Source organism: Phasianus colchicus, chromosome Z (genome assembly GCF_987193195.1).
Source record: "Phasianus colchicus chromosome Z, bPhaCol1.hap1.1, whole genome shotgun sequence".
NCBI classification, from domain to species: domain Eukaryota; kingdom Metazoa; phylum Chordata; class Aves; order Galliformes; family Phasianidae; genus Phasianus; species Phasianus colchicus.
This window is the reverse complement of record NC_143476.1, coordinates 65456525-65744882: the sequence shown is the minus strand read 5'-3', so window position 1 is coordinate 65744882 and position 288358 is coordinate 65456525. Positions and strand designations below refer to the sequence as shown.

General features: G+C 39.4%; 1 protein-coding gene and 2 long non-coding RNA genes across 9 annotated transcripts; 2 read left to right on the top strand and 1 right to left on the bottom strand.

Moving 5' to 3' along the window:
* The first annotated feature begins 57651 nt into the window (after nt 1–57651).
* Nucleotides 57652–60998, top strand: LOC149913048 (uncharacterized). The gene is made up of 3 exons (XR_016462260.1): nt 57652–57738; nt 57831–57944; nt 60090–60998. It is a non-coding gene; the product is annotated as an uncharacterized LOC149913048 (long non-coding RNA).
* Nucleotides 60999–80137: 19139 nt separating this feature from the next.
* LOC116240140 (uncharacterized) lies at nt 80138–84077 on the bottom strand. 2 transcript variants are annotated; one of them, XR_016461546.1, is made up of 3 exons: nt 83262–84077; nt 81847–82400; nt 80138–81218 (listed from the first exon to the last, which is right to left on the bottom strand). It is a non-coding gene; the product is annotated as an uncharacterized LOC116240140 (long non-coding RNA). The 2 variants fall into 2 exon arrangements; XR_016461547.1 differs by having other exon boundaries at nt 83409–84077.
* Nucleotides 84078–139974: 55897 nt separating this feature from the next.
* Nucleotides 139975–246540, top strand: SMARCA2 (SWI/SNF related BAF chromatin remodeling complex subunit ATPase 2). 6 transcript variants are annotated; one of them, XM_090131667.1, is made up of 35 exons: nt 141511–141635; nt 141813–141906; nt 149966–150227; nt 156059–156182; nt 165454–165783; nt 166574–166675; nt 167601–167850; nt 172913–173039; nt 174215–174388; nt 174625–174798; nt 177745–177915; nt 182009–182062; nt 183902–184032; nt 184225–184285; nt 187015–187115; nt 187457–187604; nt 190230–190393; nt 192111–192177; nt 192747–192857; nt 194258–194500; nt 194760–194873; nt 198289–198396; nt 200436–200522; nt 201401–201447; nt 204637–204803; nt 207619–207782; nt 209430–209657; nt 212345–212422; nt 215777–215995; nt 227972–228189; nt 238195–238300; nt 239219–239320; nt 243231–243363; nt 244807–244949; nt 245557–246540. In XM_090131667.1, exons 3-35 carry the CDS (start codon nt 150003–150005, stop codon nt 245590–245592), a joined length of 4707 nt encoding a protein of 1568 aa, XP_089987793.1. In that variant the 5' UTR covers nt 141511–141635; nt 141813–141906; nt 149966–150002; the 3' UTR covers nt 245593–246540. The 6 variants fall into 6 exon arrangements, with proteins under 6 accessions (XP_031466315.2, XP_031466317.2, XP_031466316.2 ...); XM_031610455.2 differs by lacking the exons at nt 141511–141635; nt 141813–141906 and adding an exon at nt 139975–140133; XM_031610457.2 differs by lacking the exons at nt 141511–141635; nt 141813–141906 and adding an exon at nt 140204–140354.
* Nucleotides 246541–288358: the final 41818 nt, after the last annotated feature.

Sequence of the window (288358 nt, the reverse complement as noted above, 5' to 3'; positions counted from 1 at the left end):
CAATAGCTACTAAATGACATTAAACACCTAGCAGTACTTCTGAAAAATGTAGATTTTTTTTTTTTTTTTTTTTGAAAGCAGAAGATGGGAACAAAAATCTGAGTACTGGATAACTTATGATATTGCAGTAGCAATTCTCGTGAGTCTACTTATAAGCCATAAAAAAGCTGGAAGTTTTTAAGCAACTGTTTTTGAACCGGAGCAGCACTGCTAATGAGGACTGGCAGTAAATGTAATAATTGGATACAAAGGCTGCTTTCTCTACCACTAATTATTTATTAGTTTCATTAATGTTAGGTTCCTGGGGGAATTGAATAACTTGAGGTTTAGGTTTTTGTATTTTTATACCTACTTTATTCTTGTTCTGAATCAATTTCTAAGGAGAAATACGTAACAAACTCACTTTATTACCTATGTGGAAAAAGACTGCAAAGAACCCAATCCACAGGCATAGGGAGGTTTAATTTTCTCTCAGAGTAAGAGAATAAGTGTTTCAAATGTGTAGTTTCCAATATATGAATGGTATCAACAAAATGAAGCTTTTTAAAAATGAGAGTAATGCTTTTCTCTTTCTGCATCTTGTTTGTAACAGTGAAATTATAGGCTTGAGTCACTGCTGCTCTTTCCCAATAAATGACACTCCATGAAAACCAAATTCACGTTTTTTACTAAGTGTATACTGCAGATGAGTTCTACGTGTGATTGATACTTTAATCCATGGTTAATCTACTTTTCTAGATGCTTTAAGAGTCCAACAACTCAAAAGACAGTTTATAAGCATCTAAGACACATTAATCTCTGTAACATAGCTGTAACATCTGTTAATCATTTGTTACCCCTTTATACACCACTTATAAATGCAACCTTTACATAGAGTTTGACTGAAATATTTTGTGTTTGTACAACACGTTCCTTCCAAGGAATGCAAAGCACTTTGCAAGCATCACTTAGTGGAGTCTTATTACTCCCATATGTTATAGGTGAGTTGTACCCTCATTTTACCAACAGATAGGTTAAGAAATAGGGTTATATCCATACTGAAAGAAGAAAGTGGCACTTATGAGATTACATCAAATCAGCAGACTCCTGCATCCCACAAGCTTCCTGTATAAATTACTGCCTGTAACTAACACCACAGCACGTCTGTGTAGTGCTTCTTATGCCTCATGGCCAAGCATAAAACTTAGGCCCTTGCAATCCCATTCCTACACTAGATATGAATAGATGTGAGCCTTCCAAGAAAGGTTAATAGGCCTTCAGGAAGATCTGTTTGAAACTCAGGACTGTGTAAGTTAGGATCTCCATGTACTTTGTCCTCCCAAAAGTTGGAGGTGAACATGTCCTTTCCTGTGGTCATTCTTTAAACATGAGTGAGCTCAGAAGCTTGGGTTAGAGTCTTGCCTCAGGAGGAACTTGTACTTTCCATCATGGATGCTTACAGCTATGGTGTATGGTGTGTGTCCTTAGTCCTTACAGTGGGCTTGGAATTGCATTTATCATTCATTTCTGCAGTACCCCAAGACTCACTGATTTTCATGACACCAAAGAAGAAGGTGTGATAAAACCAACCACGAAGACTGGGCTTATTTGCTTGATCTTGACTACCAGACAGTTCTGTCTCCTTGAAGTGACATCATCTTGTACAAACAGGACTGTTCTATAAGCTCCTGCACTCGTGTAGAGGCAAAGCCATGTCTGGGCTACTTTCTAGGCTAAGGACCTCTGTCTGGCAAACCATCCATCGTTTCATCTTTTCTCCATCCAGGACATCTTACATTTCTGCACTTCTTATTGATCTGACAGTCTTTTTTAACCACAAAAAAAACCTGAAGATGTTTTCTGTTTGCTCCTGAAAAAGACTGGTCAGCAAGCTGCTGGTAGGAGATATGTTAAAGTTCAAAACAAGTGTACCAGAGCTAAGCTATGCAGAGGGAGAGAAATTCAAATATGGATGACTGTACCGACTGCCAGCCTCTACTCAGCTCATTTCCATTTCCTTGCACGTATTCACATATCTGCCTTCTCACTTGTGACAGGATATTTTACTGACTGTCTTACATATAAACTTTCTTTTCTTCAGAAACCAGGACTTTTTTTCATATCTTTTTCTGCCTAAAAAAATAATACTTGTTGCTTTTTTTGGATCTCCTTTTTGTATTTAGAATGAGTCGAAAGTCTATACCAGAATAAATTTAAAGAGAGTGAATTTGATAAATACACCTGGCCTGAAAGGGTTCCCCAGCCATGGAAACAGTTGCAGTAAAGTGAAGCCTGCTCCAAAGCATCTTGAGTGCCTTGCGGTGGTTACTTTATCTAGGTGACCCCTTATTGATTCAGGATTGGCAATTTGTGGAATTGGAAGGAGAAGCTGTTCAAGCGGGAGATGCAGGGAGCACACAGCCTCCCTCTGTGAGATCCCCAACCACAGCTTTAGAGGAAATAATAGCCCTGGAAGTACCTATTCACGCTCAGCCAACCCTGCAGCAGCTCAGAGTTCCTGTCCTTAAAGGCTCGGTTCCAGGAACAAAAGTAATACTGATCACAGCCCTGGACACTTATCCACAGCACCGTGTTGTTCCCTGACTTAAGTCCAGTAGGATTGTGTGAGGTAACACAAAGTTTGTTCACTAAAATTGACCCGTGATGAACACGCCCTGCAGACTGCTGCCTATTATAGGCAGCTCTGGGCTAGCTGGGTCCTGAAAAGTATGCAGCTATAACAGCAGAACTATAAGATACAGCAACACATGTAGCTTCTTTCACAACTATAAATCCTTTCCCTCCTTTTTTTTCTTATCTGTTGTGGCAGGCATTTGTAGATGGCTTTCCTTCATCTAACACACTGCAATTCCACCATAGAGGGCTACAGGGACAGTTTGGACTTGGAGCATCTCCCTTATAAGAAAAGGCTGAGAGACTTGGGACTGTTCAGCCTGGAGAAGGGAAAGCTGAGTGTGGATCTTTTTGACATTTGTAAAGATCTAAAGGGCAAGTGTCAAGTGGATAGGGCCATGTTCTTCTTGGTGGTGCCCAGTGACAGGACAAGGGGCAATGGGCATGAAGAGGAACACATGAAGTTCCATATGAACATGAGGAAACACTCCACTGGAACAGACTAGCCAGAGAGGTTGTAGTTTCCTTCTCTGGAGGTGCTCAAGACTAGATGATCCAAAGTAGGTGATTTCCAGCACTCCCTCCGACTCCTACGGTTCTGTGATTCCATGATTCTGTGACAGTCCTTCAGGTTGTGATGTACCTTACCTGCCACCACTCTCCCATGCATCTGACTTTGTGATACCAGCTTTTCACTTCAGTTCAGCAACATGTTCTCCTTCTGCAGAAAAGAGATTAAGGTCTTCACTTGAGCTTATTTACCATTTACTTATCAGATCAAAGAATGACTTCTGTGGACCTTCCATATCCATACAGACTACTCACTTTGTTATTTATTAGACTCTTTGGATACAGACAACTACCCAAAGGGAAATTTAAGGAAATACTGTTTCCGAAGTAATCGGTGGTGGAAAAAAAAAAAAAAAAAAGAAAAGAAAAATACTTGTCTCCCATCTCTCCCAGTATTTCTTCTTCAATGGGAATATTTGCTCATCTCATCTAATTATTTAATGCAAGTACCACAACTATGGTAGGACAATGCATATCTCTCCATTCTTTTTATTTCTCTGAAGAAAGCCAGAAATCTCCTCTGGCAGTATGGCAATATATGACAGCTGGGCCTCTTCTTCATAGTGCTGTGCCCCATTGAGATCAGTAATAACTCCTCCACTTTTAGGGCCCTCTTCTCCTCCACAGAAACACAATTGCAAATCTTGTAAATATAAACTCAGGTACTTCATTCCTGTAGTACAACAGATGTTACCACTTCTAATCTAACCCATTCAGACTCTCCTTGACTGAAGCCTCATTACTGTAGAGACTAAAATTTCCTGCCCACTCTATAATGCCTGTAATCTTATTTCAGAGTAAACATTAGTGTTCCTTGTGCAGATAGATAGACTGGCCTGGTTCATGGTTCATTTTATTCCAGGCTAACAGTCCATTCTTTCTCCTGTTTGCAATGTACCCTGTTTCTACAGTGAGGATTTCTCCTGACAGAATTACACAATCATAGAAGATGGGTTTACAGGGGATGAAAAGGACAACTGCTCTATTGTCCTGTCTCAGGAGGTGTGAACCGTGTTAATTCACAGCTGTGCTCTCTTTCTTGATCACACCCTCACTGCCAGTACATACCAACTGGCATTGGTAACCTCCTGCAGAGTTCTGTGATCCACTGAAGTTTGCACATCTTTCTCTTACCACTGGTTGTTAGCAGATTTTGTCAGTGTGCATGTAGCCCTCCAAATACTGCCCACCTTGATAAACTTGCACACCAGCCTGAGCACCTTTCCTCATACTTTTGCTTTGTTGGCAGACATTTCTCTGCTTTGCATTAGTTTCTAAACAACTATTGTACCTCAAACTTCTGTCACCCTCTGGTACTTTTTATCAGGATCTCCCAGCAATAAAAAGGTTGGCTTTTCAGTCTTACATTTAACATAAACATTTCATCTTTCCTCGATTTTCTGAACTATCAGCCTGAAAACAGATTATTTTTTAATTTTTCTGTAGAATGTAACTCTCCACAAATGTATATACTACCATATGTTTAGCATCTTTTGTCCGGGTTACCTGAAACCATTTACAACATGTAGTACTTTAAAATGGTTATTTTCAGAAAGAAAGCTTCCTCCAAGTGTCTTCTTTGTTTGTAGATGCATATGGAACAATCAGCTGCATAAAGCTTCTGTGTCTACACTCTATGTAGACACTCTGTATACTTCTGTCTACACTCAGGTGAATACATTTATTGATCCATGTGTCTGCAGTGGATGTTTTTTAGTACCTTCAACTCTTGGTACTGAGGACCCTGGCCAGACTTTCCTGCACTGCTAGAGGTCCCAAAGGTTGATACTGCACAACCCAAGTCCTTGTACAATGTGAGATGTTCCAAATGTTTCTCACAAGGCATGTTTAGAAGTTACAGTTCTCTAAGAGAACTTGTTCTTAAGAGAGATGAAAATATCCTGTCTTCCAACAGCTGGCTGAAAGTCACTTGAATCCCCATGCTTCATATTCATGTCCTTGCCTAAAATCTGAACATACTGCTGAGAATAACAATATAATAACAGGACAATTAATCTCTTCCTTGCTTCAACGTGCAAACTGTTGAAGACTGTGCTTTCAGCTTTGGATTGCAGCTGAAGACAGCAAGGAGGAGGGATGCTTGATGATGCACAGAATGATCTCTCACTGTCGTAAAAAAGCCAAGAAGTTACATGGAGACCATAGTTCCTTATCTGAAAGAAATACTAGGTCATTTCCTTGTAGTAATTTTGCAGATGCCTTTTAATTTGTCCTTTCTGGTGTGGCTTCCTTGCCTCATCCAGCCTGGCTGGCTTGGATATCTCCTTGTCCACCTGACTGGAAGGCCTCTTATCTCAGGAGCCCTGCTCTGCTTGGTAGGAAGTACTGCCCGCTCCTCACTCTACCCCTGGAAAGAAGGTAGCTCAGCAATTTTTTATATATATATATTTTTTTAGAGTGGATCTGTATAGCTTAAAGGGGGAAACTCACTGTCAGGATCATGATAGCAACTTGCTTGAAAATATTTTCATAATGAGGAGAAAAATACTGAACGGACACAGCATGCATTTGGCCTTCTTGCACTGACTATTATTGTCAATTACGGCTGAACAAAACCAGGAAAAGACTCTGGAGGGCAGCCATGCATTTTCAGCTTGTTCTTGAAGACCCTGCAGTATTTTTGCTCCTCTTTGATTTTATGGAGCCTGAGGATCTCATACTCAATCATTCTATAAATACTGGTTGATCTCACTGTGAACAAATGAAGACCCAGTTGAATGCATTTCCTTAACATCTCTTTAATTCTCTGCATACTACTCTGACAACTTCTTTCTCTTAGTTAAAGACACTTGGAACTTCATTTATTATGAACTACTAATAACATGAAACCAAATATTTTCTGAAGATACAATGTCCAGAGGATATACTTTCTGTTTGTCAAGCACACCATTTTACTACGATCAGCTTCACAACAGCATGGGCCAGTGATGATGGGGTCTTGATGAAAGACTGAAAGAACTGAAATCAGGGACAGTTCCATGCTCAGAGCCCATGATGTACAAATCTGGTAGGACTACTGTCTCAACAGCCAGGGAGTTCTTCCACTAGACAAAATTGTCTTCAGTGATAGGAGAAAGCACACAGAAATCTTAATCTCAGTGAAGATGCAATAAGTACGGTATTAAAATATTTGAGGAACATACAGGATAGCAAGAAGACTTCTAGTTTCTGTTCAAAGCAGTGTTCAGTATAAAGCAAAATAGGTAAGCCAGCAGGTTTTCAAACAGAAGAGACAGAGCTGAGGATCTGTCACAGTGAGGAATACACAATTAAAACTTGCTCTAATATGGCTAGCAGTCCAGTCACATCTTCATGCTCACCTCAATTCTGAGACCAAACTGCCTTTGTTATTCAGTCACTGAACACATGGCAGGCTGATACACAGCTCTGCACAAACAAGGCGTTGGTAGAAGGACATCAGGAAAAAAAAGTTTGAGAAATCAGAGACTAGTACAATTTAGAGAGATAACTTGTAAAAATGGAAAAGTAAGCTTAAGACTTTAATTTGAGTGTACTATTCTACATATAGTGTTTGTATATTTTGAGTGATAACAAGATCAGCAACAGCAACTGAAAATCAACTACAGAACTAAAATGTTTTATAAGATTTTTTTTCAAACTAAAAATGTCAGCAAATTTATTGTCTTTAATCATGATACTGCAAATGTCATGACAGTAACGCGACATGCATGATAAGTCCAGTTAAAACATACCAAAAGCTCCGTAGAAAGTCATTTATGACATGATTCTCACATCTTATACCTGCCAGATAATTGTATAGATCATGATCTGTTCATAAAATACACATTCTGGTATACACAATTAATGAAGTCACCTGACAGACAACTTTCTACGGTACTTTTTGGTATGAAACAAACATTGACTTAAGACATGATGAAGTTTCATGCCTGCAGTTTGCTTTCAAGCAGAGCACATTCAACCTTGAGTTAGTTTTCAACCATTTGCCATGAAAGAAAAATAAGCTGCTGCATTTGGATATGTAGTGTGAAATCACTCAGATGGGGGTAATGTGAGTACACATAATTGTACACCTGTTAGTTATTTCAGAGGAGCTAACCTGTTCATTCTACAATTAGGTACAGTGTAAATCACAGAGACAGAAAGCATGGTCAATCAGTTGGACATGGTGACAGGAAAAGAAATCAGATTTCATGGCTTCATAGAAAAATCACATTAAAATCTTAATGAGTTATTTCTATGACCCAAATAAATCACCATCTAGGCTTGTGTAGATAGTAGCAGAACAAATATTTTGGGGAGGCAGACATATGTACTCCTGTGGAAAGGAGGTGTAAATCACTTCCTTCAGGGATACAGGGGTTTAGTGAGGGTAAGTACTGAGTGTTGCTCTTAGATAGGGAAATGTACTTCCAGGATTGAGACCAATGAGAAATTTCCTTGGTGTGAATGTTACCAAATGTGGTGCATTTTCCAGATATAAATGTAAAAAAATGTCCATTTGCACTGTCAAAAAATGATTTATTGGCATCACATCAGCAGCTCTGTGACCTGAAAAGAAATGTAAGCCACAGCAGTGGCAACAGCCCTCAACACCATGTCAATAACACAAAAGAAGTTTGCACTACATTTTTTGGAGCAACAGAAAAATTATTGTGCTTTAAGCACTTCTGTGATGTTTAAAACATGACTGCTCATTATTGGCAACCACAAACAGCAGTGGACTGTTCTGCTCTGATGCTGGCTGCTTGACATGGCATCATTCCTCTTGGTGGCTGCTGCCTCACAAAATCCACTGATATGTCGTGATGTAAGAGATTGTTTCAAAGCAAGACACCTGCATGCTTTGGCTTCCAAAATGTACAGTATACCTGCAAGTAGGTGTCTCACTGGCTAACCACTTTTGTTCAAATGAGAATGTGTACAGTATAGCAAGCAATTGATTTTGCAGCTTTCTGCAGCCTCGGAAAAAGGCCATATTTTACCCTTATAATTTGAAATTTTAACAAAAGAAAATCTACTATCATGTCTCAAAGGTTTTGCATTAGAACAGTTTAACAGCTTTTGTACGTGAATGCTTAGCTGTTAAGTGAAATGCTCATTCCATGCGGCTGTATGTCCTTACGTAATGACTCGCATAAGTAACAGGCATTATATTACAAGTACCAACTAACATTTTTACATACAGCCTTTAGCTCAGCAAGTCCCATGCTTTATTCTGATTGCATAACACTTTTCTCAAAGCCCCCTAATAGAGCTCTGCAGTCTTTAGCTGGCTGCAGTAGAACTTAGACCAAGTACATAACTTGCGAAGTGCTGGGCGTGCTTCCAATCTCCCCTCTGTACTAGTTAATCAGGTGCAAGGCCAGAGAAGTCCACAGTAGCTCAGCTACACAAAATGAGTAAAAGATGAGCTCGGGAGCAAGGACATGCTCTGGTTCTTAGGAAATCATCAATCATTTAACTCATTCTAACATATTTAAATTTATTTTGATTTGGAACTTTTCTAAGCCAAAGAGCTATGGCACATAGCCAACAACTTAAATATGTCTTAAAGACATAGATATGATCATCTCTCTTTGCATGTATCCACGACAAGTGCCAATTCCACTTAGACATGCTTTCTGAGGAAGTAGATGGTCTCCTCTACTGTATCTTCAGACTCATGGCATTAGGATTCATAAGGAAATAGGTCTTCCTTTGTCAGCAATAGTTTATCCATCAGCAAGAGGCAGCCTCAGCACTTATAAATCTTCCAGAATCACTTTCTGGTCCAGGTACAGTGTGACATCTTTGTAATGGCAAAGTGAATAAACCAATGAACGCAAGAGATGCTTACAGCAAAACCGGCAACAGGGCAGATTTGGAGCTTATTATGTCATCCTTCCTCAGCAGTTCTAAATATCTAAGGTATGAAGTAAGTTAGATTGAATGATGTTTTATAAGAATATTAAAAGACTAATTAACATTTATTAATTTAATTTTAATGGGCTGTATATCAGATAGAGGATGACTAGAACTACTTCTATTACAGACAGGAATATAAGGTAAGAGTCCACTCAGACCATCTCTGGAGCAAACACTCATAGTTCTGCAATGAGAAGAGCTGCTTCTCTTTAGAAGGAAAGGAGTGGAATGGTGGATTAGCATGGATGAGCTGCAGTTTACAGACTTCATCAAGGATAAATGTTAATAGGCTCAGCAAATCTACTTGGAAAGAGAATGTGCAGGCCTCTTGTGCCCTGAGCTAGCTCTGTGATGCTAGTCTCTCTCTGCCTGCAGAACATGGCCCAGTGCTGGCCACCTTCTGACGTGGGGACAGCAGTTTGTTGGGCACCTCAGTGCAGCTGGGGCTGTGCCAGTTTCTGTGTCTCTGAAGGAACTGCAGTGCTCTGAGCAGTCTGCTACAATAATAAACACTGAGATGGATGGTGGAAGTGGTGAAAAAATCAGCTGCACTTTCAGCTAAGTCCATTTTGAGACTCACTGCAGGCTGCATATTTTTTATTTCATCTTAATGCTGAAACCACAGTTCCAGTGAATCCAATCTGGGAATCGTGAGCCTGATGAAATAAGTGTTAATTTGGTAAATTCTTGTACAAGATCCTCTTTCATGATTAGCAACTGAGGTGTGGACACTGGGCCTCCTTGAAGTGGAGTGTCTGTCACCATTAACAAGATTAGAGCAGAAGGCTTTGAACACAGAAGAAAACTGATCTCCCAGAGTAGCTTGATGCCTTCAACACAATTTCCAGGGAATCAGCACGCCTGTAACCAAAACAGAGCAAATACAGGGTAGCTGAAACAATTTGTGAAAAAGCAGGAGGGCAGATGAGATGCATAGCTTCTTTCCACCCAGCAGTGATGAGGCTGCAGGGCAGAGGGAAGGATGGACAGACATGGCTTTCCCGCAGAGAAAAAGGTCCTTATACTCTAGAGGAAGATGAACAGCCCAGAGCCATGGCAAAAAGAGAGGGACTGCATTATAATTTTTGCCTTCTGAAGCTGTAACTTCCATTGCACAAACTGTTAAACAAAATTTACACAGCTGAAATAACATTGCTCACACCTTCCCATTTGTTCCCAGAATAAAGATACAACAGAAGACTTCATGGTAGGAGAGAGAAAAAAGAAAAGTCTTATAAGGATGCAAACTAACATCAAACTCAATTTAATTAGTATTTATGAAAGAAAGAAAGAAAGAAAGAAAGGAAAAGGAAGAAAGAAAGAAAGAAAGAAAGAAAGAAAGAAAGAAAGAAAGAAAGAAAGAAAGAAAGAAAGAAAGAAAGAAAGAAAGAAAGAAAGAAAGAAAGAAAGAAAGAAAGAAAGAAAGAAAGAAAGAAAGAAAGAAAGAAAGAAAGAAAGAAAGATTCTTTCCCAGAAAATGTGCAGGAAGATGCATCTGTGTTTCTCCTTTCTGCAGGAATGACTGTGCTGCTTGGTAGACTCAAACATACTTAGGTGCAGGTCTAGCTGAAAAGGCAGCAGAAACATGAAGAAGATTTTTTGATACTGAGCATCGGCACAGACCCTTTTTGTTCCATGTAGTTTGGATCTGGGTAACAACTTCCATCTGAACTGAGAGTCTGCAAATTGTTTCTTCTCACTATGCCATTGCCTACAGTAAATACTGCAAAACCATAGAGGATGCAGATGGGAAATAGAAAATCTTTTAGAACTCCAACTTTCAATTATGTTTCAACTTGAGTGAAACAGTTCTTGGTGAAGGGATAAGAAAATGAATGCATGAGTGTAAAGAGTAGACATATATGAGATACTCTGAAATATTCAGTCCTGAGAGTGTGATTTATAATGTTTACTATTTCCTTTCCTTTCCTTTCCTTTCCTTTCCTTTCCTTTCCTTTCCTTTCCTTTCCTTTCCTTTCCTTTCCTTTCCTTTCCTTTCCTTTCCTTTCCTTTCCTTTCCTTTCCTTTCCTTTCCTTTCCTTTCCTTTCCTTTCCTTTCCTTTCCTTTCCTTTCCTTTCCTTTCCTTTCCTTTCCTTTCCTTTCCTTTCCTTTCCTTTCCTTTCCTTTCCTTTCCTTTCCTTTCCTTTCCTTTCTTCTTCTTTTCTTTTCTTTTCTTTTCTTTTCTTTTCTTTTCTTTTCTTTTCTTTTCTTTTCTTTTCTTTTCTTTTCTTTTCTTTTCTTTTCTTTTCTTTTCTTTTCTTTTCTTTTCTTTTCTTTTCTTTTCTTTTCTTTTCTTTTCTTTTCTTTTCTTTTCTTTTCTTTTCTTTTCTTTTTTCTTGTCTTTTCTTTTCTTTTCTTTTCTTTTTTCTTGTCTTTTCATACTTGTCTCTCTAAATCTCTTTATTATCCAAGTCCAGTGGGTTCTCAGTGTCAGACTGACATAATGATAGCTTCGCTTTGTCAAGAGAGAGAAAACAGTTTGCTACATGCTTGCTTGACACTCCTCATTATCATCTGTGCAAAACGAACACTGAAAGAGAAGAAGAAATAAGAAAAACTAACACCCTCTTCCTGGAGTCATTCATCAAGAGCTTTAGTAGCAAATGTTCCCAAACTTGCAACACAACCTCTTGAAACAAGAGCTGACTTCTTGCTAAATTCCAATATTAGTCACAGTTCTGTGGTCACAGCTCTTTGTTTTTAAATAGAAACCTTTCTCATGGCTGTGACAAGTTACTTTGTGGAGGTAAGAAAGGAAGGCATGGGAGCTTAGGCTGCTGTTTGCCATCCGCCGTCACAGGTGACCACAGAATGCAGCAGAGGGCAGGGACACGGGGGGAGAAACAAAACAATCGAGGGCTGAGAGACATAGGGTTTTCTGAAGGGTGAACAATGCAGGCAGTGTTACAAGCAAATGGGACCTTTCAACACCCTTGGAAAGGAGAAAATTTAAAAAATTAAACACTGCAGTGGGTTCCTAGTGACTTATACTCACCACCAGCTATAGTCAAACAAGCCTGCTTGTATAAGCTTGTTAATGGGGAGAAATACATCGGGTCAGTATGGCATTTGAAGATGATTAATGAGAGGGCTTCTAACAGGATAAACTTTCTTTGCTTTTATGTGTCCTTGGCTTTAAGCAGCACCTGCTCACTTGCAGCAACGCGCTATCAGGAGATCTGTCATTGGAGCTAGCTGCATGCGTCAGCATGGCTTAGAGGGCTCCCGCATCAGATGATAGAAAAAGGTGCATTAATGTCCAAAATGACTGGCAGAAAGAGTTGAGGCTGCCAAGTTTTGGGGGCAAGAGCCCAGCAGACATGCACTCTGGCTTGCTGTGGCTGTGTGGAATAGTGTTATAGAGGCTTGTGCAAAATGTGCTATCTCTGCCCTGAGCCCCTGGGCTGTTTTCACATCACCACTCTCACACATGACAACTGCAGCATTGCTTCTTTTGTCTCCTAGGAGCCGGAGATCAAACTGTTTTGGCAGCAGTACGGTGGAGCCCACTGGGGAGAGACCCTGTTCTACTGCTAGCACCCATCATCCCCATGTCAAGCAAATGCAAGTCCTCAACCTTTTTACTTTGTTCTGTATTGTGACACTGGTTCATCTGACTGGGTGAATTTCTTTCCCTTCTAGTGCAGAGGAGACAGGATTCAGTCACATACAGGAGTACCAGGCTGTGCAAGGGCTCTTCTGACAAGCCAGGGAAAGGTAAGGCCAGGAGAAGCACAGCCATACTACAGATTGTGGTATAAATCCAGATGTCAAGCAGGTGTTGATCAGAGCTCAGCAAGTTTGATAGCAATTATTGAAAGCTACACCCAGAGACATGCCAAAATGTCTGGCAGCTGTGCAACATAAACATCTTGTCTAAAAAAATGTGGCTGCCAATGCAGCCAGGAGAGTTGATGTCCTGAATTCACTGCTCTGATCCCTTCATCTGCCCATCAACAAGAGAAACCAAAGGTTTCACACTATCCCCACCTCTCTGCTGGAGGAAATGATGGCCTTGCAGACCTCAGCATCTCCTGGGAGCTCTGGCTGCTGATATAAGAGTGGCAGTGGCAACGATCTGCCGGCATGGCCTCTAGCACAAACAAACCAACAGCACAGACCACACCAGCACTGTCTTTTCAGAGCACTGACATAATGTAAAGCAAAACAAGACAAAGCAAGAGTAAAAACTGAATACCTCCAGGTGCAAACATGTTTTCACTCTGGTAGCTTGCCACAGGGTGCTTTAGAAGGTAATGCGGTCCTTGGCTTTATTGTCTTTTTTTATAATTATTTTATTTTATTTTATTTTATTTTATCTTATTTTATTTTATTTTATTTTATTTTTACCTTGCTCACACTCCTAGGAGAAATGTATATGAACAGAGCTACCAGTGTGTCCTAGTGCTGAGGCAAAAAAATTAACAGAATGTGAGGATCAAAGTCAGTGTTAAGCTGACTTTGTCTTTCCCCACACACCATTAAGGAATACTGGAAGAAATTTCAGCAGCAGAGCATGAATTAGCATCTATTAGCACCGATCCTTGCTCCTTATTGTTCTTGAAATGCTGGCAACATGGACACTATCAGTACAGGCATTAGTGATTTTAATCTATTGAAATTCACCACTCCATTGTAAAAAAACAAGTGGTTTATATTTCATTGTGCTATTCTAATTATCCCCCCAAAATTTGCATTTTAGCTTACACCTAATAAAAACTGAGCCAAACAGGCACAAGAGATGGTGGAATGATGAAAGGATTTGAAAGAACAGGACAGAAAATTTCATCAAAAAAAACAGAGAAGAAGAAAAAAAAAAGCAATAAACATACTTTATTCACAGGTGAATTGGTTTATCTATTCTGGAATAATTCTCACAGGCATACTTACAGGGTCTCAAGACCCTGAAATTAATTAATCAAATCTTGAAAATTGTGAAGGAAAAAATAAAAGTTATTTGTAACTCAAAAAAACTGAAAAAAAAAAGACACTGAAGGAAACAGTCAGATTGTGGCAAGATAATTTTCAAACATCCACTGCTGTCTGTGGAAAAAGGAAACTGACAGCCATACTTCACTGTAGAAGAACTGCACAGGAACAACAGTTTGAAGGCATCTCAACCTACAGCCACTGGCTCTAAATCTTTTGCCCTGAATACCACAATCACTGCTGTATTTGGAATTTGGTGTATAGTCTGTCAGCTCCTTCATGGTGAAGCAAATTCGAAAAAATTGAGAGAGAGAGATGTCTGCGTGCTCAAGATAACCTGTCGATGGCAGACATTCTATAGCTGAGAGTTTTGGTGGACTGGAAGAAAACCAGGGGTGGGGATGTGCATGTGAAGAGAAAATTGTCTGAAAGATTACTGCTTCAGGAGTATTCACAGAGCCTCTCCACAATAACTTTTAAACTTGAGGAGGATTGCCTTTGAAATTCTGCTAGCTGACAGCTCCCTTGACCCTGCCTGTTATATAGAGTTCATGATTCATAGTGTGTTTGCCTGATGCTGCTTGAGTAAGAGAAGCAGCAGCAACTCAATATGTTTTAAGTTTCAAGCTGTAGCATATTGAAGTTTCTGTGAGTATAATTTAGACTTCACTAAGATTTCATTTAAAATCTTGGCAAATTTATTCAGATGTTTCTTCAGCTTTGAAAGAACATTTGTGTTGTACATGTAACTATTCAGACAACAGTAGTGCAGCAAATAAATTTGCCGTGTTTACTAGATATGGCAAAAAATAAAAACATGTGTTTGGGAAAATTCATCTCTTAAATGTTGGCTGTACAGACTACTTTTTTTTTTAATTTTAGACAGAGATCTTCCACTCAACAGTAATGAAACTTATCTCTGTGTTTGTCTTTGGAGGGTGAATTTAGAACAGAAAAAAAACCATGTATTTTTCCATGAAAGAGTATAAGTTTAAGATGAGAAGCAGTGGGAAAGAACACCCAACAATGTGTGCATGCAGTGCCTATTTTCAGCATAAAGATGAAAGCTATCAATAGAACTCAAAGGGAAAAACTCTCTTTTTGGATGAGAGATGGCAACATGCATCAACTGGGAATAAGAGAAACTGTGAAAAAGGAAGACGTTCTGTATGTTACTTCAAGCAGGGCAGTTAGTCAAGAGAAGTCTGAAGCCTGACAGCGTACCAGTGAAATCCCTTCTGAAAGAAAGAAGCAGGTAGGTGACCTCTTGGAGGCAGAGGGACTTCTGAGCAAACTTTCTACGGTCTGCTGAAACAGTATGGCTCTCCCAAGCTCAGTGTCAGGATGCAAAAGTAACAGCAGAAATTCAGCCTTGAGAGGAAGTGCAGCCCATAAACTAGTGCTCAGCACTGTTATCAGAAGAGCAAAGAAGAATGAGTAGAGTGATATTCTGCCAGAATGCTCAAGAACAGCGTTATGTACATAAATACTCTTTACAGGGAAGGCAGGGAGAGCAAGCGATTAGATTTTCCTAGACCTGAACTTGATCTATGTATAGTTGGTCTGAGCTGTCGTATCATGTTACAGCAACTGTACCTTGAAAAGCCAGCTAAAGTTAGGAGGATGACTCAAAACTTAATATTGGTGTACAGTTCCCTCCTCTCCTCTCCTCTCCTCTCCTCTCCTCTCCTCTCCTCTCCTCTCCTCTCCTCTCCTCTCCTCTCCTCTCCTCTCCTCTCCTCTCCTCTCCTCTCCTCTCCTCTCCTCTCCTCTCCTCTCCTCTCCTCTCCTCTCCTCTCCTCTCCTCTCCTCTCCTCTCCTCTCCTCTCCTCTCCTCTCCTCTCCTCTCCTCTCCTCTCCTCTCCTCTCCTCCCCTCGGAGCTGAAACTATTGCGATTCATTAAAAAAAAAAAAAAAAAAGCCAGGAAGTCTCTGTATGCTATAAATTATCTTCTGTGTGTAGGCACATCCCACATTCACTTGTAGTTACTGGAATATCATAAAACAGTGCTCTGATCACTGAACTGAATCGGTGGTTTTTCCTTGTCCTAGAACAGTTCCAGCAATTGTAGGTGCAAAGGATTAGGTGTAATGAATCACGCATGACATGTAGCATTGCAACAGAGAAGTTCAAAGAATGAAATCTCTTAGCAGACAGTGGAAAATTAGATAGAAACCTTTCAGACTCAGTATTTCTACAATACTTCTCATTCTGCAGTTCAAACCCTGCAGATTTCTCATGGTTACATGAAAAGTTAATATAAAGACTCTAGAGGGAAGACAAAAATCTGGGTTCCTTGAGTAATTACTTATAAATTAAGGAAGTACATACCTTATCACAATCATTATTGAAACATATTGGTAACTATGAGATTGATAAGCATATGATCAAGCAAATAATGCCCTTATAAAGTAACAGTAAAGTTCTCTATGGTTCTCTTTCAGGATAATTTTTGCTTCATACTCAGTTAGCTTCCAGAAATAAGAATTCTGTAACTCTATCCTAGAGTTTCTCTTCCAGAAAGAGAGCTCTACAATGACTACTCTCATTCTCTTCACTTTGTAACTTACTGAGTTCTAGGATTTTCAAGTTTCCAAAGACAACTCCAAGTGAGCAGAAGCCAAGTAAATGGTAAATCTTCAATTTACTTGACCTGTTAAGTGGCGTGCACAAAATATTTATACAATGTTAAAAACAAAACCTGCAGCAAAGTGGAGAGGCCAAGACATTTAAGAAAAAGAGTCTATTAAAACTCTGTTGGAACCATTCTGGAGAAACATTAGAACCTTTAATCAGAGAGAAACTGAGAAAATCCTATGCACTTTCAAGCCTACTTAATAAAAAATTAATAAAAAATAAAAAAGCACAGTTTACATTGTGTAGACTGGTGCTGATTGCTGCGAATGAAGCAATCTCCCCGGCAGCACATGGGAGGATGCAGGGTGCTGACACTATTGCAGTTGTACAGGCTGCTTTACGCATGGCAGGGACTGCCTGGCTGGCTGTGGGTCTCTTGGGAAGTATGTTACAATCAGACCTATTGATGTAGGTGCATTTTTTAAAAAGCCTGTGCTAAAACTGCCCACAAGAGGCATTTCAGCACATAAAATGAACCTAAAAAGGGGAAATTATCAGAAACTGGAAAAAAAAACCAACACACTTTTTACCTTGGTCAACCTTTTGTTCATGCTTCCATCCTCTGCACCTGCGAGGTGATGCAGACACAATTTCTGTGTAGTCTCTTGATGTACTGATAAACATCGAAAAAGCCTGGGAGAATTAAAAGATCAGAACAGCATGTCAAAGGTGCATTGTCCAAGGCTGCAAAGACTTCTTTATTCTCAGATAACAGTAAACTTTTGTGCTTTTCTATATATTTGCTCAAAATGAACACATCAAGTGTACTTTAAGTGTGCATACAACAAAAGCAAAGCCACATTGTCAGTGAAGAGGATTATTATATTCTATTTCCAAAGAATAAAACCAAACATGCCTCTTGTCAAATTTGGCTAGAACTTTGCTGAAGTGTAATTCCACCGCAATGAAAAATAAGTTCTGCTCTGAAAGGTTGAGATTTGTGTCAGAAAGGACCCCGTCAGGCTAACAAAGAAAATGAAATGTAGGATCCGATTTCTATACCTAAGCCCTTTCTCCTGTAACTGGAGCTGTGACATTGCTGTGAGCTTCCTGCAAATGATTGAAAATGTGTGAAACGGAACCAGACCAGCCTACGTGCCAGGAGTGGTCAGAAATGTCCATCTGTGTCAGCTGCACATGGACACTGCATTGCAAATGAACTAGTGAACAGTGACTCTGTGGCGATAGCCTCATTTTCGTGAGGAAAGGTCTATTCATCCTCTGGATTATCATGAGAGATTTCAGTAGTCCCTTGTGTTTCTTTTGGGGAAAAAGCTTGAAATTTGGTGATTCATGACATCAGTTCAACAGGAGACATTTTACAAAGGACTCCAAATCCAAGAACCTGAAGTATATTTGATCCTCACCTTAGAAACAAATTGCATGCTTTCAAATTAGAGTAAAAGTTCCAGCTGTACGGCAGCAACAAATGGTGCCAACTTTCACTGATTCCCTTTGCGTGGACACTTAGCTGTCCTCACTCCTGCACAGGAAAAGCAATCTGGCCAAATCAAAATGTCCATCTATGTCAGTACCAGATAGATAGCAACCAAATGCAGTTTTCAGGGAAGGAATGAGTATCAAGAGCAAGACTACAGTGATATCTTCCCAAAATAATTATTCAGAGTCCAGTCACGAGATTGTTCAGGTGATTTCTGAGTCAGAAGTAGTACTACTGCATCTTATATTCCCTTATTGATTTCTCACCCATATGATTGTTGCTCTTTGCTGTTTTTTGAACTTCCTTAAATTTTAATCATCAGTATTGTCCTGCAGCAGCCATTTTCACAGATTATTCACAGATTGCACTGGAACCCACTTCTCTGCATTTTTCTTTGGAACCTGCCTTAATTCAGTCTCATGTGGCATTTACAGATTCTGTATACATAAAATATTATTTCATGCTTGTTAGAAACTTGTGGAAGAAAATTGCTGTACCTTCAATATCAAATACCTTTTGCTACTTGATGTTGACTTTAAAGATCATTTGACTTTCTTTCTAGAGCTCTTGATTTAATAGTTTTCTGTCCTGTTATCACTGAAGGCCAATTTGGATGAGACCTAGGCTGTCTGGGCTGGTGGGAAGCAGTGCTGGACATGGCAATGAGTTGAACTACAACTTTAAGGTTCCTTCCAACTTTAGCTATTCTAAGCTCTGAAATAGTTAAAAAAGCCAACAAAAGCTTGGACATTTGTCTGTTTTCAAGTTTTAAATGAAAGCTTCCATCAGATGAAGATGTTGCAAAATGCTATGCAAGTTCCTGCAAGCACAGCATAAAGGTGAAAAAGCCCTTCCACATCTGTGTTTATTGTGACAAATACCATTTAATCTCCCAGCTTGCACTGCAACAGCTAGTTATTTTTACAAATATGACAACAAAAGGGAAAATGGAAGGTGTGTCCCACCCCCCACCCCTATGCCATTATCCGAACAGCTACTTTGAGCAAATTACTGTTCTGGGTTATCTGTCAGCTTCCCACAGTCAACTGCAAACTAAAAGAAAGACAGGAGGCTAGCCCTGTGTTCTTTACATCTGAATAAGTAAATGCTTTCCCAGAAATGTCAGCATAGGGATGACAGAAGTCAACTGTTAATAGACAAACCCACTCCCAGAGTGAGAACTAAGTAAAAAGCAGGTTAACTTAAGCTTTCATTAAATAATTCTTCCTGCCAAACTTTCTCGCCTCAGAAATACAGAATGAGAGAGAAAACTCACGCAGGAAAGGGAACTCAAAAATTATCCACTTTTCCCTGAGTCCTCCTGCATCAGCTGTGAGTGCAACATATGGGCAGCAGCCAGGAAGAACATTGGGTGGCACTGACTGGCACCATATAAACTTTTGCATAATAAGAATGGCCACATACTGGAGCCACTAGTCGGAAATCTCGATAAGAAGTATTATTGTGTTATACAGTTATTATAGAGTTATTATAGATTTTAGCACATTGTGCTATATGGTTTCCAGAAACCAGAAGCTCTAATGGAGATCTTACCCCTTGATACTTCAGTGTTTATCCTTGTTAATCCTTGCAACAAATCACAGAGGGGAAAAAAAGAAACCCATGGAAATTTGTGATGCAGCTATCCCCTTTAATGTGCAACCAACTACTGCCCTTTCAGACTCCAAATTTTATATTTTGATTCAACTGCGAAATATCTCCCAGGAGTTTTAGCCCATGATAGTCTCACCAACAGAATACACAATTTAGGTGTCAAACTTGGAGGCATCTGCCCCATCCCTCCCAGCCACTGCTCTGCCACGCGCTGCTCATACCTGCTGGTGCGTCACAGCAGAAAGGGCAGGAATGCACTGCCTCCCACCCAGCAGTCTTCTCCCACCTTTCCACCAGCTGTTATAAACATCACAGGAAATTCTTAATGGAATGTGAACTGTAAAGAAAGCACAGTGAAGTGTTTTCTCATCATGCACATGAATTTCTTCTTACAAAGATGAACAATGCAATTTGACGTATTTGGCAGGGTTGGGATGCATACAGATAGCTCAAGAGAGACTAGATCTGAAGCAGCGACTCTGACGCAAAATGAAACTTTCTATCCCTCATGGAACCTTTGAGTTAGAAATAACCAAGTTATGTCATGCATCCTTTCAACAGGAGACTTGTCCTATTGCTTAGTTTAGCAAAAAACTCTTAAAATGTAAAAATAAGAGACCTTGCTTGGCTGAGATTTTTCTCTGTATATGTAATTGTTCTTTCATTACAGTCATTAGACAACCTGAATAATTGCTGTCCTCACTGCAGTTTGGAGAGTTATTTGTTTTTATTCATATTTTTAGCCATAAAGCAGTTTAGGGCCCTTGCTTTGTTTTAGAATCTGTGGAATGTCCTATCTTAATGGAAAAAAAAAAGAAATTATCATTCAAAATTCATAAATTACTTTATATTTTAAAGATTTTTGATGTTTTAGAGGAGCATTTTCAGGCGTTTTGAACAGGTTTGTGGAAGAGCACTGAACTGGAATTTAACCAAAATTGTTGTCCTGAGTATCTTTTACACACTAAGCCAGTAAGAACTGAAGCCTGTCACTAAGTGGTTCCCCTATTGTTAGGTGCACATGTAACTTCGTATTGTAAACTACCTAAATTAAATGATAGGAAAGACTGTGTTTCCCCTTTTCTACTCTTAAATTTAGATTAAAAGAACTGAATGTTTTTTCTATTTCTGTGAAATAATTTTTTCTTTATTTTCCCATCCTACAATTTGTTTCTATTTGCTGCATAAAAAAAAAAGCAAGGCTACTCTAAGATGACACTCAGGAGATTTTTCATCAAAGTGAAGAATAACACAGCCTCTTTAACCATGAAATAAGCTGGACTTCTAAATGGTCAAATTGATGCAGGTGTAGGGCAAAGCATCACCAACCAGCAGAGCAAAGCAGAGAAAGATCAGCTTCAGGGATAGAACAGCGATGGCAGAAGTAAAAGATGTTTTGAGCTCTTAGATGGAGCTGGACTTTCTTTTCTGTAATTGCTTCCTAAAAGCTTACTCTGAAAGTGCAGTATCTTTAAGCAGTATGGGTTCTTCTACTAACAACATTTAACTTCTACTATTTGACCCATAAGATGATTTATGTGGGCAAGATATCTGAGTCTGAGCATGCCTGTGTGGCTGTCTGAGCTGCCCAGTCACAAACCTGACTATGATAAAATTACTAGACAATTTCACATACTTCATCGAGGCTCACACCTTATTGACAGGTTTTTGGTTTGAAGCTATTTGCAAGATCAAAAGAGAGGCTAGGGTGGCTAACCTTAGGGAAATCCTGGTGAATACTTGATGCCTTTTATTTGTGTACTGGTCCTACTAACAAGAAAGACTCTATGAAAGTCTAAGGCATTTTTTTCTGGACTTTGTTATGTGTCTCTGGGTCAGAAAGTTCTATAAATACCAGTGCATACACATATTTAGAGACACGGTACTACAGGTGCGTATGAAGGAGGGACAGAAGACTGTGTTCTGTGTTGTCATGGTGAAAACATACTGGGACAACCCCCCTCCTGGTGGAGTTTCTGCTCAACATATTTTCTTACAAATAAAAGTAAACTACAGAAGAGGAGCTTTGCTGACTAACCAGTTCCACTGCTGTGTTTTCCTATTGGCCTATTATACTCATAAAACCAGAGTACAGGAGTTCCAGACTAGGTAGGCTGGTGGGACCCTCCCTAAATGCATTCAGATGTTCTTGAAAGTCTACTCAAATGAGAAATAAGGAACTTATAGGATAAGGGAAAATGTTTTAAAACTTAAAGATGGTAGATTTCGGTTGGATATAAGGAAGAAGTCTTTTACAGTGAGGGTGGTGAGGCAGTGGAACAGGTTGCCCAGAGAAGTGGTGGATGCCCCGTCCCTGGAGACACTCAAGGTCAGGCTGGATGGAGCTCTGAGCAAACTGATCTAGCTGTGGATATCTCCATTCATTGTAGAGGAGTTGGGCTAGACAACCTTTAAAGGGCCCTTTCAAATTTAAGGATTCTGTGATTCTATGATTCTAAATTTTGTCAGAGTTTTCATACAAAGAAAATGTTACAATTTTCAAAAAGAAGTATCAGTTTTTGATATAAAACTAATTGAAACTCCTGCTGTGACAATATTTTCTACTGCCATAGCTTAGTTCCAGCCTTCAAAAATGTAGAAGCTACTTGTATCACAATAATATTTCATTATAGAACTATTCCCATTTGGAGGAGTGTTTCACCTCTTCTCTGCCACTTCTCCCTGACTCTCTTCTGTAGTGCCACTAAGCCCTGCAGAACAAGACAATTATGGAGTTTATTGTAAACTATGTGGGCTCTGGGGGAGGATTGTGCATGCTGAGTGTTTTGCTAAGCCCCTGAGAGAAGAAAAATGAAACAGGGAACTTGTAAAGGATTTATGATGCTTGGGATTAAGGAAATGTGTGAATGCTCTTGCTCAACCAGTCTGAGGTAAAAGAAACATGTGGAAAGCTTCAGTGCAGCATTACTAACGTTTCAGTGCAGGTGCTGAATAAAACAAATACTTTTATCAAAGCTCTTGTTCCAGACGTCAAATAAACAAACAGTGTGAAAAATGTAGTTTAGAAGTGACTTAGAAAATGATTCCAGTGACTACAAACACAATGGCACTTCCTAGTCTGTTACACTGATATAAACTCCATTCCCATTCAAAGCGTGCTTGCCTTCACGTGCAGTCACAAGAATCCCAGCCCAGCAATCTATGGGCTGCAGTTTTGTCTAAGGCTGAATGACTTGGAGGTATCTACCACTGAGTACATAACCAAAAGATGGATCCTGCTGTTAATGTTAGCTCTGAACCTGCTATGTTTAAATTTCTGCTTCATATTGAACTTTCTGGAAGAAATTGCACAAGTAGTTTTTTTATGTTTGTGCCCTGAGTCATAAAGTTATCACAACAACACTCCATGGAGAGGTATATTTTTCACATAGAGAAGCACCTGACTAGATACCAGGAATGATGAATACCACAAAACTGTTCCGTTCCTTTTGCACCATCTTATCATTAAAGCAGTGTTTTTTGACTATACATAAAGTTGTCCTCTTAACTGCAGAGATCTGGAGATTCAACACTGTGACACAAAGGCATCCGTAGCACTTGCAAAACTGCTTGTTATATTAGAGACAAGAATAGCAGTTCTTTGCCAACCCTCAGTTCTACAGGTATCTAACAGAACTTAGAGGTTCCTTTTGTCAGATTCTTATCTTCAGTCATCTTCTGCAGGTGCTGCAAAATGGTAACAGCTTTGCTACAGCTTTATCAATTGGCCACTGATAATTACCAATAATTTCTTGTTTCTTTCTCATCTTGTTTGCTTCTCTTGCTGTTGAACCTGAAGGTGCACCTCTCTGAAGGTATGGCAGAGCTGCATCAGTCTTCAGTCAGATCACAGTTGTTGGACTCACGCTTATGAAAGTGATTAGGAGACATGTACTATATCTGTAACTGGAACTGACTGGTGCAAAACCTTGCTGACACAGATGAAAGCATTTTGACATCCCTATGTTAAGCAGTTTCCAGCACTCCTGCTTTTGTTCCTCACTAGCCTTCCTTCTCGCTCTAAATCTCCTCATACTCAGGTGCTCCTTTAGGTGATGGAGCCATGAACCCATAATGATGAAGGTAGATTCAAAATAAGAAACTCAGCTGGGCTAGTGAAGATCTTTTCTTCTGCAGAAATGTTGAGACTGCTCTGTAATAGAATTAGTGGTCATTTCAGAACTTACTGTTTCTAAATGACTGGAGAAAAAACATATGCTGAGTGTTACAGTATCCTGACCACTATGGACGCCTAACATGACGCACACAAAGGGCTGTCTTTTCAAAGTACATTAATTCACACGCAGTTAATTATGAAATTATCCTTTTGAGGAATGTTTTTTAAAAGTCCCTTTTGAAGGAGGGGATATATGGGATAATATAAGAGGTACCATCTGCTCAGGTTCTGTCCTGAAAAACAGATGCAACAGTCCTGGTCGAAACGCTACTCATAAACCTTCCACCATCTGGCTGTTGTAACTTTTGTTGAATGCAAGTGATCTACAGAGTCATGAACATCTTACTTGATAAAAGCAACAAGATGTCACAAAAGCAATAAAACCAACATTTCTGCAAACCCAGATGCACTAAGGTGGGGCACATGCTGGAGGAAGAAACAGCTAAAATTCCTTTGCATTCCTAGTCCTTGAAGTAGAAAGCATATTATTAACTTGTGACAGAAAGAAGTGTTATGCAGACTACACTTTTCAGTCCTCACAGTGGTTTTATGGGGTGGAGGGAAATAGATAGTATTTGATTTTTTTTCCTATATCGCGAGAGCCCATCTCTTTGAAAGCTAATCACATAGTTTTATTTAGTGAGTGTAGAATAATGGCTTTCTGGGCAAAACTGACAAGTTTTGTTTCTGGCTGTTCATTTGATACTCTTCTATTTTAAACTGAAAAGTGATATACGACTTGAACTTGCTAACAATGGCTCTTGCAGTAATGATATGATGTTACTGACACTGTGTCTGAAGCATAACATTTTGAGATTGGCTTTCTAAGGAACTATCCCAAAGAAAAAACGTCTTTGGATTTTTCCAAGCAATTTGTATTCAACAGATATTATTTTACTTGTCTTTCTCCACAGCTGTAAGGATTTACCATTTTCCTCTTCTGCATGATAGGTGCAATTATCAAAAAAGAAGCATGAAAAAAAAAATACATAAAGCCTGTTTCAAGCAATCTGTGAGAAAGTATTAAAGATAACTATTAAATACATTTTCAATTTGAGATGGATACACCAGGTTATGACTCAATCTGGGAGGCCTGGAAAAAAGATGATTTTCTGTGATGTGTTCAGAGCTGCTTCTCCCCAGGAATAAAATGCCTATCATTACAAATCCTCCTTAGCTATTGTTATAAGTAATTCCAGGCTGCACTACAGTACTGCAGAGAAATGCCAGACAAAGACCCGGGATCCGGACAGGCATTGTCTGATCTTTTCCCTGACTTGCACAGAGCATCATGTTCAGAAAGCCATTTGAACACCCTCCTGCTTTTATTTTTTTTAAACAGCAAATGTTTAAAACATCAGATTTCAGGTTTTGCTGGGTTTTTTTTTCCTTTTTTTTTTTTTTTTTTTCTTTTCTTTTTCTTTTTTTCCCCCCTGGGTTCCGAAGCTTCTGATGTAGTAGTTCCAAAGGGCTGGGAGAGGAGGAACAAATATTTCTGTTCCTCCTAAAACAGATCTGCTAATTAAGTGTGAAAGCTGCTTTCAACCTGGTCTCTCCCCTTTCTGGTCTCCTGTTTCCTCTCCCGTATGTCCCTGTCTTTTCTCCCTTGCATTGTTTTGAATGCCTGTTACCTTCACCTGTCCTTCCTGGGCAAGCAGCCCATTTCCTGAAGAACATCTCCAGCCCTGATGTGCCTCTGTTTTGTTCTTACTGCTGAGTAGAGGTTGCTTTTCTGAATATATTATAAGGACCTATACAACAGGTCCTTCATGCAAAGGTATCATCTTGTTGGAGGGCTAATTCTCAAGTGATGAGTATCAAAGAAGTGGGAAGAGAAGGTTAGACATCCTCGGTGTTTTATTTCTGCTCTTTTAACACTGAATTTTCGAACAGATACAGTCTTTAGTATATTCTGCTGTTCCCTTACCATCAGAAGAAATGCATCAAACTATTTTCAGTTACATAGTTCAAAGACAGAATCAGTAGATTTTGTCTCAGGCGGGTTATTGATGCCAATGAGTCTACTGGAACGAATGACTGCTGCTGTTCTGACAAAATGGTCTCTGAAAGATAATAAAGAAGAGAATGCTGTACAGAAATGAAGTGCAGAAGGGCATCCTAGAGTCTAGTCTGGAGAAATCCTCTGAATTGAAGACAAAGGTTATAGGGCTGGATTTATAAGAGGACATAATATGAGTCCCCCAAAATGATGATACAAGGTTTTTGCCATTCAGACACTTTCAACCAACATTTGCTCTTTGCCTAAACTCAAACATGCCAAGTTGCCTACATACCTAATATCCTGCTTCCAGCAATGACTAGCAGTGACAACCAGCTAAAAAGATAGTCCTAATCCTGTTCCATCCCTGTAATACAAACTGACACAAGGAGGTCATTGAAGTCAACTTTCTTGTAGGCAGAGGGACTGCACTAATTAATACATAAAAATGAGTACTGTCAAGTCCCCACAGTACCTCCAGAGCAAAATTGTGGCTCTGCCAATGTGAGCTAATATGTCCTTGGCTTAGGCCTCTGTATTTGCCATCTCAAGCTTCTGGAAGGTGAAATTTTATGTGGGCCTGATTAAAGTGAAAGGATTGGCACATTAGCAATAATGTCATGCAGAATTATTTCTCCAGCACTGAAATATTAAATTCTCTCCACAGATAAGGGGGCTTATTTAGTGAAAAGGTCAGCTCTGTCTAAAAAATAAACCAAACATTTTACTTCTCATGCTCATAGCATCTTTGGGAAACAAATTTTCCTTTTTTGACTTTATTAGACCACTTCCCTGACAAACAGTACTCTCATTGTACAATAACCCTCAAAATTAAGAGCTGAGTGAGCTAATGAAGCAACTGAACAAACTGTTTTTTGGGTTGCTAAACAATTGTCTTTTTTTTTTTTTTTTTTTTTTTTCAAGTAAAGCACACACAATTATTGTAGTAATAGTTTTTTTTTTTTTTTGTCTGAATTTTTTAATTCTTACACTTTCCATTGTATTTCCTGAAGAAGTATTTAAAACAAAAGAGGTTTGAATTATTTATCTCCCTATATACTTCAAAGCAAATTCTCTTCTTAGTTACTCTGCTTTAATGAAAGATAAACTGTAATCCCTATTAACTGTATGAATACAAGTGATGAAGAATGTTCTGCAGTATTTTGATGAACTGGAGTCAAATAAACAATATTTTGTGATAGGAATTTCTCCAGAAAGAATCATTCTATTCCCAGATAATTTCTGTTTATTTGTTTGAATTGGAACTTTTGGGGATAATCTGTTATCATGGTAATATAACAAACAACGGAAGTCATATCATCATATAGAATGTCTTATGCTGGGGGGGACTGTAAAGATCATCTAACTCGAAGCCCCTGCTGTGGGCAGGGCTATCGCCCACTAGATCAGGATGCCCAGGATTCCATCCAACCTGGCCTTGAATACCTCCAGGGACAGGGTGTCCACAACCTCCCTGAGCAACTTGTTCCAACTCTGCAACACCTTTCGAGTAAAATATTTCTTCCTAATATCTAACCTAAACCTTCCCTCTTTTAGTTTAAAGCCATTACCTCTTGGCCTATCACTACCAAACCATGTAAAAAGTTGTTCCCTTCCTGCTTGTATGCGCTCTGCAAATACTGGAAGGCCAGAATAATATCTCCCTGGAGCCTTTTCTTCTCCACGCTGAATAAGCCCAACTCCCTCAACATGTCTTAACAAAAGATGTTCTCCAGCCCTCTGATCATCTTCTTGATCCTCCTCTGGACCTGCTCCAACAGCTCCACATCTTTGTGTTGTCAGGGGTTCCAGGCCTGGACACAATATTCCAGATGAGGCCACATGAGTGCAGAGCAGAGGTGGGCAGTCACCTCCCTCTGTTGACAAAGCTCAGGAAACTGGCAGCCTTCTGGGCTGCAAGAGCACACTGTTGGTTCACATCCAGCTTTTTGTCCATCAGGACCCGCATGTCCTTCTTGGCAGGACTGCTCTCAATGAGTTCTTCTCCCAGTCTGTGCTCTTATCTGAGATTGTCTCAACCCAAGTGCAACACCTTGCACTTGGCCTTGTTAAACTCCATTAGGTGCACATGAGCACAGTTTTCAAGCCTGTCCAGGTCCCACTGTATGGCGTCCCTCTTTTCTACTGTGTCAGTTTCACCACTCAGTTTGTCATCAGCAAACTTATGGTGGGTGTGCTCAATCCCTTTGCCTATGTTGTCACTAAAGATGGTCCTGAGATGGACCCTTTGGGGCCATCCCCCTTGACTGACCTCCACCTGCACATAGAGCCATTAAGAAAATGGCTGTTTGTTCTTATTAGTGTAAATTTGAAAAATGGGTGGGGAAAAAAAAAAAAAAAAAAAACAACCCAGAAACAACCATAAATCATGACATTTAAGGGAGTTTAATACTTAGATTCCAATAATCACTTGAAGTAAGAGGAAAAACAAAAACTGTGCTAAGAGAAACCAACAAAAGCCTATTTTCACAAAACAAACTTCACTGATGTTTACAACTGTCATATATCACAGAATTAGAACAATATACTTGAGAACAATACTGTATCAGCCCACAGGACAGAGTAACCATGATCAGCTAATATTGTAATAATCTATGCTCAGCAGTGTTTCTGAAATCTATCTTGTGCATAATAGCACTAGATGTGGCTTTCATGAAATCATAGAGAAATCATTTTGCAGGGCTTCATCACAGTAATATTGTTCTAGCATGTATTCAGAAGGACTTTTTCTTATTTTTATGAACAATCTTCACTGTCTCTGAAAGGAACAATCAACTTCATACATAAACATTCCAGAAGAAAGTCTGAAAATATGCCTATATACTCAGGACTTTTAGGATAACTCTTTATAAATGTGCTCTTTATGTTTTATTGCCACGTAATTGGTGTGTTCCAACTTCAAGGACTGAGAGACGTTTGCAGTAAGTGCTGCCTACATTAAAGATCACAAATAACATTATTTATAAGCAGATTTCCTTTACAAATTGTCCAGCCAGTTTCAAAGCCAAATTTTTGTGCCAAAGCTGACATTAGTGACATAAGCAGCTCCTGAACTTCATTGCAAGGTTCAGAATATAGTTTTCCTTAACTTTAAAAGGGAAAAAGTGATTAATATGAATTTGAAGAGATGCCTCTTCTCTTCACTATCTGTGGTCAATGTGCTTGTTTTCCTCAAATGTAAGTCCAAGTATTTTTGTGGTAAAAAAACCCCGACTTTCTGTCCTATATATTTTTGTATGAAGTATTAAACAGTTGCCAAGGACAAAAATTATTCACTAGGGAAGTGCTATTCATTTTTGCTGTTTGTTAAAGGAAAATGCTCATCCTTTCCCTGTCATAGACAACCCTCAAGATATTAATTAATGACCTGAGCACTGCCAAACAATACAGGCAGTTTTTCCACCTATGGCCCAGCCAGAATTAATGTTAAATTTTCGGGACATTGGGTGTACTCTGAGTGTCTGCAGCTCAAGAAAGATTCCAAGTCCTTCTCTAAATACATTATAGGGTTCAGTCTTCCTTGAATGAGGTTTGGCATTTCTCTGATTTTGATCTTTATGGTCTATCTGCAGTCTTACGAATTCAATTCCTTTAGCAGGCAAAAGTATTTATGTTGTGAGATTTTCTCATGCATTAAGCACTTTTCTAAAACAGGTTTAGAAATAATTTTACCAGATCAAATACATTTGATAGGGGAACAATAATTCTGCGTGGGAACAGTGACTCTAGAGAGTCATTTATTAGCATAGCATGGCATAAAGCATTTTTCAGGATGAAACAATTACAGTCTCGTCAACATTTCTTATTTTTTCTCCTACGAAGAACATCATATTAATAGTTTCTATTCAATATACTTTCAAAATATGTTAAAACAGAGAAGATACAATTTTTAGTGCAGGCTGTACTGCCTTTAAACAATATTTATTTGGATTGTTTTTTAATTTCACTATTCATTTGGATTTATTAATTTTCACTACCAGAATGAAAAGGCATAAAGTAGAAGTAGCAAATATATTAAAATCTAGCAAAGCATATTTATGCTGGGTTATGAAGGGTGCAGAGGAATATCCTATATTATTAACTTTATGTATTGCAGTTACTACAAAGTGGAGAAAATTCAGGGTTCTCTCACCAGATGGGTGGCTCCCAAAAGTTATGTGAGCCATTGAATAAAATGGCAAGTCTCAGGAATGGCTCATATAACAGATGTTTGTATGTGCTGCTTCCTTTCATAACATCCTGTAAGAACAGCAATTGACCAAAAAAGCCACCCTAATCCTTTTCCTTCTGAAGCTACTTTGTAATTCAATTCATCACCTTATGATAAATTCAGACTGTGCCAATAATGTACTTCCTTAGCTACTGAGTTTTGAATCTATCTATATTGATGAGTCTGCAGTGATTTGTAGGACCTTTATTTGACTGCAAACTGACATATATATGCCGAAACAGCATATAAAAAATGAATGGATACTCATATGTGTTGGGATAATACCTCAAATGGAAAACCCCTTGAAAACAGAGAATGTAACGAGGCCAGTTGAACATCTGTGAAGACTATCAAGTTGTAAGTTACTCTTCAGTTTGCAGAGCTGAGGAAAATTTTTTTTTGTTGGTTTTTTTTTTTGGTCAGAAAAACTCCACAGGCAAAAGCATTTCTGGATAGTGTGCTTATCAGAAACCTCTGCTTATGCTTACAAACACCAGGTATATAGTTCTCCTAAATTCAGCTTGGACTGCTTAGGTTTGCAGAATTTCTGGGTATGCTTTTCCAGTGGCACAACTGCATCTGTAAAGACATCTGAATGCCTTTGTATCCTTAATGCTCCTGTCCTGAAATGTCCTGTTCTGCTCCTCCAGTGCCAATAAGGAGTATGACAAGCACAGCAAGAGTCTATCAAGGATGCTGGAACACTTGAACACTGTATCATTCTTGGGTCCCAGTCCAGAAAAAAAAAAAAGTATTCCTAACAAAACAAGCATTTATTTTCAACACTTTTTTTCACTGAACATTTAGTGTAGTAGACAATCTTCATCTTGTCTGGGGGGATATACATATCAATCAAATCACTGACCAAACACAAAAAAAACTCTCTATTTCAAGAGGCAGGAGGTCTATCTGTATGAATGGTACTTACCCATGCAGAACAGACCAGAAGAGAGGGCAATCTTCAGTAAGATTGCTGAGCCCTTGTGTCAGCATATCTGCATTCACAGCCCCAAGTGGGACAGCAAGGACCTGTTGGTGTACAGAGCTTCTATGATGCTCAGAATATCCCTGTGACTGCAGTTACAGCAATATCTGCATGGGACATAGCCATAAGCTACAGCTGCATCAAGAGATAAAAGTAGCTCTGTGTGCAAACAGGTGATAGTGTGTGCCTGTGCAGGTCAAGAAATTGAAATGAACTACCTTTCCTCCTTAAGTTGTTTTGCTTACTTTTTTATGGCATTAGGAAAAACAAAACAAAACAAAACAGAAAACAAACAAAAAAAAAACCAGAAGAATTGTTGGGCTTAAGATACAGGCTTTGGTTTGAGGCACTTTAAGTTTCAATCACATCATCTGTAAAAATAAATAAATAAATAAATAAAAGAAGCAGGAGTTTTCAATAACAGTGACAAAAATCATCCTGGCTCTGCCAGAGACATGGTCTGAAACTGTGCCAGAGATTTCAGGCTGGCAAATCAGCAAAGGAGCCAGATAAATCAGAATGAGTGTAACAGATCTCATTTATTTCAGCACAGCTTAGCCTCTTTACCATGTCATTGTCATCAATACCCAAAAATACTTAGTTGCAGGAATAAAAGTGTCTGGCTAATAAAGCAGAACCATTAAGGGGGGAAAAAGTACAGAAAAGGAAAGTGAGAAGTGTGACCATAGCAGTGTAATAATCTAGTTGGACTATTTTGAGAGAAAGAAAAATGTTTTGTATAAAAAGAACAGAAAAAGGAGACTTATTCCTTTTGTATAATATAATTCAGTTTCCTGGTATTGATTTACATGTACTGGCAACAGCTGCTTACAGGTCAAAAACCAGCCCTAATGAAAGCAATCATGCAGCTAATATTGGTGTTAATTCTATTTCACGCTCTTGGTCTCTGTTGCATAGGGAATTGAAACGGAAATGCCTTGAAAACACACTTTGCAAATGCACAAATACCCACAATCCACCATCAAAGCAAAACTCTGAAGTATATTTCTTCTCACAAAAAATGTACAGTATGTACAGTACATAAACCTCCATCAAAGGCAGCCCTCGTCCTTACTGCTGCAGAGAGTCTGGGCACAACTGAGACATTATATCTCAGAATTGTGGGAAATGAGCCATACAGAGCACCCTTGTGCAGAATCTGCAAACATCTGCTGATTTCTCTGTGCAGGACAAGAGCTGGATGACTCAGGGGAAACAAACAATGCAGTCTGAGGCTATGGTCAAGAAGCCTCCATATCATATGGTCCACATGCTGTGTAGAGAAGCAACAGCTTTTTATTTCTCCTCTGGAATACAGTGGTCACCATATTACCGTGCATCTAGCCCAAATGCCTGCATGTGTCTCTTTGTTGATTTACCTGTGTATTCTTGAATATCAAAAAACATTTGAAACAAAACACCCTCTGGTGTTTTGTGTCAGATACATGAAAAGGAGCAAACCTGACTTCAGAAAGTTACTGAATGAATTAATGAGATAAAACAGCAAAGGAGGGCTGGAATAAAAAGACATGACATGGGGCCATGCTGGCTGAGGAGTTTAATGAGTAGAGACTGGAAGAACATAGTCATACAATTTTCTTGCCTTGTTCTTACACTGATCCTTGCACATCTGCTGTTGAGCACTATCAGAAATAGACCACAGAGTTGGATGGCTTTTGTTTGGTCCATGACAGCCAGATTATCCAATTTTATTCACTCTCTGTGTTTTAAAATGTGTAGAATCACCTTTTGCAGGACATGAATTTGAAGCAGCTTTCAGACAACATACCCAGTCTATTAACAAACCTCCATCATCACAGAGGAAGGTGTCTCTAGTCCATCCTACATAGCAATTTCTGTATATTTTAACCCAGTATCTACACTACAGGTTGCTGATGATGCCGTCAGCTGGCAGGACATTGGCAACAATTTCTGTCAGAGGAACAACAGCAACGTTCATTTTCTATATGAAGGCAGGCATGGGGGTCAGTGGGGAGGTAAGACTTCTTGAGAAGTTTGTAAGACTTGTTCTGGCTTGGATGTGAAAGGCTTTAGTCCCTTCTCAGCAGTCTTATTAGGAGTGGCATGACTCCTGCACTACGTGAGATTCCAGTGCCTGGCTGCTCTATCACAGCCAGCAAACAGGGCAGACAACAGCAGGAGACAAAAATGAACAATGAAAAGTCGTCATCAAGAAAATGAAACTCAGTTCAGTTAAGCAACCATATTCTTAACTCTTGTTCAAAGGATGAGCACAGCCATGTGAGCAAGCAAATGAGGGACATGAAATGAGATTAAGACATGGTCAGCACCATCAAAACCTGAAAACCCCACCAGTTAATGTGAATTCCTCTCAAGTAAGGATTGTTTTTCTATAGGTAAACACTGTCAATAAGTCACTGTTGCACTTTTGTTAACAGGATATGCTTCCCAAAACACTGACTGTTTTGACAGATGACTGTACCACTGGACAGTGTTTAGAAAATAAATATTATTTCCCTTGCTTTTATCTAAATTAGTAGTGGCCGCTTTTACACTGCAGGGTCTTTGCAGCCACAGCACAGCCAGCAAACATCAGTTAGCTTAAGCTGTGTTTACACAGATACTGTATACTTTAGCAGTAGCTTTCCAGTTGGTGCAGTTGTATCACCTCTCCAGACTGCGTGAGCTAAGCTAGCAGTGTCCCCTGCTCCGAGTAACTGGGTCTGCATAAGGGGATGTGTGGGTAGCATACAGACAGGCTAGACTGTGAATTTTCACATGTATCCGTTCTCTCTTACCTCCACAGAAATGAGAATGAACAATACATCTACAAGCTGAAACCAGATGACCTCCTAGAATGCTAGATGGAAGCTTTTGAGGCACTTGGAAAACACGATATCCAACAACCAAAGAAATGGAAGGCACTCTTAAAGTGTACGGCATTGCACTTTAAAGCATGGTGTCAGAACAAAGGATGCTGTGCAGGCTGGGCCCGGGATCTGGATGCACAGGAGAGCTTGGATAGGAAGGGCACAGCCATTACGACTGGGTGTTCCAGCCACTTCTCACAGTGGGGGACTGGGCCTTCATCGCTCTGTTAAAAAGTCTCAGAAGTTCTAAGAAATCTGCCCAATTTGAATTGAATTCTAATTTGCCTTGAAAATGATATTTTAGCAGGAAAATGCACAAATGGTATTGCACAAAGTAATGTTTTATTATTGATTTCTCACTAAAGATGGAAATCTTTATGGTGTGCAGTCAGAAATTGTAATGTGTAGCACTGTCTTTCAAAGACAGAATTGCACTATTGGGAGGACTGCTGGTCACCAGGAAGCTAAATATATTTGATAGGGCACTTAATGAAGAGTAAATCATTAGATACTTGTAGAAATCAATACAAATGTGTAATATTTGGTAACTTTTTTCCCCTTACACTGAGGTTAATTTCATTTACATTGACTTGAACTACATTCTTATGTATGGAAATGACCTCTGACACCCCATGTAACTCTGATGACAAGAAAACTGAAATACGTCACTGGAAAGTGTGGACTTTCAGGCACTGTTCTTTGTGTGATTGTGGTAGAAATTAACTAATGACTTTACATATCAGATAAGTCACTGCAATTCAAGCAGTTTTTTGTTATTCCAGTTTTGATACCCCATTGTTCCAAAGTGAGGCTGCTTCTGTTTTACCCGAGCCCTTCAAATGTCTTAACTGTCCTTTTGTGACAGTCTGGCAGGACAGACTATCTGGAGCTCAGTTTTGGGCTACCAGCGTGCTGTCATTAATATATCCACAGTGACACAGGCAGAATTAAGCTTTATGCCAACAGTGGCGGAGCTCTTCATTCTCCTTTGCTAAGGCAGAGGGGAGATGGCAGGGCAGTCCCGCAGCGCGCATTGCCATCTGCTGGCTCCGGCGGAGATCGAACCGCCCGGGCTCCGTCCCCGGCATAGCGCACGATGCTATGCTGCCTCCGACCGGTCTGAGCAACGCAGCGAGCGGCCCAGATGTGCTCCCCTCCCGGTGTCTGCATTGGGCATTTTCTGCCGTCTGTTAAGGTTTTCTTAGTTTGGTTGCTGGTATTTATTTTTATCTCCTCTTTCCCTGATGCAACATGGAACAGCTGCTAAAACGGCTAAAAGAAGTTTCTTCAATATTTTCACATGGTTGATATAAAACAGGCTAGACTGTCTTTTCAAAACTCACTGTTTGAGTGCTTATGCTCTGCTGCCCACAGCAGTTCCAAGCTTGTTAGTTTTGCCTGGCATGCTCTGTTTTTGTTGCTCAAGTAGGGCCTATCACCTGCAGGAACAGAACCTGGGACAAATCTTGCTTGGTAACTTTCAGCACAGACACTAACAGCTAAATATAGCAAGAAATCAATTTCTAGAAAATGCTGAAAGTCAGACATGATTTTATTTTATTTTCACTAAGGAGACTGGAAATAGCTTCTTCAATAACTGTGAGTTACTTGCCCAAGGACACAAAGAAGAGCCCTGTGATAGAACTTACATGTTAACCTTATTCTCCCGAGTTGAGTAACCAGATTGTGCTCATCAGAACAACCAGATAGAAAATGAAAAGTGAACTCTTAAGTTGCACATTTGAAGGGTGTACTTCAAAGTACTGGAGGGGATAGCAGGTTTCCTTACCCTGAAGTGTTTCTGAGGTCACCCTGACTTCTCTGTTTTCTGGGAACATAGAAGTACTGAAACATGTCTGAATAAAAGTAGAAAGTTAGTCCTTCACTACCAGTGGAGTGTTTGCCTTAGACTTGTTTTCTTTCTTCTTCTTCTCTCTCTCTTCTTTTTTTTTTAAGATCTATTCAGACTGCACTCAGCTTGTTTATCAGTCTAACAGCTTGTTACGTGTTTTTAAAAAAGCAGAATAGTCAGCTTTGCATCAGGGTTTCAAGCCAAGAACAGCTTACACAGTATCATTCCCAAGTACAACCCGCTTCTCTTGTTTCAATTATCTAGAAATCAGAGACATGCAATAAAGAACAGGAAAAAGAAACCTTTTATCTGTGAGAGAGGCACACATTACACATGACTCTGATTTAACAGAGAATGCAGATTTACTGACAATTTGCTAGAACCATGCAGAGAGCTTATTTGAAATGTATTTTTTTTTCTTTCTTTGCATTCAAAGTATCCTAGGTCATGTGCACAAACACTGTGCTTGGCCTCACAGCAATGGCTTCATTATTCTGTCTTAATTCTTTAAAAAGCTTAAAAATTGTAGTACCAAGTGAGGATTTTACTAGAACTGTGGGTAACTTCGCCCTCTTCTTTGTCAAAAAATGTTGATATTCACCATAAATGTGAACTGATAGTGATATTAACTTTCTTTTACTGTTTTTATCTGAAGAGAAGTTCAGTAAAATTTTCACAAGCTGTTAGGAAGCCATAAATTGCCTTATGAAGCCCAGACATTTCAAAACCAGTGGGAGACTGGTTTGAATCGTCCATGCCTCTGTATAATCTTGGGGCTTGGTGCTGTTTCTGTATTCAAGTAAGTGTTTTATTGGGAAGCGTGCGCTGTATGTTTGTGCTGTAATGCATAGGAATGTATAGGCTGTCACTGTGAAATTGCTCATATAGACTCAGTACTGGATAGGTGTAAGTGCTAAAATACAGCTGTGGATCTGAAGTTAACTCAAAAAAGCTGCAACCTTAGGGCTTAATAATGACTTAAAACCGTGGACCCAGTCAGGGAAGTGATGCAACAGCATCTCCAGCTTGTAAGGTTTGACACTGTGTTCTGTAATTTTCAGAGCATTTCTTTGTTTCATAAAAAAAGTTTAGAAGAATTAGTTGGAAATTCATCTGATATCATTTAGAATCCTAAGGTTTCAACCTGCAATCTCCCTATCTCAAATGCACTAGAGTTATAAAACCTTTTTTAAATAGTTTAAAAGGTATTTAAGATTGATTGATGTCAGAAATATTCCTAAGGAAGATATGCTTTCATATAATCACAATATGGTTCAGACATTAAAGTACAGAAAGAAAGAAACATTTTCCTACATGTTTGTAATAGCTTAACCATAACTGCTTATAGTATGACCAAGAAATAAAACATTGCCTATGGGATTGGTGGGTGGATTTACATTTACACATTACACATGGATTTACGATTTGTAACACAATTCTAATCAGAACACTTTGCTTCTCCTTTATTTCTGCAGTGTTTTATATCTATCTATTGTTACTGCCATATGCATATATGTTTTTTATATACATACTTAGAGCTAACCTAGACATCAATTCCAGAATAAAGAAATATTTTAAAATTGTGTATGCATATATGTCTGTGTGTATACATTACTTTCTTTCTTTTTTTTTTTTTAGATTTTAACTGTCTTTTAATCTGCTGAGATTGTATAACTTTCAGATAAATGCATCATTACCTATGTAATCATTGCTCTGAAGTCAAAACCTCAATAACAGTGCATATTGGATACTAACTTAACTTATCTTTTTCTGTACGGTAAATATATTTATGTATCTGAAAACAAGAATATTAGGAAAGCTAGCAAAGGGTAATTTCTTTCTAGAATGAATGAATGAATGAATGAATGAATAGATCAGATATCTAAATTCCAGCCTTTCCCTTCAGAAAAATGGAAACCATCATACAAAGAGAAAGATGAAAGACTCTCCGGACATTTACACCTGCTGCCACTCGCTGACCTTGTTAGGAAAGGCTCAGGAGCCTTTTATCTCCCCTAACACAAGGAATTCATTATTCAAAAGGCAGCTGGGTAGCCCAAGCTCAGTAAATTCCCAGATGTTCAGAAAAGGATTCATTTCTCTGTCAGTGTCAGGAACAAAATAAATACAAAATGTTAGATGCCTGGCATTTCCCAATCATATGTTGCTTGGGGTGGTAGGCTCTGTAGCTGTTTGGTCATCCTAACAAGTGAGATTATGTGCTAGGAATCATATGTGCAAATTCTTTCACGTACACCACATTTCCTTCTAGATCTGACACAACTTCCTCCTTTTCCAACCATCCTTGATCTCAATAGATATGCCCTTCATACCTGGTTTTACTTGCAAACACCTTACTCTCTCTTGGATATTCCCTTATGAGTTACAGATGGGATTCTTCCCATGATGCCCAGGGCATCTGAATTCAGTAACTGAGGAAGTGATTCTGGGAGCCTTTCCGTCTAAAATCTCCACTGACTGCTCATTTTGGATTGGCAAGTGATGAAGCTCTTCAAGCTCTCTTAGAGCCCTTATGTTTCCAGGACCTGCTAAGAGCAGTTGGCCTGCTGTGTGAAATGGACAGCTGTCTAAAAACCACAGTGCTACAAAGTGCTGCCTTCCAGCAGCCAGTGTGAAGACATTCTGAGCCATGCTGTAGGATCACATTATCTTAATATGCTGTGCAACTTCAGCCTTCTATCCAGAGCATAATCCTAGAAGGCAGAAGAGGAACCTGCTATCTTATCTACCTGGTTTTCCAGCCTGGTCAACATCTGCTTAGATAGGAAAACACAGCTGTGTTTTGAGGAAGTCTGTTTCTAGGGCAATCAATGTCTAGTTTGTGTTTCTTTATCACATTCATGCCTCTGGCAGCTTCTACTTTTCCCTTCTTGAAAATGATTGGCTTCAAGTTCCAAACTCTTTCCGTATGTTATTTCTTCAGCATAACATCCTATCAGAGGGAATCTGTCTCTGGTTCCCCACACAGGTTCCCCACATTCAGGTTCCCATTACATGTTCTCCATATAGCCTGTCTATAGTATAAACTCTAGCTAGTAGCCCATCAAAAAGGAAGGGTCATATTTGGAGTGAAGCTTGCCAGCCCAACTTTCAGATGCTGCAGCTCTATGAGGAGCTGGGATCTAACACTGCCTAAGCATATTCATGGCAAAATAACCCTGACAGAGCTAAACAAAGAAGGAGGTTGGTGGACAAATCATTAGTTTTGCTTCTGCTGTACAGCGAGAATTTTTTTTAAACTGATGGGAGCTGTATAAAAAATCAGTGAGCAATAAAGTTAAGGACCTGGTATCTGGGGAGATAAGAAGGTAATCACAGTGGTGAAGCTGTTTCCCTCTAATTTTGTAGTTGTCAGGTAGTTGCTTATTTACAATGCCCTGCAACCTTCTTCACAATGAGGTTTTTTTTCTGTGGGAGGTAGAAAGAGATGGCATATGGAAAGTATCCAGGAATGTCGTTTGGACCATGAGAAGTGTGTGTGTGCATGTGTGTGTGCATTGGGGGTAGTTAGCAGCTGAGACACAAATATTATCTGAAAGATGTTAGAGGAATACAGGTTACAATTCAGTTTGCTAAATTGCAGGGAATATCTGGCAAAGTCACCACTGTGTGTTTCTTGGGTGCACTTTGACTCTATGGAATCTGTGCAAGAGCTCTACAAATCTTGTGAGAACAAGATAACATGAGACTCATAATCTGTTACAGTCTGGAGAGGAAATGTTCTTGCAGGGCTTTGGCTTCATCCTTTGTGCTCAGATGAAAAATGGGAAAGTGTGAAAATGAAAAATATTAGAAAGGAGGTGAGGTAAACATTTTAATGAATGACAGTATTCTGTATCACAGAATACCTCTGGTGTCTAAAAATGAACCTTTGCTCAGGTTCAAATGAAGTAATGTGAAAAAGAAGCATCTGAATTGCTCCTGCATTTTTGGCTAGAGTTCATCTGCCCCTGCCAGCCTTGACCTGTGAGCAGAAATCTCTGACACCCCATTAAAAACTGAATCTTCTGATTATGGCAGGCAGGACAGTACGCTGCAAAACAAACAGCGGCCTGAAGACCCGCTCTTGCAGTCAGACTGCATTTTCAACTACCTTTCATTACAGATTCCTCATTGCAAATGTCATCAATTTAATCAAGAACCGGAAAAGCTTACTATTTAAGGCAGCATACTGTCCCTTTACTGCAAAGAAGGAATATGAGGTATATTGAGGCAATCAGATTTTTTTTCCCTCTTGATCCTCTATGCAAAAATTTCAAGCTTAAGGTAAGCTTCCCAGCATTAGTCACTGGGAGTTAATATGTCCTTCCCAGCTGTTGCTTCTAGATGCTTGGCCAGGCTGTAAAAACTAAATAGACTTCAGTGGAATGCCTAAAATTCATTTTCTCACTCAGATGCTTTCATCTCATTCGTTTCATTGTGTTTACAGGCTGGCAGGTTTCCTGAGGGCAGCCATGATTTAGATTTACAGTTCCCTGGTCATTCTGATTCTGAAGAAAAGTTATAGCACCTGTAATGTAATACTGTTTCCAAAAAGGGTGAAAAATGTCGTGGTCTGAAGAGGACGCCTCCGAACTCCAATGATCACAGTATATCACATATCTCTGCACTCTGTTGTGGCAGCTGAGGTTGCTATTACTTCAGAACAGTTTCAAATCCTTACCCCCCTGTCTCCACCCACTCATTTTAAACATGTCTAATCATGCTGGAGACTCGGCTTTGAAAATATCTCTGGGATTTCTCCGTTTTCATGCCTAGGGCAGGCTAGGAAACCTCTGGGAACAAAAGGAGGGAAGGGAAACAGCCATGCAATGGCACAGGGCTTCTTCCTGCCTACTTAAAATGGCTGGGCATCCTTGTTGGCTCCTGCCAAGCGCTGCCAGGTCATCACTCCTCAGAACTTATGTCAAAGTGTAGTGCAAACGTCACCAGGAAGGATGCAAAATTTAAACTGCAGGCTGCCAAGAGCAAGTGGTCAGAAATAACACCAAAGTCACTTCTACAGATAAGATCAAGGGGGCAGCAGAAGTGTCAAAGAAAGGAAGAGCAAATCAGAAAAGCACCAAAAGCCCTCGCTTTCCTCAGAACAGCTTGTTATTCATACTGTACATTTGGTTTCACCAACATAACTGGTAACCTTTCACTGAAATAATGACCATAGTTATCTTTCTCCCAAAGGCTTAATCTTCTCATGATTTGTTTGAATAAAATCTGTTCAAGGGTAAGTGCTTTTTCATTTACTGCTGCTTTATAGCTCCATCCTTTCCAGTTCCACATACCTTAGTAATTCTTGTTACTAGACCATTTCAAAGCAGGAAGTCCTCAGTACATTATGGATAAATGCTTTCATTGCAAGATTACATGTTGAAATATAAAGGCTCCATGTTGCATATTTCTCTTGGGTGAATAAGGGGTATAAATAAACATGTACTGGGAGAAAAGGAAATAGAAGCAGGCCCAAGAAGTCTGAACAACCACCTAGAATCTCAAGTACTGATATAACTTTGTATTTGGGGACATTCCACCTTCATCCATAACAAAACACTTTTGAATTCTCTCAGAAGGTATTCACTAACAATAATTTATCTCATTGAGCATTGAAATAAAAATGTCTGTATTGTGGAGTTGCTTAGAAACTAACTCAATGTACTATGTTAATCCAAATTTGGCCGTATTTTCACTGCTATTTGTACACCTACATCACAGTGAGGCTTCACAGTGTGAGGCTTCTTACAATATGCTGATTGATCTTCACTGGACAAAAATAATGCCTCCAAAAAGCAAGTCTGCAGATCACTTTGCTCCTCCACCAGTGCTGTTTTTCTAAGTAACACCAAAACTGGCTTCCCATACCAAGCTTTAAGTTCATTTAGGTAAGTTTCAGATCTGAAACCATGGGGAAGGAGCACAAAATGTATCATGACTTTTCAGACTAGGGAAAAAATAAGAAGGCAACCAGATCGCAAGTGATATAACTACTGCAGTGCATGGGTACCTTGAGCCAGATTAAGATATGACCTACTTCTTCACATCCAGTTCCTACAGATGGAGTTGAAGCCAAAGGAACATATGGGCAGCTCTCACCTGTAAGCTGTAGGTTTGGTCATCTCCATCTGCTTTCAGCATAGGGCTGGTAGTTTTAAACACTGTCTCCCTCCTCTGAGAAGCATACCATTAGAACACCAGCAGTGACTCGTATCCCGTGTGCTTTAAAGGAATGCAGTCCTGCTTTAAGCAGAAGATTGAACAAGATGATCTCACAAGATTCCCTTCACCCTGGACTACCCCATCATTCTAAGGCTGGTGTGATGCATTTTGTCACTCACAAAATCTGAATTTATCATTTAGTTCTCAGTCTGCGTGAATGCACATGTATGTAAGGCATGCGCATGTATGTAACATACTGGAGAAATCACATAGTTTGCCCTTTGTGTCTGCTATAAAATACCGGCCCCAAACTTTTAGAGATTGAAAGCTATAAGGTTCAAAATTCAGAAGTTTGCCGTGGCAGTGCAGAGTGCCTCCTCTGCCCTGTGACAGCCAAACATCTCTCCCTGTTTGAATCCTTTCAGTGACAGGATGAGCAGCTTGCGTAAAGACCAGGAGGCTCACGAATGATAGAATCACAGAATTACAGAATATCCTAAGTTGGAAGGGACCTGTGAAGATCACTGAATCCAACTCCTGCCTCTACACAGCACCACCTAAAATTCTTACTCGACGTCTAGAAGCATCGTCCAAACACTCTTTGAACTCTGTCAGCCAGTGCCTGTTCCACGCCCACCACCCTCTTGTGAAGAAGCCTTTCCTCTTGTGAAGAAGCCTTTCCTAACAGCCACCTGACCCTCCCAAAGTTGCACCCAGTGCAGGAGGTGAGGCCGCACAGCACAGAGCAGAATGGCAGAACTCCTCCCCTGCCTGCTGGCAGTGCTGGGCCTGGTGTGGCTGCACCCCAGGGTGTGGTTGGCCTTTGGGCTGCCTGGGCACACTGCTGCCTCATGTTCAATGTGCTGTCGACCAGGATCCTCAAATCTCTTTCAGTGAGGCTGCCCTCCAGCATCACATTCTCCAGTTTGCACGTATAGCCCGGGTTGCCCCACTTCAGCTGCAGGATTTGGGACTTAATCTTGTTGAACTTCAGGTAGTTGGTGATTGTTCAGCTTTCTAATTTGTTAAGCTCTCTCTGCCAGATGTAGATCTGCCAATATTCATACAAGAATCTAGGCACACACAGTTCTCAGCATGTTCTAGCCCTGTTACAGGAGAAGAAAGCTAAAAGAGATCAGAGACAGAGCAGAAGTGACAGTGTGAATGAATATAGCACCTACCTCACACACCACAACTTCAGAGGAAAGTACAGATATGCAAATTTTCTTTCCTTGTGTATTTGTGTGTTTAGGGTTGTGAGAAGCAACAGGATTGCACCCCAGTGCACAGAATTTCCTCTCTGAGATATCAGAGTGTTCTGGCTTTGGCTTACTTCTTTTAGAACATGCTTGCACATGCAGATCTTTTGGTCTCGATAATATTGTTCTCTTCCTCTGGCTTAGGAATCCATGAGACCTGAAATAACCTCTCCTGGGGTATAAAGGAGTGAGATGGATAACATACCACAGTCTTCAATGAAATATAATCCTTATTATTTCTACCATAAAGAGAATAAGTAAATCACTCAAATATAAATGGCTTAGAAGAGACCATGCTGACCTTTTATTTCAATGTGTTATTTTATTTTGTATATAAATGCAGGTGCAGTTTTCAAAAAGCTCATGCTATTGAAACGATTAACAAGCACTTGTGACTTAGTATTTTGTAAACATAATAAAATTTCGAGTAAGAGCAAGACCTTTTTACATCTGTGCCATTTATCAAATGTCTCTAAAAAGCCCATTGCAAACACACTTTTCACAACAGGACTGTTTGAGAGTGGGGGTGGCAGAGTCTGGGAGAGGCACTGAGATGTGGTTTCCTTCCTTGCATTAATCTGTGTTCAGGTGTCTTGTTCTTGCACAATGTTAAATGGAATTTCTAGCAAGTTCTCATTGGCAGTCACTCAACAATCTGTATGGAGTTTCTCCTGCAGACAAGAAACTTGTTAGAAGGGCTAAAGGAAGGAGGAGCTGCCTAACTACAGGAAAAGGCAGGGTGTGATTCAACTTGTTATGGTTATTTAATTTCCAATTAAGCCAAGGCCCAGAAAAATTTACCACATATTATTTCTCTTCCTAGGTCAGAGCTCCATCTGCCATCACCCTAAGGGCACTCGAGGTACAGTGTAGAGAATTATTGGTTATAAAAGCAGCCAGGACATTCAGCACTTGTTGCTGTTGAAGATCTCAGAGCCACCAAGTGGACGAGGTTGGCAGGAACCTCTGGAGAATGTCTAACCCAACCCCTGCTCAAGCATGTTGCCCAGGACCATGTCCCGGTGGCTGTAGAAGATCTCGCACGAGGAGCCTTCACAACATCTCTAGGCAGCCTGTCACTGTTCTGTCGCTTGTACAGTAAAGAGTTGCTTCCAGGGTGTTTCCTGATGTTCACACAGGATCTCTTGGATTTTCATTTGTGCAGATTGTCTCTTGTCCTGTCACTGGGCACCCATGAAAAGAGTCTGGCTCCTCCACCACTGAGTGGGCTTGGCTTGGAAGAGAGGAGTATAACCTCACTATCTGCCATCTGGCTTAGAGCTGTCCTTCAGGAAGTTAGCTTGCTTAGGCTTTATTATCAGAAAATAATAATTGAAGGATACATCTGTACTAGTTCATAGGATAGGCTGAAGAAAAGTTATCCATAGTTACCAACAGCACTATCCACATTTCCAATAGGATTAGCCTCAGGTATTATTATTCTTGTTCTCGTAAGGCTGTAGGAATAGAGCTTTGTGTGTCTTACACTTTCAGGATATGGGTACCTTGCCTAGAGGTGGGAGCACCATTTTGTATGGTGCTGAATATCTCTGTAGCCAATTCAAGTCAGCTGTCCCAGGTGGATAGGGTATGAAGCAGAAATCCTGCATGTTGTGCAAGCACTTTTCAGCAATAACTAAAACACTGATCTGTGAACAGGTAAAACATCTGTGTGATACCAACATTGTTTTGGCAACAAATACAAAATACAGCACCTTACCAGCTGTTATCTGGAAAACAAACTCCATCATACCGTGTTTCCTGCTGGAGGCTTTACTTTTCACAGTGCTGACAGACTAACAGAGCAGCCCTTATGTATGTTGGCATGAATTGCAGGCTTTTTTTTTTTTTTCCTTCCATAACCATGTATTAAATAGCCACATTAAAGACTATTTTGCACAAGCAGTTCCAACTTTAGAAGCAATCCAGATTGCATAAACAAATGAATGTACATAGTTGTGTGTATAAAAATTCTAACACATACATTATGAATATTAATTTCCTATTTATTTACATTTAAAATTATTTTATTTATATTTTACCAATATTTTTAAAATATAACTACGGTTAAAATACCTTCACAGTTATTTGCTTCCCTGTTAATGAGTGTCATCCACAGCTGCCATGAGCAACTGTGCTCCCAGATCTCTCCCAGAACTACAACCTGGTCATTTGTCAGTAGCAGCTCTACTTGGAAATAAGCACTGACTGGAAAAGCAGGGGTAACAAACTGAGAGCAAGATAGTTAAAAAGGCAGGAGGAGAAAGAATCTTGATTTTTAGTTAAAAAAAAAAAGAATGCTAGAATGCTAGTATACTGTAAGTCAAACATGCAGGCTTTGCTAATTTAAAGTTGAAAAGCTTGGCAGAAGTGACACCCTCTTGCATGTTGTTTCCTCCACTACTTGTGCAGGCTGTAGTTCTAAAAGGATGTAATTAAACATTTTAGAAATTCTTAATTCCCTACAGTCTGTTCAAAGCAGTGTGAAAGCCACATCTTAACATTGTGCTGCTCCACCTGACTTAGCCTGCTTGCTCACTTTTAAGCCTTCACTTCTGGTATTATCTTCATCTTCTAGCGATTACAGAAATTTGCTCTGACCTTCATATTCACTGCTCCGTGCTATCATTTGCCAGCTGGAATTGGAACTGGCATTGGCAATCCTGCAGTGATTTTGCCTGAACTAGCTCCATTAGTTCAGATCCACGCACCTCGATACATGGTCCAGCCACTAGAGGGGACAGAGACTTGCACTGGGGAAACAGAGCTTAAGATGAGATTTTGTGCAATGCATTACTGACATGGCTTTGTCTTTCAGAGGAAAACAGGTCAGACAGGAGACTGGAAAGCAAAACCTGAAGGAGACTTTCAGGCCGGCAGTACAACAGCTTGTCAGGAGAGGTAGGCCTATGTACCTGGGTATTACTCTCCTCTGCCCATAATACAGGTGAGCTCTCCTCCATGGAACTGTGCTAAGAACGCAAACAATTATACTCTCTCTGGTGAAATACTCTGAGATACTGGGAGATATTGGAGTCTCACCAGCAAATCTGATGCTAGAACCCAGCACCCCCATGTCCCTCCTGTCTTTTGAAGCATTGCAGTTGTTTGCCGTGCTGAAATTAAGGAGCCAATCCTTTTCCTAGTTCTTTAGACTGGTTTGGTTGGCTCTGTATCAAAGTCACAAGCGTGGTACACAACCAACATAATGTGTGCAAAAAATACTTACAAACCTAGGAGGACTTCCCATGGATGTAAAATATGAGGGCAACTCCAAAAGTAATGCCTTCTATTTTATTATGCTCTTTGTATCTATTGTAGCTTCCAGGGAAATTAATAGGAGGCATTACTTTCAGAGCAATAAATGTAATAAATGCCTCCTGCGCAGCATCATTTGCTGTGCTCACTCTCCTGTGCTCACTCTCCTGTGCTGCTTTACAATCTCCCCACCCTAATTTGACTGAAAGGAGACAAGTATGTTCTCTCATTTATGAACTGGCTGGAAGGCATCTGGGATTTCATAACAGAGTAAAATAAATCATAAGCTAGAAAAATTGAACAGTTTGTCTTGTTGTTTGAGGGCATTAAGTGGGAACTCCACAGGAAGCACCAGCTTCTAAAATATCTGTTGAAATACTATATTAAAAGAACATTTCCTATCAGGCAGACAGTAGCACTTTAGTTGGAAACAGTGAAAATTCACTGTTTCAAATGAAACAGTGTTAAAATGAATGAATATTAAGTGCTAGTGCTGTTGCCATGCTGCTGTGGATACCTGAGAGTATTGACGGTAAAGAAGTTTTTAATCAATCATGGTAATTTACTTTCCAATTTTGTCGTTCATTTAGATCAACAGATCGTGGTGAGACTTTCGATGATGCTTAGAGTGAAGTGATTTCCAGGATAGTAAAACATGATTGTTATTGACTTCTTGATTATATGATTAATGACTTCTTGAATATATGATCTGTAAAGCCATATCACTGTGTCTTAAAAAACTTAAATTGAAAATAGTGGTTATGTTTGAAGCTAACAATGCTCTAATTCAAGTATGTAATAGAAATATTAATTAAGAGGTCTTAATGGGAAGAGGAGAATGAAAGAGCCAAAATAATTTTTAACATGTAACACATCAACAGCTGGTTTTGGAGATGAGGGTCGGAAAAACCAGAAGACAAGATGGGAAAGAAGGACATATTTCTGCCTGTGGTGGGAAATGAAACCCACAGATTGCCAAAAGGAATTGTCAGAGGTGGCTCCTGTAGTCATCATTAGCAATAAAAGCAGAACACATACAGATCTAAAACTCTCCAGGTCACGTCAGCCTTAAAGGACGCTACAGGGACAGATTAGTCAGAAACGTAGACAACCAGCAGCACTGCAGTAGCCAAGGAAAATCTTCTTCATTAAATACAGTCTTAACAATGCATTGCTATTTGATCTTTTGGTAAGCTCCTTCCACCATTGTGAATATGTAGCTTTAAAGTGTTCTTTCATTGCAAAACTCAGATAGTGATAAGAATGACAGGATGATCTGACACAAGGCATACTGTTCCCAGGGGGATGGGTGTCTTTAAACCCTAGTTAGAAACTATTGTCATAGTTACTAGTACAAGCCAGCTATACCAAAAGATGCACCTGCATGAAGGTATTCACAGCTTCAGGGTTTTGCATACAGAGCAGTTTTTTTTTGCTGATTGCCAGAAGATGATGGGACTCAAAATTATGGATTAAATGCCAGTGCCTCAGGAACTAGCCTACAACAGGTGAAACACGAAAAGATGCATTAATGCACGCATATTTACCATGATTTTCTCACGTGAATAGTCACACAGAATTCAGTACTGCTTCTACCGATGGCACTGATATGCACTGATACATGTCCAATGCCCCAAGAAACAACTCCTCTTTTTTTTTTCTCTCTCCTTCCCTTGAGATGGCAGAGGATTATAGCCTGTATAGAAATATTTTCTTTTCAGTTGCTCAGTTGCCATACATTTTTATTAAATTTTCTGCTCGTTAACTTTCTCAGAATCCTAGACTTCAGCCAAGCTGCCCTGGGATCAGTTCAGTGCACATCCTAACATGAAGTCTTTGAGCATGGCTAATGTCTGGGGCTGAATATTTTCCAAAAAGATATAGAATAAGATTTTGAAGAATGGCAGTGCCACAAAGGGCACTGTGTTCCTCTCTGTGCTACCCCTTGCAGAAACCTTTTGCCCTCCAAGTCTCAGCTGTTCATGCTCTGGGGACTTGAAGCCCAACTCTGCTCCCAGTGGGTTCATAGCCTCAGCCCAGATTGCTAGCAAAGCTGCTAACATAAAACAGTGCAATTGTTGGTAGAAAGTAGTAAGAAATAAGAATAAGAATAAGAATAAGAAAGAAAATTATGGGAAGGAGTTCAAAGTTGGTAAGAATTTGTGAGGGAAGATACTGACATGAGGAGGAATATACTCCTAATGGAAAGATATGGGGAGGATGTCTCCTGGATTATTGGGTCTCCTTGGAGTTGGCGGAGCTGGTGGAAGATGTTGGATTTGTAATGTGCAGGATTTGCTACTGGGTTGTCTCCCCAGAGGTGTATCCTGCTGGATCAGCAGAGGTGGAAAACACAGCTCTGTCTCACAGCTCACAAAATCCAAGCTGCCTGTGTTAAAGGCAGTCAGCAAACACTTGCCATACACTTGTAAAGCTGTGTATACCCTGTTTTCAGAGCCTTTTTGCACCTACTGATACCTGAACAAACAGACCCAAAGGAAGGGTGGTAGCAGAACCTTCTCCACAAAATTTCACCTCTGAGCTATTTATGCACTGGCAAGCTGCAGGAGAAGCAACCAGCACATATGAACCTAGCACAGAAAATCTGGAGTCCCTACCTAAGGGAGCTATTAGATAAGAGCTCTAAATTTTACACCAGATATTCTGTGCCTTACTTGTTCTGATTTATTAACAATATATAAGATGATCCAATGTTTGGCCACTGCTTTTAAATCATAGGATTTTCCATCCTAAATGACAACCTTTGCATTTTATTAGTGTGACTGGGTCTTTGATAAGACCATACTATGTCCATATATCTTATCAGCACTCTAAGAGCAAGCTTCTGTACCTATTGTAAATAATCTTGGCAGTGGCATGACTGCATCTACTGGCATATCTGAGAATGTGATGCTGCTGTCGTGCGTCTCAGCAAGTACACACAGGGGAGGAAGCATTTCTGATGCAGTTGCACTACAAGGGGAAGGCATGCATTAGCAGGGCGAGTACTGTGCTGTAGTCTCCTGAATTCAATAGCCTTTATTAAGACTGAATTTCTGTAAGCCATGGGGAAGGCATTTAGCTCCTCTTTCATAATTTCTTCTTTCATTAGAAGGGATGTTTTAGTTTTTCCCTCCCCAGGGAAGCACAAGAATTGATTGATTAAGGTCTGTAAAACACCAAAGGTGGAAATACTGTGTAAATGCCAGGCTTGATTATTGCCACTCAGCCTTTCAAAGGAGCATCAGATTGGGTCTAGCCTTTGTGCTCAGCTGGATCTTCACGGGTGAAACAGAGAACTACACTTGAAAGCTCAGGAGCTGCCACTTGATGGTCTCCATTGGCACAGCAGGCGAGCATCTGCTGTGTTTCCTGAGCTGCTTTTGTTTTACTCCCTGTTAATTTCCTTTAGCTGCCTGTATTTTACTGCATGCAAGTCTTATCATCAAGGGCTTCAGTGGGTAGCCAGCATTGCTGATTTACTGCTAGTTTTGTTGACTCCACCTAACAGCCCCCTGAGTCCAAAAGGCACAGTCTCCCTGAAGCCATTCTCCAAAGTTCCTGCCAGAACAGTGGTAAAACACGACTGGCAGTTTGGTTTGTCCGAGCAAGGTCTCAGGAAGGAAATGTTGCTATCCAAGGAATGATTATGAAATCATCAATGTGTACTGACCAAACTCCAGAAGTGAGGCTGTGTCTTCCTCTGACAGTGAGATAAGAAGGCAGATATCTTCATTTCCAGAGGCATTTCCGGTAGCTATGTAGAGTATTATTTCTTCAGCCTGCACTGCACAACATTACATCATGAAGCAAATTTCTCATCTTCAGGGCTCAGTCACTGTGTCAGTGCCCCAGTGAACTGGGTAGGTCTGGATCTCCTCTGATCTGTGGATAATCTTACTTCAGACTTGCTCTGCTGGAGCTGTTGCAGCAAAAGCTGTGACAGCACAGAGACTGGCTACCTTGAAATAAAAATGGTATGACTTTTGTTCCTGACTAATTATTATTCTTTTTAAAGATTAAACGTGGATAGAATGTTACAAAAGGTGCATGAATTTCTCATTTCAGTAGGTGTGTGGCACCAGCGGGGTTCTCAGATCGTGAAAGATGTGACCCCAAGGTTCACAACTGTTGCTTTTGGAAGAACAAGATATTAGTTAACTGCTGTTGGTACCACTTTTACTAACAGGCTATAAAGTGGGGGGATGTACAAAGTGAATAGGGCTGCATGGTTTCAAGGTCACCTTATTTCATGCAGAATGATTCTAAGCAGCAGGAGGAGCAGGTAAATGCCATTAGGAACTTGCAGCCATCATGAAGCCTCCAGGAAAATCATGGGAGTGGCCACAGACAAAAGGGAAGGGTTGATGCCTCCTGCAATCCTGCAGCCTCCTCTCCTCCCCTGAGATTGTACTTCCAGAAGAGATGAGCTGTTCCTTCCTTGCCAGGAGCTCAACACGGTGTCTGGTCATGGGAGGAGTGTGTGTTTCACCGGAAACTGATGCAGCACAGTGCCGTTGAGATGCAGAGACTGCATCTGGATTTCAGTTTTTAGTCTTTTTCAGCATTACTCTGAATACTTTACTGTAAGACTTCACAAATCCACTTTGTGTTGCTACGAGTGTGACTGAGTAAAATGCACCATTCATGGTTCACCTTTAATGAGTGAACATTACACTGCTTTTTAATTTGGCTAACTTCCAAGTCTCATAAAAATGCTTAATACTGAGGTCTGCTCATTTTGCCCTGAGTTGACATCAAACTAGTGCTGCTTCCAAAAACTATGGTTTTTGGTATTGTGCTTTTTGTTTTTTAAACTTTAAACAATAATCTATTTTTTGTCTGCTTGGAAATTTACTGGGGCTCTCTTATTTTGACATTAATACATTATCTGACTCTGCATGACACCATCTGTATTCTAAGGCAAAAAAAAAAAAAAAAGAAAAAGAAAAAAGCCCTTGTTTACTTTCTAGAAGTGTTTCCCACTTCATGTATATTATCAGATGACCTCCCCGACCTTTTCTAGCACTCTTAGTGATTTTTCAGTTTAATGAAAGAATACGTTTCTCTACAATTTATTACTTGCTGCACTAGTTTAATTGATGAAGCAGAGAGGATCTCTTCATCGAAATAGAATTTTTGCAGCCTTTACTAATTTAAAACATAATGTAGATAATGTGGGACGGTGCCACATTTTCAGAGATTTGCCAGATGGCTACATGGACTGTGATATAATTTAGATGAGTCCTCTGCTGTTAGAATCCTCTCTATGTGTGTGTTTTATGAAAGATCTTTAGTACATTATCAGCAGTTAAAGCAATTAGGAAACTTTCTATCAGATCAATATTTAGAATTGTCGCAGACTGATCCTTTTTTTTCTTTTGCTCTACCAGTTAATGATTCTATAATCTTGTCCATTACATACCAAATCACTACTCAGTGACAAGCTAATTTGGCTTGCTTGTGGAAATATATTCAAATCTTCTTTGGTCTGGAAACAAGCTCTGAGATCTCACATGAGCAAGGCTTTGCTTTATTTCTCTAGGTATAATCCAGAAAGTGTACAGATATTTAAAGCTGGAAAAAGGGGCATCTGAAGAGCAATGCAATTTCCATTTTAGGGAGAAGATCAAGTTAGGGACTTTTTTACCTACAGAAAAGAGCAGCACTCTTGTCTTCACCTCCAGCTGAAAACAGAAGGTCAGGGTTTAGTTTGGGAGAAAAATCATTGTCCTTCTCTCCAGGTGAGTGTGCAGAGGGAAAAGAAAAACAGGTATGCATGAGCGATGTGAATGATGGCTTCTGAGTGACTGCACTGTGTGCCCTCTGTGTGGGTCACAGGATTTTGTTGCCATGGGGCATTTGCTCACTTTCTTCCTCTTGGAGCAGCCTAGCAGCCCCAGCTCAGCCAGTCTCAGCAGGCAGCACCTTCCCCCTGGAACCAATATGAAATTTTCCTCTGTGGTTCAGGGGTAATTTTGCACCTGTAAGGAATGCTGATGCTGACTGAATCCTGATACTGGTTTAAGATCTTGTTTACACAGGTTTTTGCCTCTATGTAGAATATTCTGCCTTCTTCTTGTACACAAAATTAGTCCATAGAGGATTTATTTTACCATAATCTTCTTTGGCTCTTAAAGGTTGTGCATGAATTGACCTGGAAAACAACAACAACAACAATTGTCATCTATGTTCAATGTCATTCAGTTACAGTGCAACCCTATTAAATGTTCAAGCCCTAGGAATTGAAATAGTATTAAAACATAAAGAAGAAACAAAAATTCGTGGTTTTCCAGGGTGAGACATGGTATGATTCAGGGAACTGGGAGAATTGCTTGTCTACTTAACTGTGCTTGTCTACTTAACTTGGGATATATGAAAGTGCTGCTTTGTGCCTCAAAAAAATTTTACCTTCTGCCCAACTGACAAGTTCCTTGAAGCAGAGGAAGTCTCTTACCATATTACTGAGTGCAGCCACAGACAACATAATACCTGTCTTACTCAAAAACTCCATGATAGTACCTCCAATGCCAATAATATCTCCCATTTTCTGACCATGGTAGCCACTCCTGCTACCATGTCTTGCTGAGCTGGTGAGCCTTAGTGAGCTGTTGTCATGCAGAAAACTGCCACTCACTGAAAGGCATGATTTCCTCTTTTTATTACCAAAAATTGCAAAAACATTTTCCATAAAGCTCTTCAGTTCTACCTATCAAAAACTTAGGCCTCCAGAAACAGAATCTCAGCACTGGTGGGGCAAACCTCATGATTTCAGTGAAGTTTCCCCAAGCCTGATTCTGCCTCTCTGGGACTGGATACTGGTGCTTCACCTCAAGCTTTGGCTGAATTATTTTAGAAGTGATGTTTTGGAGGCATAATTACATTTCTTCTTTGCTGAGGATGGAAATGAAAAACAGGAGTGGAAATGAAACCCCATGCGGCAAAAAAAGAAGTAAATATCAAAGATACAGGAATAATGAGCCAACAGTGTATCTGCTTTGGGTAGAGATTGCTGTTACCTCTTAGGAAGAATAAATAGCTATGGGAAATACAGGGCAGTGCTCTCGTAAGCATTCTTGGTAGTCCGAGCACAAACCTCATATTGAAAGAAAACCTTATTGATGCTGTCCTTGAATATAAGTTTGAACAGACTGATGGCAGACTAACTTCACAATCTTAGTTTCTAAGGTCCCCTCTCATATATCCTCAACATGTAGCTCATACAGCTGAAAATAGTTAGTCGTGCTCTTAAAAAGTATTCTCATTTTTTATACACATCATGTGAAGTATACGGTTCAACACAATAATGATGTGCATCCATGAACTCCATAGTTTGGGACTAACATTTGGTAAAACAGAGAAAATATTTTATCTTTCTGCAGAAGGATTGTAGCTTATCACCTCCCAGCTTTGTACCTACATCGCTTGCAGCATTCAGTGTGGCTCACAAGTATCAGTCCCTGTTTTGGGAAAAAGATTTCACTGGATTTATCTTTGCAGTGGCCAAATCAGCCTTGAAGAGTACTGGACAGCAGTTTAGGAGAAAAAGAGATTACTGTGTGAATGCATACAGTATATATTTTTTTCCCTTAAAGTAAATTCTGAAGGAAACTATTGGCTTTTCAAGGTCTTCTGGGATGATTAGAAAGATGTTAGTGTATTCCTGGAGACTCTAATGCATCAGAGAGCTTGGCCTTGTCTGAGGAGCTGCTCTATAGCCAGTGAATCTGGCTTCTATGGATGTATGTCAGTAATGCAAATGAGCAATGCAGATTATCATCCTTCAGTGATGAATTAAAACACAAAAGAACAGTACAGTACTCTGCAGCTTGCTGTACTGGACATCTAACCTTTAGGGCACAGCTAACACAAAAAGATCACACAGATAACCTCTGAAAGCAGCAGACCAGTTATATGCCTTTTTTCTTTTCTGTCCTTTTTTTGGCGGTATATGCTACACAGTTCTGACCTTCTGATAATGCTGTAATGAAAGGAAAGCTCACTGAAGAATGTGAGGATACTGAAAAACATTGCATAGCCACAGGACTAGCTTTGCATTAGATCATGCTGTCATAGTCGAAGTAAAGGTATATGTTCACAGATCTACCTACAGCACACCTGTATACCTCTTGTGTCTTGGATAACATACATATAAACACATGGTCACCAGCTGCCACAGTCTTACCTTCCTAATACATCTTCTGAATGCAGCTTCCTTGGAAAGTGCTACAATGCTTCTGGTAATGACACCATGGTGTCCGAAATTGCACTTTACCATAATGATCGAGGTAATGAAGGCTGAATTATAGCAAAAATCTTGGAGAAGTGCTTATGATATCCTCTACTTGTGGCAAATGTGTTCTTCCTGATTAATGCTCTTATAGTAAAACAGCATGATGATGAGGCCATTAATTTTAAAACTCCTAATGTAAAAACCTAGTTGATTGAGTGATGCTCTGTGACATCATTTGTTAATGTCTTTTCTTCAGAGGAAATAGTAGCAGATCTCTCAAACTAGAAAGGTACTATTTCATGAATAAAAGGGAACATAATAGTGTACATCAAACCCAGTATCACATCATTACTGAAAATACTTTTTGCTATAAAAAAGCAAGGCATTGAGTACAGTACTGGTAATTAACATTCTTAAACATCTCATCAAATAATTCGTATTAACTGCTGCCTGCTTTTTTTTTTTTTTTCTTTTTCTTTCTATTAAGAATATATTTACAAGGAACATAGGAAGGAAGAATGAATCTGAAAAACATGAGATTTTTATTAAAAAGTGTATGCATAAGCATTGTAAATGTTGTCTCAACTTTTTTCAGCTTGATTCCTTCCTGCTGTACTTATATAGAAGCAGAACAGTAAAGAAGCAGGCTAGAAGACCTGGCCACTTTTTGGACTTGCAGAAGAGAGCTATCTTTAAATACAGATACTTTGTTATTCTTACAAATTGCTTGTGGTTTTATTTTTCCTGTAACTTTGCAAACCTTCATTATGGGATGACATAATCAACTTGATCATCCCACTTGAGTTGCATAGAAAGACCAAGGATCTAGCAAAATCTTTAGAACATTTCTGAGATGTTTGAAGATCTGATAGAAAAATAGAAGTCAGTATGTTTTTTTTTTCTGCTGAATCATTTATATCCTCAAAGGGTGAAAGGATATAATTCACTTTCTTGTTCTGATCTCCTTCTGTAGATGCATCAACTGAATAAAGAAGCACGGGTGATAAGTATTGAAGTAAATTAGATTCATCCATCTAATATTCCATGCTAAGCACTGAGCAGTGCAAAAATTGTGTTATCCTAAATAAAAGAAAGCAAACACCTTTTGCCCAAATTTATCCTGAACTATGTTGCTTAGAGGAGATCTGTGGAAACTACACAGGAGAAACCGTTGTCTTCCACATCTTCATCAGCCAGGCAGGTTGATTTCAGTTACCTCTGATACCACTAGCAATCCCATATGTATCAGTGAAAGGAAAAGGAAGATTTCTCTGGTGGTCTGCATTTCAAAGATGAATGAAAGTTGCAGTTGCTCTGCTTTTTACTGTTTCACAAAAATCCTTAACAGGCATGCTATCAATCTGTTGGTGTTTGTTCGCAGATCACAGTAACCAGAAAATAAGTGGGTAGTGAGAGTGATCAAGCCTCATCTGGATATTAAGGCTTCCTTCCTCCTTCCGCTTTCCTCCCTCCCTTCTTCCTCCTTTCTTCCTCCTTTCTTCCTCCTTTCTTCCTCCCTTCCTCCCTTCCATCCACCCTCCCTCCTTCCCTCCCTCCCTTCTTCCTCCTTTCTTCCTCCTTTCTTCCTCCTTTCTTCCTCCTTTCTTCCTCCCTTCCTCCCTTCCTTCCTCCCTCCCTCCTTCCCTCCCTCCCTTCTTCCTCCTTTCTTCCTCCTTTTTTCCTCCCTTCCTCCCTTCCATCCTCCTTCCCTCCTTCCCTCCCTCCCTCCCTCCCTCTTCCTTCCTTCCTTCCTTCCTTCCTTCCTTCCTTCCTTCCTTCCTTCCTTCCTTCCTTCCTTCCTTCCTTCCTTCCTTCCTTCCTTCCTTCCTTCCTTCCTTCCTTCCTTCCTCTCTTCCTCCCTTCCTTCCTTCCTTCCTTCCTTCCTTCCTTCCTTCCTTCCTTCCTTCCTCTCTTCCTTCCTCTCTTCCTTCCTCTCTTCCTTCCTTCCTCCCTTCCTTCCTTTTTCTTTTTTTTTTTTTAATGTTCATTATAAACTACCTGACTGAAAAGGGAGGAACGTGTAGAGAAGGAAATGTAAAGAATTAACATGTAGGTAAAGAATGTTGTGAGGCAGTCCCTCGCACTAATCATGCTGCAGTTTGCTCAGCAAGGCTAGAGTGTGTGAAATAATCTGTTTTAGCATTGCTTTTTTTTTTTTTTTTTTTTTTTTTTTTTTTTTCTTTTCTTTTCTTTTTTCCTGTCGCACTGGATTAGAAGCTGTGGAAGTGATGACTTTGATAAAAGTATGAAAACGTGCTTGCTTTCATTGCACTGATGTCAGCTGTGTTGCAAATTCAGTTAATGGGCTCCTGTTGAGAAAGGCAAAGGAATATGTTTCTCCTTCTTTTCCATAATGAATATTGTGTGATCATTCTAGCTCCCGCTTAAATTGTTGGTGCATTTTGGAAGGGGAGGTAGTTTTTCCCTCTTTTTATTTTTTTCTGCTGTTACGTGTTAAGAGATCATGAAAAGGGGAAATGCAAGCAATAAAAGAAACAGAAACAGTACAAAGATTTAGATGGAACATTTTTCAGTTGTATTCATGAGAAAGCAATCTTTAGAAACATACAGGGGCAAGTCCAGATTTAGAAAAAAGAAAAAAGTGTTTCACTTTGGCTATTTGCAAAGCATACGTTTTGAGAACTAATTTCTCAAAGTTAACTGGACTTGAGAATGTAAGAATAAGAGGTATAGTTTCTGATCTCTTGTTTATTTGCTCTAGGTAAGGGAACTTGAATTTGAGACAAAGAATACGTTAACTAGTCTCCTGAGGACTCTCAGTCTGGTCCCATTTCCTCAATTAAGATATGGCTGGATTTCCATTCTCACTTGTTTTACACAAAGCTCCCTAAAAGCTGTGATTATCCTGACTATTCAAATTGTCTATCCTGATGATTCAAATTGTCGTTCCCAGGACCACAGCAATCAGTAGTCTGGAGAATTGTTTGGACCCTTTTAAAAGGACAGGAAACGGGCAGAAAAAAAACTGTCACCATCTCCTAATAGTGAAGGTGAGAAAATGAAGCCACATGGTACAGTGATGAAAACGTGAACTCTGACTTACCATTCTTCCCTGATACAAGTTACATGTCTCCTTCCACAGCCTACAGCAACCTTCTCATGTCTGCAGTTTTTCAACAGTTGACCTTGTCATCCACAAGCAGCCTTGTCTCCCTCACATCTGACTAGTTCCGCTTCACTTCAACACAGTCCCCAGGTAAGCCTGCCATTTCCAGGAGGAGGTATAATGCAGTGCATTTTTGCATTTATTTGCATGAGTATAGGAGAAATATGTAGTTAATAGACACTGTGTGAAGAAAAGAGCAATTGATTTGAACTGAAGTTGATCATAGGTAAGTTGATCAGCTTGCAGGGAGACTTGCAGTCAAAACTCTGTGGGGGTGCTAGAGAAAACATAATTTCACAAAAGGAAACTGGAATTTGACCTTTCAGTCATATTTTATTAGAGCACTTCGTGCAGGTAGAAGCATGTCAGAGCACTATCTACTCTAATGTCAGTCTGCTGGGTTGTTGCCTGTGTCCACATGGAGCTCTGTCACAGTCAGGGAAACTGACAATGGCCTCTGGGAATATTTGAAGAGCTAAGTTCAAGTGCATTTCTTCTAGAAAACTGAAGCATGCTGATAATAGCAACATGCTCAGTTGCTAGTTTAATTATTTCTTGCCCTGTTCATAAGAAATTTAAATGAAAAAACTGGCAAACAGAAAGCAACACTAAAAGTGGAAGGCATATTGAGCATGATTGTAACAATTTATTTGAAGAGAGATTATTAACATATTTGGAAGCATTCCTTCTTGGAAAATAGAAGACCAGGAAAATGTCCTGTTAGGTTAACAGAAACTGTGAAGTCTTTGGTATAGGCAGCCAAGCATGCAACTCACTCATTCCCAGCTTCAGCCTTTTAGATTGCCCCTACTCTCCCAGAGAAGTTAACAAGCTGGCTACTATAAGCAGATAGCTGATCGTCTATACTGTCACAATGTAGGATATCCTTTAGATATTTTAGTCACTAAAATACTACAAGGGATCAGAGCCGTGTCAGTGCAGTTTAGGACCAATAATAGCATACTTCAGTTAGCATAGTCTATGCTCTCTGGTGACAGTGACAGGGCCTGAGGGAACGGCGTAGAGCTGTCAGGGAAGGGGCAGCTGGCGATTAGGGAAAGGTTCTTTACAAGGGGAAAGTGGGCATGGAACAGGCTGCCCAGGGCAGAGAGCACAGTCTGCCAAGTGCTGGAATTCAAAGAGCGTTTGGACAATTAATATTGGGTGGTCTGGTGGAGCTAGCAATTGGTTCCTTGTAGGTTCCTTCCAACTCAGGATACTCTATGATAAAAAGCATTATTTAGGTCAATAAATAAACTGGTATATACTGGTTACTATGCAGAGGTAGTAAAAATATTGACTACTTTAACAGTGCTTAGAAAAGATCAGTAATCTTACTGAAATGTTTAGTTCAACAAAAAGCAGAACATGATTAGCTTAGCTTCTGCAGGAAAATGAGCATTCTTTCCAGTCACCTGCACTCTGAAATTTTACAAATGAATTCAAGAAACTTTGATTGGGATAGGTCTCTCAAAATATATATGAATGCACAGAAGTCCTGTGGGAAATTAAAAGTTGGCTGGCTGTCAGAGATGTTTTCAATGTGGTTTCTCCACTTATATGACATAAAAAATGAAATTCAGCTACTGCCCTTCTGGCTGTCCATCAGCTATCCCTCTGTAAGTAATCTGGAAGCATGCTGTCTTAGTTTGGTTAGTAGATAGTATGGCAAGTGGAGCTGTTCCAGGGATGCAAAGAGAATCTGAAGGCAATGCTGGGTAGAGGGAGAGAAAGAAAGCAAATTACTATGGAGACGTGAGTGCAGAGACATAGGACACAAATCTATACAAAACCAGGCTCATTTTCTTGTTTCATGGAACTTTCTTTAAAAGTAAAATAATATGTATAAGACACAAAACAACAGTTAATAAGATAGTGCTCCAGTTGCAAGGCTCTCTCTATACATAAATCTACATTTCTGTAGATTTTAGACTTTATTAGCATGAGTTTTTCTAACACTGTTTTAAAAGAGCATTAGTTATATTACTACTTGGTAGTGTTATTCAGCCAAATATTAACTTTTTTGAGACTAAAAACCACAGGTTTGGGAAAAGAAAAAAAAAAAATGCTACTGAAAGCTGGTCATCTTTAGTTATTAAAAAACAAACAAACAAACAAAAACAACAAAAAAACTCAGCACAGTTATATTTTACTTACCTGGGTGAAGGGTTAAGGTTATTACACATGGTCAAAGGTAAGATACCTCTTTTGATAACTGTGTTTTATTTACCTCAGAGAACCAGGAGCTGGAGATCCAGCCCCCCAGGCATGTGGAGGAAAGACCCAGCTGCAGAAAGACACTGCAGACAGCCCCTGCTCTCAGAGAAGGCAGGACACCCAAGCAGATTTTGAAACAGTGTGAGAAGCCTGTATCATGAATAACTGAGAAAGAAACCCTGGAGGCTCAAGCTTCCGTTTCTTTCAAAAGTGAATTTCACATGCTATGTTTTTGGTGGATTTTCATGTTATTTTTTTGTGAGGGCAGAGGAGGAGAGTGGAAGTGAATACAATATTGTTGCCAAGTGAGTTGCTATAGATTTGAAAACACTGGCACTCTTCTATGTTAATTTACAGAATTTTGAACTGTTGGTAGTAATATCTTGACCTCTTTAGGTCCAGTGAAACTTATCACAGCCGTGTGAATACATTTCCTCCAGAAAATCTCAGGATTAATACAGATGGTTTTCTTAGTTTTTAAGGAAGTGGCTTCTAGAATAGAAACAGTGATGAGAGTGCTTAGCTGAGATGTGAAGAAACTCAGGATTAAGTCTTGTTTTCACACCAAATTATTGAAAATGTTCTTAGCTGTAATCTGAAAGTGTATGTGTAGTGTATATTTATACAACACCAATGGATATTTAAGCCTTGATATTCACTATCACAGCATGATTCAGAAAACTTAGCTCTTGTTTTAAGTGTGTCTAGTGAGAAAAATGTGTCTAGTGAGAACAGTGAGTTTGTCTTACGCGTTACAGAAGATGCTATCTGGTCTGGATCTTCAGCCAGAATGTTTTTTGCACTAAAATTCACTTAATCTCCTCAATGTAAATCCCACCCACTCACTTATCTGCACTGCTCTGTGAATCTCAGGCATGTAAAACATTCACAAAATGAGATGTATGAAGTAGCCTTGCCTAACTTCAAGCTTTGATTCTAGGCAATCAACACCTGGGACTTCAAGCTACTGTGACAAAAATGTAAGAAATGTTCTTTCACAGAATGCGAACTTCTTTGGCTTTCTGATGGACATCAGAAAGCCCTTATGTCTCACATTTATACTTCCTAACCTTGCGTGTGCTTTTTATCCTTAAAAAATGCAGTATCTCATGATCCTTTAAATAACAAATGACCTTATTCCTTTTAATGTGGTCATTAAGAACTCTAACGTTCCAGGTATAAATTCCTGCTACTACTGTGCACCTTCATTTGTTATTCATATGTAAATCCCTTTGGGTTCCCAGTTACTATCTAGCAACAGCAATTGGCTCTTGAAATTTTTCCCACAGGACTGACTTTGTAAAGGACACTGCAGTTTACATCTTAGTTCCCTAATTACAGACACAACGCTCGATAAACCTTGAACAACTAGCAATTGGAAGCTAATGGTTACTTTCACTGAATCCCTGTTGACACAGATTTTGTGCCCGATAACTGACCACAACTGGGTCATGTGAGAAGGCAGGAGTGAAGAAAGAGTATTAAGGTCATACGCTACCAGTGGGAATTGACTGGAAAAGGTCCCTTATGAAGTGGGGTCTTAACATCCTTAGTTTGTTACAACTCAGTGCACAACATCTGAAACAACACACGTGCTACAACTACATCTCCCTGCTGGGGTAAGAAATAGCAGATGATATTTATGAGGGAAGGTGGGATGGGTTTCAAAGAGCTTTTTGCCCTGCTCTGACTGCTGGTTTCTTCTCTGCAAGTGCAACATAGCCATTAAAATACCTTGCATTAATTTAGTCAAAGTCTTGGTGCTAATGCTATCTCAAGAGCAAAAAGTTTTTGCTACTTTCCTTGCATACTCTCCTTCCACTCCCCACCTCAGAGTCAAGCCCTTTAGAACAACTAAAAGGATAACCAAGATAGTAATTTATTTGACCTTATCAATATTCCTTTTCATCAAGTGCAAAGCAAAATATTTTTATCACAATAAAGTTCATTCTAATGCTGTATTTATTACTGTTCCCTCATCCAAATATAAACGCAGACCTCTGAAAAAGAGCACATAATATCACACACATTCCAGCTGATTACATAAATACTGTAAGATTACTTAGTAAAAATGATTGCTTGTGAAAAACATTATCAAGAAAGGGCTTGAATTAGGGTCACCGTGCTTTAATGATACCTGCTTTTTTTAAGGCAAGTAAGAAGAAAGTTTGTGTGGAATTGTATCAGAACCGCTGTACGTTTATAACTTTTTTGAAACAGAACCTTTTATGAATGAACTCTAAAGCGAAATCAATAATCTTATAAAATAATCCATGATTTCAAAACTTCCTTTATTTTGCATCAGCCCTGTTACCTGTCCCATTAATACTGTCATCATAAAAGTATGACATATAAGAGCCAGTCTGACTGAAATGAAGGTTACATCAAGCTAAGCAGCCCATCTTCACCACTTGCCATTAACAGATGTCTGGGAAATCACAAGATCAACATAAGATCATGGAGCAGATCCCACTGGTTATCATGGTAAGGCACATACGAGATGAAGAGGTGATCTGAGACAGCCAGCATGGCTTCACCAAGGGCAGATCTTGCATGGCCAATCTGGTGGCCTTCTATGATAGAGTGATGGCATTGGTAGACGGGGGAAGGGTGATAGATTTCATCTACCTGGACTTCTGCAAAGCCATTGACATAGTCCCTCACCACATCCTTCTCTCTAAATTGGAGAGGTATGGATTTGAAATGGACTGTTTGATGGATTAAGAATTGGTTGGCTGGACGTAGTCAAAGAGTTGTGATCAACAGTTCTGTGTCTGGGTGGAGCCTGGTCACAAGTGGTATCCCCCAAGAGTTGGTACTGGGATCAGCGCTCTTCAACATCTTTACCAATGACATCGACGATGGCATCAAGTGCACCCTCAGCAAGTTTGCGGATGACACCAACCTGAGTGATGTGGCAGATACACTGGAGGGAAGGGAAACCATTCAGAGGGACCTGGACAGGCTGGAGAAGTGGGCCCATGAAAACCTAATGAGGTTCAACAAGGCCAAGTGCAGGGTGCTGTACTTGAGCTGGGACAATCCCAGGTATTTATACAGACTGGGGGAAGATCTCCTTGAGAGCAGCCCTGTAGAGAAGAACTTGGGGGTCCTGATGGACAAGAAGCTGGACATGAGCCAGCAGTGTGTGCTTCAGCCTGGAAGGCCAACTATATCTGGGCTGCATTAAAAAAGGGGTGGCCAGCAGGGGGAGGGAGGTGATTGTCCCTCTCTATTCAGCTCTTGTGAGGCCCCATCTGGAATACTGCATCCAGGCCTGGGGTCTCCAGCACAAGGAAGATACAGAGCTCTTGGAATGGGTCCAGAGGAGGGCCACTATGATGATCAGAGGGCTGGAGCACCTCTCCAATGAGGAAAGGTTGAGGGAACTGGGCTTGTTTAGCTTGGTGCAGAAAAGCTCTGGGGAGACCTCATTATGGCCTTCCAGTACATGAGGAGAGTGTATAAACAGGAAGGGGAATGACTGTTTACAAAAGTGGATAGTGATAGGATAAGGGAGAATGGTTATAAATTAAGATAGTGGAGATTTTGATTAGATATTAGGAGGAAGATTTTCATACAGAGGGTAGTGGCACACTGGAACAGGTTGCCCAAGGCAGTTGTGGATGCCCCATCCCTGCAAGGCCAGGCTGGATGTGGCTCTGGGCAGCCTGGTCTAGTGACCTGGTTGGTTGGCAACCCTGCCATGGCAAGGGGCTTGAAACTAGATGATCTTTGAGGTCCTTTTCAACCTAAGCCATTCTGTGATTCTATGATAAACATATTCCCCTGCCATGTCCCCGGAACTCTCTTATCTTCCAACCTACAGGGTCACCCTACAGGAAATCCTGACCCTGGTATAGTTTTTTGAGTAACCTGCTGCCTTCTGAATGTAAATCCCATCTCTTTATGGTAGGATACAAACATTTTTTTATCCTGTTTCCTCTGGGAAGGAATTTCACAGACCCGCTACCTGCTGAGTGAAAAAACACCTCCTTTTGTTTGTATTAGACTTAATTCCTTTGATAGTCTGTAGGTTCTGCACTGAAATAATGTTGTCCTTAGTTCCAAGGGAGTCTGGTGATTCATTTTCCAAGTCTCTGGCATGGCACATCCTGGCTGTTGTACAAGACTGTGTACCCATTTGAAGCAGACGTGCACACCAATATTGACTTTTTAGTTGGTTGCATGTTACATGTGTATGGCAACACTACACCCAGGACAAAAGCTTACAGCACAACAGAAGAAAATGAGGCATATTCAACATCCATGCCATGCATTGGCATTGTCCTCCAGTGATGCTGAAAGCAGTGCAGTCAAGAGTGTGCCCTTTGTTGAGTTCACTTGTTAAGTTCAGCCTCAAAGACTCGCAAGAGACATAAAAGAGGACTGTCTTTTCTCCATCTGTTTTCACAGTAAGTAAAAACACTGAAATGCTTTCTCTTTCATTCCTTAAACTCCATAGTGAGTCTCTTTAATGAGATTAAAAGATAAAATGACAAACAGAAGTGAAAATGTTACATCCCCAGATGGCAGTAAAGTTCATTCAATTTGATCACCTGAGGCAGAAAAAGCAAAAGGTAAAGATGAATATATCAAAATATCAGTGCAAGTCTCTTTGGCTTGCAGAGGCTCTTTGTGAGAGAGTGAAACAAAACTGCTCTAGTAGCAAAAACAGCAAAACAATTGCAAGCCAACTGAAGATCATACAGAGGAGAAGTATGGCAAAAGATCAGCTCTGCTTAGAAGAGAGGTCAACAGGATTAATGGAAAGAACTTTCACAGGAACACTGCACCAGATCTTTGGCTGTGGCAGATGATATGGGATGCTGATGTTGGTATGTCTGCTGCCTTTTTGTCCCGTACATTTTTCCCTACCTACCCTTGGTGTTATTTTATTATAAAGTAATTTTAATTTGTAGTGCAGGAGTGCAGAGCTTCCTGCACTGTGCCAGGCACTGTGCACACTGGCAGGCACGTGCAGCCCCATCTTCATAGAGCTTCTGATACAAACATAAGAGGCAGAAATAGCAAACTAAAACAGGATGGGTAGGCAACATGTGAAGCTTGTAAGGGCTGTTTCCCTGTGTCTCTCCCACAGTGACTTTACAGGAGCACCAAACATCATCAGATATTCACAAGAGCAGAAAGCCCCTGTGAGGTACTGGAGAAAGATGAGGAGAGGATCTTAATAGGTTGTAACAAACCTACAGTAGCTGCCGCCCAGGTGTGACGAGAGGGCTGGTTAGTTCTACCTTGCCTTCTGGAGAGCTGTCTGCCACCAGTGCCAGTTTTGGGCTCTTATGGGCTTTGCTGTGTCCTATTGCAATGGGTCCTCTGCCTGCTGGATCTAGCCCTAGCACCAATAAAACGATTCAGCAGGGGAAGAGAGGCCACTGCAGAAATGCAAGAGAACAGTCAGGGTGCTCTGCAGAAGGGCTCCTCTTCTGTTCCCAGACAGAAAGGGTTTCTACTTACTACACAGAGACACAGGCTTATCTTCATTGTAAAGGAAAAACACAAACACATGTTTTGGCTCCTAAGTACTAAAAAGGAGTCACTTTTCTGCTGGCCACCCCATGAAGCAAACAATGCCACATTTTCTCTTAAAGATAGGAAAAAAAAAAATAACCCTTTTTTGGGATGTCCTGATAAATGAGCACTTTGGATTTGAATGACTGGAATAAAGATGGCTGTGGACACTCCTTTGCTGAAGGTTTGTGCAGTCTAAATAGCCCACTGTGTTAGGCAGAGCCAAAGACATAACTGCACACAGTTTGACAACTAATCAACAGTTCATCACACCAATGCTGCTCCGCAGCAGCTGAATGCAGATCAGACAAGAGCTTGCAAACTGCCCACCAGCAATTGCTGAGTGATAACACATGCAGTTCCCCACATGTTTATGCAGATACTCAGATTTATCTGACAGTTTTATACCCAGAAGCATGATACTCAGTAATTAAAATTAAAAATGTTTTGACAGCCAAAACAAATGGCAATATAAATTAGAAAGCTGTAAAAAGCAGTGGTATCCAAAAATAAAAATCCATAGATAAATCAGAGTGCTGCAACAGAGAATGTTTTAACATAAGTGTGTTAATGTACAGCAGTTCTTAAATATAGGCTCAAGATTCTGACTGTAATTTTCCAGTAATAGCCAAGAGAAGCTGTGAGAGATTAAAAGGAAAAAAATCTTCTTTCTAAAGAAGGGGTAGAGGAGAAAGAAAGTACATATATTTCCATATGGCAGTTAAATCTTACAGGGAGGTGGTAGGTTGTGGAGATGTGCTGCTGTTCAGGGTTTTCTGCCTGCTGTCTCATAAGTAGGGTGGAGGTGAGCGTCACAGCATCAGGAGAGGGCTGGAGGGTGCCTTTGCTGTGTATCTTCTATAGATGGCAATAAGGACCAGTAAAGGCTCTTTGTCTCCTGCTATGCTTGTGGATTCACATACTGCTTATCTTGTGCCCACAAAAGGTATAAACTTTCCTGGCTCTGGTTCCCACTTGTACAGTTCTGCATCAGAGGGCAGGTGAGGGCAATCTCCATTGAAAAACAAAACAAAACAAAAAAACCCAACCCAAACAAACAAAACAAAACAAAACAGAAAACCAACCCCACAACCCCACAGTGATTAAGCTGCAAATGTTTTAGATAAATCCCTTCTCCTTCGGTTCTCTGAAGGGCCTGCAGCTACTTGCCTACCAAGAGAGCAGTGACCTAGCCCTGACCCTTTAAGTTGACCCCATGGCTCAGCAATACCTTTTAACAGGTCTTCTCTGCCACTGGTTTACAGCTGACATCAGTCACGCTGCCTGGGGTCCTCTGGGTGCAACTACCCTCTGGCCTTGGTCGACAGATTAGGAGCAGGGAAGAGGAGTCTGGGTTAAAAAAAATGTCTGCAAAGCTGAAAGTATTTTCTCCTTTCTGTTTCTGCCTCAACCATAGGACAGAAAGGGCTTGGGATGAAAGGTGGGTTCAGGAATGGGTGATAGGAGAAGACAGTGCAGCCCTCTTTTTCCAAGGGGCTTTTACAGTTTTCCTGGGGATCACCATACCCCTATCATCCTGCTGGAGTTATCTAGGATTTTTGAGCATACAGTTCTGTCCAATGACAATGGGAAGGAAAGTGAAGATACAATAACAAGCTTAGGTGTAGTCCGGTAGTTGGACAAGGAGGGTAGCAATAAAAACAATAAAAGCAAGACACTATCTCTGCACACAGCTCTTTGAAACCTACCACATCCCTTCTTCAGATTGGCTGAGTTCATTAGGATGAATGCAGTCTGTCTCTGATTTCACCTCATTGGCATAGCTCCAGGTGTTTTCAGTAGGATGCCTTGATTTACTCTATCCACCACTGAAAACAAAATTCATGTCAGGCTCCGGATATCAGAGATGTTTGTACTGAGCAGTAAGCTGAATGAATAAATGACAGAATACTAAATCTGATTTTCATGGCTTAGTCTATCTAACCAGGTGGTTCTTGAAAAGGTACAGCTACTGGGGAGAAAGGCAGAAGTTCTGTGTGGCCATTCCTGGAGAGATATGTTAATGCCATGATTGTGAGGATGATTGCTCATGGAATAACTTTACCAAGAGGAAGGATAGGGCATATTTTGCTCCTTCAGAAATAGAGAGTTCTGAATGCAGATCATACAAATGAGTCATGCTTTGAAGAAACATCATAAGCTGGGTGACACCAAATTCCCCCTCCACTGGGAATGGAGCTGCAAAATCTCTTGAAACTGTATGGATTAACTTGAATTTGTGAGTTGTTTTCTGTATATTTTTCCTGTTTGTTGACAATAGATAGGAACTGACTGACCACTGCGCTTACTCCATTGGCATTAAGCTGTAAATCCATAGCTCTAAATGGAGTTTTGTAGCTATAAATCTGCAGTAGTGCAATAAATACATGGTCCTTTGAGTCCTGATAACATTACTTCTTCTCCTAGTAGTAGTTATGGTTATTTCTCCTGTTGTATGCTCAAAAGCTGAGATTGCCAAACAAATCTGTATCATCTTCTTTGTATTTGAGAGGTGATGCGGCAGTAGTTGTATGTGTCTCCTTAATTGTGAGGTTATTCCATACTGAATCATGGAATCACTGAATCTCCAAGTTTGGAAAAGAGCTCTAAGATCATCCAGTACAACTGCCCACCCATCACTAGTATTTCTCTCTAACCCACGTTCCTCAGAAGAAAATCTAAATGCTTCTTGAACACCTCTAGAAACAGTGAATCCATCACCTCCCTGGACAGCCCATTTCAGTGACTGACCACTCTCTCAGAGTAGAAGTATTTCCTGACATCCAACCTGAATCTCTCCTACTTCAACTTAAGGCCATTGACTCTAGTTCTACCATTAGTTACATGGGAGAAGAGCCCAACCCCCACCTCATCATAATCTCCCTTCAGGCAGCTGTAAAGAGCATCTGCTCATTGCAGTGATGACCTCCAGGAACATCACTTGGTTGATTCTTCATTTGGACTGGTTGTGGTGATTGCCCTGGATTTGTTTTTCTGTCTTGCATATGAGGCTTTTAAACAACTCCAGTATTTTAGCTGTTCATGACAGGCACTTAAAAAAAGAGAAGAGAACTTTCTAAATGAAATGCATCAACAAAACAGGTGACAGTTTGCAGCTTAATTGTGCTATAGAGAATGTACTTACCATGACCCTTAGAAGATTCTTGTATGCAGCTGAAAGTCAAAAAGCCTTTTTAGTTCCTCCTATGAAGAGTCCTGAGGCCCATCTTTTCAAGGGAGTGAGTCCAGTGCTGACAAAGCAGGCAGTGAAACTGAAGCTTTTGGAATCCTCGGGTAACCACTTAGCACTAAACTGCTCATGACAGTCTGCTCTGCCCACTCCTTACCAAGAAGCACACGTGGGAGGCAAATGTAAGTCCAATAAAAAGCCAGGGCAGTAAAATGATATACTTGGCAGAGCACAGGCAGGAACATGACTTGGCACCTATCATAATCAGACGGCAGGGAAGAACAGAGAGAAACTTCTTGAATGCACTGATATTTTTTACATATTGCTTATATTCTTTTCTCCAAATGGCCCAAAGCTTAATGTATTCAGTCCTTTTTTCTCTCTGAGGACTGTTTAGTAAGGAGCCCAGATTCACAGGGCTGAAGGGAGGCTTAATTCAATTGTAGCCAACCTCCCAGGAGGATGTTCTGAGTTTTAGGACACTGATGAGAAAATGTCCAAAATGATTTCTAAAGAGAATGTGCCCTTCCAATCCTTCTCATTTCTTTGTGTGGTTCTTCTTTTAGATAGAGTCTATCCACACAACTGTTTTGGTGAAGCTTAGATAGAAACATGCTGGAGTAGAACCTATCTTTTTGATCTTTGACTTCAAGATGTGTTGCCTCAGCTGATCCTGTTGAACACATGCTATTGGTCTTTATAAGAACAGAGAGACCACACCTAGAGGCATCAGAGTGAAAAGGATGCCACTATTTGATTTTACCTTCCCTGAACCAAGACAAATAATTTCTGATAGTTTTTATGATTCCTAAGAGAGAGAATTGCATTGTGCTATCTGTTGTTTTCTTTGGTACTGCCTCTTGATGATGGAGAGGTGCTATTCAATGTTAATGACTATTGTGGAGTACTTTTTAATTAACAAGGGTGTTGGCAATGGCTATAGGCAGATCTCACAATTGTCCCTTGCATTATGAAACATGAAATCATTCTGTTTTTCATCCAGTAATGGATCTCTCTAAATGAAGATCTATAACTGGAACATCTGACAGTTTACCTGTGGTCAAACCTGCCAGTGATTTCATAAATTGAAATATTAGGAAATAGCTAAAATGAAAATTAATAAATTCTAGAGGATAAGGCAGGCAACCCCCTTAAGAACTAGCCCTTGGTTTTCACATGAAGAGTTGTGATCTGTTTGTGCAAACCTTTTATAACAGGCTCTTACGTGCCTGTTTGGACAGGGATGACACTCTTTGATCATCATTTCTAATTTCAGGGACTCATTACTTTGCCCCGTTTATAAAAAAGCCCTTGTCAAATATCTGCTTTCTTTAATTTCCAAGGAAAAGCATGTGAAGTGCATGTGGTCTTTACCAGCTAGGCTTCGATGCCATCAGATAGTTTCAGAGAATCGTTATTTAAACCACTATTAAAATTATTTCAAGATTAAATTCCAAATGGAGAGGCATTAAAATGCATGATCTCCATCTGCATAATGCTCTTCCAGAAATGATTGTCCTCATTTACAAAGTGCTTCTACTTAGCAAAAGTTAAAAAAAAAAAAAAAAAAAAAAAAAAAGCAGCTAGTTTTTAATTCACTAGACAGGAATTCAGGGATATTCAGGGATTACTGAGTATGCACACATCCCAGAATGTGAGAGACTGGCATTTTAGGCTTTATAAAATTAATAATGGGCTGCTGATTCACTTGGCATTAACAAATGTTTACTTATAAGTATCCTAAATTAGTGAAAATAAAAAAAAAGTGTTGAGTAGTAAATTATGTGAAATAGACATATTGATAAATGAAATGAAATTAAACTTGCTACAATTAAAAAAAAAAAAAAAATCAGGTCTTTCTGTTATTGAATGGGTGATTGCTTCTATGTTACCATGGAAGCTCTTCTTTAACTCTGCTAGAAAAAAGGAAAAGGAGTTCCATGAATCTGTGATCTGACTTTTTTACTCTTTTTTCCTTTAAGTGCAGTTCTAAAAAACATGTTCAATAACTTTAATAATTTAACTTTAAGCATGAAGAAATTTGCAGAAGAGATTCTGCAAAATACCACTGGAAGAAGTAACTATGTGTATGACAGTAGACAGCACAGAGGTTAAGCTAACAATAACCTTGAAGACAGACCTCTCAACAGTCTATTTGCCAAAGAATTCATCTGAAGGCATCTGTTACCATAGTTTTCTTAGTATGAGTAACACGATATTCAGAAGTCTGAAATATCCACAGATCTCATGAGAACTAATGACAAGAGGAGTTGGTCAGTATTTCTAAAAATTGGGTCATTTCTAGTTAACTGCAACACTGTGGAACCTCTGTCCTCATGTCCTACAGGAACCTGAAACTCTAATATCCTACAAACTGACCAGTATATTCATGGTATGTAAATTTTATTTCAGCTCTGTGAAAGCAGATGTACACCTTGTAACTTCAACAGATAGTTCAAAACCTCTTCCTTTAATCCAATGCAAACAGAATGTAGAACTCTTGGCTCACTAATAAAGATCTTATGCCATTTGTGCCTGTAATCTCATGCTATCCCAGATGCTGAAAGGCTCAGGTCTAGAGAAAAATATTAGACCCAAAACTTTCAATTGGAAAACAGATTTTATTATTATTTTTTTTTTTTTTGGCTACAAATGTTGTAATTTCTTTTGTGCTGCTGCTGTATTCTATTAGGTTGTGGGGTTTATTGACTGTTTTGTTCTATTTTGTTTTGTTTTGGAAAGGCAAACCACTACTGAGTCTGGTGTTAGGTTAGAGAGATGCCTTTCTCCGCTTGCTTCTCAACTGCAGAACAGGAACCTGGAAGAGGCTGCCTGGAGAGGTGGTGAATGTCCTTTCCCCAGAAACATTCAAGGTCAGGCTGGACGGGGCTCTGAGCAACCTGGTTGAGCTGTAGGTGTCCCTGCTCACTTCAGGAGAGTTGGACTACCTGACCTTTAAAGCACTTCCAACTCAAACAATTCTATGATTCTATGAATCTATGCAGCAGGGAAGAGCGACTGGCTTTCAGAGTGACTGGCTCCTTGGACTTAAAGGGGAAGGAAAGGTCTTGGAGATGGCTTAGGAAGAGAGGATGTTGAAGGGTCAAGAGAGGGCTCAACTACTCTATTGAAGAAGAAGGCCAATGCCATCCTGGCTTGCATCAGAAACAGTGTTGCCAGCAGGAGCAGAGAGGTGGTCATCCCCCTGTACTCAGCTCTTATGAGGCTGCACCTCGAGAATTGTGTCCAGTTTTGGGCCCCTCACTGCAAGAAAGACATTGAGGCCCTGGAACGTGTTCAGAGGAGGGCTACAAAGCTGGTGAGGGGTCTGGAACACAGGCATGTGAGGAAAGGCTGAAGGAGCTGGGAATGTTCAGCCTGGAGAAAAGGAGGCTCAGGGGAGACCTCACTGCTCTCTACAACTTCCTGAAGGGAGGTTGTAGTGAGCTGGGGGTCGGCCTCTTCTCTCGTGTCATCAGTGATAGGACCAGAGGGAATGGTTTCAAGCTATGGCAGGGGAGATTCAAGCTGGACATTAGGAAGTATTACTTTTCAGAAAGGGTGGTCAGGCACTGGAAGGGACTGCCCACGGAGGTGGTGGAGTCACCGACCCTGGGGGTGTTCAAGGAAAGACTGGATGTGGTGTTGAGGGACATGGTTTAGTGGGAGCTATTGGTAATAGGTGAACGGTTGGACTGGATGATCTTTTAGGTCTTTTCCAACCTTGGTGATTCTATGATTCTATGAACTTCTAGAAAGATTTATGCAAGTTCTTCTAGCTTTTCTCTGAAAACGCAGGGCAAAAAGGTGAACTATGTGTGCTGCTCTCTGCGCTGGAGAAGCCCCCCAAGTGATGTGAGACTTCTTGTGAGGCACCATGCAAATTTGGTTCAGGCAAGGTGCAGCAATGCAGTGTCACAGCAGCTCTCATCACATGGCCTTGGGATATTGCAAACTAGAACATGGAGGCTACTGTACCTTGCTCGTTAGAGCATGTATTCCCTTGCACCATAAAAAGAAAACATATAGAATTATTTCTCTCCTAGACTGTTTGTGGGTGAAGACAAAGAGCAGTTCCTCTGTTATTCTTCTGTCACCCAGTCTTCAAGATGAAACACTAAAGCATGGGTTAAGTTACCCCAGTCACTGTTACAAAAAAACAAACAAACAAACAAACAACCCTCAAGCAATTCTCTGCCCTGCTTCAAAGTTCAGCACTACTCAAAAAAAAAAAACCAAAACACCTTGGTCCTAGCATGGTCATCTGGGAAAAATGCAGAACTGAACTTGGTTGCAAACAATAGGAAGACATTCTACAGGTACATTGGCCAGAAGAGACAGGCCAAAGCAGGTGTATCTCCCTTGGTAAATGTAAAAGGAGAACTGGCTTCAACAGATGAGGAAAAGGCTGAGGTACTGAATGCGTTCTTTGACTTGGTCTCCACTGGCAGCCAGGATTCTAATATTTCTCACAACCCTGAGCCCTGCGTTCCTAAACATCTAGGTGGAGACTAGCAGAGTAACTTTCCCCCCACTGTAAGGACAGAGCAGGTCCGAGACCGCCTCATGAGATTGAATGTGTACAAGTCTATGGGGCTGAATGACGTGCATCCCAGGGTTCTGAAGGAGCTGGCTGAGGTGGTTGCTGAGTCACTCTCCATCATATTTGAAAAGCTGTGTCTGCCAGGTGAGGTCCCAGTTGACTGGAGGAAGAGTCACGTCCCTCCCATTTACAAGAAAGGGAAAAAAGAGGACCTGGGGAACTACAGGCCGGTGAGTCTCACCTCTGTGCCTGGGAATGACAGAATCACAGAATCACAGAATGGTCAGGGTTGGAAGGGAACTCCAGGATCATGAATATCCAACCCCCCTGCCACAGGCAGGGCCACCAACCTCACCATTTAAAACTAGACCAGGTTGCCCAGGACCCCATCCAACCTGGCCTTGAATACCTCTAGGGAAGGGGCATCCACAAACTCTCTGGGTAGCCTGTTCCAGCACTTTACCACTCTCAGAGTAAATAACTTAATCATGGAAGATCACGGAATAGACATGCTCCTGGATGACATGCTAGATCATATGAGGAATGACCGTGTGATCCAAGACAGCCAGCACAGCTTCACCAGGGGAAGGTTACGCCTAACCAACCTGGTGACCTTCTATGATGGGGTGACAGCATTGGTGGACAAAGGAAAGGCGACTGATATAATTTACCTGGACTTGTGCAAGCCTTTGACATGGTCCCCCACCACATCTTTAACTCCAAATTGGTGGGATTTGATGGGTGGAGCACTTGGTGAATAAAGAATTGGTTGAAAGGCTGTAGACTAAGGGTGGTGATTAATAGTCCTATGTCCAGGTGTAGGCTGGTAAATAGTGTTGTCCCCAAGGGGACTGTCTTGGGAATGGTGCTCTTTAACATATTTATCAATTATATCAATGATGGAATTGAGTGCACCAGCAAGTTCGCTGATGACACCAAGCTGAGTGGTGCGGTTGGCACAGTGGAAGGAAGGGATGCCATTCAGAGGGACCTCGAGATGCTAGAAAGGTGGGCCTGGGTGAACCTAATGAGGTTCAACATAACAAAGTGCAAGGTTTTGCACTTGGGCTGGAGGAATTCCAGGCATCCATACAGAGTGGAAGGAGTGGTCCTTGAGAGCAGCCCTGTGGAGAAGGACCTGGTGGGTGAAAAACTGAACATGAGCCAGCAGTGTGCTTCTACAGCTCAGAAAGCAAATGGTATCCTGGGATCCATCAGATGAGAAGGCTATGGGGTGACCTCAGTGCAGCCTTTCAGTACGTAAGGGGGGCCTATGAAAAGGAAGAGAGCCACCTCTTTGAAAGGGTAGATAATAGCAGGACAAGGGGAAATGGTTTTAAGTTGAGGGAGGGAAGATTTAGGTTGGATGTCAGGGGGAAGTTCTCTAACCAAGAGAGTGGTGAGGTGCTGGAACAGGCTGCCCAGAGAGTTTGTGGATGCCTCATCCCTGGAGATGTTCAAGGCCAGGTTGGATGGGACTCTGGGCAGCCCGGTCTAGTATTAAATGAGGAGTTTGGCAGCCTTGACTGTGACAGGGGGGTTGGAGCTTCATGATCCTTGAGGTCCCTTCCAACTTGAACCATTCTGTGATTCTGTGATTCTGTGTTTCAGCTTTCATGCTGTGTCTGCTTCAAGCAAATGTAAAGATTTCAGCCTTGCCTTTGCAAAAAACAGAAATCATTCACTTTTTCCCCTTCAACCTATGGAAAGGACAGTCACGGAACAAAGCATTGGGTGTAACTGCAGCTGCCACAAGCAGAACATTATGGTTTATTTAAGGGCAGGGCAGAAGCCAACAAAAAACTTGACTGCAGGAACTGAAGCTTCTGTGCACAGAGAGCTCTAAAGCACTTTGAAGGAAGGCAGTATGTAGTGCAAAGTTTCACCAAAGTTAATTTCAGTATCACACTGCCCAGTTTTACCTAAGGAGTTGGTCACCCTTGCCTACCACAAGCAGCAAGAATATGCTTTGGGTCCTAATGCCATATTCAGACCTAAGGATGAAAACACCTAGGGGGAAAGTTTTCAAAATGCACTCTCAATTGCCATATGGTATTCAAAAGATCTGAAATAGAGGTTGCATGAGGGGGGGGGAAGAAGTTAATTAAATTGTTAGTAAATAGCTACTAATATTTTCATTATAGGCATTTAAACTCAGTATGCTGTCTCTCTTTTGTATCTCCTGCATCTGTTCTGATTTTCTGTTTCATTGTAAATGTGTACAGCAATCTAAGAAAAGGCATCTTATTCATCTTTGACAGGGAGAAATTAAAAAGACAGTTGGCATTTTGGACTGTAATCTTGTTACTACTAGCATATAATAAAAGTTGGCTTGCTACACAGAGTTTTCAGTTCTTGCAGATGCTACCGTAAGTATTCTTCTACACATGGTTGTTGTACCTTTCCAACTACAGCCCATTTCAAAATTAATATCCAGGGACCATTTTTTTGTCAGATTTGAGGGAATAGAGGTGAGCTGTACTGTACCGGCACCTGAAAGTTAAACCTTGTAACAATGCTGTTTTGCCAGGTATTACTGAAAACAAGAAAGGACAATAAGACAGTCTCTTGCAGAGAACTTACAACATATCAGGCAAAGGAAAGTGGGAAGGCAGACAGACAAGAGCATGAGATGGGATATGACACAGCCTGAGGGAGTAGCGACAGGGGGCCTGCAAAAGCAATCCAGGCTTTTTAGTGCATTTTCTAGAACGCTATTCTTCTAGTTTTGTTTCCCTCCAAAATACTCCAAGACAAGGCAGCTTACTCAAAACTGTAAGTTAGCCAGAAGAAATCAGCTTTTGCCTTTTAATGAAGATTTAAAACAAAGCAGGGGTAAAGCAAGAACTGAGAAAGAGTAGAGTAAGGTATTAGCAAAAGGTTACCCTTCAAATCATGGAGCCCTTGAAATAGGACTGCCTTTGCTTTTCACTTTGGAAGTTCTCAGAGTTTTGCCAGAGATAACGTGCTACTGCAAACAAGGCTGATCTGAGAAAATGACTCATGGTACCTGACTCAAAGGTATAGAGAAGTAATATGGGAATGAGGCATTCACTTCCCTGTAGTGATAAATGGGGGAGAAGGGTTGTGATGGCTTGTGATGATACTGCTGTTGAGACCCAGCTCAAGATACTTCAGAATGATCTGAGTGCTCCTTGTCAGAAACCAGCCTCGAGGCCTGACATTTCAGACTGAGATAGCCAAATGCAGAACACTGCAGGATCACTGCAAAAATCCTGGGCGTGGACTTGAAAATGCTCACTGTTCACCATCATTTATCATTTTCCCTTTGTGATCAAATATCCTCAGGATTTTCACTTTCTAGTTAAAAGCAGTGTGTTACAGAGAGCTTCTTTGTGTGCAGAAGCCATGTGAGCTTTTACACCTGCATGCAAAACAAAATAAATGTGTTTTGTTACTACTTTGAACCATATAGCCACTTCTATTAAAAGCTGCATGCAAATAGCTATCTTTAGTGTGCCACAGATTAGTCATATTTGTTTTCCAAGGAAGATTATAAATAGTGTTTAGGGGGGAAACAGAATGTATTTTGCAAATGAGCCCAGATGGAAAACTAACAGATGGCCCAGTACTGGATTTTGTATGCTCAACCCTACATTTAAATTAAAAATTTTCATAATTAAGATGAAGATCCGTAACAACGCTAGCTACTTGTCCTGTGCAGCATTATATATCATGCATCACAGGTATGAAGTGCAGACTTTTCATAACATAGTTGTAGAACGTGTAAGCAAATTTTTCTACATAATTAGTGGGGGAGAAGAGGGGAAGAGCAAGAATAAGAAGCAATTCATGGAAATTAAAGAAAGGGGAAAATGAAAACATTGTGTACAAACACATGCCATACAGGAAAGATATCTAGCACCATCCGGCTTTTTCCCTTTGCGAACTGAATGACCTGCCTCCATTCTCAGAAAAGGAAGGGAAAGAAAGGTCACATTTTTTACAGCCTTTCAGCCTAGAACTGTTAGGCCAGTGGGATTTTCCCTTTTCATTGCCTGAATGAAATGGGGCTCTTTAATTTTAAGAACTGGAAGGTCAGATAAACTGTGATCATATGCACACACTATATTTTGCAAGCAGAAGCAAAGGCAGTGATTTGCATGTTAATATTTTCCTCCCATAAAGTGATGTCTGTATGCACATTTGGTGTAACAGCTACAGACCCAGTTCCTAAAGTTGGAACATTACTCCACATTATGATGATATGATATGGTGATATGGTCAGGGGATTCAGCAGAACTCACCTCTTTGACATGAGGTGGAACAGGGTGTCCCAACTTGGCATGAAACCCCATACTGTGCTCCCCGCTGCACAGAGCATTGCCCCAGCATGGGAAAGATGTGGCTCCTGCATTCACAACCTCTTGGGTGAGAGGGAGGAAGAAGTGGTACTGATAGGCTGTGTTGATTTTTTGAAATTGAGTGCTCTTGGACCACCCAAGATTCAGGAGGAGTAAGAATGGCTTCAGAGTATTTCTGCCTTCCCAGTGTGCTCCCTGAAGTGCTCTCCTTGGCTGTCCAAATTCATAAGCCAAGCTACCAGACATAGCCTTATGGTGAGAGGTACCACTTCTGTATAAAGGAACAAACATCACCCATGTACAACTGTGAGGGGTTCTGCAGGGGTTAATAAAAATGATACTAACAGGAGACACTCAACAGCAAGACAGGAACTCACTAGTTTTACAAATCAGTTCACTGCGGTAGAAAACACACTTTATTATCAGATAGTTGCTGTTTCTGCTGCTCTGACTGTCATAACATTAAGTGCCTTACCAGAGTGCATTAACTAGCATGACTCGTGACGATCATCTTGTTCATTTTCCTGCTCAGCTCATCCCCATGGAGGGAATTCTAGGTACAGCAGATGTCTTGTTTTGCTACAGTATATACTATTTTTGGACATGTTGTGGTGTCTATTTTAGTGAAGGAATGACTGAAGCTGCATGCCTTGCACTGGAACGCAGCAGGGGATGCTTATGACAGCTTTCCACTGTTGCAGAAGTCTATTCCACAGTCACAAGCCAGTTCCCAGGATGGCAAAGGCAAGCTTGCCTGCATGGAACATCTGTAAATGATAATGAAAAAAGCCTCAAAAATACGGGCAAAGATGACAAAGATAAAAAATTCCATTTCAGATTAACCCATCTGATAGTACTCTCAGGCATTTGTTGTCCAAATTGTAAATCCAAGTAAGGTGTTGTTTTCATCCTAGGGAGTGCTACCATTCTGCTGCCAATGTTCTTTCAGAATCTTCTATGTAGGCTTGACATTTCTGAAAGACTTCTCCAAGAGAAATACCCACTCATCAATTTCTCCCTCCCTGCTTTTCCTCCTGTGTGTACCACTGATCTGATGACTGCAGAGACATCTGCTGGTTGTTATATGCTTTGGGTATTAATTAATTGTAAGGAAGACAGAAAATTTCTCAAATCACATTTAGATTCTTTACTTTCTTTCTCAATTTCTGAAAGTTTGTTGAAATTAAGTTTGATTTATTGGTGCAATGGTGAAGTAAAGATTTGAACTGGTCTGTTTCTGTAATGGTATTTATCAAAGTTTTCGAGTTGCAGGAAATCTAGCTTGACTTGTAACTCTTATTTAGAGTCAGGTACATTTAGAAGTTTATGATGACTGCACATCCTCATGCAACTTCCCAGTATCTTTTGTACATTCTAATAGATTTTTGGATTTACTTCCACATTGCAAGTATGAATTCTTCAAAATAAAGAATATTCTTTATCTATCTGTGCAGTACCGTAAAAGCTAGACAGTCTACTTCCAGTAGTGCATATGGCTTGCTTTTCTGCATGTATGAGTATAGGAAACATGTCTTCAATTCTTGCCGTTTGCTGCAACTTATCCCATCCCACTCTAACCCTACTGTTAGTATATTCCACTTTAAGAAGATCTTTCCACATTATCAGCCTATTTGCACCTCTCTGATAACCTGGTAATCCACCAGCACTGAAACACCGGTTTAATAATCAACATGCAACCTAATCTGGGCTTTCCAGGCAGGTGAATTTGACTGTAAATCAGTTCTGTATACAGGTTTGTCTCTTCTGTTCTTAATTGCACCTGAGCAAATCTTAATTTGTATATGATTGCCTAATATATTGTTTCAGCTTTTTGCATTTCCAGAAGTCACATTTCCATACTGAACACTTTTTGGAGAAAGAAAATGACTCATTCATTAATTCAAATGTGACAAACAAAATAGTTAATACTTCTCTTAGCTAATGTTACTTGAATTTACAGCCCATGTTCTACAAAGACTTTGTGTCTATAGTAGCGGCAAAGCCAAAAACTCAAGCAGATAGGTACTAAGGATGAAGGAGAATGCTCTGTTATTTGTTCTGTTCTCATCAGGAAAGGGTGGGATGTTTCCTGGTGCATGCTTCCTCAGCTTGGAAAAGGACAGGCAACAAAGAGAAGCTTTACTATCTAGGTCACATTTTGTGGAAAGCCAGAGCTCAATGTTATGAATTCTCTGTGTGTGGAGTAGTTCCAGAATTAGTCCCAGGCCACCACCAGCAGCTGCTGCAGCACACTATGGCCGTGGGCACCACCATACAGGGCTGGAAAGACACAATCCTCCTCTTGCCTTTGAGATGCAGTGCAGTGATGCTATAGTTTCTCTTCCCCCAGACACAGCAGGCTGCAGTGAGAGTCCCAGCCAACATTTGGTCTTGGTGCTGAGATGGTACTTGTCAGAGGAATGATCTCTGGAACACAACCAAGAGATCAAATGCAAGGGCTGCTGATAGAGAGCAGAGAAAGGAGAAAGAAAGGCAATGTGAGCATTTCCTAGTATTAAGGCATATAAAGGAATTCATGATGGGATTTTCACTGAAGGAAATAATATAAGCACAAGTTCTCCTAACAGTGCTACACAGTCCCAAAATCAGACCCCTGCCCAGGCAACCTGTCTGGGAGCTGGCTATTTCTTTCGAGTAAACACAACATATTTCTTTTTCCATTTTCTTTTTTTCTTTTCTTTTTTTTTTTTTAAATGAGTATATCCTTTTCAGGAGTGCAGCTATCTGCCTTTGTGACTACAATGACTACACACTTACAATGGGACTCATCAAATCAAAGGGATCCTCACTGCTAAAAACTAATGCTAGGGGCTGTCAGCTCCCTTAGGTGTCCAGTGTGATTGGTGAAATGACAGACCAGGTGTCCCAGAGCAGGCTGTAGTAGAGGTTAATAGTCATGGGAACACCTGGGCTACACTGCAGACAAGAGAACAGGCTTCCATGGCGGATCTTTTTCTCAAGGTCTGCTCAGACCAGGAGTTTGATAAAGGTGCTTGTGACATTATAAACAAATTGATGCTTCGAGAAATACATGCTGGGGCACTGTATAGGAATCCTCATCAGTGCTTGATCACCAGTTAGTGTCTTTTCCCCAACCAGATTCAGAAATGCCTGCTTTAGGATAGGTGCAGAGACTGACACTCCCCAAAACACTTCCTCTGCCAATGGACCCATCAGGTGGAAAAATACTTGTGTGACAAACAAATATGTGAGACAAAGCTTGGGGACAGCTGCAGATTTTAGAGAAGTGACCCAGCACAACAGCACAGATGGAGGCAGTCACAGGGAGGAGTGGAGACTCGCTTTGGCTGGTTGTACCCATTCAATCACAGGAAAGACATTTGGCTTGGCAGCAGATGACATGACTTGGGAAGGACCATTTCTGTCACTGTGACCTTGGGACGTCCTTTCTCAAAGTATTCTCCAGCTGCTTCAGTTCCCAAGGAATGAAACAATCATTGCTCAGTATGAATCTTTTTTCTGGATTCTTCTCCACAGAAGAAAAATCTTAGTGACAAGTAAAGTTGGACTTCAATCTGGGAGAAAGAGGAAAAGGAGAATTAGAGGACTACATCGTTTTATGTCTTGAAGGAAACAGCAAAGCTTTGTAGCATCTGCCTCCTGACTTTACTCACATGTTCTAATCAAGTTGACAACTAAAAAAGGTAAATCTGTAATGATAATTGTTATGTTTTCTTGAGACAAGTATTCCTCTTAACTCACAAAGCCTGCAACTTTCTCTTCCCTGAAGAAATTTTTGTTTTGTCTTCAAACATTTGGGCCACCTTTATTCATCAAGTCTTGAATGTATAATTCAAGACCTAGAAGCACTTTCACTATTGACAGATGAGGAGTAAAATTTGTAAAAGGATTGTTTCATAATATGGGATAAAACACAAATGCTAGGGGAACTATGAGGCTACAGTTTTTAGTCTATCTAAGAGGTTTTATTTCCAACATCTGTTCTCTGCTTGCTGTGTTGTTAGCTGATGCAGAAGTTTCAGCTGCTTGCAGAAGAAATAGGATAATTTGTTTTTTAATTCCTTTAAAGTATATCTAATTCATTCTGTTCCAAGAACTAAAGTCAACAGTGGCAATTTATGCATGAACACATGACTATGAACACTTGTCAAGGTTAGCTGAGGTGAGGTGAAGGCTTCTGACCTGGTCTGAGGAGGGTGCTGTAATTCTGCAGTAGGCAGGACTGCCTACAATCCTTCTGCTGATCTAAAGCCCATCCAGGCAGAGCCCTGCAGCTCTGAACCTGCTGCAGCCAACTCTGCTCAGCATGGCAACTGAGCAAGTGTGCTGGTCAGTGTGGGGCAGGCTCTCCTGATGCCTAATTTTGGGAGCCTACAAATACCAGGTAAGGCCAAGGTACAGTGAAGGACATGCCTAGAAAAGGCAGGCTGTGTGACCGATGGCACTTGGGTGTTTGTTTGTTTGTGGTTGCAAAGCCCCAGAGAAGAGGTCTGAAGTATTTTTTCACAGGGCTTGTGATCAGTGCGGGGAATCAAGCAGAACTTGAAGCATAAGCCTGCTCCCTTCAGAAAGGTGGATGCAGCTCAGTGGCTGAGTTTACGCCTTATGCTGTCCTGCTGTGTTCTATCATAGGCACCATGGGTGTTGCTGGTGATCAAAGTTGCTTAAGCGAGCAAGTCTCTGAAACTGCCACAGCGGTGAGGATAAATGCTGACTAAAAGCAGGATTTCTAAATGCTGTAGAAAAAAATCATCATGTGAAATTAAGTGCAGGAAGATATACATGTCAAGCATTTCTCTCTGTTTAAGGCAAATGTGGGGAAAATCTACAACACAGCTGTTAGGATGAGGTGACCAGTTATCATACGAATATAGCAAGCTGCAGCAGAAGGACTGAGAACTGTGTCTTGAAGTTGAACAACCATCAGTGAGCAAGCAGCAGGCCTACAGTGCCCTGGAAATGGGGGCTGAAGAGGAAACTTATAGAATCATAGAATCATAGCATGGCTAATGCTGGAAGGGAACTTAAAGATCACCTAATTCCAGCTTTTTCTGTGGGCAGGGTTGCCATCCACCAGCTCAGGCTGTCCAGGGGTAAAGCAATCTGGTCTTGAATGCCTCCAGGGATGGGGCATTCACAGCTTCCCTGGGCAGCCTGTGCCAGTGTCACATCACCTTCTGAGTAAAAAATTTCTTCCTGACATCTAATCTAAACATCCCCTCTTTTCATTTAAAGCCATTCCCCCTTATCCTATCACTATCAGACCATCTAAAAAGTCAGTCTCCTTTCTGCCTGTAAGCTCCCTTCAAGTACTGGAAGGCCACAGTGACGCCTCCCCCCAGCCTTTTGTTCTCTGAGCCAAACAAGCTCAACTCCCTCAACCTTTCTTCACAGAAAGAAAGCTTCATAGGAGAAAAGCTCCAGCTCTTTGGTCATCTTTGCAATCTCTCTCTGGACCCTCTCCAGCAGCTCCACATCCCTCCTTGCAGGAGGCACCAGGCCTGGACACAGATGGGGCCTCATGGGAGTAGAGTAGAGGCGGCTGATCCCTTTCCTCTCCCTTCTGGCCACCTCTCTCCTAATGCAGCCCAGGATACCATTGGCCTTCCAGGCTGCAAAGAGCACACTGCTGGCTTGAGATTTTCATCCACTAGGATCTCCAAGTCCTTCTTGGCAGGGTTGTTCTCAGTGAGTTCTCCCAGTCCATAATCACATCAGCAACTGCCTTGATCCAAGTGCAGCACCTTGCACTTGCCCACGTTGATCCTCAACATGTTCTCATGTGCCCGCTTTTTAAGCATGTCCAGGTTCTTTGTGATGGTATTCCTCCCTTCTATTGTGTCAAGTGTACTGCTCAGCATGATGTCATCAGCAAATTTAGAGGATATGCTCAATCCCACTGTCTCTGTTAAGATGAAGAGCATAGGTTCCAAAGATGGACCTGGGGGCACCACTCCTTATTGGCCTCCATTTGGACACAGAGCCCTTGACAACAACCCTCTGGCTATGACAACCCAACCAATTCTTTATTCACCTAGTACTCCAGCCTACAAATCCCTATCTCTCTGATTTAGAGATAAGGATATGGTGTGGGACCATGTCAAAGTACTTTGAGTGTCAGGGAGATTACATCAATTGCCCTTCCTTTGTCCACCAATGTTGCCACTCACTCACAGAAGGCCATCAGATTTGTCAGGCATGATCTGCTCTTGGTAAAGATGTGCTGGCTGTCTCAGATTATCTCAGCATTTCACATGTGCCTTAACATCTCTTCCAGAAGCATCTGCTCCATGATCTTTCCAGGCACAGGGACTTGTTCTGTGGATGTGCTTTACAGAGCTTGGGTGCAGCTCTGGGCCAACCAGCATGGAGATCCTGGGCTGCTCCCTTCTCCAAGAGTACATCCATACTTGTCGTGCACTAGTCTACACAGACCTTCATATTTTGTGGTAACTTGCCTGCTTGGTAAGGGCAGAGGCAGTGTTTCTAGGAACTAACAATGCTCTCAAGTTACCTCTGTCTTCAACCCATGTTTTTAAAATTCTCTTTTAAGCAAACAGTTTCACTATATCTAAGGGAACCTCTGTTCTTGCATCTTGCATGTTCTTGCATATAGTGCAAGGCCAGGGAGACAGTCACATAGCATGCTGAATACAGCTCCTTACGGGTTACTGCAGACCCCAGTCTGCTGCAGTTTTCAAATTACAGAAACTTGTACAGCTCTGTTGTGATTCTGGCTCTGCTTCTGCAATAGACGTGTAACTGAACTGCATTCCTAGAGCACTGGAAGACTCCAGCTTTTTACCATGAAGATGCCTTAAGGATTTTTAAGTATCTGAAAAGGATGTCCCGGACAGTCATTCCGCAGATAGCTCTTGAATCAGGCCTGCAGAAATAGTTTGCTGAGTCCTACAGCATAGTACTGAGATTACAATAGGTGGAGATAAAAGAGATAGGAGCAAGCTGTTACCTTGTCTTTATTAGGGTATTTTCAAGTAGCCAGGATGCTGGCTTTTTAAAAGCTGACATTTCTACTTTTCTTAGAATTGACCTTTCTTGCAAGGAAAATGGAGAGGTCCTTGTTCTTGCCTCAGGCAGCACAGCCATCCTACTGGAGGCGATGCCCCAGAAGTTCCTGCACAGTGTTATGGAGGAGCCTGCAAAGTGCTATTATTGCAGTGCTGTGACTGACAAAGTACTCTCAGCTCAGCGAGCGGAATTGCCCCTGACTTCTCATTGTTCCTCAAGCCTTGTGCTTTGCTCAATGGATTATGTTGGGATTTTATACTGTTTCTTGACACCATGCGCTAAACACCTTAATTAGGAGCAGCCAGACCACCTGTTTTTGAAGGGCTTTTATTCCTACTGTTGCAGTGGCAGCAGAGTCATCAAAATGAAATTCTTGCTGTCATCTCTTTGACATGTAGCACTCTGCTGCATCATTATTATGTGGTATATATTTTATGGCAGGAGATACTGACAAAGCATGAGCTCCAGGGAAAAGCAGCGGAAGGACAATATCCTGCTAAAAATTAGATGTGTTTGTATAAGACAAGAAAAAAAGCCATTAAAAATATAAGCACAGCTGGTGCTTTATCACTCTTGGGGTGTGTCTGCCTTCCTTTTTTGCTCTTCTTAGAGACTCTAACCCTAACCTTGGCATCAAGTTTAAAAATATGCCTACTCAAGCAACTGCCTATTCTTTTTTCAACCACCTATGCAGGAAAATCTACCAGGCAAACAAACACGTACCAGTTGTTTTTTTCCTCCTCCAGTTTTCGCTGGGGCAAGTAAAAATCTCTGTATATAACTCTGTGCTGCAGTGGAATCTGGCTTGTTTTATGAAGGAGGAAAATGGATAGAAGCCTCTGCCACAGGCTGATCCCTGAGATACAGAAAAGAATCAGATTCTTAAGGACATAAACCTCTGATCTGATCTGATTGTAGCTTTTGAATTCTGGGCTATTTTTTTTTTTTAATTGCCTGCAAGTGTTTTATCTTTGTTCTTAAGTGGTAAGGAAATGTCAAAAATCTGTCTTTGTAGGGAAACAAAAATGCGGATAGGCCACATCTTCCTTAGCTCTACAGCAAAGCAGAAGTAGTGAAACAACCCTGTTTTTCCACTGCTTATAAAAAAAAAAAAAAAGAACAGAGTAAGATTACTGTTTCTGCAGGTAGAAAAACGCATTATGGGATTGCTTTCTTTTCTACTTTTTCATGTGCTTCAGAGCTGAACTAATTGTAATAAGAAAGTTATCCAATGAAAGCAGTCTTCTTTGCAGTGTGCAAATGTTATATGCACAGGCTTACATTCTTTCATACTGCTTTTCTTGTAAGAGTTTGTAAATACCCTTTGTGGACATTTATCTGTGGTTTACTTGCTTGCAAAGAGGTTACTTCATCTTCAGGCTGATCATCCCTTGCTAGTGGGTCAGCAGTAAAAGGTGCATTCAAACACTTGGGTTTCTTACTTAGAAATTAAGAAGGGAGACTAAACCATATAAATCACTGTTTAAATATCCAGGTACTCATGAATACAGCTATGAAGAAAGTCTGAAAGGCCACTTCCATAAAAATATAAGACACATATAAAGGAATACGTGGCAAAATTCCTGGGCCGAGATTTAAGAAAATGCTCATGAATAAATACGCCTTCTATTCTTTTTCATCTTACATTACTGCACATGACATTGTCTTTCCTCTGATCTGTTGCCCATCTCTGCTGGACCTCCCTGGATTATTATAAAGTATCCTCTGCAGGATGGTGCTCTTGGATGAACTACAGAAAAAGGCCTCTTTGCATAATAAAAACAATGTGAGGGAGTCATTCATTAGATTGGCATGTTGTTGTTTTTGCTGCTTGAATGGCAGATTTACTGGTCTTCTCTGTGTAGGTATTTATTGCTGAGATGGGGGAGGCAACTGAATCATAAACATCTCAGTGACTTTGAATAAAAACTAAAGAAGTGCTGAGGTCATTCTAGCAGCTTGTGTTTGTGCAGTGCAACAGCAGGTGTTCAACAGAAGATAAACACTTGCTTCAGCCAGCTACACTAAAAATAAGCTCAATCCACATATTAGTTATTAGTTGTTTCTACAAATGACAGAAAGGAAAGCCATGCTCTTCTCAGTAAGCTACTCTGTATGCATTTTGCTCTTCCCAGGAAGATCTCTCTGGTTCCAGTGTTGAAAGAAAATGTGGCAGTGGCCAAAGTGCAACTGAGACATCCCAACAGCCAACCCACTTGCCAGCCAAAAATAGTATTTTTACACTTATATATATTCTATATGTTTTTATAATTCTCAGTCTGAGAAGCATAGAAATCTCTATATGAAGTTGCTTATCTACCAGAAATAGTTGAGTAGGAGTTGAAATTAGGACAGGAATGAGAAGGAAACCCAACAAAGAAGCTGTTCTACAGGCTTGGGGATGCTTTCCCAAGGCACTCTTTTCATACAACATGAGATAGAATCATAGAATCATAGAATCACCAAGGTTGGAAAAGACCTAAAAGATCATCCAGTCCAACCGTTCACCTATTACCAATAGCTCCCACTAAACCATGTCCCTCAACACCACATCCAGTCTTTCCTTGAACACCCCCAGGGTCGGTGACTCCACCACCTCCGTGGGCAGTCCATTCCAGTGCCTGACCACCCTTTCTGAAAAGTAATACTTCCTAATGTCCAGCTTGAATCTCCCCTGCCATAGCTTGAAACCATTCCCTCTGGTCCTATCACTGATGACACGAGAGAAGAGGCCGACCCCCAGCTCACTACAACCTCCCTTCAGGAAGTTGTAGAGAGCAGTGAGGTCTCCCCTGAGCCTCCTTTTCTCCAGGCTGAACATTCCCAGCTCCTTCAGCCTTTCCTCACATGCCTGTGTTCCAGACCCCTCACCAGCTTTGTAGCCCTCCTCTGAACACGTTCCAGGGCCTCAATGTCTTTCTTGCAGTGAGGGGCCCAAAACTGGACACAATTCTCAAGGTGCGGCCTCACCAGTGCTCAGTACAGGGGAACAATCACCTCTCTGCTCCTGCTGGCAACACTGTTTCTGATGCAAGCCAGGCTGCCATTGGTCTTCTTGGCCACCTGGGCACACTGTCAGGTCATGTTCAGCCAAGCATCAATCAATACCCCCAGGTCCATTTCCTCTACGCAGTCTTCCAGCCACTCTGCCCCAAGCCTGCAGCATTGCCTGGGGTTGTTGTAGCCGAAGTGCAGGACTGGCATTTGGTTTTGTTGAACCTCATCCCATTGGCTTCAGCTCAGCTCTCCAGGCTGTCCAGATCCCTCTGTATGGCCTCGCTACCCTCAGGCAGATCCACACTTCCAGCCAATTTGGTGTCATTTGTAAATTTACTGAGGGTGCCCTCATCCAGGTCATCAATAAAGATATTGAAGAGGACAGGCCCCAGCACCGACCCCTGGGGAACACCACTCATGACCGGTCGCCAGCTGGATTTAACTCCATTCACCGCCACTCTCTGAGCCCAGCCCTCCAGCCAGTTCCTTACCCAGACAAGAGTGTACCCATCCAAGCCTCGGGCTGCCAGCTTCTGCAGGAGAATACTGTGGGAGACAGTGTCAAAGGCCTTGCTGAAGTCTAGGTAGACCACATCAACAGCCTTTCCCTCATCCACCAGATGGGTCACTAGATCATAGAAGGAGATCAGGTTGGTCAAACAGGACCTGCCCTTCATGAACCCATGTTGGCTAGGCCTGTTCCCCTGGTCATCCCGCACATGCCGCATGATCTCCCTCAAGACAGTCTGCTCCATAACCTTCCCTGGCACTGAGTCAGGCTAACAGGCCTGTAGTTCCCCGGATCCTCCTTACAACCCTTCTTGTAGATGGAAGTCACGTTGGCAAGCCTCCAGACTTCTGGGACCTCACCAGTCAACAAGGAGCGCTGATAGATGATGGAAAGCGGCTTGGCTATCACCTCTGCCAGTTCCCTCAGCACTCTCGGGTGAATCTCGTCTGGCCCCATAGACTTGTGGCAGCCCAGTTGGAGTAGTAGAGATACTCTTGACTGTGCAAAAAGTAAAGCATAGACCAGAATTTGATGTAGAAAGTCAATTTCTGTACAATCCACCGTTTTTGTTTGAAGGTTCTTCTGTATCTTAGCAGAAGTCAAGACTAATCTGCAATTGCACTACCCAAGGGTTGCAACATATTATTTCAATTCATCTTACAATCCAGCAGCTGTGAAATCTTGCCAACTAGTGAAGTAATGTGAAGTGATGATACCTGATCTGTGAGACTCACATCTTCTCTTGGTAGTTGAGACCTGTTGTATATATACTGCCACCTCAGCCAACAGTGATCTGTTTGCAACAGATGAGAGTTTGCAACAGCCTTGCTTGGAGCAGGAACTGGACCAGATGACTTCCAAAGGTCCTTTCCAGTGGGAATTGTGAAATATTCATCCAAATTTGGATAGTAACTTATAGGAAATAGCAAAGATCCTGAGATGTTCAAGATTACAATAGTCACACTACTGTTTCTCCACTATGTATCGCTGTATCAGTATCCTAAACAAATAAATTTACTCTGAAATCAGTAACATTAGGGAGTCTGTGTAACTCAGGTACCCTGTGTTCACTCCAGGAAAGAAATACTTTAATTCATCCCTCCTTCCAAGTAATGCCCTATGCTGTGGCAAATAAATAAAACTAAAAAGGCTCCCACCAACTCCCTTCTGCCCCTCCACCCAACCAAAAAAAAAAAAAAAAAGGAAAAAAAAAAGTCTTAATGATCTGCAATGTCTTTTCTGGTCTTTCTGAAACCAGCAATAATTGCTTGTTGTGTATGATGCGTAATCTGCATTTGCTGTAATGACTTTGAAGAAGCCTGCTTAGCAGCTGTTGTCTGACAGTCGGAAGAAAAGAAACAGAGACATTTTTCCTATTGCTCCCCTCTCTGCTTTCAGCCCACTCAAATCCCTAACTATTTTTAATAAAAAAGGGTCATCCTGACTTGTTTTGGGAGTCCTGGGGATCTTGAGTGTGCCTGCTGGAGAGAAAATTTGTTTTCCACACAGAATGTATCACAAACCCTTCTCAGTAGAAGTGGGCTTAATTTTTTTTTTAAGAGAATAACATACTAACTAGCCCAGTTTGTTGTTTGCCAAGCCTTAGTCTACGAATGTTGATAGGTAACTCAGTCTCTGTAAAAGATGATTTGTTACATGAAAATCTGGACATTGCACACTGAACAGCACATCAAGGTTCTCAGGGATTATCTACAGCTCTGTGACTGCACTCCCAAAGAGCATCTCTCATCCCTACTTCTAATTTGAGACTAACCCTGGTCCTGATTCTTGAGCTGTTGTGAAGACTTGAGCACATTTCTACAAACAGTGCCTGTCTTGACTTTAAAACTTGATGTGCTCAAACTGAGCACAACTCTCAAAAACTATGGTGGTGCAGAAACCACAGCTAGAAGCACAAACACACTGCTAACACTTCACATGCCCAGCAGGACTGCCCCCAAGAGTGGTGCTCACTCTACCAGGCATGCTGCATGTCCTGAGCTATGTCTGGCCCCACCAACGCACGCAACTGGATGATATCTGAAGGTTAGTCATTCCCCTTTCTGCTTTTGCACAGTGTGACCTGTTTTGTTCATATACCATATGGTGTCCATCTTTCCCATAAAAGGAGTTCTCACTTTTATGGAAAGAACTTGGTTTTCCAGCAGCAATCCCTTACGAGCCCCTTTAGAGGGACACTCTTGAGAATCTGTAATACTGCCAGGTCATTGGATTTGGAAATAACTGTGGTGATACTCAACCATTCTCAGATTCTATACAAGCCTGGCAACAGGCAATTATCAACCCAGGGTCTTATTCTAATATTTCTTGGCACTCAGCATGCCAAAGAGCATCCGTACCTGCTTTTCCTTTTCTCTAGCTACAGGCTGCACAAATCTGAAAAATCTTTAATGCAGTCCCACGAGGATTCATCTGTATGGAAACCCACTGTACAAGTGCATGTGAAAACATACTCCCATTTATCACTTTGTGATGTTGCTCTCTTTAACAATAAATGAATGAATGAATGAATAAATGAAAGTGGACCACCAGGGGAGCTGTTCAGACTTGACTGAAAGGATTCATATGGTTTGCGTCAGACATTCCCTTTGAATGGCAGATAATTACATGCTGGTGAAGTCCCTGCAAATATTCTGTATTTTGAAGGCTATGGCCTTCATCCAGATTACAGGAGACCACATTCAACTCTTCTGTTTGCTGGAACAGACTTAAAAGAAGTTGTGGTGAACACAGGTGTGTGGCCTAGCTAAACACTGCTCTTTGAGGATGGACTTCTCCACTAAGTAACAGTAGATGTGGGAAAGGTAAGAAATTAATGGAATTCTGCCTGAATATCAAGGAAAACTGAATGAGGAGGTTGCAGGTAGCTGATTACAAAAGAAGAGCAAAGCCACCTCTGATATTTATATCCATGCCTATTTAAAATGTGCAACCAAAACTGTTATTAAGTTGGTCTATTTGGCAGCACAGCTCTACCTCAGCTACTGCCTTTTTGCAGATCAAGTAGGGCATGGGCACAGCCCATACCTTGTCTGCTGCCGGCCACTGACCTGGAGCACCCAGGAGCAACAGAAGGCAGAATCTGGAGGTTCTGGGACAACACCACGTGCCATACACTACAGCTCGGCACAGCAGATCCTGCAGGCTGGATCTCCGAGGTGGTGCTTCAAATGCCCTCTAGCGGCGGTGGCTCAGCCTGAGAGCCACATCTCACTGCACAACCCGAGCAGGGGATGTACTTTGCACAGTCAAAGCGTCACCTCAGAGCTCATGCATCTGACGTGTGCTGAAAGCCCCCAGCTCCCCACTGCTGTCGGGGCCGTATGCAAGGCAGAATCTGCAGCAAGCTTTGTGATTCACTGAGCAGAAGAGGAAGGTTGGGAATTGAACTGGCATGCCCGTGGTGGCTGATGTTAGGTGGGCTCTCCTGGCAGTTGCTCAGGACACAGCATTTTTCGTAAAGAACAGTGCCTGGGGGCAAGGAGGGGGGGAGTTTTCTTTTCCAAACCTGTGATTAAATGGGGATTCAGCACTTCCCAAAACAGGAAAAGAGATGAGGATCCACGCCATCCACTGAGGCAATGTGGCTAGAGGCTGAAGAACAAAGGATCCTAACATAAACATCTGCAGGATTTGCCACTGGCTCATAAGGGTTTTTGGACAGACCACTTATTGCTGAAGGTCCTCAAGGGTCACTGGGTGTCCTGTCCAGCCCACTGAAGGATTGCAGGGAGCAGTGGGAGCTGTATGTTTACTAAAGATAGTGGGGAGGGAACAACAACTGACATTCCCACTTTCTGGTTATCATGAAGCATGCTGTTGGTTTCTAAGATCTCAGAAGTGGCTTTGCAGCCTTCACTTTCAGGCTGGATCGTACCTTGTGGCAACTGAAAGTTTGAAGGGAGCAGAGCATGTTGGTTTCACTTCTGCTGCTCAAGATGTTGAAAAGTCAAATTGCTGTGATGATGACAGTCAAAACATTTGAAAGGGACACTGACTCATATTTTTGCTTGACTTTTTTAGGACCCTTGTCCTCTGATTATTACAGAGCTACTATTTTTATCTCATGGACCAGCACTCTGTTCCTGCTACTTGGCTGACTCCTGCTTAGCCAGCACTCAGAAGCAGCGCTTCATTGTGTCTGTGGCTGCAGAGGGGTTTTGTGATACAGGGTTTGGTGTCATTAAGTTCTCACACCTGCTGCAGACTTCCATCTATAATTTTAGAAAAATCGTTTCAAACTGCACTGCCTGTGTGTGAAGTGGCAGAGCTAAAGGAATTCCATTTCCCACCTTGGTCTTTTTCAGCTGCAATGAGAGTTTGAGCTGAACAGGGGAGAGACCACCTCTTGGGACATTTGTACAGAACCTAGCACAATGAGGGCCAGGAGACCTAGTATTCCCCTGCCTCACCAAAGAGAGAAGAAGAAAACAAGGCACTGCATCCCCATGTAAAGGCTGCCCTGATCTGAGCTGTGTGTGGATGTGTAAATTACAACAGATGATGCACTTAGCAATTATGTTCTTTGCATACATAAGCAGGAACAACAGCTCCCAAACTGCCAATATCTCTCTTGATTCTCACAGAACGGCTGCATGTCACACGGTCACACAGCAAGGGGGCTGGAGGAAATGAGAGAAAGAAATGACAGAGGAGGAAGCTTCAGATGGGGAGAGACTTCCCTCTCCAACAGGGAAATGAACAACAGCCTCTTTTTTTAAAGAGGTTGAAATTCACCTGCATTTCTAAGCCTCTATTTTTTTTTTTTTTTTTCCAGGGGGTGTGATTTGAGAAAAAGACATTTTGAACTACCTCTGAAATCAGAAGCGCATCTGCAGCCAACAGAACATCAGTGTGCACAGCCCCAGGCTCCTTGTGCTGCAGGCAGCCTTGGTGATAAACTCTGCTTTCTGCCATTCTCTGTAAATCTTCTAGAATCTTCACATAAAAGAAAATAAAAATTAAAAAATAGGCAAACAATAAAAACAGGCCAAGAAAAAGAGAACTGCATTTTCTTTTCCTGTGGGGGACCACTCCTATCCCGAGAACTTCTGCTCTTCCCCCTTTTGTTGAATTGCACCGCTCTGCTGAATTGCACTGCTCTGCAATGACCATGCAAGACTGCATCTCTCCACACTGGCTGTGCATCGAGCTTGTCCTGCAACCATCTGGAAAGTTGGAGAGAGACTACGAGTACTGTGTATGGCTTAGGACTTGCAGGGTAGCTCCTCCTAGCAAGAAGTTGCTCCAGCCCTTGGAAGGTTCCACACTCACATGCAAAAGGAGGAAGACTGCAGCTTTTACAAACATGGTGGCACACAGACATACTTCTACATTACTTGACACACAGCCTTCCTTGAACTGGAGCATCCAATGTCTTTTCAGCTCCCCTGTGTGCTTCAGAAAAAATAAATTCTTGGCTTTGTCTGCATGTGAAAAAAGGTAGAGATTTCCAAAGTCAATCTTCCCAGACATTTGAAAGATGACATAATTTGACATGAGTCAGCATGATTGGCAGGTCAAAGCATACTGCTGGCTCTTACAGCTCATGAGAGCCTGGCAAATTGGCAGAGCTCTGACACTCATCTTGCCACAGCCTATGTGTTGCATCTCTTTATATTCTCTCTCTATCTACACTCAGAAAAATTATCTCATAGTTCACATTATCTGGGCCACATCAGGGCTCAGAAAGGGAGCAAGAAGATAGGAATGGGAGTGATACCAACCTCCTACAAGTAGTCACTGAAGTAATGACACCAGGTACAGAGACACTTAGGGCAAGCTTCTGAAATGGCACAGCCTGTTGGGTGGTGCTGAGCTCTATTTGAAAACTAGGCCAGAAGTATTGCAGTGGAAACAGCTGGTTACTGAGCGATTTTAAAAATCTGGCTCTTGTTTAGCTGCCTCCATGGGAACTGAGCTAAATTGAAAACCTGGCCCCAACCAGGCATGCTGAGCACTTCAAAATTAGTCCTTCTGCTCTTTGGAAATTTCAGCCGATGTTGCATTCTGCTAGTAGTTGAGATTTCCTTGTTTTCAATAGGAAACCTTCTGAAGTATTTCTCATTTTTGTTCTACACTTTTTGCTGCTGGTTTCTTTTTCAGCTAACACAAACACTGGTGTCTATCAATTTCAGAGTCTGTTCCGGGCTCTGTATGCCAGCATGGTTACTGCCTGCTAATTTCTTTGCTTACAAGCAAGGGTAGAAGTTACTATCTATCACCTTTGAGTTTGCCATTTGTTGCCTTTGAATCCTAGCCTGAATGAGTGTGGGCGTCTTTCAGCCTGGATACAGAACAAGGCTAAAATTCAAACCTTATATACATTAGGAACTCTCTCCACCAAAATTCTTAGCCAAGTCTGGGAACCTATTGTACTCGCTGTTGTGCAAATAAAGCCTGTCCCTTCTCTGCAGTGTAAACTGACAATATGGACACAGACTAGCAGAAGGAACAGGAAGCTTGAAGTGCTAAAGCAATTTAGCCAAGAGTGCACTAAGAGTGGATAGCTAGGATGAGAACAGTACCCAGATCAAACTGATCTCCATGTTCTATCATGACCACAGCTGGTGTGGTGAAGTGTGTTCTCTGCACACCCCTCGCTTTAAGTGGCCAGTGAAGAGCTATTAGAAAATTAGGATAAAAGCAAGAAGGAGTATTTCAAATACAGGCAGAAGAGCATATGATTTAAGAATTTTCTGAGACTGCACCCTGCTATGTAGCTTTGATGGCTGCCAGTTAACAAACTAGCTCTTTTAACAGCACACTGTGATGCTCTTGTGGGGATGGAAGTGGCATCAGGACAGGTTATTTCCGTGACCTGTGTCAGCTGCACACTGCTGGGAAATGGTAATCGTTGCTGTGTAGTGCATTAGAGCATTTGGATGCCCTTGCCTCCAGCACAGAGATGTGAAGGTACCAGCAGTGCTGAATAGCTGATGATGTGACTTTGGGCACAGTGTAAAACCGTGGGAACAAGCTGTTAAGTGCTTCCAGCAGCCTGAACCCAAAGATTCAAGTTAATTCAGTCTTTGCATAAACTAGTCTTTCTGTGGTTGAGGAGTATCCTACTGCTTCCATGCAGCTGAGGAGGAACGGTAAACGGAGACCCAGTCGCAGCTAGAAAGTATGCAGCTTCTTTTTCCATATAAAAAGTATCAGGCTGGTCTGAACGCCTTGATTGTGTAGAGGATAAAACTCCCCACTGCTAACTTCGTGTTGGCTTCCTGCATTTGAAAATGTCTCCTATTGGGCAGTAAAGTCAAAGCTAAAGTTCTGACAAAAGCAGAAGTGTTACCTCTCCTGGTAAGCTGGCAGAGCTGTGAAGCTCACTGTGCCGCAGTAGTGATACCACTCCTGCCCTCCCCGAGTCGGTGGACATCCTGCTGAATCTCCTGGGGCTGTTCTGAAAACAGCACGCAGTTTCTCTTCACCTCACATCTCAACAGACTTCATTCCTGTGGCAATGCTGTCTTCCTATTTGCATGCTAAGTATAGACTGCCTCACATGGAAAGCTATTTAAATTGACTATTATGTTATAGCCAATCTCGGCAGGGCAGGGGGTGGGAAATCCCATCTTCTTGTTTACCTTCAGCTCTGTGAATCCCAAATAGGTTTCTGAAAATAAAAATTCATGACAGAAAGAAGAGAGGGAGAATGAGCATTGCTTACTGCTACAGAAAGAAGCCTTTTGCTGGATAAAGTTCATTACGAGTCACACACTCCTCATTCCAGGTTAAAGACCACACTGCTTTGTGATCTTGTGCTTATGACCACAGACATGGTAGGAGAGGCTGTTTCTCTTTTGCCTCTCTTTTACCTCTTCTCCACAAGGGCCTGTTCTTTCTCCTCTCTCTGGGTGGTGGCAAGGTCAGGCTGCCCCCTCCATGCGGCAGATGATGTCAGCCTCCCTAATATTAATGTTTTGCTATCTGTCTTCTTTGAGTGAGCAAATCCTGATAAAAGCCTGGTGCAGATCAGAAGCTGGGCTCCAATACCAGGCTTTGCTAAACAGCCTCTTTCTGGTTAAAGTTTTGCTACGGGCGGCTTAGTTCCACTTTGAAGATTTTCCCTTCTGTTTCTCTGGTATCTGCAGGGCAGGGGGAGGAATGTGCTCTCCGACATGCATTCTGTGCCATCACTATTTCTAGCTGTGAATTGTCTGCTGCTTTGCAGCAACTGGGACAGTGTGCTTAGTTAATGAATAGTCTGTTATGGCAGACGAAGCAGATATCCCTCCACTGAGAGAACAATAATCTTGTGATCATTCAGTTTGTTTTTGCCTTGAGCAGTTAGAAGTTACTAGAGTTACATGTAGCTTAAGCAAACACAGATCCATAAAGTTCAAACCAGGCTTATGTTTTTGAGCAACTTTCTGTTTCACTGGTGAAGATGAAAATAGAGAGATTTGCTGCATATACTGTGGAGAAACACGGCAGTGTGACACAAAGCCCAGCATCCAAGCTACGGCAGTAAATATTCTTCCTTCAGGCACAAACATCAGCCACATGGTTTGTCTTTGTGCCTTCCTGTATTTTGGTGTTAGTAATTAGGTACTTACATATACAACGGAGAGAATGTGTTATCGATTTTATTAGCAGTGATGCTAGAATGAGCCTTGGAGGACTAAGAGGTAGCAGATTTCCCCCAGAAATGATAGGAAGCCATGAGACAAGGGATGGAAAGATTAAAACCTCCATCTTGACAAGATTTACCACTCCCATCCCTGTTGTGGCTGACAAGATTTTGTTTGTCCCTCATTGTGCTTTTCCACCTACAGTTTAAAGCTTTATGCATGTGAAAAAAAAAAAAAAAATTTGAAAACCCTCAGAGGCACAATTACTTCCACTGATCCACATCCAGCGCTGCCTCCACAGTATACATTCCCACCAGGGCACGGCATTCGGCCCCATCAGCTCTTCAAGGACCTCTCTTGGGTCAAAAACAGTGGCAAAGCCTGCGCTCTGATTCAGTATGTGCACGTTGTTGAACACAAGCAATAATCTGTGAGGTACAGAACCGTCCTGCAGAAGCCAAGAAGCTCCTCCCCAGCCCCTGCAGCACTACCATCATGCACAAACACAACACAAACTGCTGCTGCTTCATCCGAGGTAATCCCACAGCAGTGCCACAAAGCCAGGCTCACACCATACCCGCAGGACGGCTCATGGATGACGCAAGTTAAAAGCATCGTTCAAAAAATTGTTATCAAGAGAGTTCCTCATTAGCTGCAAAAGCATTCTCATGAGAACTGGGGCAATTAGGAATTAAACTTTCTTTGTAACGGGAAAATGTTTCCTACCAAAGCTTAAAAACCTGAATGCAAACGAGGCAGCAGGTGGAAAGATTTATTTTTATAACCTCTCTGCTTGTGTTTGCTCTTCTCAGGAAACACCAGCAAAGAAAATTGTGAATCCATGAATCATCTAAGTTACTACTACTACAGAAATTTAAATCCCCCTTCACAGTGGTTCAAACAAAGTAGGGAGAGAAGCACATAATTTAAGCTCTTCACCCCAATTGTACAAGGGCATTAGAAACAACACTGTCAAATCATTGGAATCTGGAGACACACAAAAGCAGTTGCCACAGTAGATCACACAAATTAATAATCTTTCTGTAACAAACAGAGATGCAGTACAACAGCAAGAACATAAGTTTTGTGATAAATAAGATGGTAACAAGTACGTCCTGGTGAAGAATCAACAGGTAAAATTAGGTTTGTGTATATGCAGTGAATGGGCATAGACTGCAAATTTATCTCTCTGCTCTCTGTTACTGACCAGAGAAATATTCTTATATTTAATCCAGTTTTAGTGCACGTGACCAGAATTCTGCAGCTGTTGAAAGTGATGTTATGTATAGCTAACTCCACACATCTATTGTAAAACTGTGCTCATAACTAGAAGCAAAACAGAGTACCTGAATCTTAAGTGAAGTATTAATAATGAAAATGGATTATGTGCATCCTGTTTGTTGAGCAATTATTTCAGGGCTGGGATTGATTTTGGCTTTTGCCTCACTGACTGAATTTCAGATCAGGAATTTGCATGCAGTGCATCTGACATAAAGAAACAGTCAGAAGCTTTGTAAGCTTTAAGGAAAAACACAAGTATCATCATTTGTTTTAGCTATGTAGAAGTTAAATGTTATCTATGTTAGTTTTTTAGAAAACAAAAAGAAGATCAGGAAATCTTAGACTAATATTTTTTACTTAAGTCTGCATGATCATAAAATAATTTACACTGGGATGTGATATATTTACAAGCCTGGAGTTCCATTGAGGCTGTTGGCAGGGCTGTTAATGACAACCTTTATTCTGTGTAATGACCACACATTTAGGTGATGCAGTAGTGTTTAATTTTACTCAGCTCCAAGAATCAACAGCACACTGCTTGAACCTCTTATACAGGCTTTTCGACCCCGCTTCGCTGTTTTATGTACAGAAATGTACAAAACACTCCTCACTTACCTGTGTCTGATTTTCCTCCCAGACATGGACATTATGGATTTCACAAACTCTGTGCACATCCCAGTGCAAGAAGCCTGATTTCTTCATCCCTTCCTTTGAGGAGCCATGTTCTCCAAGGAGAAGTATTTAGATTGGGCTTAACCAAGATAAACAAGGAGAACATCTTGACTAAGGAGGCTTTATAGCATTGAAGCCTGGAAAGTTATCCATTCCAATGATACCAGCCTGATTTATAGAGTAAGGCATAATGAATGACAAAAAAACTGTTATGAAAACAGTTGATTGCAAGGATCCACCGTTGCTTCACTAGAGACAAAATCTATCTAAATTTGTTGGTGGCATTTATTGGGTGGAAAGTGTTTTGGATTTTTTCTAATCTTAACACTAAATGTGGCATGGATCAGTCATTTCATCCTTGACACTAAGAGGAATGGTGTCACTGACGTAATGAAGGAATGCCATCCAGATGGATCTCAAGTCCTTGTGAGGTGGCTCCATGTGAACACCATGAAGTTCAACAAAGCCATGTACAAGGTCCTGCACATGAGTCAAGGCAAACCCAACCATGAATACAGGCCTGGCAATGAGTGGGTGAATAGAGAGGAGCCCTGTGGAAACGCACCTGAGAGTTCTGGTGAAAAAAAAAGGTGGACATAAGCCAGCATTATGCACTGGCAGCCCAGAAGGCCAGCAGTATCCTGGGCTACGTCAAAAGGGTGGTGGCCAGCCGGGAGAGGGAAATGATTATTCCTCTCTATTATGCCCTTTTGAGGCCTCATCTGAATGACTGCATTCAGGTCTTGGGCCCACAGCACAAGACAGATGTGGAGCTGCTGGAGCGGTTCCAGAGGAGGAAGGGCCACAGAGATGATCAGAGGGCCAGCCCACTTCTGCAAAGAAAACCTGAGGGAACTGGGCTTGGTTAGCCTGGAGAAGGCTCTGGGGACACCTTACAGTATCTTTCCATTTCCTAAAGGGGACCTACAGGAAAGGTGCAGAGAGATCATTGGGAGTGTGACAACAGGACAAGGGATAACAGCTTTAAATTAAAGGTAGATTTAGATTGGATATTCAGAGGAAGATTTTGAGGAATGCCTCTTAGAGGTACTGGAACAGGTTGCCCAGGGAAGCTGTGGATGCCCCATCTTTGGAGATATTCAAGCAAGACTGGATGGGGTACTCAGCAGCCTGATCTAGTGGGAAGTGTCCCTGTCTATAGCAGGAGAGTTAAAACTGAATGATCTTTAAGGTCCAAACCAAACCTTTTTATGATTCTATTATCCAGAATCAGGACTAGCGTGCAGGCTTTCCTTCTTTCACTTCCATGGTCCATAGACAGAATGAGAAAGTAGCGACATGCTCCTCAGAAAGGTCCATCTGCACAGGAAAGAGCGAAGATCCTAGAAGTAGAAGGAAGCAGAGCCCGTCCAGCGCTTGCTGCCAAGAACCTGCTGCCTTGAGGAGGATTCTGCTGTACCCATGGCTGGGGGGAGTTCAGCACTTAGCTTTCCAGCCCATAAAAGAAGGAAATTGTGTTATTTCACATGTGATATAATGGCTGTCTGGTCGGACACTTACCACTAATAAATAATAAGCCCTGGGTCAGGTGTTTCTTGGCAGCTAATGGCCACCTGGGCTAGCAGCTGTCAGCTCCTGTAGTAATTCATTAAGTGATGGGAAATGGCCTTTGTGTCAGTCATTATGGCGCCAGTAGAAAAGTTTTGTTTCAGATGTAGTAAGCTTTACTACACTAATGCCATTTTGAAGTGAAAATAAGAATAGCTTAGCATGTGGAGAAATACTGCAGACACACAGCAAAACTCACACTCTTGTGAGGAAAAAAAACAGTGCTTGTGCTGAAAGCATTAGTTTGAAAAGTAGTATTGTCTTTATGCTTATAACTTACATCCTTATAACTTACACTTCTTTCTGGGGAGTTAGGAGAGAAGGATAATACAGGACTGGACTTCAATGCTTAGCACACTGATTCCACTCTCATGACACTATAGGTAAACTGTATTTCCTGTCAGGGTACAAGAAGCTCTAAAAATACAGAAGGCCTTCTCCTCCTCAGCAAGAGCATAATGCTGACAGAAACACCTGCTCAAAATTTTAACAAAAATCACAAACATTATGCAAGTTTTCACATTTGCCTTCCATTCTTAGCAGTAACTTCCCCCAAAAGTCTGAAACTTAGCAAACATAAAACATATTTCCAAATTTTAGTTGGTGCCAAAGCTTTCTTTCAGCAAGCTATATGCAGCAATTGATTTGTATGCAAAGAATGATTTGTAATAAAGAAAGGCAGGAAGACAGATCATCCCCCGTCCTCTTTCTTTCCCAAAGCCCTCTCTTGTGCTTTGGTGACAAAAACACTTCTCTTAAATGGAGCTGTGGGCTAAATGCAGACACCACATGGTGCAGTGTGCCAGCTCAGGCTAGACAAGAAGCCAGGTGAGGATCACAACATTCTCTCCAGCAGTTGACTATTGATGTTAAAATCATAAGTTACCCATCCTTTAAAAATGATGCAACTCAGACTGTATACCAGAGAAGAATGCAATTCATACAACAACTTTGAGACGTTGGACACAGCCAACAGGAAAGTGAATTGGGAGCCTTCAGGTCTGGTGTGTCTGGCTGCGGACTGAGCTGAGTACTTGAGGAGTCTACCCTAATGAGTTTCCTGACTGCAACTTCCAGGGAGTCACAATCCATCAGACAAGGCCAGGCTCCCACATGGATAAGCAGCACAGCACACAACTGGGTAGATTTCCTGTGCAGATGAAATAAGAGATAATTTTTCTCATTTGTTCCTTTCTGCTCCCCTGCAACTAAAAAAAAACCCAGAACAATGAAACAACACAGAGAGTTTTTTTGCAAGTGGAAATAGCACTGCTTATTTATGTCACTGAGTAACAACAACTAAAGCACACAGAAAGTAATGGGACTTCTATCCTCAGTACCAGAAAGTCTAGAATGTATCTTCAGTACCAGAAAGTCTTGAATGCTACCAGTGCACCACATGCATAGTGTAAGTTTTAGCACTGACGTGCATACACAAGAAAGGAGGAGATCAAGCAAGTATAAGAGTCATGAAGGACAGAGGATGAACGTCGTATTTTCACTATTACTTGACTTCAGGCATCTTTTTTTCAGTTCCCTTACTTCTTTTTATCATTTGAATCAATGTAAAAGCTTTCACCTTCGTTGCCAAAGATGAAATTGCAGGCAAAATTCTCACTCCCTGAAAGTTTTGCAGCAGCAAAGGAAAGATTTTTGCTTTCACGTAGGAAAGGACAGGATGGAAAAAAAGAGGAATGGTCATGGGAGAAAGAAAAGAAGCAGAATAATGAGTTAACCAGGCTAGCAAATGAAAGCAAGCAGGTAGTTTCAAAAGAATTATATTACGCAGGGCAAATAAAAAGATTGAACTTGATAGAAGCCAGTAGAATGACAGCATAGAAAGAATTAGAGAAAAAAATACAGAGAGCTGGAAGGTGGTAAAATATGGCTTTCATCTCCTACTGCAAAACATGTATTAAGGTTTCAGTAAAATCACAGTGGGTGGAAGCATTGTGTCACACCATATCTTTAAATGAATTAGGGAGTTCTTGCAGCATAATATTTTATTTTTGTGAAACAAATATGCACAAACTCACCTTCATAGCAGAAATTCCTGTCAGATTTCCCCATTTCTGCAGAACTGGTTCAAAGTCTGCCTTGTCTTCGCTAACAATGATGTCTTGAGCTCCTGCTTCCTAAGACGAAAATGAAAAGGTGAACAGTAAGTGAATCATAATGTCTCCCAAAGTGTGCTGACAGTTTGAAAAAACATTGAAAAGGTGTAAACTTCCTGAATTCTGAAATCTTAAGTTAAAATTCTGCACCTTATTAAAATTATGGACAATAGAAAATTAAATATAATATTAAATTACTACTAAATATATTGAACATGGAATTACTGAGGCATTTCTATGCCTTCCACAGTATTTTGCAGACTCCAGAAGACCTTCTGTGAAGGCTGTAAGAAGAGCACACTGAGACTTGTCTGTTTTGCAGCCAGAGGTTGGTCATTTCTGTTGCTGTAGCACTTCTTCTGTGTATTTAGACTCGCTGAGAATTGTGTCCTTGAAGAACTGTGGTCAGATCTATCTGCACTCTCATGCTCCTTTAAGATGGTTCACCAGAGACTTCTGCAAGGTGCTCTTAAAATATAGAAAAAACCCTCTCAGACTTCACATTGTTTTTATTCTCTTCAAACAAAGGGAATTAAACACTCTGCCACAGTTCGTCGTTTTTAGTGGCAAGAACATCCTTCTCCTCTTGTATTACTGATAGCATCAATCTCACAAAGAAAAGTAACAGCAGTAATTTTGAACAGCAGGTAATGACAGTATTGGTCTTTATTCTCACTTGTGCCAAAGCCCCTCTACACCGACTTGGGAGGCTACTGGAATCCTAAAAGCAGCACTTTACCAGGTGTTGAGCAACCTTAATGAACATGAAAATCAAACACATTACATGAGAGAGAGAATGATAAAGTGCCTGGCTGCCAATAACCTACACACAGGTGCCTCGCTCACTGGGAGATACAGACGGTAACACATCAAAGTTCACAGGAAAGGAAATTATTCCATTAGCTGCAGGAGTCAGAGAAAAACAGTACCAAATACGGCAGCATTGTGTCCGAAGAGGGGGAGCCTCTCTCCCACACCGCAGCTGGTTTTGCTGACGGGTGGGGGTATGGGAGGGAGGAAAGAAGAAAATGTCTGCGGTATTTCTAATGCCTGAATGCTTGTTATCTGAGAGAATAACAGACTCCGCAACCCGGTGCACCTGGCAGACATGCAGCTAAACTTGGAGAGAAGGGAGAAGAAAAGAAAAAAGCAGAGAAAATTTTATACTCCAGGACAACTTAGAAGGAAAAAAAAAATAAATCAAATGTGAAATGGAGAAAGATTAAAAAATCCCAAAACCAACAAATCAAAAGCAAGCAAACAAACAAACCACAAAACAAATAACCCTCCAAATGCAGAACACGTGTTTCTAATAGGAGTCTGGGCAGCTAATATAAGGGTCTGAGCCTAAGAAAGAAACAGAAAACAAGACACATATGGATATTTTTTTCTTCCAATTTGTCCTCCTTTGTTGCATGTCCTGAGAAGGACATTTATTTCTAGAACTTTCTAACTGAGAGAAAGCCTCACCCTTCTGCTGTTAGCACTTCATTATCTTCTAATCCTATTATCAGAGGTTTGTCACTTTGACTACTGATATTCTGTCTATAAGCAGATTGCCTATAGCAGCTGCATCCAGAGTGCATTAACTAGGTAAAGAAGAATTGGGGTATGGAGCTGGGGAGAAAAGGGTGGAAACGTCACTCAAAACCCATCTTGGGGTCAGTGAGGAATTTCCCATGATACAGGTATGAGGCATCACGTATTCACAGGGAGATTAATTACCAAAGAACAAACGTATAAGAAGTGCTGTTCTGAAGTCTGTGCTGCTTGCATTGTGCAAGGGGAGGCTGGTCTTGCACAGGCCTCCAGGTTTGCTGATCCCAGGTACTGGATACTCTCCGAGTATGACCTTTGAAAATCTGTGTAGAGCTTTTCTCTTCAGTGCATTTCCTAACCATGGGAGGCCTGAGGCTGTGTTTTTTACAGTGTGAGTGATATTCCCCACGTTTGTAAAAGACAAGCCTTTAATGGACCATCTGTCTGCTGCCTTCTTATGGTCTACTTCGTTGCAAGCAAAACTGTGTCTCCCGTTATGTTTTTAGCTCCATTTCATCTGATTCATTAAAGCACTACATGTGTGATGTCAAATTCTTGATGCAATAGGATTGGATATAAATGGCTGCAAACTGTAGGGGAATGATACATGCTTCTGTAGCGGCAGGAGCCATTGTTTTGCATCACACCGACCCAACCCCAAATTGATGTGGCAGATGGAGGAAGAGAAAACAGGTTACATGCCTGCAGTGTGAGAGTACTGACAGGCTTTGCCCTGCCAACTAGCACAGAGACTTGCCATGCCTCTGATGGAGTGGTTTCTAACAGGACATGGAATTGCAGTTTAGACTGTAATTTTGGAGCGGTTTTCGTGTTAGATGAGTCTGTTGAAGCACAGTTTTAGTGACTGGTAGCCTCTGGATCAGAAAAGTTGTTGGGTTTTTTGTTTGTTCTTTTGTTTTTTTAAAGTATTTATTATTTGCATAAAGAGAACAAACAGTAAACCTCAATCTGAATCTCCCAATTAAGAACACCTTTGAAGAATCCTGTTACTTATTATCATGCTATTTACCACTCTGTGACTTTGAAACAAAGAAAACTCAAAGAAAAGTTATTTTTTTTCAGTCTCCAAATTAGTATTGCCTTTTTCTACTCCATGATTTCATGTGCTGTTCCAGTCTTTCATACCAGCACATGCAAAACTGTCTTAATTTCACTACCTTCATACTTGAAGTCAGATCTAAGAACTCAGGAAGCTGGGTTTTGAGTTCCTCTGAATGTACACCCGTTAAAAACTGTCCTGAGAGCATTAAATCATTTACTCTAAACAGTCAGCAGCAGATGCTGTTTTCTGACTTTAGTCTGTGGAAGAGGCGGCTGAGGGAAGACCTTATTACCCTCTTCCAGTACCTGAAAGGTGCTTACAAGTGAGAGTGGGGTAGGTCTCTTGTCACTGGTGACAGGTGACGAGTGGAAATGGCCTCAAGTTGCACCAGGGTAAGTTTAGGTTGGACATTAGGAAACACTTCTTTACAGAAAGGGTGGTTAAACATTGAAATAGGCTCCCCACGGAGATGGTTGAGTCACCATCCCTGGATGTGTTTAAGAGCCGTCTGGATGTGGTGCTCGGAGATATGATTTAGCGGAGGGCTGTTAGAGTTAGGGTACTATGGTTAGGCTGTGGATGGACTTGATGATCCTTGAGGTCCCTTCCAACCTGAGTAATTCTATGATTCTATGATTCTGACCTACTGTGAATATTGGGTTGGATTTGAAGAAATAGCATTTAAGTGAAGAGCTGCATATCTTACCACGAAGGCCATGTTGTTGTGCAATCTATGCATGGCATAGACCAACAGATCTGTACCTATGTTTCAGTGCAGACTGTGCATGAAAATACTTTCTTTGGTATTTTAATGAGAAATTATATTTCTTAAGCAGACTATTTTATTTCAAAAGTAGGTATGAGATTCAGTAAGTGATGGCTGCAGCTGTGTGAAGTTCATTCAGAGTTTACTTAATACTGGCCTAGTTTATGTTGATTTATACCTGTTGGAGTGTAGCTGACCATGTACAACCAAAGATTTTAGATATGAAGCTCTGACTAGCCAGAGCTGGCCAAGCTGTTTTAACATTATCTTGCTGAATGCATCTTCTAAATCAAAGTAGTAATAATAAAATCAAATCCTAGATAAGTCTGTCTTTGTCTAATATAGTCTGGAAAAAGTAAATGCTTCCCACCCTGCCCTTTACCTTGACTTTCTGCTTCCCAGTAATCAGTTTCTTTCCAGGTCTGTCCTCACAGAGGCTGCATTGATGCAGTGGATGCAGCTGCCAGACCTGGCAAAGATTCTGACTCCCTGGATGCCTGTCCTTTTGGTTTCCTGGAGAACATCATCCTTCAGCACTATCATTTCCAAAGAAAAGAAACAGAGAGGAGGGCCAAACGGGAAACAGTCTACCCACCTCTGCACAGTGAAGGATCAGGGCTTCAGAACTCTTTGACACATGTACCTACTATCTGCCATCCATTGTAGATGCACTCAAACAGACCAAATGTGTGCTGATGGCTAGATCCATCCCCTCTTATCACACCTGCCTGTTATGGCCCAGAATGAGACAAGAACTTGCAAGCTCTGTGATTAACATGATGAGGCTACTTGTCTGAGTTAGTAAGATTTTCCCTGCTTCTGGCAGCATAATACATAAAGAGGCTCTGTGCATGGCCCCAAGACATGCACATCAACGTGTTCACCCAGAAGCTATGGGATGAAGCTAGGACAAAAGCTCCATGTCCAGAGTCCTTCATGTCCTGTTGAGTTGCACTTGCTCTGGTGCCTTTTGGGTTTTGCATTTGGACCGGAGGAATCCCAGGCATCTATGCAGACTGGAAGGAGTGGTCCTTGAGAGCAGCCCTGCAGAGAAGGACCTGGGGTTCCTGGTGAATGAAAAGCTTAACATGAGTCAGTAGTGTGCTCTTGCAGCTTGGAAGGCAAATGGTATCCTGGGCTCCCTCAGATGAGGGGTGGTCAGCACAGAGAGGGATGTGATTATCTCCCTCTACTCTGCTCTTGTGAGGCCCCATCTGCAGTACTGTGTCCAGGTCTGGAGCCCCCAGTACAAAAAAAGACAGAGAGCTGTTGGAGACGGTCCAGAGGAGGGCCACAAAGATGATCAGAGGGCTGGAGCACCTCCCCTACGAAGACAGGCTGAGGGAGCTGGGCTTGTTCAGCCTAGAGAAAAGAAGGCTGCGGGGTGACCTAATTTCAGTACCTGAAGGGAGCCTACAAACAGGAGGGGAGTCAACTGTTTGAAAGGGTAGATAACAGCAGGACAAGCAGAAATGGTTTTGAGTTGAGGGAGGGAAAATTTAGGTTGGATGTCAGGGAGAAGTTCTCTTACCAAGAGAGCAGTAAGGTGCTGGAACAGGCTGCCCAGAGAGGTTGTGGATGCCCCGTCCCTGGAGGTGTTCAAGGCCAGGTTGGATGGGGCCCTGAGCAATCTGCTTTAGTATTAAATGGGGAGGTTGGTGGCTCTGCCTGTGACAAAAGGGTTGGAGATACATGATCCTTGAGGTCCCTTCCAACGAGGGCCATTCTGTGATTCTGTGGACGTTGCAGATCTGCTCATATCCCTTTGGTTTACACCTGAATCTACAGACCATTCAAATGTTATGGCCTTTCTGTGAGATGATTAAATTAGTATTATAAAGATGCCTGAGCTTGTCTGGGATTAAATCACTCCCTAATGCTGAAACAGGGTTTTGCCCATTTTTGCCCATTACCATTGCCTTCTTCACCACTCTATGTTCACAACAGCCTCCCCACAGAAGCATGATCCAAGAACTCAGTTCCTGATGATTGGTCCACAACTGCACTTTCCTTCTGCCCCAGCATTTCTAGGTCTCCATTGTTATTCCACACAGCTGGACAGCAAAGATGACAAACTGTCACCACAGGACCAGAGTTCAGTCTTTTCATCTGCAGTAGCATTTTTCTGTGACCTCTCAAAGACTCTTGTATTTCTTTCTCATTACTGCTGCCTTCCCCGGTCCTGTCCACGTCTGCCCTTTTATCAGTGTCACTGTCTTCCTTTAGTGACATGATACTAGTCACAGTCCCACCCAAACTGCACCAGCTAACCTTTCTGTTCCTGAGGTACTTTTTGCCCTTGTCAGGGATTTTAAACTCAAGTGTATCTTCATCAGTTTTCTCACATTTGAGGAAGTCTCGTGACACCAGCTGGGGGGATAGGTGGACACCTATGTGGCAGCAATTCATGCTAACTTTGATCCCTTGAAAATGCTGTTTCTCTTTGCACGTGTGCACTTCTGGCTCCTTTGTGTGTTTTGAAGGTCTTCCCCAAATTAAAAATATAAACCCTCTAGAATTAAGCCATTGTGCCTCTGTACCAGTACAAAAAATGAGGCTGCATTTCTTATTGCCACACACCCTCTCAGGAACAACAACAGAGCCAAATGAAGCTTTTCCACTCATCTGGTTTCTGTTGTGTAATATCTGCCAAGTTTTTGACCACAGCTCTTCAGTTTGTGTCTGCAGCATCCAGGATCCTGAGGTGGCTTGCATCCAGCTACTAGCTGAGCCTGCGGTAGTGTAGCTGCCATGGGCAGCACTCACACTATGCATTTGGTTCACTGCAGCCAAGGACACATTAACTTCAGGCTTGATCTCCAGCTCTGAAAAAGTCCTGGCGGAAAAGGGAATCCATTTTGGGATTAGCTAGTTTCTGTAGACTACATAACAGCTCTTTTTTTGTTTCTATTGCCTTTCCCATACAGTGCTGACTTCATGTAGGGTCATTTATGAAAATATTGGAATACTTCAAGATGCTTTTGGAAAATGGAAGACCCAGCACAGATGATTTAAAAGGCATGTCAGTGAATCAAATGTATTAAACTGTAAACAAGTAAAATTTTTTAAACTGATTTTTAATTGCTTCCAACTCAGTGAAGTATATTGCAAACAGAGAAATGTGAAAGAGCAAGAGAGGAACAACTGACTTTCTGTGTCGTGGCTGCACTGTCTTTAGGCTGCATCCACATCAGTCTTTTAGCTTGGTTCAAAAATGTGCATTTGCAACAAAGTCATCCTCACTTTGGTTTGCATCACAGAGTGGTCTCAGAGAGTATAAATCAGACTTATCTTTAATGAAACCAAATAATAGGAAGATGTATCTCAGGGCTGTACCTAGAGCACGGCTGTCCCAAATGGATATTCAGACTCAGAGATCAGACTGGAAGTAAAGGGAGTAAAATAAAAAGAAACCAAACAAACAGCAAACAAGTCAACATCTGAAATGTGCACTGTATGCATGTAAATCCTCGGCACCAGCTGTTGCATGTAGCATCTCTCTCAGCAGAGCGGTCTGCACTACTTGGTTATGCAAACATAGCTGATCACAACCTCTTATATTAAGCTGGAAAGTTAATGTAAACTGGGCAGTGCAAGAGATGTCTGTAGCATCTCCTATCAGTGTGGGAATATACAGCTAGGTCGCAACTGACATTCCAGGATTACTGCTACCATGTATTACAGTAGCACCTAAAGACTCTTGACAAGGGTCAGGTCACTATTATTGGCACTGCTGGGACTTAATAAAGAAATCCCTATCCCAAACAGTGTGAACAGGAAAAAAATATGCTGAGCTACAGTCTACTTGTGAAGGGACCAAGACAACAGAGAGGTGACTGCTGTGGTTATATACTTCCACAGGCTAGACGCAAATTGGTCCACAAGTGAAAAATTGCTTTAGTCTCATCCTTGCCCAGATACAAGCTCACTACTAAGCTACAAATAATCTGGCACAATTAGTCAGCTTGTCTCAGCTGAGGCCATCCCTGCGAATGCAGAAAGGTGGCAGGTCAGGAATGAGTTGGGACAGCCAAACTGGGCAGGGAGAGCTCCTGCAACCTCTCTCTGCCACATGCTGGTTCTGAAAGCCTCTGCTGAGAGATCTGTGCTTTTCTGAACGTTAAATCCACCCTTGACAACAACTGAAATTCTTTGATTTGTATGAATATATTTCAAAATGTCCTATGATTACAGCTTTGTAATATTTTGGAAGCAGATGGCAGGCACAGCTGACAGTGACAGTAGTTATAAGTGCAAATAGGAGGTGGCAGAGAGGAGGGGGAAGATACAGAATTGGCTTAGTAAAACAGTGTAAGAAGAGGAGCTCTTATTTTGAAGATGCAGCCAAATGATGAAAGCAGGTAGGGAAGGATTCAATTACCACTGGGAGAAAAACATCCAGCTCAGCTTCCTGAGCCTAGCAAGCATATGCTTTAGCATCTTACTAAATAGGCAGGAGAGAGACAGAGAGAGAAAAGAAAAAAAAAAAAGAGATTAAGACATTCAACTCCACTTGACCCTTAGGAGTGCCACTCTGCTCTCCTAGGAAATAAAGAGCCATAGGCATTTCAGAAATGAACACTCAGCCCCTGAATAAACACTTACAATAAATCCCAGCTCCCCAGGACACCTCTATATTTCTGGGTCAGGTGATAAAAAGTTTGCTAGTCAGAGATAAAACTCGTATTTTTCCAAACAGGAAACAAAGTAGCTGGCACTTAATGGCTGATCCTAGTAATGCTCTGGATGCCATTACATCTTTATTGAGATCCTTCAGGTAATGCTTACTTCATTAAGATGCAAGAGGGAATATGAAACCATTCAGTACTAAATAAAGTTCTTACAGCGTTCAGCATACTTCCATTCTCGCTCCAGGCAGCAAGGAAGATTATTTTCTTCCACCTATCAAATCCTGCTATCATCTAAAGAGTTAAGCAAAAGAGAGGATATCTCAAGGAATACACTCTTGTGCATCTTGCCCCCTCCCCCACATTTTTTTTTTTTTTAAACATAGCATACATCAAAGTAAAAACTGACATGCAGTGCCCTGAAGCTTCCTGCAGCATGCTTTTAGGTTTTGGGAATTTCATTTTCTACCTTATGATGATTACATGAGAGGGGATGAAATGCTTGCTTTGAGGTTCATTTTAGACAGACGTGTAATAAATGTCGTGGCTTCCCACTGCAATGCAACAAATACTTTTGCAGATAGATGGGGGGAGTATCTGGTTTAGTTTGTATTTGGGTGGAGATGCCATATGCACAATATTTGGAAGAGTGAAAGGGGAAGAAAAAGAAGAAAAAAGAGGGATTGGTAACTCAGCCAGTGAAGTATTTGTTTTTGCTCTAATTGCACTCCATCCTATGGTGGAAAATGAGTTTCTCAGTGTCAGTCCACATTGAACTTCAGCTGCGTGTGCGCACACACATACACATATACACTAAATCCCAACACTGCAGTAAATAATTAATCACAGTTTACAGCCTCTCCTCAGCTAAGTCCCAAGAGTGAGACAGCATGAAGTCTGAATTATGTCTGCCCTGTAACAGAAAGTTTTTTCTTTCAGGGCATAAGACAAGATTGAGATCATTTTAATCATGCCATACTGTCCAGTATTGCTTGTTGCTGAGGCTGATAAATTCACCTTCCTTCCAGCTACTAAGTAGGAAAAATATTTGTGTTGCTCTGATGTTTGTTTCATGATGTTTATATAACATTGCATTCATACCTAGAAAGGAGAGGGACATCTAGGCAAAATATCTGACTTGGGCATGTTTTCCAACCTGATCCCCAAGCAAAAGACTGCGCTCAGGTTTACCTATCAACATGGGAATTTCATGGTATTATCTAAGAAATTTTCGAGTGGCACTTGTTTTGTACAGGCTGTCTGGTCTGCAACCATAGTTGTTTCTCTCCAGCACGGAGTGAGAAAATGCAACATCCTTGTTGGAGGTTGGAAGCGTAATGAATCCATATGGTTGGAGAGAGCATGTATATGCCAGCACAAGAATATTTTCAGAACAGGTGTTGGGAGGATAGTGGATTGCTCTGTGCTCCACTAGGCTGATGCAACCCCATGATGTTTTTCTGAATCAAAACATACTTGAAAGCAGATATCTGGTTGCACAGCAGAATGTAGCCTAGAAGGCCATTTGATGTGTAAGCATGGGATTTCTGGGGCCTTCTTTTTTAAGCAATTCTGATGGAGGAGGGTGGAGAGGAAGCTGAATATTAGTCAACAATGTGTCTTGGCAGTCAAAATGGCCAGCTGTACCCTGGTCCTTTGTGGAGCCAAGAGCTGGAGCTGATGATCCTTGAGGGTCTCCCTTCCAACTCGGGACATTCTATGATTCTCTGATTCTAAATTTGACATAGTGTTAATAAATATGTTTACCCAGTTTACCTGTTTTTTTTTACCTTTAAAATCTTAAATGTTATAAAATTGGTAAATCTTCACTATTAAAATCCCACTGTATACCTCCAAGTTCAAAAGGTAAACTTTTAGGCTGATTAATATGAGGTTCACAAACGTATTACCTATACACTTTGACACCACGCTAGAACTCTAACTGGAATTCACAGAACAGCCAGTTTTTGCCAGAGCAGAATGGCAGTATCATTAGCTTTTCTTCATACTCTTTATTATATAAGGCAATGTTGGGATAACTAATAAATAATGCCTAATAATTTAACGTATCATTAGAAGAATTTGTCTTCAATGGCTTGCCAGGAAAATAAAGTGGAAACTTCAGTCTGATATTTTACCTCCATCAGGAATAAATGAATAAGCAAGACAACTTTTGAAAGCAGAAGATGGGCACCTTCAATACCAAAATAAATGCATGTTATTCACCATAAAAATATTTTACTGCTTTTCAAAAAGAATCCAGAGACTTTGTTTGATGTTATAGAGCATTAGGTCTTTAAGATATCAGCTGACATCTTGCCTTCTCATTTAGATGAATCCTCTGAAGTATCCTTCCTACCCCTCAGTCATTTTGAATGTTCCTATATGTGTGAGCTCTTGCACATGAGCACATACATGTGTGCTTTGGATACCCAATTTTGACAGAAGAGCCATCTAATATTTCATGTTTTGTCTTCATATGTTGGACAGCTTTTGTGACAGTACATGATGAGAGTTAATCCAAAAGTAGTTCTTATTCCTAATATAGTTCATGTGAGGTTTTTCTGGTATCCTTCCTGTGTGATAGACAAGAATCAAACAATCAGAATTTAATCATGAGGATTTCCATAAAGGTAGGAAAATTTAAAAGAGCTTTGCTTAGCTGGGTAGAATCCAACTTAGTCATTTTAGCTGATTCCTGTTATACATACCAGACCATAGACTTGAATTAAATTATCTCAATGGTATAAGCATAGTCTGAAAAAGAAATAGTCAGGAGTATATTAACATACTCTCCATGCTGATACACGATCTTTATATTCTGGGTTGTTTGTTTGTTTGTTTGTTTGTTTGTTTCTGGGCTTCACAAAGCCAAAATTACAGAAAAAATATACGGGGCTGAGATGATGAAAATACAAATCAGTGATAGTGATCTGGTATATTTACATAGAGAACCTAGCTTATTTTAAAATAGAGGGAGAATCCATTGTTTATGTTGTTTTGCAGCATCATTTCCTATTTTGTCACAAGCTCTTGCTGGTGCCATGGCTAGTAATGGTTTCTTACGACACACCATGGCTAAGAAGTCTTGAAGCATGGTCCTTTTAGGAACTCTCTGCATTGTGCAGCTGACCACAGTGAACAACACGAACCTTTGTGAAAAAAGGAGATGCTCTCAGCTTCCTTGTTTGAAAATAAGCTATATCTCTGGAGAACCAAAGGAGGAGCAGTTTGTTTTAGATGTCTGTCCATAAAGAACAATATAGTGTCAGGGCCTTGAAAACATTTGGCTGAGGCCATGAATAAATTGGTCCTGAAGGAAATGCAATAGCAATATCTAAAAAAAAAAACCAGGAATGTGATTTTTTCACACTTTCCTTTATAGAAACTTTCATATCTTTTTCTTTCAAAATTCAGAATGAAATACATCTTGGGCTGTAGGTTATTCCCTCTGCTACATTCCATCCTGTGTGGGCTCCCAGGGATATACCACTTTGCACAATTCCAAAACATTCTCATCTTTAACATTTAGGCAAAGTGGCCTGAGTGACTTCATCCATACACTCTTCCCATCAATCAGCTTTTGTTGCTGAAGTGTCCGTTATGAAATAAGTCCTTATCTTTTACCTTGAATATGCATGTTATTTCCAACAACAAAAGGAATACAAACTCTTACGCCAAACTTTTTTGCCATCTGACTCCCATTTAGCTCCAGTGTTTCTTATTCTTGACAGTTTGCACAGGTAGATGACACAGATAAGGGCACTCAGAATAATCACTGCTATACAAAGCATGTTGAGCAGCAATAGTCATCACCCGTTTGGTAGTATTCCTCCATTTTGTCTTTCCAGTTCACCTCTGCTGTTTCACAGAAGCTCTGATTCTCAACAATATTAATGGATATTCTCAGCTGTTTGAAGTTATTGTGTAGTTCTGATTAATACTTCTTCCTCTCTGACACAGCAGGAATTGCATTCTAATACTGTCTTTATTATTTTCCATCAGGTTCTTCTGCATGAAAAACATGTAAATCATATTGTAGCATTGGATGTCCATAGCATCTGGGATCATGTGTAGTAATCATTTCACATTTTATTTTCCTGTGTACTCTGAATATCCCAAATATCGTTAGTTTGTTTATGGACACACTGTTCACATGGAATACCTTGTCCTTAAAAAGTAGTCTGGCTCAGACCTCAAACTTCATTTTTATGGTTTAGGCTGTATTTCAATCAGTTATTTTAGTTTCCATCTTCAAAGATAAGCTTATATCCCTCTGTCCCTGTAGTAAGCTTTGCAATGAGCACTGCAATGAATATTGCTATTGTGTTGATTCCCACATCTAGTGAAATCATTATATTTGATTACACTCTTTTTATATATTTTTATTTTAAGGCTTCATAGAAGATCTTAGCAATGAAAATCACATTGCATAATTAATTTCAGCTGAACCATACATGAGTAATTCGTATGAGTCAGCTTGTCTTGTAAAAAAATGCAGTAGTTATCACCTGAGTGTTTATTTTCTTTTATAATGAAACTTGGTTCAGTTAATGGACAGAGATTCTTTGTCTCTCTTTAATGGGAAGTTACAGCCAGCTTCTAATTTGGCCTACTCCACTTGTACCACAGCATTCAATCAATACAATCAGAATTTAGGTTCAGCCTGCAAAAATAATTGCAATTATATCTATGCATTTCAGTAATGAAACAGTGTCACTTTTTCCCAGCTTTTAATTTCCAGCTGTGAGTTCTTTTTAGTCTGATGAAAATTAACCCAGGTTAATTTCAGTAGCTCTCAGAGCTTCCATGACTGCTTTCAGTACTTAGAGCTTCCAATACTGCTTTCAGTACTACATTAAGACAAAATGTACTTAAAATTAGTAACTCAGCTACCGTAAAAGGAGTTACTACATAGTTATTTTGATTTATCTGAGAAGGGGAAAGTGTTTCTTGCTTGTTTCCAGCACATGCAGACTTCCAAAGCAGCTGACAAGAAGTGTATGAGTGTGTTTGGCCAGAAGACCATTGGTTTGGTGTTCTGTCTATGGAAACTCTTCCCCAGGTCAGTCTTCCAGTACTGATTTAAACAAACAAACAAAAATTGTTTTCATAGTTCTGTAGCAGCTGCTGATGGAGGAGCGAATGATGGGAACAATTAGATCACACAGAAGATTGTTCTACCAGGTCGTGCTCCAAGAGGCGGACAGAGCCAATGACAAAGCATTCTGAGTGATTCTGCAGAGCCCATTTATTGTGATAGCCAAGATAGTTCCTTATGTAGGCTAGATCAAATCAGATCAGATCAATGAATGGACACAATAACACAGAAAAAAATGTGATATAATGATGCCAGGAATAATCCAGGTGGTAAAATGCTGGAACGGAAATTGAAGCTGGAATGGAAATAGAATAAAATGCATGAGGGAAAAAAATATTCATCCCAATGTTTATCATAAAAATTTCTGTTTAGTTAGTTCTTTATTGGTAATGGCAGTGGTCCTTAGGCTGTTATCTTCAGACAATTTGAACTTTAATTTGTTGTCTCTACTGTAGTCCTTATTTTGGGAATAACCAACCAAACAACAAACATTGCACTACGTGCTACTGTAACTATTGGTAATAATATTCAGCATGCATTCATGTTATCCTTCATCACTGTGGATATGATAAACTTACTTTCTGTATGAAATGCTGTAATACTCAAAGCAGCAGTACAAAACACTCTCAAACGCGTGCTCATAGAAAATCTAGCATTGCAGAATTCATATATCAGAATATGTCACCTTGTGGGTGATGAAAACACTGAAGTAATTGTGGCAAAGGCACTTGTCACACTGTCAGAGCCACATCTGATCATGCATACCACATTTTGAAATGCAGGAGGTAGAAAGTAATGGCAAGTCACCCTGTGTAATAACAGAAAGGAGATCATCAGAAAAGATGAATATTGTTACCAGGAAAAAAAAAAAAAAAAGTGGCTTGTTATTTGTGCCTCCACATTCTGTCTTGATATTTTACACTGCATGATGCTATGATGACTAAGGAGGAAGAAGCAGTGATTAAATTAAAAATCACAAGGCAACAGCCAGGTAACTTCCAGATCCAGGGCATGGGAGTACATTGTGCAGACAGAGACAGTGGGGGAGGGTATGCCCATGAGGCTGCCCCTATGCTCCACCCATCCTGAAAAAGGAAACACAAGACTGGACAGCAAATATGGGCAGGCTGGCTCCCAGCGTCTACTCTCTTTTCAGGTGCACTGCTGGTCACCAGCCTGGGAAAAACACAGACTCCAAAACAGTCCACACTGTTGCCTGAAAGATGAACGTTTTGTGCAGCCTTATGTGCACTGGTCTGCAGTATGAACATGTTCAGTCTTTCCAAGTCACGTAAAGGAAGCAGCTCACCCAGGCTTAAAGCATTGTGCAAGCTCACTCCTTTTTGTCAAGTACTGCAGAGATTAGTCTAAGTTATATCCTCAGCACTAACTTGTAAGTAAAACTCAATTATTGAACATGTCTGGGCAAAAAGTACAATGAAATTTATGATTAATTCATAGCATGGATGTATCTTAACTCAAAGCACATGAAGATGATACACCCTTTCCAGGGCCAGCTTCAGTGCCTCAAGCCATTTATTCTTCAGTTACACCTCAAGTAATGATGACAACAGGTGTATTTCATCTTGTTCTTCCAGTAATTCCAATCTCTCAAGGAGGAGGAAGCATCTTCTTCAAGTGGTGCAGTGTTCTCAAGTAGATAATATTGCTTGGAAGCCCTGAAGGAGTCTGACAGAAATCAGCTCCCCATCCTCATGACTCAAATTCCTCCAGTGAACTTCCTTACATCATCATCAGGCCAGTCAATAGGTTAACCCTGCCCTTTCGTATGGTGATTCTCCATAACTATTTCATGTCTAATGCTTAACAAAAATCAATGAATCAATCAGTCAGCCTCCTGAAAGACAAGTGCTCTTCTATCATGGCATCTGTAATCACAGCAAGAAGCAAGATGTTATTTTTAACTTGACATCCTTAAAGCTATAGCCTTCTCAATTTTGATTGCATTATCAGCTTTCTTCACAGTTGTTAGAGATAGCAACCTCAGATCAAATAAGCATGTTTTAATTTTCAGTACTGGGAGATTTAAGAACATGCTTACAGTTAAATGCATGCTTATGTCTTTTTAGGGTGCCAGATCCTTCACTTTTGTATGTATGTATGTCTTCTTCATTAGGGGAAAAAAAAAAAAAAAAAAAAAAAAAAATTTCTTTAAACAGAAGATTTGAAGCTGCTCTTCTGAGTTTTTATACCAGCACTGATTTCTAACTCAAGCTGTTTTATCAAGACTGACTAATAAAATATGTCGCATCTAAAGAGAATGGGAGGCAGAAAAAATGATCATTAAAATGTGCTTATAGACTTGCAGGCCTCTGAAACGGAGAAATCTATTCAAGAATGAGGTGGGGCAGTGATACAGGCTCCCCATGGCAGTGGTCATGGCACCAAGCTGATGGAGTTAAAGAGTCTGTACAGCACTCTTTGACATAGGGTTTGGATTTTTAGTGGTGCAGTGTGGAGCCAGAGGTTGGACTCAGTGATGCTTGTTAGTCCAGTCCAACTCAGGATATTCTGTGATTCTATGAGTCTATAAAATGAGACTAAAGTTTAAAATTCTGTTAGCATGTCCATTTTTTATGACCTAGAAAAGATAGAAAACAAGTTCCTCAGCAAACTCAATGGATGCAGGAAGGCACAGAAAGCAATGAATCTTTCAGGTAAGGAAGCATGGCTTCTTGTGCACCAACAAGTGAGGTACAGCTGGAATGAGAGAAAACCCCAACACTGTGTGCAACCACTGCTCAGCAGCAGCCTAGTGTGTTGTTTAAGTTACATATCCAAACAATAGCACCATCTGGAAGAAAACTCACTTCATCCCAGTCATACTCTGCACAGACTGCTGTCCTCAGTATCTGTGCTTCCATATTTAATCCTTAACAAGGATGAGGCTTTGCCTGGCAGTTAGATTGTGCAGAGTACAGCTTCACTGACTTTAGGGAAGGCATATCAGTGCAGCTTCTTAATGCAGGATTGGATCCTTGGGGTGTCAACCTCACATACATAACATTTCCTTAAATTTTTTTGTGAGCATAGCGCTTCCCTCCAAAAATGATTTTTCCCTAAATAAAGCCAACTATTTTGAGTATCTGATAATAGTAATGATGACTATTATAGTTATTAACTTTCTCTTAAAAAGAAAAGCATCACTTCCATGGGACTAAAATCACACTTGGGCAGTAATTATTTTTTTTTAAGGTGAGAAAGCATGTAGGGGATTTGAAATGAGCAAGCAAAGAGCTATGAGCAGTTTAAAGGCTGTCTTGTCAGTCCGCAACATCAACTACTGAATGAACAAGGATCAGAGAGGTTCAGTGGTGTTGCCTCCTTTCATAATGATCTCCAGATTGGGAGTAATCTCTATGCCTGTTCCACATCCCTTGCTTTATAGCACAAAAAGCATACAGAAAACATTTCAGTTCTATTATTTCATAGGTTTTAAATACACACCGTAAGTGCAGCCCTGATAATGTATACTTACATGAACTATGTTCATGTAATGCTGTAATGCTGTTTTGGGTTAACCCCTCTTGGCAACCAAGGAACACAGGACTCAAACTTCTGTCCAACCCCTAACAGGACAGGGAAGAAGAAAAGGAAGACCAGAAGTGCAAAATCTCATGAGTTGAGATGATATCTAATAAATGAAGAAGTAATAGGAAAAAGAAAGCAAAAGCAATCATGCAGAGGCAATTTCTTGTCACCTCCCATTGGTAGACCAATGTCCTACCAGTTCCCAAGGAAATGATGGGAACTTACCTAAGCTCTTTTCCCTCCATTTTATTGCTGATCATGATGCTGCATCATGTAGAATAGCTCTTTGGTTAGTCTGAGTCATCTTTCTTATTGTATCCCCTCTCTGGTTAAGTGCATCCACAATCTTGTGAGAGTGAGAAACAGACAGGGCTTTGATACTGTGTAAATACAAAGAAGGCTGTCATAAATAATAATAATAATAATAATAATAATAATAAAAAAAAAAAAAAAAAAAGCAAAGCTAAAACATTGGTCTGTTATCACCATTGTTTCGGTCACAAATTAAACCACAGCAGTACAACAGGTGGCATGAAGATTAACTCCATCCCAGCTAGAACCCCTACAAACACTACAAATCAGTAGCTGCCCACTAGCATATAGGTCTAACTCCGGTTTATCTGGCAAATGTACGAGTCCTTTAGATGTGGCCTTTGACATTCCCATGCTTTTTGCTATTACCATATGTTGCATTTTCAAAATAAAGATAAATGCCTCTTTTCTCTCTGCATATAGTGACAGTAAGACAAATTGCTTTTGCAGTAAACATATGTAAGTTGCTTGAAATTCATTTTTCTAATATGTCCTCATCGTATTTTCCTGAACATCTTAATAAAAAAAGTAAATTAGATAGATTTCCTTTAGTTCACTTATCATAGATTTGACAAACAGGTTTAACTTTTCCACTTAAGTTCTACCCACTAGCTTCTCTCTAAGCAATTTGTGCTCAATAAGAATTATTTCACTGACACTAAAATAAGTTCAGTGGGGGTGACAATGGGAAGAAACCTTTTGAAGTCACTGGGGTTGTGGTTGACCACACCAGGCTTAGTGTAACCCTTCATCTTTATTAGAACCCGCAAAGCATCAGTAACTCTGGGCAACTGGAGGGCTCAAGGGTTTGGGTAGTTCTCTGTCTGCTTATAAAGTGGCAGTTGCCAATGTATCTGAACACCACTGGAAAGGCAGCTTGTTGCTGCAGGCCTGCAAACAGCATCCAGCTTAGCTGAGCTATTAAAAGTACTACCATGCCAGGCCTGTTCTACAGCATGCATGCACTGGCCTGGAAATAAAACAAGTTAATTTGAAATTGTTTTTTCTGGAAGCTGTGATTTTGAACTTTCTGGAACTGCCAAAAAAATAAGCCCAGTTTCTTCTCTGCTGAGCAAGTGCTGTTGCAAATAGTGAAAAGAAAAACAAAAAAGATTGACCACCAGCCATACTTAAGAATGAAAATATTGACAGCCAGTCTCTTTCGGGATGATTCAGTAGCAGCACTATGCACTCAGAAGCATAAACGTAGCCACAGCATTATATCCATCCAGAGTTGTAGGCATAGCATCACTTATCAAAGAACCTATGAATGGGCTCAGGCACGACCAGAGGAACAGTGTGCTTGGACCTGCCAACAGCTGCAGCTGGGTATGAAAAGATATCAAGATACATGTCCTTGAGGCAAAGTAGGCCAACACAGGCAATGTCCTGGGTTGCAGGCACATTGGCAATGCATTAGGAAGAGTATTGCCAGTAGGCCAAGGAGCACAATGCCTCCTCTTTGCTTATCACTGGTGAGGCACGTCTGAATACTGAGTCTGGGTCTAAGCTGCCCAGAACACTGACAGTCTTAAACCAGCTGGGAAGCATCATAGTTATTTATATTGAAGGGCCATCTCCAAGTCACTGTGGGAAACAGCAGTAGCCTTATTTTATCAGAGACTTGGGTATCCGGGAGCAAGTTCAGCACAGGACACAAAGACAAGGAAGGTACTGGAGCATCTCACATAGAAGAAAAGCTGGCCTGTCTAGCATGGAGAAGAGATGGTCCAAGGTGATATTATAAAAGTGTATACATTACCTATGGGAGAGAATAAAGAAGATGGAGTCAGACTCTTAATAATATCCAGTGAAGGTGTAGAGGCAGTGGGCATATACTGAAACACAAGCCATTTAACTTAACCATGTGATTTTTTCTTTTTTTCTTTTCTATTCAGAGGCTGTTCAAACACTGGAACAGGTTGCCCAGAGGTGGTGTGTTGCCTCCATCCTTGGAAACATTCAAACTTAGTCAGACTCAGCCCTGAGCAACCTGATGTAGCTGACCCTGTTAGAAGAGCCCACCAATCTCTTCGCTCAGTTCTACAATTCTCATGGATTACATGGTTACATTTAGTTTATTAGTGCATAATTCTTCCATGCGAAGAGATGGCTATTCTGACCTTAGTGCAAAACAAGGGCAATATCAAGTTTTTTTTTAAAGAAATTGAAGGGAAAGGGGAAAAAAACTAGTTAACATCATATTTATCCGAATCTGAGCAAAACTTCACCACAGTACAAAATTATATTATGGCTGAACATTTGAAAAAGCGAACAATATATTTCTTTAGCGTACAGAAAAGGTATAGTATACAGAGTTAAAATTCAACAAAATCAGAGATGTTGTAAATTGGATGTACTTTTTAGCAGGAAAGTTCACAAAGTAAAAAGAATTGAGCAGTACATTAAGTAAACGTTCACTTTTCAACACTGCAAGAACAACAACATCTTGTGAATCTGAGGGCTTTGGAAAATTTGCCCCAGGAGTGATGAAAAGCTTCTAGACAGAAGAAATGTCTGAGTCTCAGCTAAATTTAACTAACATGATTTAATTAACCCAACCATAAGAGCATATTTTCCCTATTGAAATAGATGTTATCACATTTTCTTTAATTTTCAATGGGTACAGGCCAATCTTCAGAGAAAGTGTAACAAGTCCATCACCTGAATCACTTCTCTCAAAATCCTTACCCATTTTGTGTAACATCTCTGAGATAAGCATCTACAAGGATTGTTTTTCGCTGCTGAGGAGGCACTTCAGCATGACGCATGCTCAGTTTATGGCACTTGAAGACTTGCCAGTATTTTACCTACGGCCTGTTTATACCTGCATCTTCCTCCAAGCACCGCCCAGTCTGTCATAAACATTGGAAATAAGATGAAAGTCTGCTTGTTTTCATCTACGCAGTTTGCTACCTCAATTTAAATCACTCTGCAGGAGGAAAGCCTTAAACAATCACTGAAAATGGGAACATCTCAGTTTGGTCAGCTTGGAAGCTTCTCAAGAAATTGTGTTTCTAAGCCCTTGTATCTTTCAGGTGGCTGAAAAAGGTGAAATGAGTCATTTGAAAGATTTCTCTTTATCTATGAATGGATCACTTGTGAAAATATTTTAAATAATGTAAGGGGGGCTATAAAAACCCTGGTTAGCCAGGCAGCTAAAAGTAGCTTAACAATTATTACCACTGGAGTTATGGGAGTTATGGCAAAGTTATCCCATTTTTTAAAAAAGCGTTTGTCTCGTAATATTGCTTCTTTAAAAAGGAGAAAATTGTTTTAACTGTGTTATTTTGAATTGCTTAGGGAAGAATCCATCAACGATAAGGTGCCTTGCTTTGAACTTGGTCAAAAAACTCTTAACTCCAGCAGATGCTTCTCAGTTTTAGGAAATTGCTCTCCCCTTCTTCCACTCTTCTCTTTTTTGGAATTAGGGACCGGTATGACTGAAATCCAAGACCATCCACAACAGCTGTTAAAGCAAAATCCAGTGTTAGTCAGACAGTGGTGATACAATTTCTGTGCACAAAGACAGTATGAGAGAAGCTTGGTCTAAGTCCGTTTACTCTGATGAGCCCTTTTAATATAGCCAAGAAAACTTTGCTTTGGAGAAAGATTTTGAGATTAGACTCTGCATTTCCATGACTAATAGTATGCACTTTTAAAAGTGTTGACCTTGGATGTCAATGTTAAGAACCTGCCTTTCCTTACTTATCCAGGTTTTCTGTATTGTTGGACACATCGTCATTCTTTTAAATACTTTCTCACAAGAGAGAATGGACTCTACTAGATTCTCAGTACAGTTTTTACAGTTATTTCCTCTCTTTAAGTTACAGATGCTTTTAATGACTTGGCATACACAGTTCAGCCATACTGGGAATGTAATTTATAAACACCACTACATCTCAATGCTGTACTTACGCAACTGTTGACACTGCTGCACTCAGACACTTGCTATCAGCATCTTTGTGGTGTTGTGAACCTGAAATCTAAAACTAGATCTCTGTTCTATGATTTTTTTTTCTAATGAGAATGAAAAATGATGACAGAAAGACCTCTTTATTTCCTGTAGTACACAGCTTAGTAGATATTCTTAAAGCAATATGTAATGACCAAAGAAATATGGGTGTCAACATATATATGGAAAAAAAAATCATATCCATAAAGGATGCAGTGTCTGGATGTTTCAAGAAGAGCAAAATGAAAAACTGATTCCTGCTTCTGTATGTATCCTGCTGTTATTTAATTAAAAATAACGCTGGTCTGGGCTCAGTAGCACATCATTCACCAACTGTAGTATTTTGGATGCCAAAAGTGCTCATTTTCAAATATATCCTGTCAAAGGTAAGAACTGCTAGGTCTTTTGGATTCTCTTTCATACACATTTTCATATCTATGATTGCCAGCTATTTCTTGCTTGCCAAACTTGCAAGGCCATAAATCTGTCATAAAAGATGCTAACTCATAGAGGATTACTTTTGGTGTTAATGGGAGTAGTAGTCTCAGTAATATAAAATATCTTTGTTGTCTTCTTTGTTTCAAAGATTTCTGTTGAGCATTTGTACTTGGTGCTCAATGCCACTAATACAGGATGTTTCTTGCAAATAAGTGTCCTTTGATACAGTTATATCACATGATATTTCCAATCATACAGTTTAAAAAAAAAAAAAAAAAGTACAAAGCTATAAATACTTCCTCTACCTGTGCAATAGCAGGTATATCAGAAAGAGCTAAATGGCATAGTGGCACAAAAATTATTGTTTTAGGTACATTCAGTTCTTTCTTTCATTTACTGGTGGTTAGGAATATGTTCAGGGAGAAAAAAAGAATAGCCATGGTCAGGGAGAACCAGGATAGATACATATCAAATTCTATTACGTGTGTTGCATTTGGAGATGTATACATCAAAGTTGAAAAATCTTTTTTTCTTTCTGAACAGATCTTCAAGCTTCAAACATACAATAAAACATATATATATACATATATTTACAACTTTTGAAGAAAATGGAGTCATAGTTTCTGCACAAAATGTGAACCTCTTATGGTCAAACCACTTACACCAGCTGGGAAGCATTATATTCATTTAAATTAAAGAACTATTTGCAAGTCATTGTGACAGAACAACAATACCCTTATTTTATCGGTTTACTACTTGACACCACTTTAAGGACACACTGAGTATAATGGACAACCAAAACTCTAAAGCAGTCTGAAGGGATAACTTTTGCCTGTAATCCAACTCATAAGGTGAAGAACTCAGAAATATAAAATGTCTCATAGCTTAGCTATGAATATTTAATACATAAATCTAGTTGATTTAATAAATAAATCCTGGAGGGTTCAAAAAGTTATGTGAGCACTGCTATGTATCTGAAGCATTTTTTACTTTTTGTAGCCAGCTTGCATTTCAAGCATACCTACCCTGTTTTTTTGATTTCAAATCAAAGTGAAGATTAAAACAGACAGGATTCAGTATTTCCTTTAAACTCCAACTATTTCCACTACTTGCAGCATATTACCTGTGAATGTTTGAATTATGGGAAATTACAAGAATAGCTGAATATCTGGAATAAAGACGTCAGAAACAATTGATCAGATAATTTTATTATGGAACAAAGAACAAATTACTTATAGAACTGATTATTGTACAGTGTTTGTAAAGTGAAACATCAAGATTGGCATCAGCTCCAATGTCATGTTACATAAGTTCAGTTCCTAAAATCATGTAGCATCTGTGTACCTTACAAGAAGTTTGTGCTTAAGCTGAATACAGACTACATTTTACACCAACCTGGTTTATAAAAAAATGAGAAACAACAGGCTCTCCCATATTTCTGCCAGGAAATTGTGGGAATTTTCCCAAGAATTTTTCCATTCAGTGTCTGAACGTGTTTACTAAACTTGAACAAAGGTGTTACTTGGAGAGATTGTGTCTTTCCTGTCAAGATCTCTCATTATGTTATGAATTGTGGATAGACCAGAAGCGCATCTGTGAACTACAAAGATGAGTCTGAAGTGTCAATTTTATTTTTATTTTTTATTTTTTGTAGAGAAAACGTAAGATAATGTTATACAATTAGACGAATGAAAGGCAAATATTATACACATCCCTATTACTCTTTTGGAAGATAGAATAATTTGAACAACACTAATTACCATTCTTTCTAATAGGTCAAATAAAATTTTAGCCTCACAGGAAAATGTATATGGTGAATTTGTGTATATTCTTTAAATTCATTATGTGTCATTTCATTCTTTCAAAGGAATTAAAGCAAAAAGACCCACAGACCATACTGTAGATTCTAATGCAATGATCAGAAAAACAACACAGCACATCTTATTGCTCAAGGATCCACGTGGGAGGAGAAGGAGACAGTGCTGACTTTTCTTGATTTCAGTGGGACTTCTCAGACACAGCACTTCTGAAAACCAGATCTTTGCTCTCCGAAATGTGGACAAAGAATTCCAAAGCCTTCTTTTAGAATCTACTTTAGAGAACGGTGTCTTCACTAGGGACCACTGTTTTCCCTTCTGATGTGTATTTTTAATACTGAATATATCAGCATCCCTAGCCTCCCTGGGCAACCCGTTCCAATGTGTCACCACTCTCTGAGTGAAAAACTTTCTCCTAATATCTAACCTAAGCTTCCCCTGTTTTAGTTTAAAACCATTCCCCCCTTGTTCTGTCACTGTCCACCCTCATAAACAGTCATAATCTCTCCTGTTTATACGCTCCCTTCAAGTTCTGGAAGGCCACAATGAGGTCTCTCTGCAGCCTTCTCCAAGCTAAACAAACCTGGTTCCCTCAACCTTTCTTCGTAGGAGAGGTGCTCCAGCCCTCTGATCATCTTAGTGGCCCTCCTCGGGACCCGCTCCAAGAGTTCCACGTCCTTCCTGTATTGGGGGCCCCAGGCCTGGACGCAGTACTCCAGATGGGGAAAGAAGAAGCTGGTCATAAGCATATCACTGCAGGTCAGCCACAAAAAAATGTTGCTGTGGCAAATGTTTATGAAATGAAAGATTTTGAAAATGAGTAATTATAAGTGAACAATTCAGCAGAAATGATACTTATAGCTTGAAAAATATATTTGGAAGTTTCTTACTTAGTAGAGAAAAAGTTACTTTCAGGGAAATAACTAAGAAATTCTTGCACAAAACATAACATTTGCTTTCTTTTATTTTGATTTGCCAAAAGAATTCCAACACATAAGCTTTTTCAGAAGAGAATATGTTAGGAAGCCTACATTTTTGCCTTTTTGCCTTTTTGCCTTTTTCTGTTTTTTTTCTTTCTTTCTTATTCTTTTTTTTTTTTTTTCTGTAAGGGGAATACATTTTAAGACATTGCAATCGAACCTGTTAAAATACAAAAAAAAAAAAAAAAAGGTTGTTGGTATTGTTTTGGCTTCAGCATGCAAGCAAGTTAAACAACCTTGGAAATGCTTACTAAATGGCACAAGAAAGATAAGTCTTCAGTAGACGGCAGTCTGTTACTGGATGATTTCACCCTAAGCATGAAGATGTTTAAATATTTTTCTTCACATTACCTCTGCGCACATTGCTTTTCTGTTAAATCTGTGGTTGAGTCTGCCATCAGTAAAAATCACTGCTGGAGCTGCTAAGAGAGACGTGCCAGACTCTTTGGAAAATTTTATTTATTTTGTACTCTTGGCTTTGTAAGAGGCATTACAAGTATTAAAGCGGAGTAGTCATTAAGATTACAGTTGAGGCATGATTAATTATCTACCCTCTGCCACCTCTGCATATATTCCCTCTGACCCGTTTCTGCTCTTCTTTCCCTAGCGCTCTGTGGACCAGATTCTGATTGGTGACATCAGTGATGCTGAGATCAGAAATTGGCTCATCACTTCTATTTTTCCCTTGCCTTCCCTCTAATTTGCCTTTTTCCGTGCTTCTCTTCAAAGACTCTTCACTGCAGCTCCCAGCACTTTGCAGGTATCCTTGACTACAGCTCTTATTCCCCAATCTCTGGCCAGCTGGAGCAGCTCCCTGGAATGATATAATGTAGATCGAAGGCAGGTGGCCAATCAGCAAATGAGCAACTTGTTGGCACACAACGTAAGTGACTCAGCCACTATTTGGTCCCTTCTTACTGTCTTAAATTTGGCCAAAAAAATAGGTGTGGAGAGTGGACCTTGAAGAAGATGACTTGTGATGATAGTGAAATGTATGGATTGAAAATAAAACCTGGCTTTTAAGAAACAAAATAAAGTCATAGTTTTACCCAGTCAAAAACCCACCTGCAAGGCAAAACCAGCACAGATAGATGCTGTAGAGGATATATATTGTGTTTTTAAGGTGGGACAAAAAGAGGTTTGCATTACTATGTTGTCTGATTAAATGGATGGCAGAATTTTCATGGGAAAACATCTTAACAAATCTTTAAAGCTGTTCATTGTACAATACTGTAGATGTAACATGAGGTCTGTATATATATATCCAACCCTAAGTAGGATCTAGGCACAAACAAATCAATATGCATGTCATTTGAACACATTTACAAAGCCCTGCTTGTATTAGAAATCAAAGGACAATCTCCTGCAAACATTTCCACCTACATGAAGTTGCTAAACAAGTTGTTACAAGGATAAGTCACTACTTAATTATTTTCATTGCGTTTTCTGGGAAAGCTTGATTTCAGAAGAAATTTTTAGTAAATGGAGACTGAATTGAAAACCAAAAGTTTTTAAATATGCCTGTCATCATTCATGTTGAAAATGTTGTCATAGAAGGCCTTGAAAATACCACTTTTCTTCCATCAGTTAATTCATGCAGTTCAGGGAAAGGGAGATTTACCATGTCAACAGATTCAACACTTCCACTAGATAGACAACATAGGAGAAATACGCCACGAGCATATTTCATTAGGGTAATTGTAGGTCTTTGTGTTTTCAAAGTGAAGATCATCTGTCTTGCAAGAATTTGGGTGCTTGGCCAAATTACACTAGTAAAAAGAAGGTTCACTACTGTGGCATGCTGAGACAGAAGCTCTAACATCATTTGACAACATAGCTCTGCATACTTGAAAAGAAGGGCATCTTTAGGGGTCTCAGCAGAAGTGTCTGTACAGTTTACAAACCCAACTTAGCACCCAGAGCCAATCAGTGCTGTTTTCTTTAACACAATACACGAAAGAAATGAACAAGAAAAATGTGGTGGTTGTGTGCAATATAGTTCCAGTACGCTTTGGCAGGATTTCACTTGCTGTTATCTAAACTGGAAAGGAAAGGATTTCCTAAGACAGACCCAGATCAAATGTGTGTGCTTTCAGAAACAGACAAGGTTCCACCTGTGATGCCTCAACTCCCATTTGTACAATTATTTTTGTTTGCTTATTTTTTAAATCAGTGCTTTCTTTTTCCTAAGGGCCTCTGTCAAAGTCTGGTCATTAGACAGCATGACATAAAAACCAGTATGCTTGAACCTGAATGATCTGTGTGTTACTCTGGTTCCTTGGAAGGCCGATGATAAATATCACAGCCCTTTTCACAACAGATTTTCTACTCAGAAGTGCCTGTTAATAGTCAGAAAGGTTCTTGAGTAAAATGATCCCACAGTGTAAAAGAAACAATCCACCTACACGTTGAATAACACTGCCTGGAAAATGACACTTTCTTAATGACTGAAATTTGAGATCTCTTGGCTGACTTTCTTCAGTTCAGCTTTAACCTCTCCAGTATCACAGAACTGCTAAAGTACTTGTTTCTTAAATTAATTATCACTGCCTTGACTGTAATAGAAAATACTGTAGAAGTGTAAGTAAGCCAAGATAGTGTGTTAAGAGGGTGAGTTGTTTACAATCTCTTTGCAATTTCCTTTATCCCTGAGATCATCCTCTATCCAGCTATAGTCACAACTGCTTCTACATGAAGTTATTTATGCAGAATCTACCAAAAACACCTACCTGATAAAACAGTGCATAGAAATGAATTTTGAAGTACTACAGCAGCCATCAGCAAAAGCTGCAGTAGCCATGAGGAAGAAAAACAACTGATTCAGTCAACTGGACTTCCCACTAGCTGGCAGGAACCCCCCATGTTCACACTCCTTGCCCTGAATTTTCTCTCATGGATAAGTATTAGCTCTGGGTTTTTTGTTTCTTGTTTTTTCATTTCCAGCATGGGTCTCTCATTCTTACCTGCTCTTGTACTGTCTCTAATCTTCACTGTCTTTCCTTTGCTCTTCCCTCAAATACACAAATCTCCATTCTTTTCCCAGACAGACTTTGCTAACTAACTAGGAACAGAGAAGCCACTGTCAGATCTCAGGTTCATCTTTATATTTGAGAACAGTTACAAAACAAAAACAAAAACAAACAAAAAAGGAGAACAGAAATTATGTACAGAGCAGAAAATGGGTATTTAGAAGTAGCAACATTCTTTGCTGAGATCCTTAATTCTTCAGAAAAGCCAAATTTTTGCAGATTTGGTACGTAACAGGACAGGGAAGAGAGGATAGGATGAACACATTAACAATGCTGATAGTGAAGCCCCATCTCAGAGAAGCCCTGCCAGATTTCACAGAGTAAGGTAGTCCAGTGCACTGTGAATACTACTCTCTGTGGGTGCTGACTTCACAGCAGTGCAACCCACTTCTCCATTGTATTTTTCCTCAATAGTCCATGAGATTTTAACAACTTCGCCCATGAATTGAAACATGGCTGTGCTCCTATTGATGTTACTCATTCATATGGTCCAACCTCTTCCATCCAGAAATCTTTAACTGACTATATATACAGGTTTATGGGGCTTCTGTACGGGCCAAACTTGCCAGGCATCATGAACAGCTAGAAGTCTGTCCACCCAGGTGATTTGTTTTTAAGTGGGTAATTTATATTTTATGTTTTGGATGGTTTCAGAATCAAATACAACAACAGTACTTTTAGGTTTAATGGCTTGGATCTATCCTGCATAAGGATTTCTGCAACATCAATGTTCTCAGGAGTTATTTGTGAAAGTCTTCCCTGTAGTGGATTCAGAGGCAGCAATGGTTGTGCATTTTCTTTCTTTTAGAATTGCTCCGAATTTAATTCCTTCCATGTGTCAAAGACCCAGCTTTTTTGAAGTCTTGCAGGTGAAAAGGATGCGCTTTTGGCTCAGGAAAAGCAAGCAGCAGCTAGAAGAGCAGAATACCTGCTTTGTCTGTGCTGAGAAGACAGCAGTCAGCTACCTCAGTGTCCTCTGCAACCTGAACAGTCAGTCAGTTTTTACCTTCTACTTGCATAACTGTGGCAGCTGAGGAAAAAGTTGAGGGATGTAAGGTGGTGGCAGAAACAAGCATTAGCAACAAGGCACTGAGTCCATTTCTACTACTGGCTATCTCCCACAAAAACAGAAGAGGCAGCGAGTTCAGTCCTTTCTAAGCAGCATGCTTTGTATAGGAAAGTAGCTGGCAGCAGGAATGTAGCTGAATGCGGGAAGAAGATGGAGAGGATTGAGATACCTGTAATCACAGATTACATCCATTTTTTCCTGTTGCAGGAAGGTTTATCATTGCCAACCAAACAGGAGGAGGGAGTTATGATTACAAATCCTAATTTATTAATTAACAATAATGCACCACTTCTGTGATTTTTGTTTATTAATCTTTTTAAGAACAAGCAAAATGTTTACTATCATGAAGGATAATGATTGCTTTGCAAGAGATTTCTAGAAATTTCCAGTCTTTTATGTCTGTTTCAGGCTTTAACTACATCTCCAATTACACTGTCACTAGTCTTCTTTATTTTCTTGTTACTTCCCTTAGGAGTAGGCCTGTATTAGCATATTTTCTTGTAAATGGTGCTGCTTTAGTTTTCTTGTTCCTGGGGCTCTGTTAAACAACAGCCAATAGTAGTTTCCACTCGTCTTTTAAATGTGATCTTCTTTTGTTACAGAGGGGACAGTTGTTTGACCACTCTTGCTCAGACCACTTCTATCTACCCACTCATAGACTTGTCTTCTTCCTTGCTAATTATTCATAGTGGATCCAGTCTAAACAGAGTTTCAGAAACTCAGAGCAAAATGTGGTGTTTCTATGTTATTTAAAATCCTTCTTATTGAGTTAACCATGAAGCTTAGTACAGTTATGTACCTGTGCTGCTTGGCAGTCTACATACCACAGATTGTAGCAGGTAGCATTAAATACTGCTAGCATACATGAACTGAAACTTCAGCATACATACAGCATCCATACTTTTCATAAAATATGAGTTGCATCTGTGTGCAGGCTCCTTCTACTTGATAATTTGTTCACAGTGCCAAGCCCGATGGAAAAGCTGATGGCAATAGGGGCAAAAGGTGCACAGCCAAAAGGTGCACAACCACAGTCCTTAATGTTATCATGAGCGTTTATCAGAATAAATGGTGACAATACTGTGGGACGGGAACACATCCCTGGTATTTCCACAAAAATCCATTTATTTTGTTAAATAGGATGTAAAACAAAAGGTCAATAAGTAACACAGATAAGTATTTTATATTAACTGGAATTAGCAAGTTCCCTAGATTTCTTTCTCTGTTTGACAGACACTTCTCCAGTACAACTCCATTGTTCCTTGATGGTCCATTTTCATTGATACTTTCATGTTGTAGCTTGAACAGCCAAAACATGAGGTTTTATACTTAACTAATTTTTCCTAAGTATTAGCATGTCAAGATTGTGTGGCCTCTTTCTTTGTAATATCTTGCAGTAATAGTTTTCAAGTGTTTTCATGTCCTTTGAAAGTCTTTATGACATTGATAACTACCTCAGATAACAAACAATAACCAAATCTTTCCCTAATTTGGAGAATGGCTCCCATTTACATATCTGTGTCATTGCTCTTAGGAGATCATTCTGTGTATATTTTAGAGCAAAAAAAAGTCCTAAATAAAGCCATTTGGCAGAGAAGTTCTAGGTATTTTTAGGAAGTGGTTGAATTACCAGAAATTCAGAAGAGCAGAGTAACTGCAACAGTTTTATACAGACTATGGAAAGTGAAAGAAAGAAAATCCTTTCTGTTTCTTGATAGTTTTTAACAAAGTATTTGAAAACTATAGGTAACTAGCTTGTCACCAGAACGTAAATCCTGAGTATCTTTATCAGAAATGAGTTATTTTCAGGCTACTCAATATGAGTATCCAGTTCTGTTCCTTCATTCACACGTGAAAGAGCAAACACATATATAAATAAATAAATAGATTGATTTTTTTTTTCCCCATTAAAATATAGTTTGGATGACTCTCTGTCTTAGGAACAAAGCATGAGGCTTTGTTAGAAGTTTTCAGACTAGTAGAGGCTTTGAAGTCCTCTTACAAACGAAACAGGACAAGAAGTTCATGTTTTGAATGTGATAACGTTCTCCCACATTCTACTTGGGGTTAAAGAGTGCTTGGAAAGAGATGTAGGGTTCTGACTCATAGGCATTGCAGCACACTGCTGCAGCAGCTAAAGACATTACAAACACAGGCTGTTCGCCTTTTGCCAGCCACAACAATGGAGTGTCCCAGCCACCACGATGTACAGTCTCTTCATCAGATTTTTTTTCCAGTTCAACAAAAGAGCAGGGTGACTTTGTGAAATGGGCAGAGACAGTATCTTTTTTCCTTTTTCAGTTTCTCTTTTTCAGGCAACACTACTCTTTAGTGTTCTCTTAAAGCAATACTTTTTACTATTTACCATTGAAACACACATCTATTCACTTTTAAAACTTCAATATACACATTCAGTTCCATGCTATACCTCCTCAGCTGGGAACTTATTTAAACCCATCAGCAGGTGGCCAGATGCCTAACCAATCCTCAGAACAAGCTCGTCTTCCACACCGTTGCAAGAGCAATGCAAAATCCTGTTCCACATCCCTACAAATCCATGGAGCCCCATGGTAGAATTCATTTCACAGCTTTGACTCAAAAGCAGTGCCATGTCTGCACCTTAGCTATAATGGTAGCCACTAGAATAGTGGAGTCCAACCTCCACCAGTAGCTTATGAACACTTTAAGAATGAGGTAGACAAGCCTCAAGAACATGCTGTTTTCTCCTGACTCCACCACACCAAAGGTTGGTAATACGGTTGATGGGAATTGGAAAGAAAGATTGCCAACAAGTTAATGTAGTATCAAAACATTTTGTGTGAATCAAATACAATTTGGGTCTGAGCTGTGCTACACAACAGCTGTCATAAGAAGAATAGTATTTGTACAATCAGAAGATCTTAGTTTCTCATAGGAGGTATCTAGCAAAGCTGTAAAAACAGTCTGCAGTGCTGAGCCCCATCTATGGCCAGCCTTTTCAATATTCATATGTCATTTCAAGAATTAATAAATGCAGTGTTTTTTAAAGTATGAAGACAGTATGTAGGCTACAGCTGTTTTGAGAACAAACTGCATAGCTTAATGTCCTTAGCTATCTCAGTTGTATAACTTAATGTTTGTTGCACAAGACAAACTGGACAGTAAAAATACCTTACCTTAAAGCTTCGAAGCACATCATAATGACTTATGCAAGTAAGTGACTCAAGGAGATTAAAATGTCTTGCAATAAGATAGTGCTCCACAAGTTTGAGTCTAGCAAGCTTACAGGCTACTGAAGAGGATTGCTAAGGGGGAAGAGGCTCTAATTCAGGGGGAAAGCAAGAAAATGAAGCAATGAACACAAATCCCACAAAACATGATAAGTTAAGAAAATTTACCTGTGATAGATTAAGAACAAGTACAGAGTTGATCAACTCATTAAGGACTCTATAAACAGCACACAGATCTTTTTATCATACAGATATCTCTGATTTGTGTAAAATATATGGATTTAAAGGTTTAACTGATTTATATGTATATATAACCTATATGAATTATTATTGTGGATGGATGTCCTTTTCTATATTCAACTATTTTCATAAAATTGTATAATATTGTGAGCTAGAAGGGACTCACGAGGATCAACTACTATCTGCCTCCACTCAGGATCACCCAAAATTCAAACCATGTGTCTGATGGCATTGTCAAAACACTTCCTGAGCCCTGGCAATTTGGTCCATGATCACTGTTCTGGGAAGCCTGTGCCAATGCTTGACTGCCTTCTTAGTGAATAACATTTTTCTAATCACAAAATGATGTAAGGATTGGAAGGAATCTCTGGAAATCACCTAGACTAAATACTGATAAAGCAGATTTCCTAAGAAGGTTGCACAGGAAAGATCTTAAATTATTTCCAGTGAAGGAGATTCCACAACCTGACCCTCCCCTGATACAACTCCATGCCATTCCCTCAAGTCCTGTCACTGTCAACACACAGCTGGGTTTCCTGTGATCAGCTGCAGCTGCCATGAGGCCTCTCCTCAGCCCGCTCAGCTCAGGCTGAGAACACCCAGAGACCTCAGTTGCCCCTCATACATCTTGCCCACCAGATACTTCACAATGTTCATAGCTTTCCTTAGGACACTCTCTAATAGCTTTATGTCCGTATGTTTTCATTGAAGGATGCCCTGTGAAGTCCCATGGTGAATGGCTTATTTTGTCTTTAACATCAACTCAGTGAAGATAAACAGCCAACTATTCTTACAGCCTACCCAGAGTGTGAACACTAGGGATTAGGAAAGTCTGGACATTGGTGATGCTAGTATATTTTAGCTGAAATCAAGCCCTATATCTTAAATCACATACCCTCCTTACCGAGCAGCCATATTTCATTTCTATGCATCTGATATCATAGAATGGTTTGTTGGACCTTCAAGATGAACTAGTTTCAAAACCTGTGCTATGGGCAGGGACACTTCCCACTAGATCCAGGCTGTCCAGAGGCCCATTCAACCTGGGCCTGAGCACCTCCAAAAATGGGGCGTCCACAGCTTCTCTGGGCAATCTGATCCAGAACCTCACCACCCTCCTTGTGAAGAATTTCTTGCTGACATCAAATCTAAATCTACCCTAGTTTAGATCAAAGCTTTTATCTCTTGTCCTATGACTACATGCCCTTGTAAAGTCCCTCTCCATCTTTGTTTTGGGTGAACATTTGTTATTGGAAGATTGGTGCTCGCTGAGTGTTTCTAGAGATCAACAAGTGGATGTTAGCACAGTGAGGCAGTGGGTGGTGTGTTTCAGCAGCAGTGACAACAGTGACAGTGGTTTTCCTCTCCTGGTGCAGATTTTTGTAAGCACAGCATGCAGGCTCTTGATTATTGCTAGTGAAAAAAAAATAGCTAATGGTGGTGAACTATGTTGAAAAATAGTGTTTTGTAGCTGAGAATTTGCACTATCAAATGGTCTTGTTGTGCTCTTTGTATGTCTTAGTTTCTGTGGCAGTAAATAAGTGGTATTGCTTTCAGAGCAATCAATATATGTAACAGTAACTTATCCAGAATTTATGCGAAAGTCAGCCCTTCAAAAGGCTATTGCCTAAACTCATTTATTTCTTACCTATATTCATACTGTGAAGTAGAACAGAACCAGTAATAAATGAAAAGTGACATGGTCTTCTACAATTTCTTTTTACCTTAATTAAATTGAATCACCAAAATATTCATAATCACACAGTAAGTTTATTTTTTCCAGTCAATACATTCACAGCTTTTGCTGCTTACATGATAAATATTCCACCGTGTTAATTTTCCTTATGTGCTCCCCCACTGCATTGCGATTTGCACAATTCTACAAGTGGGAACACTAGAATGAGCAAATCAGCATAAATTTCACTACTTTATCTTGTATTCAGAGACAAGCACCAGCTTGTCAATTCAATAAGATGAAGTACAAAGTAAAACACTTGCAAAATCATGAATACAAAACTTGGACTACCTGGGTAGGAAGCAAAATATTAACCTCTAGAAGAAGCAAGGAAATGAGCAGGATCAACACCATTTGCCTCTGCTTTTCCGTAGAGTAAGAAAGAAAATGAAACAATGGAATTGGGTAGACCATAAAACAAACACAAATGTAGTACCACTCACACAGACAACAGAATGCACTCATAAACACTCCTTAGACAAAGGAAATAATTATTCCCCACGATTTATTCCCCACTGTTCAGCTTTGAGAAGATCTCAGCTCAATATTGTCTTTTGGACATCACATACACATAAACACACCTTGAGAGTTTAAAGCAAATGAAGATAATTTGAAAGACTCTCTTTTCTAAAATGAGGAAAGTTGAGGAAAATTTATATCTTCATGAGAAAAAAAAAAAAAAAAGACGAAGGGAAAAATGGTCGGACGTCCAAACACATTCATGGAAGTTAATTTAGAACTGAAGTTATAAATTAAATAACTATTACCTCTTCCACAGGAGCAAGAAAAATTCTAGCCATATCTAATTAATTGCTTCGTTGTCAATTATATCAGGCTAGGATGTGCCATTCTAATGGAATCTGTCACACTCACCCATATTACGAACCACAGATCAATACACAGGTAGGTAGAATATCCTTCCTGCTAAGATTCATGTGCTTCAGCAATAAAAACTACTGTCTTCAATACACAATGGACAGGGCATGAGAAGACTTCTGCAGAGAGTACAAGTAAAAAAAAGACACTTTCCAGGTTTCTTACATCAATGATTTACTTAATTATCACAGGGTTTGTGTTGACTCCTTAGCAGAAAGGAGAAAAAGGATGGGGAGGGAGTGGAAGGTGAAGGGAAAAAAGACGACTCCTGCTTCTCTTTGGGGTAAGCTAGACACATGAACTATCCTGATGTGTAACATCAGACATTCCCATCTTATTGCAGCAAACCCACAGAGACCAGTCTGAGGTCCCCGGATGATGGTGATCTAAATGACCTCACCATATGGCAAGAAATATTTCATCTTCATCCCATTTTCACCTTTCAAAACTTCCATTGAAGTTCAAGCATTTAAATAGGCCTTTTCTCTTTGCATTTTGAGGTGAATACTCTCTACCAAAACAGCAACCAACATTATCAGAAATTATCAGACATCTATTTCCTTAAAGCAAGTCTTCACTTTGCTCACTTAAGGGCTTCCCTGGATACATTTTAAAAAATAATAATCCATTGTTGTTGTTAATTGCACAGAAACCTGAGCATGAGCCACCTCCATGGAATGTCATAGCTTTAACTCATTTTCACAGTCCATCTAACCTTAGCAGCTGGACTTTGCTGAGGACTGAGGCACTAAAACAAACAAGCAAGCAAGCCAGCCCCTAATTTCTGTCATTTCTGCTGCAATGGCTGTAACTTCTGGCAGACACAACTGTTGCAGCAGGGCATTCTTTTGAGGTAGTGGTAGGTACAGCTGCAACTGTAACTGCAGCTCCCTGATGACTATGATTTGCCCTCACATTTTTAAATTTTGCTAAGCTAGACAGATTAATCAGTGGGAAACTAATTTATATTTTCATATTTGCTATTCATGAAGCTTCTCACACTCAAGTCTCATGTACAAAAAAACTGTTATTGATCCTATAAATTTCACTAAGTATTTTTAGATTATTGTTGTTGAATATCCTTTCTTTGATCCTGATATAAATAAATAAATAAATAAATAAATAAATAAATAAATAAATAAATCCAACCTCTCAGTCAGGTTACAATCAGATTAATTCATACTTGACCAAATGGAACAAGTCTGACATTAACAATATACCCACTCATCTGAAGTTTAGTTGTCCTAAACAGGGGTGAGAAAATTGGCTGCAGTGCCCTCCTAAAGTAAAGGTAACTGTTAATTAAACATAGGTACATTTATCTCAAAGCCTAATCTTGCATTTCTTCCTTATTCTCCGTATCCTTTCTCGTAAACAAACAGCAAAAAAAAACAAAAAACAAACAAACAAAAAACCCAACAACAACAAAAAACCCCACAACCAAACAATCAAAAAACTCCAAAAAACTGGTTTGAGCTGGTTTGTAATCGTTTGAATACTGCCAAGTCAAAGAGCTGGAGCATGTCCTGCACAGCACAGAAGCTTCCACTCCATTGCTTGGTGTTTGCTTTCCGTTTTGGACACATGGAAAAAGTGCAGGGCCTGCAGATTGACTCTGGGAATAGATAAAAACAAACATCCAGAGAATCTGCCCACCAAATACCTGTTTGTAGTTATGGTAAGATGAAAATGAAAGGAAAGAGGAAGAATCCTTTCACCTGTGATAGAATCAATTCCCAAGAACACCAGCTATGATTCCAAGACGCTGGGTTGCAACTTACAAAGTGAGTTTAAACAAACTTACAAAGTGAGTCTCACAGCGCTAGTGGATCACAGTTTTAAGTAGCGATTGTGGATACTTGTATACACAGATTTGAAAGCATTTCCATTTCTTTCATTTTGTCCCCACTTCGATGTCGCCCACAAAAACAGTGACGAACTGAGAACAGCACGTTCCCTAGCTGTTTTATTGGGCACTCGGCGTTACCACCGATTGTCTGACAGTTATCTATCGGCATTTCGACTTTGAGTAACAATCAAGATGAAACTAAGGATCGAGCGGTGACACCTCGGAAAACACGTAACAACAGCACTGCACCGCTAGGTTATAACCGGGTGGTTACCGCTCACATTCCACCAGCAGTAAGGGTCCAAAGCAGCCACAGAACAACCCCCGCCGGTGCTCCGGGTCCTTACACCCGGCCACTTACTCCAGCAGCGCAGCGTCACGTTAAACGCAGGCGAGTGAGAGGAGCGGCAGGCTTTCCTTCACCTTAACCTTGACCTCTTGCAAAGCGTGCAGCCCGCAGTGGGACAGGCACACCACCTGCAGAGCTCCGTCCTCGTGACGGGGTTAGGACCGCGCGTACCGCCGCGCTCTGCCTGCCGGCGCGCTTGTGTCTGAGCGGCCGGTGGCGGCCTGTTCCGAGCGCGGCCCCGCGGCGCCGTTACATAAACAGCGGTACCTTCCGCAAACAGCGCCGGCGACGCGCCGCCTCCCGCGGGTGCGCGGCCGGGCGCGGATAAAGCCGCTCCGGCCCGGGAGGCGGGCGGCGTGCCGAGCGCAGCGCGGCGGCGCCATTTACCCGCCCGCACCGCGCCGTCGCCGACCCGCCGCCGCTCCTCGCGGCCTGCCGGCGGCACGGGGCTCCGGCGGGGCGCGGCGCCGCGGCCGGACGGGGGGGCGGCCGCCCCGAACGTTGTCGGCCGCCCTCCTCCCCGCGCCGCGGCCCCGAAGTTTCGGTGACGGCTTTCCGCGAGTCTTTTTGTTTGCGCGTGCGTCCCTTTCCGCAGGCAGGTGTCCCGCGGCGCCGCGCCGCCAGGTGCGGGAGGCCCCGCCGCCCTCCGCCCGGCTCCTCCCCGCTCCGCCCCGCGGCGGCGGGCCGGCCCGGGCAGGCCGCGGGGCAGCGTCGCGCTTCCAGCACCTTCTCCGCCTATCCCCGCGCGGCCCGCCGGCGCCTCCTCACGGAGGTGGCCCCGGGCCCGCGCTCCGCTCCGCGCGGGCGGGCCGGGAGGCGGCGCGGCGGAGTCTCGGCGGCGGCGCGGCCGTCGCGCACGGAGCCGGGCACATTCCGCACCCTCCGCCCCGCGGCCTCCCGGATGAGCGACGGGCGGCTGCATCCAATAGGGGCGCCTCTTCCGCGCGGGGGCGGGCGGGCAGTCCCCGTCGACGGGCCAATAGGAACGGCGCTTCCTGAGCCGCGGCGGCGGCGGCGTCGGCGCGGGGAGGCGGCGGAGGGGGCCGTGGGCGGGGCCGGAGTTTGGGAAGCGGAGGGAATGGCTGTCACCGGTGAAGTCATGCTCGGCGCCTAGCCTCTCTCCGGCCCCGCTCCGCCGCTCGCCCAGAGGCAGCGGCGCGACACCCGGCGCGGTGCTCCGCCCGAGCGGAAGGTAAACGCGCCTCGCCCCGCGGGGCCCCGCGCCGTCAGCTCCGCACCGCCGCCCCGCGCGCTCCCGGACCGCAGCCCCGGCCGCCCCCCGCCCGGTACGCCTCGGTGTACGCGGCGCGAGCGCGGCGCGGGAGAAGAAAGTTTGGATGCGGCGTCGGGGGAATGAGCTCCGCGCGTACCGCCGGCGAGGGAAGGGGACCGCGACCGCCCGCCAGCCGCGCGGTACGGCCGCGGTTTTTCGCTCCGTTCGCAGCGGGGACGGAGTCGGAGCGGGGAGCTGCGCCCGGAGCCGCCCGCCCCTGCCCCGCCGCTGCTGTGTGGCCCGGGGAAGTTGGGGCGTCCTGCGGCGGAACGCGGCGGAGCCGGGCTGTCCCCGCGGGCTGCTGGCACCGGGAGGCCGCGGGCTGGGCGCCTGTCACGGCGCGGCAGGGAGGCAGGGCGGCAGGGCGGCAGGGCCGCGGCCCCGCGCGGGGCTTCCGCTGCCTCCGGTCCGATCCCCGCCGGCACCGCGCCTGCCCGGCCCCCGCCCCGCAGAGCGGCACAGACAGACACAGACAGACACAGACACGCGCGCACACACGCACACACAACGTGCGCTCGCGGTTTGGCGATCGCCTTTCCAAGCGAAAAGCGTTTTATTTCCGGTGTGCGCGGAAATTTATTTTTTTTTGTTATTCGATCGGACCGGGCTCTGCCCCGGCCGCGGGTACGGGACGCGGCGCCGCTCCGCGCCCTGCGGCGCCGTTGGAGCTCGGCACCTGGAAAAGTTCTCTCCTCGCCGGGGCGGGCGGAGGATCGGGAAGCGGCGCCCTCCGCGCTCGGTGCCCGTGACGCGGTGGCGGGGGCGCGGTGCGGCGGGACGCCGGGCTGGGCTCTGCCCTGAGGCGCGCCCCGGGGGCGAGCCCGCCGCCGCCGAGCCCCGCCGCGGTACGGACCCGCACGGCCCGGCCGGGCGGAGGAAGGCGGCGGGGCCGCGTCTCCCCGCGCTGCGGAGCCTTTGGACCGCGACGAAAACTTTCCAGAAAGGCCGGAGGGGCGCGCGGGGCGCGGCGGGGTGCAGCCCGCCGCCTCGCCGAGGCCTACGTTCCTCGGCCGGGCCGGAAGCCGCGCGGCGCTGCCGAGGCGCTGCCCTGCCCCGCGCGGGCGGCGCGTAACGGTCCCGCGGACGCCGTCCGGGAGCTCCGCGCGCGGGGCCGGAGCCGACGGCGGGCTTCGGGTTCTGCCCGCTCCCCTCCCTCCCCACTCCACAAATTTGTCATGTTTGCGCACAGCTGGGAAAGTTACGGTCCTTCAGGCTGCGGCCGAAGTTACCGTTAAATGATTTCCCTCCCCCCCCCCCCCTTTCTCCCTTCTGCGAAGCGCGCATCGTTATTAAGTAAATAGCGTCGTTCCGTGTCGGTTGGTGTGGCCGCGCGGTTCGCCTCTGCGCCGGCTGTTCGCGACACGCAGCCTGGCCGAACTTCGGTGAACACCGCTCTTTTTGTCTTTCCGTGAATACTTCGGGTAAGTAAATAACCGAAGAAAGGGAACGGTAAAACGCGGTTGGTTTTTATTTATTTCTTCATTTAGTTTATTTTTATTTGTACCGCTGGAAGTAGCGTGCGCGCTTTCTGCAAAAAGTGACGTAGGACCCGTGACACCGCATTGTGCCATTTGCAATCTCTTTTGTTTTGTTTCCAGTTTGTTCGCGTCATTTAACGTTACCCACAGCCTCTGCGGCCCAGGCAAACACACGTTTCGGAGCCGAGTTCCCTCAGTAGTGCACCAGTCCGAGGTGGGGCTGTCGCTGCCGTGTGAGCCGGGCATTGTTATGCAAAGCGAGGCACGCTTTCTCTTCGGGAGCCTAATTGCCCCCTTACTGTCTTTGACTTTGTTTCTTTTGTCCTTCTGTGATTCTAAGAGAAAAAAGATGTAGTAGAGTGGTAACATTGAAGATAGGGTTGTGTCAGCGATAGAAGGAAAGATCGAGTAATGAGCATTTTAAAATACGTCCAGAGTTGGGTGTATCACACAGAACGCGTGGACGTGACAGAGGTGAGGTTAAAGCTTCATTAAATCCAGCGTTTCTCTCGTGAGTTATGTCTCGGCTTCAGGATTGGTATTTCTGTGGTGTTTCACAGAACATACGCGCCAGAAGAGTGTGTTCAAAGCAGTCTCAGATCTTTTCTTTTGTTCATTTCTGAAGTGGTCTGTGAGCATTTCTTGTGAAGTTTGAAAAACGCTTTGACCAACACCTGAGGCTTGAAGTAGACAAGAGGAAAAAGTGCTCCAGTTAATGCTCATATGAAATATATTCTTGACAAAGGCATATATGAAATTAACATTTCTAGATATGTTTTCTCAGTTTTTGTTGATCTTTTAAGTTAAGGTCACAATGTGCATGGGAGCAGCTTTAAACATGTCTGCACTTCTTCCATCAGTGTTGATGGCCCAGACTATCAGTGTTGCTGTGAACTAGCAATCCTTAACCGAAAAAGATTTTATTCTTTAGATGAATTAGGAGATTGCTTAGCAGATCACTTGTTAAAACACTTTTTTTTTTTTTTTTTAAATGTGTGTTCTCTCTGTACGAAGTGTTTCTTGGACATACACCTCTTTTGTGTCATTTTTATTCTTCAGTTGTTCAGTTGATCTTCCAGTGGAATGAGAAGAACAGTGTTATGACATAAAGATTGCTTGTTGTGAAAATGGCAGCAGAGAACAGCTTATGTCTTATTTGCAAGCTATAAAATAAGGAAGGGTGATTTGGAGAAAGAAGCAAGGCTTTATTTAAACACAGCTCTGTAGTTTGCTGGCATAACAGGCTAAGAAGACTAAGACTGAAAATTGTTTTATTTTTTTCTAACACATTTAAAGTCTACTCTTCTTGTGGGTAAATGTTTTGCTCTGTGTCCCCACACAGTACAGTGTGGGGTTGCAGCACCTAGGTGAATCATTTAGAGCCAGGATCTCTAGAGCAAATATTAAGAACGCTTCTTATTATGAAAATGATGCCTTTGCCTCATCTTTGTTGGTACTTTATTTTAAATAACTTGTAGTAAGAAACAGCGTTCTTCCTTCTTTTCTTCCCCATCTAAGTAGAGACGTGTAATGAATTCCTTTCCCTCTGCCTTACCTCTAATTGTGGCTTTTGTTTTTCAGAGTCTGACATGAAGGTGATGTTCACTAATTGTCATTAATACTTGTAGAAAAGGTCACTGTACGGAAACTTAATCTGTAATCAATCATTGCTGTCATGAGTCAGTTTGCTGCACTCTGGATGTACAATAGAACCTACGTGTGCAGCAGACATGGGCTTGATCTTGGGCATGGACAGATTTGTTTGTGGTGACCATGGCTATGGGGTTAAAAGGCAGTTCTGTGAACTTCCAACTGTAACGCCTGCCCTCCTTTTCTCTTGAAGGCTGTTGCCTTCTATAGCAAATCCAATGGAAAGGGTCACATCTGTGCTTTGGCATCTCCATTGAAATCTGGTGACGTAGCTCAACCTAACTTCTGTGAACTCTGACTTAGGATGACTTCTGTGGGGCTGGCTAGTATGTTCAGCCCCAGCTGATAGGTGGTCATTTCTTGGTGCTGTTTTAGTGTTTTGGGAGAATTTAGTCTGTGTGTTGAAGTAGTTTGAGAAGTTTCTTCATGGAAAACTGAAACAGCTACGGAGTAGGAATAGGAATTTCTTCAACAGGATGCAGACAGCCTCTGTTAGACGGCTAGATAATCAGCTAAGGCAGTGCCCAGGGGTTTTTATCTCTCACTGAAGTATCTGGATAAGCAATTACATTGCAGTATTTCTGATTCTGTGGTTTATAGTCCAAGCTACAAGTTCCCTTCCAGAAGATTTTGAAGTTACAGAGAAGTTATGTGTCTGAGTATGCAAAGGCAGAATCCCTCAGCTGTTACTGTGTTTGGCTTCTCCTGTGTGAACAGAATAATTCTGGTTTATTTTAGCTGAAGATGTGACTCTTCTGCTTTACTTATTTTACGCTGAATCATGTACACCTACTGTTTACTGATTGATTCATTGATGAAACAACAGTAGTTAAGTCCTCATAAATGTCACTGCATAGTGTCCAGTTGTGTTGTAAAACACGTAATGCTGATTTGCTTCTAAAGACTACAAGTTATTTATTTCAATTGTAACCAGCTACTGTCTTTGTGAATCGCTTCTTAAACTTTGAACGTCTTCATTTGATTACATTTAGTGAGGCAAATATTGTGAACCATTAGCAGTATAATTTCTGATTTTGCTTGGTAGTTTAAAGATAACTACAAGTTGTTATGCAGCATATCTCTGTTTTGCAGTGTGTATTTTTTTAAGCCGGCTTTGAAATCTATCTTGTTTTTGCAGATGTCTGAGGACATGTGGACTGCAATAGCTTTTCTGTGGAGTTATGGGGAGAGTGCTTTGCAGCATCAGTGTGGCTATTGCTTGGGTCCGTGTTCCCCTTTTTTTGGATGTAACTGGCAGAGTTTCCTTCCTTTTCACTACCTGTCCAACGCAGGGGATCTGGTTGAAAATACAACAACTGAAATTCAGTTTAGGTTGAGTCAATCACAGACAGGCAGAAGTCGAACTGTATGGTAAGGGAAACAGCTAGAAGAATTATAAATACTTACTGCTCCATCTGTTCCTAGATGCAGTGTAACTATTTTGTGCCAAAGCAGTCTATAACCTCTGGATCTTTCTGGTTGTCCAGCTGGTCTTGAATTCCTAAGTAGTGCTGATGGTTTACTGCCCGCTGTGGTTTAGTTTCAAATCCATGCCTTTGTTCACTTCGGGTTCGTATCAGGTTTATAGCAAAGTGTGTATAATGTGCTTAAATGCTCTGTGTTTTGAAAGACTGAGCTAATGTGCGATGAAAGAGCCGTATTTACAAAACCTTCTAGGTGTGAAAACGTACATGCTTATCTAACATTCCCTCTTAGCATACTCAAATTCTTTATAATGCAGACAGTGTCCTAGATCATTTGTTCTAGAAAGAGTGGAGCAAAGGGAGTGAGTATTTCTCTTCAGTTCTTAGTGTTGTGGTTCCTGTTGTATTTCCATTTTTCTAGTGCTACCTTGATAGTGATGGATTTTTGCCTGTCTGTCTGAACTCTGGGTAGTCCAGAAAAGGTTTGAGAAAATTCCTGGGACCAGTAAGAACAGTAGGATTCACAAACAGTGAATTGAAACCCATCTTGTTCTATCAACAGGGACTAAAGAAATTAGGGGATTTTGTTTTTGGTTTATAGTCTGCCTAGACTTCAGTGCTGGGGAAGGAGAGGAATGAGACATTACACCTTACTGTGCAAATGTGAGAGAAAAGAATCTGTCCTTTCACAAGGGCTGCTCTGAAGGTAATGCCTCCTATTTTGTTATTTTGTTATGTATTTTGTTGGCCCAGGACATCAGCAACTGACATTGGTGGGAGGCAGTGAAGATAGAACCTTCCCAGCAATATTCCATTACATTTTTTTGCTGTGTGACAGATAGAAGTAGAGTTTAGTGACAAATTTAGTGTCTAATATGAAAGTGTGGATGAAGTAAAAGTGTATCCTCGAATTCCTCCATGCAGAAAAAAATGGCAAACATTGACATTCGTTGACACTTGCAGAACGTCTGTGGAACCATACTGTATGCGCGAGCACAGTGAGGCGTTGGGTGGTGAGTTTCAGCTGTGGCGACAGAAAGAATTCTGTATGAAAATTTATCTGGATCTACTGAACCAGGATGAAGCTGAAGGTGGCGGTTTCCTGGATCGCATCGTTACCGATGGCAAAACCACTATAAGCTGGAGTCAAAACAGAAGACAGAGTGGAGGTGTGCGAATCCCTCATCAAAAAAAAAGTTCAAGATGTAGCTCTCAGTGGGTAAAGTGACGTACGCTGTATTTTGGGATAGGAAAGGAACGGTCTGTTTGGATTTCGTGGAACCTGGACAAACCGTCAGCTCTGACCACTACGTCACAACGTTGCCTAAGCTGAAGACTTGAACCTGCAGACTGAGATTAGAGAAGAGGACACCTTTCTCTTGTAATGTGATAACACCAGTCTGCATACAGGTTTGAAGACTGCGGAGCACGTTGGAATGGTGACAGCAACAGTGGGTCATCTCTGCTGGTACAAATATTTGCAGGTGTGGCATGCAGGCTCTTGTTTGTCACTGCGAAAATGCATAGCTAACGGTGGTGACTGTCAATTTTGTAGCTGAGCATTTGCTCTACCAGATACTGTTGTTGTGCTATTTGTTGTGATTTCCATGCAAATAAATAGGAGGCATTACATTCAGAGCAGCCTGTGTATTTAGAATGTTCAGTAAAAATATTTGGTGAAGTAAGGATGCAAATAAATTTAAGAAGTGACATGAGGTTACAGCTCTAAAATAGCTGTGTCTTATTGGAAGTCATGTGAATGATACCGCTTACATTGGAAATCTGAGGAAATTTAAAGATTAGACACTTGAGAAACTATTAGTGTGTAATACACAGGGGAGTCTGAACCAACAGCCATATCATTTGGGACAATGAGATTTTTGTTTTGTTTTTCTTGTAACTAACAGGAGCTACTCGTTAAAAAGGCAGTCAAAACAAATGAGTTAACTCCGGCTTTTCCAGAATGTTGATTTCATTTTGCTTATTTCAGTAAAGGCACCAGAATTTATAGTTATAACAAGGTTTTCTGAATAGAACTTGGCCATTGTTGGATCTGTTTTCTTTCTCTCTCTCTCTCTCTCTCTCTCTCTCTTTTTTTTTTTTTTTTCTTGGCAAGACTTTAATGAGACTTTTATAAGGGCCTAGAAAAATTAAATATCTACTTCTTTCTGAATTTTAATGAGAATAGTGTTCCTGATTTGTGAATTTTAATGCTATATCAGTTTTAGTAAATATAAACTAAACAATTTTTGAGATATTTTAATTCATAGATGTCTTTTTTAGCAGTTCTACTCTGAGTAGAACTGGGCAGGCCATGTATAATGTGTTCCTGTTTATGGTAGTTTTTAAAAAAATACTGTTTTTGTACACCATACGTTACTTGCACTCATGTTACAGTTTATGTTCCCATTATACAGATTTTATAGTTTTTTTTTTTCTTCCACATAATTATTTTCTTTAATTCATAAAGATCTCTTTAGACATATTCAAAATGATACAAAATTGAAAGACTTTATCAGCTTTCAAAGGGATTGGAGAAGGGTCTTAATCTGGAGTAAGGAGTGTAGGATTACCCTCTCACAATCATCGTTTTCCACAGGTTGGGCACTTGCTATTTCTTTCAAAAGTATTCCACATTTCTCAGATCTGCTTGCTGGAAATACTTAGTAAATATGTAAATGACCTTTTAATTAGCAGTGCTGAGATCAGGACCAGTTAATTTTTAGGTAAATGACAAGTTAAGTTTGCAGTAAAGGTAAACAGAAGGGGAGATTTTGATATTTATTTTAATACATAGGTGTAAATGAAGTATTTTATGGAATAGATTATTTTGGGATACTGTGAACTGTCAGTAGGCTTGTAATTGATTGAGTTGTAGTTCTGTACTCGTTTGCCTGGACAATGGAGTTGGTGCTAGGTTCTGCTTTGTTGAGTGTACTGAATGTGGCTGGCACTGTACAGAGAGACTCAGCTTTGACAGGATCAGTATTACGTTTCGCAATGGAACCTGGCTTGTATAAAAGCTCTTTGTTTTGTGAAAATATCTGTTTTCCAGCCAAATTCCAGGCAATTCCAGGCATCTCACAAGAAGCTATGGCATGGTGTTTGCAGCTGTGAACATTTGGTGATGCAGTTCCTTCTGTGGCAATGTTGTGGGAATGTGAGGAACTGATTGGTGACTCTAGTATTTTGTTGTTACCTTTTGTTTTGGAGAGGGAAACTTCAGAGGTATCACCTGGTTTTACCTTGCAAGTATAAAAGGTCCTAAGGTAGCTTACTTCAGGTAAGGCTGGTTTATTTTAAATGAGCCATTTTTCTGATTTGTTGCCTTGAAGAACAGAGTTGCAGCTAATAAAATGCAACAGGAGGGAATTTATAAATAAAAGCTAGCGAGCCGTTTTGATCCTGACACAATGTTCAGATAACTAGGGGTAAATAATTGAAAGTAGTCTTGATGTGATAGTGTTTTACCTTCTCTACTGGACCCAGTAAGTAAAGATTCTTGCTCGTAGAAGAAAAAAAAAAAAAAAAGATGAGTTCTGTAAACTTTGAATTCCCTAATTGCCATAATTAAACATGAATCTACTTTTCTTTCTGATGTGTCATGCAGACAGGCCTCCTTTCTGCTTTGGTAGGAATCTCAGGAGCGTACTTTGCTTGTCTTCAGTGCCGGTTTCTTAATTTGTCTTCTGTGAACCAGGGTGTTTGCAGTGTTACAATGTAGGTTTATGTAAGCAGTGCCATAACAGGGTTACACCACTTACTCCAGTTAGAAAGTAATTACTGCTAACTGTGGCTTGTATATAAATCCTGATGTGGGTGTAGAACAATCTTCTGTAACAACTCCTATAAAAAGAGAATATGGGTCAGGGAACCCCATGATGTACTATGGAAATATTGCAAATTAAAATGCTTTTTGACAAGGCTCATTTTTCACCATACTGTATTTATTATTCTGAGACAAGTAACTCTGAACTGGTAATGTTGTAAAAACTCTGTCTGGATTGAATTGAGAGAGCACGCTAACCCTGTGTAATGGTCAGCTACTGCTGAGCCAGGGGTGATCCTGTTTGCTTCTGTGTGCTGTTGGGATCCATCTGTCCTTTTAGAAAGTCAGTTTGGTAACCTAAAAAATTGTAATTTGTTTTCTTATGCAGTGCTACTTTTCTACTGTCTTAGTTACTCAGATAATGGGATCACCCTGTGATCAAACAGAAGAAAATTAGGCTTCTGGGAGACGGTAATACCAAGAAATATGACTGGTCTTGTTGGCATCAACTATCAGTTTTGTAAAAGTATGGCAGTTATGTCACTGCATTGCAATAGTCTGACAGTAGTAGACTAAAAGTTCTCAATACTAGCCATTGATAGAAGTTCTCAGGAAGATGAAGGATGCTTCAAGCCCGTACTCTGCATCAGTTTGTTTTCTTAAGAACATAGAAATAGAAAATAGTAGTAGTTATTTTTCCTGCTTGTAAAAGCCTGCCATTTATTCTCTGAGTGCTTACCGTTTTATAAGCCACTTGAGCTACATTCTCCTGGCTTGTGACATCAGCAGAATCCCTCAAGTGAGTTCTAACTGTATTCAGGCCAAAGTAATTGTCTTTTCTATCGTGTGTTTCGTTTGATACTGAGATTACCATGTAGAGACAACCAGGAAAGTCTTCAACGTCGAACTAAAAAAAATAGTCAGAAGATAATGTTAATAATACTTCTACCACTTGTTTTTCTGTATCCCCATGAATTTTATAAGAATTGCTGTCACGTGTGTTGAGTGTGGATTTTTGAACACACATACATCTCAGAGTTGCACAGGTCTACTCTATATAGTAGTGCTGTACATGACTGCGCGTTGTGTAATTTGATGACTGCAAGTTGGTTGAACGACAGTTTTCTCCAGTAGATATCCAGTAGATATATATCCAGTAGATATATAATACTATATATTAGTATGCTTTGCTCTCATACTGATATATAAGTGTCCAGAAATTGACTGAACTATCAGGAACTTCCCCCTTCTGGTGGGCTTTTTGAAGGGTGATCAGACAAATGTTCCATATTAAGAATCACTTAAGCATTTTCTGCTGGTGACAGCTTGCATGTCCGTGTGATGATTGCCAGTAGATTTTCTTTATTACATTTTCTTGAATGCCCTGATGTCATGTAGAAAATGTCTTTGTTTTGTTTTTCTGTTATTAGAGCTATTCTGCTCACTGAAAAGGAGTCGGAAAAATAGATGTCCACGCCCACAGACCCTGGCGCCATGCCTCATCCTGGTCCTTCCCCTGGACCGGGACCTTCACCTGGACCGATTCTAGGACCTAGCCCAGGACCAGGGCCATCTCCTGGCTCAGTTCACAGCATGATGGGGCCAAGCCCTGGTCCACCCAGTGTCCCGCATCAAATGCCAGCAATGGGGCCCACTGATTATCCACAGGAAGGCATGCACCAAATGCATAAGGTAATAATTTATTACAAGTGAACCTTTTATTCTTAAAAGTTCTCTCCAGTTAATAAAAACCCAACTTCTACTGCATTTAGACTTGCATAACTGCTACAGGAACTCATGTATCACCTGCAAAACTACAACAACACTGTTAGTTCTGTCTTTGTTGTAAAGATGATACATACATGAGATTATGTACAGCTTCTTTGCTCTTAATATGCTACTTTGAATTACAGACTTAGTAGTTTGGAAATTCTTGTTTTTGAAATTCTTTTCAAACTGTGCGCTTTCCATACACTAGACTTTACTAAAGAAAATGCTGGAATTGTAAGTATTAAAGTCTTACAGTAGATTCTAACCACCTTTTACTTTTTGTCCTTACCTGTTTTGGAGCATTATGCTGCCGTAAAATTTTTCTGGGTTCTTCTTTAGTTTTGCATGATTTAATTTGATTTAATTATGATTTGATTTAATTTTGATATTCATTTTAATACTTTCAACTCTTAACGGCTTGTGCCTACAAATTGTTTAGTCTTCTGTGTTGGATGAAAAACTTTGTTTTGAAATACTTTTGCATAGACTCCTTCTTAGTAATGAATTTTAAACTCCATATTGTAGAATGTGTGAATAATTCTACATTAGCTGTTGTCATACACTTAATGTTATACTTGGACTGTTTTTAATGTCTTCTGCTTTGAGAAGATTTTTGCATGAGCAGAATTTTCTGTTTGAGAACAATCTCTGTCATTTTCATGCGGCTGTGAACCACATATGTGGAATTAATGATCACTTAAACTTCACTGATATTCTACTTTCGGAAAAATGAAGTAGCAGCTTTCAGAGCCAAGATTCGGAAGGCATTTTGCTAACTTTTGTTGATGCTATGTGTTACTTTTATAAGCTGTTGTGAATTGACCCTGCCTGACTGACGTTGCCCACCTAAGCCATTCTCTAACTTCCTCATCAAGGCAGAGCAGGAAGGTGCAGGAGATCCAGTGAGTAAGTTAGCGGATTGAGAAAAGGGCAGGGAAGTCACTCAGCAATGGCTGTTGCAGGCAATACAGACTAGATTTGAGGAAGATTAGTGGAATTGGTATCTGTTTCACATTTTCCCATTCCTCTTTCTCACTACTACTGTGCAATTTTAGCCTTTCTCAGAACCATTATTACAGAGGTGCAACAGGCTCATAGCTCAGATTTGGCTAGCAGTTGGTCCCTTTTGGAAACAGCTGGAAACAGGCTTTCAGCTAGTATGGGGCAGCTTCTGTGCTGTGCTTGGAGGCCACCTCTGCAGCTCGCTGCAACTGAGACCTTGCCATGTAAACTTACATATTATGTAAGCACATCGGTAAAGAAATTCAAATCAAAGTAATAATATAGTCTTAAAGTAATATAAACATATCTTAATTTTCCTCATGAATTGACAACTCTGTGTGTCATTTTCACATATGGATTAATTTTAGTCATTAAAGCAGTTAAAACGTCTATTCAGTAGAGACATAACACTGCCAGTGCATGAAGAACTGTATGATTAAAATTTCTAATAACACAATGACAGCTGAAGAAGGCCATGATCCAACTCCCTGTTTGTACTAAACTGTTGCAGTTGTAATCTCTGAAAAATCAATACCTTAACTAACTGTAAGTTTTGCATGTGGATCTTGAAGTAAGTTAGCAATTAGCTAGGTTAGATTTACTATTTTCAGTTGATATTTTCTTATTTGTTAGGTGGTTGACTACCTAAGTGCCATTACTCTGGTTAATGCTTCAAATGTCATAGATCGATGAGGTTTACATCCTTCAATTTTCTCAGTTTCTTCTTTATTAAGAGATTCTGTGCCTGAAGAAGATAAGACTAACACCAGGAATTTCATAGTTCAGCAGTTTAGTATTCCATACATTGTCCTCAACTGCTGTATCATGTTTCATCTTGTATGTTCATAGAATCATAGAATAGCTTGGGTTGAAGGGGACCTAAAAGATCAAGATGTTCTTCAGATGTCTGATGTTATATCAGCATTAAAAACAATCATTAAATTTCTTTCAGAGATAGTATGTCCGTGTGAGAGAGAGACAGAGACAGAGAAGCTCAGACTAAGCTACAAAATAAATCTGTTGAACTGATGCAAGTGGAAAGTTTTTTTTTTTTCTTTTCAGTCTAAATCAATTTTCTAGCCTGTTCTCATGTACAACTCCAGAAATACTGCATTGAGGCAACTAAGAAGTTCTGGGTAAGGTCTGTTAAGAAATTTTGTGAAAATGTGCCTCCAGACTGTTTTGCAAATGCTGCTTGAACGACATTCCATGTAGTTAAAAAAAATCTGGTCAGCCATTTGTAATTTTCAGTTTGACCAGGTAACTTTTTTTTTCTGTCTGTTTTACTTTAAGTTGTTTATTTAAAGCTGGTCCATGGCCTTTATGTCATGATGTAACATGGTGTTTTGTGTTGTGTTTTTTTTTTTAATCTTTTTTTTTTTTTTTAAGTGTCAAGAAAAATGTAGTAAAAGTGAGAGTAAGCAAAAACTGTTCCATTTATGCAATTACTTGTTTATTGCACAAATGCAGGGGGGTTGTGGTTTTCACTTTCAAAATCCACCAAGAAGGTGGTAAAGTACCTTGACTCTTTGTTAGATATTTGGCTAGCTTACAGACCATAATGCATAAAAATGAAAATATGCAAAAGTAGGTAAATAACTGATTAAGTATAAGTTATGATTCCTAAGGTTTGATTACTTAACAGTAGTTACTACTGAAAGATGGAGACTCTATATTCACATAGTAACCCCAAAAGACTTCCACAGGAAAATTTACAGTTGATTTACATAATGATACAGCTTTGATAGAAACAGTAAGTTAATCATCTTTCATGTTACTTACTCAAGAAATGTTCAGACTACCAATGAAATTGCTAAGGAGGTCATTACAATTCAATTTTTATTGATGTGCATTTTGGGTGCAGGAGACCACAGATTCAAGGAGAGATACTTAGAGATCTTTTGCAGCCCTGTGAGATGGGTAAACTGTAACAGCCTTGGATTTTGTCATGAGCTGAAAATAATGAGAAGGTGGGAAAATATCAGAGGAAAGTATAGTTACATGATTACCTTGATTTTATTCTTCCAGGGAATTTACTGTTTTGGGCTTGCGAAGCAAGGATTTGGTAATGGTGCTGCTGTTACATTGATTCAAGTCCGCAGCTAACTTTGTAACTATGTAGCATTTCAAAGAGGTTGTGAGAAATAACTGTTTCTCAAGTTGAGTAATCCTTATCTATTTGTTTTTATATATTTTCCAATGGACTGTAGTGTTACTTTTAGATTAAATATATCCTTGAAAACACAAGTCTCATTGCATAACGTAGCATCATTGAGACTAATTTTGTCTTGGAAGAAATTTATGCCACCTTCGTCTTTCTTTTAGCTTTTTTATACAAACAGATCCATCAGTTCTGCCTTTTAAAATCTGCTTCTAATGAATTTCTCTTTTAGACTTCCACAGCATAATTTCTGCAAACACAGTGAAGCAAACCCAGTTCTTGTTAAACTTATCCTCCCTTCTGTTTGACTTGAAACATTTGAGTTTGTTCCAGATTTTGTTTTGCTTTCAGTTTTTTAAAAAATCTTTTACAAAACCCTGTTCTTTTGGTCAGCTCTTCTTCCCACAGAACCATTCCTCCAGCTGGCATTTCTGTTTATGATCATGTGCCTATCCTTCCATTCCTGTTTGTTTTGCCTTAAATTCTTTTTGAAAGGAAAAGTGTGGGCATGTGTTTGCTTTCTTCTTCATTGCTTTTCATTAGCGCCCAAATGGTTTGTCCACCTTCTCCTGTGCTTGTATTTCTGATGACCTGGATATGTATGCTGTGTACCATCTCAGACTCTTCGATGTTTTTAGCATCAGGAGAGGCTGCACTGTTGCTGTCCATTAATGCAGTGATGCTCATCTCTGCTGTCACACCACAGGTGTGTACAGCCATAGTCCTCTGTTAAAGAAATCAGATCTAGTTTCCTACTCAATATGTTTCTCCTCTTGGAGGTTCTAAAGTTTGAGTTATAGATATGTACTGTGGCAAAATAGGAACGGTTCTGGCTGTACAAGTGTTTCAGTTTGTGTAATATTCAGCTCTGTAAGATGCAGAGAACTAAGCATTCTCATCAGGGTTGATTGCTTTTATAAGCAGGAGAGAGAGACAGGAAGAACATTTTGCACTACAGAAAAGGGTGTTAGCTTTATTTGATCAGCACAGTGAAACTGTTTTTCATGTGTCAGTCTATCTTTATGTTTCTATTCCATATCCCAAACTCATGTACTGAAAAATAGTGTCAGTTTTTTTTTGTTTTTTTTTTTTCTGATACAAGTTCTTTTCACAAGTGTTTTTGTATTGGCATGATTAAACATCCTATTGAAACAAAACTCCTCTTTGCTTTTCCTTTTTTTTTTTTTTTTTTTGGAACTTTTCTTTTTTAACCCTTAGTTTCTGGTAAGGAAGAAATGATGGTGAAATGATTCAAAAATGCTGAATTAAAAAAAAAAAAAACAAACAAAAACCACTTTTTGTTTAAAGATGCTTTAAATCTAGTAAAATTATTTTGATGGAAAATTTAATAATTTTATGAAGAATTTACAAATAAAATGTGGAGTTTTATCTTCTTTCCCATTTTCTATATAAAATGGATTAATTAAACATGGGTTATCCTTATGCAACAGAATAAATTAGTCTATGTTTTCCTTTAACTTAATGTTGCTTCCTAGGCAATCTATATTTTCAGTTGGAATAAGTTCTTCTATCTCTTTTATAAAGAGTTCCTAGTTAATAGGCATGTGTTTATATTAAACAAACTTCAATGTCTCTGTGTACAATCAGCTTGCAATAACAATATTTAGTGTGTCTGCGTATATGTTTTAGAATGAGGCAGTTTGATGTTTCTGTATAGAGATGAATGATTTTCTTTCCTTGTACCAAGCCTTGCAAATAAAGTTATCTGAAGTTATCAGTGAGTAAGCAGAATCTCATTTCATTTTAGGGAACTTGTGTAATTTTTGTTCCCAGGTAAACCTTTTTAGTTTTCTTAAGGCATCTTTTTCTTCCGATACCACTTTTTGCCTTGTTTTCATACTTAGAATCTGACAGTATCTATTAAGGAACAATTTCCAGTGCCCTGCATGCCTCCAGCATGTTTTTCTGACCCCAAGCTGTATTCTCTGCACTGTCTTTGGAAGACATTTGGCCCTGTTCTGCATACCAAATACCATGGTAACTGCAGTTCTTGAGTGAATAAAGTATCAGAAACTGTAGGGAGCGCAAGTATTTGAGTAGAACCTTGTCTCCCATTCCTTGACTGCCTTAACCTCTTCTTTGCAGGCAAAACTAGGGGACCTCTAGCAATTATATCTTCATGTTTGAAGAGAAAAAGTGTTCGGGGCATGCCAGTAGAGCAGAGACAGAAAGGGCAAAGTTTGGGCTAAAAATAGCTCAAGCCAAGCCACAGGCTGTACTTTAACAAGTTGGTGTATGTTACACCACTTTGTAATATGAGACCAGTGCCGTTCATGTGCTTGTATGTGGGCAGTTTGCCTCCCTGGTGTTGCCAAACGGATCCTAAGGAAGGAAAAAAAAAAAGTCAAAAAAAGAAACGGAAAGGGAACAAATGAGCAGTGGTGCTTTGTGCTTTCCAAAATGTTTGATTCCAGGGGTAAATGTTTCTGCTGAATTTATTTGAATGACAGTTAAGAAAAGTTTCTACTTCTGTATTTTGTATTTACTTAGGTTTTGAGTTAAACTCCTTTGGATTTTTATAGTGAACTTATGCATTGTTTGTGTTTAAATACTTATTTTGTTTTCACAGTCCATTGATGGCTTACATGAGAAAGGAATGGTTGAAGATGTTCATTGTGGCTCCATGAAGACTATGCGACCTCCTCACCCTGGGATGGGCCCACCTCAGAGTCCAATGGACCAGCATAGCCAAGGTTCATACATACTATGCATGCTATATGAATTTGAGGCCACATTCTGCTGCAAAGAGTCAGCAGTTCCATGGAATAGTTTTCTAATTATTTCATTCATCTTTGCTTGGAAAAATTTAGCTCAAATCAGGCAGCAAGGTGAATAACATCCTGTCTGGATTGTTTATTGGTCATGTATTGGAAAAAAGAAAAAAAGGCGTTTTCTTAAGGTTCAACTCCGTGGCAAGGGCAAATAATTGGAGTAAGTCTTTTACAGATGTTAGCTTTTGTCTGTTAAACAGATGTAGCTAAATGGAAATGCAATAGAATATTATCTATTTTATTCCATTGATGAAGGAATGGTAAGAGAAGAGTCCAAGCAAACCTGAAGAAATCTTCTTTAATATCTGTGTTGTTTGATCAAGGGCTGATCAAACTATTTGCCAATTATTTTTTTTATGTCAGAAAATAGGAACGCCTTTTACTATGTTGCTACTTATCTTTATGTCATTTAGCTTGCAGCATAAAAGGACCTGCATTTTGTAAGCAGCTCAGTATGCTGGAGATTTAACTGGTAATATCTGGCAGTATTAATTAGTTCAGCAGATGAGACTTGGGATATTGTAAAGTTAACTGTATTACTGTAACACCTGAAGAATCCCACCTGAAGTTAAGATTCTGATTTGATACACATTTGATATGTTAAGAGACTTGTTTGCTGTGTTTACACGCTTATTACAGAGAGTAAGAAAATTGCTGGAAGGATAAAACAGATACAGGCTAGCAAAAATGATTTTACCTGGATTACTTTGTGGCTTTGCAGTTTACTATGAGTGTGACCCTAATGGCTAATGCATCATTGGAGTCTCTATCTTGAACCTTCAACACTATGAAGTATTGTTCTCCAATTTCATTGTTTAGTATCAGTTAACTGAAAAATAACTTCTACCAGGACAAATTCTCCATTGATTAAAACATTTTCACTGACTTCAGTAGCATAAAAGCACAATCACTTGAGAGCAAAATTTTACCTGACTTTGCATTCACATTCATTGTTTTGCTTGTAATGACACTGTTCCTTAAAATGAACAGAATATTTAGTTCGAAGGTGAGAAATGGGTCCAGTTCAAACATAGTCAATTCAAATATACAGTAACAAAAATTGCGAATGCTTCAATTACAGAAAACTAAGTTGCCTTCTTTTCTGTGCTAGCTGAGATCAGACTTCTCAGTTGTGTTGTTCTGCATCAGGTCATAGTGGTAGTAGTATCTGTGGCAGCTTAAAGATTGCAGATTCTTGCTCTCTCCTTGTTGTATGTGAGCAACGGTTGCAAGGTAAATCAAGAACACCAAAGTTCTCACCTGAATAGGCTTTTTCAAGAAACAGTTTTTTAAAAAAACAAACCTCCAAAACACAACTATTTAAAGTACTCCATGTTAATGAGGAGCTTTTCCGCTTTCTTTGCTTGTTTGCCATCTGTTTTTATTCTTATACGTTTGTTTTTTCATGAATGAAGTTGGTAGCAGTAGAAGCTCTTGGAGGTGATAGGAAGATCTTGGCTGCTGACCTAGTGTGTATATTTCCATGATAGAAAAGCACTCTTCTTGATAGCCCTACAGCATGTAGTATCCTACTTTCAGTCTGATGTACCAGGCAATTAGAGTTGTGTTTCCACAACCTCTGAGAAAATAGGATATGTAGTAAAAGAGACTTTAAAAAAAAAGACAAGTAAAAAGTAAAAGTAAAAGAAACCCTTCTCCCAGTGAGTGCCCACACTAGAGGGAGTAATGTTACTTTTCTACAAATACATGGAGAGATGTGAAGTGAATCTTCTAATTTGGACAAAATCTGCAGTTATGTTTGGTATGTTATTAGAAACCAAAATTTATGGTATAGTATACCACTTGGAGATATTGGAGTAGCACCTTGAGTTTGCATTAGTTATATATAGTTTTAACAAGATGCAAATCAAGTAGAAATTACGCATTATTGGTTCTAGGTCTTTTTTTTTTTTTTTTTTTTTTTTTTGTGGTTTATTGCTTGTAGGCCTGAAATCAAAGTAGGTGAATACATGTAATGATTATTGTTATTTTCAAAAGCTCAAAGGAAAGTAACTGAAAATGTTCAGAACGCTATGGAATGGGTGATTCTGGACTTCTGCAATTAGTTTAAACATGTAAGCAGAATGGTTACATGTCATGGTTTGCCTAGCACTGGTTCTAGGTAAAATAAAGAATTTTGTCTGTCTTTTAATTTGTATGGCTGTCTATGATGCAGGCCATTGGAAACAGTTTTATTGAAAAACCAGTACTGTCAAACAAATGTACTGTTATTTTTCTAGGGACTGTAAACTAGGTTGATTTATTAAACTATAAACAGATGCAGAATGGTATTTTTACAGTGAGTAGCACAATCAGACTTAGCCCGTGTAATGGTAAAGCGAGTAGTAGTATGATGGGCACAGCTTGGATGGCCTAATATACTTATAAAAGGTGCTTGGATTGGATTGTTACTCTCTGACAGCAATTTAAGAGAGGAATAGCACTGTATAAAATCAATATAAGTTCTATTAAATATATTAAACTTGTTAAATGTTAGATTATAAAACTGTTACTGGAAGTTGGTCATCCTATTGGGAATATTTGGAGTTCGTTTTGTATGTCTGTTTTTGGTTCAGTGCTGTTCAAAATATCTAGGCTCTGAAAGTGATGTCTTCTATTTATTTGCATGGAAACTACAGCAGATACAAGGACATAATAACACTATTTGATAGAGCAAACTCTCAGCTACAAAATACTGTTTTTCAGTCAGCACCATTAGCTGTGCATTTTTGCCAGCAGTGAACAAGCGCATGCATGCTGTGCTCATCAAAATCTGTACCAGCAGAGGTGACTCACTGTTTCACAGCTGCTCTGACAGTTCCACTGTTAGAAAAATGTTGCCTGTGCAGTCCATATTTCATCAGCCCAAACAGATGGAAGTCAGAAGGCACCAAGTCTGGTCTACGATGTGGGTGTGGTAGGACAGCCCAGTGAAAACTGGCAGTGTGTTCCATGATATTCAGACTGGTATAGGGCCTGCATTACTCTGTTGCAAGAGAAAGGATGTCTTCTCTGGCCTGACTCTGGAAGTTAAGGCTTTCAGCTTAGTCAGTGTTGTGATGCAGCAGTCAGAGCTGATGGTTTGTCCGGGTTCCATGAAGTCTGGAAGCACCATCCCTTTCCTATCCCAAAGGTGGTGCACATCACTTTACCCACTGAGGACTGCATCCTGAACTTTTTCTTTGTTGGGGAATTCACACATGTCCACTCCGTAGGCTGCTGTTTTGATTCTAGCTCCTGGTAGTTACACCGCATCTTGTCACTGGTAATAATGTGATCCAGGAAACTGTCACCTTCAGTTTCATATTGGTTCTGCAGATCCTGACAAACTTCCAAACAGTGTTTGTTCTTTTTCTGTCTGAGCATTTGTTGACCTGGTGCAAACTTTGTGATATTCCAATGTTGCCATCGTTATTTACTGTGTGTTGAAGCCAATATTCACTTCTGTACACAGTCCTGTTTGTAATCTCCAGATTTGAGTGGATGGGTTGATCCAGGTGCGTTTCATTTTGTGGTGTGACAACTGTGCGTGGCCATTTGAAATGTGGCTTGTCTTCCACATCCTTTTTGCCACAGCTTAAACGTACCACCCACTGCCTCACTCACACTCACTGTTTCTCCACGAGCGTTCAGCAAGTGTCTATGAATGTCAGCGGGTGCCTTTTTTTTTTTCTGCATGGAGGAATTCAGTGACATACTTTTGCTGTATCTGTACTTCCAAGTCAGATGCTATTATGTCAGACTGCCCTTCTGCTGCCACCTGTTGCATAGCAACAACATATAATGGAATATTGGTGAGAAGATTCTCTCTCTTCTGCTGTACCATCAACATCCACCTCTAGCATCGTGGACCAACATAATAAAATAGGAGGCATAACTTTTGGAGCACTTATATTTGTCAGTGATCTGGAAATAAGTACAAAATCATTGCTGATAGCTGTCTTTTGTGTACCTTGTGTAGAATTATGTCATAGGATGCGATGATGCTGAAAAAAGTTCTGGTTGCTCTGGCAGAATTTAATGCAAGTTCCTATATACAGTGCTTGAAACTATGGAATGGAATGTAGTGCATGCACCCAGGAGCAAAAGTAAATTGGATGAAACACATTACATTATAATACCTGCAGTTAAGAACAATGTTGAGAAATATTTAAGGTAGTATCAAATGTTTGGAACATCTGTCATATGAAGAGAAGCTAAGTGAGACCTCATATACTGAACAAAAGAAGCAACAAAGAAAGTGCCACATTCTTTGCTGTGATGCCCAGTGGCAGAACAGGAGGCAAAATGCACAAATGGAAATATACAAAGTTCCACTGGAATATCAGAAAACAATTTTTCAATGTAGGAGTGGCTGAACAGTGCCACTGTTATCTGTGAAGACTGTCTAATACCTGTTCGTGGAGATAATCTCCAAACCCTTCTGGACATGTTGCTGGGCAGCTTGATGCATCTGACCCTGCTTGAGCAGGTGGTTGGGCTAGATAATCTTGGAAAGTCTCTTCCATCCTTAATGATTCCATGTAATGGTGTCTTGAGTAGAAAATACATAAAATAATGATTTTGAAACTTGGAAAACTTGCATTTTTGCTTAGAGAATGGTGAGCTGCATTTTTTTTTATATTCTTGATCAATTTCCTCATTTCCAGATGGTAGAATGGAATGTAATGGATGACTCAAAAAAGTACAGGCAATTTTGATACCTGCAAATTCACGTTTTATGAATTCAGGCTATATTAAAAATCTGTCTCTTATTTGAAGAAGATTATTAACTTTTGCGATAAGGATTACTCAAATATTTGTGGTAGGTTTTATGTCACTTGACGTGTAAGTCAGTGGTGGATGTCTTTCTGATAAATTCTGTAACCCAAAGGGAGGGAATTGTTGTAGAAGGTGAAGGCTTTAAGTCTGTCTTATTTGTGTCAGATAGACTGCAATAACCATAGAGCTCCCTTAATGTCAGAAATCTGTGAACAAGAGACTCCAAGATTTTGAGGAGAACTGTGAAGTTAGAGAAGGAAACAGTGGTTTTACTTCTTGGTGAATAGGAAAGTGGATTGTGAATTTGTGCTAAATGCATGGACAGTCCTTCTGTATGTGGTGCATGGTTAAAGTGATCACAAAATCAGATTAAATCTAAACATTAAGTGTTCCAATTAAAACCTTTTTTTAAAAAAAAAGTTCTTTCAAACGTGTGTTTCTAAGTATCAAAGCATGCATGCACTTAAAAAAAAAAAAAAACAAACACAAAAAAACCTATCAACAACACGAAGTGCATAAATAAATAAATACATAAAACATTGAAATCTGCTGCTCACTGGAAAATGTGCATCCATGATTTTGAGGATCTAGAAAATGTGCATATAAATGTGGATTATAAATTAGAAATAAATTGAACTGCACATGTGGTTGTAGGTATATATGGTCTGAACATATGCTGCAAATGAACAATCTTGAAATGAGGACCACTGAATTTAGAGCAAGTCAGGACAGAATTTTCAAAGTAATGATTATTACAGTCTGTGAAGAAACAAGAAGTGGATCCTTTTTGAGGTGATGAGACTTACCTTGATGAGTAAGTCAAAAACATTTCTAAATTAAATCTGTCATTCTGCTCATAAACATGTATTCTCTTTTTTCATAAGGGTCACTAGTCTGAGATTTTTGCATTTATTTATTTACTTTTTAAACTAATTATAATTACTAAAGCATGCACCTTTATTATTTAGATGCTGGATTTTTTACTTTCTTGATGTCCAGTGGTAAGCTGGTCATGCAGAAATAATATCTTGCAAGTTGAGACAGTTTGTTACATTTTTGTTGCAATCATATTCCAACACCATTGCTTACAGATGTTGACACCAATTTATAGGCGACCTTTATATCTCCTCAACAGTTAATGCTGGTATCTGTCTCCTCAACAGTTACTGCTTTTCACTGCCAAATTTTAGAAAGGGTGGCATTCCTGACTATTTCCAGCATCCAGTTTTCTTTTCTTGAGCTCAAGCACAATGATGTCCTTGTTTTAGTCTTAAAACCCTTATTTTAATGCTAATAGATTAAATAGAAAGGGAAGTCCATTGCTCTGACTTCATAGTTGGCTGTTTAAATAATAATCTTACTGCATTTAACTGAATTTGGGCTGTGTTAATGTTTTCAGCTTATGTGAATGAACTCTGCTGGAAGTGTCTGTATTGATACTGAAAGTATGAAATTTACTTTAAATTGTTAAAATGGTAAGCAGACTTATCCAGAAAATTAAATGTATGTTTAGATTTATTTTGTAAGAGGAATGAGAAGAATCTGCAAAAAGAAGCCTGGTATTCATTTGATGGAGGCTATATAAAGTGGACCGAAACGGGGGATATAATGACGCTCAATAAAGCCAAGTGGCCAAGTGCAGGGTGCTGCACTTGGGTCAGGGCAGTCCCAAGTATTTATACAAACAAGGGGAAGATCTCCCTGAGAGCAGCCCTGTGGAGAAGGACTTGGGGGTCCTGGCAGACAAGAAGCTGGACATGAGCCAGCAGTGTGTGCTGGCAGCCTGGAAGGCCAACTACATCCTGGGATGCATTAAAAAAGGAGTAGCCAGCAAAGAGAGGGAGGTGATTGTCCCCCTCTACTCGGTTCCTGTGAGGCCCCATCTGGAGTACTGTGTGCAGGCCTGGAGCCTCTGGCACCAGAAAGACACAGAGCTCTTGCAATGGGTCCAGGGGAGAGCCTCTAAGGTGATCAGAGGGCTGGAGCACCTTTCCTCTGAAGAAAGGTTGAGGGAATTGGGCTTGGTTAGCTTGGTGCAGAAAAGCTCTGGGGAGACCTCATTGTGGTCTTCCAGTACATGAGGGGAGCATATAAACAGGAAGGGGAATGACTGTTTACAAAAGTGAATAGTGATAGGACAAGAGGGAATGATTTTAAACTGAGACAGGGGAAGTTTAGATTAGATATTAGGAGGAGGTTTTTCACACAGAGGGTGGTGACACACTGGAACAGGTTGCCCAGTGAGGTTGTGGATGCCCCATCCATGGAGGCATTCAAGGCCAGGCTGGATGTGGCTCTGGGCAGCCTGGTCTAGCAACCTGATTGGCGACCCTGCACGTAGCAGGGGGGTTGAAACTAGATGATCACTGTGGTCCTTTTTAACCCAGGTCATTCTATGCCTCTATGATAATTTGCTCTGTTTTTGTGGTATTGAGAGTAAAAGTAAAATGCAGTTAGTCTAACATGGGAGTGGCCCACAGACCGATTTTGAATAGTTCAGGTAGTTTAAATTGCTTTTAGTAAGTGCAAGCATAAGAACTACAGGTGTTCAAGGTTCTGGCACCTAACCTGTGTATACTTTTAATCAATGATTGGTATTTGTTGGAGTTCGTATTAGGATAGTTTACAGAATTCATCAACATTTTACAATTTCACAAACCATGTTCATTGTCCCTACTGTTTTTAAATTAACTGCATTTTGCTTTCCGATAAGTTTTAAAGATGAAAGAAGATGTGTTGGGTCATCTTACCATCTGCCTGCCAGAATATGACCTCAAAACAGTTTATTTCTCCAGCCCTAGTTTTAAATGATTTTTGCACCCAACTTCCTATTTTTGTGTTTGGAGAGTTTTGCAAGGAAGGTCTGTGTCAGTGAGTAGGTGTTTTTTCTTGGTTGAGAGTTTCACATGAACTGATGTTAATATTGACCACTCTATCAGTGGGAAAGCCTTATTCATTTCTCATCATAAGAAAAAAAAAATGCCTTGATCTGGCACAATTACTGTATGTTTTAAAACGTTATGCATTCTTGTTATTTATTGTGAGCTTATACTTGATTCTTTTATTAAAAAAAAATAATAATAATTGATGGCTGAAATGACCATTCAGGTAAATACCATACTGAACTACATTTCAATATTTTTTTCTGTATCTAAATAAAATTCTCTTATCTTCTTCTGTAAGCATGTAAATTTCTTACTCTGTTTGGCAGAAAGATTTTGCATATATGATCCTTTGACACTTTAATCATTAGTTTTCTTAATTTCTAGTGAAAGTCAAGATTTCTTTTAAATATTTCATCATTTGAAGTGATAAAAAATAAGATTCAAGTGCCATTTGATTCAGGATTTTGCTTGTTCTCTTGGAGCTTCATTTGAGTCCTGCCGTTTTCAGTAGCTTCTTAAGGGATGTTTTGCGTTGGCAGCTGAAGTTCCAGTTCCAAGATAGGCATCCACAGAAAGAGACATTTGATATTATTTGTCTTATACAAATACATATTTAATCTTTGTCAATTAAGAAGCAGTCATATATAAACTAAATACTTCCTATTTTTGTGTTTGGAGAGTTTTGCAAGGAAGGTCTGTGTTAGTGAGTAGGTGTTCTTTGATGCAAATGCATTAAAAAAAACAACAACACAGAACTTAAAACATCAAGTTGCAAAATATACAGTGAACTAGAATCATAGAATCCTTAGAGTTGGAAGGGATAACAAAAGGTCATCTAGTCTAATTAGCTTGCAATGAACAGGGATGTCCACTGCTGGATCAAGTTATTTAGAGCCCTTGACTGGCCACCCACCACCTCTCTGTGCAACCTGTTCCAGTGCCTTGCCATCTTCACTGTAAAATACTTTTTCCTTATATCCAGACTAAATCTATCCTCTTTAAGTTTGAAATAATTTCCCCTTGTTATGTCACAACAGACCCTGCTGAAGAGTCTGTCCCCTTCTTTCCTGTAACCCCTCTTTAGATACTGAAAGGCTGCTCTCAGGTCACACTGGAGCCTTCTCTAGTCCAGGCTGAACAGCCCCAGCCCTCTCATAGCCTGTCCTCATAGGTGAGGTCTTGGATCCCTTGGATCATTTTTGTGGCCCTTATCTGGATGCATTCCAACAGGATTATGTCTCTCCTGAGTCTAGTCTAGAACTGGTCTGCCGTTCTGATGTCTCTTTGTTGTATTTCATGTTAAAATTTGTCATTCTCCAAATATGAGGAAGAAATATTTTAGGAATATTTGAACCACAGAACCATAACTGCTCAAACAACAGCTCACGTAGCTAATTTCAGGTGGCACTTTGTTCTTGCAGAAAATATTACAACCATCCTGACTTGAGAGAGGTGTTTTTATACCTTGTGTACTGCCAAATAAATGTGGTGGAATATAGATTTGACTAGCCGGGGTGCTAAACTTGTGATCATTTCATCTGTTTTAGGTTATATGTCTCCACACCCGTCTCCACTAGGAGCACCAGAACATGTATCCAGTCCGATGTCTGGAGGAGGTCCAACTCCACCCCAGATGACTCCCAGCCAGCCAGGACCTATTATACCTGGGGACCCGCAAGTTATGAGTCAACCCAACAGAGGTCCTTCCCCTTTCAGCCCTGTACAGCTGCACCAGCTTCGGGCTCAGATTCTAGCATACAAAATGTTAGCTAGGGGTCAGCCTTTGCCAGAAAACCTCCAGCTTGCTGTTCAGGGAAAGCGGACCCTTCCTGGCATTCAACAACAGCAGCCTCCCAGTGCCTTCAACAGACAGTCTGGTAAGTGCAGCTAGGCCTTGTGTTATTGCACAAGTAATTCTTGAAGTTCTACTTGTGGAATGTTACAGAAACATGGTGTTCACGATTATAATTTGGGTCAGCATTCTGAACTTTTTATTATTGAGGAAGTGCATAGAACCTACCTATTATTAATAGAATATTGTACACAGAAATAGAAGTGTCCACCTCAAATATACCTGATGTTTTTTGAGTGTTAATCATAATTTATCAATCACAATTTTACTCTTAGAGTAATTTCCAGTTTCCTGTTATTATGTGGTAAAAACAGATAGAAAATTTGGAGCAGATGAAAGTAAAACAAACCATGTATAATGTGCTGTTGAGTATGTATAAGGAAAGTAAAATTTTCTTTATTAGTCTTTCTCTTCCAATGATAATAAATCTTACAGTGCAGTAAGCAAAGCACACTTTGGTCTTGAGAAAACTTTGTTAACACTCTGTACCTCTTATATTTTTTGAACACTTCCATTATTGAGGGAGTATTAGAAATTTAGTGCTAAGCTGATATTGTTTTTTTTTTTTCTTAGTAATGATTTTAATAGTTTGTTTTGGTATTTATCACTTTGCTAACAAGTAGAGGATACATTTTTTTTAGGATACATGATTTTACTAAGCTTTGTTATATATTTTCTTTCAAAGTAAAATTTTCATAAAACCATATTTAATGCACAGAAATACTACTTGCCTGAAAAGGCTAGCATGCTAGAAAGCAGAATAGTTGTTGGATGCTTGTTCCTTAATATGATTCTTTCCTCTGTCAAATTGTTAGGTATTGGGATGCATGCAATGAGTGGTGCTGCAACTGGACCAGGGCCAGCTGCAGGAATACCTGGGCATACAGCTGCCATTACTTCTAAAACTTGGAATGAAGGTACAGGGGAGTATAAATCTCATATAATTTCATACACAGAGTTAAGGTAAAACAGTGTAGGTTGAGACCAAGAAAAATATAGAGGGAAGAAAAAAGGAAAAGTTAAAAGTAATACAAAATAGCATAAAAAGTAAGACAAAATAGCATAACCTTTTCTATGCCTAGGACTTAAATATCAAGGAGAATCTAACTATATATTCATCTATGAGTGACTTGGCCAGATGAAGTTATTGCAGTTAGGCAGCCTGAACATGAAGCACCTTTTTAAAATCAAAGTGAAATACATAAGCTGCCTGAGGGATACCCATAAAATATACACTTACGTGGTATTCTCAGCATGCTTAATTGCAGGAGGCTTGTCTTTCAACTGTATTCTTTGTTGCTGTAAACTCAAGTTTTCAAACTTCAGACTCATTCATGGCAGATTGAAGCTTTTTATTTTTTTTTAAATTGCTTTGAAAGTACAGTGTGGTCTTTGAGATGTGAAGAACACTGTAACATTTTTACACGACTTAGTGTGATAATAATTTTTGGAATAAAAATATTTGGATTTGGATTTACCAGCTCATTTATGATTTGAAAGGAGGATCGTATTGAAATTCATTAGAAATTACTAAGAATATATTTTGATTTTATTTTTTAAGATAAATTTAAAGGTGAATGTAGTATTACAGACTTGAGAATAATTCGTTTCGTTTCTCGTTCAGCAGAAATCTTACACATTGCTGTTGCTCGTGGACGAATCTGAGGACAGATAGATAGAGGACTGTGATAGTAGATTTTTTTTTAAATGCAGAATGAAGTGTGTGTTTATCTGGTAATTCTGAATGTTTTTCTGAATTCACATTCTTCTGCAGAAATTGTCTTGAATTTCTTCCTGTGTTCCATATTTCATGTTATGAATAAGTATTTTTTTATGATTCAGGCCAAACCCCAGATATGAGTGTCTCCAGTGCACCACAGAAACTTCCAGCACCATCTCTGAGTGGGAGGCCTTCTCCTGCCCCTACTGCTGCCCAGCCTGCTGCTGCTATGCCTGGGCCTTCTGTACCACAGCCACCACCTGGACAGCCTTCCCCCATTGTTCAGCTGCAACAAAAGCAGAATCGCATCAGCCCTATTCAAAAGCCACAAGGATTAGACCCTGTTGAAATTCTTCAAGAAAGGGAATATAGGTAAAAGTGAATAGTATGATTCAAGTATATGTGCAGATTGTTATTTTTCACTTTCTGAACAAGGAGTCCTTGCAATCCAATGTGGTACTGACAATCAAAGAAATAGAGTTTCCAGAGAGGAACCATGTCAAAGAAATGTGGAAACATCAGACTAAAAGAGATAATCTAATTCCATCTCAAGTTAGGAAATAGGAAAATGTGCAGTCAGTATCATTGCAAACCAACTAAGTTTAAAACAGGCTCAGGAACTCTGCTTGGTTACTGTGTTATTGGACGCTTCAAAAGACACAAGTTAGGAAATCTGCATCCTCATAATCTACAGAGAAAAAATTTAGTGTGGGAAGTTTTCAAAATTACAAACAAGTTATAAAGGGAATAATGGAAGTCAAGAGGCGATAAAAGTTAGTGGCTAGAGCAAATTTTATTAGTGTGATCATGAGTTTGGCTGAACTTCAAAGAGTAAGGAGGTCATAAGCAAGATTAAAGAAGAGGTTACCAGGAAACCATGGTCTTAAAAGTTGCCTCCCGAGTGCCTCAATTTGTTGATGATTTATATTCCTATAAATTATAGAGGATAACATTTCTTTCAGAATTAGATAAAGACTTCTCATGCTTTTTGGCTGTCATCAAGACCCTTAAGACAGCAATAGTTAGCCTTGAGAATCTGCAGAGCAAGAAGGATCTTGACCTGCACCTGAAATGTTTCTGATCATTATCCGTTGGTGATAAGAGACCACACAGCATATTTTCTTGGTTTGAACTGATAAAACATCTTCCAATTACTCTAATAATGAGTTTGTAACAGAAAGGTAGTGAAAAGGAATGATGATCTTGCTGAAGACAGGTTTAATGGCTTTCACTTTGTGAAGGTAAAGCACCATGAAGTTGTTTAGTATGTGGCTCTATACTTAGAATATAGGCCTTGATCACAGAAAAGCTTTCAATTTCTACATAAAATAATACTTAAGTAATTTTATGTCATACCATTATACCATTATAGTAATTCTTTTTTTTTTTTTTTTTTTTTTTAACCTTGGGCCATTGCTGTTTCAGTGTTTTATTGCTGTTTGCTAAAATGTTTTCCAGTAAGCTTGTAAAACACAAAATTATGCAGTTCCACAGTTGCTCTAAGAGAATGACTGTAGCTCTAACCTGATCCAAGAATTGTGTAATCAATACAGTGCAACCTTTTCTGCATAAGTTATCTCAAATTTTTTAGCCCTGTTCTGTTGCACTATTTATGCCAAACTATTATGACTTAGTATGCATGAGCAGAAGAAGTAGGAATTGGCAGAAAATAACTGTTATATTCAGTATTTAGAACTGACTATAGATACAGCATATTCATTAGGTTCTAAATACCTGAACCTTCGTGATGGTGGAATTGAGGTGGAGGCTTGGTAAGAATTCTGTAATAGTGCAGTCTCATTTTTACTCTTTACAGTAGTTTTTAGATAGTGACCCAAGCTTTTTTAATATTCAGTTTTCCTAGAAGTTAATTTTGCTTTGCATACCGGAATACTTACAACTTCTGGAATTCTTTTCACTGTTTAAAATTATGTAAGTAACATAAGACAAACTTTTTTTAAAAAGTGGTATAACAGTTTTATGTTTTGGACAGTACTTGGCTTAGCTTTAGTATAGGGAAGTTCAAGGCAGAAACCTGGACTATTCACACTTAACAGTATAAATGCGCATATCCTGATAACCTTTGAAGTTAGTGACAGTTTTATGAAACTGTTGTCTCTTAAGATCTCTCAGTAGTTAACTTTTCTGATAAAGCATTATGCTCTTCAATACCTAGAAAATGAAATGAATTTTTAATGAAAAAACAGACTTACAACATAGATGTTTTAGGGGTCCGTATTTCGAAAGACAGACCCAAAGGTATTCTGATTTGTTGTGGAAGTCTGAGCTTTGAATCTGACCAGGACAGGAATTCTTTAAAATTACTGTATGTACTCTGTGACCTTGGTCGTATGGGAACACAGTTTCACATTAATTTACTGCTAATTCATCATTGTCATGATAAAAGCTAATACCGTGGTATTTGACCATTCTTTTCAGGGCACATATTTTTTACTTGGTTAAACAGCTGACTTCTGGAAGAGAATGTAAACTACTGTGTACACAGTTCCATGGCTTTGCGGATCATTTATATGGTTTATGTATTAAAGTGTGTCTTACTTGCACATAATATAATACTGTAAATGTGAAATACTTTACTTTTTGCTATTACATGGAAGAAATTACATTTAATTGTTTATTTCAGTGACAGAGATTTTGTTTTCCCTTCCTCACTATTGGGAAATAATGTAGTTTGACAATTTATCGAATAGGCACTTAAAAATAAAATATAGAGATCCTGTCCATTAGCCACGTGTTAAATAGACTAATACAGACAGAGAAGTGGTAATGGACCCAGTAACATATTGATGATTCTGAAAAGGCTTTAAATCTGGTGTAACATCAGCATACTACTTCTTCTCCCTGAGGACCCTTGATCTTAATTATAAAAAAAAAAAAGGGTTCTGGCATAAATTAATAAAGAGAAGGAAAATGGGGAGTGAATGTTGTTAAATTCATGTGACTGGGCCAGAAAGCTGTTTGTGGTATATCTTAAAATGGTATTACTTGGTAACTGTTGTTAATCTCTATATTACTAGCAGTGGATGAAAACAAACCTAGATATTTAAAATTCTGATTAATGCAGGAAGTTTGAAGTTGGTATGTGAAGAGCTGTTAAACTTGTGGCCTTTGAAATCTTGCTGAAGTGATAAGTTCATATTGTGCTCTTACAAAGTCTTTGCCCTCTCTTTAAAATAAGTACTGCTTTTCAGTTTTAGTGAGTATATTTTTTAGAATTACTAGCCAGTGTATTATAGAGTTACTCTGTTATGTGGAAATGCTTTTTTCCACATTTTCAGTGCTAATTAAAAGAAAAAAAAGCACTCGCTAGTGTCTTATAGACTGTCACTAGCTTCTTTCTTTTACCTGCAAAGTCCCTCTTTTGTATGTCATCTGTGCAGGAGAGGCTGGAATGCACAAACATAACCTCTGTAGTTGACCTTGGTTAATGAGGAAGACGTGTACATCGCTTAATTGCAAAGGAATCTCTATGTAGATGTGTAAGCCGCTTTCTGCATCAGTGAAGATAGATAGCTGAGTTGCAAAGAGTAATTAAATGTATCAGTTAAGTAAGATGAGATTACACTAGTAAAAATCATGTGGAAAACTTCTTTCCTTGGGTCCCATTGACTTTATAGCCATTAGTATTTTTCAATACAGACAGGAACAGTCTGAGAAAATGCAGTCATTCTCTTTCAAGACTTGAATGTGGCTGTAATTTTGAAATGCCTCAAGTAGTTGGGACATTTGCTTGAGGTGAGGTGGCTACCATGAAATTCTTTTTAAAATCCTCCCGACTTATTCAGGAAAATACTGTTTTTGTTAGTACCCAAGATGGTATGGTTAATACTTCTAAGAGAGTGTGAAATAAAATCGACAAGTAAATGTTCTTTTTTATTTAATACATAACCCATCTAGCTCCCGTTTTTTATTACTCTTCCTTATATGTGGTCTAGATTTTCATTAATATGTACTGTTTTTTTGACCAGGACTTTATTTCAAGAACAGACCAGGTTTTATGTGAGTTAGTGAGTGTGTTAGTGAGTTAGCGCGAGTAGTGACTTAGAATGCTTTTTTTTTTTTTTTTTTTTTCCTATTTTTTCCCTGTGGCTGGATTGTAAAAGGACAGTAATTACACACAAAAGAGAGTAAGTGTAGTTGTGTGTAGTCTGGTGTAAACCTCTTTTTGAAGTAATTTGGAGAAATTTGAACATTAACCTGGAATTAGTAAGCAGCCTTGAGAATGAGAAAGAAAATAGTTAGCAGTGTGAAGTCTTTTCTACAGGGTGGATTGCTTAGAGTGCTAACAGGACATAACAGTTCACTGTAAGCTTGCTTTATATTTTGTTAGATCTCAAGAAGGTTGTATATTTGGATTTTTTAGGATTGATTTACATGATAGAAATACAAACCCCAGCCAGCTTTTGCTTTTGCTTGATTTTATACTTTTGGAGGTACTTTAAACTATTTTATTTCCAGTGGTAACTTAACAGAACAATTCTTAAAGAATTAGTAAGTGAACATTTCACTTCATATTTGTTTGCAAAATGGTTAATCCATTTATTTACCTTAACTTAAACAATGATAGGGAGTGGCCTGATTAATTTTTGTGCTTGTCCTTTTTCTATTGAGCAAGAAGGAACACCCAGTGCCAACAAAAAAGAATGAAAATATTAAACTGAAAATGTGTTCAGTATCCAGTTGTTTTACTACATCCACAGCTAAGAAGAGGATTTTGGAAAGATTGTGTCTTCTTTACCGACTAAATTTCATTAAAGTCATTGAAACCAGAGTTTGGCTCTAACTGTTCTGTAGGTGAACATTTCAGGAGCATTGCAGCTGTTTGAGAAGTTATGATCCATAATTACATCCACATGCAGCTTTTGGTTAACTTAGAAATTTCGGGTCTACTATTTTAGTGCCTGGCAAAATTTGGAGTTCACAAGGATCCTTACTTGTAAGTAAAACTCACAAGAACCGTGTGACTATTGGCTTCCTGACCTTGGTTGTCAACGTGAAAAATATAGTAAAACAAGGTCATTCTGACTTCTGGTCCATTGTTCTCTCTTTTGAATTTGCCAATGAATGCAAAAGAAGTTCATAAGCGAAGAGTACACAAAACTGTACCCGCCAAAGAAAGCTGAAAACAGTTCTATCTGATACAAGTAAAAAGCATTTTCTAAGTTGCTCTGCACACTTACCCTCTTAGTTAAAATTTAAAAAAGGGCCTAGGATTAAATCCAGTGTTTGGTAATTCATAGCAGTTAGGTTTATCAAATGTCATCTCCATTTCTGCAAAAGCCTCGTGGTTCAGCAACAAGTACTAGAAGCCAAATAACTACCTGAGATAAATTGCTTATTTTTACTGTATTGGTTTGTATGTATTATGATACAGATTTCTCTGAGTGTCTTATGCAGTTTTCTGTTTACTTAGGCTTCAAGCACGAATTGCTCACAGAATCCAGGAACTGGAAAACTTGCCAGGTTCTCTGCCCCCTGATCTGCGAACCAAAGCAACAGTGGAGTTGAAGGCACTTCGCTTACTGAACTTCCAGCGCCAGGTAATGCCTCTTTCTTAATGAAAATTGTGTGAGATTATAACCAGACATGTTCATGTAATATAGGGTGAACTGGCAAGAGAACAGTACTAAGTCTGAACATGGGATTTTGTGTGAGAACAAACTTGAATTAGCATGTAGTAGAAATGTTTAACTTAGACTTTGTTTTCTTATTGTAAATGTGCAAGTATCCTTTCTCTCTCCTGCTTTTTCCTACTTTTAAAATGTGACCAAAGAAGTGTACCTTTCATAAAGAGCCAAAGGGTGGCACAAAGAGGAAATGATGAGAAAAAGTTACAAATACATTTCCAATGCAAATCCCAGCAGATTATTATTTTTTGGACATTCTTTGTACTTGTTATGAGTTCCTTCGTTTTGGGAAGAATTGTATGGTGATGGTGGTGTGTGGTTTTTTGTTGTAATCTGTTCTGAGAGTTCTACTGTCGTGCACAAACTTTGATCTTATTGATTTAATTTTCATACCTAAGAAAGAAGTTTGATCTTGAGTGCTTGCATAAGCAAATGAATTTCAGAAAGGGATAAACTGTGATAGGATCTTATGGACCTCTTGTTTTTTTCAACTAGTTTTCAGAAGTAGGCGTGTAATTTGATAGTTTGTTCCAATTTGTAATTGGAAAAAATACTTCCTGGCAGAAGTCTTTGACAGTAGTTGTAGTCTGATGTATGAGTCTTTATTGCTCCTGTCCTGACACTCCTTTGTAATGACGTTTTGTCAGAGGACAAATTAAAAGCAGCAGGCTCTCTTTGCTGCAGTGCTGGGACTGTGGCTGTACTGTTCCAAGCCTTCGATATTTCCCTCTGTCTTCTGTCCACCTTGCAGCTGACCAAGAAAGGAGTCATCAACACTCTGAAAAGCATTTTATATGTATTTTACATTTGTGTTTTATGAGCCTTGACTAGCTCTTATCTTGAAACAGAACAATGATTTGTGGTATCTTGTTAAGAAGAAATGATGTATGATGAACTCTTTTGTCATCCTTTGGGGGGTTATGAGGTTTTATGGAGACAAACATATCTATTGCAGCTGACTAGATGCTGGATGTCTTTAGAACTATAATATAGAGGAAAGGGGAGGCTGGGACATCTCCTGTTCTTTTTCCATGTATTAAATCTATTTTGTTTTTTTTTTTATGTGTTTCTTTTTTTCTCACTGGTAGTTGAGACAAGAGGTGGTAGCCTGCATGCGTCGTGATACAACACTGGAGACGGCACTGAACTCCAAGGCCTATAAACGAAGCAAGCGGCAGACTTTGAGGGAGGCCCGTATGACTGAAAAGCTTGAGAAACAGCAGAAGATAGAGCAGGAGAGGAAGCGTAGACAGAAGCATCAGGTATTTTAACTTATTAGCTGTTTCCCTGATCGCAGAAATTCACCTTTATTCTGTTGGTCTTACCTTTATTCTGTTGGTCTTACCTGTTACTTACTTTATTCACCCTTGGAGTTTAAAAAAAAAAGACACCTCAAAATCATGTAGTAAACAATTGGAAAATGGTTAGACATCCTATGTTCCTGATTTCAAATTCTGTATTTTGTCCAGATCCTACATTTACTTGTTTCTCTTTCTAGGAATACCTGAATAGCATATTGCAACATGCTAAAGACTTCAAGGAATACCATCGGTCAGTGGCTGGCAAAATTCAGAAACTTTCTAAAGCTGTGGCTACTTGGCATGCCAACACTGAACGTGAGCAGAAGAAAGAAACTGAGAGAATTGAGAAAGAAAGAATGAGGAGACTAATGGTAAGAATTGGAAGGAAGGGTATGATTATTTTAGCAAAAATCACTTGTTTTTAATATGTATCCTTTTCATATCTCATAGACAGTCTCAGACACCCATATCTTTCCTTTGCAGACTAAAACCTCTGTGACTTAATAAGTATAAATCTGAAACTGATATACTTTGATTATGTGTTTTTAATTATGGTAATGGTGTGTGACACTGTTCACTTCAGCTTTTAGCAGATTTTTTTTTTTTTTTGTCTTCTGTCTACCAGCTTGAAAACTTAGCACAGCCACTGCATCGCTTAATCTTATTAACCTAATGAATTAGCATTTTTACGGAATTGCATGGTTATTGGTCCTCTATATAAATATTGAGGTTGATTTCTAGTTTTATAGTTTTGAAGATTCCATATGATTAATTTGTTTGTGGTATTGCCCACCAACTTTTATACAAAACTGATTTCACATGCAAAAATACATAACCCATAGTAATAAATAGTGCATGTAACTTGAGAATGAGTGACAGTAAGCTCTACCCATTAGTGCTCCAGGACCATAACCCTTTGTGTTCTTTCATGATTTTTTCTTCTCCTACCTACGTATACTATCAGTATCCTTTTTAAGACACATGGAATGATTTTGTGTGCAGTTGTGAATTGCCAGAATGCTGTGGAACTGTTGAGTGGGCTGTCAACATTTCTGGGGTTAAAATAATTCTCGAATGTAAAGTGTAGACATATTAATGTGCATGTGTGCAAGCATATTAGCAACTAGGACTGGAAAGATTTCTTCAAGACATTTGTTAGCTCTTTTCTAACACTATTAGCATTTCACCAGCAGAACCGAATAGGAATTGACATGTTTTTGAAATGATGCTGGCAAAAAAAGCAGTAGGTATCTAAAGTGGGTGCAGATGGAAACATAATTTCTTGTATTTCTTGTCCGAAATCTATTTCCTCCATGAGTTAAGGACTGTATAGTTTGCTTTGAAAAATCACAAAACAATATGTAGAAAGTATTAAATACAAAAATATTAAAAACTTAAAAATAAAAACATGCAAAATGCAAAGAAGGGACTCTCTTAAGAGATGAAGAATTGTTTGGACTGTAGGGTATTTCTGAAGTTTATATAATAACCTGCAGTGTAGAGCATTTTTGTAATTAGAGACAGTGGTCAAAAGTCTGTGTACTCAAGCTATTAAAATATTAATTTGTAAAGGAAAAAAAGAACTAATTGAAAAATAGCATTGTGATGCTTTAGAAATACCTCAGTGCATCACTGAGGTACGGTAAATAAAAAAGATCTCCACTACGAGAGAAATGAAGTAGATTTGCATGTCTGCAAATGACACAGGATACCAATGCTTCCAAACACCAGTTCTTTGTCATAAAGCTACTTTGCTAAAGACTGTGGTTGAGCATTTAACATGGTTATAGGACTTCATAGGTACTTTCAGTTTAGGGATTTGCCCTCGCAAGTATTTGCCCAACTGCTCAGTTAAGTTCTCCAGAAGCAAACTGTGTTCTGTTAATTGGGTTGCTTTGCCTGTTCAGTTTTAGTCCCATTGTAGTATGTTGCAGTACTCTAAAAAGAACTAAATGCAAGTTCAGCCTCTGATTCCCACACTCTTTCTCTAGGCATGAGGTAAATGCAATTCATGTCTTTCAAAAGTCATCATTGTAGGAGACTTGCCAAATTGCTTCAGGACAGTTGCTAGTGGGGTTTCATGGGGCTACATTTGAGGACGTGCTATCTTCAATGCTTTTTTTTTTTTTTTTTCCTCCAATCCTGATCTGGATTCATGACTAGAAAGCATACTAAGTGCATTTGCAGATGATACTCAATTAGGAGAACCTGTTGACTCCTCCAAGGGTAGTGAGGCCTTGCAGAGAGAGCTTGACAAATGGGAGGGCTGGGCAGTCATCAACTGCATAAAGTAAAGCAAGTGCTGGATTCTGCATCTGGAACAGGACAACTCTGAATGTATGTTCAGAATGGGTGATGAGAGTCTGGAGAACAAATCACAGAAAGAAATCCAGGGATTCTGGTTGACAGCAAGTTGAATGTGAGTCAGCAGTGTGTATTTTTTTTTTTTTAATTTTAATTTCTTTTCACTTTTACAACTTGTAGATTTACCAATAATTACTATGTGGGAATTGGATATGTTTAGAGTCATGTAATTCCTAGACCCCAGAGTGACTCAGGCTAGCCAGGAACTTAGGAGGATTCTAGTCCAGCCTCCTTCCCAAAATAGAGTTAGCATCAAAGTCAAACTGGGTTGCTCAAGTCTTTTTTGAGTCATGTCTTGTAAATTTCTAATACCTAGAAATGGCACAAATTCTCTGGGCCTCTGTTGCACTGCTTTTCTGGGGAAAAAAGTGCCTTCTAAAATCCAGTATGAGGCACCACTGTTTCAAATTCAATCAATATCTTCCATGCTGAGGTTGGGAGATTTCAAGCATTGTCTGCATGTGGTCTGAAAAGGAAAAGTAGGTGGGTATTATCACGTGCTGTGATTTTTGGCAAGATTCCTGCTAATATAGTCCAAAATTCTGTCGCACCACATTGTCTTGAAGTGAAGTCAAGGTTTGTATAAATGGACATGTATATCCTTTACTGTGCAGCTGCTTGCTTGCCTGTGTCATCTTGACCCTTTGTTTTGTTTGCCTGTTCAGATCCTTCTGAAAGGCAGCGCAGCCCTTGAAGTTATTGACTATTGTGCCTAGTTTTATGTCACGTGCAAACTTGACTAGGGTCCCTTTCATCTTTTAGTCTGGGTCATTGGTAGAAATTTGAAACAAGTGCCTCAGATAGACAGCTGTCCTCCAGGTATGGTGTGACTCTCTGGGCCTACTCTCTGGTGGACTCTCTGTCCACCTACACAAATCATGTATAAACAAACCATGTATATTACATGATTTTTAAGATAGACATAAAGATATATGTGTGTTTCATGTTCCTAGGCTGAAGATGAAGAGGGCTACCGTAAGCTGATTGACCAAAAGAAAGATAGACGCCTGGCCTACCTATTGCAGCAGACAGATGAGTATGTTGCTAACTTGACTAATCTGGTATGGGAACATAAACAGGCACAAGCAGCCAAAGAGAAGAAGAAGAGGAGGAGAAGAAAGAAGGCAAGTAATTACACTTCACCTTTTTCTGCAGTGTTGTCTTCAAATCCAATTTTAGTAGTGATAAACTTTCTATAGACAAAACTGGAACAGACATGTAAATTAAAATTGGCATACATTCTGAGAAGAGAAAAAAGTCTGGTTTATGTAGTTGTTACATACAAGATAACTTGCTTAGATGTTTACTTCCTAAACTTGGTTCAGTCCATCTTGTAGGTGTACTGAAAATAACTAGAAAGAACTTAGGTAAGTTTATAAGCTGATGTTCTTCCAGTAGCACATTTGTTGTGTGTTCTTACAATTTAATTGAAGCTTTTAAAAATAATCTTTGTATGACTGGTTGTGGAAACTGAACAATGTTGTTTCTGAAAAAATAATTTTGTGTGTGAAAGGATAATTCAACAATGATTTGTCATTTTGGACCTCTGAGTATCTTTAATTTCTTGCAGGACTGTTCAGAGGATTTTTATAATCCATTTCCATGCCTGACTTGCTACTAATTACTGATACAAGTATAAACATTGTATCTGCAGTGTTCACATGCAGCATGCTTAGCTTGATGATAAATAGCAGTGACTGAAAAATGATAGTTCTGGAGATTAATTACTTCAGACATACTCTGTATTTTCTCCTGTCACCCTTCAGAATGTCTGTACTTTTTTTTGAGCGTAAATTTTTAACATATACACAGTCCCCTACCTCTGTAATCAAGATACAACTTAAATGGAGTTCTTGACCTGTACAGTGAGAACAGACTTGATTTAGTATATTCACAGTAAAAATTCACCGTAGAGACAGAATCACAGACTCATTTCAGTTGAAAGGCACCTTTCAAGGTCATCTAGTCCAAATTCCTTGCAATGAACATGGATATCTGCAGCTAGATCAGGTTGCTTAGAGGTCCTGTCTGGCCTGACTTTGAGTGTCTCCAGAGATGGGGCATCCACCACCTGTCTGGGCAACTGGTGCCAGTCCCTCACCATCCTTATTATAAAAAACCTTTTCCTTATATCCAATCTAAATCTCCCCTCTTTTAGTTTGAAACACTTTCCTCTTGTCCTGTCACAGCAGATTCTGCTAAAGAGTCTGTCCTTTTCTTTTTTACAGCTCCCCTTTAGATATTGAAAGGCAGATCTCAGGTCACCTTCGAGCCTTCTCTTCTCTAGGCTGGCCAACCCCAGCTCTCTCAGCCTGTCCTCATAGAAGAGGAATTTTATCTCTTTTCTCATTTTTGGTGCTCTAATAGGTTCACATCTCTCCTGTACTGAGGAGACAGTGTAGTGTGTACATTTACTACTAGAACAAAATGTTTGAATTCCTTTGATGATGTGTTGAGCTGTTTGTCTCCGTGATGCTCAGTTTAGCTATGTATGAGGAATGAAGTATCTTACAGCAGTGTCAATAAAGACATGATTTTCTTTCACTGAAGTAAAATGGTAGTGTATTACAGTCCTTATTAGAGTCCAGGCCTTTCCTCACCTGAAACCTAATGGAAGATTAGCAGTAAAATATCTGAGCTCTTAATCATTGTTTTTAATTATCCTCTTTCCATCAAACTTTTGTTCATCTGTTAGGAATACAGGAGAGTGCACGCAGATATTACTCTTTTACTGACTTACAATTCTTTGTTTGCGTGCTGCAGCATGCATTGAAGTTGGTGTCTGCTGTGCCTTTTTCCTAGTCTTCCTATTGTTTTTCTTAGTTTTTTCATATGTGCCCGTAAGTGCTTCATAAGTGCCGTAACTGCTTCACTACATAAAGTGAGAATTAATCTATGAGCACTCATGGTTATTCGTTTCATACTCACAAAGAAATGAATGAAAAGAGTTCTTAGAATTTTCTCCTACAAATCACAGTGCGGTAATAGGACATGAAAAGATACTTGTTGCCTTTGCCAGAATTAAATTTATACAGTCCAAGTGAACCTCCTATTCTTAAGAAAACAAATTTCAAATGAGTCTATATTTTCTCTGGAATACGATTTGGGAAATCTCTCTCCCTTGTCTATTTTCTACATTCCTATAATTGCATCTTCCATCACCTTGTACAGTTGTTGTCCCACATCCTCACACTGTCATAGATGAAAAAAATGCAACAGATGAAATTGTCATCTGTTAGGCCAGCTGAACTTGCATAGCAACTTCTTGCCTTTATCTCTAGGAGCTTTTCCTGTCAACTTACTGGGAAAATCTAGCTTCTTACTTCTGTAAAATTGATGTTTCATTGTACATTAAAGAAACCCTTGCAGTGCTTAAAGCACAGCAGCAAAAAATCTGTATTTATCTCTTTGTAATATATGCTTCTGCTTTTCAAATACTTGTTTGTAAATATTTATGGGATCTGGTCTTTGCACAGTGAACAACACTAATGCTTACTGCTTATTTTTCTTTCAGTGGTGTGCTTGAGTTGTAAGCATTGACTATGACTAATTTGTAACAATCTTTACATGTTAGAGACAGTCTCAAATGCAAAATAATGGATGTCTGTCTACCTCCTCGTTCATCCAAGGAAAAATAATATTCTCAGTAAATGAAGTCTTTGCAGTTGAGGCCAGATACGTGCTGTTGTAACTTACTCTACCATTTGGTATGAACTGGTTTAGATCTAGCACAGTTCCTTTCTCTGTCAACAGGTGATCATGCTGCTCTGAAATGCTAAAGCAAGAAGTCTTTGAGCTCGTATTGATGTTGATCTTAACTGGGCAACAGCTACTTTTGTACTGAGCAGGACAAGAGATAATTGTGTTGTCCAGGAAAATGTATATAAGCCTCTCCTTTTGATTATTTTTGTCTGTTAAAAAATGTTATATATCCTTGAGGTCCTTTCCAACTCATGCCGTACTGTGATTCTGTGATTATACTTCAGAAATATTTTAAAGGCTTTAGACAAGAAGTAGGCTTAGCTGGAATTAGTCTTTTTTTTTTTTTTGTAATACAAGTGAAAGAGTAATTAACAAAGTTAAGTAGGTATGTGTGTTGAAGTATGAAGGTTATATAAAATGAGAATCAAGTTTTTCAAAATGCAAAATTGGACCATTTCTACTACTGCACATTCTCCTGAAGTTTGTGCCTTGGAGATGTATTCTAAGAGCAAAGAGTTCAGTTTTGATTGGAAGCAGATGTTGAGGATCATCTCAGTATTCAGGAGTGTGGCTTGTCTATACTTCTTTTAAAAAAAACAAAGCAAAACAAAAATACCCCAACCAGAATTGTGTAAGTTTATAGCATGTGTTAACAATATTTAAAAGTTGTTTAAAATCCAATTTGAAAGCTCTGTTCTTGTTTTCAGACTGATCTATTTGCACCCAAGTAAAACTGTGCTGTATTATATCAAAGCCTGCACTGTTATGAGACAGAGGCTGCATCTGTCCTTAACTGTTTTCAAAATTATTTAGGGAAGTGCCACTTCAGAAGCCATCTGTCTTCCATTTTTCTCATGCCATCTCAACATTTTTAAATAGGGTAAATGAGGACAGACTTTGGTGAAGAAACACCTTATTTCTCAGAGTATTATCTTGAAAGATAAACATCCAACTTACTCCAGCTATTACTCTCAAACTTCTTTTTGTTTGTAAATTGAGCAGCTGTGGTCTGAACTTAAGATATAACACAAAGTATTCCCAAAAGGCTCTGGTAGTTAGTTGTCAGACCAAAAATTAATTTTATACATACCCAAATTAAAAGTACATGCACAAATACAGTATCTGTGATGCTTGGTGACACCTCTGAAACTGAGTTTAAATCAGTTTAGAAGAAACCAACAGTGAATCACATAGAAACTGTTTGCTGTTGACACTCTCTATAAGCACTGAGCTCTGATCATGGTGAGAAATTCTGAAGGTTAGCCATTTTTCAGATTCATTGCAAGGACTAGAGGTGTTGTATGTACCATGTGGTAAGTGGGTTGTGTGTGCAAATCTGTCTGTATCCATCTTCTCTAAACTACATGCATTCCAGACTATGCAGACATGGATTGAGGCCTATTTGTAGTGCAGAATAATATAAACATAATATCAATTATTCAGTATGTAATATCAAGTATTCAGTATGTTCTTGTGATCTGACCATGATGCTCTTTACTTCTTTATTTTTTGTAGAAGGCTGAAGAAAATGCAGAAGGCATGGCATCTGGTCTTGGTCCTGATGGAGAGGTATTGTTTTACAATTTTACAACTTTTCCAATGATTATCTTGTGATATGTACCATTAAGATAGCTTCAGCAAAAATCATGCCCTCAAGTGCTCTAAGACCTGTTGTTTCTGAGCAGGAAAAAATACTATCCAGATTAACATTTATGTTGAAGTTCTCTCTAATAAAAAAAAATTGAGAAAGATTGAAACAAAAATGTGTTGAATGTATCACTGAATATATTGATTAATTCCTCTCAGTTTTTTTATGTGCTTAAAAGGAAACAATTTTCTTGCAACTTATGAGTAGACAATTTACTTTTTAAAATGTGGTTTTAATCACCTACGTTCTAGCTTCTCAGTAAATTAAAAATTACATTATTGCCACTGTCAATTACCTTTGCTAGAATCATAGAATGGCTTGAGATGGAAAAGATCTTAAAAGTCATCTAGTTGCACCTTCCTCCCCACCTGGAGGCTTCCAGACATAGGATGGATGATAGTGGAATGATGACTTAATGTATCAGAATGTTCTTGCTTACTCAAGCAGATAAAAATGATTAATTTTTTCTGAGTCTTTCTTTGATTAATATTTTTTGATAATAACAACATAATGAAGCAGAACATATTCTGTTTCATTAACAACTATCCTCTTAATGCTGTTTTTCTGTTCCATTTTCACATAAATACTTCATAATTTTATGTATTATTTCAGTTCTCATCTTTTTTATACTTTAAATAGACTTTTCCTTATATAGTTAAAGATTTATTATAAAGTCCATTAATATAGTTTCACACTGCTCAAAGAAAATGCATGACAGCACTTTAACTTTGTAATTTGTGAAGAGTATAAGTTTTAAACTCAGTGAATTTTTTTATAACTGTTTTATTTATCTTTTCCTACTCATCCATATTAGGAAAGAATTCTTCAGTGTAGGCAGTAGTAGAAGGTGAAAGGTTTTTAAAGTAGAAATTCTGTGATTAAGTGGGAGGAAGTAACAGAAAAGTCTAATTTTGCTCTTCTAGTTTTGTTACAGCACTGGAGTTAGTAACTGAGGACTTCTTATTGCAGGTACTTTATGGACATAATTGAAGTAGTCAGAACAGTGAATCTTTAAATAGATCTCTATGAGAAAAGAAGGTGATGACGCTGCCTTCTAAAAGGATACGGGCATTATGGAACAATAGCAGGTGGCAGAGACAGGAAATGGGATAACCTCTTACAGTGGCCAGGGGTGGCTCAAGAAGAGTGCAATCTGTATCCAGAGGGAGATGCTGTTCCATTGGCTGCTAACCCTTAAAAACAAGTGTGAGGAGGGTGATCCACTCCTTCTGGTCACTGAGGTGCTTTGCTTGCACCTGAGCTCCTGGAGTTAGGCATGTCTGGTGGCTCAGCAATTCGTTCAGGCTGTGACCTGGCAATTCTGCTGCATATTTTCTTTACTTAAAATGCTTGTGAAATTCTTATGTTCTTAACTCACTGTACAAGAGAAGAGGCCATGAAGTTGATGTATATTTCTTGTTGTAGATGTCCACTGGTAATAAACAACTGGAATTAAATGACCATTAGCATACATACCTTATATCTTCTTTCATAAAAGTAAACAGTTCCTTATGCTCACTGTTGCACTTTTTAATCCTATTGAAATCCTGTGATATATTTGTGTATGTCACATAAAGATGTGTTACACACAGAAATACTGTGATTCAGAGTTGGCTTCATAGCCATGTGGGAAGCTGTGTCTACTAATAAAACTTTGTTTGTTGTTCAGATCTATAATTCTGAAATTGCTGGTTTTTATTTTGCATGGCAAGGATGAAATTTAGTTGCCTTATGGTGTGAAATCTTGCTTGAATTTTTAGCCCATAGATGAGAGCAGCCAGATGAGTGACCTTCCAGTCAAAGTGACTCACACTGAAACAGGCAAAGTTCTTCTTGGTCCAGAGGCACCAAAAGCAAGTCAGCTAGATGCTTGGCTGGAAATGAACCCTGGGTAAGTACTTAGAATATATGTGAGCTTTTCTTTTGATTTGCTTTTAATTGATTTATCTTAATTATTCTTTTTTCTTTTTTACTTACTCCTTCTTCTTTCAAATTACTATGTGTAAGCTGAATATAACATTTGTTGAACCTAATCCCTCCTCCTTTTATTATCTGTAATTCATATGCTATCTTCTCTGTGTAGCTATGAAGTTGCTCCCAGGTCAGACAGTGAAGATGAAAGTGGTTCTGAATATGAGGAGGAGGTATGTGTCTTTAAAAAAATGATAATAACAGTAATAATGTGACAAGTGTTGCAGTAAAAACCAAACTCTTATCCCATATGATATTCTTGTCTTTTTAGTAAAGTCAGAAAGAAAAACAATACCAGGTGTCCAGTTGTTTTAAGAGTGAAAACATAGGGAATTGTGTTGGAGGTTTAGATTGAGACCGTTGAAATCGAGTTTATTTGATTCAGTACTTCAGCAGTGATTTAAATATAGCTGTTCCAAAGGTTCAGAAAGGGAAGAATCTTAAGATTAATGCATGTGAATATCCTGACCCTGAAGCACCTGTCATGGTCCAAAAGGTGTGGGGAATTTTGCTAGCTGATCTGCAGGTGTGTAGTGATCAAAACAATGACCTCATATGATTCCATATTACAGAGACACAGAGCCTTTTTTTATTAAACATTTTTGTTTTTTAAAGATTTCCTGTCAATACATATCACTGCTAGCAAGAGTACTGTGACTAATAAGGTTAATAACTGTGTGTTTGGATAAAAAGCTGCTGTATGTATCAGATAGAAAGGATATAGTAACAATGAATAGTAACAGTAATTATTAAGATGCAATTTGAGGTAGGAAGATCACTAATGTAGTAGCAGATACAGTTTGAAGATAACTGCAGATTCAGTAAAGTTTTTGGCAGTACTATGACAACAAAAATACTTATGAATTCCGAATTTACCAATGCAGCAAATAACTTGTGGTTGGTTATACTTACCACTGGATACTTGAGTTCTTATGTACGTGTATACATATTTGTAAAATTACTGGTATCAAATGCATCAAGCAGATTTCAAAAATGGGGATGGAGGGGAATCTAAAACTGGTCTCCTAGGAGTGGGCCCAGAAGGGAAATCCAAGTAAGGGACATAGACTTGATTCAGAGATGATCTGTGTCATGCCATGTGCAGTGTCACAGAGTTTAGTTGTCATTGTTGGTGAGCACAGAGTTCATTCTGTTTACCAGTGAAGCTTCAGCCTATTTGTGAAGAGAAATTAAAAACCAATTAAGAGGAGTATATGCAACATGGTAAGCTTGTCAGAGAGAGAAGCTCAGCCTGGGATAGAAGTTATGCCATTTTTATATTGAGACATAAGAGGGCGTAGGACTCCACTGCATAGGTGCTGTTAATTTCTGTCTTCTTCCTGAGAAAGACAATGATGATGTTTCTTGTTTTCCTTTATTTTCTTGAAACAAAAATTTATTTCTCTTTGATTCTCATTTTCTCAGGTGATAAGTTGTTCTGTTTCTAGTTTCTTTTTTGTCAGTGATATTTTCAGGATGCCTCTGGTATTTGGTATTCAGCCACACTTAGAGAATGCCCTCAGTTCCCAGACAGAGCTCCTATGTTTGAAGGCCAAGTTCTCAGGCTTGGTTTCTTCAGATTGCTGACAGCTGTATCACAGGTGCCTATGGACAACGTCAGCAGGGGGTAGTAGTCTGTTAGATGTACAGGGTCTGTCAGCCTGTCTGTCGCATCTTTGTTGCAGGCCCCTGGCAAGCAACTCTCTAGATAGCAGGTCAGGGTGACAATGGGTGCCTCTGTACCCCTCAGAAGGGAATCACTTACCACTATCACCTCTTTTTCTTAGTTGCAGTAGTTGTTATTCAGTGGGAAGCATGTCTGGCTGCCTACCTCAGTTTAGACAACTTAGGTCAGTCAGCTGTCACAGGAGGTCCTCCACCTGGGCACATCTTACACAATTGAGTTTGCCACTCACCTCTGCTCCAGGAGAAAGGTCCAGGCACTACCCACAGACCACAGTCTGCACAGATGCATCTTCCTTTAAAAGCTCTGGCTGAGTGGAAGTTTCCAGACTGAGTTTTCAGGCTGGCAGACATATTTGCTCCAGTTTGTGTTGAGCAATCATTTTATGTCAGAATTTTTCTCATTACAATCAGGTTACCTCCCTAACTGCTCCCTCAGGATTGTAGTATTAGATACTCAGGATGATCAATGCCAGTGGTTCCATAGCGTTTTTCAGACAAATACTTTCTAAAGGAGAGAAGAGCTTAGGAATGGAGAAGTACTAATTATTGTAGAAGACTGCATGTATTAAGATGGGAAGTCAGGGATCAGTATCTGTCAGATTTGGGCCACAAATGAGATGTGCCTATGTTTCTAGTACCGGCTCTTTAGCAGCTGTTATTCTGAGTTGGGGAAATGACTAACAAAAATCAGAGTACTCTTTCCTCTTTCTCATTTCTGAGAATTCAAGTTGCTGTTGATTCATTGCTGCTGTAGGCAGAGGGAAATTAAATGATTTTTAAAAGAAAAAAAATGTGATTTTTTAAAAATAAGAAATGAAAACCCTTAAAAGACAACACTTGCCAATTTTTTAAACTGCATTAAATTGTCACAAAACTGGAATACAATACAAAAGCATGCATGATTGTGGAATTCTCTCCCTGTACTGAGTATAGTAGACATAGTAAGGCTTCTTAAAATAAGATGATTAAAAGGGAAAATACTTCTTATTTCAGAGATTTGTGACCTTATGTTCAAGAATGTATGTCAAATATTATATTTCTGTTTTGCTGCAGTGCTGTTCTGTAGGAACATAAGTGTAGGACATACTTCTGGACTCAAGTTCCTGTCATAAAACATTGACCAGTGAAACCTACCAGTTTGTGAATGCCCACTGAAAGTATGATTTAGACAGTAGTTACACTTTCTAACAGCAGTTTCTTCTTCTGTGTTATGTAGGATGATGAAGAAGAATCAAGCAGGTTAGAAGCAGATGAGAAGATACTCCTGGATCCTAACAGTGAAGAAGTTTCTGAGAAAGATGCTAAGCAAATCATTGAGTGAGTGTTCTGCAAGTGCTACTTTTCTTAGGTGCTGCTTTTTGTTATAAGAAATTGCTATTTCTTGTAGTGGTGTTCCCCAAGAATGGCTTGCTGTAGTTTACAGTGAGTTACAGCTACTTCTTTGACAAGAAAATCTGCAGAAGGCAGCATCTAATAGTTGGGTATTTATTATGTACTGCTAGAAGACTAGCTCCATCCAGAGTACTTGCAAGAGTTTGTGATTAGCACTGTTTCTTTACAAATAAATGCGAGCTATGGTCAAAACATACTGTTTACTTTTTTCATTGTTGACTTGTTTGTTTCTAGAAATTTACTTTAATTATTTCTCTGCTTTGCAGGACAGCCAAACAAGATGTGGATGATGAATACAGTATGCAATATAGTGCTAGGGGGTCTCAGTCCTACTACACAGTTGCACATGCAATCACAGAAAGGGTGGAAAAGCAGTCTTCTCTTCTAATTAATGGCACACTAAAACATTATCAGGTGAGAAATAATTGAAACATTGTAATATTTAAAATCTGCATTATGTTAGATATTTCAATGTGGTATTTAAAGTGACAAACCCAAAGTTTTTTTAAGTACTACAAGAATTCAATTCAGTTAGAAATAAGGAATCACATGAACAAAGAAATCACAGTTATCTATCACAGATAAGGATTAATGCGTAGTGCTTGAATTATAATACAATTTTATCCGTGTACTTGTAACATTTTTTTAATTGGACTCCTCTACATGGTAGGAGAACAAGAGAATGAACAAAAGGTGAAACAAGAGCGTTCAGACTGGTTATGTGGTCAAACTTTTTCCCTGCAAGGACAATGGAGCAAGGTCTCAGAGCAGTTCTATTATCTCCTCCCTAGGAGGTTTTCAATCCCTGAGCAGATCAAGCCCTGAGCAACATGGCTTAACCTGTTTTGATCATGGATTTGAGCTAGAGATTTCCTGAAACCTGTTCCAAAATGAATTGTTGTATGTTCCTATGTTGGTCCATAGCAAAACTCCATCTGAATTTGAATTATTTTCTCAAGTTTTTGCGAAAGTATTTCACATTGAGTCCTCAATAAAAAGAGAAAGTTGTTATTTATTAACTGATTTTTGAAAGTGCTGAGTAAACACTTCTAGCATGGTTGAGGAACTATTACTAAGACAAGATAGAATCTGACTTACTCTTAGGATAAATATGTGACTTTCTTGGCTCTGAAGTCCAAGCTGTACACCAAATGAAGCAGGGATTCATCAGCAGACTTGTTTAATCCTTATTCATTGTCTGGGAAGGTTAATTTGATGCAGTAAATAAAGTCAGTGTATAACAGTATAAATTTGATGGCCATATTAACTTAAAATGCTCATGGGCAGGAGTGTGACAATTCTTCTACTTCCTGTATTTTAATTATTTTTTGAAGCATAGAGATATTGTTAACTCATGCTAATCTGTGTTTTGCAGTGCAATTTTCCAGTGTATCACAGAGTAAAATAATTCAATCTGTGGAGTTAGAAAAATACTGGCAGAAATTACCAGTTAGAGCAGATCCTTCAGCTATTTAATGTAATATCTAGCAATTGAACTGGGAATTTTGTTCTTCATTATGTCTTTTCTATTCGATGATGACTACTACAAGAAATAAGACAGACATTTGGCAAGAGTTTATGGCAAGAGCGTTAAGGCTTGTCTTTGGTTCTAGGAGAAATGTTTTGAAGGAGACTTTTGTATTTTGCTCTGTCCCTTTGAACCTCTGTGCTTTCCTGTCCTCTGTATGTTATATCCTTTTTCCTTCTTAACTTTTTTTCTGCTTTTCCATATTTCTTACTGTCAAGTTTGGTTAGGTTGTCTTTTCTTGACATAGCAGTACTCGTATATGTCAGAGGAGAAAGTTGAATGATACAGGAAGGACTGGGTCCTGTTCCCAATTCTGAAGCTACTTGTAAGTGAAACATACAGTTGCAGAATAAATTCTGATCTGTTCTTGATGTCTTGAGTTCAATAAAATTAGTTTCCAGAGAACTTAGTAGCCAGATGTAAATCAATCAGCACATATATAAAGCTAGTAAATCAGCAACATTATTTTGAATGTATTTTGTAGAGACAGTGGAAGGTTACTTCCAACATACGTTGTTTTCTCTCTCAACTTTCTTGGACTTTATAATTTAGTTTTCTCTCCATGCATGAGGTGCACTGAAAGTCTGGATTTTAGAAACTGAAACTTAGATTGCAATTGTATAAGTAATCAGATACATACACACATAGAAGACCATGTGACAAGTCAATAATCTGAATCCTAAAATGAAATTGTGCTTATGGCTGTGCTATAGCAGTGCTCCCTGAAATGTTTCTAGCAGTGCTCCCTGAAATGTAAAGGTCTCCTGTTATACAGATATTTTTTAGCTACAGTACTCTGGATTCTTTCCAGTCCTGGGATTTTTATATACAAGGCATAGTTGTAGAAAGGGGGTGTTCTCTGAAATGGAAATACTGACAGCTGGGTACTGATGTCTGCTACAAGAGGCTCAGAACATCAGTGATGCAATTGGGAAGTGTGAGGGCTTACCAAACACAAGAGATTTGCAAGTGTTGCACAGAATCAACAGATTTGATTTTAGAAGATTTTTGATGAAGCACACAAATTGTATTAAAAATGTGCAAAAAACTTCTGATTTCATGAGTGCTAAAACTGAAGGAGAAAGTCATGTAATGTCAGGTGTTCATCAGCCTTATAAAAGAGTGCCTGCATTTCTTTCTGCAAAAAAAAAAATTAATTAAAAAAAAAATCTCCGTGTATAACATTTGACTACATTTTGGTCTTTTCTGGTCAACAGGAGACAAGATTTTGATACAGCTACTACCAGGAACAGTCCTGAGGGATTTTGTTTTGTTTTGTTTTGTTTGTTTGTATCTGTTTAAGTAGGGTGGGGAGTGAGTAGTGGATGATTAGGTTTAGAGGAGAAAGAGAGAAAAGGAGTTAAAATAGGCAGAGATTCTTGTGCTCATAGTGTTATTGAAGGAAATCCAGCATTTAAGTAGGCAGGTCATGAGAATCTTTAGATTTTTACTGTTGATGTTAATTACTTGTGCATGTTTTAAATAACAGAAAATATTATTCTTCATTTCAGCTTCAGGGACTGGAATGGATGGTTTCACTCTACAATAACAATCTGAATGGGATTTTAGCTGATGAAATGGGTCTGGGAAAGACAATACAGACTATTGCACTTATCACTTATTTGATGGAACACAAAAGGCTCAATGGCCCCTATTTGATCATTGTTCCCCTTTCGTAAGTAAAAAACCTCATTCATTTGTTATAATTCTAAGCATTACGGGTTGATTTTTTAGAAATACATGCTTGTTTTTCATGTTGTACCAAGATGAGGGGGCACACTGAGATACACTGAACATGTATTCTGTACTTTCATTTATGATTTCTTCCCAAGTAATTGTCTGGATCTGGAAGGTTAACCACATGGCTCATCAAAGAACTTGTTTCCACTGGTTTCATGTCTTATTGTTTTTACAAAATGTATAGTGAATTTACTCCTTAGCCACAAGAGAATGGTGTTTTCTTTCATATTACATGCCTGCAGATCCCCCTTCTCTTTAACAGTGATACTCAAAATCTGTTCTTTAGTTCTTTAAACAAATGTTGCTTCATCAAATAGTAAGTAATGATACTTTATTAAGATAGGATAGTCTTTTAATTACTGTATAGCTAGCCCTTGCTTTAGCTTTGATGTGTGAATTCACAAATTGGTCAGTTGTGCAGTACTATGACTGTCATAATCTGTCTAATTGCCTCCTATTCCTTTTCCAAGATTCTACTTGTTTTATAGATTTTTTTGCAATGAATTTTGCTTTCACCAAAGGCAAGGTGTGAGTTCCAGAGATTTGAAATGCTGAATTTTAAAGAAAAGCCATTAGGTATTGTAAAATGAATGTAGTATCTTGAGGATTTGTTTTCTTATATTTATGTGTACATGACAATTGTCTTGATTTATATACAGAAGTTCCTTGTCCTTACTATTAGATAATTCATCCACTGATTGTGTAGAGCATGCAAGTGCTGTAGGACTGGGATATATTTTATTCATGGCCATCTTCTATGATTTCTTTTGAAGTATCCTGTTTTCTCACTGTTCTGCATTAGTAGTTAAGTAGCATAAATACCATAGCTATACCTTATTATATGAGTACATATGACATGCTCTAGTGTGAGCAGAAATGACAAGAAGAAACCCTAAAAAGTAAAACGAAGTCAAAAATAAGGGATGTTATTAACATGCGTTTTCTTACAGGCACAGTGAAGTTGTAATGAGTACTCACTATTGCTTTTTTCCTATTTTTGTTTCTGAAAGAGAAGAGCTGAAATTCCTATAGGCGTTACAAAAGCTTCTTTCTCTGTCTTTTTCCATATTCTAACATTAATAGCCATTGCTTCTGCCATTGCAGGTCTAGTTATTGAAAGAAAAAAAAAAAAGATCTATTTTTGCTGCACTTAAGAAGCTGTTTGTTGTGACCTTGTGGTAGAAATAAAGTGCAGATGTCAGGGCCTCCATGGTTGCACTCAATGACATTAACGTCATTTCAGTGGAAAATAGATGAATTCTACTGTCAACATCAGAAGGCTATATTTTATAAGTTACAAACTCACTTTGTGGATCCTAAGTAGTGTAAAATAATTCACAAATATATTTTCTATTCTGGTTTATCTTTCCTGTCCATAATATGCTCCAGAATATCAATATTACTATAAAATACAATTCTGAATTGATTTCGAAGAGGCTTCTGAATGTGAGCTGAAAGATATTTTTCTCATTTTTCCCTGTTTCCATTTCTCTGAAATGCATGATTTTTATTACAGTATATGATTTTTATTTTCTTTAATTTACTTAGTTTAATTATGGGGATTGATTATATGGAATGTGTTGAAAATTAAACATCCACTGGGAATTACAATTTGAACTACAAGTAATGAACTATTTCTTCATCTATGGTAGGACGTTATCCAACTGGACATACGAATTTGACAAGTGGGCTCCTTCTGTGGTGAAGATATCTTACAAGGTTTGATTCACTTTTTATGTGATTATAAATGTGAAGGGTTGAGAATAAGGCTGTTTTTCCCTTGCTCCTGCTAGCATTTCCAAATTTGTCACATATATTTCATGTACAAGCAGTGAGAGTTAATCATCCTGAGAAGATGACTGTAATGAACTATAATTGCTTTCAGATAGTGAAATGCAGAAGAAAATTGTTAATTATCATATTTTGCAAAGCTTCTAATGAGAGCAATACAAATGAGCAATACTTCCCATTTTATACATAGCTGACTACTTTGCCTTTTGACTACCGTAGTAGTGATGAGGAAGGCAATTAGTAATAAGACTAAACTAGCATGTTTTCATTCCTTGGTATTTAAAAAAAGAAAAAAAAAAAAAGAAGATTGTATATGCTAGCAACAAGTTAGGGGAAGGACTTTGAGTAAGTCTGGAATATATAAATAAATTCTTTGCAATACTATAGGATTACTAGTTCATGTGCTTGTTCTGTGTCTACTTACTCCTAAAAAGATGGACCTGATTACTTCCTCAGAAGAATGAATAACAAAACACTCATTTCCCTCTCGTTTTTAGGGTACACCTGCAATGCGCCGCTCACTTGTTCCTCAGCTTCGAAGTGGAAAATTTAATGTTCTTTTGACTACATATGAGTACATAATAAAGGACAAACATATTCTTGCTAAGGTAATAATGACTATTGTCTCTTAATGGCAAGATGTACAAGATATTTTCATATCGTACACAGCACAGAAACATAGAATCATAGAATAACTTGGGTTGAAAGAGATCTTAAAGATCACCTAGTTCCAACCCCCTGCTGTGGGCTGAGTTGCCACCACTAGATTGAACTGCCCAAAGCCACATCCAGCCTGTTTTTGGACACCTCCAGGGATGGGGCATCCACAGCTTCTCTAGGCAGCCTGCTGCAATGTCTCACCACCCTGTGAGAAAAAAATTTCCTCCTAGCATCTAAATCTCTGCTTTTTTAGTTTAAAACGATTCCCTTTGGCCCTGTCACTATCAGACCATGTAAAAAATTGATCCCTCTCCTGCTTATAAGCTCCCTTAGTGTACTGGAAGGCTGCAATGTGGTCTCCCCAGAGTCTTCTCTTCGTGATGAACAACCCAGCTCTCTCAGCATTTCTTCATAGGAGAGGTGCTCCAGCACTTTGAACATCTTTATAACTCTGGACCCTCTGTAACAGCTCCACAACCTTCTTGTGCTGGAGGCTCCAGGCCTGGATGCAGTACTCTAGATGGAATTTTGCCTTGTGAAAAAACCATGTTCTCCTACTCTTTTTTTTGTTGCTCCTTTTCATTTTATTCCGTTCTGTTACTTAGCTGCATATTTGCATGATAAATTTTCTTCTCTATTATAAAGACATTTCATTTTATAAGTGTGATTCTGAACCCTTGAGGACAGTTTAAGACTACAGAGTTCCTAAAAAATAGGAAGAACAGAACTGTGGCATACCACCTGTCTTACAGAATGGAATTACTTAGCATCTTAGGACTACTGACAATATGAGCAACTTTATTTCAGCATCCACTGTGACTTTCAGCTTCTGCAATGAAAACTAGAAAGTTTATTTGAAGTGTAGTAACAGAGATGATCTTAACTACACTGCTTCATTCACAAGTAAAAACATAACACTAAGTGAATTGAAGCAAAGTTCAGGGTTTGCTGTTCCTTGAAAGCTTAGTTTTTTTGATTGAAAATTCTTTTGTCAAGGTTGTTGTTGCAAACAGATTTATTTGGAAATCGTAATCTCTTTCTTCCCATCTAAATCACATTCTGACCTTAAGGAACCAGACATCCCAAATTCTTTCCTAGAAATATGAAGAATTAGCAGTTTTCTGTGCAATTCAAGTGAAAATTCAGAATCATGATTGAGTTCAGCATAGGTAGTGTTTGTTTCTGCTTTTGTTGTTTGTAAGGCCACCAGTGCTTTGATAATGCTCGATATATTTTTTATTTCCTTGATTGATGTTTCACATTTGAAATATTTTTGGTCTACACCTGATGGGAAGAATTTCTGTCTGGCTTAGCTTTGCCAACTTTACTTTTTTTTTTTTTTCCCCAGATTCGATGGAAATACATGATAGTAGATGAAGGTCATCGAATGAAGAATCATCACTGCAAACTGACGCAGGTCTTGAACACTCACTATGTGGCCCCAAGGCGGATACTACTGACTGGGACACCATTGCAGAATAAATTGCCTGAACTGTGGGCTCTCCTCAATTTTCTTCTTCCAACCATTTTCAAGAGCTGTAGCACCTTTGAACAGTGGTTCAACGCTCCATTTGCCATGACAGGAGAAAGGGTACTGTATCAGGATTTGTGTCCTATTTATTTATTTATTTATTTATTTTAAGCATCAGAAACAAAACACTTTGCATGAGCTCCATTTTGTTTTCAGAAGCACAGTAGCACTTGAACTCTCTCTGGTACTTAAGGAGTTAATGTAATTAAAAGCCACCTTTTGTAGTGCCAGAAAATTTCAATGTGTTTTTAGCTTTCATGTGAGATAATACATGACCTAATATACTAAGTAGTCTTGTGACTTCTGTAAACTTCTGTAGGTGGACCTAAATGAAGAAGAAACTATTCTGATCATTCGTCGTCTCCACAAAGTACTCCGACCCTTCTTGCTGAGAAGACTGAAGAAGGAAGTAGAGTCTCAACTTCCAGAAAAGGTTTGCAGTGAAAGGATTTGTGGAAGGGGTCTAATACATTTTTTTAAGTATTATGTGATAATAACTCTTTGCAAAGAAAGCTGTCGGCTAAGGAATCCTGAAGACCTTAAGTTTCTGTATTCTCAGGCTTCATCCTCAGTCTTGCAGCTTTAATTCTATTTGTAGTCATCCATGGTAAGTGTAAGTCCATCAGCTTAGTTCTCTTGGAATTTCAAAAGGTAAGTGAGTTGCCCATACACTGGGCATTAGATTCTATTCTATCCCATCTTCCCCACATTAGGTAGAACCTTTTAACCATTGCACAGAAAATCATTACTATTACTGACATTATAAAGCGGACAGAATTTTATTCTAAATTTTTAACTCCTATTCCAGGAGTTTTGAGTTACGTGAAGTGTCAAAAGTTTATTTTGTTTTATTTAAATTTAGAATGTAGATTTGAAATCAGAATGTAAAATTATGTTCTGATTTAAAATATCACTGTCTTCATGCATCTCATTTTGTCCCATTCCGTCTTCCTCTGCAGTCCTGTATCACCTTTCACTTTCATTGTTCTCAAAATAATGACAGTAGCTATGTTGCTATGGTTTTTTTCTGTTCTTCTTTTTCTTTCTTTTTTTTTTTTTTAAAGTAAATTTGAAGGCACAATAAGGAAAAATTTGCTTCTAAGGTCTTCTGGGTTGAAGCAGTACCACAAATGATTTTTTGGTGTGTGGCATTTCATGACTTAAAGAGCAGTGACTGAATGAACAAAAAGCTCTGTACATACATACTTAAATGGAAGGCTTTTTTTAAGTCTCATTTTTATAGCTTATGAATGCTGTTACTGCTGTGACTTTCTGTTCCTTCAACAGTCAGATTATTAGTACCCTCGTCTGCAACATCTTTTTGAGAATGAAACATACTTAACTTTAAAAATATTAGTGATTTTTAAAAAAAATTCTAATTTAGAATTCTAATTTAATTCTAATTTAGTGGCCAGTTAGAGTCAGTGTATTTGATAAATCTGTTAACAGGCACTGGAGAAGGGAGGCTTTAGAAATTTTTGTTTCCGTACGATGTTCAGAAAAAAAAGCAGTTACTTCAGCTAAGAGCACTGAACTTGTTGACCCAATCAGTTCTGTTTGATATTACTACATTTTGGTAAAGAAGACATTAAAGAGATACTTACTTCTCTTTCTATGATTTCATCCTCCTGTCCTTCTTATATGGAAATAACTTTATAATTTTTATTGGTTATTTATTACTTACTAGACAGCTTATTTTTCTAGTCCTTTTGTAAGAATTCTGGTCAATCTGGCTTTATTATGGGACTGCTATTTATTCATTTATTATTTTTACACATTAAAAACATAATGGGAAAATCATGGAACAGATCATCCTGGATGACATGCTTGATCACATGAGGAAAGGGCGTGTGATCCGTGACAGCCACACGGCTTCACCAGAGGAAGGTCATGCTTGACCAGTCTGGTGGTCTTTTATGATGGAGTGATGGCATTGGTGGACAAGGGAAAGGCGACCGATGTCATTTACCTGGACTTGAGCAAGGCCTTTGACATGGTCCCCCACCACATCCTTCTCTCCAAACTGGAGGGATGTGGATTTGATGGGTGGACCACTCAATGGATAAGAAACTGGTTGAAAGGCTGCAGACAGAGAGTGGTCATCAATGGCTCTATGTCCAGGTGGAGGCTGGTAACGAGTGGCATTAAGGGTCTGTCTTGGGACTGGTGCTCCTTAACATCTTTATCAATGACATCAATGACAGAATCGAGTGCACCCTCCGCAAGTTTGCTGACGACACCAAGCTGAGTGGTGTGGTTGACATGGTTGAAGGAAGGGATGCCATTCAGAGGGACCTCGAGAAGCTAGAAAGGTGGGCCCGGGTGAACCTGATGAGGTTCAACACGGCAAAGTGCAGAGTTTTGCACTTGGGCCGGAGGAATCCCAGGCATCCATACAGACTGGAAGGAGAGGTCCTTGAGAGCAGCCCTGTGGAGAAGGACCTGGGGGTCTTGATAGATGAAAAACTTAGTATGAGCCTGCAGTGTGCCCTCGCGGCACACAAGGCAAATGGTGTCCTGGGCTTCATCAAAAGAGGGGTGGCCAGCAGGGACAGGGAGGTGATTGTTCCCTCTACTCTGCTCTTGTGAAGCCCCATCTGGAGTACTGCGTCCAGGTCTGGAGCCCCCAGTACAAGAAAGATAGGGAACTGTTGGAGAGGGTCCAGAGGAGGGCCACAAAGATGATCAGGGGACTGGAGCACCTCCCCTATGAGGACAGGCTGAAGGAGCTGGGCTTGTTCAGCCTGGAGAAAAGAAGGCTGTGGGGTGACCTCATTGCAGCATTTCAGTACCTAAAGGGAGCCTATAAACAGGAGGGGAATCAACTTTTTGAAAGAGTTGATAACTGCAGGATGAAGGGAAATGGTTTTAAGTTGAGGGAGGGGAGATTTAGGTTGGATGTCAGGGGGAAATTCTTTACGGAGAGAGTGGTGAGGTACTGGAACAGGCTGCCCAGGGAGGTTGTGGATGCCCCGTCCCTGGAGGTGTTCAAGGCCAGATTGGATGGGGCCCTGGGCAGCCTGGTCTAGCATTAAGTGGGAAGGTTGGTGGCCCTGTGTGTGGCAGGGGGGTTGGAGATTCATGATCCTTGAGGTCCCTTCCAACCCTGGCCATTCTGTGATTCTGTGATTCTGTGATAATGGCTGTAATCTGGAGGTTGAGTGATAGAAAAAATATGTTAGAATGGAATATGAATTGATTTAAAGACAATGAACAGTCAAAACTTGCTTTCATAAATGCCGTTGTACAAAGGAGAATAAGAACTTAAACTGACTGCGGGGTTTGTATATTACTTCATAATTTCCCTGTATTTTTAGTAGACACTAAGAAAATGCTTGCATTCTAGTTTAGGTACGCATAATGCTTGATAGGCAGTGTAAGGGATACTTACGCTTATTCACTAAATGTACAGCAATGATTTTTATTGTGCTTTGCAGACATCATAATGTCCACAGGCTTTTAAACGTACATGCTTGGTTGTTGGTTTTTCGTTTTTTTGTTTGTTTTGTTTTTATTTTATTTGAACTCCATGTTAAACTTTAAGCTAAACATTACTTAAACATATTTTTAAATTGTTAAAAGATGAGAAGAAAGAGTTAGAAGTTTTGCAATTATATTCTCAGAATCCAGCTGTTTAATGGTAATTCTGACTCACAGATAATGCTTTGAAATGCCTATTGCCATGCTTGCATTTTGTTTGCTGCTCGCTGAAATCAAAGGTGCTGTTAGGTTATGGATAAAAGAGTAAGTTCTTTGGTTAGTGTTTTAGGATGACAAGAACCTGCAGTTAGATTCTGTAAAATTATTATATCAATGTATTTGTTTGTTTGTTTGCTTTTAAACTCTAGGTGGAATATGTGATCAAATGTGATATGTCTGCTCTCCAGAAGATCCTATACCGACACATGCAAGCCAAGGGAATCCTTCTTACAGATGGTTCTGAGAAAGACAAGAAGGTACAAGACAAAGATTAGAACACACAGGAAACAATGCCTTAAAATTACTTCTTGAACATATGACTTCTGTTTCATAAAGTTAGTATGTACACTGTTCCTGCAGGTATCTTTCCTGGATAATGAAATCTCTATCAGAGATTGTTTTAAATGGCTGTAGCTTTTCTTCACTATTCACAAGGGGGGAAAAAAAAAAAAAGAAACAGTAAGTGTACATACATTTCTCAAATAGGCAATATTTAAAATTTTTTAAAAAAGAACAGTATCTCTCTTGGTTGAGTTTAAGAAGTTATCTGAGTAATTGTGCTTGCAGAAGCCCTGGCTGTCAGAGACTGTTCTTGTCATCTTCCAGAGCTCTTAGCTTAAATCTGGTTTTAGCTAGCTAGGGTTGTAGGCCTGCATTCATACTTACTTAATCTATTAATGAAAAAGTTCTTAAGAGAACAGTAGGATTTAGATTCATAGAATTGGATATTAGAATGCATATTAATAAATGTTGATTATGACATTGTGGGACTTCACCTAATACAGGAAAAAGAGATTTCCATTCATCAGCTTAGTTATGTATACATTATACATTATGATGAAAGTGAAAAACGTTGAATGCACCGTGAGTGTTCTTGCTATAGAGCACTTGAACACTGCAGAACAGCTTGCATACAAGTTTTGTTTGTGCCTAATTGGCCCTACTCTGTGCATTTTACTCATATAATGCAAACCCATACTGTCTTTTCACCATCCTTGTGCAGGTACACTAGCTCAAAATGTTTTGTTGATTCTCCCATAGTTGCTTCTTCAGTGCTTTAAGTGCTTCTCCTTTTTCTTTAATTACTTCAGACTGGCTCCGTTGTGTTAAGACTTCCTCTATTTCCAGTATTCAAGGGTTCATTTTTCACTGTCTCCAACCCTCTCTTCATTCATTTTTTTTCCTATGACTGCTTTATCAGGCACTTTTATTCAATGCAACTCATTGCCAGCAGAGGGAGGTGATGGTTGTTGAGTGCTTGTAGGTTCATTCAACAAAAAACTGCTGTTAGGAAAAAATCGTGTCTTTTTGCCAAGTCCCGACAGTGACCAGCTCACACTGGAGAGAATTCATTAAGCAACAAAGCTTCAGGAAATAGTGTGAATATGAATACCTTTTTGAGAAAATTTGAGGTGATTTTGAAAACAAAAACAAGTTTTAGGTGCATGGAATACCCACTCCAGATGTAAAATTTCTATTCTTTTGTTAATGATTTTAGTTTTAGATGTTATGAAGTTATGTTCTTAGTGCACTTTCCAGTAAAGATTAGAATATTACAAGTATGTAATATGACTGAATAGCATAGTTTTTGCAGTATTATCTAGTTTTTATTTTACCTTTATTAATCCACTACGTGTAATTGTGTTGTAAATGTACAGCTTAGTCTAGCACCTAGTGATTCTTCAGTGTTTTGCCATGTCTCAGCTGAACTGAACATCATCTGAATTCAGTCCTGCTTCTAAGAAGGGTTCACTACAGAGTAGGTTTTGAAAATACAGCTTGCGAAATATTAGAACACCTCATGCATGCATTCTGTTTACCTAGTCTTTTTGCTGTCTGTTGTCTTGTGTTTTGCTTGGCCTGGAAAGGAGGAGCAGATAATGTAGAACTGAAAAGCATCCAGCTAGTACTGTTTCCTGCCAGAAGGGCTCATATCTAAAGTAGTTCATATTGCAAATAAATGGTAAGCAGGACAAAATTGTACTGCTGACTCTGAAGATAAGACAGAATACCTTTTGCAAATTACATTCAGGTCTTTGTTTTACATTATGGAGCATCTTTACAATAGGGAAATTTATGCAGCAAGATAATTGCATTACAGATTATGATCTCTGTTTTCTGTTATGATCTGTTTCTGTTTTTTTTTTCCTTCTATTGTTGTTTCTTTTGTTTATTTTTTGTTTTAATAATGATTTGGTATTTGGATTAACTGCATTTAAAAAATATCTTTCAGAAGCTTCTTTAATTAGGTAGGAAATGAAATTCAGCATTTGATTTGCATTGTTTATTCCTGTAGGGAAAAGGTGGTGCAAAAACTCTTATGAACACCATCATGCAACTGAGAAAGATATGCAATCATCCATATATGTTTCAGCACATTGAGGTAAGGTTGCTAAGTTTGATTTTGAGTTGTTTTTATTCAGTATGGCTAACAGCAGTAGAAAACTGCCGTTTAAGCTTGAATGTGTGATAGGGAACAACCGCACACATAATTTGTGTTGGAAAAGAAACATTTGGAAAGCGCAGTAATTCCAGTCCTTTATATTTAGAAAGAAATGGAGCAGCTTCCAGCTTTTTATTGGCAATCTAAAGTCTAGTTTTAAAGCATTTAATCTTGTTGAGATACTATCTCTAAAAAATGAAGGTTCTTTTTTTTTTTTAATTCAAGACATTCCAGACTAACTTAACCCCTACTTAGAACTAATTTATGATGTAGGGATATTAGTCCAGAGTGCCAAGCAGTAGAGATAAGCAGAGATAAGAGATAAGCAGACTGATTATCTTTTACTGTATCCAAAATTGTCCTATTCTATCCACTTTGTCAACAAAAATATGCTATTGATCTCCCAGAAGATCAAAGATTACGTACCAAAGTATGTAAATAATTTAGTACATTTAGGAAGTATCATAAATATCTGAAATGGAACTACATTTGTGAATAAACAAATACCTACTGTGATGCACTATTGTGGTTTCACTGTTCATTCTTTTGATTGTTAATTAATTGAGTAATTTTCAGTTGATTCTTCTGGTAGTTAGTGTAATTTAATTAGACTCTACTGTATTTGTAATCTGAGTTTTAAATAATAGCAGTGCAGAAAAATATTAAGCAGAGCACTAGTGTAAAAAGGTGGATACCAACAGTATCAGCGTAATAGAACTCTAACTCTTAACATTCATGTAGTTAGTGTAGTTGAAATAAAGGTGCATAATTTTGGTTTCCTATTTGTAATAATCTCTTTATTGCTTGCAACTCTACAGGAATCCTTTGCTGAACATTTAGGCTACTCAAATGGTGTCATCAACGGGTAACTCATTTTTTTCTTCCTTTTAGTATAAACTGTGTTAGGACTGCTGCATCATATCCATTTTCTAAAAGATAGAAGCAAACAAACATAAGTTTCTAAATTAAATCAGGGTAATGATGAAATCAGGGTAATGAAGAAGACTCCTAATCACCATAAGGCAAGGCTATCTCCATAGTCACCCTCACATCCAAGACACTACTCTTACTTGAAGTATTATTTTGTCCCTGAATTAGCAGCTGACCGCCTTTAATGTTCTTTACTGGTAATGTGAATTGTCCCTCTGACTAATGCTGTATTTGTGCTCCATCACTAATTCCTGAATGAGAAAGTTGTTTCTCTGACTAATACCTAGGAGTATTGTATCATAAAGAGAAGCATTCACCTTAAGCAGATAATGGTTACAGGAGTCTGAAGATGGATTCTGAGACTTTCTTAATGTCAGACCAGTGATTTGTTCACAGGATCCTTCTGTTCACTGAAATTTTGGTTTTCATGGTTGGAATACATGTGATAAAAGCATTTCTCTTTCTATGGAAAGAGTATTTCCTGTTGTTTCAAGGGCCTTTTAATTTTTTTTTTTTTTTTTTTGGTAAAGTTAATCTGTAATGGTAATATGCAGGATCCTTTTTTTTTTAAATATTACCTTATGTAGCAAAGGCGATCCATCTAAAAGTTCTTACATGCTTGACTGGATATCTCAATAGCTGATTCTGTACAGCTATGTTTTTCTCCTCTCCCCTCAAGGCTTGGGATAACTCTCCCATTATTATACTAATCCAGGCCAACAAAATAGAACATGAAAGATGAATGTCCAGTTGTTACTGCATGCCACACAGTAAAATTGAAACCTTTGCAAAGTCTTTTTGCCACTTCTGAACTACTGTGTTTCATATATATCAACTGATTACAGCTAACTGCTTGACTGAGAACTCACTTGTGCAACATTCTCTTGTGATGGATTTCACACAGGCCAACTTTTATCATTTATTCATTCTGAAACAAGACAAAGTTTGTTCATCAGGCAACATTAAGTCATACAATTCCCGTTATATTGCATTAAACAGGAAATTTGAAGTCCAGGGCCTAAACCTTTGAGAGATGGATAGATGGAACAGATTTTTCTTTTCCTTCTTACTGGAGGACATTCTCATTGTGCTAGTCTTTTCCAGAATACACTCTGTCTGACACGTGTTAAAATTTTAGCTCAGGAGCAATTCTACAAAGAAAAAAGAAAGAAAATTATGACTGCTGGAAACCACGTGTACTCCTCACACAGACTGAAGATAGCTGTGTTAAGATTGCATTGGCTAAGCAGATAACTGTTTTAGACGATTGTTCCTGTCATTATTTTATACATATCTACTGTGTTATATAATCTACCTTGCACATATTAGTTCTGAATATCACTAGTTCCTGCACGTGGAAATGCAGTACATTTGAAAATTCAGAAAATATTCTACAGTATTTCAGATGAGCAGAATGATTTGCCGTTTTCTCATTCTGAAGATAAGTACAGACTTCCTAAACTGAATCCGTAGTTCATGTATCATTCCAAGTTGTTCATTACATTTGCCTCCAGCATTCCATCTCTCCAAGCTCAAGTGTTCTTAGCTCTTGACTTTCACAAAAATAGGAAATTTCCTTTTCTTAATTAGATTCCAAGTGGAAATTATTTGATATCAGGATGCTTTGTATGTAAGAGAATTCTCCTCACTATTACTAGCTCTCACTGTGATACGGTGTAATGGTCAACCATTTATTATACTGAGGAGTCCTTATCGTTAGATGACTTACTGATCAGAGGCAAATGGTAGCCCTGTGATGTATGCATATGGCTTAGTGTTTTCTTAGCAGCACGAACTTGTGCTTGTGAAGAAACTTGGGAGAATTTCTATCATGCTGTATTTTTTGTCTCTTTTATAGGAAGGCAGAGGAGATGCAGGACACATATATTTAAGCCAAAATAACCAGTATTAGACCTCTTATGTGAGGCTTTTATGACTCTCCATTCATTTCAGGAGAACAGGCAGAGAAGATGGTAAAATGGTGTCTTTCCTTCCCTTGTCTAGAAACTAGATAGAAACCAGACACCTGAAATTTATTGCAGTGATTCTGCAGAGATATCATAAGGAATTTTCTTTCTTGTTCCTTTCAAGTTCTTTAACTTCTCTACCATCTTTATTCTAAATTAAAGCAGCACTTCTTACACTAGTTATTTGAAATGAAATAGACTTTTTTTTCTTGGCACTTCTTCATCCAACTGTCTGTAAAAGGATACTTTTAAAAGAAAGATGTGTATCTTGTACCTGATGCTGCTTTTCTTAAAAAACTTGGTTTTTTTTAGTCAGACCACTTGGCTCCTAAACAGTTTAGTCTTTTGCTAAGTGCTTATGTATGTATGCATATCAGAAAATTATGTACCTTTTTTTAACTATATAGTTGATAATGATAAATCATATTTGTAGGGTATAGTCAAGGTTAGAAAAAAGTGAAATATATTTTTGTGATGCACATCTTTGTTATGTTGATTCAGTCATCCTTTTTGCTTTTATTCATTTTCTTAGTTATGGCTTGAATTTCAGCACTACCCGTCTGTTTTGCAGTTCATAGCATAGGAGAAAGAAAAGCAGTTAAGTAGAGCAACTAAACATTGTGCAAGACTGCTTAAGGGTACATGTTGAAAGTGTTTATCCCTATAAAGCTTCTCCTGTTATCTCTGTATATTAGTCCAGTTTGGAATTCATCTTTTGCTTGAGCATAGTAGGAAGGGAGTTTTTTTCTTGTAGTTGATTGGAAAGATTTCTAAGATATACCTATCTAGAGCAACTTGTGGCTGCAAAAACAAATACCTGTTGAAAGCAAAATTAACAGGACAGGTGAATGCCTTAACAGATAAGTGGCTTATTACTTAGGTAAGAACTAATGTTTGTTTTGGTGCGCAGTGAGATAGAATTCAATTTCGTAAAGGCAGGTGTGGCTGTAAGTCCACACTGAAGAAAAATCTGTTCCAAGCAGGAATTCACATGGATGTTTATTTTTTATTAAATCAATGTAAAGCAATTCAAAAAGTTGCATTAGTCTTGTTTATCTTAAAAGAATCTTTCTGTTATGCTGTGACATGACAATGACTAAAAACTTTTCTATTTGTAAGCTTATTCTAGTATTTACTGTGCTTCTTCTCTTAAACAGAGCTGAGCTTTATCGGGCCTCGGGGAAGTTTGAGCTACTTGATCGCATTCTACCAAAGTTACGAGCTACAAACCATCGTGTGCTTCTTTTCTGTCAAATGACATCACTCATGACCATTATGGAAGACTACTTTGCCTTTCGAAATTTCCTCTACTTGCGTCTTGATGGTAAGCTGAATGAATAAATAAATTAGGGACTGGTATCCTTTATTAGTCTGGATCATGGGATACTTAAGTTCTCTTCATAGTAAGCCAGTGTTGTGATTTGACTCTACACAAGGTTCAACAGTTCCATGTAGGAAAAGCCTGCAAGGATATTTGATGTGAAAGTATAGCTACAGACCCTAATATGCGCTACACTGGAATGATCCCTGTCCTTACATATGAGGCACTGAGCAGGGTGTACTTCTGCTTGTTTTAGTAGAGTCGATCTGAAATATATCTGTCTCCCTGTCTCTTTGACTTTTTCTTTCATCCATTTAACATGTAAACCATTTGGCTGAGGGATTGTTTTGATTAACACTCATGTTCCTGGAATGCGGAGGATGTAGAGATTCAATCCAGTTGTCAGTACCTAAGTTGTCTGAAAATATTCTTTTGATGATAGATGTGAATGATAGTGTTTTGACTAGATTCCAGTGGAATTAATTGGTTGGTGACTAAAGATTCATCACCATTCTTCACAGGATAGATGAATTTCAGTGACAGAAAAAGTGGTACCTATAGATTTCTTCTGATTTTTACAGGAAGATCGCTAGCCTCAATTATTTAATATGTAATTAGGTGGGTTTTTTACATTTAAATGAAAAAAAAAAAAAAAAGAAACATAATTGAGAAGTATTGAAAGAAAACAACTAAAAATTCAAAATCCTATGTGGAAATCCCATGTTTCCATTTTGGCTTTCTTCTGTGATGAGTGTCTCTATCTCATACTGACCTTCTTAAATATTATTTCTTTTTAATCAATTTTTCTCTCACGTAGTGCTGTTGTAGAGGACCAGCAGCACTAAGCAGAATGCCTTTTTAAAGAAAAGCAATGGTATAAGAAAAATATGAAGAACAGCATGAATAAATGAGCATTTAAAGTCTTCTGACTATTCTTGGGTACTGCATTTTAAATTGGCTGTTTGCTTCATACTTTTTTTTGAAGAAAAATTAACATTGAGAAGTATACTAGTCCTTTTCAAGTGTTAATGAATATGAAAACCTCAAACACTGTCCTTCTCAAATATAAATCAAGGTAATGAAACTGAGGCACAAGCATACTATTTTCTTGTGTCACAAGATGTCTTTGTCAAAACTGACCAAGGCATACAGTGACATGCGAATAAAATTTATTACACCTCTGGCTTGCTAGTGGTCTAATGCTCCCATTTAAGAAAGCTGAATTATATTACATTTTCAATGTTATACTTTACCATACTTGATATATTTTGAAATGAATTCTTTTCATGTTAGAATGTCAATGGCAATACACAGTATGATAAATACAATATTTTGTTGAGATTTTGCAGGTAATTTATAAATCAATAAGATGAACTCTTCTTTCAACTTTTCCTATTCTTTGATTGCCTTCCACGATGGAACGTAATACATACACAGAAATTCTATCTACTGTATGTCTTCGCACATATCGGATTTTCTATCCAAGTCATGTACTGGCAGCATTTTGACTTGTGTGACTGTAGTGGATGTCTGGGATAGAGTTAACTTTCCTCATAGCAGCCCATGTAATGCTGTGTTTTGCATTTGTAGCTAGACAGCTACAACACACCAGTGTTTTGGCTCTTACTGAGCAGTTCTTTGCGATGTTGAGGCTTTCTCTCCAAGCTGCATTCCTCTCCCATTCCCACGGCCAGTATGTTGAGGGTGAGCAGTGAGCATTGAGCAAGAGCTGGGGAGCAGACACAAGATCCAAAATGTATATTGCATGCCACTGTGCACAGTTATAAAAGCTGAAGGAAAAGAGGAGGATGCAGGAGCATTTGTGGCTATGATGTTTGTCTTTCCAAGCAACTGCTATGTGTACTGAATTCTACTTTCCAGGAAGTGGCTGGACATCTGCCTGCTGATGGGAAGGAGTGAATAAATTCCTCTTTTTGGTTTGCTTCTGTGCATACCTTTTGCTTTTAGTAAACTGCCTTCATTTCAATGCAGAATCTTTTCCATTTTATTTTCTTCTTGTCATGTTGAGGAAAAGGAACTGAAAGAGCATCAAAGGTGGAGTTTAGGAAGCCAGCCGAGGTTGCCCACTCAAGTAATAGTGGGCTATCTTCTGTGTTATGTAAATATATCAGGATGTATAAAAATAGATTTTCTTTGACTTTCAACTGCAGACAGAAGTGTAAAAAATACCAGGATATCAGTGGACCAGGCTGAGATTATCCATGTAGAGTTTCAGTGAAGTATGTAATAGTTAGTGCGATTGCCAGGTTGTGCAATACTTGTTTTTTGTTTATAAATCTCTCTCTTTTTTAACCACAATTGAATTCCTTGCCATCTCTCTTTCCCTTGCACATACGCAGCTACACTTCAGATACGACATATTAAGAATTTTCAGTTCTTCTTATTACTATGACTCCTAAGATAAATTCTGACATTTTGATTAGTCAATTTACAAACAACTTCTAAAAATACTTAGATACATTAATCACAGCTTCAACTCTGTGCTATTTGTGTATAATAACTTCAGTTGAAATTTATGTGAATTATAAGAAGTGTAGCAATGCTAGCTGGCATTTTAAAGTCTACATTTGAAATGTCAAAAATAAACCCTTAAATATTTAGCAGTCCTTCTCTCAAACGTAGTAAAAACAGCTGACAGAAACATCTATGAGCAATATTTTATTTATTGTTATGGAAAGTACGGCAGAGATCACAAAGAGCAAGTGAGTTAAAATTTCACTGCCACCTATACATTTAGGAACTGACACTGTATTTAGAGTATTTCAGTTCACATCATTGTTACGTTTTTACTTTTCAGGCACAACAAAATCAGAAGATAGAGCTGCTCTCTTGAAGAAGTTCAATGAGCCTGGGTCACAATACTTTATCTTCTTGCTGAGTACAAGGGCTGGAGGGCTAGGCTTGAATCTCCAGGCTGCTGATACTGTTATAATCTTTGATAGTGACTGGAATCCTCACCAGGTGATTGTTATTTGCTTATCTGCAAGCAAATTGCAAAGAATTCATGATGGTTTTTTTGGATAGCTTCTTTAGTTTGAGGTTATATTCTGAGGTAAATGGTTAAAATTAAAAAAAAAAAAAAAAGAGGAAGCTAGTATTTATCATTTAGTGCATTTTATAATTGTAACAACAGAAGTTAGGTATCCGTGGGTAGTACCTGATTATAGTGATTATGCATGTCTTTTCAGATTTCATAAAGTTGCAAGCTAATCACATAAATGTTGTTAAGTGCAAAAATAAAGGTTAAGACATGGAAGAATTTCACATAGAACTTTAAGAGCAGCAGTTGCATAGATGCTCTGGTAATCAGTTTAAAACAGAGCTTGAGAAATTTGGAGCAATACTTTTAAAGGCTTAAAAACCACCTGAAAAGGCACTTAATTCTTTATTTTCTTGGTTATCTCTGTCACCTTTACAGACATTTTTAATGCAGGTATAATTTAACAGTTGGATAGCAGTAAATCTCACAGAGAATGTTTTCTAGAGAATCTAGTGAATAGATTATTAGATCACAAAATGTGTGCTGTTTTCATTTTGCTTTTGGTTGAGAATCACTTGTTACTTCTGATAAACAACATGCTAAAGGAGATGCTTTTGTTTACTTGTTCTAGCACTTAAAGAGCATATTTCAAAAAGGAAAAACTTTTATTTCCTCATTTTACTGTCCTGTTCTTCTGAAAATGATCATATAAACAAATTAATATTAAAGGTTTATTTTGGCTGTTCTGCAAACTTCGAATTCGTTTTTAAATTCCATGTGGCTTGGAAAGGAAATTGTACGAAGCAGGAGCTAACAATAGTATCAAAAGTAGGGTGCTGGACTGAAATGGCAAACTCATTGCCTGGTTTATTATTATCTTATTTTGAGAAATTTGTTTTGTGAGATAGCAGAAAACTGTGACAACATTTTGCTGAAATAGAAGCACATTGTGTACATGGATTTCTTTTTTCCCCCAAAGAAGATCAGGAAGATTTTGAATTAATAACAATAATTATTTCCCATTAGTTTACAGCATGCTTTTTTACTTCTATCAATTTTAAGTGCAATTGCTTTACCAAAAAGTAGTTATTTGCAGTGTTCTAAAAGTAATTTAAGATCATATTTAAACTGTTATAACATAACTATTCAAAAGTAAAAGCCTATTCTACAGATCAAATAATTTATAGTTAACATATTTATTAACTAATGACTACCTTTAGTTAGATAAGATTATGTAGTAATTTTATGCTACTAATCTTTTTTTTTTTTTTTTCCTGGAATCAAGAGGTGTTTTACTTTAGGGTTCATTCTAGCTTGGAATGTCATGAACCTTTGTGCAGAAAAGAAAAAGTAGATACGTAAGCCCTTTTCAGTCACTGCATGAGCTACAGCTTTTATGATATACACACTATGTACAGGTTTTTTTCTTTGTTTTCTCCCTATCTGGATCTGATGAAATTTTAAGAAAGAAAACAACTGAGAGTGAGCCATGTGAATTATAGTGGACTTGTAGTTTGGGTAGTTCCTTTTCATGACAAAAAGAATCCAGCATTATTACACACTATAAGCAGAAAGCAATTTGAGTAGCACACTTACATAAATCCCTCCATGTGTTCATTGCTTAATAGGACTTGCAGGCACAAGATAGAGCTCACCGAATTGGGCAGCAGAATGAAGTTCGAGTTTTGCGACTATGCACTGTGAACAGTGTGGAAGAGAAGATTCTTGCTGCTGCAAAGTATAAGTTGAATGTAGATCAAAAAGTTATTCAGGCTGGAATGTTTGATCAGAAGTCTTCGAGTCATGAAAGGAGGGCTTTTCTACAGGCTATACTGGAGCATGAGGAAGAAAATGAGGTAATGTTGTTAGATATAATTGAGAAGAGCATGTTTCAGGGAGAACTTAATTTTTCCCTAAGTTTCAAAGACTGACTACTTCAAAATTAGAATTGTAATCATTATCTTACCATCCAGTCAAAGAAATAATTTCAATTTTATCTCTTTTTTTGGTCATAGTAATAAGTTGTTATCTGGTGATGATAAAATCTTAGTATGGATTTGGACATTAAACCCATTTTGCTCTTTCAGTTTTGCCAAAAACTTTGTGAACAAGGTTTTTTTTGTTTTGTTTTGTTTTGTTTTCTTCCGCAGCAGGATATAAAGCAGTCTCTAAAACCAGTTTATATTTTAAAATAGTATGATTTTCAGACATACTGAGAAAACTAGAACTTTTACATTTAATCATTTGAAATCCTGCTTTTTCTTTTGAGTTCTTGGTAAGACTTTAGATGTTGTTTGGGCAAGGCAGCAAAAATAACTTTTCTTCTTGCTTCTGTATCCAACCTGGACTTGTAATTACCAGTTTCTATTCAGAAAAAAAAAAAAAAAAAAAAAGTTGTTACAAGACAGCTGTCACATCTTTTGTTTATAGTAGTGGACAGTGAGATTGTAGTATCATTGACAGTTTGTCCCAGTCTTTAAAACTGTGGTTGTGGAATGGTGAGCCCCTTCTTTTCTCCAGCGCTGCAGATTATTCTTTTACTGTGAACAATGTTCATCATTTGGATAAGCACTGCATTTAGGAAAGACTGTATTAATATATTTATTGTACTGAAGGCACACACTAGAAGTCCCATTTTGCAGTGTTTTTTCCTACCTCAAGAAATCATAGAATGGTAAAAAGGCTTGGGTTGAACAGACCATGAAGATAGCTAGCTCCATCTCTCCTCCCATGGACAGGGTTGGCAGCTGTTAGATCTGGCATTATATCAGGAAGGATGTCAGGGCCTGGCCATGAATAGCTGGGATGGGACATACACAGCTTCTCTGGGCAGCCAGTGCTGGTGCTTCACTGCCCACTGAGTGAAAAAAATATCCCCCGACATCTGATCTAAATTTCCCTTTTAGTTTAAAACTATTCCTCTTTATCCTATGACTGTGTAAATAGTCTGCTTCCCTCCTATTTATAACCTTCTTGTAAGTAATAGAAGGCTGCAGTGAGGTCTCCCTAGACTTTTCTCTTTTCCGTGCTGAACAAGCCCAAATCTCTCAGCCTTTCTCCATAAGAGAGGTGCTCCAGCCCTTTGTCAATTTTCATGTCCCTCCTCTGGACCTGCTCCAGCAGCTCTATGTCTTTCTTGCGTTGCGGGCTCCAGATTTTAATGCAGTACTCCTGATGGGGCCTGACGAAGGCCAATTAGAGGCGGTCACCTCCTCCTCCATGCTGGCCACCTCCTCTTTTGATGCAGCCCAGGATGCAGATGTTCTTCCAGGCTGGAAGCACGCACTACTGGCTCACTTCAAGTTTCTGGACCACCAAAACCTGCACATCCTTCTCTAGGAGTTCTCCTCCCATATTGTATACACACCAGAGTTTACCATGACCCAGGTGCAGCATCTTGCACTTGGCATTGCTGAAGGTGTGTTCATGTATGCCCACTTCCCATTCTTGGCCAGGTCCCCTTGTATGGCATCCCTTTCTTCTGTTGTGTCAGCTGCATCACTCAGATTGATGTTGTATGCAACCTTGCTGGGGATACACCGAATCCCTTTGTTTATGTCATTGATAAAGATGTTGAAGAGCACTGGTTCCAGAATAGACCTCTGGGGGGGACCTCTTGTCACTGTCCTCCACCTGGACATGGACTCACTGACCACGGTGTTTTGGCTGCAACCCTCCAGCTAATTATTTATCCTCCAAATAGTCCACCCTTCAAACCCATATCTCTCCTGTTTAGAGATAAGGATGATGTGTGGGACTGTTTCAAAGGCCTTTCGGAAATCCAGAAAGAGGATTTTATAAGTATGTATTTTGTTTTATAAGTAATGATCATTTATTTGTGAATGCAGAAATGGCATAATATGTGTTTTATGTACCTTCAAAATAACATTGTGGAGTCTGATTGTATTGAAATTGCTGTAAAAAGTGCTCTTCAACTTTTTAGTTGAATTCTAGGATTCTGATTTTTTTTTTTTCCAAAGAAGGTTTCTATTTCTATGAAATTATTATTTTAATCTGAAGACAGAGTTTGTAAGAAGATGATGGACAAGAGAAAGAGGAATGCTCCCGATATAGTGACATGATGGGTTTTTTTGTTGTTGGTGGTGGTGGCGATACTTAAATTTTTTTTTTTCTTTAGGTAGGGCCATTTTAAGTCTCCTTTGTATGAGACGAAAGACTTTATAGTACTGAATTATATTTCTAAGGAAGTACTGTAGAACATCTGAACAGAAATGCATGTATTTTAGCTGAAGCTCTAGCTGTGCTTCTGTCCCAGGAAAACCACAAACCAAAATTTCCTGGTTGCATGTTTGCTCATTTCCTCATTCTCAATTTATGGAGGTAGTAATAAGTCCCAATTGTCTCTAATTTTGTCTGCTTTGTGTTACTTCTGAATTGCTGATCATGTTAGAAGTTTTAGTTTTGGTTTGAATTTTTCACACGTCCTGACAGAAGGAGGTGCAGTGCTGACCTGATGCAGACAGTTACTTTATGTTGAACATAACAGTTTCCTTCTGATACCTTTATCCATCTTTGTGACCAGGAGGAAGATGAAGTTCCTGATGATGAGACTCTGAATCAGATGATTGCTCGACGTGAGGAGGAATTTGATCTCTTTATGGTGAGAATGATATGATCGTATGCAGTATATTATTTCTAGTGTTTTTACCAAAGGCTTTAACCTTATATGTCATATGTTTTTAGCAAAGGCTTTAACCTTATATGCCAATATATGTCACAAATATTGTAAAACTTTGTTGTAGGAATGGCTTTATTTACTTGCATTGCTTATGTGAGGAAAGGAGAGCAGACTTCCTAAACGCAGAGTTCCTCACAAGACAGAAAGACTTCGGAGATCCTTGCAGGCAGTAATGAAGCAGTGCCAGTCTGGAAGAAGACTGTGGCATGACCTAAGAAATTTAGGCAGTCTAAAACTGATAGTGTTTGTCTTACTAGTTGTACAGCATGCTTCTATTTTTAGAATTTTTTTTTCACTTTTGTTCTGTGATACTGACAAAGAAAACACAGAAACTGAACAAAATAGTAAATTAGTAGACTTACAGTGCTGTTCTCTTTCTAAATTAGCTGGTTTGCTAATTTTTCTTGATTTCTTCAAGAGCCCTGTTAGCTTCATCTCTGCTGCTAGAACTGTTGAAAAATTACCAAAGTAGTTACAGTGATCCAAATGTGAACAATGGAACAATTACTGCTATGTTAGGGTAGGCATGGCCCAATTTTTTGCATCTGTACAGTGGTGAGGATTGCTGATGGGCTTTTAAGAGACACCAAAACAGCAGCAAGAAGATACTTAAAAATTTAACTACTGAGGATTAAGCATCATTTCTTCTCATTCTACCTATGTAGTGTGCAGGACTGAGCAACAAAGACACTCGTTGGCTTAAATGAAATTGTATCAGAAAGTGCTATCTGGAGAAATGACATTTCTAGGATCACACGTTATTAATTTCTTGCTGTCAGCCCAGATGTTCATTAGTAGAACATTACTTACACAAGTGTGCAAGGGCTGTTCTTATCCGACTAACAATTCTTCAAATGCACAACTGAATAAAAGCCAAATCCCCCACGTGGTGGTGCATTTAGTAATTGCAGAATCACCTAGCTTATCCTTTTGTGCTAAGTTCTGTGCAATGTTATTTTAGAAGAGCTGAAATCTCCGAAGGGTGAAAAGGGAGTGCTTACAGACATTTGTCTTTTTAAGCTTTCTCTCAAAGACTAAGGAGATTTGCGTGACAGAAACTAAAACTTGAAAGGAGTAATTTGGGCCCAGTTACTGGCTTTTTACTTGTCTTTTGTGTTCTCTATCACAGACTGTTTTGCATTATGTATTCTAGAATTTTTGCTGCTACTGTATCTGTCCTCACTGAGTGTACAAAATGTATAGTGATCAATATAAGCACTACTGTATCAGAAATCAGGTCAAAAAATAAGTAACCTGAGGTCAATCAAAGTAGATTTGCTGCTGGAAACAGTTACTCAGTACTCCTCCATTGGATCCAGAAGGAAAGAATTAATCCATGGATCGGAGTAGCTCACAATTATTTATGGCTGTTGCAGGGAAATTTTGTAAGTCTATCTCTTCTAGTTAAGTTTGAAAGTAAACAGCAATTCAGTAAAACAGTTGATCTGCCTAGAATGGAGATGGTTTTAACACTGTATGCTGTGTGTTTTTCAAGTTAATTTTTGCATGTGTTTTTAAGGGAAAATAAAGAGCTGGTAGTAGAAATTTGAAGATGCAGAGGTAAAGAGCTTTGACAACCAGGGATTTGAAAATATTTAAGGTGGAAACATTGAGGTTAAATATTAATCTCTAAAAGAGATTTTCATTTATTATTAAGCTGTTCAGTTCAAAGACAAAATACTTAAAACCGAGTTTGGTAGTCAGGTTTATTTGTGTTCTTTTTATTAATCTCTTAGGTAGTCATATAAAGAGAATGAAGTTAGATTTATATTTTTCTTACCTCAGTGATACCCAAGTAGTTCTTTTTCCTTCCGTGCAGATGCAATAGGAATTCAGTGAAGTGTAATATCCAAGAAAAAAATGTGTTAATTAGGCTTAAAGATGCAAAAACATGTATTTTGCTTATATAAATCAAATATTTATTTTTTTAATCTGAAATAAGGAGTTCCAAAACAATAGATGAGAGAACAAACTGATGGGTTTCTCAAGAATCTATTATTTTGTCACTTTTTGGATTAGAAGTATTCTTTCACATTAATACTAATTCACAGGATATTTAGCTATGTATGCAGAGAGGATACATACAAGTGGACTATGTTCCCATGGCTTGTGGTGGCTCCACATATGTAGGTAAAAACTCCACATAGCCCCAGTGCGTCCTACTTTTGCATTCAGTGCAAATGATGACACTTCTGATTTTTCATCTTGTAATAAAAAATGTATACAAAATTCAGAGTGTTTTAATGTGATCTCTGCAACCATTGTCATCTCTTCGTAGTGTGGTTTAACAAGAGTTATTTTTTCTGGCAAAATTATGGCAGCAGTTGACTCTATAAATCGGTGTTTTTAAACTGAGTAGGTTTGGGTTTTATTTTAAGGTGTATTTGAAAAGGCTTTACATATTGACTTATTTGAGCTAGTTAAATGCCTAAATGAGATTCATGGCAGCATAGGAGTTTAGGTCAGCATATAGTCAATGCAGAGAAATGGATGCTTTCCTAGGAGAACTGTAAACCACCTCATTCATGTAAGAATGTATCCTGAGTATCCATATCTATTTTTTGAGGTAATTGGTCACCACATTTGAAATTAATTTGTGTGGTTAATTGAAGTCCAGCTTAAAGTCTTAACACTGCATTACCCTTTTAATATTCTTAACATTTTACTTAATCTTGCCTGATTTTTATTGTATGTCTTTTCATTTTTCCTTAATGCAGGAGAAGTAAAATTTTTTGTTGAAGCTGGTTGGATTTCTGTCACTGAGTCATCTTTTAATTCTTAATTATCTCTATTGATTCCTTTTTTCTAATGTCTGCTTTTAAATTTACTTTCTCTGATATTCAGAATCACAAAACTAGTATGTTTTCAAGTATTCTTTTTAGTTATATAATGTATTATGAGGATGTTGTAAAGGAATTAATAGTATTTGCAAATCACATTTATAATTATATAGAAACCATAAAACTTGTGTGGAAAAAAAATAGAGCTTTTTAATGGTTAGCTTCCCTCTTTTTGTAATTTACGTTGTCTTACCTGGATCCTGTGGAGTTACTTGAGTATAAACTAACTATGGAGTAGTGAACTTCATGGAAAATCAACTGTAAAATTTAACTACTTCTTTCTATAGTTGCATTTTAGAAGTATTGGGCTAGAGGAAGAGAAGTACTTGTGAAAAACTTAGTTTAAGGTTTCAAGCATTTTTCGATGGCAGGAATTCCAATGGTTTGTTTTAGTTGCCTTTACAACTGTTTTATCCTTTCCCATCTACCATTGCAGCGTATGGACATGGACCGTCGTAGAGAAGATGCCAGAAACCCTAAGCGCAAGCCCCGCTTGATGGAGGAGGATGAATTGCCATCCTGGATTATTAAGGATGATGCTGAAGTTGAAAGGCTCACATGTGAAGAAGAGGAGGAAAAGATATTTGGAAGAGGATCCCGTCAACGCAGGGATGTGGACTACAGTGATGCTCTCACAGAGAAGCAGTGGCTGCGGGTAGGGTAACTCTTCGTTTGTCTTAAAGATGACATTTATTTGTTTGTTGTTCATTTATTTATTCATTTTTTTCATTGAAAACTACAAAGTTGCACAATGGAAATAGGTAAGATCTACTTATAGTTGGTACTCAGCATTTGCAGCTGCACTCTATCTGTCTATTTATTCAGTAGCTTAATTTAATCTTTCTAATAACTTGGAAATGTTCACAGAATTCTTCTTTCCTCATGCTCTTTCTTTTGCAAGTCTTGGCTCTATTGAGGCAAAAAAAAAAAAAATAAAATCTTGCTAAGTGATGTTACTAGAATTCAAGACCTTAAAGAAGAGTTTCTTTGGTTTTGTTGCATTTGGGGAATCTTGCCATTTTCTGCAAAATACACATAAAATTAATTCTAATCCATATGCCTTTTCAGAATGGTAGGAAAAGGGATGTTAAGAAGGTTAAGAAAGTGTTTTCAAAACGAGCAAATTTGGTAACATGATTTCTAATACATGTCAATAAAGTACTGTGCACAATTAGTCTACATTTTTTAAGAGAATATGTTTTTTTAGAATAATCACAGATTTGATGCCAATGTGAGTATAGTTTTTGTGTATAAAAGTGGATAGAAATCCTTACGTACTTGAGTTGTGAAAGTAATCGTGAGAGTGCACTGTGAGAGATGCTGCTAAGAGCTGATTTTTTTTCTCTTCCTGTAGCTGCTATTATAGCTTTGTATCTATTCTCTTCATTGGCCTTTGCAGACGGAAACTTTACATTTCTGAATAATAAGTCAGTTTGACAATATCAGTATCCAGTACTCAGCTGCCTCTTTGCCTTGATTTATCTTGGAGGTTTACTTCATCTCTTTTCTGAGGAGTTCTGCTAGACTCTGATCCCTCTGCTGATATACCATATGCTGAATATTCTAGTTAAGGTCCCACCTTCATAAATATACACATCATAGCAGATCCCTAAAGGAAAGATCATAACTCAAGGCCTGTGTGCATGCATGTATACTGTCAAACTATGTCAGCTCTGTCCTTGTCAAGAGGTCAGGTACCTGAGTTTGGAAGCAAGAAGCAAGATAATAAATCAGTAAGCATGGACATAAGCAGTGTCAAGTGAGACAATGCCGCTGTCCTGAAGTACCTGTAATTCAGTAACAGCCTTCCAGGGAAACTGTAAAATACAAACAGGCTTCGTCACTAGCTGTCGCTGCAGCTTGCTTTTCTTCAACTGTTGGCATGACAACCACATTCCCTAAAAAGGAAGGAGGAGTTTGCCTCCTGGTCTTAGGAGGCATGTATATTGTGTAGTGTATTATGCTGTGGGAGATTCTATCACTGCACCGTTTCTACCAGGCCTGCAAAATACTGGATCTATCGGCAGATCTCCTAGAGTCTCATGAGTGCTTCTTTAAGGTCGGCCTTGCTCAGAAGAATCAGCTTCAAGAATCAGAGTATTTTTTTGAGAGACTATGAAATAGTGCATTTAACCTGCTGATCAAGGGGCACTTTCCTGTTTAACATATTCTTAGCCATCTGGAATACTTACTCTGTACTTATTTTCATTCTAATAGCATTGACTAAGGCAAGGGCTTTAAGACAGCTCTTGCCTGACCATTACAGGTTATCTAGTTCTCATGTTTTTTGTCAGTCATCTCTGACTCTTTCTTACTCTGAGGCTAAATATCTGCATTCTTCTTCTTGTTCAGTGTCTGTCTAGGTGACATGAATAAAGTTCTGTTCTTTTATTGTGCATTTGATTTGAAATAGCTTTATTTTTTGGCCAAAGAAGCATGTTTGAGTCCAAAATGAGCATTGTCTTGTTTACCTCCTGCTAATAGGCAAAATCCAAAAGGGCCAACTGTATCCTGGGATTCATTGTACACAGCATAATTGTCTAGTCAGAAAAAGTGATTGTCCAACTGTACTCTGCATTGGTGCAGCCTCTCCTTGAGTATTATGAGTTTTAGGCTCTACAATATAAAATGTGTATGTGTATGAAAATGTTAAAATGTGTCCCAAGGAGAGCAACAAAATGGTTAAAGGACTTGAGGGCAAGATGTAGAAGGGATGAGAGTACTTACTTAGAGAGTAGAGGGCTGGGAAATGAACTCATTGTGTCTGTAGCTTTTTCATGAAGAGAAGCAGAGAGGGAGGTGTCTGTCTCTTCTCTCTGGTTACTTCTTCCATTGCCAGATCTCAGCAAAATGCATTGGAAGCAAATGCAGCCCTCAAAAGAGCTAGGGATACAGTTTCCACACAAAGAACTCATCTGTAGAGGCTGTAAGCTCTGTCGTTATACCAGGTATTTTCCTGATTTAATTAGTATGTCTCAGAAGAAAAGGTGGGCAATGCTCTTTACATGAAGGGAGGTTGACCCCAGAAAACTTTTTTAAAAGAAATTAAAAATTCATCATGTAATTTCCATTCTGAAGGATTGAATTTTAGAATTTTTTAATGAAGAAAAATATCAAAGGTCTCCATTTAAATACTAAGCTTATCAGCTTAACAGTTATCCACACTGCCAGTCTGCCATGGCAATTAACATTACAGTTAATGATATCCTACCTTTTTCCAGAGGAAAATAATATCTTATATATAAATATCCATGAAAACCACTCTGCTATTCAAAGAAGAAAAATAAATGAACATTTTATGATGCAAAGAAACAAGTAGTCTACATTAGTATATAAATACAGGGTGAACAGCAACAGGAAGTACTTGTCTCAGGGCTGTGAACAGAAGCCATCATAGTGAACCATTTATCAGTGATCATAAAAAATTTATTTCTGATTGAGTTTTCCGTTCACTATTCCCCTGTAGATGAAACTGTCTTGTCTGATGGGGAGAGAGTAAATCCTTGGAATACTGTTTAATTCCTTTATTTGGGAATCTTCCGGTTTTTACTGTTGAGTGTCCTTTTAACTTGCAGCCTGCTCTCCTTATAAGATATTATATTCTTTATTTATTTCAGCGTTTGTTATTTTAATAGAATTTTGGAAAAGTGAGAAAAGTAATCTCCCCCACCTGCTCTTGTCACCCTCCTAAAAAAGTTTCTAATGCAGCTAACTTTCTTTGCCCCCTCTCCTATGAAACATAAGATAGTTGGTTGAGTTAGAAAACAAAATAAAACAACCCCTTCCCTCCTCCTCCAAAAACCATAGTAGTGATGGTTGCATGATACCTTTGTTAATGTACTGTCATCTATTCTGCTAAAAAAAAGTTGTTCTGATTCAGAATTTTGAGTAATTTAGAGAGAAGATACCAGTACAGTTTAAAAATAGGAAGAAAACTCTTCTCCTTCCCGTATTTCTCAGTAAAATGAACAGTCCTGAAATGCTCTAGCATTTTGTCTGTGCAACAAATATGTGCATCTCTGTCATATGTACAAGATAAACAAGAAAAAATGACGCATCTCAGTCTTGTTAGATTTTTCTTGAAGATGAATTACCTGTGAATCCAGAAGCCAGGAAACATGTATTTTTCTTTAACTGTTTTTCTCTGCTGGTGAAAATTGTACGTAATAGATCACACACAAGCAGAAAGACTGCAGCAAGTAGCAAGGAAGACTTGTTTGCAGTCAGAACCCTATTTCTATCTTTCACCTTTTTGTAATTAGTGTGAAGTAAGATACTTCCTATGCAAATTCCTGTCAGAAGTGTTCTTGCATTTCTTGCTCACGCATTTTATTTCAGAAACTTTCCCTTTCATTATCAGGCTTGTTGAGTGATTCTTAAAATTCTTCAGTTTGGGTTTAGATGTTGTTATTTCTGGCAAGGGAAACTTCAAGGAGTCAGGACCGGTTCAATTAAAGAAGAATAAGCGTAACAACTTCATAGTGTTATTTATAAATCTTATGTAAGAATAAATGAGCAAAGTACAATTGAGATGCCTAAAATGGCATTTCATCAGTTGAATATTATCTTTATGTATGCAAATCTGGAAACTGATCATTTTTTTCCAGACAATTTAAGAAAATAATTATGTTTAGAAAATATAACGTTTTTTTCCAGGCTAGATAGTTCTATAGTAATATCTCAGAGATGTGGAAGTACATGAAGACACATCTAAAGACAGTATTACCCTTCAAAAAACACATACATCTTGATCTGTACTGTGTCACAGCATGTGGCAATAATGCAATGGAATCGGCTTGGAACTTTAGTGGCAAGGAAGGGAGAAGCACAAGATCTTTAAAAAGTGGGAGGAATCCCTTTAGTTATGTTCCTTTCCTCATAATGGCGTATGAACAGGAAGGGGAACAGCTGTTTACAAAGGTGGATAGTGATAGCACAAGGGGGAATAGTCTTAAACTGAGACAAGGGAGGTTTAGGTTAGATATTAGGAGGAAGTTTTTCACACAGAGGGTGGTGACTCACTGGAACAGGTTGCTGAAGGAGGTAGTGGATGCCCCATCCCTGGAGGCATTCAAGGCCAGGCTGGATGTGGCTCTGGGCAGCCTGGTCTGGTGGTTGGTGACCCTGCACATAGCAGGGGAGTTGAAACTCAATGATCTTTGTGGTTCTTTTCAATCTAGGCCATTCTGTGATTCTGTGATTCTGTGATTGATTATACTCAATTCCTGGTTTTTCTTTTCTATTTGAAATTACAACTGTATCTGTTAGCACTTCAATTAAATCAGTCTTGAAAGATTCAATCACATTAAATTTATTTATTTACAACTATTAGTCTGTAAGCAATATTTTTTTACTCATAGATTTGCCTACAGTTTTTTCATAGGTGGTATTCTTGCAGTGTATTTCTTAAATTACTTGCATCTTGTTCCATTTGTACATTTTTCTTCTAATTTCTTTATCAATATACTGTAAGGTTCTAAACAACCTGAAATACAAAGTTACCACATGGTTTAGAACAGCTATTATTAACAACCCTTTTGGAATTATATTTGTCATGTAACAGTGTTCACATGTGAGTGCAGCTGCAGAAGAAATGACTCCTGTTTTATTATGTTGGCCAGCAATGTCAGAGGCAGATGTCGGTGGTATGGCAGTAGAAATTGAACCTTCCCACCAATGTTCTGTGATGTGTTGTTACCGTGTGACAGATGGCAGCAGAGGGCCACTGTCAGAATAGAAGTGCATATTAAGCAAAGGTGTGTCGCTGAATTCCTCCATCTGGAAAAGGTTGGACTCTCTGACATTCATCGACACTTGCTGAACATTTATGGAGACCAGCCAGTGGATACAAGCACAGTGAGGCAGTGGTGGTGCATTTCAGCAGCGGTAACAGTGGGTCACCTCCACTACTGCAGATTGTTATGTGCATGGCATACAGCCTCTTGTTCATTTCTGATGAAAATGCATAGCTAATGGCAGTGACTGTGTTGAAAAATAGAGTTTCGTAGCTAAGAATTTGCTCTATCAAATACTGTTATTGTGTGCTTTGTATCTGTTGTGTTTTCCTTGAAAATAGAAAGCATTACTTTTGAAGTGACCTATGTGCAGTGTTTTCTAAGTCTGTTGTGTGCTGGCTTCCAATCCTCTAGTTTTGAATTAGACAGTTTCCACACAGTGCTAAAGTGAACTAGAGTTGTTTGGTAGGTGACTTAGATTTTCAGAAGGACAGATAGAAGGTTTAAAAAAGAAACAAAAAAAGAAAATGACAACAAACCAAAGCAAAGTATCTTTCAGTGATAGACTAAGAGGTAGGTAACAATAATTTCTGGCATATAATTTTTTTTAAGTAATTCCTTTATTTTTTTTTTCCTTGGATGAGGTTGGCTTGAATAACAGGCTGTTTCTTCAAATTAAATCTGCTTAATAAGACATAAAGTACACATGTATTTTAAATGGGAGAAATAAGTCTCGCTTATTTTTGAAAGTCTGCAGAAGTCCACAAGAGTTTGTGGTTGAGTAGATGTAGACCACAGAATAGAGATGATGCTGTTTTGCCATTTAGTGTCTTAATGCAGTAAATATTTTTATTCTCAGTGCTCTGTTTGCCTAAAGAAGTCATATTCACAGTTATTACAACATAACTAATTCAATCATTCCTTTTTATCCCTCAGTTCCTTCCCAACAATGGAACTTACATTTGTGTCAATGTAGTTTGCTATAACAGGAAGGAACTTTATCAGTGCTGTCTCTCTGTGATACTTTACTTACTAATTGTCATATTACAGATAAAGATTATACAGTAAGATACAAGTGTTTATAACAAACCAAAAACAAAATACATAGGATAAAAGCATTATTTGTACAAAGTTTTAGATAGCTATTTTTTTAAAATCTTGGATGAGGCAGTTTTTTTTAAAGGTGTGTACTTCAATTATAATGTCAGGCTTCTTTTTCACAGCAGTCTTTGAAATCAAATGCAACCAATTTTTTTTCACAATTTGTGTTAATGTTATCCCTAATTTCCAATTAAAAGCATACACTTGGAGTTTCTATGCTAATAATTAAGCAACGTTTAAAATTTTTAAAGCAAAAACAGAAAACAGCTTTCTCTCACTTCTCAAAAAGAAGCAGTTTTCAGTAATGTGAACGTGCAGACTTTGACATATAAACATTGGCTGAAAAGTTAGAGTTCATTATTTTGTGGAAGTCCAGTTGAGAAGACTTTTTATTAATTATTACTATAACTATTTATAGGTTTGTGTTTTTGTAATAGTAGCATTTTGTTTGCATTTTTTAAGAAAAAAAAAATGTTTGTCCATTTCTCACTTGTGATGGATGGAGAATTTTTGGAATCTTCCTTATCTGTATTAGAATCAGTCATCAGTGAAAATAAAGAAACATTGGAAGCATTTGCTAATTCTTTGCCTTGGGCAGACTTGAATTTATGTGGTGCTTTAGTTTAGACGTAGCAAGGTCAGAATGGAAATTTGCTGTACAGTGTTACCCACAATTCAGTTAAAATAACTTTTCCAATCCTGTTTTTACCTCCAAATATTTAGTCATTTGATTGTAATGTATATCTTTGCCCTTTTATCCAGTAGCAAAATGTGGTATAATTTTTATTCTTCATAATCGTTATCATTAATATACTGATTTCTATACTGTAATATAGTGAGAGCAATCTAGTTACGGAGAAAGAGGACTTCCTCTGAGGAGACAGCAAATAATTCTGATGTGTGGAAGCTATAAAATAGCCAGGTATCAGGAATGTCAGCAATTGAGAAATTAAGCAGAACTGGAATTTGAAGTGATCTTCATGGAAGACAAATTTCAGGTTCAAAAGTTGAAGTCTTCATCAGCTGTCAGATACAAACTGAGAAAAAACATAAAATTAAGACAGGATAGAGCATAGAAGGAAAAAAGTGGAGTTTGTATTGTAATATCACTGCAGGATTTAGATTATTCTGAAGAGAGAAAATGGTAGGTACCAGTATAGAGAAGTGACGCTTTAGTGCTTTTGACACCTTAGCCTTCTACAGGGTTTTTTCATTTCATTCTTCTCTTCAAAATTGTTAAATGAGAACTTCATTTTGTAAAGCAGTAGCCTCTTGTTAATAACTGCTTTACTGATAGATTTTCTGTTGTTAAGTCCTTAACAGCTCCTTAGTTTAATTTCTTATGGTCAGTTGTCAGAATAGTGCAGTCCTGATTTCAGCTGGGATGCGGTCTTCACAGTGTCTGATATTATGCTATGTTTTGGCTTTAGGAGAAAAGCACTGTTGATAACACACCTATGTTTCAGCTGTTGCTGATCAGTGCTGCACAGAGCCAAGGACATTTCAGTTTTTCAGCTCTTCATACTGTCCTGCCAGCAAGAGGCTGGGGGGGCACAAGGCATGGGGAGGGGACAGAACCAGGACAGCTGATTTAAATGGGCCAAAGGCATGTTCCATACTATTTGGCATCATGTAAAAAAAACAAAACTGAGAAGAGTGGATTAGCTGGGGGCAACTGCTGCTCTGGGACTGGCTCGGCATGGACCCATGCAAGGTGAGCATGTGCACTGTGCATTGCTTTTTTTATAGATATACATTTATATTGTTATCATTATAGTCAGTTCTTTCTCTTTTTTTTTTTTTTTTCCTGTCTTAGTAAATAGTTTCTATTTTAACCTGTGAGTGCTACTTTTTTTTTTTTTTTTCCTGATTCCTTCCCCCGTCCTACCTTGAGCTGAGGTGGTGTGAGCAAATGGCTGTTTGTTGCTGAACTGCTGCTGGGTTAAACCACAGGCACATGTTATTTACTGTCCCTGGAAAAGCTCAGACTTCGGAAAAGTTTGCATAGCTGAGCTATTATTTGTGCTTAGGGAATTTAAAAGCTAACATACTTTTCCTGTTCATTTATGTTTTCAGGATTTTCAACACATTTTTGTCATCAAGTAAATTTATCATGTCTCCCTACCACATTTTTATTTCCTTTTGTGTCTTTTTTTTAGTGTCTTTGACTGTAAGTAATAGCAATGCCTTTCAGTATGCTTTAGCTTAGTCATACTGTAGTTATATCAAAGGAAGAATAACTGTCTCCAAAGTTGTGTAGTATGAACATTAGAGACAGGACTTACATACCAAATCTGATACTATTCTCAGCACCTCCACTGGTTGACTCTATGACCCCATTCAAGTTGTTTGATTCCTGTAAAATGAGTTCAAAACTGATCTAAAACCTATATGATGCTTGACTTGTGGAAGGTAGTCACAAAACAACACAGTGCTGTGGCTCTTCATGTTTGCTTGGATCTGTAAGTATTAATTGAAAAATGTGTTCAATACTGGTGTTCAATAATGTGTCATGTTTGGAAGGTTTGGAAGGGTGTTCTCTTTGGTGTGGCGCTTCTGTCCTAGAATGGTAGTCTTTTATAGACAAGAGTTCAATCGGGTGGATTAGTTTAATAGAAATTTTGTTGTATATGCACATGAGTAAGCACATACATAGATCATTAACACCTTTGTTCATACTAGATTTTTGTGGGTTTTAAGCCACATCTAGGGCAGCTTAATTCATAAGTTTTAAGTTTTGTTTTAAATGCTACAATTTATATCCAAAACTTAGATTTACTGCTTAGCTACCAATGTTGTCACATCAGCAACATTTTTGAGCTGCTTGTGTTTACACATTAGTTTGCAATTGCTGTCTAAAGAAATTGTAAATTAAGCCGTAAGTTAAGGAAAACTATCCAACTTTATGTACATGCGTGTAAATTTTGAAAGCTGATTATAATAATCAATTGGTGTAAGTAGAAAATTTTAGTGTTCTTTTGCAGGCCTGTGGTATGCTAAGCATTAGTTTAGTACTTGCTTTCACTAATTTTAAAAATAGAAGCGTAAGAGTTATTTTCCTTGGGTTTTATTTTTATTTTGAAATTTTACTTCATTGCCAAATGTATAGTGTTTAAAAAAAATGTATCTTTATTTTTTCCTTCTCTTTGACATTATATATATATATATATTTTGTTAAACTGTTGTATACTGTAAGCAAGAGCTATATGTATAATTATAAAATAACATGGCTCTGAGGTGATGGTAACATTTTCTGGGAGCAGAACATTTAACAAGCAAACAAAAACACACATTATTGTAATTGAGCAAATGCCAGTTTTCTGGAAGACAACAAAATTATACCAAAGTTAACAAAATGATAACTTCTTGTCAATTATAATAGCATTTTATCTGTTTCAGCAACCAAAACCTGATCTGCTCACTGCAGAGCAGTAGGAATACATTTTCTGTGATAAATACCTCTTTAAAATGCATGCAACCGAATGTAGATTTAGATTCATATGTGAAATTGTTTAGATTTGCCATTGCAGTTGAAATACTAGCAAGAATAAATAACTGCTCAACTAAAAATCTAATTTGGATGGCTAGAATAATGAAGGGAAAAATACGATAAGTAGTTGTCAATATTAAAGCAGGCTGAAGGAGGAAGGCTTCAGGCCTTGTGGTAGGTAGAATGAAACAGCAGATTTGAGTATCCACAATCCTTTCAGTATTAAATTTTCAGTAAAATAAAATTACTTGTATATGAAAACATAGCCTTTCCCCAGCTCTCTTTTTTTTCCTGATCAGCTGATGAAGAGACTAGCAGCTCGCTGCTTTGCTGGCTTGTTAATTTTATCCCCACTAACTGTGATTTCCGATAGCCGGCCTGCTGATAGTGGTAAGGTAAATATCCTTTTTCGTTGCTGTCTTGAAGATTCAGTAGAACTACATCACAGGCATGTGTAGGTGTTTAACACATCAGAAGTCGGTGCTCTCTGTAATTCTGTGTACAACTGTGTGCTTAAGGAGAGCAATGACATTAACTGTTGACAGCCTTGCATGCTGTATTTATTATTAGCATTTCTAGCTTCCAAGATATGCAGAGAAATTTGTCTATCTTCGTTAGCTGCAGTGGTTTATAGTGGGTGTCCTGCTTTAGCCAAATGAATATTAATGAATTTGTGTGCAGATTTTTTTTCATTCTTTTTTCTTCCTAACTCATCAGATCTCAAGCTCCTTCATAATGGTTATCTGAGTGCTGTGGAAGCATGATGTAAATTGTCTTTTCATTATTAAGGCCTAGTTTCAGGCTGTCCCTCAGGATTCTGTGTTCGTGTTTGTTCTGTGGATTTGCACATTGGAGAATGCATAGGAAACAGATTTTGAAATCCCACTGGTGTTTTTAACATGCCAGGTTGTTCTGTGTTACGCACCAGGTTTTGTTCACAAAACGTTTTTCAAGAGACATTGTACACAATTGAAAGAAATTATGTCTGGGCTGTAATGACTCTTTTCATATAGATTGTTATGCTCACATGATCATAAATATTAGCCATGTTTGGTGCTGTGGAAAAATGAAGGTAATTGCCTTATGATTAGAGCTCTTTCAGCCTCGAGAAAGGATTGATTAGCATTTGCATGTACTCCAGGCAATATTGAGAGGCAAAAGGGACAAATATCAACAACAGTTATGTTCTGAGAAAGCATTAATCAGAAAGACTAGTTTTAAGATTCTTTTTTTTTCTTTTTAATTCCAGTTCCTTTATGACCTAGGTTTTTTTTTTTTTTCTTCCTTTTCTTTTTTCTTTTTTTATTTTAATATTATTATTATATTTTTTTTAGTGGGGAGGGGGGTCTTTCTCAAAGGAAGAAAAGTTCAGCTTTTCGGTTTATCACATGGGTCTGTTAGTCACTGTGTAAACGGATTCCTTTTTTCCCTGGGTTTTTCGTTTTGTTTTGGTTTGGTTTTGTTTTGTTTTGTTTTTGGTAGCATTTTTTTTTTTTTAATCTCCCTGTATGGTGCTGCTGAGTCTGATTAAAAGCAAACATCCAGGTAATGGAAACTGGTGTTCATTGTTTGTGACTGTGTGGTGGTGCTTCTTTTTTTCCTTGTTTTTTTTTTTTTTTTGCATCCCATGTTATGAGTGCTTTTTGCTGCAGAACACTGTATTGTCGGTTCTTCTGGCTCTTTTCTGAAGATACCGTTGTAGAAGAAAATTATGTACTTGATAGTTGGCTTTAATGTTTAGATGATTGGTAAGTCACTTAAACTATTTGGAAGAGAATCTGATTCTTATTGTTAATGTGTAAGTTCGCTGTGCATTGTTTGTGTGAACAAAGAACGGTGTGTGATCTGGTTTTGGGAGCAGAGCGTAGTGTAGATTGTCCTATTTGAAATCAAGCAATATAAAATTCGGATCTGTGTACAGCTAAATAATCAAGAACTGCCACTGATGTAACAAACAACTGTTTCCTGTATACTTACTGACACAGTACCACAGGCCCTCATTTTCTGTGAAACTGTGACATGGTGTGAAATTTAAGGTTCAGATAAATATTTATTTGTTTAGAAGACTGGATGATTTTTAGAACAAATTAGCGTGTTGTGTGTCAGCACACTTTGCCAGCAACTCAGTTTTTTGTTGAACTCTCTTTTATGCAAGGAAACTTTTCATATAAGTGAACTGAATATTTAGAGTTGCATTTTCTGCATCATTTGGGGCTGCACTTATGTTTTTAAATATAGTTTCTTATTTGTTTTCGCAATACATCCTTTGTTTTAAAATTGTACTTTTTGAATCCATGACTTTCAGGCAATTGAAGACGGCAATTTGGAAGAAATGGAAGAGGAAGTCCGGCTTAAAAAGCGGAAGAGACGAAGAAATGTGGATAAGGATTCTGGGAAGGAGGATGGAGAGAAAGCAAAGAAAAGAAGAGGCAGACCTCCTGCAGAGAAATTATCACCTAACCCACCCAAACTGACAAAACAAATGAATGCCATCATTGATACAGTGATAAACTACAAAGACAGGTCAGCACTTTCTCTCTCTTTTCCCCCCACCCTCCTGTCCTGCTTCAGTTTTGTTTTCAGTCTTCAGAATGAATTGCTTACACAGCGTTTTCTGAAAAGTAATTCCTCTTAGGGCTTGATCCTGGAAGTCTTCCTTAATCATAGAATCATATTGCATCATAGAATCATAGAATGGCCTGGGTTGAAAAGGACCTCAAAGGTCATCTAGTTTCAACCCCCCTGCCATGAGCAGAGTAGCCAACCAATACACCAGGCTGTCCAGAGGTACATCCAGCCTGGCCTTGAATGCCTCCAGGGATGTGGCATCTACAACCTCCTTGGGCAATCTGTTCCAATGTAAATGGAATGTAGACAGTTTAATGTAGAGAGTTTAAATTTTCAAGACCCACCTGCTAGGAAGTTGTTGAAATAAAAATATATATTAAAAAAAAAACAAAAAAACAAACAAAAAAAAACATTGAGTTCTATTTAGAAATGAAGTCATCCTGCTTAGGAGGTGTACTTCAGAACATGCAGCTTGAAAAGGATTTTCCTTTAATGAACGGTGCATCCTGTATTAATATCTCTTCAAATATGTATTTAAATTAATTAACCATCAATATGGATTTGTTATTGCAAGTTCTCCCCATGACCTGTTAGATTACACAAAACATATAGTGGCAGTATTGTGAGCTCTTGAACTACCAAAGGACAAACTGTAGAAATTCTGGGAATAACATGTTGTATGCATTTGAGGTAGAAGCCTGATCATCAAACCATTTCAGCATCATAAAATAATTAGTAGCTTAACCTTAGGAAAAAAAGTGGGTTCTAAACTGAAATATGACTTGAAGATTTTTTATTTGGCAGATTTTCAAATTGAAAATCATCTTTGCTTCAGGAGGAGGAAGTTTAGAAGTTGTTAATAGCACCTTTGAATTAGATTTGTTTCAGGAAGCTGTGGTTTTGAACTTTGCTTCTATTTCCCAAATCTTAGTATAGCCTTTTTGTTTATATATCGTTTCTTAGCCATACGTTGAATTACATGTGTTATATAAAAACTGATCTTAGCTAAATTAATATAAAATGCATTCAGAGACAACTGTGAAGTGTGTGCACTAGATAACCCAGACAATGTAACAGTACAATTTTTGCATGTAAGGAAACTTTCAGAGTTTTTTACTTCAAATGGCAAGTTGCACTTCATTTTTGCAGCTTCTGTTCTAGATACGGCTGCAGAATGTTAATTTAGGTAGTATCTGGTGAAGGATATAGGGCCTGATTTCTTTGGCACATTAACTGTTGAAGTGAATCATTCTGTGATCTGTGGGCTATCAAAGTTTGTTGTATCAGAAGAGGATTCACAGCAGTGAACAGGATGAGCAGGAAACTGACTACAAACTCAATATATTCATCTTTAGTATACTCATCTCATGAAAGACTCAAAATGAGCAGGCGAAGCACACTTGCAGCCCGGAAGGCCAGCTGTGTCCTGGGTTGCATCAAGAGAAGCGTGACTGGCTTCTCATGATTCCCCACCTGGAGTACCGTGTCCAGTTCTGGGGCAGGTAGCACAAGAAGGAGCTTCTACCTCTCAGTTCAAAAATAGCAAGGATGCTACTTCTGCAAGCCTCCAGTATAGCATTAAACTGTTACTGGGGATAGTTACTGATAGTAACTGATGGTTACTGAGTAAGTAAAAAACTGTGCTTGTTTCTTCTTCCCCGGGAAGTTTGTGTCTGATTTTTGCCATACAAGTAATTGTGCTGCTTGTAGAAAAAATGCATCCCAGTCAACTGTCCTAGGAGCTTGTCTTTCAATTCTGCAAGACAGAATCATTTGCAACTTTAAAATGTATATGGAGCTTAGTCTGACAGGATTTTAAAAAGCTTCTCTACATGTTTCTCTACTTTTGAGAAGAGCTCACACATATATGGGGTTTTAGTTGATTAATTTTGTGTGTGTGTGTGTGTGTGTGTGTGTGTGTACACGTGTGTGTGGAGGTTCTGGTAAATGTTAATATGAAGAAGGAATTTCCAAATAGTTTCTCAGTTGTTATCCTGTGCTTGAATACTGATATAGACATTTGGTGAGAAGTATATTGTTTTCCTTGTTTATTGTAGAAGTTTGAAACAAAACAGAATCGGTTGTCAATGTCTAGAAGAGCTAAAAGCTACAATACCAACAATAATCATAGAATCATGGAATAGTTTGGATTGGAAGGGATCTTTAAGATCATCTAGTTCCAGTCCCCCTGCTATAAGCAGTGACACCTCCCACTAGACCATGATCCTCAAAGCCCCATCCATCCTGGGAGATCTAATCTTTACTAACCAGCACTATGAGCTGCAGTTATTAAAATAAGGTCAAAGAGAGATTACACAGACAAATTAGCAGCATTTAAAAGAAGTATTTGGTGTAGAGGAATGCAGCATATGATTCTTTTGAAAACAAAATTCAGAGGTAGATATCTAACTAGTTGTAAAACCCTGTTAAAGGACTCTATGCAAGCCAGTGGAAGTTAGCTCTGAGGTCACATCCACTTGGAGGTATTTCCCATTTAATAAAGCAAATAGTAAAGATGGAGAAGATGAATTCTTATGCACTGTTAAAATCTTTGGCTCTGTTTGGACACTTTGTAGTGAGAGCTGTTGAGCAGTTCATCAGATTGATGCTGCTACCTCCTTTCAGGCTGCTGTGCTTTGGATCCCACTGTTGGATGATGTTCTTTAGGCTCTTCTTTGTATTGATAAGCATTTATCTTAAGTACTGCTGAAACAGTCATAACTGGATTTGTGAAACTGTGAAGTAAGTGCTGTGGAGAAGTAAAAATGTGTGTTGAAATCAGTATTACATTCTTAAATTTTACCGATGCTCTATTACTCAGCTTTGAGTATCGAAGGATAAAATATGTTACCAGCCGTAGCAGAGCAGAACTACAGATGCAGAGCATTTTTCTCTTCTCTATTATAATGAAACCTACTTATAATCTAAATTTCATTGGTAATGGTTTAGACTGGAGAATAAATCTTCAGTGGAGGAAAAACAACATAGAAAGATGGTCAGAATTTTCTAACTTCAAGGAAGAATGTCATAAGTAGGCTATGACAGAAAAAAAAAAGATGTTTAAAGGTTAATCTTAAAAGATTTTGTACTATGTTATCTTTTCTTACTCCAGCTTTTCCAACCTTTTGCAGCATCTACTCAGATGGAATACAACTGTGGAGAGTAACTTTGGACTAAGTAATCTGGTTTCTTCATTGTAAATTAAATGGACAGATGGAGGAAAGAGTAGGGTATGATAAATTAAGGAAAACAGCTCAGTTATTGAGGTTTTAATGTGAATGAGATCTGAATTTGCTAAGGTAGAAGTATTGTGAAATGTTAATATTAAAGTGAAGGATAGTCTTCTGGGAAAAAGTTGATACTTTAGCTGGATGAAAGACAGGAAGAATAAAGGCTATTTCTAGAAAAAAAAAAAACAGTGAAGAAGTCTGAAACTGTTTCAAAATTGTCTTTTTGAGAAAAAGAAGTGAGAGTTCCCAGAAGTGAGTTAAACCTTGCAGGAAATATTGAACATTCTGGAAAATATTTCTTGATTTATATTAATAAAAAAGCAACAAGAAAGATGTAGTGTGCAAGTGAGGATGACGCAGTAAATAAATCATTGAATCATAGACTGGCTTAGGCTGGAAGGTACTTCAAAGCCCATCCAGTTCCAGTCCTATGCCATGGACAGCATTGGCACCCACTAGATCAAGCTGCCAAGGGCCCCATCCAACTTGGCGTTGGGCACCTCCAGGGATGGGACATCCACAGTATCTCTGGTCCAGTGCCTTATCACTCTCCAAGTAAAGAATTTCCCTCTAACATCTAAATCCCCCTCCTGTAGTTTAAAGCCATTTGCTCTTGACCTATCACTTTCTTGCCTGTGCAAACTGTCAGTCTCCCTCCTGCTTATAAACTTGGCTCAAATACTGGAGGGCTGCAGTGTGGTCTCCCCAAAGCCTTCTCCAAGCTAAACAGTCCCAGGTCCCTCATTCTTTCTTCATAGAACAGATGCTCTGTGGCCTGCAAAATTAAATGAATGTTTATTTAGCCCTCAGTAAGGATAGTGATATTGATTGTGAAGACAAAGGAATAGCTTAAGGGGACAGTGAGAATGTAGATAGGAAAATTACAGGGCAATGAAATATTCAAAAAACTAGCATTTAGCACAGAGAACACTATTGCCAGTATGGACAAGGAAATACGGATGTCATTATATGTGATAAAGTTAATGTTTCTTGAGGAATACCTTCATTGAATAAGGAAGATTAGTTTATACTTTAACTAGTGTAAATAGCTACTGTAGTGATAACTAGGATGGGAGAGTCTTGCAAGAGGAAACAGGGTTTTTTATTTATCCCCATGCAGCACAGTCTGAGGAGATGATTGCTTTCAGTAAATTCACCAGAGAAACAAAGAAAGCATGAACACTGGGAGAATGTAGAAATAAGTAGAATACAGAATGGTGATCACAAGGTTATGTGAATGTAAACAGTCAAGAATGCATTCAAGTTAGTAGCTAAAAAGAGTTCTGCAACATCCTTCCGTAGGGAATAGTGAAGCAAAAATACTTATCTAGATTTAGGATTTATTCCTTGATTAAAAAAATTCATATGATCGCTTATTACTAGGGTCTTAGATTCAAGGACCTGGATGAACACTGATCCTGATCCTCCAGTGTAAAATGTACACATTTCCTTTACAGGCTCTGCATGTAATAAATTTCAGTATATTTTAATTTGATATTTTGTTGAAATTACTTCTTGACTTCCAGTAGTATTTTGGTGCCTTTACAACTCCAGTACCTCATTTTTATCTTGCTGTATAAATTACCTGTTTAAAAGAGAGTGCATCAACCCGGATTACTGTCACTCATTTCTAGTTTTGATGATTTTAATTTGTCTTCTCTTCCCTCTAAATTAGGAATGCCGATAGGATTGTGTAGTATAGAGAACAACGTGTAACATGCTTGTTGTGTTTTTGGAAAGCAGAGTTAATCTGGTCACCCAGTTGCTTTAGCCTTTTAAAGGGAAGAACAGTTTTACTGGAGAGAGAGATTTATTTATTTTCTGACTAAAGAGTTTGCATACCAAATGCTTGAGCTTTGCATCATGCACATGAATGCTTATTTTCAAAAAACATCTTTTCTTCCTTTGAAGTTTTTTGTTTGTTTGTTTGTTTTTAATTATTGTAGAGGAAGACAAGCTGTGAGTGTTGCTTACTTTCTTGACTGTTGCAATTAAGCAGAAAAAAAAATGGTACTTCATACCTTATAATCCTTCAGCATCTCTACAGATCTGCAGTCCACTTCTGCCTTTCATGAGAGTTTACAGTTTAGGTTCCTATTGGTGTTACCTGCTGCTTTGCATTACCTTTGGTTAGATAGAAACATTATATTTAAGAGCCCCATGATCTTTTCAGGTCAATTACAGGCAGTGTTTTACATTTGTGAGCCAACTCCTCAGTGCTCATCAGCCTTAGCTACAGTAAGGACTTAAATACTGTGCCAAGTAGCTTCACAAAGCCTCCACCTTGTAGTGGGTGGCTGTTGACCACATTTAATAGAACTGGTAAGAAAATTGGAGGCTGGAGTTGTTATCTCCTACCCATGTTTTCTGCCTATGCAAGAGGCTTTATTCTGTGATTCCTTGTATTATTATCACTGCCTCTTTAAAAGTAAAATGTTTAAATAGGCTATAGTATTCTAATTTTGATAGAGCATAGCTCTGGAAGAGAGTGTTGAATTAATTATTCTTTCAAACTTTCTCCAGCAGTTTTCTCAGGTTGACAGTTTTTAACTATTGTAATACATTGAGTAATGTAATTAGCCATTGCTGATCTACCTGTTAATTAATTATACCAACTGGTACTCCTTAAGTATTCAAACATGCAAAGGAAATAATTCTTATTTATAGTCAAGCCAAAGCTATGGAATATATATCCATATCTCAGAAATATTAGTTACTATTTGTACTCATTTCAATTTCAATGATAAGGACTGCCATTTATTACTGTAGTCAGTTTCAAAAAAGATGAATCACACTAAATACTTCCAACAAAAATAAATAACCTCCCTGCCTATGTGGATTACTCTTCGAAGTTGAACATAGTAAGGTGGTTCTTCATATATTTTCCTTAAATTCTTCACATTATTGTTTTGTTTTGAATGCTTGTTTGGTTAGTAAACATCATTTTGAATTTCACTCATGCAGGAACTGTAATCTGTACACTGTGTTTCTGGTTGTCAGCATTCATTCCACCCACTCTACATTGGATTTCAGTGTTAACAAAGAAATGCGAGATTTGCTAGAAATATGAGAGCATCATACATCTTCATCTTTGTAATTGTCTCTCCCGTTTGAATCCTAAACAGAAAGTGGTTTGATAGATGGGTTGCAACTTGCTTCTGGCCCCATACTGCCAGGGAAAAGGGGAACAAAACCAGATATGCATGCATTAAGCCTAATTGTTCCTGCATTTAATTCTACTAACAATAATACTTACCAAATGGGTGGAAGTATGTACTTCCACACACATTGTAAGCAATTCCAAGGTAAAATTGGAAAGATTGAACACAAATACTTTCTAAGGAAAAATCTTTTAAAAAATTAGTAATATCTCTTAATGAGTTTTAGCTTGCTTACCATTAGTGTTTGCATGTGAGCAAATAGGACTGATGCAGTGAGCTGTCAGCCTTGGCTGTTTCACAGTCAGCTCTCATAATTTATTCTGATCCTTCTTCCCTTCAGCATGTATCCTGCTAGTTGCCAGGCAACCATAAGTGATTTTTTTACTGTGCATGCAGTAGTTCTGCAAGTTGTTGTTATTTTTTTCTAATTATAAAAGTGAGGATGGGGATTGAAATCTGAATATTGCTTTAATAATGATTAATTATTAATAATTTGCTCCATTTGTACCACTGACACAGCCCATGACTCTCAGAAAGTGACAGATGATTTTTCAATATAGACAAAGAGCAGAAGATAACAGTCCTTGTGAGAGGAGATTTTATAAAAATGGTACAACAGAATAAGCTGTTATTGATCTGCGTAGACAAGATCAGACATTCCTTTTCTGTCTGTTGCATATTTCATGTCCTTAGTGCTTTGTTGTTCCTTTTTTTTTTTTTCATGACCTTAAGTGATTCTCAGTAATTAATTACATCAAACAAAAGCTTGAAGATTTTCTGTGGCATTCTTAGTTTAATTGACTGTGTGAGCAAGCTGCAGTTGGCTAGATTTATACGTTGGAAATAGAATATTGCTGTGTAATAGTTTACTACTGTTATATTTTTCAAATAATACAATATATGGGTGTGTGCAGTTATGTAGAAAGGAGGGGAAGGGGGAAGAATTATGGAGCTATTGAATAAAAGGCTATGTAATTATAGGAAACTTTTTAAATAGTGCAAATATGCATAACATATTTCAGAATCTGATAGAAATTAGGAGATTATTAGTAGCTGTTCATACTTTAATATTGTTAGACTCTGAAATGTATGAGTGAAATGGAGCAGCACCTGCATCAGTGGTTTTCTGTTTCTTCTCAAATAGATGTCTTTGTTAGAAGGAAGCTGCTAAGGTTTAAAATACAGCAGTGATAAATCATTGTTTGCATGCCAAATCCAAATCAATACTGTATAAAGTTTTGAAAGCAACTTTGTATTTTGTATATTGTGTAGTGGGTTCTTAATACATTCCTTGTAGAAGTCTGAGATGAGGACAGGTTCTGTTATCTGATGTGACGTTGTCAGTCACAGACATAATTAAAAGGATCAGTAACTTCAAATCTATAGTATAAACAACTACCACTTTGGCAGGAGAAGTATTAAATTAATGAATTTGACTCTTTATTGTAATTCAGTACTGAAGGAAATGTGGAGATACAGTGGCCCGAAAGCATCACAGTTATTTTCTGTCAGGAGAGAAATGATAAAATCTGGGATGACAATTTTGTTGTCATTTTTTCATTTTGTGTATTTTGGTAACTGAAAGAGTCCCAAATAAACTAGATTTATTTGGGAAGGTTGGACTACATGATTTCCAGAGGTCCATTCTAGCCCCTATAATTCTGTGATCTGTTGGCTGAGGTTGCTAGTAAACTGTCTGGAGTATTGCATGAGGTGCAAATGGTCTGTCAAGTTGTCCATACCAGTATTTGTGTAGTGTATATAGGCTTAACTCTTACCTTCCCTGATGGAGTGGCACAGTACACCTTCTTATCTCACTGTGCAGCCACAGCACCAAGAAGTATGGTTTTGTATGTGCCATAATCTTTCAGAAACATAATCTTTCTGGAGACTGGAGTCTGGCAGTTACTGTAAGCAAAGTAACAGGTTCTGCTGCTGCAAATCAGAAAAAAATGGTGATGAGGGGCATTTACAGTGTTAAAATTGGATAGAACAGATCACTCCAGATGCAAGTTGTCCCTAAGGATATCAGTTGGATGACACTGATTAGCAAGCTATGATTAGAAGTTTAATACTATTGTCCTCTCTAATGCAGAATATATAATGAGCAAAAGCATCCTGAGAACAGTAAGAAATCTTGGATTAGGTGAGCAGCAGCTGCTTAGGAAATGGCAGAGTTCTGTTCATTCTTCTTATTTATTGATTTTTCAGGTTCCCAAAGCAAGTTTGTGCCTCTAAAAATTCTAGTAATAGATCAGACATTAACAGATGTCTAAGATATGATAGGCAGTCATTCATAAATTTCATAAAGGACAAAGCTGTTCTGCACTTCTCACCATCCTTATCTTCTCTAGCAGAATTGCCTCAATTAACCTTTGATCCAGCATCAGTTTAACTTGTCTGTTAAGATCCCATGCTGTTATGGAGGGTGGCTGCGAGATTGAAGCTGAGGTGGAGACAGACTAGGCAGCAGCCTTCTCCTTGCTCAATTCCTATGAACGTTTTGCATGTTAAGTTACCATCCAAAGTTGGAAATGAGAAAATGGCTGTGAGAGAGGGAAGTATGTGAATGTGAGCCAGGAAATGGAATGTGAATGCTCTGTGCAATGAGTTACAGTTCTTCTCAGCGGAGATTTTTTTCCTCTATTTTGATGTGAAATTCAAAAAGAAAAAAGCAAACAAATACAACCTTAAGCTTGTAAGTGCTATCAATACATTTAATCTCCAAATACCTCACAGTCATCTATTGTATTTGTATGCATATATATGTAACTGAAGAGCTACATGTGGGAAAATTAAAATAAATAAATAAATATAACTTAATAAAGGATTAACAGTGGTAAGTCTGGAAACCTTAGGAGTTCCAAACACCTTCAAATAATGTAACATGTTCCTAGAAAATCAGAGGATTTTAAATAATCTATCACGTTATTTCAGATAATTGAATAAGTACAAATCACAGTAAAGATTTTCAGTATAGTCAGAATGATCTTTCCAGGATCCTAACACTCACTGATGGAAGTTAATAATGTTTTTCACTGTAAAATCTAGTTGTTCTGATGGCAATCAGCATCTGGTATAACCAAAGTCAGTATGAGCAAATGGTGTACTGTGACCAGGAGATACAAAAGGAACTATAAAATGACTGAGGAACATAAACTTAGAGTGACAGAAGGGAGGCATGCTAAGAATTATGAAAAAAAGTTTAGAAAAGGGTAAAACTGCATTTGTCAAAGCGCTGTAGTATTCCTATTCAAGTCCTGATCTTGCTTTCATGAAGTTCCATGACACTTCTGATCCTATAATGGTGGTGATATCTTAGGACAGAGCAGAAAGATTTGTATTAAATTGTAAATCAATTATCTGTATCAATTTATTAAAATAATAATATGAGATTAAAATAATTAAGAGATAACTTTCTAGTTCTTTGAAAGAAGAGGGATTGCGGTTGTATTTTTGCTGTTGTTGTTTGTTAATCTGTTTTTTAATGATTTGATTGTATGACCTTGTGTGTGTGAGGAAGTGGTAGTAATTCTTGGCTTTGTGTTTGGGTTTGTTTTTTTCAATAGTTCTGGACGACAGCTAAGTGAAGTCTTCATTCAGCTCCCATCAAGAAAAGAACTACCAGAATATTATGAATTGATTAGGAAACCAGTGGATTTCAAAAAAATTAAGGTAAGAACATTTTTGGAAGTGGAGATTCCTGTATTTCTTTTTGTTAGACACTGGTGAGTATTAAGTCAGTATATAAATGACCACAATATGCATATTGAATCTACCTCAGTGTTTTGGATTTTAAACATTATCACATCCCTTATTATGATTTTTATTTAGTTTGTATCGCAGTATATTACCATAATTTCAAAGTTAAATCAAAATGCAGCAATTACATGAATGACACTTTCAGAGATGATGTAGAACCATAGAATCAAAAAATGGCCTGGGTTGAAGAGCTACAATGATCATCAAGTTTCAAACCCCCTGCTGTGTGCAGGGTTGCCAGCCACCAGACCAGGCTGCCCAGAGCCACATCCAGCCTGGCCTTGAATGCCTTCAGGGATGGGGTATCCACAACTTCCTTGGGCAACCTGTTCTCGTGAACATCTCAAAAAACTTTTATCTTGAAAACTCTTGTAGGAGAATATAGTAATCCCTAAACTAACATCTAAACACAGTTTGACAGATGGGTTTTGGGCAACTTGTTGCACACTAGATGATGCAACTCTGTAATGCTATTCATATCGTAACATATTGTATGTCTGTGCAGAAAAGAAGAAATTGAGATTCCTTTTACCAGAAGAGCTCATTTTTGTAGCGTTTTATCCCTTCCACTCCACACAGCAATTGCATGTTTTTTATGCTTATTACTCAATTGTGATTTTTTTAGTATTACATTAATGATATGTTTTATTGTTCCTTTGTTTCTTTTGAACAGGTATTTGTTTTGATGCTTAGGTAGCATTTTTAAAGAGAATGTTTTTTCAAAGATTAATTCTATGTCTTGTCTGCTGTTTTGTTGTTGTTGTTGTTGTTGTTGTTTTTCCTGCACCAATGCCTCTCCGTACTTCTCATTTTCCTCAACAATTGCAACAGGAAAGAATTCGCAACCATAAATATCGGTGTCTTGGGGATTTGGAGAAGGATGTCATGTTGCTGTGTCATAATGCTCAGACATTCAATCTGGAGGGATCACAGGTCTGACCAAACTAATAATTACACATACAGGTTTTCCCTTCCTGATGCTTTTAGTTCTTAACTAATTATTGTGGTATGCCTATAAATGCTGTATTTTAATTCTTATTTTAAGTAGAGGAAAATGACAGATTCTTAGAATTATCCGAAGTTCTTTGGTCACAGCTGAAGTGGAGCATGCAGAGAATTCAGTTTTGAGTCCAGTTCTGAGATCAGCTTGTTTTGATCTGTGTGTTCCCAGCTATTGTAGGACCATTTGAATCTCTGATGGGTGCCTGTTTATGTAAAGTGATACATTGGTTTGTGCTACCAGATTGGATGGCAGAAAGAGCAGGTATAATAGTACAGCTAATTCCAGATGTAGAAGAAGTGCTTAGTGAACTCTTCAGCTCTGCTAGTGCAAGATAGAAATTCAAGGTCCAGATGTGAAGTTTCTGTATGAGGTTTTATATTCTCTGAACGGTCAGGCTGATCTTTCTTTGAAAGATCTATATCCATTTTGAAACTTAGTAATAATAAATTCCAGTTGAGTCTCAGAGGTTTACAAAGCAAAATCTCTAACCTCAAATGTTATAAAGGTATGATTGTGCTCAGTCCTGTGAATTAGGAACACAGGACGCTGACACAAAATGAGAGACTACAAAATCTAGATGATAGATGAGAAAAGTGTCTCACGACATAGTGAAATGTAGCAGAAGATGAATATTTCCACAGAGGAGTCTAAATTGTGTGATAAAAATATAGTATTAAATTGAAGTAAAGGACATGAAAACCACTTCAATAATGTGAAAGAGAAAAAAAAATTCCTTTCAAGAAACCTAGGTAAATTTAGCTGGAGGTTTCATGCTGCCAGTATTACTGCATCATCTGAATAACTATACGTTATTGATAACACTTTGCTAAACAGGTGAATTTATATTAAAAATTGAGACATGACAATGAAATTGAGCATGCAGTTAGATACAGGATTGATGAATACAACTGGTCATTTTGTGTTTATTTTTCTTATATAGAGACAGAAAATGCTTTCTGTTACAAATACGTGTGCTATTTTTACTGTGTCACCTTATATGGAAACAGCCTGTAAACATATCTGCTAAAATTATTTTAATAGAAATAGTGATTACTCAAATTGTGGAACAGAGCCTTTACTAAATGTCCAGAAGTAAATTACCAGTTTACTACTTAATCAAGTAGCAGTAAATTAGCTGTGGATTAAAAAAAAAAAAGATAAACGTACCCAAGAAGTACTACTAAAATTGTTGGAGGGGGAGGATGACAGTAGTTAATAAGGGAAAAGTAAAAAGCAGTAGCTATGTGGAAAAAAAAAATTATGCTGATGAGAATGGTGTGAGTTGTTAATCCAGAATTGGTCTCTTGTTATGGGGGGTGATAGAATTGACAGGAACACTCTTGAATGGGTATAAACATTCAAGATGTTGTTACTCTGCTTGGAAATAGTTCAACCAGCTTCAGAGTTTTTTTCCCTGCTAGCATACAAATATCAATTACCAGAATTGGTATTACTTTTTATTGTATAAAGCCTGAATAATCTGTATCTAGGTTTTGGTTGTTGCTGTTGTTGTTGATTTGTTTTGTTTGTTTAAGTTCCTATGCTATATTCTTGTAACTTACTTTTCATTTCTAGTGAATTGTGGGACATTTCTCCAGTGGTCCTCCAGTTTTTAAGGTTCTTATATTTGTTGTGATAGTTTAGTTCTACCTTTGCTGTGACGTACTTGAGTAAACTGGATTACTGTGTGCACACCCAAAACAAAAAAGATATTTTAAACAGAGCTGTTCAGGTACACGGCAACAAGTGAAATTCTGCATATTTGTTTTGCTGGTGTTGATGCATACTTCTTTTCCTTGACGCCAAGGAGTTCCATTTGAGCCAGAATCTTAGGAGAGGTTTTCAGAGACAGACGGACTTGTTTTTTGAGGCTCTTGTGCTCAGTGAAACCTCAGCAGTTTCAAAAGTTTTTAACATTGTAAGGGTCAAATGAAAAACAGACATGTAAGAAGTTAAAACAGCACGTGTCTTTTGAAACAGAAAATATTTTTTCTTAAAAATTTGCAATATTTTAAGTTCCTTTGTCACTGTTTTTCTCATTTTGAAGGAAGTTCTGCTGTTATTGCTGTTCCTTTTATGATTCTTGTTGGAATCAGTTTTTTTATCAAAGAAAACTTTCTGTTTGCCTAGCTTTTCTGAATGAAGCCCTAAGTCTTTTCTGAGTCATAATAGCCAGTGAGCGTCTACAAAGAATTCTGTATTTAGAAAGATAACATTTTTTAAAACCCCTTTATTTTTTCTATGAAATTCTGTTAAAAAGTGTGGATCACAGTGAGATCTTAAAATATGTAATGACTGGAGTTCAAAATATGATCTTGTACTTTTCTTTAATTCTTCTTGTCTTAGAAATGTGTTTTCTCTAGGAAAAGACTGCAAGGTTAAAGGCAACCCTAAGAACAATATGCTAGGACTATGGGAAAGAAAAGGGAATATGTTCAAGAGAAATTCAGACTCTTCTAGGGATAGGAAACTTTAAAAATTTTAGGTGTAAGAGAATGTCGGTAATGATTACTCTTCAAGGAAAAAAAAACCTCTGGGATCTAAAATCCCATTAGTGGCATAAGACAAAAGGAAAATAAGAGCCATTTCTAAACAATCATCATCATTATGTATCTTGGGTGTCAAGAAACACTTGGTCCATATTTACAAGCCGTCTTAACATTTCCTAACAAAAGTCATTGGAGTACTTATGGAATAGGAACAGAGAACTAACTGCACTGAATGTCACTTTTTCTGAAAGGTACTTGGAAACAAACTGAAAAAAAAGATCGTGTATTTCATATGAAGTATTCTGAACCAAGTTTTTCTAATTCCTCTTACTGAACCTGCAAAGTGTGAGAGCGGTTTTATCAGTTTTAATGTACATCTTGTGTAAAGACAGCCAAAAATCTTCCCATTTTTCTCACAAATAGACAGTGTTCCTTTATACAAGAAAATATTTTGCTTAGCTGAAGGAGTAAGTGAGGATGATGAGGAAATCAAATACAGTTTGTGACCCTTTACTATTGCATATATAACTCTTCTTAATTATCCAGTGCTTTGTCTTCTTACAAAGCAAAATAGACAAGCTCTTATGTTAATGTGATTCTGAAGTTAGGAGAGATATCTTAGTCTCCCTACTTAAGGAGACTATGATATCTCTGTTATGTTAATCTGAGAAATGCATTAAAAGCCAGGTGTAGCCTTCTCTATATAGATGCTTGATGTTGAAGTGAAAATCTGGTGTGCCAGAATTGCTCAGCAAGTTAGCCTGGGTTTAAGGAAAGATGTTAAGTTTGGGACAGGCACTGATTTATCAGCCTTTTTAGATCTGCAAAAAAAGATGGGATGCTTGGGATAAATAAATTTCCTTACAGCTGGTTTGGGCTTCTGGAAAAACTAATGATAATTAACATAAAAGCTAGCCACTTGTTGCTGTCAAATATATTACTAGACTTTAATCCAGTTTTATAATTGAGGTGCTTACTGCTGAAGGTTGTCATGTTGGGAGGTTTTCAACACTTAAAATGTAATGAAAATGTGGAAGAGCCCTTGTGGTAATAGAAACAATAAAGGAAAGCATTTAATTGGATAAACAATTGAACATTTAAAACAAGATATTTTAAGACTTCTTTTTTTTGTGACAAATTTATTTATCTTTATTGACAGTTTTTTTAATTCAGAAAATAAAAAGTTGATGTTGATATTTCTTGTAAAATTCATGCAACATCCACTGTTACTTGTAATTTGAAAAGACCATGTAGTTCGTAGGTTTCCAGCAGAAATGAAGGTCTGCAGTATGATTTCTTTTCATGTTGCTTGATTTTACAGCTCTGACATAGGTTTGTATTCACACTGTAGATCTATGAGGATTCCATTGTTCTTCAGTCCGTGTTCAAAAGTGCACGACAGAAGATTGCCAAAGAAGAAGAAAGTGAGGATGAAAGCAATGATGATGAAGATGATGATGATGAAGAGGAGTCAGAGTCGGAATGTGAGTCCAATGTAAATAAAGAAAATGTGGGGGGTAATTAGTTGTTCTGATTTCTGCTGTTAGAGTGAGTTTTCTGTGGAGGAAAGTAACTTCTTACAAAGTTCACTGCATTCAACTTAAGTCTTTTTTTTCTATTTCTTCTGGCTGTGTATTTCTAAGAGTATAGTATTTTCAAACAACAGAAACAAACAACAGAAGAGTTATGTGGGAATGGGTTTGACTGGCTATGACTGTAGATAAACCCTTTTTGTCCTATTCACACTATTTGTAAATAAAAGTACTAGAAAGGCTAAATACAGTTTTGATCCATGAGTGATCAGCCTTTCAGGCATGATGCAACATGAAATTCATCACCTCGTTAAAATGATGGTGCAAGTATTCTTCAGTGGGACAAGGACAAATTGAAACTCAGATTGTTTCAGAAGCAGGAGGTGACACCCATTCTTCAGAGGGCCAAGTTATGGGATAGGACAGAACTGGACAGAAAGTTCAGCAGGTATTCAGGGTGTGATGCAGGAAAATCTGGAGCATGTATTCCAAGAAGGGGAGTGACTTCTAAACCCTTGTTGAAACATTCTGCCATTGTGTTCTCTCCCTTGGTGAAATTATTTGTCTTTTCCATTTTGAAATTTAATCTGGTGCCTATATACTGTTCCACTGATTAACTAATGTATTATAAGTGTCCTAGCATACTGATGGCCACAATGGAGCAAGGATTGACCATACAAAAGACCTATCTTCATACAGCCTTTCAGTTCTCCTTGTTGATTTGTGTTTCTATGGTGGAGGCATAATCACCAAACTTGAAGTTCCTGCAGATTCAGAAATGTAATATAGTAGAAATGGAGGCATCTATTCATTCCACTTTGTGCCACCCAGTATCTGTATTCTTCAGCTGCCCCTTCTGTAGGGTTACAGAAACATTAGTACTTTGCCCTGAACTGTTAGAAAAACAAGCAGCTCCGTAGAACATACTGTTTCAGAAGTTCATTTGGAAATCAAGCACTTAATATGTTCTTCTGAAAGGTGTTTGTTCCAGGTTTGCCAGTCACCTCCACGTAGCACTCCTATAGTTTAAAATGACACAATTTTTTGCTTGTATAAAGAATAAACTTGCGTATGTAGAAGTGAGAAAGTGTTTTTAGGTTCACATCTTCTCACAGAACCAGGTACTACCTGCTGAACATGAAAAAGAAGAGGTATAACGGTTAAGTTATACTCCATAGCTTAATACAAATTATTGCTACAAAAATCAAGAAGTAGAGAAGTAAAAGCAAGTATCTCTGGTTAATTGTTCCACGGTCCAGATAAAGAACGGGGAGAGTATCTTTTGCTGCTACCAGGTGAAAATTTTTAAAAACAGAGACAGCGTTTAGAAGTTGATAGGTGATCTTCAGTAGTTTATTTTATTCACAGTCATGTCCACTGTTACACTTTCTGCAGCAAAATCTGTGAAAGTCAAAATCAAGCTGACTAAAAAGGATGAAAAAAGTCGGGAGAAAGGAAAGGGCAAGAAGAGGCAGAGCCGAGCAAAAGCCAAACCTGTTGTGAGTGATGATGATAGTGATGAGGATCAAGATGAAAATGTAAGTTTTGTTCACTGAGACTGTGGAAGTGGTTACAGTGATTGCGTCTCTACCCTGTCCTGCTTGCTGTCAGAATTCTCACCTATTCATGCTTAAGCACATATTTAAACTGTATTCATCATCTTGAGAGAATTTGGCAAGGGTATTAACTGTATCTGGGTGTGTCTGGTCCCAGTGCTGAAAGACAAGAAGTCTGGAGTTTATTTTTTGGAGCTGTTCCTACCTTCTTAGAACCTTTAAACCTTGTGGATTGTTTGCTTTCATCCCCAAATCAAAAATTCTTAGCTTGATTTTTTTGGTACTAGAGTTGCTTCTATAAATGCAACAAATGAAAAAAGAACTCTTCCCAGTTTTTATTAAACATCTGGATAGATAGAAATACTTGATCTTTTCTTACTCGGTGTCTTTACTTCTCTAAGGAAGTCTGCAGCAACTGCATTAAATGTCTTGAAAGAGAAATAATAGATAACTACGTTTCTTAAGACTACTTTGATGTGTCAATTTAATTGTCATCTTTCTTCCCTTTTCTTTCTTTTTTCTTCTTTAACAAATTCCACAGAATAGCTGGCAAAGAATTTCTGACTTGTCTTGTGTCTCTTACCTCTAGGACCAGTCGGAAGCAAGCGGAAGTGATGATGAGTGATCCATAGGGTTTATTTTCTTGGCAGAACTGACCCCTTCCCCTTCTCTTCTCCCTTCTCCTATTTTACGCCCAGTGAATTCATTTTGTCAAATAGACATTGGGTTGTTTCTGTATTCTCATTCTCTATAAATTAGCTTTAGGATAGTGCCAGACAAACATATGATATCATGGTGTAAAAAAAAATGAAAAAAAAAAAAAAAAAAAAGTAATGTTGTGACCAAACGGGCCTCAACGATTTAAAAAACAAAACAAACAAACAAACAAAAACAGAACAAAACAAAAAAAAACAACAACAATAACAGAAAAAAAGCTTTTGATGGAAAATGTGGGTTAGTAGTATATTTCTATGGGCTGGTTTTAGCTTGGTAATGGTTTGGTTTTGCCTGGTTTTATCATTTGATAAGAAGTTTTTAAGTGGCATCAGAAAGACAGAAAAAAAAAAGAGTCTTTTGTAGCATTGATAACCAGGAGAAGCCATTAAAAGTCACTGGTTATTTTATTGTTCATCAGGCAGTTTTTTGAGGTTTTTATTTCTTCTGGTTTTTTTTTTTTTTGTTTTTTTTACACTGTGGTACATATATGCAACTTTGTTTAATTGCTTATATTTGTACAGTAGTTAGCCTTCATCCATTTCGTCCCATTTACGTTTTTCCACTTATGCTTGACGATCTTCAGAAAAATGCTTTTTGAATTGTATCAAATTTATGTCTACTGTAAACTTTGCTTAACTTTTTTCTCCTTGATTTAAAAAGTTGGGTTGAAAAATGCTATTGAATATTGCAATCTATATAGTGTAATGAATGGCTTCTTTCATCAGACTGATCTTCTATGTTACCAATGTGGATTATCACCTTTTCCCTAAAGTGTACTTAATCTTTGCTTTCTTTGCACAATGTCTTTGGTTGCAAGTCATAAGCCTGAGGCAAATAAAATTCCAGTAATTTTGAAGAGCATGGTGTTGGTGCTTTCTTAATAAAGAGATAATCTCGCTCAATAGATAAAGTCATGTGTTAATGAGTTCCACAAAAACCTTCTTATAGTAGGGATGAGAGTGCAGGAGTGTTGCCTGTAGAGAGGTCCACTGTGGCCTGTCCTGAACATGTTAAATTGAAAACTCATTCTAATACTATGGAATTGTCCACAGAGATAAAGCATTTCATGCATACTAAAATAAAAATAAAGCTGAAGTAGTAAAATATAATTTGAATTGTAATTCATTACCTAATTATAATTCAAGCAATTAAGCAATAAATTGTTTTTATTTCAGAAAGTGTATGCCCACAGGCGTCAGTGGGCATGAAAACAATCAGTTACATAGGCAGAATTTATGCAGTCAGCCCATCTATAAGTCAGTTTATTTAAGTATTCCCCTGAGGTATAAAGGTTGTGAGGTACTAAGATGTGGTAGTGAAAGTGCTTGAACTACATAGTATCTACAGTTAATCATCTACTCTGCGTGGAAATCAAAACTTCTTGAATTTGACATACATTCAATAAAAAATATGCATCCTACCACTTCAGATGCAAACAGAAACTTTCTTTGTTGCCTGAACAGTGTTTCAGCGAGTGTTTACATTACATATCTTTACGCTGCTCTGCCATGTATTGACTACTTTCAGTGTTTCCTCTAGCTCAGCTGAACAGTGATTTTTGTCTGGTGCTCATTTGTGTGCATTAACCCCACAATGAGACAATTTGTTACCTTCAAAGAGCCTTAGCAATTTTAAGCATTTCATTTCTTGTAGGAGAGACATAATGGTCTTGGATGGTAACAGTATGTCCTAGTGGAGGTAAAGATTGTTTTGCTTGGTCATAAATCCACCTTGAGCAATAAGAATAGAAATGAAAGCTTTCTGTCATGCTTATTTTTCTTTCACTGCAGGGATAGGTACTGTAATTTACATTATGTGTACTTGGAAACAAGATTTGAAGTAAGTTTTGTGGAGCATTTACTTAGGCATACACTTTCATGACCTGTGAACCTAGAGTTTTCTATACAGTGTCTTAACATAAGGCAACTGTTAGTTAACAGAGTTTGGTCACACTGAAAAATGAAGCTTTTTGCCAAACACACTCTGCGTATGCCCTATTTCAGTGGGAGATGCTGTCTTTCACAGAGAAATACACTGTTCTCAGAGGGACACGTTGATTCCATCAGCGTGTAGAAGTACCTGGAGCAGCTTGAAGAAAAGGTCCTGGGATTCTTGAAGGATACCAACGAACATTTCCAGTCAGCAGAGTGCCCTTGTGGCGAAGAAGTTTAACAGTGTCCTGGGATGCAATAGAAATGTTGCCAACAGGTCAAGGAAGGCTATCTTCCTTTTGCTCAGCAGTGGTGAGACCACAGACCACAGACACAGGTCCAGTTACGTTCTCTTTAGTTCTGGAGAGACCTGAACATGTTGAAGCGAATCCAGAAAAACGCAAATAAGATGGCTAAGGGACTGGAGTATCTGATGTGGAAAAGAGGAGGCTGAGAGAGCTGAGAATGTAGAAGGAAAAGGCTCAGGGGTAAGCCTTATTGGTGCGAATCAGTACCTGAAGGAAAAGTGCAATGAGGATGGATCTGAGCTCTTTTCAGTGGGGCTCAGTGTGAGGACAAGAGGCAGTGGGCGCAAACCGGAACACAAACAGTTCTGTCTGAACATCAAAAAACACTTTTTACTGTGCGAGTGATAGAGCACTGCAAAGAGGGGTTGTGGAAATCTTTAAAAGCCACCTGGACGTGGTCCTGAACAGATGTCTGTGCATGGCCCTGGTTAAGGGATTGGGCAAGGTGTCATCCAAAGACTGCTTCCAGGTTCAAACTTTCTGTGATTCTGGGATAGTTTGGTATGCAGAGATCATTCCATATTCAGTGATAACTTACCAAAATAATACATTTATATGTATTACTTTTTCACTGTAAAATGAACTAATTTTACCAACCCACTATACTTAACAAGAAACAGCTGGCTGTAGACTTCAGTTGCTGATATCTTAAACTGTATTTTAACAAGCAACTGAGATACAACAGGCATAGTATCACATTACCCATCTGCAAAGTACCTGATGACTTTGTAGTGACCCAGCTTGATTTATTTTTAAGAATTATTTTCAGATGGATGTTCAGCTGGAGAATAAAACTGAAGTAAGCAACCAAAACATTTTGTTAAAAAAAGAAGTAACTTTTTAAATTCCGTTATTATACCTACTGTTGATCTTAATCTTGTTATTTTGCTTATGAATTTTGTTGCTAAACAGACTAATTTTTAATCATTATCTTGTTTTGTTTCTGTGCAGATTTACTGTATTTTTCAAGATAAGCTTTTTGCTAGTAATTACAACACATTAGTATGTGAAGAAAGGTGCTCAGGCTAAGTTATTCTCATATACAGGGATCTAAATTCTTTCCAAAAAATAGGGGAGGAATTCCTTTTTTTTAAGTACAAGTAGATTAAAGATACATACACGTGTTCTGAAGAATTCCTTTTCAGATAGAAAATGAAGACTTATGAAGTACTTGGAATACTTTGAGGATGATCCATATGTAAAAGGACAATGCTCAAGTCCAAATTAAGGGGAAATAACTCATTTACTGCCTTGTTTCAACAACCATCTTAAAGCTGTCTAGTAAAATTGGTTGCAGTGTAGCTTACGCTCTGAGGGACACAGGCAAAATAAAGTAAGTAGTGGGAGATTTGCTTGTTACTTCTGGTTCTCCTGGGAAGTAGGCAGCAGCATTAAGTGGCACAGCTGAATAACATTTAACAGCTTTATTTCAAATGCTATTAATATTCATTCTTTCTTCTCCTCTCACACCTTCTGATATAACAAAAATTCAAAATTAACTCCAGTATAAATGGCTTCTAGCTTAAATGTGGCTAGTCCTTATTATTAAGTATTGCAGTGTTGTATTTCTTAAGACCTATCTGTATTTTTGTTTTCCTTGTCATGTTAATTAATTTCAGGAAAGAAAAAAAAGTAAAAAAAAAAAAAAGAAACCAGGCTGTTCTCTCTTTGTTGCTTCTCTGACTCTGGAGGTGTACTCTTCAGTCATGCAGCTCTCAAATAAAGCTGGTAGTTCACTGGTTGTTGAAGCAGTGAGATGAGGAAAGGGCAAATATATGGCAAATACAATCACAGCTTGTGTGCGCTAAAAGTTAAAGCAAAGCTGCTGTAATAATAAGGTAGCCTGCAATTAGTAAGCTATTGGTACATGCTTAATACTGTTGACAACCCAAAAAAAGTACATTAATAGCTTTATTAGTAATTCACAGTCCATTTTCACTTCTCGTTAAAAAAGCTTGGAGAAAAAGATTTACTGAACACATGATCTAGTCTACAATGCAGTTCACAGCAGGTTAAAATGAAGTTGTTACAAAGGGATTTTTGGAATGGTCTCTCTCTGCTCATTCTCTTAAAATCTCTTAAAATCAATGCAAAAAACAAAACAAACAAAAAAAAAAACCAACCAAACAACAACAACAAAACAGATCAATGTTCTGTGTTATATAGGGACTTGCATGTGACCTGTAAGCTGAGACATGAATGCTAATTAAGGTCCTGTAGGTTCAGGAAAGGGGTGAGCAGAATTAGCATACATGTGTGTTTTGACAATAGCGATAAAGGGAAGATAGGTTAAGAGCAGCCAAAGAGATAAATGATGCATAATTTTGACTCGTTTGCAAGATAATTATTTTTTATTTTAAAAGGAGTCCTTCTGTAATTTTGATGCACTGAGCAAGATACAGAAAGCAGTTAAGACAGAAAATTATCAGATAATATGAGACACTTTACAGTGTCTACCTAGTTCTGCTTTATTGAAGGTGGATACTCCATTCAGAAGGGACAGAACATCGTACTTTGAGACTGCACAGACCTACATTTTAAATATTTAAACACTTAAGTTTGTGCTTGGGGTAACTTTGTTAATTAAAATGAAAACCAGAAATGCCTTGAAGGACTATCCAGATGCAGTTTGCTCATTCTTTGTGACGAAAGTTAAAAAGGTTGTATTCAACCATTATTTAAACATGACATGAAAGTTAATTGGAAGTTGCTGTACCATTTGTATTTCTCCTTAACAAGGAGCTCACTCTCTCTTCAAATGAGACAAAAAGATCTTGCAGATGTGACCTCTTTCATGCATTTGTCACTCCTTCTCTTCAGACACTTACAGGTGTTGCCTACATCTTCTGTACTTGTTAGGGCTGGGAACGTGGCAGTATTTATTGTACTTTTCACTTTACTGTCACATGAAGAAATAGGTGTGCTGAAGAACATGCTGAAATCTCTGCCTCGATCTGACACTTCTGTGAGGTTAAGTATTTTTATTCCCCTGCCTCTACTAAAAGGACTTTGTGTTTCAAGCCCTGAAGTATTATTACTTATCCATTTTCATGTCCACAGAAGACATAGTAAAGACAAAATTAATCTCTAATTAGAAAATAACAGCTTGTGTTTTTTCCCCATATATGCCAAGTTGCAGTTGAAGACAACAAATATTGTGTCATGAAGTTCCTATGATTTCTAAGTGACCAGAAAACATGTTGGAAATGATACCTGAGTTTTTCCAGATAAGGCAGTTGTTTTCTGAGATTTTGCTTGATATTCAGTGTCTTGTTGTCACGTGCAGTCCATTGCTGTCGTGACATTAACTCATATTGCTTCATTACATACACCATCTCTGACTGAGCCAGCAGTCTTGCTGTGTTGCATCATTACTACCTGTGAGTACAATGGTTGCACAGCCTGTTCTTACACCAGGAGATGCAGGTAAAAATAAATGCAGACTGAAAAGACTGTAATACTGAGATAGAAGTACATAGTAAATAAAAGAGAACTATCTGCATTCCAGACCTTATTTTCGTCCTCTGAAAGATTCGTAGTTTCTGAGGGAGGTGAGTTTATATCCACTTGTGTTTTTCTTATCCCATTTTATTGTAGTGTATCTATTATGTACATTCTCCCTTCTGGGTTTAAGCTTTACTGCTCTTCCGTTGCCTTTCATTTGAATCAATCTTATATGCACGTAGATGCCTTACAGACTAGAAGCAACTGCTGCTTCATTGTGTAGCATTACCTCTCATCTCTTTTGTCCTTTGAGCATGAAATGAGAGATGGAAGAAGAGGGAGAAGGGCATTCTCTGACCATTATTTTGAGATTCTCACTGAGACAAGGACACTATGTTGGTATCAGTGCCATTGCCTGCAAGTACAACAATAGGGACACTTCAGTGTTCCTTCAGTCCCTGAAGTTCCTTTAAGCAGTTCTTAAGGTCAAAGAATGAAGTAGTGAAGCTGAGCATGGCTGATATGCTGTAAGTATTGCTGTCAATGCAATTAAGCACTTGGAATCAGTAATTAATATAGGTATTTAAACTTCACAATTCATTAACTGGAACTGGACTTGGCAAGGGGCTCAATGAAGGATAAGAAAGTCTTCTATAGGTACATTGACCAGAAAAGGAAGTCTGGGAGAGCACATCCTCCTTAGGGAGCAACACAGGCAGGCTGGTAGAAACAGACAAGGAGAAGGCTGAGGTATTCAGCAAATTTTTGCCTCAGTCTTCACTAGTGACTGCTCTACATACAGTCCTCAAGTGGATGGCTTGAAAGACAGGAACTGGGGGAGTGATTCCTCTCCTATCATAAATGAAGATTATGTTTGTTACTGCTTGAGGAACCTGAACATCCATAAGTCTGTGGATCCCAATGAGTTGCATCCCAGAGTCTTTAGGTAATTGGCTGATGTAGTCAGCAAGCCACTATTGATGATACTTGAAAAGACATGGTGGCCAGGTGAAGTCCCTGGTGTGTGGGATAAAGGCAGCATTGTGCCCATTTTTAAGAAGAGTAGAATGGATGACCTCAGGAACTACTGACCTGTTAGCTTCCCCTCAGAGCCAGCAAGATCATAGAGCTGATCCTCCTGGAAGCTATGCTAAGGCACAGGAAAGAGAGGATAGTGATACGTGAGAACCAAAATGACTTCTCCTGCCTGACCAACCTTGTTGCTTTTTATATTGGTGTAACTGTGCCAGTGGACAAGGGAGGTGGCACTAATGTAATCTATCCAGAATGCAGTACCATTTCACATGGTTCCCCATAATATCTTTCTCTCCAAATTGGAAAGATATGAATTTGATGGGTGAATTGCTTGATAGATGAGGAACTGGTCGCAATATTGTACCCAGAGAGGGGTGGTCAATGGCTCAATGTTCACATGGAAATGGATGAAAAGTGGTATCCCTCAGGAGTCAGTACTGGAACTGGTGCTCTTTATCATCTTCATCAATGACACTGACAATAGGATTGAATAAACCCTCAGCAAGTTTGTGGATAACACCAAGCTTTGTGGTGTGGTACGCATGTCGGGGGGGATGGATGCCATCCGGAGAGACCTACACAGGCTTGAGAAGTGGGCCCAGGAGGACCTTCTGAGTTCCAGCAAAGCCAAGTGCAAGGTCTTGCACATGGGTCCAGGTAAACCCCCGCTGTTAGTACAAGCTGAGGGATGTAAGGATGGAGCACAGCCTTGCTCAAAAGTGTTTGGGGGTACTGGTGGATGGCAGGGTTGGAAAGGATATCTCTGCCTTTTCCTCCTTTCTCATTCTCAGAACACAATAACCAGGTTCAGTCCAGTTGAGACCCAGTCATCGAGCAGTAAGTTAAATGGAGAAGTTCTAGTTTATTCTTCATTGCTTAATGCAAGTGACACATTTTTTCTTAGCAGGTGACATGCAATAATTCTGTCATTGCAAGTACATCTGGGGATGGTTTTCAAACTGTGCCAGATCCAAATGCAAGTTAGCACAATATACATGACTATTCTGGTCTCTGGAGTCATAGTAACTGGTTCAAATCAGCCCTTCCAAGTGAATGTGTTTGTCTGGATGGTGCACAGACAGACATTCACAAAGGAGTACACTTTGTGAATTGGTTGGCCCAGCTGCGTGAGTGGGCAGCTTTCCCCTCTCTGGGAGCTCAGGGGAGAACAACCCTAAACATAAGCCCAATCTCACCCCAGCCTGTGACATCCCAGCTGAACTCAGCAGCAGTCTGGCCATGTTCTGTGCGCATCACAGTTCCTCTAATCGGGAAGCAGTGCTTGGTTCCTTGAGATTCCTTGTTATAAAACAGCTTAACATCTGTCTGATGAGAGATGTATGGCCTTAGGGAACAATCCTGCTACCTGTCTTGGCTTTCTCACCAATTTCTGAGTGTTCTTAGCATTTACCCTGGAGTGACCTATGTTGTAATTTAACCTGATGGGATCAAGCAGAGTAACATTAGGTAAATTAAATTACAGACACTAATCCCACAAAATACCAGCCACCTGCATGAGGCCTATTGAAGCTCATTTGCTGTTTGCAGTCACTGAGCAAAAATGATCTCTTGTTATTTTAAAACTAAACAAGTTTGCACAAGTAAATGTTTTCTTACTTAACCCAGAATTGTTTCTGTCCAGGCACAGGATGAAAAAGTGCAGTGCCAGATAGAGAAATCTTCATGGAATGCCATCAGTTTAAACTCCAGAATTCACTGACCTGCTATGCAGAATTAACATAACTTGCAGAATGACATTTCTTTTCAAAAGAGGGATTCACTGTATGAAAGAACTCTATACTCTGCTGTTCAAAGGGGAGCAGCTTCCCCTGAGAAGTTGCCAGAAGGCTGTCTTCAATGCATTATGAGCTCCTAATCATATCATCCTTTTCAGCTGCTATCCCCCTTCTCAGTCTTACCATATACTTCAGTAATAAGAACTAGGACCTGAAATGACCATGCTGCTTGAGTATGGACCACCTTTATTTAGTTGCTCAGAGTTAGACCTAGTGCAGGAAATATGATCTACAGTGAGCATAGGACTTTACAGTACACCATGTGATGTCACTGACTGGATCAGAACGTTTAGACCTGGAAAACACTGGAAAGAGAAACATGAAATTTGTGTATCTATTATTTCATTTTAGCAATACAGAAAACTATGGGTATATACTTATATGACATCTAGAAGTACTTGCAGATGTAAACATGTTCAGAAGGGTCACATATGTGTTCCCCTTTTGCATATTCAGTGGAGAGGCCTGTTGACCTCTTTAATTTTGCAAAAAAATAATCTCCCACACATAAATCTATCAGTGGTCTTCTGATGGCCTTTAAACTCAATGTAAGCTTTGACCATGTCAAGAGCAGTTACCCATCAGCTGTGTACTAAACCGTCCATTTTTGCTGAAGATTGTTCTTTGCCTTTAATATTTTTGATGTCAAGGATAATTTGACTTTCCTAAGGCTGAACAAAGGCTAGAATTAATAATACTAAACAGAGTACCCGATCCATTTATGTAAGTACTTGTGCATTACTGTAGGAAATGCACAGCTAAATTTAAGCCTTTTGCTTCTATATGATCAGGTTATAATAAAAGGCTGAAAGGAAAAAGCCATGATCATAGGTTAAAGGAATATCTTGTTTTTCATGCCTTTAGCCATGGATCTTTTCAGTGCATCTCAGTCACTACCAGGTTTGTAATGAGAATGCCTGACCAATAAAAATTTGAGTTATGCTGCCATCAAGCAGATGAAAAATAGTAACAGATTTTGTCTGAGCAGACTTAAGCTACACTTCTATTCCCTCCAACATGAACTAAAGTTCATGGAGCCGCCAAGTTTTGGGGCAAACTACTGATCCTTGGAGCTAGGCAGTAGCCTGTTCTTATTTTTGGTGAATGGTATTTTCTTCCAATTCTTATCTATGTGGCTGCTTTTGCTTCTATGTCAATAGCATTGTGGTGTTATCAGAGTCTGGATTTCAACATCATAATGGGACATATTTTGGGAGTAACAGCACTGATAGGATCTGATAGGTCTGTTAAGAATATGGTGAGTGGAAAGCAGGAAGTTTTTAATGCTTCAGAAGGATGAAAGGTGAGTCACACAACGATTTCTTCTGAATTTTATCTTACATAAAGTCCATTATAATAGGCTGCCATTATAAAGAATATATAGTACAATGTGTAACAAAAATACAGGTTTTCATCTACTCATTCTGCATTTGTATCTATCTCTGACTTGCAAGTTTCCTTTAAGACCACCTGTAGGTGAGGCTTCATGGACAAACCCCTCAGCAAAGCTGTTCCTCAGTCTGGCAGGAGCTGAAACCTCATGAAAACAAGCAGTGAATTACAGCTACACTGAAAAGCAGCTTGTACTAAGTATACCATAAAGCGCTTTTCTTTGCTCACTTGTGGATGCACACAGTAGGTTTGAAAGGCAACTGTCTTTTCTGATGGTTTGGGTGCAGGACAGACATGTGGTGTACCAAGACAGGCTTGTGCTGTGATCTGGCTGATGCTGATTTTGCAGCAGAGTTCCATGGGATCCTAAAGATGCTGGCCAAAGTGTGTCCCAAGGTCTGAAAATGAGTTTGTCAAAGGCAGAGGGGAAATGGAAAGAAATTTGTTTGTTTGTTTGTTTTTGCTGGGGGGGAGTTGGGAAAGAGACCATTTAAAAGATACTAGAAAAGAACAATCTCTTTAAATTTCTACAAAATTATATTAAAAATGAATGTTGCCCCAATTGGAAATGGTACTGTACTTAAAAATCCATGAACTCCACTAAAGAACCTTGAATATTAGATTTACACTCTTTTCTTTTCTCTGCTTACGTGTTTCACTGTGTGACATGGGATTTAATTGCCTTTCTCAGGCTCCTGTGAACTTTCACAGATCTCAGAATCTTGACTGATCCTCCTTATTGATCCACTTTTCTCCCAGAGCATCACAAGGCAGTTATAGAATGGAGCTGGTTCAATATGTTGGGCTTTCCTAGAAGATGAGGAATCTCTTCCTGCCCCAGCTCCAGACTCAAGATAATCTGTCACTGAGGCTCTAACAATAGACTGTTGTGTTCTTTATTGAAAAAGAAACAATAATTTTTTAAAATTTTATGGCAGAACTTCCAGAAACATGAAGACAATAATCATGCAAACCAAGAAATCTTGCCTTTTAGATTTGAAACACTTCTCTGAACCCCCATGGCAGAGGGTTGGAACTAGATCTTTAAGGTTCCTTCTGAACCAAAACCTTTCTGTAAATCTATGAAAGTTTAAAAAAGCAGCTGAGAAATGTGTTTGTTCTGATTTTAGTTTCACTCCACCCACTTAGTGGATGGCAATAGGTGTAATCTTTCTGGATTTTGGTAAGGCATTTGATATCATCCTTCACAATTCCTTCTGTACAGATTGTCCAACTGTGGGATGAACAGGTTTCACACTATGCTGAGTGATGAACTGGCTGAACGGTAGAGGTCAAAGAATCATTCTGAATGGGGCTACATCTGGCTGGTGGCCAGCCACTAGTGGTGCTCCCTACAGCTCAATTCTAGGGCCAGTACTGTTCAGCATTTTTATCAGTGATCTGGATGCAGAAATTGAATCCATCCTTAGCAAGTTTGCTGACAAATTAAGTTGCAAGGTTCTGTTGATGGAGTAGCCTTGAAGAGGGAGTGGAACACTCAACAATCAGCAATGGCAATAAGTCCAACGAAGGAAAATGCTGGGACAGAGCAATGCCAGACAAAGTCACAGACTGAGAGAAGTGGCTGGAAAGCAGCTCAGCAGGAAGGGATCTGGGGGCACTGATCAACAGTAAGCTTAATGTGAGAACAGTGAGCTTAATGGCAGCCAAGGGGGAAACCATGTTGTGGGATGCATGAAACATAGAACAACGAAGGTGATGCATTCATTGGGTCTGGCATTGGTGTGGCCTCATCTTGAGTATTATATGTGTAGCTCTAGAGTCCACAACATGAAAAGGTCCTTGAAAACATCCAGAAGGGCAAGGCAGCTGGCAACAGGGTAGGAAGACACATCCTGTAAGGAGAGGCTGAGGACACTCGTGTTGCCCAGCCTGGGGAAGAAGAGACAGAGAGGACCTCCGTGCTTCCTGCAGCTTCCTGAGGAGGGGAAGCAGCAGCGGTGCCAGACTCTCCTTCTGGGAACTGATGGCAGAACGGGAAGACATAGAGCTGCCAGGGGAGTCAGGCTGGCACTGGGAAACATCTCTGCGCCATGAGGATGGTCCGCCACCAGAACAAGCTTCCTAGTGAGATGCCTGACATCCTGTGCCTGTTAGCGCTCAAGAGGCATTTGGGCATTGACCTCAATAGTATGCTGTAACTGAGGTGGCCAGCCAGACTAGATGGTCTTCGTAGATCCTTTCCCTTTCCATTTCCCTTGCCTTTCCCCTTCTGTTTCTCCTTCCCCTTTCCTGGGGCCATGTAGAGAAATGGAGAAATCAGATCAACAGCACCCATCTTATGTTCGAGATTGTCTTCCCTGCCTTCACCTTCAAGGCTTTTTCACTGCCAGAATGTTTTGCTTGTATAAAACCTTGCATAGTCTATTCTCCACAACTCTCTCTGCCACAGCACCATAGCAGTCTGCTTATGATAATTAAAATTCTAAAGTGATGGAAAACACCTGAGTTTAACAAATTACACTTATTACTGAAGTTGGAGGAGATAATACGAGTTTCTGAAGATCTCTGTCCTGTGAACTCATACACTGAACATTATATGTCAATAACACTGAAGTGTTTCACATCCACACTGTCTGATCACACTTTGAGGAAGTACAATATCCTTAACAGCCAAATGAGTGCAACTTCTCTGAAGCAAAGTCTTCTGTGGTTAGCACATGTGTAGAAAAACAGACTGATTGCTGTAGTCTTACAGCAGTTTTTCATCTCTGTAGGCAAATGGAATGTGTGGATGCAATTTGCTGTTCAATTATTATCTCTATGTGTGAAGTATCCATCCACCCAAGAAATATGCAAAAAACAGCCCTGGAAGCACATTTCACTCTTAAACAAGATAGTAAAGTTCTGCAGCTTTTCAATGAAGCACAATTTTAGCTCTCGATTCATAGAATATAGAATGTAAACTTTATTTCCAAGAAAATCAAAGACATTTCACTATGTCAACCCAAAGAAATAAAATGTCATTTTTTTCCATATTTCCAAGTCAACTCAAGCTGAAACATGCTTTTCTGTACAGAACTGCTGATGGTTGCTGATTGAGAACTAGAACAGCAAAGCTGACCATCATAACCCGCGGATCTTTTGAAAATCTTTAACTGTACAGAAATCTAATACCTTAAAGGAGAAAGTGAAAAGGGGACCTTTTTCATCTTGCTACTCTTAAGAATGTAAAATCCCACAACCTGCAGGTGGATGAGGGGTACCACCAACCCCCTGGCCTCACTTGGTGCACTGTGTTGGATTCTGTGCTTTGCTCTCCCTGCTTGAGGAAAGCTTCATTTCGCCTGTGTCTTAATCAGTTGGCATAATAACGTTAGCTAACATGTGGATCTTGGAAGAGTCTACTCAAGCTGAAAGAATTTCCTTCCTGTCTAATTGACCTTGAGACTAAAAAGAAGATTTGCTGTTTTCCTTTTCTTTCCTGGCTGCAGCAAGTCACTGAAACAAAGTACTTTTTTTTTTTTTTTTTTTTTTTTTGTGGAAGTGTTTCTGTGCTTTAGTTCCAACTAAAGCTTTTCTGGGAGGCCCAATTTTTTTTCATGTATAAAGTTAACTTTCTTGAATATTTGCATCTACTGTTGTGCATATAGACTAATTGAGAAATGAAGCCCCTACTTGTTAGGAGCCATAGGAGCCTTGAATTTACCATGTGTTTCTACCCAACTGTGCTTAGCAAGTTTGGTTTTCTTTTTTTGAAACAGCTTAGCTCATTTGTTCAATCAGGTGTTACAAGCAGCTGTCTTCATCTCTTTTTTCCCCCCATTTCTTTTAGCCTACCATCTCTCCTTGTCTGACCTCCCCTCCAAGTTTCCCACAAAGTGGCTTCAGAAATTGAGTCATTTAGTTTGGCATCTTTGGTCACCATCACAGTCTGGGGCCCAGCAGGCTTAGTGCTAACTCTCTCCAGCATACGCTAAGCATCACTACTAGACTGTGACCCATTGAAAGGCACTGCTGCGTACTGGCCCCTTGTTGGTCCTGCAACAGGGAATCAGACCTTTAGTGCTGCAAACTCTGAGACAGTCTTGCTTTTGCCATACCTCCGTGTTCAGGCATTTTCATTTGTAGCACAGGTCTCACAATTTTCTTTCTTTGCTTATAGGGGAATTGGCAGTGCCTGAACGAGTGCTTTTTAGCAGTTAAAGAATGAAACAGCAGGAGTGTCCAGCCCACATTTCCTTCCTGGCACTTCACCCTTCTTTTCCTTACCTATTTAATACAGTTTAATAAAGAATTTCATTCCCACTGGAAAAGTATGTGATGGTTCAGTAACCTCCCACATCCTGCTGGGTTTCTGGCTTCATCCACTCTATGTCCAGTAATGCTTTCTGTGGTAAAACAGCAGCTTTCTTCCCTGATGAATGTATGCAAACTAGAGGAAGGCTAATTGTTCAAGAAATACAATCTCTACGTTATATACCACTTATGGTCATGTGAAATAAGTGAAAATAATACATAACCTTTGGTGAATGTCGGACTGAACAGGTTACATGTTGGCACCCTCTGACTACTGGTGTACACTAATGGTTATTATTTCTGACATGTCAGAAATAAGAAGGCTTCTGACATTGCCTTCTGGAATTTTGTGCCTTTACTTGTTGCCCTGAGATGCACTGACAAAATTCTCTCTTTTTTTTGAAGCTGTTCTAAGATTTCTCTTCAGCTTTGCTGATCACTTGCTAAAACAGTTCTTCTTCCTTTCTTTTTTTTTTTTAACCTTTTCTTTTTCTTTATTTTTAGCCCTTTTTTTTTTTTTTTTTTTTTTGGTGACTGACAGACAACTTAGATTATAATGAGGGCAGTTAATAGAGGGAGAGACAACAAATGCAGCAAATTGCTTGGGGGACCAAAAGCTTTTTTTTTTTAGTGCATATTTGCTCAGCAGTGCTGGTGATGTGCCATGGGCCAGTGTCACCAACAACTGCTGGAACAACTTGACTGCATCTCAGAGGCATCAGGCTAGGACAGGTCCTGTGAGGATGTCATTCTGCAGCTCAGCACCTACAGAGCACATTCAAATTCAGGGCTCTGGGAGACAACAGGGGCTAGGAGATTTGTACCTTGAAACCTTTGAGCCAGTTTGAAACCTGAGCCCCCTGGCAGCATTGAGAGACAAGGTGAGGATGGTGAAATAATCCGTGCTGTAGAGACAATGCCATAAGCCTGCATCTGTAAAGCAAAAAGCCAAGAAATCATTATCTGCAAAAGGAACTAGTCTTTGTCTACAGTTGTTTATGGTCACACTCAGAGAGCTGCAGTCAGTGTCTCAGTGTCCAAGTGGATACTGGTGACAAGTGGTGTTCCTCAGGGATTGGTGCTGGGGCCAGTGTTGTTTAACATCTTTGGTGGTGACATGGACAGTGGGATCAAGCACACCCCCAGTAGATTTGCAGATTACACCAAGCTGAGTGGTGCATTTGACTCGCTACAGGGAAGGGATGACATCCAGAGGAACCTGGTCAAGGCTTGAGAGATGGGCCGATGACAACCTCGTGAAGTTCAACAAGGCCAAGTGCAAGGTTCCCCCCTGAATGGGGGCAGTCCCAAGAACAGATACAGGTTGGATGGAGAAGGGTTGAGAACACCCTTGAGGAGAAAGACTTGGGGGTGTTGGTTGATAAAATGTTCAACGTGAGCGAGCAATGTGTGCTTGCAGCCCAAAAGGCCAACTATATCCTCGTTTGCTGGGACTTTTTATAAGGGCATGTAGTGACAGGATAAAGGGAAATGGTTTTAAACTGGAAGAAGGTAGATTTAGGCAGGATATTAGGAAGAAATTCTTTACCACGAGGGTGGAGAGACACTGGAACAGGTTGCCCAGTGAGATTGTGGATCCCCCCTCCCTGGAAGCATTCAAGGCCAGGCTGGATGCAGTTTTGAGCAACTTGGTCTACAGGGAAGCGTGCCTGCCTATAGCAGGGAGATTGGAACTAGGTGATCTTAAAGGTCCTTCCCAACACAAACCATTCTTTGATTCTATGATTCTATGAAAAGTTTGCTGTTCAAGAAATTTCCAACGCACAATTCCAGTGGCGTCCTCATCAAGGAACCAAGGAGCACAGATGCTCAGAGGGACCTGAGATATACTTGTACCAACTTGTCAGAGAACCATCTTGGCTGCAGTGACCACGGGATGATCCTGAGAGGAGGGAGTGGGTCAAAAAGCAGGGCCACAGCACTGGATTTCAGAAAAGATTTAGACCTATTCAGAGATCTGCTCAGAAGAATGTCATGGAATACAGCCGTGGAGAGAAGAGGGACACCAGAGAGCTTTTTAATATTCAAGGACAACCTTCTTTAATCTTAAGAATGGTCTATCTCAGAAGGCAGAAATCATATAAAGAGGGCAGGAGGCCTGCAGGAATGAGCAAGGAGTTCCCAGCTAAGCTCAGATGCAGAAAAGATGCATTTGAGAGATTTAAGCAGGAACAGAAGATCCAGAAGGAACACAGAGATGCTCTCTAATCGTGGGGGGATTGGATTAGGAAAGCTGAAGCCCATATGGAGTGGAATTTAGCAAGAGGTACCACAGAATCATAGAATTACAGGGGCTGGAAGGGACCTGTAGAGACCATCGAGTCCAGCCCCTCTGCCAAAGCAGGCTCACTACAGCAGGCTGCACAGCTAGGTGTCCAGGCGTGTCTTGAATATCTCTATAGGAGACTACACAACCTCCCTGGGCAGCCTGTTCCAGTGCTCTGTCACACTCACTGTGAAGAATTTCTTACGCACATTTCTGTGTAGTTTCCAATGCTTCACTTTGTGGCCATTTCCCTTTGTCTTATTGCCACTCACCACTGAAAAGAATCTGGTCTCACCCCTTTGTCTCCCATGCCTTAGAGATTTATAGACATTGAACAGATCCCTTGTGAATATTCTTTTCTCAAGGCAGAACAGACCTGGGTCGCTCAGCCTTTCCTCCCTGGGAGATGTTCCAGGCACTTTATCATCTTCCTGGTCCGCTATTGGACTCTTTTCAGGAGATCCCTGGATCCCTTTTTTGTACTGGGGATCTCAGAATGGAACATAATACTCCAGGTGAGGCCCCACCAGTGCAGAATATAGACAGAAGATCATCTCCCTTCATCAGCTGGCCATGCTCTTTTTAATGCACCCTATTTGCCTTCTTGGCCACCAGGGCACACTGCTGACTCATGGCCAACGTGCTGTCCACCAGGACACCCAGGTCTCTCTCTCTCTAGCAAATCATCCCCCACCCAGTACTGGTGCATGCAGTTATTCTTCCTTAGGTGCCAGGCTCTACACTTGCTTTTGTTAAGCCTCATCTGGTTCCTTTCTGTCCAGCTCTCCAGCCTTTCCAGGTCTTACTGAATGGCAGCACAGCCTTCTGTGTGTGTCAGGCATTCTTAGAAAAGTTTCTACAGGGGCATCAACAGAAGAAGAGCAATGAAAATGCAGGACCAAGACCAGACAGGCCTTGTGATAAAGGAGGGCTGTGGAAAAGGGCATAGAGATGTCTTAGCTCTCAATATGTTCTTCATTTCTGTGCTTACTGGCAAGACTTGTACTGAGTAATCTCAAGCCCCAATACCAATGGGAAAATCCAGAGCAGTATATATTTATTCTCAGTAGATAATTATTTCTTCAGCAAATTTATAAATAAACTCAACCAACAGGTGTCCATGGGCTCTGATGAGAGTGAGTCCATGTGCACTGGGGAAACTGTCACTCAAAATCGGCTCTAAGATATCGTTAGAGGGGAGGTGCTGACTGGAAAGAGATCCTGAGGACTGTAAGAAGACAAAAGTCACTCCGTCCTCCAGTAAGGGAAAGAAAGATGCAGGGGACTGCATCTGGTCAACCTCACTCAGTCCCCAGGATGGTGATGGAGCAAAGGATCCTGGAATTCATTTCCAGATATTACACAGGATAGGACGATGACTGGGAGTACTCAGCATGAATTAGAAATGAGGTAATCATGGCTGATCTTCTGATGGTCTTCTACAGTGAAATGACTGGCTGTGTGCGTGTATGTACAATAGGAAAGACAGACTAGGAAATAACTACTCAGAGCAATGACCAGATAAAATCTAGGTTTCTACTGTACATAATAGATTCAAAAAATGTTTACTTAGCATAAATTTGGATGCCTGTCTTTTGGGTAGTTTTTATACTAGTGCTGACAGCAGTGATCATCAGTGACAGATGAAAGTACAGCACTGCTGCCCTCTTTGCATTTCTTTCTTATTCTGGTGCTGAGTTTCCATTAGCATTTCTGGAGGAGTAAATATGTTGATTGGAATAGATGGCTTTATTTTAAATATTTGACACTGGGGTGTTACCTAGACATCAAGAGGAAAATAAGAAGATAAAGGAGATGCTGCTTTGTCAGTGTCAGCATCTTCAAACACTCACCACTATAAGCAAATGTGCTTTATTTTTAGAAAGAACCTTAATGGAGCTGACATCTATGCTATGAGTGGACTGGTTTTAGGGATGAGAGTGATTTCTTCTCTAAGATCTGAGAAAATGTTCATCACTCATGACAGCTTCCTTTTTCTCTTTGGTCACTGTCCCTTGTTAACAAAGAAATGCTAAAACATAAAGAAAAATATTTGCCACAAAATAACTGAGTGGGTCAAACCTGTCCTGCTTCTGCCTCTGTTTCTGACAGAGGTTAGTTCGGGTGTTTAGAACAACATGTAAGAAAAGCAGTCACTCAGTTCAAAGAGGAAACCTTTCATTATTCTCCTGGTGATGATAAAATGGTTTTTGGGATAGTAATTATTTTTCTCCTGTCTTCTGTTTCAGGATGCCATGCTGTCAATTTAAGTTATCCTAAATTATCTGTTTTACTTTTAATTTTTGATGATAAATTCCACATGGACTTTTTACATATATAAAATCATTTACTGATATTGATTTGAAACTGTTCTTTTTCTTCCATTTTTTCTCTGTTCTGCTATTGCAAATGCCAAATAAATATGGAGATTTCCTTAGGCTTAGCATTAATATTTTATCTCTATGTGGATTCCTTTTTTTCATCACTGATGAAATTGTGCCTTGGGAAAATGACTGCACTGATTTCACTGGGTCAAGCATGCTCATATCCTCTTCCTTCCATTCTTCTGCTATTGAGTTTCTGCTTGGAAGGAAATTTTGCTAACCGTCCCATTGTTCCATGACACTGCTTGTTCCTCTATTACTTCTATACCTGTCATGTGCTCCACCGAGCAAAATCAAATACGCTTTTACAGACCATATCAGCAGTGTGTTTAATAGTATTATCTCTTATGAATAGAAGTAGTTGTTGGAGAAACAAACAAACAAACAAAAACAAACACTAAGCTGTTAGATATATTAGGAAGAACCTAAAACCACTCATATTTTCAGATTATAGCCTTTGATTTACTGTGAGCTTCTGAAGTTTAATTTTTATATACATATAAAAACTTTATATATATATATATATATATATATATATATATATATATATCCAGGTTATTCTGTGATTCCAGTGGAGCAGAGAGGCACTTCAGCAATTTTTTTAGTTAGTGAGAAACAGAGCCCAGGTAAGTCAGACTTTTCTAAAATCTCAGTAGATACGCGACATTATTTCAGATGTCCAGGTAACCTGGGGTGTTTCTGGCTTTCCAGAGAGCAACGCCAAAGGCACAAATGCTTGGTTGTGTCCTGAGTGCTGCAGGTGTCTCATTTTGCAGAAAGTCCCACAACAACTCCTCCAAATCAGGCCACCAGAAAATATTCTCTAGGGTTATTTTTCTTTGCAAGGTGTTGCCTTCATGGAATGATTGAAACACGATCCTTGTTCATACCCAACTCCTTGAATAGAATCATGGAATTCACAATAGAATTGAGAATACTGGAGCTCATCTTTCTCTCACTTATGTTTTCAGGATGAAGGACACATGCTACTGGAAAATGATGTTAATATGAAATATTTCGTCTTTGCAGGTGTTTTCAGTTCAGTTAACACAGTATGTTAATTCAGATTCTGGTGAATGTATTTATAACAAATCCAAGCACCCTAAGCAGGGCAGGGAAAATAACATACTTTATTTTTTTTTCTTGGTCCTGTGGTGACACCATAGCCATTGTCTGCTTAACTATCAAGATGTGTTCAAGCAATGGCAATGTGCTTGACTTTACCTGAACACCAATAAACCATTTCCGCTCTGACTAGCATAAACCCTCTAAATCAGACATGATAAAACTTACAGGATGATCTAAGAAAACCCTCCTGGGATATTTCTGTGTGACTCTTTCTCTCCTCTTTCCTGCTGCTGTGGTAGAAAAGACTTTTGGAAGATAGAAGATTGTGGCTATGAATGAAGACAATTTTGAGGGCCTGATATTGTTGCACAGTACAGAGGACAAACTTTTTTTATGACCCATGCTATTTTAACTAGGATGCAATGTGCTCCTCCTGAAATAAGCTGAGGAAAGCTATTGGGAAGGACCTTCTTTACGTCCACTGCTTGGGAAGCCCCTTTCTGTCTGACATGAGCAGTGCACTGCTTGCTCTGACAATGGTATCCTAATGAGGAGAGGATTATACAGTAATGTCATAGCTGAGACATTGGTAGAGTCTTGTATGACTGTCTCAGTAAGAGTAAGAAAGGGACAGAAAAGCAATAACAGCACAAATAGTCAGGCAGTGCAGTTTAGTCATGCAGTGTCTTGATAAGATCAGGTTAACTTGAGCTGTAACACTGTCAAATGAGTAGTGTTGTAAAGACTTGAATAGAACTAAATGTAAGTCATTACCAAATAAGTATTTTTCTTTAACACTTGGTCTCCTTGACTACTTTCTTTCTTTGCAATTTATCTGATATGCTGTTCTAAATCACAGTCAAGACATATATATATTTATGTTTGATCTTCTGTTTTACTGATCATTAAGTATCACAAAATAGTATTTAAAATTGGTGTGGTTTGCTTACCTTTTTTTTTTTTTTTACTTTAGAGATAATGTGTGATATAGTTGTTTTGGTTACCTGAATTTAGCAGATCTAAAGCTCAGCAGGTGTTACTAGGTCTATTTCAACGAATTCTGGTTTGAGGCACACCACAGAGTTTTGCCAAGTACTCTGTGTTGAGTCTAATATATGTGTAATGAGCAAGAAATAAAGAAAACAGCATTCCTTAACAACTGATTGTAGTAGTTAACCTTTGTGCTGGTTACACCCAATTTATCTTCATAAACCAAGCAACAAAGTGAACAGGAGCCCATGCCTACGAGTACAGCTCTGCTCAACCCAGCTGAGCAATCATAGTGATGTGACAGCCTCACAAATAGCATGCTCAAGTCAGAGCAAGCCATACTTTAATTCACACTAATCCAGTTTGTTTGACACAGCTGTGCAGTAGTCCTTAGCTGTTGCCCTGCCAATCTGAATGTAATGTACTCTGTTTCTGAAGCATAACCTTGTTGATTAAATCACCTTTTCAGGGGGTTTCAGTCCACATATCCAGTGTAAACATCTAAGGATTTTGCCTTTACAAAAATGGCCTGCTTAATAGCTGAGGCAGCCTCAGTGGTTGAAAACTTAGGTCTTTCTGTTCTAATGCTCAGAAGGAAGGAGGATAAGAAAAGGGGACAGCTGTAACGTTCCTCGGAAAAACAATAACATGTACAAAAACAATTATGAGGAAACAAGGTCAAACAAAAGACAGCATTATCACAGTCCCCCTATCGTGTACTTTGAAGATAAACATTATACCTTTTCTTCTACCCTAATACTAACAAGGAACCATTGTGCTCGATAACAACCCGTTATGTCAGCATTCTCCCTGATTATGTCCACAGAATCTCAGAACAACATGCTGAAGCCAGAAAAGGGCTGAACATCGTCTTGGCTTCTTTTCATGCTGTTTAGCATCAGATTTTTTTTTAAAATTAAGGCAGGCAAGCCAATCCTGCTCTCCCTAGGCTTAATCAGAATTTAAACACTGATTAAAAAGGAAGCAGTGCTGGATTTTTGTACAACACATCTAAGACATAGAATGCTGACGAATGGAAGAAAGTCTTTTCATCTGTCCTACCAGTAGGTGCGGTGCATGCATGTGTAGAAGGTAGGGCGTGGTACGTTTGTCACTATGGTCAGTAAGTGATACAGATCCACTGTCTGATTTCATTTCATGCAAACACATTATAACATGAAAAAAATTAGTGGGCCACATCCTCTGCTTATGTAATGGGCATAAAACATGACTTGCAAAGTGCCCTATTCCTCAAGTGAAGATACCCCACACTGTGGGGGGTGATGTATAAGTGGAAAAGTGTTACCCTTACAAGAAACAAGATGTATGCTTTCTCAAATAGGATTGATTTTGTTGGAGACAGTAGATCTTTTCATGAAATCACAGAATGGGTGAGGTTAGAAAGGACCCCTGGAGGTCTTTTGGATCCAACCGTGCTCAGAGGAGCTGCTCGCCCAGGACCATGTCCAGATGGCTTTGCACTCGCCTTTCAGGTGTTTACAAATACAGATAAAATGCCTCCCTTATGAGTTTGCTTCACTGAAATGATTCCTGTGCAGATGATATGTGATGCCTTTGTTGTTTTGTGTTTCCTGGCAAGCCCATCTTAGTACCTACTGTACTGACAAAATAATTAAATTAGAGGAACGTTAAATAGCCTCTGGGCTATAACTTCAAACATCTTATGTGCAGATGTTTCAACACTGCAATCTGAGTAAAAAGACTTGTTTACAGTATGTCTTCCACAGATAAATTCTGAAGTGCTACTGTCTTTTGTGAAGAATTCACTCTCAGTTTTGTCCACCATGTTGTAAGCCAAAAATCAGCAGAAAAGACCCAATTTCTTGCTTTTCTTACGTCAGTTATATTTAAGATGTCAAGTGCTTTCCTACAACCAACAATATTCTTATTAAAGACAAACCTTTTTTATTGTGATAGCTGTTGCTATGATAGAGATGCACTGCTCAGGGTCCCTCTCCTGCCTTCCACCTAAGGAATGACTTATTCGCCTGAAGTCAAGACACTGCCTTTCAGAGGTCCTTTTAGGAGCAGAGGCAGTGGCCTTTTATAGCCATTGTCCTTTCCAGATTATCCAGAAGTCTACAGATGACATGCGGATTCCTAACACTGACCCCATAGCTTCATCTGACACCTTGAGCAGAACACATTGTGCCAGAGTTCTGCCAGCACAGAGAATCAAGGCCAAGTGGTGTAAAGTATTCCTAGGATTTCTTCCCCAGCCTCATTCTCTGCTGTCAGTTCCATTAGACTGGATTGTCTGTAAATGCTGAAGCGATGCAGGCTTGGCAGCCCCCCTCCCCTTGGCAAACAACCTCTCCAGTTGCTGTTTGAGCTCTCAGAGGCCCCTTTACAGGCATGAGTGTTCAGTTAATTAATTTGAGAGATTTAAATACACAATTGGACTGCCTGGAAGGAAAAGACCACAGAAGCCAGGGGTACAGATGGCAATAGAACCCTGGTAATTCTGTTCAGCATGTCATCCTGTGGGGCACCCAGTGTGCTGGTTCAGCCCCTGCCTGGTATGGGTGGACAGAAAATGCTGCCAAAGCCTGGAAGCACAAGCTGCTGATACAAGGCAACCATGCAACTGGCAGGGAGAGCTCCAGGACTTGTACTAGGGAACACCTAGTGTCATAGGAATGAATGGAGGAAGTTTTTCCCTGAAGCAATATTGGAGACTTACAGGAATGTACTTGCTATGTTTTAGGTAAGAGTGAAAGCCCATTCTGCTTCCAGCTTGTTTTCATGACTTGACAGTCCAGTTTGCCATCTTCTTCGTGCTGGCAATTGCAGAATGTTCTGTGAAATTTCTCTTCAGTCCTTGCCCAGAAATAAGGTATATTTCTGTCAGCTGCTGTCCACATGGGTTACTTGGGTGATTGCTTGTCTGGTTTCTTTCTAGCTTGCTAGCTAGCTAGCTTGCTTGTTTGTTTTCTGAGGTGGTGGTGTTTTGTTGTATGTTAGGAAACTAGAATCTTGCCATAACCCTCTCAGTGATACTATTACTACCTGCTACCCAGAGCTGGTGTTTAGTAAAATTACTTCAGCACAGCAAAGTGTTTTGACACCTTAGCCAAAAGTGATCAGGAGGCCTTATTATGTTATAAACCCTGTGGAGCCTACAGTAAGCACTGTATATAATAAAGCATGATTGCTTTATTAATTGCATGATATGAAGAGACTGAATTTAAAATGTTGATGAGGTAAGCAGCTAATATTATTTTGATATCTGCTGTTTCCTGAGATATTTTCTATGCAACTTTATTGACATACTTCCATTTGCACTATAAGACCCTGTATTTGTCTTTGAGTTTTTCATTGATATTTTTGTGATAGGCAAGAAAGAAATGACACCAAACTATTGAGAATTTTGAAAATGCTAAAGACTAGCAACTGAAGGCAAAATCTAATTAATTTGGGTGTATTCATAATTCTGTTACACACTAAATTTTCTTCAGAATATTTTACATCAAAGGTCAGAAGGATTCCTGAAGGTAGGTACAAAAATCCCTTCATGCCAATGTGGAAAAAAAGGTTTTTTTTTCTTACTGAACATCACCTGCATTCCGCTTGTACTGTAGTCTTGTACCGCTGCTAATCAGCTCATCTCTCTTTCCCTTTAAATCAAATGAAAAATAAATGTTGTGGTCTCTAATGCATGCTGAAGGAGGAAACAGCTTTGCTTCAGTGGATCTTTTTGGATGGAGCCAGCTACAAGGATGTACTTAGATGGGCCCAGTGCTCTGCCCAGAGAAACTCGCTGCTCTCTCACTCCACGAGCCACATAGGCTGCACCCTGTACTGTGATCAGTTTTGGGCCCCTCACTATAAGAAAGACATCAAGGCCCTGGAGCATCTCCATAGAAGGGCAGTGAAGTTGGTGAGGGGTCTGGAGCACAAGTCTTATAAGGAGCAGCTGAGGGAACTGATTATTCAGTCTGGAGGAGGCTCCAGGGAGTCTGTATCACTATTTACAGCTGCTTGACAGGAGGTTGTGGTGAAGTGGGGGTGGGCTCTTGTCACTGGTGATAGGACTACAGGGAATGGCCTCAGGTTGTGCCAGGGGAGGTTCAGGCTGGATATTAGGAAAGATTCTTTCTCTGAGAGAGTGGTCAGGTGCTGCAACAGGCTGCCCAGGAAGATGGAGTTATTGTCTCTGGAGGTGTTCAAGAAATGTGTAGATTTGGTACTAAGGTGGTACTAAGGGACATAGTTTAGTGGGGAAATATTGGTGGTAGGTGGACTGCTGGACTGGATGGTTCCATTTTCTGTGGAAGGTGATATTTCTACAGATATAATGAAAATGCTTTAAATTCAGTTCTTCCCTGCCCACAGAAATCCTTCAGCATGATGAGCATTATAACATGTTACGCACCATAGGCTTAATGTGTCCTTCTACATAGGTGGTTCAGTCCATATTTAAACACAATGGTACATTATACCTCGCTGGCACACCTGTGCTGGCCGCTGCAGCCAGAGACCTGAGGTGCCAGCTGCCTGAAGGTGGATGTGGCTGTACTGGTGCATGCTCAAATTCAGACTGCTTTCCTAATTCCTCTCCCAGACTGGCACTGTGCTGGCCATGGTTTCCCGGTGGAAGTTGCAGCACGGCAGAACCTGACCTAGCAGTCTCTGCATCAAGCTATGACTGACCTAATTATTCCAGGCATTTCTGCATCTCAAAGCTCTGCTGGTCACAAGTGGTTTGTAATATAACGTGCAGACAAAACTGGCTCTCCATGCCCACATAGCTCTTGCAGGCAGCTCTTATTGCAGCTCTTGTGCCCTCCCAGCTTCTTCTTCAGAATACACCCCGGTTTGAAGCTGCTCTCCTCCCTCATATTCTGTAGTTTGCTGCTTTTTTTTTCACATGACTCCTTTCAAAAAGCTCAGAAACACAGAGCAATGTCCCCTCCCCTTTAGTTTCACAGTCTTTTCATTGTGTGCTGCTACCGCTTTTAATCATGTTGAGAAAGTCCCTCCCAAGCTATGGGATTTGAGCAAATGGCTTCTTCATTAAATAATGCATTTTTGCACATCCCATAGCTGTTTGCATGAAGGGGCTGTATGTGGGATGGCAGACAGCAGGCACATCACCAATGGAACTGCTCTTTTATTAGGGGTGTGTGAGGCTAAGGTGCAGCAACTCTCTGCTTCAGGAAACTGCTGCAGAAATACTGGGGAAAAAAACACTGAGGAATTGGCCAGAGCAGGGAGGGGAACCCCCGTGTTCTATCTCTCTGGTTAGTGTCCAAACCAACCTGCATGCTGCCACCCGTTACATGAGTGAATGCTTCAGATAAAATAAAGCTCCATCATCTCTGGAAGAACCTCAAAACCAAAAATCATCTGCAGGTGCAAAGTGGTGTTGAACATGGGTCCCTCACTCCTGCAAGAGTGTGCAAATTGGTGAGAAAGATGAGAGGCCTTGCTTCCCACTGCTATGTTCATCCCATGGTGTTGCTTCCTCTGCTTTTCTCACACAGGCAGCAAAATAAAACATTTTGTTTTAGGTAGAATCCTTTCTGTTAAGTAGCTAAGATCCGTTTTTGCATCCACCAATGTTGTACCTCAAAAACTCACCAATGTTTCTTCTTCAGTTACCATAATATCCTTTTGTGTGTTTAAACATTTTGAACTGAAACTGAGCTAAAGTAATCTGAGGACCTTGACATGAAGAATAAGGTGAACCTCTTAGGATAAGATTGATGAAAGTCATGAAGCAATAAAAGCAAACCTGAGGAATTCCTGGGTTCATTCTTTCCTTCCATCTCTTTCTTTCCTTGTGTCCCAGAGGCAAAGAGCTGCAAACAGATTTTCAGATGGTGCAAAGGATTGATTTTAGTGGCAGGTGCATGGCTGATCCCATGCAGTGCCCACAGATCACAGCACGCTTCTTATGATCCAGCTGAGATCTCAGGTGAGCTGAGAGCTGATGTGTTCTGCTGAGTGTTTCTTCTCCTGGTGGCCCAGAAATGCTGGGACCCAACAGACACCGGGCTCCTGAAGGTTTGCTGCAGCGTCATTGCTGCAAAGTGAGCACTTGTCCTCTCCTAGTCGCTGTTCCTGCCTCAGCTCAGGAGCAACCTGGCCCCAGAATCCCCACTTCTCTCTGCTCCTTAGAGGAGAAAACCGTGGCTATGATCTCCTTTGAGGTTGCTCATGGGCCAGCAGGGAGTGCTGCTGTCAGGCGGAGCGCTGAGTCTCCTCTGCACAGCCTGCCCTGCAATAGGGATTTGATGCTGCAGGGAAAAGCCGCTGTTAGCAGCAGAGAAGCAGGAGGGCAGTCTTGCAATGCAATGGGAGTTTATGTTGTCTGCTCCCAGTGTACGACATTCAGTTGTCACTAATAATGCTGTGAATCATAATTATGCCTGCTGTGGAAAGGTTTACCTCTGATGAAAGAAAGCAACAAATGTTGGTTCCTGCAAGGATACGACAGCACACATCAATCCTGCACTTGCAATGGTGTGCAGAGCAAGGAGGAGGCAGGGTCCTCAGAAGCATGGCAATGATGCACTGGGATGCACTGGGCTCGGGGGCACTACAGGTAAAAGGGGAACCTGGCAGCTCTGCCCTTGTCTCCAGTGCTCAGCATGTGATTCTGGTGGTCTCTGCTGAGAGTTGAGCAGTGCTGCAGGAGAGGGCTGCTCAAAGCAGGAGCAGCTGGATCCCCCGCAGTACCTGTCCCCTCAGGAACCAGCCTTAAATATGCAGTTTTCAGCATCTGCATCTTTTTTTTTTTCTTTTTTCTCCAGACAAATAAAAGGAAACGGCTACAAAGTCGTGATGGGTAAAGCACAGCTGACTGCCTCAGCACTCTGTTTCCCTGCATAGTGAAGCACCAGAAGTGACCCTGCAGCAGCACAGTGGCTTTCACTGCCTATTTTGCACATTTTTTCACCACCGAGGGGCCACAAGCGACGCATGCTGTGGTGCAAGGACAAGCCTGAGTGCTACCACACAGCTTTATTTTCTTTATGCCCTCCTTTTGCTGCAGTTTCTTTTGAGCTGCATGGATTTATAAGAGACATTTCCCTTCCCTCACCTGCCCAGGTGATGGAAGTTTTTACATGGACAGAGCACAAGATACAGGCAGCAGCCAGAATTGCACAGGGTGATTCTCTGAGGAAAAGATAACTTGCAGTTGGCCTTTTCCCCCTTAAAATACACTTAAGAACTGGGAAGAGGCACTACGAGCAATTCCCAAACTGCACAACAAAAGCCTCAGTATAATCTTCAAATGTTTGTTCCCCACAGCTGTCAGATGCTAATAGGGAAGGCAAATGGGCAGCCACGGAAGATGTCTGTATTTATTTCAGACTTTATTATGCTAACCTAGAAACAGGGATGGACAATCTTGCAGCAGCTGCTTCTTGGCTGGTTGTTCAGCAGCTAACCATGTAGAACTGAATTATCTAGGATATAAGGATTCAACACAATCAAGCTGGGCTTTCTTTCCAATATATTTTTTTTCCTCTTTATGGAGCGATTCTACTTCAGAGTTCAGAGGAGGCATGTAATCACTCACTGCAAGACAAGAAATTATTTTACAAGAACAAATGCTGGTTGCCATGGTTTCTGAGAGGCAGACACTACAAGGTCATTCCCTGAAAATCCTTCACAACTAGTGCCAGCGGCGAGGATGCTACTTCCCCTCATGGAGCCACCCTCCTTGCCTATAAGCACAATCCTCCCATCCCCGCGGGTATTCAGCTTGCTGTTTAAGCCTCAATAACACTGATAAGAATAGGATGTGAAAAGTCTGCAGTTAGTCTGAAAACAAAGTCAATCCCCAGGTTACAAGCCTGTGGCCTGCCCAGGAAGGCTCTTTTCTGGCCCCTCTCCCCTGTGGGGGAACCGAACCCCCCCTACAGCAGAGTTGGGATGCAGCTATGTTTTCACCTGAGGGAAGTGACATCAGCCAGACTGGCAAGTGGACAAGCAAAAAGAAAATAGCACCAAAGATAGGAAAATGTATTCTCGGTTGTGTCAGGGAAAAAATGTCCAAAGCTTCATTTTACAGGTTTCTCCTCTGGGGCTCAAGTATGAGAGAGATATATTTCTTCTCCTCACTTAAGGTATATGCCCTACACTGAGGTGTATATTGTTACTTCTCCAGAAATCCTCAGTAGTGACGTATGTGCTACTGACCATCAAATACAGAATGACAAACTTATGTGCAAAACCCATCTCTGTGTCTTTTCACATCCCACCAAAACACCAGCAAGCTTTACACTCCTCAGATTTCAGTCTGGCACCACAGAGATCAAAGAGAAGCATCCCTCACCTTTGAACCTGCCAGGGTAAATTAATTAACAGATCATACTAATCAGTTCTCTATTAAAAATTATGAATTTTCTACCTAGCATGAATTCACAGAGAAATGTGCATGACTCTTGCCTTTCACTCACATTCGTACACATGTGCAAAACCATGTTCACATAGCAAAGTGTAGTTTACCAAACTTGCCTCATGTGTGTGGCCCCTCCATGGCACAGCAGCTTTGCCATGAAATTGCTTGAATGCATGCAGTTCTGTTTCCGCATGTGAGTGCATAAACACCTGTCAGTCACTAACACTTAACTCCATCGGGTGCCTAAGCCTGGCTTTGGGTCTTTTATTTAGATAGAAATTCTGCAGAATGTAAATAACTGGAAGTGTTCATCCTCTGATACTAGCATGGGAGCAGGTGCACCCCATAGCTGTGACCCTGGTCCAGAAATCTGAACAACAACACTCCGAGTAGGTCCACCTCTGACTCATTATCTGTCCTTGGAGAAATCGTGTTGACTTCTCTGAGCTCTGATTTTCCCAGCTCTGAAATAACGAGATGTTCCCACAGTGAAGCTATGCGGTTGGAAAGTGCTAACAATTATTTCTCAGTGACCCCTTTGTCAGAGGGACTGCTCCTGTGGGACTGCAGATGCTGACCTATCTTAATTTCTTCACAAAAATGACTCCTGATCTATCTTATTTTCATTCTCTAGCTCAGGTTGAATTTGCTAAGTGAATCTGACGAATGAGTTTTAACCTGTCATATTCCCCCAGATGATTTTTGATGGGGAATATTACTTTGTACAGGTGTCTGCACTTTAATTGAATAACTGTATTCACAGCATTCACATCATTTACAATCCTAAGAAAAAGAGAAAAGCACAGTCTTAGCCTGTCCATTTAATAAACTGACAGATTACTCTGATCTATGTGTAAGGAAATAGCTATATCAGCACAAATTTCCCCTTCCAAACACTAAAATAAACGAGTTTGATTTCCTTAATGAGTCTACAGGGAGTCTGTATTAGGGATTGTAATCCCTCTGCTACACCAGCAGAGTGGATGGTTTCCCATGTTCTCACAGTACACATGCCCAAGATGAAATTCCTACTGCTTTTTTTCTGTCTACAGTTAAGAACTGTATCAGTTTTCTGCTCAGTAAATCATACCTCTTCACTTATAAGGCTCCTAAGGCCTGGCAAAAGGTGCGCTCAGAAGAGCAGGGCAGACTATGCCTGTATATAATAGCAAAAATATATGCATATATACACACAAATAACTAAATTTTGCACAGATACATGTATGTATTCCAAGATTTTCAGTCTTATCTTTCCCCAACCTTCATTTAATCTCTGTCTGTACACAGTTTTCTTCTACAGTCTACAGCTGTTCGGTCTTTACTGTTACTCAAAGCAAACATCAGCACGGCAGCTATGGGATTAGAACAAACATCCCCCACAGTTTCACAACAAAAATAGCAGAGTACATATCCCACAGGTTACAGACAGGAAACAGGATTCTTTTTTGTCCATCCCAGCGCAAACTATAGAGAAAAATGCACTTATTTCCTTTCCACTAGTTTAGTCTTTTTCTCTATGAAGAACAGAATCAGATATCTCCAGATAAGAACATCCTGAGCTTAATTTCAGGAGGATTTTATTGTGCTGTCACTTGCACCTTTCAGGTTATGGGGTTTTGATAGTGATGATGTTAGGATAATTTGTGTCTTCTCCGAACCCTTTTCTCCTGCTCTAGCGATGGATTTGAATATTAAATATTTGTACACAGAGTTCACATGGGGATGTGGGAAGATGGTTTTTTGAACTTACCTATGTAGCACTCAAAGGAAAACTGAAGAGCTTGAGATGCCAGTGGGGTCTACTCGTACTGCTACATGGATCATTCTCCTCTTCTTGTTGGGGACAGCTGGCAAGATGTCTTGAAACTGTCTTGTGCTAATAAACATTTTCTGATGTGATAAATAGGGATGTGCATTTTCAGTCCCTTCTTCCTACATCAAAAAGACGCACTGTGGACCAAATCAGATTACATGTAAAAAAAAAGGTAATAGGAAATAGAAAAGTTTATCTGTTTTATGGCATCATATAACAGAGGATAAATTCCCCAGTTTCTGGTCAATAAATGTTAATTCACATGGGTATATCATATTAATAAAATCATAAATCTCCACAGCAATTAGATGAATTTTTAATCTTTTTTTCCCAGCTGCAGTTTTGTTCAGCCAAATTTCAGCTGTCTGTCATGCCTCACACAAGGCTCATCCTGGTAAATAAGGACTGCTTCTGTGATCCAGGTTCTGAGCACTGCTGTAAAGGCATGGAAACCTGTTGTCTTGGCTTGACAAGATGACATCATGTCAGACCTCCAAAATTTACCTGCTCATTTTGTCCCATGAGGTGACTTTCTAACCTATCATCAAGATTCATGCTTTCACTGGTATTTTAGACAGATGCTGTTGCTTTTTCTGGCAGCTGGGCTTTAAAAAATTTTCCTTCCTACTCTGTTGCTGTGATTCTGGGGCCAGAAGTCTCAAGAAGACTGCAGTCACAAGGGAAAAAGCAAATCTACATCTTTGCTGTGCTATTCCAGCTGCCTTTGCAGATCTGGGGGGATATGGACCTCTGAAGGAGAACTTGGCCGTGCCCACAGGTATTGAATTAATTACTGTCTGTGAAGTGAAAAAGCAGCTGTGAAAGGCAAGAGGGCCCAGATGCTGTTGGGGAGTGTTGGCAAGAGCATCAGGATATATCTATGTGGGGATTAGGAGCTTCTGGAATCTGAGGGAGGACAAGGCAGAGGCAGTATCTAAAACATATTGGCTGGGGGTATCTGAAGCCTTCTACTGTTTTTGCAGCTGTGCAGAGCACACTGGAAATCTCCAGATTCTCCCAGGCAGGAGGTGACACTCTGATTTGGAAGGCTGATGTCCTGTCCTCCACTATGGGAGAAAGAAAGAGGCAGGAGTCAGGGTGAGCCTTTTTTCAGAGCAGCTGGGGTGACGCTAAGGTTTGGTTCAAAGTTTGTTCAAGGCTTTAGTGGTCTACAGGTAGAGGAGGTGAAGGTAGAAACTGATGCTACTCATCTCCCTTGCCCACTGAATGTAGGCGCTATGTGAGTGGCAGTTTTCCTGAGGCTGCCTGGTCTATTTCTCTGAGCCAGGCAGCTGTGGGTGGCAGAAGGTAGGTGAAAAGGTCTGCTGGTGGGTTCCCTTCTTCTCAGACATGCCCTTTGTGCTAAGCATGCAAAGAAAGGCTCCTAAGAAAGTGCTGCCCTTTGCCCTCCAGGGAAGCCCACACCAGTGCCTCGCTTCCCTGTCCTGTGGACTGTTGCTTAGTGGTACAAAGCAGAGCTCAAGGTCCAGACAATCTCCTCTTGTTTGCCCTTCCATAGGCAGCTGGTCTCCTCTTGGCTTTCAGAGCTCTTAAGCTGGCATTTATTCTCCATAACAAAACAAGAAATGTGTCCACCTTGGCCTCCATCCAGCTTTTTGTCCAGTAGCACTGAAGGAATCCATGGCGGGTACAGCTGGAGGTCAGGCGGTGATGATGGGGAGAAAGGACATATTTAAAACACAAATAATACTGCTTGCAGCTCCCTCAGAGCCGCTGACTTTCATGTCTGAATTTCTGAAAGGCCATAGCTGTCTTACTGTTTCCATCTCTACAGCAATTCCATTTTTCTCTTGCTCTTTCTTTAGCACTTCACTGATCTACAAGCTAGAAGAAATTTGTCCTTTTGTGCTCTCTTGGGGATTTTATTTGGTTAATGCTTCATCAGAATTAGAGACAGTATGCTTGATTTCATAAGGTCTTTTACTTTTTTCTCCATTTGACATGCTTTATTCCAGAACAGAAGCCACAGCCTGAAATGCCAGACCTGGGAGGCACAGAGACCAGAAGTAAATTGAGATAATATCAGCCTGATAAAGCTGAAACAAAATTAAACTCTGGTCCTGTTGGCTACTTCTTCCTTCTCCACTCAAATAACAAGTTTTCTTCCTGTAACTTTTTTTGCTTTTCAGCTGTCTTTACTCTTTCCAGGTAAAAAAAATACTGTAACTGTAGGGAATGATGTTCTGAAGTCAATACTGGAGATGCACCCCTTGCTGCCACTCTGTCAAAATTTTTGTTTTGGGCAGAAATCAGTGAGTAAATTTCTATCTTACCTCTGCCTTTTTGCTGTGTACACATCCTCTGCTTTCTGTCTGCAGCCCTGAGCTGGCTGGACAGCCTTTGGCAGCTTAGCAACATGGTTATCTGCAGTTCTCCAAGGATTTTGCTGAACTGGCTAAATGACTGTTAGATATTCAGATGAAAATTTGAAATGTCAGGAGGCTTTGTTACGAAGGTATAGAATTCTTCAAGTTACTCCATCTTGGCTTGAAACTAAAGGAGAAGTGAGTCAAATAACTAATGTTCATCTGTAGGTCTGTGGGAGGCTCAAGAGGCACGGAAGATATGGAAAATACTGTCACTCTGTGCAAACATTAACAGCTCTGTCATCTCTGCTGGAACAAGTTCACTGAGGTCAGGAATTATCTCACAAGGTTTCTCCATTCTATAACAAATTTTTATTTAACCATACTGTATGTTTTCATGTGTGTATTTCCAGGCCAAAATATACATAATCTTGAAGTCAAGAAATTGGAAATTCAGGAAATGAAAGCCTTGTTCTTGGATTTTTCTTAAAGCATCAAAGACACAGTCCCCTCTACTTTGATTTGCCAGAACTTCCTGTGAGTAGTTGACTCGTCTACAGAACAGTACTTCCTATAAATCTTCTTTGTCTCACTGAGGTCTAGAAGATGAACCCAGTTTACAGGACAGCGATGTACCATGCATACTTTTGGCAACAGATCCAGAAATGGAGTCTCCTTGAGCTAACATTTGCTCTTTGGTTAAATGCAAACAACAATACTCCCATGCTTTCTTAATGGATTGTATGAACAAGGTTAGCACTTGCATCCATACTGCCTTCCCAAGTTGGCCTTCAATTAATATGGATGCCTTTTGCCATTAAATTCCCACAGGCACTTCTCCAGGAAAAGGGTATGTTCCTACATTCAGGCTCCTTTCCAATCTCTGTAGTGTCTCTGGATTAAGACGTTAGGAATCCAAAATGTCAGAGGAGTTGGCGAGAAGCCAAACTGGGATACACAAGTGAATTTGTGTATGAATAAAACTGTTTAACTTAAAACCCCACATGCTGAGAAGAAAATAAACAGCAAGTCTGCTGGTCTGCTGTGCAATGAATCCATACAGTGGATTCATTCCACTGTATTATTGTACAGAGAGAACTGAGTGTATGTTTATCAGTTTCCCTCTAAGTATTAGGTCTCTTAATTTATTTTTTTTTCCCCCGATGGCTGAATCTCTTTCAGAAACCTACTCTTGGTTCTGCTTTATTACTATTCATGAAGTACAAATGTTGCAGCAGAAAGGTGTGGAACTAGCAACGTGCCTGGAGGGAAAGACAGGGTGCCTCTGTCTGGGATGAACTGCCAGTTCACAAAAAGAACCTGTAAAAGGGGAGTTTTGTCCCTGCCAGAGATAGGGGAAAGTGGGACAAGCTGCCTTGTGAACAAATTGCTTGGCCTCTGAATGAGCAAGTGCACCAGGATGCGATTCTGGCGGAGCATCGGTATTGCACAAGCATCAGAAGAAATGCCTTTGGGGTGGGCTGGGGCTCTGTTATGCCAAAGTGTCTTATCACAAAGTGTTATGTAAACCAGTTTCTGAAAAGTATCTTACCTACAGACAGAGCTTTGAAATGGTATGTGGTTAGAGGCCTCCATGGGGAGCAGGGAGGACCCTACTGTCTCGCAGTTCTACATAGAGCTTGGCTTCTCAAGCCAAACTTCATTTGCTTCAATGCTGTGAGGAATTTGGTCCTGGGAACTGAAGAGCCTAAAATTTGGTATTTGTCTGGAAAGAGCAGCCTGGCCAAGTAACTATGCTATGATGAGCCTCCTGTGCTGCTCCTGGGGTTCTAACAGTCTGTAGGAAAGCTAGAGGCTTTGTGATGTGCTTTAACGGCTATGAGGTGCGTATGTGCTTTTCTGACATACATTTCTAACGTACACTTTTCTGATGTATTTTCTGTATAGTAAAACTGAAGCTCTGGGTTAGACTGTGTAAATGCCCATGCAGACTTCAGCACCAAATACATCACTGACGGAAGGATGATTTTGGCACACTCAATGGTTTCAATGTGCTGCCAGTTTGGTTACACAAAGAGAAGCCTGAGCCTCCCTGGCTGTTTTTGTGGATTGGCTTCATGTTAGTGAGCATGTGCAGTTTTTTTGTGCATGTCTTACTTGGCCTATGTCTGAGAACAGTTTTATTTGCATTGTAAGTAGAGGAGGACAGGGAAACATGGCCTGACAGTTTGATGCAGCTGCGTTGTGCAGGAATCTGATTTGCCTTTGTGCAGATGAATGAGATATCCAAGGATTTTCCAGCTTTTGGCACAGACTGCTAATGATGGATAAACTTAGCATTTCTTTATCTCCTAGCAGAAGAACTGAGTGATAACTGTTCATTTTTCAGAAGATAGACAAATCCAATGTGAAGGTGAGGCCACAGCTTGCCAAGGAGGCTAATTCACAGATCAGAACTGATTCACCCAGATAAAAGAGGGAAATCCACTTAACTCCATGCAATAAGCCTGCTCCAAGAATGGTTCCCATTGCAGTTGGCTCATTCTTGTGCCTTGGGCAGAAGATGTGAAGACTATTTCACCCTGATTTTCAGCTGATGTTCAGCTGCGACTTCAGCTAACAAAAACACACCATCAGTAAACTTGTGTTTTGCTAAATATTTGAAGGCAATGGCCAGCTCAGAGAAACAGCTTTGAAAAAAATCTACCTGGCAAAGTCTACAAATTTTTCCTGAAGTGAATACCTCCCTGAAAATACACTAGACATATCTTCAGTGTGCACACAGCATGCACTTCCAGGATGTTATGCAGAGGGGGGAAAAGGCAGCTCAGTCTTCGTTGGATGTGTTCTGCCTATCCTGCACAATGCTTCCAACAAAGGAGAGGAATATTACATCGCCTCCTAAAACCTTAAGCTTTGTGGAAGAATGGTTGTGGAAAAATCAAGAGGATTTCAGTTGGTCTTGGAACTTCTTTTCCTCACTTTGATCAATTTTATAAACTTTATGTATTTGAGCATGCTGTGTGAGGTTAAAGCACGTGGCACATGTGCTAGTAACTAGGTTTCAAAGGAAAAAAAAACATTGCTACACACCAACAGCCAAAAAAAAAAAAAGCCTCTCCAGATCATTTGTGCCAGCAGTCATTCAAATATTGCTTCTTCTATTTGCAGTTTTGTTTTATTCATTTTTCTCATATGGAAGGGGCTCATGTTGAATCGCATCTCCTGATGATGATGTAGATAACAAAAACATCTTGTATCTTAACAAAGAGCCTGAATTCCCAGGAAGCTATTTAGATCTTGGGTGACTGCGATGTTTTGTTGAAAATGTCACACTAGCACACTAATGCGCACTAATAACAAAAAGATTTCATGAAGATTGAAAAAGCACTAACAAAAGGCCAATCACGTGAGAAGGAAAGAAAAGGAGTAATTTGTTTTGCTCGATGTACTTGACAGATGCTTGGAAATTAAACATGAAATTCTTGCTAGAAGTCAAAATCTACCATTGTCTTGCTGATCTCTCTCTCCGATTGCTTTCTGTTCCTTATTATAAATGAAATGTTGAAGATACTGGTACACTTAATAACTTTTGTTCTTTTTATGCTGAAATCTTACAAGAGTTTTAAATCCATTTTATCACCTACTTAGAGTCAGATCATTACATTCATGTTCAATATGGGATAGAAGGGGATAGAAAAACATGCACTTACCAGTATTTCTCTAAGATTACAGGGACAATGATCAAGTCCTCTTCTACCCCAGCCTGCTAATGCCTTCATGTGAGTGTCATTACAGAAATGAAGAAATTTGAAACCTGGGGAATGGAGGGGTTGGGTCTCTACTTCACTGCATTAGTGTATCCCAGGATAAAAATGAATTTAACGATAGTAACTTGGGATAACTGATTGGCTTAGAGATGCATCTTCCTTCCTGCTATATCTCTTAAAGTTGCAACTACTTCTCTTTTGAAGTCTAAACTCATGAAAAATCAATGTGTGAAATTTCCCAGAGTCTCCCTCCCCAGGAAAAGTGTAGATTGTATGGAAATTGAGGGTTGTTTTTGCTTTGTTTTGTTTTTTAGTAACTTCTGATACAGTGGAAAGTACAAATGAAACAGATTCAGCTTGAGAATTTCATCAACTGGATGGAAATAATGACTGAATCAGCAATGTTACCACAGGGCGACTCAGTTAACTTTCATTAAAGAAATCTAGCTGTCAAATTCATTAAGAAACTGAGAACTATCTCAGTTCACCTGAAAAAATGAAACACATACACACAGATTGCTTTAGGGCTTAGGCCAGTTTAGATTACATTCAGGGGAAAACAAGAATAATATATAGCTTCCAACAAGCACAAAAATAGCAAGAAATCTGTTTACGTTATGGTCTGCATTTTCATAGAATCATAGAATGGCCTGGATTGAAAAGGACCACAAAGATCATTGAGTTTCAACCCCCCTGCTATGTGCAGGGTCGCCAACCAGCAGACCAGGCTGCCCAGAGCCACATCCAGCCTGGCCTTGAATGCCTTCAGGGATGGGGCATCCACAACCTCCTCAGGCAACCTGTTCCAGTGTGTCATCACCCTCTGTGAAAAACTTCCTCCTAATATCTAACCTAAACCTCCCCTGTCTCAGTTTAAAACCATTTCCTCTTGTCCTATCACCTCTTGTTAAAAAAAAAAAACAACAACTTTCCACTGGGATGTCAACAAGAAATTAGCCACTGAAGTGCAGGCACCATAATCTCTGATGAGCTCTGTCTCTCTCTTTTTTTTTTTCTTCTTTTGCTTCCCTCTCTGAAATAAAGAATTTTCTTGCTGGAGCCTTCATACTTGATACATTAGTGCAAAATCTCTAGGTGTGAGCTTCCAAGACAGGACTCATGGGAGCTCACAGCTGTGCTGCCTTGTGACAGGGCAGCATCACAGGAGGCAGGACTCTGCTGATGATCTTCCAAAGTGCAACACCTGCAACTGCTTTCTGTTCTGCATTCTCTTCTTAGAGGCACCTTTCTTACTGAAATCACACCTTTGCCTATTTCCTTGCTCTTTTTTTCTCTTCTTTCTGATTGTGAAAATTTACACATCAGACAAAGAGTTAAATTAGGCACCTACCTGAGCTGCAGCCTGATCCACTGTGTTCCTCAGGAGATTTTCTGTGCACCTGTGTGAGATTAGGGAAAGAGGACCTGATGGTCCTGTATCCAAGTCCCATGGCTGCTCAATGTAGTCCTTCTTTTCTTCTGCAGTACCTCCTTGGTTACCTATTTGAACTAAAGATTTTTGGCTAAAGCATGCAAATTGTTGAGCAAGGAAAACTTCGGTCAGTTTCTTTTAATGGTTGTTGACTAAAACTTTGCAGAATTCTCTAGGGCATTGCATACAAATTGATAAATGAAGCAATTTGAATCCCTTAACTAGTCTCATATGATCCCTCTTCTACTCCTCTGTAGGATTAATTCTTCGTTATAACTCAAGTATTTACTTGTTGTTGGGTAATAAATCCCAAGTGGATATCCTTGCTTAAATATATGAATGCAGATGTTGATGTACACTGGTAGCAGATCCTTCAATAATTTGTATTTTTTTGTTTGCTGGATTTGTGTTGGTCTTTTTTGTTTGTTTGTTCTGCCTCACACACCTTTGGCTGGAAACACAATGAAACAGCTCAGCTTTTGTGGCAAAGAAAATTCTGCCTCCTGTGCAGAAAATCTGCTAAAATTAATCTAAAGGAATTACACTTCTTCCAAGGCTAACAGTCTGCTGATTTTTTCAGCTACTTGCCTCAGGACAGGGTTAGATTGTTTATTTTAATGAAGAAGACTATTCTGCTTTCTCACAGGAAGGACTGATGGGTCACAGATTGTCACTGTTGCTTGTGGTTACCAAAAATACTGATAAAATAAATCAGTACTCTATCTATGGCTGTAGTCATGAAGTGTTTAATGAAGGAACATACTGTATATCTGACTTCACTTGATGTCCACACCACAGTATTTTTTGAGAAGGGTTAGAGGCTTGGAAGAGATGTGTAATGTAGTTAATGAAGTTGTAGCAGAGCAGCTAAACTTGACCTCTAGATCTGTAAACTATAACAATTAAGGAATATTCTACCTTTAGCAGAGAGTGACATTCAAAACAAATCTCATGTATGCTACAAAGTCAAATATTTAGGACTCAGGCACAAAGAAGACCCACGTATTGTGTTATCTCTTTGTCAGAAATCATTCAGTTGATACCAAACAGTGTTTATGCCAGTGAAATAAGCATGAGCAGTTCACTTAAAGACATGACTGCAATTTGCTCTTGCTCACTCATGTTGCAGGAATAGTAAAGATCAGGGGAAATCTTAGCTGAAAAGTCAGTTTGCTGCAGTGGCTGCTGTAAGACCTGGACCTGTCAAGGTCTGAGCATGCAGCCAAAGTGCCTTGAGAGGGAAAGATATGATGAAAAAGGTCTTCCTACCCTGTGAGAGGACTGACCCTTCTGGTTCCTGTTGTTTTGCTTCTCTGAACTATGTGATGGCAATGGGATTTAACAGTTTGGAAAGGCACTGTTCTGTAGCTCCTTGGACACAGCATAGAAATACATTTTTGGTGGTCATTGGCTAGGTAGCTGCTTAAAAAGTAGAATTTCTGCTTTTTCTGTATACGAATTTCATCAGAACATGCTTTTCCATGCTAGTCTATTGCGTTACTGTCAGGGTTTTCTCACTGAGAAGAAAATCAAACTACATGCATTTAATTGTAAAGAAGAATACAACTTTACCTAAAATTTCAAGGCTGGACATTCATGTGGAACAAAACTGAAATAATTTAAGGTGTAGTTATGGATAAAGATTAAATTGAGTTGGGTTTAAGTAGCTTTGAAATATTAAATAACTCTGCAAGTTAGTATTAGTTAGTATTAGTTAGTATATTTCAAAGTAATGAGGAAGGCTAAGAAAAACATCCAGAGCCTCTGATTTTTACATAAAAAGCACAAGGTGTGTTGCTGGGGTAGATAATCCTCTTATTACATTGCCAAAATTACTTCAGGGATTCTTTTGTGGAAAAATTTGACCTGGATATATCCATATGAAAGATCTTCCACTTCTGTATATTGCAGGTACATATACAGCACAGATGGAGAAAGTTTATTTCAATAGTCTATATTTTTCTTCCTGTTCTTATAGTGATAACTGTAAACAGTGTTCCATGAATCAGCACCACAAAGAGATGAACTATGTATGTACTATTCAGGAAGGACAGGCTGCAGCTCAGCACAGCTAGGGGAGTATGCTCTAATCAGTACAGAGCTGTTGATTAAATACATTTCAAGCACGAATGGGAAGGAAAAGGGTAGAGTATAGCCTTGCATAATTTTTTTACTGAACTGCAATTCATTTTGCAAGCTATTGATAGCATAGTGTGAATGCAGTAACCTTCTAATCACCTCAAGAAACAAATTCAATTGAAACACAAGCGTCTAATAGAAAAGGGAAATAACCCAGGACATCTTCACTACTGAATCAAAGTCATCTTTAAGACAACCTCCAGCATATAGGATATGCTGTCACAGGAGCTTTGCTAATACTCCTGGGAAACATTTCTATTCTTAGTTACAAAAATTCCAGGTATCTATCCAATAAGTAAGTGTGCAGTCCTACAGTGTCAGGCTACAGTAAATAGAGCATTGGAGGCCATATACTATCTTTATCAGATTATCTCTCAAAATTTCTACTGTGAATAAACAAAGATTTTTCCTTAAGGACTTTCCAGGTAAAGAATAATTTAAAAGTAACATGTGCCTTGCTCTCCACACTTTCTTCATGTATGTTAGTTAATCTTAAGAAAAGCTCCCCCTTTTTTGCTTCTCTTAATGATGATTTTCCTTTTAAAATTGAGTTGATGGAACTTAGTTGATGGATTAGTTGATGTACTTCACTGTCCGCTGAATCCCAGTGCTACAATGTGTAATTCAAGGCACTCCAGTCTGACCTTTTCTGCGTGGTTTTTTCATTAACACTAGCCTGAAAGACGCTCCGTTCTCTTTCTTCATATTGTAGAGCTATCACAGATTACTCTTTTTTCCTCTTTTCAAAGGGAATTTTCAAAGGGAACTTAATTTGAAGAGCATAAGTCTATCTACAATGCTGTTTAGTGTTTTAGCTTATTTTTTATCTCCACACTTGTTCTGGTCTTCAGTAGAGAACTGAGCAGTACGCACCTTCTAATGAACAGGTAATTATATATAATCATTGGCTTACATTAATCCTTATTTTTCATCTTCTGCTTGATGAAATTTCTGTTAAGCAGTTTGCTTCTATGATTTAGGATGCATCTTTGATAAACCAGGAAGACTGATGTGGAATAGGACACAACTGACCAGAAGGAACAAAAATATACTAGGCAGCAAGCTTCTTGGGCTCGTCACCACGGCTTTAAACTACGTTGAAGGGGAAGGAGACTTGCTACTGAAAAACAGAGGAGAGTCTGGGGAATAGGGAACACTGTTGCTTTAGGAAGCAGTGGGGAAAAACCTCAGACTTGTCCCAGAGGTTTATGGAAGGTCTTTTCCAAGAAGCTAATGCCTCTGAATGTCTCTATAGCAATGCATCCAGAGTAGGAAATAAGTGAGAAAAGTTGGAAACTGCAGTACAATTGCTATCACAGAAACATGGTGGGATGACTCACATGACTGGAATACCATGACTGAAGGCTGTGAGCTGTTTAGAAGAGACAGGAGAATTAGGGGCTGTGAGCTGGGGAAATTGTGCTCTATATTAAAAAGTGTATAGACTGCTAAGAGCTGCTTCTGAGAAACTGTCACAAACAGGTTGAGAGCTTGTGGGTTAAAATTAGGGACCAGAAAAATAAACAGCATCTGGTGGTCAGGGTCTTCTACAGGTTACCCAATCAAGGGAAGCCTGTTGACATGGACTTCTTGTTTCAACTACAAGAAGCATCACACTCTCAGGCTCTCATCCTGATGTGGGATTTCAACCACCAAGATATCCTCTGAAAAAACAACATAGCGAGCTACAAGCAGTCTAGGAGACACCTGGAATCCATTGAAAACAACTGTCTGGTTCTGGTATTGGACAGAACCATCAGTGGTAAAACGTTTCTGGACCTGGTGCTCACCAGTGTGAAAGAGATTGCAAAAGAGATTAAGATCAGAGGCAGCCTGGCTGCATTGACCATGTTCCAGTCAAGCCTTTGATCTTGAGGAATGTGAATCTGGCAAAGAGTGGAGTCAGGACCCTAAACCTAAGGAGATCAAACTTCAGGCTGTTTAAGGAATTGTTGGATGA

Coding starts and splice junctions, on each gene's coding strand:
- SMARCA2 (XM_031610455.2), top strand. CDS start 150,003: ATGTCCACGCCCACAGACCCTGGCGCCATGCCTCATCCTGGTCCTTCC. Junction 167,851..172,912: donor CTTCAAGAAAGGGAATATAG/GTAAAAGTGAAT, acceptor CTGTTTACTTAG/GCTTCAAGCACGAATTGCTC. Junction 190,394..192,110: donor TTGATCATTGTTCCCCTTTC/GTAAGTAAAAAA, acceptor CATCTATGGTAG/GACGTTATCCAACTGGACAT.